Source organism: Bufo gargarizans, chromosome 2, assembly GCF_014858855.1.
Source record: "Bufo gargarizans isolate SCDJY-AF-19 chromosome 2, ASM1485885v1, whole genome shotgun sequence".
Lineage (NCBI taxonomy): Eukaryota > Metazoa > Chordata > Amphibia > Anura > Bufonidae > Bufo > Bufo gargarizans.
Window position 1 is genome coordinate 391136028 of NC_058081.1, and position 288358 is coordinate 391424385.

Genomic DNA, 288358 nt, shown 5'->3' on the forward strand with positions numbered 1-288358 from the left:
AAATTGAATAAAAAGTGATCAAGTCATACACAACCCAAAATGGTATTGTCAAAAATGACAGATTGTCCCGCAAAAAATTAGCCCCCACACATCTCCGTGGACATAACTATAAAAAAGATGTGAGGGTCAGAATATTGCGATGAAAAGAAAAAAATATTTTTTTACTAAATGAGTCCTGATGAGGCTTAGCTTGCTGCTGTGAGCGGGCCTATACAGGTCCTGAGTGGGGGGGGGGGCTGTTAGGGTTGCCACCTTTCCCCCCCCAAAAAAAATACTGATTACACAAGTAAAAAAGGCTGGTGTGGGTTAATAACGGGTGTTATTTGATCATATTTGACATTTTGCTAAATTCTTTTCTAAATAAAATCAAACTTTTCACTGTTGGGGACACCCTGCGTATTTAACCTCTTAAGGGTACGCCATGATGTCCTGGTACTTAAGGACACAGGGGACCCTGGGGACCCAATAACCTGGAACAGGATGGTGATCGGTGGTGTGATAATACACCACCAATCACCATCCTGCGATTCTGAGAGGTGATGGTGGCATCACCTCTCAGGATCGCTTCTGATTGGCTGCAGGGGCGGGCGGTTTAAATTATTGCAGAGCTCCGCTCCTTCTCCTTTCTGTGTCCGGGAGCGAGGAGAGAGGAGCCTGCATCGATCTCCAGAGCCAGCAATCCCATATCTGCCCAGCACCCTCCTTCTGACCCTCCACAGTGCCATCTGGCACTAAAAGGTATTTAGGGAAAGGTTAGATTAGGCAGGGATATTCAGGGAAAGTTTAGTGGAAAAAAAAAGTTTCAACTGTTACATCACCCTAATCGGGTGTCTGGGGTCCACAGCACAGCAATTTTTTTTTCTGCGTACGCTGACTGTGGCCGGCACTCTTAGTGTCCGGCCACTGTTAGCGCATTGATCAGCTTCTGAGTTAGAATTTTTTATATATTTTTTAACATTTTTTAGCCTTTTTTTATTTCGTTTTTTTTTTCCTCTTAGTTTTAGGGATAAGTTCACGAACACCTGTGCCCCCACACACATGCACACTGAATAAAGATTTCCACACACGCACACATTTCCCTATGGCCCGCCAGATGTTCTCGGCCGAGGAGGCATACGCCCAGCTTGCCTCTGACTCCTTGAGTCCCAGTGAGGACGTGGATGACCCCACTTTCCTTTTGTCATCAGCGTCCTCCTCATCATCTAGCGATGATGAGCCCCCAAGGCGGTGGAGAGCCGCCAGGCGGAGCGAGGGGACCGTCATGCTAGGGACCACACTAGTACGAGAAGCTGTGGGGCTCGTACTAGTTTTCCAGTCCACCAGTTAAGTCCACCGGAGCGCCCTTCTGGTGAACTAGCATGGTGTACCCCAGAGCATTTTAAGCCTGAGATTCCTGATTTTGTTGGCCAAGCAGGAATCCAGATTCCCACAGTGGGCTTCTATTTTAGTCTTTTTTTCAGTGACCACTTTGTGAATCTGATGGTTGAGTAAATGAACGTGTTCGCCTAACAGTTCATTGCTCAACACCCGGGCTCCTTTTTGGCTAGGGGCAGTGGCTGGACTCCGGTCAGTGCAGCCAAGATGAGGAAGTTTTGGCGCCTTGTGCTGCACATGGGCCTAGTAAAAAAAGAACAGTGTCAGGCATTACTGGAGTGGGGACGTCCTCTACCAGACCCCACTTTACAGTACGGCCATGACACGTACCCGGTTTGAGGCAATCCGGAAATGCCTTCATTATGAAGATAATGCAGCATGTCCCCCCCCCCCAAGGTGATCCTGCCTATGACTGCCTGTACAAAATCAGGCCGGTCATCGATCACTTTGGGGCCCAATTTTTGGAGGCCTATGTACCTAAAGGGAGGTCAGGGATGATGAGTCTCTCATTGCTTTCGAGGGGAGACTCATTTTCCGCCAGTATGTTCCCTTTAAGTGGACGAGGTATAGCGTGAAGCTGTACAAACTTTGTGAGAGTACCTCAGGGCACACTTACAAGTTTCGTGTGTACGAGGGGCGAGATTCCCGTATTGAACCCCCAGAATTTCCCTCCACTCTGGGTGTTAGCGGGAAACTTGTAACATAGTAACATAGTACATAAGGCCGAAAAAAGACATTTGTCCATCCAGTTCGGCCTGTCATCCTGCAAGTTGATCCAGAGGAAGGCAAAAAACCCCTGTGAGGTAGAAGCCAATTTTCCTCACTTTAGGGGAATAAAAATTCCTTCCCGACTCCAATCAGGCAATCAGAATAAATCCCTGGATCAACGACCCCTCTCTAATAGCTATATCCTGTAATATTATTACGCTCCAGGAATACATCCAGGCCCCTCTTGAATTCCTTTATTGTACTCACCATCACCACCTCCTCAGGCAGAGAGTTCCATAGTCTCACTGCTCTTACCGTAAAGAATCCTCTTCTATGTTTGTGTACAAACCTTCTTTCCTCCAGACGCAGAGGATGTCCCTTCGTCACAGTCACCGTCCTGGGAATGAATAGATGAAGGGATAGATCTCTGTACTGACCCCTGATATATTTATACATATTAATTAGATCTCCTCTCAGTCGTCTTTTTTCTAAAGTGAATAACCCTAATTTTGATAATCTTTCAGGGTACTGTAGTTGCCCCATTCCAGTTATTACTTTAGTTGCCCTCCTCTGGACCCTCTCCAGCTCTGCTATGTCTGCTTTGTTCACTGGAGCCCAGAACTGTACACAGTACTCCATGTGTGGTCTGACTAATGATTTGTAAAGTGGTAGGACTATGTTCTCATCATGGGCATCTATGCCCCTTTTGATGCAACCCATTATCTTATTGGCCTTGGCAGCAGCTGCCTGACACTGTTTTTTGCAGCTTAGTTTGCTGTTTATTAAAATTCCTAGATCTTTTTCCATGTCAGTGTTACCGAGTGTTTTACCATTTAATAAGTACGGGTGACTTGCATTATTCCTTCCCATGTGCATAACATTACATTTGTCAGTGTTAAACCTCATCTGCCACTTATCTGCCCAAGCCTCCAATCTATCCAGATCGCTCTGTAGTAGTATACTGTCCTCATCAGTGTTAATTACTTTACACAGTTTAGTGTCATCTGCGAAAATTGATATTTTACTATGCAAGCCTTCTACAAGATCATTAATAAATATATTGAAGAGAATAGGGCCCAATACTGACCCCTGAGGTACTCCACTAGTGACAGTGACCCAATCTGAGTATTTACCATTAATAACCACCCTCTGTTTTCTATCATTGAGCCAGTTACTTACCCACTTACAGACGTTTTCTCCCAGTCCGAGCATTCTCATTTTATATACTAACCTTTTATGTGGTACAGTGTCAAATGCTTTGGAGAAGTCCAGATACACGACATCCATTGATTCGCCGCTGTCAAGTCTAGAACTTACCTCCTCATAGAAACGGATTAAATTTGTTTGACATGACCGATCCCTCACGAAGCCATGCTGATATGGCGTTATTTGCTTATTTCCGTTAAGATGCTCTAGCATAGCATCTCTCAGAAAACCTTCAAACAGTTTACCCACAACAGATGTTAAACTTACCGGCCTATAGTTTCCAGGCTCTGTTTTTGGACCCTTTTTGAATATTGGCACCACATTTGCTATGCGCCAATCCTGTGGGACATTCCCTGTCAATATAGAATCTGCAAATATCAGAAATAAGGGTCTGGCTATGACATTACTTAATTCCCTTAGGATTCGGGGGACCTTATGCACCCACTGCTAGATAAAGGTTACCACCTGTACGTGAATAACTTTTATACTAGTATCCCCTTGTTCCAGTCCCTCGCCGCCAGATACACGTCCGCTTGTGGGACCGTGCGGAAAAATCAACGCGGCCTCCCTACCCACCCCCTCCAGGTACCTATCCCCAGGGGTGAGACCCGTGCCCTTACCAGTGGAAACCTGTAGCTTGTCAGATATAAGGACAAGAGGGATGTCCTTGTACTGTTCACAATTCACGGTAACGGCATCAACCCTGTCCCTGTGCGAGGTACCGTGGCAACGGTCATCAAGACCAATTGTATCGTCAACGACAATCGATATATGGGAGAAGTTGATCTCTCTGATAAAGTCCTCAAGCCATAATATGCCATGCGCAAAACCCGGGCATGGTACAAAAAAGTTGCGGTCTACTTGGTACAGGTTGCCTTGTACAACTCTTTTGTGCTGTCCCAGAGTGCTGGCAACACAGGGAAATTCCTTCTGTTCTATGAGGCAGTGCTCAAGGCCCTGATCTTTACTGACCGGGAAAGAGCAGGCCGGAGTACCTCGGGAACTGGAGGCGCCCGGATCGTCCCTGGCCAACACTTTCCAGGTGTGGTCCCTCATACTGGAAAGAAGGGACGGACCCAAAGAAAGTGCAGAGTGTGTCACAGGAGGGAGATACGCAAGAACACCACCACTCAGTGTGACACGTGCCCTGATCATCCGGGCCCCTGCATTGACAGTTGCTTCAGGGAGTACCACACTTCCATGGAGTACTAAATTTATAATCCCCTTCCCCAATTTTAATTCCATTTAGCCACTGACAATCGGAAAAAAACTATGGTTCTCAGACTTGAGACACTAAAACAAAAAAATACATTTTTTACAAATATTATTTTGTAAAACTAAAATAAATAAAAAAAGTTGACATATTAGGTATCGCCACGTCCGTAAAAATCTACTCTATAAAAATACCCCATGACCTAACCCCTAAGATGAACAATAAAAGGTATTTTTTTGTCACCTTACATAACAAAAAGTGTAATAGCAAGCGATCAAAAAGTCATATGCCCCCCAAAATAGTGCCAATAAAACAGTCCTGTCATCCCGCAAAAAATGAGCCCCTACCTAAGATAATCGGCTAAAACTAAAAAAAAAACTGACTCTTAGATTATGGAGATACAAAAAAATTTTTGTTTGTTTTTTTAAAAGGATAATATAGTGTAAAACATAAATATATTTAAAAAAGTGGACATAATAGTTATGGCCACGTCCGTAAGAATCTGCTCTATAAAAATACCCCATGTCCTAACCCCTCAGATGAACACAGTCAAAAATAAAATCATTTTTTTCCAGTAACAAAGCAAGGGTTAACAGCCAAACAAAACTTAATATTTATTACCCTGATTCTGCAGTTTACAGAAACACCCCGTATGTGGTCGTATACTGCTGTATGACCAAACGGCAGGGCGCAAAAGGAAAGGAACGCTGTATGGTTTTTGGAAGGCAGATTTTGATGGCCTTTATTTTTTGACACCATGTCCCATTTGAAGCCCCCCTGATGCACCCCTAGAGTAGAAACTCCATAAAAGTGACCCCATATAAGAAACTACACCCCTGATGGTATTTAAAACTGATTTTACAAACTTTATTAACCCTTTAGGTGTTCCTCAACAGTTTATGGCAAATGGAGATGACATTTCAGAATTTCAATTTTTGGTAACCTTGCCTCACAAAAATGTAATATAGAGGAACCAAAAATCATATGTATCCTAGAAATAGTTTCTACTCTAGGGGTGCATCGGGGGGGCTTCAAATGGGACATGGTGTAAATAAACCAGTCCAGCAAAATCTGCCTTCCAAAAACCACACGGCGCACCTTTCCCTCTACGCCCTACTGTGTGCCTGTACAGTAGTTTACGGCCACATATGGGGTGTTTCTGCAAACTACAGAATCAGGGCAATAAATAAAGCATTTTGTTTGGCTGTTAACCCTTGCTTTGTATCTGGTAAAAATGGATTAAAATGAAAAATCGAAATTCTGAAATGTTATCTCCATTTGCCATTAAGTCTTGTGGAACACCTAAAGGGTTAACGACGTTGTAAAATCAGTTCTGAATACCTTGAGAGGTGTAGTTTCGATAATGGGTTCATTTTTGGGTGGTTTCTATTATGTAAGCCTCCCAAAGTGACTTCAGACCTGAACTGGTCCTTAAAAAGTGGGTTTTTGAAAATTTCTGGAAAATTTTAAGATTTGCTTCTAAACTTCTAAGTCCCCAATAAATAAAATGTCATTCCCAAAATGATCCAAACATAAAGTAGACATATGTGGAATGTAAAGTAATAACTATTTTTGTAGGTATTACTATGTATTATAGAAGTAGAGAAATTGAAACTTGGAAATTTGCTAATTTTTCCAAATTTTTTGTAAATTTGGTATTATTTTATAAATAAAAATGAATTGTTTTGACTCCATTTTATCAGTGTCACGAAATACAATATGTGATGAAAAAAACAGTTTCAGAATGGCCTGGATAAGTAAAAGCGTTTTAAAGTTATTCACACATAAAGTGACACTGGTCAGATTTGCAAAAAATGGCTTGGTCCTTAAGGTGAAATATGGCCGTGTCCTTAAGGGGTTAAGTTGTATTTAGCCTGTATTTTTAAAATGTTTCTGTGAGGATTCAAATTCACAACCTTCTACATTAAAAGCAAAAACCTTAACCACTGGGCCATAGAGCTCAACACTATACTATTTTTGAAGAACCTCATAGAAGTTTCTCTTGTGTTAAAAACCTCATAGAAGTTTCTATTGTACTATACAAGAAAAACTTCTATTAGTTTTTCAGCAGCAACTTAGCATTGAGCTCTATAGCTCTCTTGGTTAAGGCTTTTTTACCTGAAATGTAGAAGTTTGTATGTTCGAATCCCCACAGAAACATTTTTAAAATAATTGTTACACAAGTTTAAAAGGTTGCTGTAGGTTAATTCCTGCTGTTATTTGATCATATTTTACATTTTGCAAAATTTTTTTTCTCAATAAAATCAAATTTTTCACAGTTGGGAACACCCTGTGTATTTAAGATTTTACCGTATTTTTCGCCCCATAAGATGCACTTCCCCTCCCCAAAAAGTGGGGGGAAATGCCCCTGCATCTTATGGGGCGAATGCTTCCATTTTACATCGCAGTCTGCGATGCTGCAGTATCGCAGCCTGCTATGTATGAGTGGGGAGAGAGGAGGGGGTGGAGTCCGGAACTAGGGGCAGTGCCTGATGCAGTCACTGTACTCTTAGACCGGGCCCCGCCACTCAGCATGCGTATATGTAAAAAGACACCCCAAAATACATTGCCCAACTTCTTCTGAGTACGGCGATACCACATGTGTGACACTTTTTTTTACTTTTTTGCAGCCTAGGGGTGAAAAGGGGCACAAATTCCTTTTAGGAGGGTATTTTTAGACATTTGGATTCCAGATTTCTTCTCACGCTTTGGGGCCCCTAAAATGCCAGGGCAGTATAAATACCCCACATGTGACCCCATTTTGGAAAGAAGACACCCCAAGGTATTCCATGAGGGGCCTGGCGAGTTCATAGAAGATTTTTTATTTTTTTTTGGCACAAGTTAGCGGAAATTGATATATTTTTTTTCTCACAAAGTCTCCCTTTCCGCTAACTTTGGACAAAAATTTCAATCTTTCATGGACTCAATATGCCCCTCAGCGAATACCTTGGGGTGTCTTCTTTCCAAAATGGGGTAATTTGTGGGGTGTTTGTACTGCCCTGGCATTTGAGGGTCTCCGCAATCATTACATGTATGGCCAGCATTAGGAGTTTCTGCTATTCTCCTTATATTGAGCATACGGGAAATGAAATTTTTTTTTTTCCGTTCAGCCTCTGGGCTGAAAGAAAAAAATGAACGGCACAGATTTCTTCATTCGCATCGATCAATGTGGATGAAAAAATCTCTGCCAAAAAAAAAAAAGGAGTGGAAAGGCGCCTGCCAGGACATAGGAGCTCCGCCCAACATCCATACCCAACATCAATCGATGTGGATGAATAAATCATTGCCGGGATTTTTTACACATCAATCGATGTGGATGAATAAATGATTGCCGGGATTATTATTTTTTTTATATATATAACATTAACTTTAACTTTTTGAACAGAACATTAACTTTTTTGCTTACCGGTGATTTTTCTTTTTGGTTTTGTTTTTATTACCTTTTTTATAGGACAAACCTCTCCTTCCCCATGGGACAATGTGCAAAGAGCAAATCGCCCAGAAGTACATTATGCACTTTGTCCCAGGTGAAAGGAGAGGTTTGCAGCAGCTGTGAGTGAAAGGGCCCTAATAGCCCTGTGTGCCTGTCCTGTGAGATGCAATCCCTATGCTAAGTGTACCTGTGTGTGGTACTTCCGGAAACACTCCCCTAAGCCTAGGGCAGGGTGGTCAGGGCAGTCAGGACAGAAATAGCAGGTGTCATGCCTTATTCCACTCCTGCTACAGACACAACATCTTTTTCGGGGTGATGCTTGGGTTGAGGTACCAGAAACAACATTGGGGAAATGTTGCTCGTGTAGACAGCTCACTACACTGGTGGATGGGGCCACGGAACCTCCTGTATACAGGAGGTTCTCGATGATCTCTTCCTAAAATTTGAGCAAGGATCTTGTTCTCGCAGCCTTACTGTAGAGAACAAAACTATTATATACAGCCAATTGAATCAAATATACAGACACCTTCTTATACCAGTGTCTAGTGCGGCGGGACACTAAATAAGGAGCCAACATCTGGTCATTGAAGTCCACCCCTCCCATGAGCGAATTATAGTCATGGAGTGAGATGGGCTTTTCAATTACACTGGTTGCTCGTTCAATTTGTATTGTCGTGTCTGCGTGAATGGAGGAGAGCATGTAAACGTCACGCTTGTCTCTCCATTTCACCGCGAGCAGTTCTTTGTTACACAAGGCAGCCCTCTCCCCCCTTGCAAGACGGGTGGTAACGAGCCGTTGGGGGAAGCCCCGGCGACTAGGTTGCATGGTGCCACAGCAGCCAATCTGTTCTAGGAACAAATGCCTGAAGAGGGGCACACTTGTGTAAAAATTGTCCACATAAAGATGCTACCCCTTGCCAAATAACGGTGACACCAAGTCCCAGACTGTCTTCCCACTGCTCCCCAGGAAGTCAGGGCAACCGACCGCCTCCAGGGTCTGATCTTTACCCTCATAGATCCGAAATTTGTGTGTATAGCCTGTGGCCCTTTCACAGAGTTTATACAATTTGACCCTATGCCGGGCGCGCTTGCTTGGGATGTATTGTTTGAAGCCAAGGCGCCCGGTAAAATGTATAAGGGACTCGTCTACGCAGATGTTTTGCTCAGGGGTATACAAATCTGCAAATTTGGTGTTAAAGAGGACCTTTCACTAATATAGAAACTAAAAACTAACTATACCTGTGGGCAGAGCGGTGCCCAGGGGTCCCCCTGCACTTACTAGTATGCCTGGGCGCCGCTCCGTTCGCCCGGTATATGCTCAGGTGTCTCAGCTCCGTCTGTAGTATTGGACTGATTTTTTTGTAGGAGGCGTGTCCCTTGCTGCAGTGCTGGCCAATCGCAGCGCACAGCTCATAGCCTGGCCGAATTTTGTGGAGCCGGTCAAAAGCTGGGTGGCCTCTGGGACGGGAGGTGGTGTTGTCGCTAAAGTGCAGGAAACGCAGGATGGCCTCAAATCGTGCCCTGACATGGCAGCAGAGAACATGGGCATGTGATGAATTGGGTTTGTGGACCAATATGACCGCAATTCATGCTTTTTGGTTAGGCCCATGTTGAGGAGAAGGCCCAGAAAAGTTTTAATTTCGGAAACTTGGACGGGTTTACACCAAAAAGACTGGGCATAAAAGCTTCCCGGGTTGGCAGCTCTAAATTGAGTGGCATACCGATTTGTTTCTGCCACGACTAAGTCCAAGAGCTCCGCAGTCAAGAACAGCTCAAAAAATCCCAGGGCCGAACCGATCTGAGCTGTCTCAACCCGAACTCCAGTCTGGGCGGTGAAAGGGGGAATTACTGGTGCGGCTGAAGTTGGGGCTGCCAATCAGGGTTTGCCAGCACCTCAGGGACTCTAGGGGCTCTACGGGCCTGTCTGTGCAGTGGCTGCAACGGGGGAACTACTGCACGTGCCACCGTACCAGCTTCAACTGCCCTTCTGTTGCTCGCCACTTCACCATGTTCTATGGCAGTGCTGGTACTAGGTCCAGGATGGGCTGCGCTGCTGGTGTATGCCTCACAACGTAATCCGACAGCGCCAGCCCCACTCTGCTGCCCTTGAAGCGAATCCTGTACAACCTGTGGTCTAGCAACACAGGGCCGGGTACGCCTGGTGGTATCAGGGACCTCAACCTCCTCGTCCGAACTTTGGGTCAGACTGCTACTTTCTACAGGTTCGTATTCTGACCCACTGGATTCGTCAGATGAGGGTTCCCATTCCTCATCCGACTGGGTCAGAAGCCTGTAGGCCTCTTCAGAAGAATACCCCTTATTTGCCATTTGGACTACTACATTTAGGGGGTATTCCCTGAGACTACCCAAGAAAAAAAGCAAGTCTGTCTTACAAATGGGAGGCTAGCGAAGTACCGAAGGCCGCTGCGATTGATAAAAAATATCAAAACTGATTTTTTTTTTATCGCTGCAGCGCTTGTAAAGTGATTGTGCAGTGATTAAAAAAAAAAATACATTGCGGCAGGGCGGGCGTGGGTGAACACACGTGTGGGCGACCGATCAGGCCTGATCGGGCAAACACTGCGTTTTGGGTGGAGGGCGAGCTAAGGTGACACTAATACTATTATAGATCTGACTGTGATCAGTTCTGATCACTTACAGATACTATAACAGTACAAATGCTGATTAGCAATACGCTAATCAGCAAATCAGTGACTGCGGTGCAGTGGGCTGGGCGCTAAACGATCGCTAACTACCTAACCAAGGGGCCTAAACTATCCTAAAACTATCAGTCAATACCAGTGGAAAAAAAAAGTGACAGTTTACACTGATCACTTTTTTCCCTTTCACTAGGTGATTGACAGGGGTGATCAAGGGGTTAATTGGGGTGATGGGGGGTGATCTGGGGCTAAGTGTACTGTTGGTGTGTACTCACTGTGAACTATGCTCCTCTGCTGGAACCAACTGACGAAAAGGACCAGCAGAGAAGCCATTTAACACATTATATTTATAAGTGGAAGGCTGAAAAGTCAGCCTGAATTTGTGGGAGAGGCATCTTACCTTCTTAACCCCTTCCCGACCGCAATCTGTATATATACGTGATAGCTGCACATACCCCGTGCAGTTACCACGTATATATACGTTCTGGTAGCTCTTTAATCCAAGCGCTTGGATAAAAGCTTCTGCCCCTGCCCTGCTGCTGTCACGGACAGCATACAGTGCAGTAATGCCGGCAAGGGACCAATCAGAGTGGCCCCTTGCCGGCAATCGATCCGATTGGTTAGTCTGTGCAGACTAACCAATCGGATCGCGGCAGTGTTAAAATGCCGGTTTCAGGCTCTGATCTGCGCTCTGCAGATCAGAGCCTGAAATCGGTGTCCTTGCAGCCCCCCATCTGTGCAGCCCCCCGCCCCCGATCTGTGCGTGCAGACACTTACCCCCCTGCCCCGATCTGTGCAGGCCCATCTGTGCCCCCTCCGTCTGTTCCTAGTGCTGCGGCACTGCCCCCTCCTTGAGTCCGCCCCCTGCTGCCTTGTCATACATCCCTCCCCCCCTCCCCCTTCCAGCGCTGACCCCCGTCTGCCCCCCTGCTGTTTGATGGTGGCGGCTCCATTCCTGAGCCGCCGCCATCATCAGAGTGTCAGCTCTATGCTGACACTCTGCTGTAAATTCTGTGACCCCGTAGATGCTGCGGCAGCGGCATCTATGGGGTTAATAGAGGGAGGGGGCTCCCTCTCTCCACCATCGGGGCTGCTGCGCTGCGATGGCAGCCCCGATGGTTGCCCTGGCAACCTGTTGCCACCTACAGGGCATCTGAATGTATTACACTTTGCAATGCAAGAGCATTGCAAAGTATAGTACAGCCATCAGCCCCACTGGATCTTCATGATCCAAGAGGGACTTGATAAAAAAAAGTGAAAAAAAATAAAAGTAAAAATTATTAAATAAAAATGTAAAATAAAAAAAAATAACAACATTTTCCTATAAAAAATTAAAAATGAAAAAACTACACATATTGGGTATCACCGCGTCCGTAACGACCGTCTCTATAAAGATATCACATGATAGACCCCGTCCGATAAACACCATAAAAAAAAGCCATTTTTGTCACCTTACATCACAAAAGTGAAACAGCAAGCGATCAAAAAGGCGTTTGACCGCCAAAATAGTATAAATCAAACCGTCACCTCGTCCCGCAAAAAATGATACCCTATTTAAGACAATCGCCCAAAAAATAAAAAAGCTATGGCTCTCAGACTATAGAGACACTAAAACATCATTTTTTTGGTTTCAGAAATGCTATTATTGTGTAAAACTTAAATAAATAAGAAAAAGTATACATATTAGGTATTGCCACGTCCATAACGATCTTCTCTATAAAACTATCACATGACCTAACTCCTCAGATGAACGCTGTATAAATAAATAAATGAAAACTGTTCCAAAACAGCCAATTTTTGGGTCACCTTGCCCCATAAAGTGTAATAATGAATGATCAAAAAATCCTATGTACCCAAAAATGGTACCAATATAAACCTCCACACTTTCTGCAAAAAACGAGCCCCTGCACAAGACGATGGGCAGAAAAATAAAAAACATATGGCGTTCAGAAAACCAATCCAGCACAATCTGCCTTCCAAAAACTGTATGGCATTCCTTTACTTCTGCGCCCTGCCGTGTGCCCGTACAGCAGTTTACAACCACATGTGGGGTGTTTATGTAAACCGCGGAATCAGGGTAATAAATATTGAGTTTTGTTTGGCTGTTAACTCTCAATGTGTTAAAGAAAAAAAAATTATAAAATGGAAAATCTGCCAAAAAAGTGCAATTTAGAAATTTCATCTCCATTTTCCTTTAATTCTTGTGGAACGCCTAAAGGGTTAACAAAGTTTGTAAAATCAGTTTTGCGTAACATGAGGGGTGTAGTTTCTACAATGGGGTCATTTATGGGGGGTTTCCACTATGTAAGCCCCACAAAGTGACTTCAGACCTGAACTGGTCCTTAAAAAGTGGGTTTTGGAAATTTTCTTAAAAATTGTAAGAATTGCTTCTAAACTTCTAAGCCTTGTAACGTCCTAAAATAATAAAATTACATTTCAAAAATGATGCCAACATAAAGTAGACATATGGGGAATGTTAAGTAATGAATATTTTATTAGGTATGACTTTCTGTTTTAGAAGCAGAGAAATAGAAATTTGGAAAATTGTGAATTTTCCTAATTTTTGGTAAATTTGGGATTTTTTCATAAATAAAGGTGAAATATATTGACTCAAATATATGACTATCATGAAGTACAATGTGTCACGAGAAAACAATCTCAGAATGGTGTGGATAAGTAAAAGTGTTCCAAAGCTATTACCACATAAAGTGACGCATGTCAGATTTGTAAATTTTGACCTGGACACTGGGGCATCAATGACCCTTGGTCATGAAAGGGTTAAGCTCCAGCCCCCAGCTCCTCAGGTCGCTTCTGTTCATAGCTGGATAAGGAGTCGCTTGCTCTGGTACTGCATCCGTACACGTCGTGAGTTGCTTCATCTGCTTCGTTTCGTTTTCCATACACCGCCGTTCACGTCTTCGGGAGAGGTAAATAACGTGCAATGATGCTCCCTGCTCCACAAGGGCTCCTCCAGCGGCGGTCACACACCTCCGGCTCTCTGGGTCAGCGTGCATTCCAGCGTGGAACGCACGCCGATATACATCCCTGGTCCAAGCAATTTTCGCCTCCCTCCTGAGGCAGCGGGGGGGCAGGGTCCGGCCTGCGGGTTACCCCCTCCACAGGGGCTTCCCCGTCCCGTCTTTTGCTTGGGCACCATTGCATCCCAGCGTGTGTTCCAGCGTGGAGCGTACGACGGAAATCCTCCGTCGGGCCTGGGCTCCTGGTCCCGTGTTCGGTGTGCGTTCCAGAGTGGAGCGCACGCCGGAATCTTCACTCAGGCCCGGCGGACTTAATCAACCCGGCGGCTCCAGTGCGGCGGCTCCAGTATAGGTAAATTCTGTCCCCACTGGGTTACAAAAGCCTCCGGCCCGGGCCCCATGTTCCAAACCTCCGGGGTCTGGATCAGCAAGGTTTTTGGAGTGAAACACACGCCGATTCTTGCCCCACACCCGGTTCGCCCGCCCCACTTGCTACTCGGGACGGGTGGGCCCCGTCCCCCAGTCCACCCGGTCACCCCCCTGCATATTTCCATCACGAACCATCTACTTCCGGGGCTAGATGGCGGCGCCTTCCAGGACGGAACGCACGTCAAAACAGGCCATATACGAAGTAAATAGGGGTATCTCGTCCCTGGGCAACAACAGCCCAAAAAAAAAAACCTCAGCAGGATTATCCAACAACCAGCCATCTCATACGCGCTCCCGCCGTGCCACGCAGCGCCAGGTGGGAGGAAGACAAAGTCATCCTTGGTCCCCTCATATAGGGGGAGGGCTCCCGGCCCCCCCGCTGGGCTGGAAGGGCGCTAGTTTCCATGCGGCGGCCAAAGAGAGCTGGGGGTATCACCACGAGTAAGCTAGGTCGTTATCACACGCCATACGCGACCAGCGGTCACTAAACGCTCACTGCAGTCATCTGTCCTATGGTGGCGACAGGGCCACATGATATATGTATGTGCTTTCACGTTATATGCTGTTGTCTCCCTGCTCTACTGGTTCGCCCAGGCTCTCATCTACCTCTGTCTCCTGGATCGCCCAGGCTCACACCTACCTCTGCCTCCTGGATCGCCCAGGCTCGCAACTACCTCTGTCTCCTGGTTCGCCCAGACTCATCCCTATCTCTGTCTCCTGGATCGCCCAGGCTCACACCTACCTCTGTCTCCTGGATCGCCCAGGCTCACACCTACCTCTGTCTCCTGGATCGCCCAGGCTCGCAACTACCTCTGTCTCCTGGTTCGCCCAGGCTCATACCTACCTCTGTCTCCTGGACCGCCCAGGCTCGCACATACTTCTGTCTCCTGGACCGCCCAGGCTCGCACCTACCTTTGTCTCCTGGATCGCCCAGGCTCACACCTACTTCTGTCTCCTGGATCGCCCAGGCTCACACCTACTTCTGTCTCCTGGATCGCCCAGGCTCACACCTACTTCTGTCTCCTGGATCGCCCAGGCTCACACCTACTTCTGTCTCCTGGATCGCCCAGGCTCACTCCTACCTCTGTCTCCTGGTTCGCCCAGGCTCATACCTACCTCTGCCTCCTGGATCGCCCAGGCTCGCACCTACCTCTGTCTCCTGGTTCACCCAGGCTCACAGCTACCTCTGCCCCTTGGATCGCCCAGGCTCGCACCTACCTCTGTCTCCTGGTTCGCCCAGGCTCACTCCTACCTCTGTCTCCTGGTTCACCCAGGCCTGTCATCCTCCCCAGTTATGTTCTCTTTCCCTTCCAAACTTTATGGATTTGTCCTCCCAGAAACGTGTCCTGACCGTTCACTTGTACGACATTTGGACCAAGGTCAGGTGACCCAAGACATCAGTACAGGTAGTAGCCTGTAAGCCCAGGTACGTTACCCAGACCGACTCAAGCCTTCTCGTAGGCACCGGTCGTACTACGTTCCAATCACATATAGTTATTCAGGTTCCATTTTCTCAGTGCAGGCAGTCAAAGCGGCCCTTAGGGGGATCCAGAAGTGCGGGGAAGCCCCTCCCGCCCGTAGGCAGCCTGTCTCCGGCGAGATGTTTAGGAGACTGTCGTCCGGGCTGGATGGACATCCTTTTGGGCACTCTCCTAGTTTAGTTATTAAGGCAGCTATGTACCTCGGGTTTTACGGGTTCCTCAGGCCAGGTGAGTTCACCAGCACCTCCCCTAAACGTCAGGGATTGCAGGTGCGGCAATTGTCCTGGGTCCATGACCATTTTGTCCCTGGCTCCCTTCCACGAAGGCCAATCAACATGGGCCTCCCTCGGAGGGCAGGTTCTTTAAAACCTTGAACGATTGGTGCCCGGTCATGGTCCTCCGTCAATTGGTAGCCCTGTTGCAAGATGCCCCCCTAGATGGCCCGCTGCTTCCTTGGCGTGGGGGTTTCCTGACGTCAATCCAGTTCGTGCCCCACATCAGAACGCTGGCCTCAGGTCTCGGTTACAACCCGCTGGCCATCACAGGACACTCGCTCCGAATCGGGGCCACATCCTCAGCATTAAAAAATGGGGTCCCGACGCACGTGATTAAATGCATGGGTCGCTGGCGCTCTTCTTGCTTCACGAGGTACATCCCGAACCCGAACGTAGAGATTTCCCAGGCTTTCTGTAACCTTGCTCTCTGAGAGGAATTAAAGGGTTTTTTGGACACTACTCTGCTCTCCTCGTCTATTTTTGCCCACTACTAGGCTTACCCTCGCTCCTGGCTTCCGGCACAACACAGCCAGCTAGGTCAGGGGAAGCGCTTCCCCCCTCATCACAGTCTAAGCCTCTCCCATAAATATAATGTGTTAGATGGCTTCTGATTCGTTTTTTTGAAAATCATCAGCTTGCCAGCGATGATCATTGACTGGCAGACTGATGACTAACTTGTCCTGAAACTTTTTTCGGCCCGCGATGCGCATGCGCGGACCGGCTGTGAGTGTCATCTCGCGTCTCGCGAGATGACGCATAGATGCGTGACTGTGCCTGAGTGAGCCGCCTCCGGAACGCGATCCTGCGTTAGGCGGTCCAGAGGCGGTTAATGGGGTTGCATTCATCCCTATCATCTCCGACCATCCCTATCATCTAGAAACCATGCGTGAAAATCGCACCGCATCCGCACTTGCTTGCGGATTCCTGTTACCAAACATTGCAAACCACGTATTGCATGTCATTACATTCACATTGCATATAAAACAGTAAACAATTGCAGATACTATAGTAGTACCCCGAGGTTTAGGGTACTACACATGCTAAGGGTCCCTACACACAAATTTTTTCCTAGTGCTTTTTTTGCCACTTGCAATAATGCCATAATATAATTTTTTGCCATATTTGTGACTTTTCTTGGGGCTTTTTTTTGCAAATAGTGTGTTTTCCCCCAAAGATTGTTTCATGGTGGTTTTTCACCCATAAGGAATACGTTAAAAAAACAAAAAGTCTAGAGCTACAGTATGCAGCATTTTTAAAAAGAGGCCAGAAACAAAAAACACTTGCGAGTCCTGCCTTTCATTTCTCACAGACCTTCAGCTAAAATTTGGAGCTGGCTTTTTACCCAAAAAAATGCACCAAAAACACAAGTGCAAAAAAAAAGCTACTAGAACAGAAAAGTGCAAAAAAAATGCTAAACGAAAACCGATGTGTTTTCAGCCTCAATTATTTCTTTTTATGGCGTTTTTTTTTTTTTACCGTAGGCTTCTCAGTAGAGCTAAATATCCTTGAAAAAACAGCTGTACAAAGTTATTTCAGTGAGCTTCATGCCCAATCTTATATTTCCCTTGCAGCTTCACTGCTGGAAAAAATGTGTGCATGCCGCCATTTTCCTCTGGTAATAACACTTGATTGATCGGTTGAGCTAAAAGACAATACACTGTTGTGCTGACATGCCATGATCGGCAAATGTATGCTGTATACAGTATCACGTGCAGTACAAAATAGTAAATTTAAAACATTTTTATGATTTATTATTTTTTTTTATTTTTTATCTGGGACTCCAAAAAGAGTACATGGAAAACAAAGCTAAACACTATCAGATGAATTTAGTACATGATTTGCTCCAGTTTTGTCCTGCAAAAAAAGACACACTGTGAGGGGTATCACCTACGTCGAGCTCACGAGGCGCGGTATGGTCACTGGTTACCAAGACGTGACGTTAAGCCCTCCCGGAGGAGCATGTAAGGTCAGTCTTGGTACAACACAGACTCCTCCTGTCCACATGGGCACAGAGAGGCAACAAGCTGAGGGAGCCTGTTCACTGCCCCAGTGAAACAGCACTACCTTAGCCAGGGAAATCTGCCACCAGCTTCTCGTTTGATATAAGCCCGGTCCGCTAACAGGATTATATAGGGTGAGAAACCAACCCGCGGTAGCTTATAACTAGGCCGAAACACGGACGTGGGTATTTTTAATCGAGATACAAGACAGCATAAGAAATAAATTATATATTTAATCGCCTTAAGGGCACACTAGATAACACAATATACACAAGGATATATACAGTGGTTTGAGGTTACAAATACAGGTAATATGATACAAACAGGATTACACAGAGTACAAGTCAGTTACCGGGTAGATGAATGATCCTTTGGGTTATGATTGTGGAATAGTCCTTGGCTGTGGTCACGTGGGGGCAGTGATGTCAGAAGTTTCCAGGTCTTTACAAACACATAGCACAATGTGACCCCCTTTCAGAGAAAGATGCCGTCCGCTGGCTTGCATGGGCTTTTGACCTGTAGCCAGCCGCTTCCCTCCCAGCCTCTGGAAAGGGTCCCTTTCTCCTCTTCTGGGCTGGCAGCCAAGGACCCACAAAACACATTAGGGCCCATAGCTCCAGACCAGGAGGTCACAGGGAGATGGTTCTGGGACCAACAGACCCGCCTGGGTTCTGGCTACAAATAGAGTCCAAGCATGGTACCGTTATTGGGTTTCTGTGGTGATATATGTATATCTCCCTTCCCTGGCACCCGACCTCCAACCTATGACCGTGGGCATGTTTATCATGGCCACCGGGACACAAATATGTATCCAGTTTGCACCTGTGATGGCTGGGAGATTCATAATTCCTTCTAAATCGCTGGTTCCATGCTGTCTGCTAGATTTGGTTGAACTGGGAATGGCCCAGACCCCTGCAGATAGGTCCTTCCTGTTCCATTAGCTGGGGTTCCTGGCTGCCTGGAGGACATGTGAATTTGTAAACAAGTGGCTTGCTTGAAGCCAGGATTGAAGTGAGAATGTATTTTGCATGTACACTGACCAAGGTGAAATAAAAAATGTCATGGCTGCCATTAAACGATAATCCATATTCCTGACACACCTTATGGCAGGTGGAGACTTATCATTGTCTATGTTTTAGTTTGCAGCTTCTGCACACTAGCACTGGGAAACCATTTTTCTTGGTGCTACACTTACCTCGAAATAGTCAAGCCTGGCAGAGATAATTCCTGTGATGCCCTAGAGACACCAAGACCCACTAAAACAATTGTGGGCAGCATGATGGCTCAGTGGTCGACACTGGTGCCTTGCAGTCCTGTGTTGAAATCCAACTACGCAATATCTGCATGAAGTTTGTATGCTTTCCTTGCATTTGAGTGGGTTTCCTCCAGGTACTTCTGTTTTCTCCCACACACCAAAGACACACTGAGAGGCAATCGAAATTGTGAGCCCCACTGGGGGCAGTGAGTGATGTTAATGTCTGTAAAGCACTGCAGAATATTTTGGTGTTATTGCAGTGGCTGGGTATGGCGTGGCCCCAACGTTACATTGGGTCCCCCGGACACCGTTGAGGTGTCACCACATGTTACTGCTCGCTGGAAGGGATGGTAAGGTATGGTGCAGCCCAGTCTAGAGATTCAGGGTCTTCAGTAAACCACCAAAGGTTGGTGTCATAGGGTCTGTGGCTGAGTCGTCCGGCTGGCTCCCTGGTCACAGAACTGTGGCTTAGCATCTTCTTCTGGTCACTCATGCAGTCTGGCAGAGTTTCTTCGCACTGGTCCCTATCTGCAGACAACTAGGGGCTCTGACTGCAATCTTTTTATACAATTTCTAGCTGAACTAAAACCTTCTAGTGGGAGAAATGGAATGGAGATGCACAACCTAAACAGAAATATTGCTACAATTTCTGTCTATCATATATTTGTATAGAGTTTCAATGCAAGTCTATGTCAAGAAAATCCCAAAGTCTCTCTGTATTAGCTGGCTGAGCATTAACCATTTCCACAGTGCAGTGCAGATATACTGTATTGCAATAACCGTGCAAATGCAGTTCAACAATATAAAATATTATAAGTGCACACAACAGTATCAAAGTGCAATAAAGTAGCGAGTTGATGGTTTTGCATAGTAGCAAAAGGGGCAAATGTCCACAAACGTCCATAGTCCAAGTACCCTTGTTCCAAGGCACTACACTATATAAGGCCTCATGCACATGGCTGTTGTGCAATTTGCGGTCCCCAATGCATGGGCAACATCAGTGGGGTGGCCGGGATGGATCGAGACCCATTCGGCCTCATGCACGCGGCCGTTGCCCGGCCGTGGTTGTATTGCGGCCTGCAAACAGCGGGTCCGCAAAAAGCAGGCACCGGCTGTGTACCCCCCGCATCACTTGAATGGGTCTGCAATCCAGAGTTGAGGTGCGGAATGGAGATACGGAAGCACTACGGAGTGCTTCCTTGGTGTTTCTGTCTGTGCCTCCGCACCACTATTTTTTTGCGGTGCGGACAGATCATGGACCCATTCGAGTTGAATGGGTCTTGATCCGTCCCGGCCGCCACATGGACGTTGCCGTGTGCATGAGCCCTTCGCCTTCAATGGGTCTGTGATGCGTCCGTACCGCAAAAAAAATAGAACATGTTCTATTTTTTTGCGGTGCGGAGGCACAGACAGAAACACCACGGAAGCACTACGTAGCGCTTCCGTGCCTCCATTCTGCATCCCAACTCAAGTGAATGGGTTACTTCAAGTGAATGCTCCCCACACAGCCGATGCACGCATATTGCGGACGCGCTGTTTGCGTGCCGCAATTCAGCCACGCCAGGCATTGGCTGTGTGCATGAGGCCTAAGCAAGAGAAATAAAATAATAATAAAACCTAAGTGGATTTGCAGAAATACTGGTGGAAAAGGAATTCTCTCACTCTCAGTAGGGCCTTCAAGATGTGGCCGAAAAAGCACAACATTGTAGAATAGCTACTCAAACACTGTATTGCTGTTTATATTTTATATACATACAGATGGGATTTATCAAGCCCTGCAATACAGAACCTTGAGCAACTTTCTGAGCACTGCACCTTCCACTGCCACCAACACTTTTGTGTCACAATTATGAAACACAACTTTTTTACAAGTCGGAAAAAAGTCACAACTCCACTTCAGCCTTCCTCCAGGTGTAGGTGTACTTTCACTAAGATAGGCAACATTGCACCTGAGCTAAATGTATTATTACTGTGTGCCGCTTTCATAAATTTGTTGCAGGCGAGCATACAAACTCCAATGTTAAAACCTAAACTCAAATACACATAATGGTGAATGCTTTTGTTGTTCCCTTCTCTCTAGTAATCTGGACTGAGTTGCAAGAAGGAAGGTAATTTCACAATGCTGTTTTGTGAAGGACACATGACGGTTGGGGGAGGATAGAATCACTCAGCAGTCACTTTCTTTTGAAAAGCTGGCAAGTGTCCTGAAAGTGGTTCCCATAGCAGCAGGAAGCAACACATACACAAGTGGTGCAGCATGGACGCCGTATAAGCTGTTCTTACAGACCTGGAAAAGGGGCACAGGGAGCGTGTTACTTCTCATGGAGGTAATGATATCTGTGCAAGGCTTTTGTCTTCTGCTGCAGATAAAGGGGCACGTATCAATAATGTGCTGCACCATGGGAAAATCGCATAAGCTCATAGGAAAACTGACACTACCATAATTCGTTATTACTGTGCAGACACTTTTTGCTTGCCATCAGAAAGGGAAGTGGTTAGGCAGACACATGTAATGGGATATATTTTTTACATTTTATATGCACCTGAATGGCCTTGATATGAATATGGTACAAAAGCAACAGTAATAATAATAATATTGGGTGATCAAAAAGTCATATATACCCCAAAATGTTACCAATTTTGTAAGGAGAGGTGACAAAAAATGACTGTTCTGGTTAAGTTTTTATTTATTTTATTTTTACAGTGTTGACCTGACATGTATATCATGTGATATTTTTATAGAGCAGGTTGTTACAGATGCGGCAATACCTAGTTTTTGTTAAGTTTTACACAGTAAAAGCATTTTTGAAAAGATAAATATCTTGTTTTTGTGTTGCCTTTTTCTGAAAGCCATATTTTTTTCTTATTTTTTGAGCAATTGTCTTAGGGAGGGATTATTTTTTTGCAGAATGAGTCTATGGTTTGGTTGGTGCCATTTTGGGGTACATACGACTTTTTGATCACTTGGGATTACACTTTTTGTGAGGCAAGGTGACCAAAAAATTGCTGTTTTGGCATGTTTTTTTGTTTTTTACAGCGTGCACCTGACAGGGTAGATCATGTGATGTTTTTATAGAGCCGATCGATATGGACACAGCCATAGCTAATATGTAAAATTTTCTTGAAACATTTTTTTTTACCTAAAACTATATTATTAACTTTTTTTTTGTCCCACTGTGGGGATTTGATTCTATCTACAATGCATTACAATACATCTGTATTGTAATGCATTGGCTGTAAGTGTATTACACAGTGTAATACACTTACAGGCTGTTTGCCTGTGAGACCCAGGGGGCTGGGTCTCACAGGCTTCCATGGAAGGTAGCACGCAGCGTAGGGACCCAATGGTGACAGGGACCCTCCATAGACATTGCAGGTGCCACGGTCAGCGCTGACGGTGGCACAGCTAGGGTTTATGAGTCGGCATCAGTGTTTTCACTGATTCCGGCACATACAGCAGGGGCACGGCTAACAATAACAACCGGACCCCAGATGCTGATCGGGCGGGCACAGCTCCTGCACCCACCCGACCAACCCACCATAGCTGTATAGCGCTGGGATTTAGGTCACAGTCCACAGCACCATACAGTTACAGCACTGGTATCCTACGGGTTAAAACAAGAAAACTATAAACAAGAAACAGTGAAATAGTAAAATTACTCCTGAGAAAGAGGTCCCAGAGCAAAATGAGACACCTGTTGTCTGACGTCTGCATGGCCTGAGGAAAAACTTAAATGTTAAATGGTTGTTCAGAGTTAGGCTAGGTCTACATGACGACATTTGTCACGCGACAATAAGTCGCACGACAGATAGGGCACAACTATACTGCAACATTTGTCGTGCAACATTTTGTTGCACCAATGTCGCGCAACAATTTTTATAATGGCAGTCTATGGTGTCGCACTGCAACATGCGACATGCTGCGACTGCGACGCGACAGTCGCAGAAAATCCATTCAAGATGGATTTTTCTGCGACTGTCGCGTCGCAGTCGCAACATGTCGCATGTTGCAGTGCGACACCATAGACTGCCATTATAAAAATTGTCGCGCGACATTAGTGCAACAAAATGTCGCGCGACAACTGTTGCGCCCCATCTGTCGCGCGACTTTTTGTCGTGCGACAAATGTCGTCGTGTAGACCTAGCCTTAAGCCTCATGCAGACGTCCGTGGAACAAGGTCCGTGAGATACCGGACTGGCATTGCAGGAGCGCAGGGTGTCATAGCAACCAAAGCCTCATTCACACATCAGTGTTTGGTCAGTGATTTCCATAAGTGATTGTGAACCAAAAGCAGGACTGCAGCCTCCACAGACATCAAGTATAAGGGAAAAATCTGCACCTGTTCTGTGTTTAGAGCCGCATCTGGTTTTGGCTCAAAATCACTGATGGAAATCACTGACCAAACACTGACGTGTGAATGAGGCATAAGGGCTCTTGCACACGACCGTATGTATTTTGCAGTCTGCAAAAACGGATCTGCAAAAAATATGGATGACGTCCGTGTGCATTCCGCATTTTGCGTAACGGAACAGCTGGCCCCTAATAGAACAGTCCTATGCTTCTCCGTAATGTGGACAATAATAGGACATGTTCTATTTTTTTGATGAACGGAAATACAGATATCAGTTTTTTTTTGCAGACCCATTGAAATTAATGGTTCCGCATACGGTCCGCAAAAAAACAACAGAGCGGACACGGAAAGAAAATACGTTCATGTGCATAAGCCCTAAGACTAAATTGAGTGGGGAAAGTAAAGAGTAAGTAACGGTAGTGGGGGCCCTATATGGTAAGTATGGAGTTCCTACATTGGAACCAGGATGAATTTATCATGAGATCTGGTTTCCCAGCTTGCAAGTTCTTCTAACCAATGAATTTGACTTTTCAATCCATTTATTGTTTGATGGTGGCTCTGTTGAGTGCCACAACAGAGGAATAAGTAGTTTAGCAGACGTAATAAGAAAAGTGCTAATGTGCCCTTTAAGGCCTCTTTCACACTACAGTATGTCCATTTCAGTGTTTTGCGATCCGTTTTTCACGGATCCGTTGTTCCGTTTTTTTGCTTCCGTTGTGGTTCCGTTTCCGTTCCGTTGTTCCGTTCCGTTTTTCCGTATGGCATATACAGTATACAGTAATTACATAGAAAAAATTGGGCTGGGCATAACATTTTCAATAGATGGTTCAGAAAAAACGGAACGGAAACGGAAGACATACGGATGCATTTCCGTATGTGTTCCGTTTTTTTTGCGGACCCATTGACTTGAATGGAGCCACGGACTGTGATTTGCGGCCAAATATAGGACATGTTTTATCTTTTCAACGGAACGGAAAAACGGAAATACGGAAACGGAATGCATACGGAACACATTCCGTTTTTTTGCGGAACCATTGAAATGAATGGTTCCGTATACGGACCGTATATGGAACGCAAAAAACGGACCGTATATGGAACGCAAAAAACTGTAGTGTGAAAGAGGCCTAAGGCCTCTTTCACACGACAGTATGTCCATTTCAGTGTTTTGCGGTCCGTTTTTCACGGATCCGTTGTTCCATTTTTTGCTTCCGTTGTGGTTCCGTTTCCGTTCCGTTGTTCCGTTCCGTTTTTCCGTATGGCAAATACAGTATACAGTAATTTCATATAAAAAATTGGGCTGGGCATAACATTTTCAATAGATGGTTCCGCAAAAAACGGAACGGATACGGAAGACATACGGATGCATTTCCGTATGCATTCCGTTTTTTGCGGACCCATAGACTTTAATGGAGCCACGGAACGTGATTTGCGGCCAAATATAGGACATGTTCTATCTTTAAACGGAACGGAAAAACGGAAATACGGAAACGGAATGCACACGGAGTACATTCCGTTTTTTTTGCGGAACCATTGAAATGAATGGTTCCGTATACGGACCGTATAGGGACCGCAAAAAACGGCCCGCAAAACGGAAAAAAAAAACGGTCGTGTGAAAGAGGCCTAAGGCTGAATTCACACGAGCGTGACAGATTAGGTCCGGATGCGTTCAGGGTGCGTTCAGTTAAACTCGCACCATTTTGCAAGCAAGTTCAGTCAGTTTTGGCTGCAATTGCGTTTAGTTGTTCAGTTTTTTCCGCGCGGGTGCAATGCGTTTTGATGCTTTTTTCACGCGCGTGATAAAAAACTGAAGGTTTACAAACAACATCTCCTAGCAACCATCAGTGAAAAACGCATTGCATCCGCACTTGCTTGCAGATGCAATGCGTTATTAACGCAGCCCCATTCACTTCTATGGGGCCAGGGCTGCGTGAAAATACCAGAATATAGAACATGCTGCGATTTTAAAGCATTGCAGAAGTGATGCATGAAAAAAAATGCTCATGTGCACAGCCCCATTGAAATGAATGGGTCAGGATTCACCTACTGCATTGCACCCGCGCGGAAATCTCGCCCGTGTGAACTCAGCCTAAGGCTACATTCACACGTCAGTATTTTCCTATATCCCGATTTTCGGTCCTTTTTTGCGGATCCGTTGTTCCTGAAAATGTTTCCGTATATCATCCGTATGTCATCCGTTTTTTGCGGATCTGCAAAAAACGGAAACATGTATAAATTTCAATAATCAAATAAAGTTGTTTGGATTTCTTTGAAAAAAAATTGAAAAAAAAACATTTGTTATGTGTTTCCAGGAACGGATTCCGCATAAAACGGATGACATACGGAATGACATCCGAATGTCTTCCGTTTTTTGCGGATCCATTGACTTTGTATTGTACCAGGATCCGAATTTTGCGGAAAAGAATAGGACATGTTTTATATTTAAACGGACATGCGGAACGGAACAACGGAAACGGACAGCACACATTGTGCTGTCCGATTTTTTCCAGGACCCATTGAAAATGAATGGGTCCAGATCTGGTCCTGATCTGTTCCGCAAAAAAACGGAACAGATCAGGAAAGAAAAAACGGACGTGTGAATGGACCCTAAAGGGAATTTGTCAGCTTCAAACCACCCCCCAAACTGGAGTACGAGGTGTATAGTGTAAATGATGCTGAGTCCAATTATGTTGTTTTTATCTTCATACTTGCTTGCATTCAGATGCTGTGCTTCGACAAGCCAGCAGCAAAATGCATTAGAGGACTCCTCTTTGAGTACTCTCCATTATGTGTGTGAACAGAGGAAGTCCTCTCAATGCGTTTCACTGCTGGCTAGGGAGAACACAGTGTTGGAACATAAAAGTATCAAAATAAAAATTACATAACCTGACTTACATCACATCACTTACATTATTCATCACTTATGGTGGGTTCACATTAGCATTATAGATTGCGTTTTTGTTTTCCATTATACCATGGTTATAATGGAAAATAACGGAATCAATAAGACAGAAGTCAAAACGGAAGCCTTTAAGAGGCATTCCGTTTTGATCTGTAATAATAGAAGTCTATGGGAATCATAACAGATCCGTCTGGTTTCCATTATGCAAGACGGAAAACAAAGTCCTGTCGACAGAACTTTTTTTTCGTTCTGCATAACGGAAACCAGATGGATCCGTTATGATTCCCATAGACTTCTATTATGACGGAAAGCAAAACTAAATGCCTTTTAAAGGCTTCCGTTTTGCATTCCGTCATAATACAAGTCTATGGGCAGCATAACGGATCTGTCCTGGTTTCCATTATGCCAGACTGGACTGCATAATGGAAACTAGGGCGGATCCGTTAGGCTGCCCATATACTTGTATTATGAAGGATCGAAACGGAATGCCTCTTAACCCCTTAAAGACCCATGACGTACCGTTACGGCATGGATCCCAAGTCCTTAAGGACCCATGACGTACCGGTACGTCATGTGTTGTTCCGATCACCGCCGCCCGATTATTGAGCAGGCACCTCGGCTAAATGCGCGGAGGGTCCCATGACCCCCCGTGTCGGCGATCGCCGCAAACCGCAGGTCAATTCAGACCTGCGGTTTGCGGCTTTTACCTGGTGCGGCGGTGGTGCCATCGGGTCCCCATGGGGCTGTGGGGGGACCCGATGGCATGGAAGGCAGCGCAATGCTTTCCTGAGGCATCTGCGCTGCCTTCCGGTGAAGAGCCTGTGAGATCCAGCTTCCCTACAGAAGTATTGGAATGCATTGTAAAGGAATATACCCCCAAAAGTTCAAGTCCCAAAGTGGGACAAAAAATAAAGTTAAAAAAAGTTGAAAAAACTAAGTTTTCCTCTCCAAAAATTTAAAGTTTCAAGTAAAAATGAACAAAAACTTAATTTTCCCCAAATAAAGTTAAAAAAAAATTGGCAAAAAATAGGGGGTAAAAAAAGGATACATATTAGGTATCGCTGCGTCCGTATTGACCGGCTCTATAAACATATCACATGAACTAACCCCTCAGATGAACACCGTTAAAAATAAAAAATAAAAACTGTGCTAAATAACCAATTTTTTTGTCACCTTACATCACAAAAAGTACAACAGCAGGCGATCAAAAAAGGCGTTTGCCCACCAGAATAGTACCAACCTAACCGTCACCTCATCCCGCAAAAAATGAGCCCCTACCTGAGACAATCGCACAAAAAATAAAAAAAACTATGGCTCAGAATATGGAGACACTAAAACATAATTTTTTTTTGTTTTAAAAAAGCTGTTATTGTGTAAAACTTACATAAATAAAATAAAAGTACACATATTTGGTATCGCCACGTTCGTATCGACCAGCTCTATAAAAATATCACATGACCTAACCCCCCAGATGAACACCGTAAAAAATTAAAAATAAAAACTGTGCTAAATAAAACATCACAAAAAGTGCAATAGCAAGCGATCAAAAAGTCATATACACCCCAGAATAGTGCCAATCGAACCATCATCTCATCCCGCAGAAAATGAGACCCTACCTAAGATATTCGCCCAAAAACTGAAGAAAAATATGGCTCTCAGAATATGGAGACACTAAAACATGATTTTTTTTTGTTTCAAAAATGATATTATTGTGTAAAACTTACATAAATAAAAAAAGTATACATATTAGGTATCGGTGCGTCCGTTTCGACCGGCTCTATAAAAATATCACATGACCTCACCCCTCAGATGAACACCGTAAAAAATGTAAAATAAAAACTGTGCTAAATAAACCATTTTTGGTCACCTTACATCACAAAAAGTGTAATAGCAAGCGATCAAAAAGTCACACGCACCCACATATTTGGTATCGCCACGTTCGTATCGACCGGCTCTATAAAAATATCACATGACCTAACCCCTCAGATGAACACCGTAAAAATTTAAAAATAAAAACTGTGCTAAATAAAACATCACAAAAAGTGCAATAGCAAGCGATCAAAAAGTCATATACACCCCAGAATAGTGCCAATAAAACCATCATCTCATCCCGCAAAAATCATACCCTACCCAAGGTAATCGCCCGAAAACTGAAAAAATTATGGCTCTCAGACTAAGGAAACACTAAAACATGATTTTGTTTGTTTCAAAAATGAAATCATTGTGTAAAACTTACATAAATTAAAAAAAATTATACATATTAGGTATCGCCGCATCCGTGACAACCTGGTCTATAAAAATATCACATGATCTAACCTGTCAGATGAATGTTGTAAACAACAAAAAATAAAAACGGTGCCAAAACAGCTATTTCTTGTTATCTTGCCTCACAAAAAGTGTAATATAGAGCAACCAAAAATCATATGTACCCAAAACTAGTACCAACAATACTGCCACCCTATTCCATAGTTTCTAAAATGGGGCCACTTTTTGGGAGTTTCTACTCTAGGGGGGCATCAGGAAGGCTTCAAATGGGACATGGTGTCAAAAAAAACCAGTCCAGCAAAATCTGCCTTCCAAAAACCGTATGGCATTCCTTTCCTTCTGCACCCTGCCGTGTGCCCGTACAGTAGTTTACGACCACATATGGCGTGTTTCTGTAAACTACAGAGTCAGGGCCATAAATATTGAGTTTTGTTTGGCTGTTAACCCTTGCTTTGTAAAAGTTAAAAAAATATTCAAATGGAAAATCTGACAAAAAAGTGAAATTTTGAAATTGTATTTCTATTTTCCATAAATTCTTGTGGAACACCTGAAGGGTTAACGATGTTTGTAAAATCAGTTTTGAGGGGTGTAGTTTCTTAGATGGGGTCACTTTTATGGAGTTTTTACTCTAAGGGTGTCCAAAAAAACAGTCCAGCAAAATCTGCCTTCCAAAAACCATATGGCATTCCTTTCCTTCTGCGCCCTGCCGTGTGCCCGTACAGTAGTTTACGACCACATATGGGGTGTTTCTGTAAACTTCAGAATCAGGGCCATAAATATTGTGTTTGGTTTGGCTGTTAACCCTTGCTTTGTAAAAGTAAAAAAAATATAAAAATGGAAAATCTGCCCAAAAAGTGAAATTTTGAAATTGTATCTCTATATTCTATTAATGCTTGTGGAAGTTTCTAAAATCAGTTTTGAATACCTTGAGGGGTGTAGTTTCTAGAATGGGGTCATTTTTGAGTGGTTTTTGAAAATTTCTGAAAAATGTCAAGTTTGCTTCTAAACTTCTAAGCCTTGTAACATCCCCAAAAAATGAAATATCATTCCCAAAATTGAAACTTGGACATTTTAATTTTTTTACAAATTTTTGGTAAATTTAGTATTTTTTTTATAAATAAAAATGATTTTTTTTTTAACTTCATTTTACCAGTGCCATGAAGTACAATATACAATAAGTCAAAGCGTTTTAAAGTTATCAGCACTTAAAGTGACACTGGTCAGATTTGCAAAAAATGGCCAAGTCCAGAAGGTGAAATAGGTCCGAGTCCTTAAGGGATTAAAGGCTTCCATTTTGACTTCCATTCTATGGATTCCGATATTTTCCATTATTACCATGTTATAACGGAAAGCAAAAACTGAATCTATAACGCTGATGTGAACCCACCCTTACTCAAGTTTGGAGGGTGTATCGAAGCTGAGATTCCCTTTAACCCTTTCCAACATTAGGTCTTTTAAGATGGTGCCGGCCCAAGGGTGGAGCACGTGCCAAACCTGCCAGGTGTCTGCATAATCACCAGTTGGAGACATTTAACCCCTCATATGCCAAGGTCTAATATGAACACATCATCTTCCTGGGCAGGAACAGCCTCCCCTAACTGAGATTGGAGAATGCATAATTTAGGGTACATTCACACAACAGTGAAAAATGGATGTCACGGATATTTTTTTTAACAGCCGTCAGGGGTTATTCACACTGCAGTTTTTTTATGGCCAGTGAATAATGGATGTCAGAAAATAGAACAACTTTCTCTTTTGCCCCTTTTCATTTATCGACAGCCCCATACCATTGAGAGGGGTTGTGTGAATGTAACCTTAGTAATAATAGGCCAGAACCTATATAGGCCTATATCTCCTGCCTTTCACCTGCACCAAACCTACAACACCAAGGGCACCCCAACTACCATTAGGCAGGAACCCCAACATTAGCCTGTGGCCCGAGGGAAGAAAGGGTCTGCCCTACTATAACTGCCCTGGCACTAGGGAGTGTCGGTTTAAGGATTGCCACTGTAAATGATTGTTAATGATTATTGAAACCAGAGCCACTATAAATCCCCATCCTCCGCTTTACTCCTCTGGGGCTTCCGGCACATATATGTTTATGTGTTTTTCATATACTTACACTAAATATTTCTAATACTATGACAGCAAATGTGAGCCAACGGTGAAGTATCTACAGGGCTACCACTCATAGCACAATGGCGATGCAGAAACATTTTAGTGTTCGAGATTGCCACCAAAGATCCATAACAGCACTTGGGTTCAACACGACAAGAAGGGAGTTTCTCACAGGCTTTGAAGGTAAGGCACATTTATATTTAGTGTGTACACTAATAACTATACATTATATAATAAGAAGAATATGAATTAAATATCATATGAAAATAGCACAATTACATCACAAAATGCCCCTGCTGGGTCAGATAAATATCTCAGTTTTTTATACAAAGTTGTCATTTTACAGAGATATTTCTCTCACCCAGCATGGGTATATGTAAAAATACACCCCAAAACACATTGCCCTACTTCTCCTGAGTACGGCGATACCACACGTGTGACACTTTTTTGCAGCCTAGGTGCGTAAAGGGGCCGAAAGTCCGACGAGTACCTTTAGGCTTTACAGGGTGTCTACCAATTTAGCCCCGCCCAAAATGCCAGAACAGTAAACACACCCCACAAATGACCCCATTTCTGAAAGTAGACACCCCAAGGTAATCGCTGAGGGGCATATTGAGTCCATGAAAAATTGAACTTTTTGACACAAGTTAGCGGAAAGGGAGACTTTGTGAGGAAAAAAAACAAAAAAATCAATTTCCGCTAACTTGTGCCAAAAAAAAAACTTCTATGAACACGCCATGCCACTCACGGAATACCTTGGGGTGTCTTCTTTCCAAAATGGGGTCACATGTGGGGTATTTATACTGCCCTGGCATCTTAGGGGCCCTAAAGCGTGAGAAGAAGTCTGGAACTCAAATGTCTAAAAATGACCTCCTAAAAGGAATTTGGGCCCTTTTGCGCACCTAGGCTGCAAAAAAGTGTCACACATGTGGTATCGCCGTACTCAGGAGAAGTAGGGCAATGTGTTTTGGGGTGTATTTTTACATATACCCATGCTGGGTGAGAGAAATATCTCTGTAAAATGACAACTTTGTATAAAAAAAAATTGAAAAGTTATCTTTTACAGAGATATTTAGCTCACACAGTATGGGTATATGTAAAAATACACCCCAAAACACATTGCCCTACTTCTCCTGAGTACGGCGATACCACATGTGTGACACTTTTTTGCAGCCTAGGTGCGCAAAGGGGCCCAAATTCCAATGAGTACCTTTAAGGAGGGCATTTTTAGGCATTTGGATTCCAGACTTCTTCTCACGCTTTAGGGCCCCTAAAATGCCAGGGCAGTATAAATACCCCACAAGTGACCCCATTTTGGAAAGAAGACACCCCAAGGTATTCCGTGAGGGGTATGGTGAGTTCATGTAAAATTTTATTTTTTGTCACAAGTTAGTGGAATATGAGACTTTGTAAGAAAAAATAAATAAATAAATTTCCGCTAACTTGTGACAAAAAATAAAAACTTCCATGAACTCACTATGCCCATCAGCGAATACCTTAGGGTGTCTACTTTCTGAAATGGGGTCATTTGTGGGGTGTTTCTACTGTCTTGGCATTGTAGAACCTCAGGAAACATGACAGGTGCTCAGAAAGTCAGAGCTGCTTCAAAATGCGGAAATTCACATTTTTGTACCATAGTTTGTAAACGCTATAACTTTTGCGCAAACCAATAAATATACACTTATTGCAATTTTTTTATCAAAGACATGTAGAACAATACATTTTGAGAAAAATGTATATAGAAATGTAGTTTTATTTGAAAAATTTTACAACTGAAAGTGAAAAATGTCATTTGTTTGCAAAAATTTCGGTCAATTTCGATTAATATAAAAAAAATTAAAAATGTCAGCAGCAATGAAATACCACCAAATGAAAGCTCTATTAGTGAGAAGAAAAGGAGGTAAAATTCATTTGGGTGGTAAGTTGTATGACCGAGCAATAAACCGTAAAAGTAGTGTAGTGCAGAATTTTAAAAAGTGGTCTGGTCATTAAGGGGGTTTAAGCTAGGGGAGCTGAGGTGGCTAGGGACAGTGATGCTGAAAACGATTAATAGAAGAATATTGGAGAGGGCGAGTGGAGGTAGACTTATTCTGTTTTATCAGTTTTATTTATTTATTTCTACATTTACTTATTCCTTGCTGTAAACTACTTGGGCGGGGGGGGGGGCAGGTCTTAATGATGATCATCCTCATATTTTGCTGAAGAGATGGATGGATTGTTTTCAACAGTCGTGTTGCAGTCGCAGCATTTCACAGTGTGAAACCACTGACTAGCATTACTAAAAATGTGCGACATTGCTGCAACACACGTGTCACAGTGCAGTCCTAGCCATAGGTCCTGATTTATCATTCCTTCACGCCAGAATTCTGGGTTAAAAAAATTACGAACAAGTCTAAACAGATCATAATGGATCAATCACACTATGAAACCATGGCATGTGTGAGCAGACCTTACATGACTGCTGCTCACAGTAGGCATGTTGAATAGAGCCTTATACCACACTGTGTATACGTAAAGAATATTGTGGTCCCAATCTGTTATTAATCCATAAATGGTGCCTACTTATTGTGACTTTTTTTTTAACAGTATTGGTCAAGTAACATAGCTTTTGCATCCCATTTACAGATGGAATGATAAAATGGTGGGACCTGGACAGTGGACACCTTTCTCAGTCAGCAGCAGAACATTCAGGGATGGTCACCCAAATCTTATACTGGACAGAGACAAAGCTAGTCTTCTCATCATCAAATGACGGTACTCTGATAGTCTGGACATCTGGAGCAGTTGTGTTGGATAAGATCAGGGTAGGTAAAAATGTTTGCTTCTTTTAACATTTGTTTACAACCACATAACAATCCTGATAAATACAGTTCCTCTGGATCCACTTGCAGGATAACAGGCTGAACTGGACAGATGTCTTTTTTCAGCCTTATAAACTATCAGTGGCGTTGCTAGGGCTGGTGTCACCCGGTGCGGTAGAAAATTGTGTCACGCCACTCAAGCCCCCCCCCCAACCTGTGGACGCGCCCCTTTTTACTGATAATGTAGTAGATATCACCTTCAGTCCTATGTAGCACCACAGATAGCACAGTGATAACTCTGAGTACAGATAATGTAATAGATGTTCCCTGCAGTCCTATGTAACACCTCAGATAACACAGTGATAACTCTCTGAGTACAGATAATGTAGAAGATGGGTGTGACCCCCCCCCCCCCCCCCCCCCCCCCCAGAATTCAGAACACGCACAGTGTCACCTGAAGTCTGGGGCCAGGATGTGGCAGAGTGGGCCATATTCTCAATCTCCTCCCCCAACCCTACCGTGAAACAGATATGTGCATGGTCATTATTATTACAGTAGAATACCGCACCATACCTGTTACATCCAGTGACATCACCCAATATATAGATTTTCCTTAATGTATACATTCTGAGATAAAACCGCCACAATACATTCTTTCAGCCGCGTTTCGTCTCTGTAGAGTTTCACAGAAAACATTTTTAGATTCCTCACTTTACTCTCATCCTCTACTATCCTTTACTATCATTATACACAGGGGGCCATTATATATACTAATAATACAGATCTCTGCTGTCCATATACCAGGCCTACCACCATTATTACCCCTTCTTATACCGCCTGGTAACCCTGACCAGGCGGACAGGCGGTATATGAAGGAGTAATACTGGTAGGCCTGGTATATGGACAGCAGACATGGCATCCTCTGGGCAGCACTGTCTTTGGTCATCCTTTACCAGCACCTTGACTGCCACCTGCGTAGCCTGTAACACCGACTGTCACTCACTGATGGCCAAGAAGCAGGCAGTGACGTGCCATGAGAGCCAGGCTACGCAGGGGGCAGTCAGGGTGCTGGTGAAGGATGACCAGAGGCAGTACTACCCAGAGGATGCCATCTCTGTTGTCCAGTCCATATACCAGGCCTACTACCAGTATTATCCTAATATACCTCCTGCCCACCCCACACCTAACACTCAGGATGCTGTCGCACTGTGACACTGATACGATGACTGACTCACTGTCAGGGTCCCTCAACGCTCATTCAGGCTGCCTGCTGTTGAGTCCAGAAAAGGCAAACTGCGGCAGCTATCTTCTTCTTATTGCTCCGGCTCCACAGTGTCTTTCCCGCTCAGAAGGTGGGCAGAGCTTTGTACTGCCATGAGCGCCCTGGTGATTCATCAGCGCTCGTTCTGTTGATACTGCTCCTTACTCTGCGGCGCTGCGCAGTGCAACAAAGCGAAACTCAGTCAGTTCACCGATTATTTTATTTTTTTTTAAACGGCGGCCAGCGCCCCCTGCAGTCTGGCGCCCGAGGCAACAGCCCCTCTGCCCCCCCTACGCCACTGCCCCTGACCACCCTTGTCACGCCCCTTTAAAAAAGACCAGGGGTGTAAAAACCAAGAGATGTGACTATATTTTGCCACTTTTCAGGAACAAGAGACATGATCTAAGAGGCAGGAAATAACTTCTCAGAGAGGGGAGGATGGGAGTCCTACCAGAAAGTGCTGACAGTGATCCCAGCTATTATGTGATATCAGAGGACATTACAGAAGTAGGCAGAAGAGGAGAGGACTACAACTCCCAGCATCTCCTTCACTCAATAAATCCATCCCTTCTCTCTTTTCTTCTACTTCATACAACACTCGCCCCCTGCAGTAATCACATGACAGTGACATCATCACAGGTCCTTTTCTACCACTTCTCTTCACTGCTGAGCTCCGCCCCTCCTGATCACATGACAATGACATCATCCCAGGTCCTGCAGCAGATACAGAGCAGGTCCTGGTCTGTAGTCACTGGCAGTGCTAGCAGACAGATTGCTTACCGGGTGTGGGGGATGCTAGTGGTGTTGGGTCTGCTGGGTGACGTCACTCACCCCATCAGACTGGTGTTACCCAGTGCGGCCCGCACCCCCCTTGCAATGCCACTGTAAACTATGGGGAGATTTATCAAGTTAGTGTAAGGTAGAACTGGCTTAGGTGCCCATAGCAACCAATCAGATTTCACCTTTCATTTTCACAGCTCCTTTGAAAAATGAAAGGGGGAATCTGATTGGCAACTAAGCCAGTTCTACTTTACACCACTTTGATAAACCTCCCCCTATGTTACTATGTGATGCAAGGAAACATACATTACACACTCTCCATACATCTCGTAAAAAAGACAGTTGACAGTCCCTATGGAAACTGAGGGAAAAAGGCTCCTCTCCAGAAGGAAGAAAACTGTATCTATTGACACCTGTAAGTCAATGTCTTACTCTTGAAAGGGATCTGTCAGCAGGTTTGTGGCTATGAAGCTGGCCTGATACTGACCTGTTACATGTGTGCTTAGCTACTGAAGGCATCTGTGTTGGTCCCATGTTCATATGTGCCCAGATTGCTGAGAAAAATTATGTTTTAATATCTGCAAATGAGCCTCTAGGAGCAACGGGGTGTTGCTGTTACAGTTTGAGGCTCTGTTTTCTCTGCAACTGCTAGTGGCGGATTATAATTGGGGCGTTTGGGTCTGTAGCCCCGGCCCCTGCATCACTGGGGGGCCTAACACCGACCCAAACGCCTACAAACTACGGCAGGGCACGGGAGCGCATAGCCGTCCGCCGATCCCCACCATAGGCTTCAGGCCTAGTAGGCATCACGCCACGCCTGTGCCCTGACGTGTGTGCGCAGCGCGCCTGCACCAGCTAGAAGTGAGCGCCGAATGGGACACAGGTAAGTATTAGCTTTTATTTTTTGTGTGCCAACTTTGGGGGACATTACTGATAGGACAGTGTGGGGCAAACTACTACATGAGGGTAAATTACTAGTGTGGGAAAAATTAATACTGTGGGGGCAGTATGGGGGACAATTAATACTGTGGGGGCAAATTACTACCATGGGGAGAATTAATACTGTGGGTGCAGTGTGTGGGGCAACTCACTTAATGGATGGCAGTGTTGGGCAAATTATCTAATGGGGGGTAGTGTGGGGGGTTAATCCTTAATGGGGGCAAATTACTTAATGAAGGGCAGTGTGGGGGCAAATTACTTAATGAAGGGCAGTGTCAGGGCAAATTATCTAATGGGGGCAGTGTGGGGGGTTATTACTTGATGGGGCAGTGTGGGGGGGGGGAAATTACTTTGGGGAGAGTTACTACATGGGAGGCAGTGTGGAATAAATTACTATATGGGGCAGTGTGGGGGAAATTACTATATGGGGCAGTGTGGGGGAAATTACTTTATGGGGCAGTGTGGGGGAAATTACTATATGGGGCAGTGTGGGGGAAATTACTATATGGGGCAGTGTGGGGGGGAAATTACTATATGGGGCAGTGTGGGGGGGAAATTGCTATATGGGGCAGTGTGGCGAAAATTACTATATGGGGCACGGTGGGGGAAATTACTATATGGGGGCAGTGTGGGGGAAATTACTATATGGGGGCAGTGTGGGGGAAATTACTATATGGGGCAGTGTGGAAGAAATTACTTTATGGGGCAGTGTGGGGCTGTATTCCTCTATGTGTGTCATGGCTGTGTCATGGTCTGGTGTAGTGGACCATGACACTTTTGCCATGCATGCTTGTTGCTGGTGGCAACATGTTGTTTTGCATGTTTTGACACTTCCCCTTAAGTTGTGTGTCCCTTCCCATCCTGGTGTGTTCGGGGTTAGGATGTTTTCTGGGTGTGGCCTCTGGCTCTTCTTACAGTGTTGTGAGCCTGAAGGTGAGTTGGTTGATTGCCTGTATATGTGTAGGAGCTCTGCTCCTTGCTGGACATAAAACGCCAACTTACTAGACCTGTAACAACAACAAGACGAGACACCAAACCCTGAACATAAACCCACACCAAACATCCACACAGGTAAGGTAGGGGAACATGGAGGATAGAATGGGAAGACATTGCTGGAGACATCGAAGTCCCACTAGGTGGCCCTCACACTGGAAGATGGAACATCCAGACAAGGAGCATAACTCCAGCACAGCACACACGAAGGCTGGAGTACAACTGACTCCTGGTCAAAGGACGCAGGTATGAGAAGTACCTAGTGACCAAACCCAATCAGGGGGTTAACCCTTACAGCACCAGACAGGGGAAGGCTTCAACTTAAAGGGGAAGTGCACACACCAGCCACCACGTTACCACCGGCAACAGCATGCGTGGCAACCATGTCACGGCGCACACAGCCAAAGCCGAGAGACACTGCCACCACATGCCATAACAGCAACATGTTGCCACCGGCAACCGCAAGCATGGCACAAGTGTCACGGCGCACACAGCAAATGCCATGACAATATGTAAAGCTGGCTCACTACTGTGACCTGCGTCTCATCTTCTCCTCCAAGTCTTTTTTTTTTTTTTTTTTCACAGTGTAAGGCCGATTCATTGGCCTGTATTTGTGGGAGGGGCTTGGCCACCTACTTCAACGGCCGGCGCCCTCCCACAAACGTACGTAGTGCAGAGTCCTTGGAAGCGTGCGCTCGTACCTGGCAGTCCTGTTGGTGGATCGGGTAAGTGCAGGCAGGAGTGCGGTGGTCGGCCCTTTGGTACGTAGGGGCCGCCATACGCTGCGTCTGGTTCACCCCTCCTGCCCGTTTCTACATGCGGCACCTCGTCAGCCTCTGGGGGGGGGGGGGATGGAGCCACGCTTACGGCACCCCCCTCCTCCACCGCCCAGGCTCGTGCTCGGCACCGCTCTCCGGCGGGGGGCGGAGCCAGTGGTCACATGAGGGCCAAACTCCCCGCCCGCTCCCGCCCCCCTCTTCTCGGCCGGTACACAGCCTGCGCTGCCTCGCTCCCTCACCTGGTGGGCAGCGCAGACAGCTGTGGATCGGCGACACATACACTTCCCCAATTGCCAGGGGGCGCATTTTTCTCCCCACGCGGTGGAGATGCCCAGCCGGCGGGGGGCGGCCCCTCGTGGAGTAGGGGGGCACCCCCGCACTGGGCACCCCATCAGGGAGTGGTGCGCCCCCCACGTGGCACGTCTCACACAGAAGGGGGAGGCACGTCTGATTAGGCCTCCCCCCTATGCCAGGGGGCAGCTCCGTTTCCCCACGCGGTGGAGGTGCCCAGCCGGCGGGAGGCGGCCCCCCATGGAGTAAGGGGGGCACCCCCGCACTGGGCACCCCATCAGGGACCGGTGAGGCCCCCCACGCGGCACGCTTAGCCTCGGCAAGATGGGGCCCTCGTCGCCAGGGGCCCCCCTGGGCCGACCTCATGCCTGAGGGCTGCGCTGCTCCCCACGCGGCAGAAGTGCTCAGCCGGCGGACGGCGCCACCCAGGGACAGAGAGGGCCCCGCACTGAGCACCCTGTCAGGGACATGCGTCAGCTCTCCACGTGGCACTCGTCTCATGTTTGCAGGGATTGTCAGCCGTTGCCAATATCCATCCCCACGTGGTTCATGGTACCAGGGAACTCCGCGTTCCCCACACGGTTACCATGGAGCACGGCGGTGCAGGCAACGGCTCGCTCCCCGCCCACATTAAAGTCTGGCACGGGCCGCCGTGCCGCCTAGATAGGTAGGGTTTTTTTTCCATCATCAACGCAATGCAGAGAAGAGAAAAAAAAAAAAAAAAAACACCCTCTCCCACCAGTCACCATACCTCCCCTCACGTACACGTCCTGGTATTGAGCCTCACGCATTGACTGGTTCTTTTGCATTTGTTCCGTTGTTGTTTTCCAGGTTCTGTACAGTGGTTAGTCTGAGAGAAGTTGGTGGGATCTCAATTGATTTTTCCTTGGCTACCAAGGTAGTGAGGTACACGTCGGGGGATGGGAAGTGGTTGGCCTCAGGCTGGGGTCTCATGTGTTTTTTTGTCAACGCACAGGTCATTTTTCATTTCATTTCACTTCCGTGAAGTCAGTGTATAGGGATTCTCAGTTGGTAAGTACGTCGGGTCTCCTTGCATGGACTCCCGGGTGGCGGTTCCTGGCCATTCCTTCACGGCTCTTCTGGTTCAGTGTGCATACCTCACGGCAATTGTTCACTTTTCTGTACGTGGTTAGACAGCTGCACGGGTGCCAGCGACCATCAGGCTAGTCGGTCATGTTACGTTACTCTTTCCACAGCCGCTATGTCACGTGCTTCGGACATTGTCGACGCGTCGGTGGACGAGGTCGTAGCACAGACATCCGAGAGGGGCAGCACACCGTCCCTACGTGCTTGGACAATTCCTAGGCTGATGGCGGAGTTGACAAAGCGGGGCGTTCCTTTCCCGGCAACCGCTAGGAAAGCTGAACTATATCGGCTGTGGAGAGACTCCCTGGCACCCAGCGCCAATGATCCCCCTGCAACTACGATGCAAACATCGCTGACTCAGATACACGTCATGCTAAACAGTCTGACGTCGGCCGTCACATCCATGCAGGCGAGGTTGGAGTCCATCAAGGCTCGCAGCACAGTCGCACCAGTTGCCTCCCTCGAGGTTCCGGTCGCCTCCACCTCCGTCATAGCAGACATTCGTTCTGCCCAGTCCGTCCCTAACGTGACTCCCTCCCACTATGTCCCGCTCAACATCAGGAAGGACATCCTGGAGGGTAGGGATGTCAATCTTGCGTCTCTACTCATAGCATCTAGGGACCTCTCTGATAACAGGGTTATAGCTTGTGGAGAAGTGTCGGTGGTACTAAGGAGCCGCGACCACCGGCTCAACCGCAAATTGTCCATCCCGGAATTCGTTATGGCATTTAGTCTTTTCAGGGATGTCATTTGCACTGCCAGGCCGGACAGGAGGGAGGAACTAGACCATTATCTCTTCAGGGACACAGAGTTGGCTCATAGGTATGGAGGAACCGCGTTCTACGACTACCACTGCTCATTTGCAGCTAAGGCGGCAGCGGCTCTCTCCCAGTTTCAGCACGTCACTGACTGGTCCAACCTGGACACTGAGCTTTTCTGCAGACACTTTGCAGGTCTGAAGGCTCCCTCCTGTTCCGCCTGTCAATCTATCTTCCACTCGGTTGAGTGGTGCGACAAGTCCGCCGTCAGCACGGCATCCTACCCATCCAGCTCGGCAGCTGGTCCTCTTGAGGTCTTCAGGCCCCCCAGCTCAGTAGACAAGCTGGGCCGGCCCATCATTCAGCTTGGAAGGGCACAGATATGCAACAACTTTAATTACGCCTCTTGTAACTTTGGGCAGTGCCGGTTGTTGCATATCTGTACCAATTGTTTCAGGGCCCACCCCCGAGTGGCATGCTCATTAAAATCCGTAAAAAGCTACATGAGTGTGGTCAATATCAGCCGGTTACAAGAATTCTTGCAAGGCCACCACAACCCGGGGTTTGTTCAGTTCCTGGTGACAGGATTTCAGGAGGGTTTCCACACGGGACTGATCACGACTCCAGAGTCCACACACGAGTGCAAAAACCTTCAGTCAGCCGAAAGAAATCCCGCCTCGGTAGACGCACTGATAGAAGCCGAGTTGAGCAAGGGGTTCTTAATCGGTCCCTTTGGTGTGCCCCCTTTTCAACGCTGGAGAGTCAGTCCCGTGGGGGTAGTCACAGGCAAGTTCAGCGGGAAGGAGAGACTCATCATCGACTTGTCGGCCCCACACGGCTCCCAGGTCCCCAGCCTCAACTCCCTCATTCCTTCGGAGGAAGTGGGCATGAGATATGCCTCGATAGACCAGGCTATCGCTATCATCATGAAAACGGGCCCAGGGTCCTGGCTGTCCAAAGCCGACATATCGGATGCCTTCAAGCTGCTTCCCATCATGCCAGCCCTCTGGCAGTGGCACGGCATCAAGTGGAAAGGCCTGTACTATTTCTCCACTAAGCTCACCTTCGGTTCCAAGAGTAGCCCCTGGCTCTTCGATCAGTTGGCTCAGGCACTCCACTGGATCCTGGAACACGTAGTCCTCTGTGAATTTGTCATCCACTACCTGGATGACTTCCTGCTGATTGAGAGGCCAGGGGCACTCCCCCTAGGGCTGGGCAAGTTACTCAGGTGCTTTTCCCAATTAGATGTCCCGGTGTCCCCCAAGAAAGTAGAAGGCCCGGCCACAGTCATCACCTTTCTTGGCATCGAATTAGATTCCCAGCGCATGCTAGCTAGATTGCCGGCGGACAAGTTAACAAGGATCAGAGGAGTCATTCACAGGTTCGCAGTCATGACCGTGGTCACTAAGGCGGATCTTCAGTCTCTTCTAGGCATGTTGAACTTCGCCATGCGCATCATCCCACAGGGCAGAGCTTTCATATCCCGCCTACTCGCGCTCTTGAGTTCCGCCCCAGAACAGGACAGCCCGGTGTGCTTGGACAGTCAAGCCCTAGCGGACCTCCACATGTGGGATCATTTCCTGAGCCAGTGGAACGGGGTCTCCTTATTTGTACCCGAGCTGTCGTGTCAGTCGCCTACAGTCTTTTCAGATGCAGCTGCGGGCTCAGGGTTTGCCGCCATTTCCGGCACCCACTGGGTGGCAGACGCATGGCCTGCTGAGGTGGGACAAATCCCAGGCTTCCTCCAGACCTCGGCGCTGTTCGAGCTGTACCCCATTGTGGTAGCCGCCCACATTTGGGGCAAGTTTTGGGCACGTCAGTCTGTTCTGTTCGTGACTGACAACACAGCCGTAGTGGACATTCTCAATAGTGGACTGTCGAAATCTAGTCAAGTCATGTGTTTTCTCAGACGGTTAGTGCAGCTCTCCCTGCAACACCACTTTCATATTTTTAGTGCGCATGTGCCAGGTGCGCAGAACGGGGCTGCTGACGCCTTGTCGAGGGCTAACTTCTCCCGTTTCTTCCAGATAATGCCAGAGGCAGATGCGACAGGCGCCACCATCCCTCCTCTCGAGTCCTTAAGGCTAGTGTAGCCGACCACCTTGGGACGGCCCACGTTCTAATACACCATTCCCTCTCGCCTAACACGACCAGGGCGTACAACACCGGGTGGAAGACGTTCTGCAAGTTTCGAGGAGAATGTCCTCAGGAGGACTCCAGTTTTCCAGAGTACATCCTGGCGTTCATCGGGTATTGCCACTCTGTACGCAAGCTCTCCCACGCTACAGTGAGGTCATACCTGGCGGGAGTGCAACACTTTCTCTCTCTTGGCCACCCTGAGCTAGCATCAGTGTTCACCTTACACACTGTCAAAGCCGCCCTCAAGGGTTTGAGCAAGTGCGGGCCTCAAAGCCAAGTACGCAGGCAGCCGGTCACCGGCCCTCTTTTCCGCAAACTGTCTGATGCCTTGGACGGTAATCCTTTCGGGGTTTTGGCCAGCCTGGTACTTAAATCCGCCATCTACTTGGCCTTCTACGGCTTCCTGAGACCTGGGGAGTTTACCTGTTCACCAGGCAGCGACAATTTCCTCACGGTCAGCCAACTGGTCCAGAACTCCGACGGGTTCACATTGCTGCTCAAGACGTCTAAGACCTCCCAGTTGGGACCCCCTGTCCAGATATCCTACTTTCCCACAGCACATCAATGGTGTCCCGTCACGGTGCTTCGTCGGTTGCGGTCCGCCTTGTCCGGGGCCGGACCGAACAGTCCTCTGTTACCCTTCGGGGTGGTGCCGCTCACCACCCAGCAGTTCATATCCCACGTTAGGTCACTAGTGGCCAGCACGGGCGGCGACCCTGCCACCATTTCGGGCCATTCGTTCCGCATAGGCGCGGCATCCGCGGCCTCCAAGAACCGAGTGCCTGCGCATGTCATTCAGAAACTGGGGCGTTGGCACTCGTCTTGTTTCAACCGTTACATACCACACCCTGAAACCGAAATGTCGGCAGCCTTTCAAACTTTAGCTTTGTAACGTCTTTGCAATAAAACACTTCTGCCTACCAGTATGTCTTTTGCCCTCTTTCAGGCGTCCCTCCACGACACGGTCACGGCACAACTCTGACCGCTTAGGGGTAGGGTAGCTCAGGTAGGACAGACACGTACTTGGTTGCCACGACCACAAGTGTAAGGCCGATTCATTGGCCTGTATTTGTGGGAGGGGCTTGGCCACCTACTTCAACGGCCGGCGCCCTCCCACAAACGTACGTAGTGCAGAGTCCTCCCTCCCACCCACCCTTTTCTCCTGTTACTCTCAAAGGGGATGCCCTCTTTCAGGCGTCCCTCCACGACACGGTCACGGCACAACTCTGACCGCTTAGGGGTAGGGTAGCTCAGGTAGGACAGACACGTACTTGGTTGCCACGACCACAAAAGATGTTTATTAGTATTGCGCCATGATCATGAGAAGCATTACAGTGTCATCCTGAGTACATTAAAGTTTACATTTCCATAATATTACATGCCATACACAATTAATGACACCTCAATGTTAGGATACATCAACACAATCCAATTTTTTTTTTTATTTCCCTCCCACCCCCCACGTACATGCAAGAAAAATACTAATAATGATAGCAAATAAAATGCAACTCTCAAGGGATAATGTGGCACATCTCTCTAAGCACCTCCTTGTTCACCACCAACACCAGCCCCCGATCTTGACCCATCGTTGACTCCTCAGACCCATCCTTATCTAAGACTCTAACAACTGCTGACCCTAAGCCTTCCCAGCTGTCCCTTGATATCTTCCTGCAAATACCAAGCTGTTAGTATAAACGGCTTCATGGCCGCAGATGCTTCTGTCTCCTCCATGAAATTTATCATGGACTGTTTCCAGGTTTTATACAACTTCTTCCCAGCTGTTACTTTTTTACCAATTGCTTCCAGCCACTCCAGATTAAACAAATGACGTAGGCGTCTCAGTAATTTAGCCCTTGATGGAATCCTTGCTCCAGCCAAGTAGACAACAGGCACTGTTTGGCCTCTAAAACTATCCTGTGCCCCATTGCCTTGAGGCCTCTGTTCTGACCACTGCCTCCCTCATTCGACTCCTCCTGCACGCCTGCATGTAATATTGCCACTTGGTTATCAAGTTCCTCCTTATAATTACTACCCTCCCGTAAAACCTGACCCACCATTTTCCAATACTCCTTTAATTTTGTACAACTCCACAAACCATGTAGAAGGTCCGTTTTAGATACAGAACACCTAGGGCAAGCTACTATCCTATTTGGTTTTGCACTAGTTACTGGCATATCAAATCCATACAAAGCATGATGTATGATTTTTAAAGTGAGTTTCCCTCATCATCTCGTTCACCACTGCGATGTGTAGGGCTGCTATGCCGGTTCTCACAGTTGTTTGTATCGCTACTAGATCCAATTTGTTCCCCTATCTCCGGAACAATCCCTGAGAGGCAGAGTCTTCCCAAAGGGACCTCAAGCTGCCGTATAAATGTGATATGGATTGTCTGTTGCCGGAAACAGTGAATCAAATTTATTCCGGTTCCACTCACCAGCCATGTTAAGAGCTAGACTTTTAAAGTAGTGCCTGATCTGCAGATATGGGAACAAATTAGATCCAGTTAGCCCCCATCTATCCTCCAGTTCTTGTAGAGTCGCCCACCTGTTTTCCTGGTTGTAAAACAAGTCGCCTACTGTCCTGATGCCCTTGATCCTCCATTCCCGGAACGGCCATTAGGATTGCCCTGGTGTAAAAGCTGGGTTATAATGTAAAGGGAGGTGTTTCGAGATCTGGCATGGTAATTTGTACATCCTTCTGAGGTTCTTCCACGTTATAATGGAGTCCCGTAAGATTAGCGAACATCTAGCCACGCGAGGCAATCAAGATAATTTGGTATGCGCTAGGGCCTTTAAGTCCCAGGGTGCCGCCAACTGCTTTTCCAATCTCAGATTAGAATAATGGGAAGTCTCACTAAACCAATCTATCAGGTGTCTACTCAGACAAGCTAAATTGTAACCCCTGACGTCAGGAACATTTAACCCTCCAATCTCCCTCCGCAGTTTCAGTTTCCTTAGTGAGACTCTTGGTTTCTTGCCATTCCAAATGAATCTTGTAAAACACCCCTCTAGGCTCCTCACATCTACATGACGTAGGAGTATCGGTATGGTCTGAAGTGGATACATCAGTTTGGACACTGCCAGCATTTTAATTAAGTGGCACCTGCCCATTAATGATAATGGAAGCTTTTGCCATCTGGCTAGATCCTCCTTAATTTTATGTAATAAAGGTGGGTAGTTTAACTGATAGATGGAATGCGGTGTCCGTCCAATCTTTATACCTAGGTATTTAATTTGGGATTTTAGTAAGGAACCCGTGACACCCTTATTACCATTTGCCTCAAAATTAGTCCTCTGGCCAATCGGCAGAAGTTCACATTTTGACGTGTTCACTTTATACCCGGAATATTTCCCAAAACTCTCCAAGTCCTTAAAATTTTTATCAATCTGCTCATATGGTTTTGACATGAATAGGATAATATCATCAGCGAATAGTGCCGCTTTCACTTGTGACTTTCCTATTCTAATCCCTTCAAATAAGTTAGATTTGCATAGTTCTCTAGCCAGGGGTTCGAGTGCCAGGTTAAATAATAACAGGCACCCCTCCTGGGTCCCCTTTTGCAGATCAAACAGTTTGGATAAGTGCCCCTGCGTAAAGACCCTTGCCTGCGGCCTATGGTGCATTTGTGACATGACTACCCTAAAGGCGCCCGTGATCCCCATTCTATCTAGGACCGCCTCCACCCATGCCCACCTAACATTGTCAAACGCTTTTTCAGCATCTAGCGTGAGCATGGCTGGTGACTCCCCCCTCTCTGGATCGAGCTATACCCTATCCAAAACAGCGAGTACTGTTCTAATGTTTGTCACCGCTGCGCAACCCTGGACGAAAACCACCTGCTCCTGTCCTATCAATGATGGTAGTACTTTGGCCAATCGATCTGCTATAATTTTGGACAGAATCTTTGCATCTACATTTATCAGGGAAATGGGTCTGTACAAACCCGGTAATAACGGATCTTTCCAGGTTTGGGTAGCAATTTGATATAGGAGAGGTTAGTTCTGTCCAGGGTCGATCCACCCCTAAACATGCCATTATAAACCTCCACCAACACTGGTGAAACCTGAGTACATAAGGCTTTATAATATTCTCCAGTGTAACCGTAGGGTCCTGGAGCATTAGAGTTAACCAGCCCTTTTATCAGTCCCTGCAGCTCCGTCACAGTGACATCCGAGTTTAAGGCGTGTCTTTGTTCCTCAGTCATCTTAGGCAAGCTGACTCTGTCAAGAAGGGTGTCGCTTAAGTCAGCCCTCTTCCCATCCCTATACAGATGCTCATAATATTCTCCCAGAATGGCATTAATCCTTGCCGGGTCATGTGTAACTGTCCCTGCAGAATTTCTCAAGCTATTAATATACTGTGGTTGTCTCAATCCCTTTGCTAAATTGGCTAGGAGCCTCCCTGATTTGTTGCCATACTTAAATAACCTAGCCTCAAACTCAGAGCTACGTAATAATTCCTTTTCCTTGATGCATTGTTCAAAAACCTGGCGTTCTTCAATTCACTTTTTCCTATTGGCATCTGTGGGTTTCTGTTTAAAATCCAGATAAGTCACCCTAACCTTTTGGCTTGCCTGATCCAACTGTGATTGGGCTTTCTTTTTAAGTCCTGTCAGGTACCCCATGATTCTGCCTCTCAACACTGCTTTGGAAGTGTTCCAGAAAAGACATGGCGTTTCAAGATGATTCGCATTATCTGATTTATACTCCTCCCACCAAATAGTTAACTTTTCCACGAACTCTTCTCTGGCGCAGAGTTGTGAGAGGAATCGCCATATGTAATCAGGCCCCCTGGGAAAGTCATCGCTTACTACTAGCGTTACCGGCGCGTGGTCTGAGATCACTATGTCTCCTATATCTGAGAATTCCACCCTATGCACTAAATTGTGAGTCACTAGTAAATAGTCTATACGAGACCAGGAGTTTTGGGAATGAGAATAAAATGTATAGCTACTATGATCAGGGTGAAGTTGACGCCAGACATCTACAAGTCCCCCACCTACCAATAACTGTTGTAGGGCTTTGTCTTGGGAGTCCCCCCCCCCCCATCCTTCCGTCCACCTTCTTCCGATCCACCGCACCGTGAAGAACCGCATTAAAATCAGCTCCTATGATCTTATTTATGCACGGATCTCCTAGTAGCCTCAATTCCAGATCTTTTAGGAAGGAAGAATTCCCTGTGTTAGGGCAATAGACATTGTAAATGCTATATTGTGTATTTTGCACCTGTAGCAGAGTGTGCACCCATCTTCCCTGAGAATCATTGGTCTGTTGTAAAACCTGACAGTTCAATTGCTTATTAATAAGCGTTATCACCCCCGCCTTTCGGTTGAGTGACAGGGACCCAACAACTCTACCCACCCATAATTTTTTCATTCTATCAAAATCATGTGTCTCAAGATGGGTCTCTTGTAAAAGAACCACATCGGGTTTGAGTTTTTAAGGTGCCGTAGGATCATCCACCTTTTATTTGGATTTCAAACCTTTGATATTCCAGGTTATCACCTTCATGTCTGTCACCTGGGTTTTTATTACGACCTATCGAGCCAGGGGTCCGCGTCACTCACCAAAAGAGCCCAGAGAGATCCCTTGCAAACAAACATATAAACAAATGTTAAATAACAACCAGTTTTTTTGGCGCTCCTCCTTCGCGCACCGTTTACACCCCTACCTCGCCACTCCCCTAATCACAACCACTTTAACTACTATAGTAACTTCCCTTTTTTTCTGGGTTGCGGCCTCCTCCCACTATGATATCTAGGAAGTAATTCCTGCTTTCCCCACATGAGGTCTCTCCATTAGATATACACAACTTTCTCTCGCAGCTGTCTACACTGCAGCTAGCATTATCTACCCATCTAAGTGCAACATTTCATTGGTACCACAAATGAAAAGTAGTAACATAACTTGGCGGACTTAACCGAAGCCCCCCCCAAACAGAAATGCAGTACCAGATTAATACCCCACACATGATCCAGTAGGCAGACCAGTCCCACAAGAACTCTAAGGTATCTTATATACTCCCTAATAACAAGAGAAGGGACCAAAGTTATCTCCTTGGATAGGATTCTTCCCTCCGGCCTGATGGTCTTCGCCCCCTTGCCCCGGATTCTGGATACTCACGTTCTCCCCGTCTTCTCCGCTCCGGGTCACTTGGACTCTCTGCTCTATACGGACCTCAACCGCCTCTCTGGTCTTCTCCCACCGGCTCTCCTGGGTTCTGTATGGACTTAATCCACTCTTCCGCTGCCGTCGGATCATGGTAGATCGTGCTGGATCCATTAGGGTGCAGCACCCTCAACTTTGCCGGATATTGCAGTTGGAACCTGCATCCCTTCTGATGTAGGAGGGTGCAGATGTGGCTAAATTCTCTCCTCTTGGCCACAGCCGCAGAGTAATCACCAAAAAGCAGCACAGAATGTCCCAACAACTTCAATGGGCCTTTCTTAGCCCTGTAGGCTCTTAGCAGGGCTTCCTTATCACAATAGTCTAGGTATTTCATAATGACCTGACATGGTTTAGGGCCCTGGCCTCTAGACGATCCCGTCTGCCTCTGCTGCTCCTCCATTACCGGGCCTATCCTGTGCGCCTTTTCCACTTTACAACGCCCCTCCAATTCAAGTGCCCTTGGTAAATCTCTCTCACAAATGTCCATCAGGGCCTGCGGTTTAAACTTTTCGGGGAACCCCAGCAAATGTAGGTTACTCCTTCTGGACCGGTTCTCCAGATCCTCCACCCGGTCATACAAAATTGCATTCTGCTTGGAAAGCTCATTCATTTTTTGAGCATATGCAGCCGCTTAATTTTCAGCCTGTGACACTCTCTGCTCCATTTCCTCCAGTCTCATCTCATGCTGGGAGACTGCTTCATGCAGCTGCTGCAGCGAGGCAGACAGAGTTGTAGTGAGCGTGTCCCTTATATCAGGGGCTAAATGTTTGGCCACCTCTATAGCCAGCATTTTATAATTAATGTCCATTGAGGGGCTCTGCTGGTTAACTGGCTCTCCTATCTTACCGCCTTCCAGCGAGTCCGCCATCTTGCCAGGCATGCCGCTTATGTCTCTGCCCCGTCCCTTGGAGATCCTCCTTTTGCCGCTCCGCAGTAAATAGCGGTCCATATACCAATGGACTCTAGGTGTTCGGGGATCGGGACGCACCGGTCACAGTCCCCTATTGCCAGTATATCGCGAGCGGGGTATATTAATTAGTGAGAGGTCACCGGAGCTCCCTCACGCTGCCGCCTGCATCCCAGCGCCGGAACCGGAAGTTCTCCCAAGTCTTTTTTTTTATCTTAATCGTATTTTAAATTCGCCAACTAAAATTTAAATTTGTCACCTGCAGTCCTATGTAACAGCCCAGATAACAGTGATAACTTTCTGTGTACAGATAATGTAGTAGTTGTTCTATGCAGTCCTTTGTAATACCCCACCTAACACAATAGTTCACTGTGTTATGTGGGGTGTTACATAGGACTGCAGGTAACATCTATGAAATCTGTACTCGGAAAGATGAGATGGTGGGGGTCTGACTCCTAGCACCCCCACCAATCCTCTGTTTGAGGAGACCGTGATGTTAAAGTGAGAGCCGCAGCCTCTTTGCTCGTTACCAAGCAAAGCGCTGTCCATTTGATAGCACTGTGCTTGGTATTACAGCTGAGACCCAATCACTCAGATGGGACAGAGCTGCACTTAGACCATGTGAACAATGTCAAATGGCGTAGGAAGAGACTTTGGCGCTTACGAAGCACCGCAGCATCTTCATACTGTCAAGGTATTTTATATTAAAAAATATTTAATAATATTTTATATTAAAAAATAAAATGTCAATAAAATATGGAAATCAGTCAGGAAATCCACTAGGCGGACATAAAATGCCTTTTCTTTTATCTTGAGACTCTAAATTTAATTTATGCAATTAAAGAAAACAAAGGGGCAATCAATTATGCAAAATATATGTAATAACTTATTTATAAATGAGTAAAAATCCAATATAAAACCGACATGAGATCAATGGATAGACAAATCGACGCAGAACCAACAAACCACCAGTAGATGGTAGTGTAACCCACTATCACTTTCTCACCAGCACAGAATTATTTTAAGTTACATATGATAAGATATAAATGCTATATCTTCATCAAACAGACCAATAATTAATAAATCAAGAGAAGCTCAGGATTTTCTGTTTACCAACAGGTTATAACATGACAAAATACAGATTAATACAAGAACAATAAATGTTGTCCCTTGACGCTGTCTCAGCCTATGACATTCAAAAATATAAATGATATTAATATGATATTATATCCTACTCGGCAATCAGACTATGGAAATATAATTTCCTAGAGTTTTTCCTCTACTCAGATAATGTCTAATCTCCCATTAGCAATATGCATCTTTGTTAAGAGGACAACTAGCATTTAGGGAGGTGTTTAACACTATATGTTCCCACAGTATGAGAACTCTTGACTATATGCTGAGAGGAATATCTCATTAATATCACAAGCAAAAAATATAACATACATTACCAAGTCAGGGATGGACAGAGTTTCGGATGGGACCAGTTCTTAGGAGTTCTCTAGTGGTCAAAAATATAATTCAAGTTTCTTTTGATATCCTTTCTTATGATCTGATCTAATGGTTTGATCTTATACTTATCCTCCCTGATACCTTACGTTACCACCTCCTGGATTATGATCCCCCAATCAACTGAGGAGGGTGTAACATATGTTAATACTATTATGATGTAATCTTAACCCTTGATATGCTGGAGAAAACAAGTTATAAAATAATATAATATCGTCCATCCACCTCTAGATGGCACTGTTGTACCACATAACAATTTCAACATTAATTCTAAATACCTAATAATATATTAACATGACCTTTTTAACCTATTCAGTATACATCAGAATTAAGGGTTTCTTTCTGACATTTTAATTACCCCTAATCTAGACATGTTGGAGTCACCATCTTCTACTGTTTTCTTAGGGACAATGGACAATAGTTCCTTTTACTTGACATTCGGGTTCATTAACGCCTCAGGACCGCCGAACGCAGGATTGCATCCTGGCGGCGGCATGGTTATTCCTCTTGGACGCGCCGGCGCGTCATCTCGCGATAGGCGAGATTTCCTGTGAATGCGCGCACACAGGAGCGCGTGTTCACAGGATCGGACGGTAAACCAGTGGATCTACAGCCTGCCAGCGGTGATCATTCGCTGGCAGGCTGTAGATGTGATTTTTTTAACCCTTGAAAGGGATATCTGTTTTGTTAACAGCGTCTGATATACCTGCTACCTGGTCCTCTGGTGGTCCCTTTTGCTTGGATCGACCACCAGAGGACACAGGCAGCTCTGTAATAAGTAGCACCAAGCACCACACTACACTACACTACACCCCCCCCCCCCCATCACTTATTAACCCCTGATCACCCCCTGTCATTGATCACCCCCCTGTAAGGCTCCATTCAGATGTCCGTATGTGTTTTGCAGATCCGCAAAACACGAACACCGGCAATGTGCTTTCCGCATTTTGCAGATCCGCAGATTGCCAGAACTATATAGAAAATGTCTTTTCTTGTCCGCAATTGTGGACAAGAATAGGACATATTCTATAGGCTCTACAAATAACGCAGTGTTCGCCCGATCAGGCCTGATCTTGTGCGCATACTTGCGTTCAGTCCGCCCCACCGCAGTGACAGAATTTTTTTTTATGATCACTGCAAAAACACCATAAAATCGCTGCGGCGCTATAAAGATCACTTTTGAGGGGCATGACAAGTTCATAGAAGATTTTTTTTTTTTTGGCACAAGTTAGCGGAATTTTTTTTTAGTTTTTTTTCTTACAAAGTCTCATATTCCACTAACTTGTGACAAAAAATAAAATCTCACATGAACTCACCATACCCTTCACGGAATCCAAATGCGTAACAATTTTTAGACATTTATATTCCAGACTTCTTCTCATGCTTTAGGGCCCCTAATGGCAGGACAGTATAAATACCCCATAAGTGACCCCATTTTGGAAAGAAGACACCCCAAGGTATTCCATGAGGGTCATGGCGAATTCCTAGAATATATTTTTTTGGCACAAATTAGCGGAAAATTGTTTTTTTTTTCTCTCTTACAAAATCATTTTCCGCTAACTTGTGGCAAAAAAAAATATATTCTAGGAACTCGCCGTGGCCCACACGGAATACCTTAGGGTGTCTTTCCAAAATGGGGTCACATGTGGGGTATTTATACTGCCCTGGCATTTTAGGGGCGTGAGAATACAAATGCCTAAAAATGCCCTCCTAAAAGATACTCATTGGAATTTGGGCCCCTTTGCGCACCTAGGCTGCAAAAAAGTGTCACACATGTGGTATCGCCGTACTCAGGAGAAGTAGGGCAATGTGTTTTGGGGTGTATTTTTACATATAAACATGCTGGATGAGATAAATATCTCTGTAAAATGACAACTTTGTATAAAAAAAATGGGAAAAGTTGTCTTTTACAGAGATATTTCTCTCACCCAGCATGGGTATATGTAAAAATACACCCCAAAACACATTGCCCTACTTCTTCTGAGTACGGCGATACCACATGTGTGACACTTTTTTGCAGCCTAGGTGCGCAAAGGGGCCCAAATTTCAATGAGTATCTTTACAATTTCACAGGGCATTTTTTACGCATTTGGATTCCAAACTACTTCTCACGCTTTAGGCCCCCTACAATGCCAGCGCAGTATAAATACCCCACAAGTGACCCCATTTTGGAAAGAAGACACCCCAAGGTATTCCGTGAGGGGTATGGTGAGTTCATGTAAAATTTTATTTTTTGTCACAAGTTAGTGGAACATGAGACTTTGTAAGAAAAAAAAAAAAAAAAAAAACATTTTCCGCTAACTTGTGACAAAAAATAAAAACTTCCATGAACTCACTATGCTCATCAACGAATACCTTAGGGTGTCTACTTTCCGAAATGGGGTCATTTGTGGGGTGTTTCTACTGTCTTGGCATTGTAGAACCTCAGGAAACATGACAGGTGCTCAGAAAGTCAAAGTGCGTAAATTCAAATTTTTGCACCATAGTTTGTAAACGCTATAACTTTTACCCAAACCAATAAATGTACACTTATTGCATTTTGTTTTTTTATCAAAGACATGTAGAAAAATTACTTTAGAGAAAAATTTATATAGAAATGTAGTTTTAATTGAAAAATTTTAAAACAGAAAGTGAAAAATGTTGTTTTTTTTGCAAAAATTTCAGTCAATTTTGATTAATATAAAAAAAGTTAAAATGTCAGCAGAAATGAAATACCACCAAATTAAAGCTCTATTAGTGAGAAGAAAAGGAGGTAAAATTCATTTGGGTGGTAAGTTGTATGACCAAGCAATTAACCGTGAAAGTAGTGTAGTGCAGAATTGAAAAAAGTGGTCTGGTCATTAAGGGGGTTTAAGCTAGGGGAGCTGAAGTGGTTAACTTGCCCACATGGCTGGCTAATAATATTCAGCTCTCCTCATGAAATCCAATTAGTAGGAAGACAACTTCAATACTTTCTAAACCTTAAAAAGTCTATATGGTCAGTGGGATACACACAGTGTAAAATATATATTCTAAATGATCATATATATATATCGACACACTGTTACACATAGATGACATATTATATAATTCATTGGTTAAGATATGTTGCAAATTTAAATATACCACACAGGAATATATGGAATATAATTATGAAGACATGAATGGGACATTCACACACCCAATGCTTTCTATAAAGTAGACTTCCCTAATGATTTTGTAATGAAGTAAAATAATACATTGCTATTCAAATGGTTCTCTCTCCCAGACACGTGTCTGTAGGACCCATCATAGCATTAACATATATACCACATCTGCTCATAATAATTTTAAGAGACAATACACTCTACGTCCCTACAAACATTTTACCCAAACTTAACGCAGCATACCCTCATCTTGGCCTGTTTCAACCTATAGAAAAGATTTTAGATTCTGGTTCAGTCTGTGATTACACTTAAAGGCAATGAGCATTGATATTTAGACTATAATATCTTCAGATAAGACTATACACTTATAAAAATGCATGACAATACAGAAAAAAAACCTCAAACTAAAATGGGGGGGGGGGGAGATATTGGGTAGACAGCCCCGGGCCTATCATGCACTTAATCCGCCCCTGGCAACTGCCATTCCCTCTCCACTTTGATTGGCAGGGCCAGGCAGTGAAAACATCAAAGTGGAGAAGATGCAGCAGTTGCAGAGAGTGCTGAGCCTCTAGGAGTAATGACAACGCCCCCATTGCTCCTAGAGGCTCATTTGCATTTATTAAATCATAATTTTTCTCAGCAATGCGGGCACATATGTACATGAGACCAACACAGATATCTTCAGCAGCCAAGCCCACATGCAACAGGTCAGCCAGTTTCATAGGCACAAATTTGCTAACAGATTATCAATCAAACCATAGACACTTTCATTCTGGAGACAAGTTATTTAGCAAACTTTGTCCAATGGCGCATTGCTCTAAATACACTTTACTAATCAGATCTTCTATAAGAATATCCTGTAGGAACCTAGGCAGGAAAGAATTTTTTAATTAAAAAATTACCTTATTTTTTCAGTGCATTTTTGGCAACAGTAAAACCACACAGTAAACTACATTTTCCTGATCCAGCAATGATCTTCCACTCATGGCCATGGCCTCCCTGCTTGCAGCCACCAGCCAAAAAAGGTTGCTCTAGCAACAGGCCTGCTCTAATGACATCATGCCTTGTGGCATATTAGGGTTTTTCCAGGAACTTGATATTGTTGACCAATTGTCAGGATAGGTCATCAATTTCTTATTGGTGGAGCTCTAACACCTAGTACCCACATCAATCAGCTGTTTGAAGAGGCTGTGGTGCTCTGGTCATCGCTGTGGCCTCCTTACAGCTTACCAAGCACAGTGAAAAACATTGTATAGTGGCTGTGTTTTGTACTGTAGCCCAAGTCTTTTCACTTGAATGGGACTGAGCTGCACCTTGGCCTTGTAACCGATGAATGTGATGTCACTGGCCTAGGAAGAGGGTGCTTAAAATAAAAAAAAAATATTCAGTTTAATTCAACAAAAAAAAAAATTAATTGGTAATAAACACGGCTTGTTCTTTTAACCGTACAATATTTTGTATCATTTATAGCCACATTGACAGAATTTATTTCCTATGCTCTACTTTTTGCAGTTTTATCTTACCTAGTATAGCATAAGAACATTTCATTAGGGTTTTTCACTAGACTAGATGAAACCCCTGGTGAAGTTGAGTACATCTGTTATGCCACTGATTTATGTGAGAGAGGTCTCTGACTTTGTACAAACAATGTAACATAGTGAACTTGATATAATCATTCCCCTAGCAACAACAGTTGCATGTATTATTCCAGTGACAGAGATGCAATGGAAATGCCTTTAGGTAATTGAGTGTACCTTGAATGTACCTTGAGAGTGTACCTTGAATGTACCTTGAGAAATGATATAGGTCAAAGGAGAATCCCCTCTCCAGCTCTGTGATGCATGTCTGGCAAACAAGAAAAGACTGCAGAAAACAGGATGTGAGCTCACGGAAGAGAAGGAGTTGCAAGATTACATCATAGAAATTAAAGAATAGTTAAAGGGAACCTGTCATGTGGATATTTTATTATAATCTAACCAATTATACACAATCATCAACTACTAAAAAGTACCTTAGATGTATTAACTTACTGGTGTGACAGATGGTTACCTCATAATATATACACAAAGATGCCACATGCCGCATGCTAATGAGCTGATTTGAGTCTAGCGTGATGTCAGTGAGTCCAGCGTTTTTTTAATTCAGAGCTATAGCCACTCCTCTGCCCACCTGCTGCTGATTCATATGGAAAATAACTGTCAGTCAGCAGCAGGCAGGCAGGAAGAGTCAGGAGCTCATGAATATTCAGGACTCATCATTATCAGCTGGAGCTTTTCAATACACAATGTTGGCAGATTGACTGGGTCAATTAAAGAAAGTGACACAGCATTTTGCTAAGAGAATCAGTCACTTATTTATGTTGCCCTTAGTTAGGACACCATAAAACTGGTGACAGGTTCCCTTTAACTTCATAAAACAAAATATATCAATGGTGTAACGGGGAGTCATTCCACAATCATAATGTGTTCCATAAATCTCTACTAAATATTTTGAACCACTAGTACCATCGAAAGCCTCGCCTCTGCCGGTTCTTGTTAATGATGCTGTCGAGTATGTGGTGTCTAAAATAGTGGATGTCAGGAAGGTGTGTAATTCCTTACAGTACCTGATTCACTGGAAGGGGTATGGACCTGAAGAGAGATCTTTGGTACCTGCCAGGGAGGTTCATGCTCCTAGACTTGTTCGAAAATTTCATTTAGAACACCCTGAAAGACCATCGCCTGAAGTCTTGGGTCTGATGGCCCCTCGTAAAAGGGGGGGGTACTGTAACGGGGTGCCGAAGGCACACTCGGTCTCCCATCAGCCGCAGACCTGCTGCTTAGCTTCGGGAGCAAGGATCTGCGTTTCACCTCGTTCCCAGGGTGGCTTTGCTAGCTGGGAGGCTCCCGGCTCCTAGGTCTGCCTTGAGCGCCGAGCTGATTACTCGGTGCTTGATTGGTCGGTCTGTCGGTCATGTGACGCTGGCCACGTCACATGACCCTCACTCCCCACTATAAATACAGGCAGCCTGCTGGCCACAGGTTGCCTGTTAATTTAGGTTCCTGGCAGTTGTTGGTTACCTGTGTACTTACCTGATCCTGTTCCCTGACAATCCTTTGCCTGCTCCTCCTGTACTGCGCATCCTTCCTGGTATATTGACCTCGGCTTCCACCTGACTATTCTTTGCGGACTCCTTTGGTACTTCTCGACTCTCCTGGTATTTATGACCCCGGCTTCTCCTGACCTTTCTTTGCTTATCCCTCTGTACTGCGTTGTCCTCTTGGTTTTGACCCGGTCCGTTCCCTATCCGTTATTTGTCTTGTCTGTCCTACCCGCACGTATCCTAAGTTAGGGACTGCCGTCCAGTTGTCCCCTGTCATCAGGACTCGTGAGGCAAGTAGGCAGGGCCAGGGGTGAGGGTGGAGCGCAGTGGTCACTATCCTCCTCCCTGTGTGTGTGTGTGTACGTGATCGTTACAAATGGCCACTAAATGGCAGTAAAGTATACTAAGTATAAGGAATGACACATATAACACAGAATACCATTGTCACGGTCTCTACTGGGACAGGGCTCAGAAGATCTAGGAGACTGGCTGCAGGTGATGTGAGCTGACAGCCTCTCTGGTTTCACTCTTCTGTGTTGTTGCGGGGTATGACCACACCTCTGGTCTCATGTATAGCTTAAGTGGTAATTCCTACTCCTCTATTTAGTCTGACCTCACCCATCATGCTATATGGTTGATAGCTCCTTTTGCTGTGGAAGCGCTGGTGTTGGTTCTCCTCTGAGTTCCTGCTCGTCCGCATACTTCGGCGTTAAGTGTCTCTTTTTCCTATTGTTTGTGGTTTTTTTCGTTCCTTATGGTATTAGGCCTGAGGGGGTATCCTGTTCCTTCAGCTTGGAAGGAACAGGCCATCCGTTGCGCTGACACTATCTCCAGGGCCCTGTAAGGATAAGATACAGCCTAGGTTCCGGCGTATGAACATTCCTAACATTCATACAGTTAGTAATCAGGGCATGGATTAGGGACTCACTAGGTGGTGACCATCCCCCTATCCCCAGTTTCCAGGCCTAGTACCTTTCCCCCTCCCTCCTGTGTTCAGTGTGGAGTGTTTTCCCCACACCGCACCGTGACAACCATTAACTGGGTCAGCACAAAAATCCCTTTTCCATTCATGTAATATAAATATATATATATATATATATATATATATATATATAAAATATATATTTACTTCTCTGTAGATGATAACGTAGATGATAAGATAATATTTTATCTTCTAGGCCTTGTTTTATCTACTTTCTCCCTATGTGTAGCTTGTTTTAAAGTATTTTAATACTCTGTGCTCAAAAATTTTCAGTTTCTCTTTCAAAGTTGCCTATTGGATGAGCCATCAGATTGTCAACTTAAAGAGGACCTTTCACTAGTTTAAAAACTAAAAACTAACTATATCAGTGGGCAGAGCGGCGCCCAGGGGTCCCCCTGCACTTACTAGTATGTCTGGGCGCCGCTCCGTTCGCCCGGTATAGGCTCCGGTGTCTGCAGCTCCCTCTGTTGTAGTGGGCGGAGTTTTGATATTAGGGTTGTCCCTTTCTGCAGCGCTGGCCAATCGTAGCGCACAGCTCATAGCCTGGGACTCCCAGGCTATGAGCTGTGCGCTACGATCGGCCAATGCTGCAGCAAGGGACAACCCTTATACAAAAACTCCGCCCAGTACAACAGAGGGAGCTGCAGACACCGGAGCCTATACCGGGCGAACGGAGCGGCGCCCAGACATACTAGTAAGTGCAGGGGGACCCCTGGGCGCAGCTCTGCCCACTGATATAGTTAGTTTTTAGTTTTTAAACTAGTGAAAGGTCCTCTTTAAGCCAATCCCAGCATCTAACAGTTTTGTCTTCACTTTTAAATAATATCAGTAATGCATCTTGTTTCATCTAAATGTACAGCACATACTCCTCACTTTTAAGATATGAAGTGACTTAGGGAGTCATTTACTATACTGAAATACACCTAAAATGCTGGTCTCAATAAATGTGCCACTTAGTATCTTCTCCTCGCTCTCCTGATAAAATCCAAGTTGGATAAAAATGTCACAAGTGAGATCTTTCCTTATGTGCAAGAATAAAATTCACTTCCTATTGATCATCCATCCGTGACCACATTGTGTAGAGTGGATAGCATTATCAATAGAGATGAGTGAAGTTATAGAAAATATGATTTGGCTGCTTCGCCAAATTGCACAAAGAAATTAGTTTCGTGATTAATTACTTTGTCAAGAAGCGCATTTCTTTTTATGTAGCAGGTGCAATTTCGGGGAACGACGCCCCCTGTCCTCATCATTGAACCCCTCAGTTGTCGCGTTCATCACTGATCGAGGCATCTGAGATTAATATTGAGAGCTTTCCGGGGTTTAATCCAGTAAAAAAAATACACATCTTATCCATTAGATAGCATAGAGGCCGCCATAGGCGTCTTGATTGAAGACATTGCACAATCTCTCGCGCAGTGACGTGATGACATCATGCCGTCCGGCGTGGTGACCGCATATGTCACCACACACAAGATTTTGCGTGGTACCTTCATTCAAAATGACCGCAGCAGGCTCTTCGCACACAAATTTATGAGGTATGTATTTTTTTTCTTTTTACCGCCATTTCAGGAAAAAATAACAAAGCACGAGGAAGTTTAGATTCGGATGGAAGTCCACTTCGGATACTCCGATTCACTCAACACTAATTATCATATTAAAATGTAAAGAGTTGAAAGCATTCATCCTTATGGCAACAGGATATCTCATTGAGCAATAACGGATGGTGAAGATTGCTCAAAATAATCTACTTTACAGGGTTAATATTAATACACTGACTTATTTTAATATGCTTGTCATCAGCTCAAAAGTCCCATCTTCAGCATTGCAATAAACCTCAGACGACAGCTCTTGGTATGCGGATTCAAGAATCACCTCTCTGTTTATCCTCTGGATGAGCAAAAAGCTTGTGGACATGTAATAAACCTGAAGAAGAGCTCTTCTGACTATCAACATACGGACATTGTATCATGTATTGTATCCTTAGATAGTCAAATCTATACAGTGGGGTATGTATTCAATATTAAAAAAAACATTATATACACTTAAAGGACACATTTCACCTACATTTAGGTTTTTAGGAAGGGCCTCTTTAGTTAGAATTTTTTTTACAGCAACTTCTAATTCACTCATGCTGTTCATAAAAAAATCACAGAGCACTCAAATGTGTCTGTAAGGTCTCTTTCACACGAGCGTGTCCGGATTAGGTCCGGGTGCGCCCCGGTGCATTGCGGCAAACCCGTGCGAGTAGGTATGCAATTGCAGTTAGTTTTGACTGCGATTGCTTTCCGTTGTTCAATTTTTATCGCGCGGGTGCAATGTGTTTTGCACGCGCATGATAAAAAACCGTCTGTGGTACCCAGACCCGAACTTCTTCACAGAAGTTCAGGTTTGGGTTGAAGGTTGTGTACATTGTATTATTTTCCCTTATAACATGGTTATACAGAATGCATAGTAAAATAGGGCTGGAAGGGTTAAGAAAAAAATATATATTTTAACTCACCTTAATCCACTTGTTCGCGCAGCCGGCATCTCTTCTGTCTTCTTTCTTCAAGACCTGGGTAAAGGACCTGTGGTGACGTCACCCCGCTCATTACATGGTCCATCACCAAAATATATATATATATTTTTTAACCCCTCCAGCCCTATCTTACTATGCATTCTGTATTCAGAATGCTATTATTTTCCCTTATAACCATGTTATAAGGGAAAATAATATTGATCGGGTCCCCATCCCGATCGTAACCTAGCAACCGCGCGTGAAAATTGCACCGCATCCGCACTTGCTTGCGGATGCTTGCGATTTTCACGCAACCCCATTCATTTCTATGGGGCCTGCATTACGTGAAAAATGCACAAAGAGGAGCATGCTGCGATTTTCACACAACGCACAAGTGATGCAACATGTCTCTTTTTTTACTGCTCCCCCTCTCACACCATGCAGTTGTACATACACTTAGGCCCCTTTCACACGAGCGTGACGGATTAGGTCCGGATGTGTTCAGGGTGCGTTCAGTCAGTTTTGTCTGCGATTGCGTTCAGTTGTTCAGTTTTTTCCGCGCGGGTGCAATGCGTTTTGATGCGTTTTTCACGAGCGTGATAGAAAAACTGAAGATTTCCGCGCGGGTGCAATGCGGGAGATGAACGCATTGCACCCACACTGAATCTGGACCCATTCATTTCTATGGGGCTGTGCACATGAGCTGTGATTTTCACACATCACTTATGCGTTGTGTGAAAATCGCAGCATGCTCTATATTGTGCGTTTATCACGCAGGCCATAGAAGTGAATGGGGCTGAGTGAAAATCGCAAGCATCCGCAAGCAAGTGCGGATGCGGTGCGATTTTCACGCATGGTTGCTAGGTGACAGTCTATTCACTGTATTATTTTCCCTTATAACATGGTTATAAGGGAAAATAATAGCATTCTTAATACAGAATGCATAGTAGGTGGTCATTTGAGGGTTAAAAAAATAATTAGAATTAACTCACCTTCAACTCTTGATCGCGTAGCTGCCAGTCTCTTCTTACTTCTTTAATGATGAGCTGCCGGCTAAAGGACCTGTGGTGACATCAGGTCACACGGTCCAATCACATGATCCATTACCGTGGTGATGGACCATGTGATTGGAGCATGTGATCTGACGTCACCACAGGTCATTTAGCCGGCAGCTCATCATTAAAGAAGTCAGAAGAGACAGTCAGCTACGCGATCAAGAGGAGAAGGTGAGTCAATTGACCACCTACTATGCATTCTGTATTAAGAATGTTATTATTTTCTGTTATAAGGGAAAATAATAGCAATCTACACAACACCGAACCCAAACCTGAACTTCTGTGAAGAAGTTCGGGTCTGGGTACCACAGTCGTTTTTTTATCACGCGCGTGCAAAACACATTGCACCCGCATGATAAAAACTGAACATCGGAACGCAATCATAGTCAAAACTGACTGCAATCGCGTACCTACTCACGCGGGTTTGCCGCAATACACCGGGACGCATCCGGACCTAATCCGGACACGCTCGTGTGAACTCAGCCTATGGGGCCAGGGCTGCGTGAAAAACGCTAAATATAGAACATGCTGCGGTTTTCACGCAACGCAGAAATGATGCGTGAAAAACAACGCTCATGTACACAGACCCATTGAAATGAATGGGTCAGGATTCAGTGCGGGTGCTATGCGTTCACGTCACGCATTGCACCCGCGCGGAAAAGTCGCTCGTATGAAAGGGGCCTTAAGGAGGGATACTGCAGCTACATCTCCCTCCTCCTGTTGTCTGTTATGTTACACTAAATAGGGTATTTTTAGTCACTGACCTGCAGGCCATTAAAGTCAGATGACTGGCTGTTCCCATATTAACTTGTATCTATAATATTGAGCATTAAGCCATTTTAAGACAGGTTTACCTGACCTTATAATATACCCCAATAAAAAAGAAATACTATGTAAAAGTAGAAACAAGGTTTCTGACAATCTCCATATTTAACATATCAGTGTTTATATTCTGCAAAAGTAGTAGAACACAATATAAATTTGCTATCACTGTAACAGTAATGTCATTATTAGGCTACTTTCACACTAGCGTTCTGAACGGATCCGATCATATTAATGCAGACGGAGGCTCCGTTCAGTACAGATCCGTCTGCATTAATAACTTAAAAAAATTCTAAGTGTGAAAGTAGCCTGAGCGGATCCATTCAGACTTTCAATGTAAAGTCAATGGGGGACGGATCCGCTTGAAGATTGAGCCATATGGTGACATCTTCAAGCGGATCCGTTCCCATTGACTTACATTGTAAGTCTGAACGGATCCGCTCGCCTCCGCACGGCCAGGCGGACAGCTGAACGCTGCAAGCAGCGTTCAGCTGTCCGCCTGTCCGTGCGGAGGCGAGCAGAGCGGAGGCTGAACGACGCCAGACTAATGCAGTCTGAGCGGATCCGCTCCATTCAGACTGCATCAGGGCTGGACGGAGGCGTTCGGGTCCGCTCGTGAGCTCCTTCAAACGGAGCTCACGAACGGACCTATGAACGCTAGTGTGAAAGTAGCCTTACTACATGGTGAACCCCGTAAAAATGTTGCTGTTTTTTTCCCATTGCCTAAAAAATTAAGTTCATAAAGTTTTTAATACATTATGTAAACCCCAAAATGGTGTTATTAAAAATAAACCTTATCCAAAGCAAAGAAGCCTTCAGACAGTTACGTGTAGGGGAAAAAAAATAAAGTTATGGCTCCTGAAAGTCAGGGATAAAATAAAATGTAAAAAAAAAAAAAAAAAAAATGTGTAATGATAGCCAAAACTGGCTGTAAGGGAATACAGCTCTGTGAAGTTTACCTTAGGTAATAGATCAGGCATCCTCAAACTGCGGCCCTCCAGCTGTTGTAAAACTACAACTCCCACAATGCCCTGCTGTAGGCTGATAGCTGTAGGCTGTTCGGGCATGCTGGGAGTTGTAGTTTTGCAACAGCTGGAGGGCCACAGTTTGAGGATGTCTGTAATAGATCATCAGCATCTGGATAGATCATCAGCATCTGATCGTTGGGGATCCGACACCCGGGACCCCTGCCGATCATCTGTTTGAGAAGGCAGCAGCGCTGACAGTAGCGCTGCAGCCTTCTCGCTGTTTACCGCAGGCCAAGTGACATCAGGACTAGTATCAACGGGGCTAAGATCGGAGCTAAGATCACTAGTTTAAAAAAAAATGCTGAACCCCTTTACATTTATGTGGTCTTAGTGTGTAAAAAGGAGTCTTTTCAATCATCAGCAAAAGAATAGCCTCTAAAGCAGGCCATATGGTACACTTTATACATCAGGTGAAGAATGGATATTATTAAAAAAATCTGAAAATTCTTTATCTGATACAGTGATTTTCAAACATATCAATGAAAAGTTTCAATGCCTCATTTAATAGTTTTATAGATAACTAATTGTGCTATGACTTTCCACAGCATTTAAAGTTGCCCGGAAGGGTTGTCCAGCCTGTAATATTTTAAATTTAGACTGCTTTTAAAAAAAATGAAAAAAGTCATACTCACCTTACTGATTCCCTGTGGGCTCTACTTCCTAGTCCCTCTTAACACTGATATGTGATTCTGTGACCAATCTGTGGCCATAGTGAGCTGAGCAGTCATTGGTTCCTTCTGTGATTTATTCCTGTGATTTAAAGAGCTGTTTCTATTTTACAGTTTTAACACATTTATGTTACTTTTTTCAGCTATGATAGAAAGTTTTTAATATTTGACACCTATCAAACTCCAGACAAGACATGCCTCAGGGTTGTGCACAGTAATTCGCGTGCCCATGTTGCTGGAATCACCCACCTTCTTCTTGTCCGTGAACGTGAGAGCACAAGGTATGAACATAAGGCATGATGCACAATGTATGCATAAAAACTGTATGGAGGCATAGGCATATGTAATGACTGTACTACAGAGCCATGGGCACTCCTTATGGAAATTTTAGCACCTACAAGCATGGGAAAATACTTGTACCTTGGCATGCAGTGGCAGATATGGTATTTCTGGGACTCCAAGCAAATTTTGCATCTGGGAGCACCAATCGCATCAATAAGCACTTTCCTGTCACACTACTAAGCTCCATCAGTGTTGCACTATTAAGTACCACTCTCAGCTAAGCAGTGCATCCTGGGCACTTCTACTACTGCTCGAGAGCTGGGAGAGGCCTTCCTTCTGCATGTACATTGTAGCTGCATTAGTTACACATTCGATATGTGTTCCATTTTAGCAGTATTGTCCAAATTCGCAACCTTACTCCAATGGCAGCAGCATTGACTCCCTTGACACCGCTCCTCCACTGGCAGCAGCATTGTCCCCCTCTCTACCACTTCTTCTAATAAGAGCTACACCTTTCTCCATCTCACCCCTCTCCAACTGGCCATATTCTCCCCTTAACCAGTGTCAGGAATGCTCTTTTCATGAATACACCAGACTCATAAACTATATGTCAAGTGAATTTTTGACCACTCACTTACATTGGGCAGCATACATTTATGGCAGATCTGTTTGAAGTCTGTGTCCCATTTGTAGGTTATAGTTGCAGTCAACCTCAGTAAAGAAGCTTCCCTTAATGGTGTTTATGAAGGTCTAGTGGTTTTCATTTGTGGTTTTATGAGTGAAATAATTTCTCCTGCCTCTTGTGATGTTGAATGATGTCAAACCACTGTAACATAATTAGACTAGTTGGATGTGGCAAGTTATATAAAGTGGACTTTGGGAGATGACTAATCTGGCATGCATTTATGTCTAAAGGGAAAAGCTAGATCTATATGTCCCATATTTTTTTAAAACATAACATGTATCAGAGGTTCTATATATATATATATATATATATATATATATATACCATATATACTCGAGTATAAGACGAGTTTTTTGGCACATAAAATATAAATAAAATTGTTCCAACAGGATGGCTTGGCTTCAGCCCATCAAAGTTCAGTCACATAAAGCACTTATCTTCAGCCCTCATGTGTCATATAACAGTTCAATTTTTAAACAGGCAAAAATACAGGAGTCATCTTTGTACAGAGTGTTGTCTAGGGTTGAGCGAAACCGAACTGTCTTGTCTTTTCCCTTCTCTGGAACACTGTGGAGAGGAATGCTCCCAAGTCCTCTCCAGACCAACACCACACACACACCAGACCTTCCCACCCAAATTCTTCAGTCACTCCTAAATCCCGGACCCAAATTCCAGCTACCACAAACTCAGCAATCTAACATCACTGGTTGCCATTTACATCCGGGATCTACATCACTGAGAGCAGCAGCCTCAGTGACACATACTTGCCATCAATAACCTCACCCCTTGAATACCTTCGCCCTCCTTCTGCCCAAGGCCAGGGGACTGGGCACTAGACATTGAAGTTTAGCAACATTCTCAGTGTGCTTCTGTAATATATGTATTTTCATTGTACCACTTTGAGTAAAGCATGAATGGCAAATATAGCATTCATATGGCTTCCTCATATGTTGTTTCAGTTGGTAGGTGTCTCTACTAGGATAACTGCACTGAAAAGGCCTTGCTCCAGTGTGAGAACGGATATGTCTCTTCAACTGGCTTACCTCAACACATGGAACATTTACAAAGTTCCTCATGAGTACGTTTGTAACGGTGATGTCTGACCAATTCACCACTTGTCACAAAGGCCATGTCACAGTCTGGGCACTTATGAGGCCTAGTACCTGTGTGGGTATTATTTATCGTGACCTTGGAGTCATTGACTATGTCATGCTGAATAACATCTGTAGTGCCTGGCAGGCCCGTAAGAATATCCCTGTTTCACTGTAGAAACTCCTTGGTTTCTTGTTTTTGTGATTTGGGCAGGGTATCACCTATTACAACCTTTTCAATTTCATCATGCACCTTAGTAACACGATACCGTAAATTATCGCTTACAGCAAAATGAGGAAACCTTTGATCAGCATGAGACTCCTGAGGTACCTCATTCATTACAGTTACATTTTCCCATACATGTTTCAGGATGGAGTCTCGTAACTGAGCAGTCCCAAAGTTCTCCCGTCACACTTCGAAGTCCGGTACATTCTGCTCAGGGTTAGACTCCTCACCCTCATCCCCAGCCAACACTGCAAGGGTAAAAATGTTTGATCCATTGTCACCCCTACAGCATCTGTTTGAGCATCCTCACCTAAGGGAACTGGGCTGAACGAAGGTGAAAATGCGACAGGCATATCAATACAGTGGGTGGAGACCAGAGTTCCCAGAACAACGGAACATCACGTCCCACAATCAACGGCTATATCAAGTCTGGTACCACACCCACTTCATGGGTCACTATGCTGCAGCCAGTCTCTACAGTCACTTTGGCAAGCAGATAATGCTTAGTGTCCCCATGGATACAAACTACCCCCACCCGCCTTTCAGGGACGACCAGGTCATGGGGTATGGCAGCATGTAAAAGGGTGATCAGGCTACCTGAGTCCAACAGGGCCACCACACTAACCCCGTTTACCTGGAGCTTCTGGGGACCTGGTTCCTGCAGGGGTGCAGTGCTGCAGACAGGATGAGCAAACATGGAGAGGCGGCGAGTGGCACCACACTCCATTGGCTCCTCCCCTTGGGGACAGTGGGCTGCAATATGCCCCGGTTGCTGATACCTCCAGCAGTCCACCTCAGGTCGGCCTTCGAGCGGGGCTTCAGAGCAGGAGGGTACCTTTCTCGGAACAACAAACCTTTTTCCCCTGAGTGACCCATCCAGGCTTTGTCTGCTGGCTCGGTTCTCCTGGTCAAAAATGGATGTGGAAGTTGCTCTCTGTAGATGACCACCGGAGGATCCCACGAACTGCTGTGGTTTACCTTTAGGCCTCAGACAGGTCTTGGTAGTCGTAAACCACTCCACAAGTGAAAGCAATTGATCCAGGGTTTTAGGGTCTCCTTGTACAACCCAGCAGTGAATGTCCCAAAGAAGTCCACTCACATAGCGGTCGAGCACGATTCGTTAGACAATGTCTTCTGGACTCAGTGTCTCGTGTTGTAGCCACTTGCGCACAAGGTGTAGCAAATCAAACATTTGAGAGCAGGGCGTTTTTTTTCTCTTCGGCAGGATTGGATGCAACATGAGGTTTTATTGAAAAAAAACACAACCAAAATTGTTCCAACAGGATGGCTTGGCTTCAGCCCATGAAAATTCAGTCACATAAAGCACTTATCTCCAGCCCTCATGTGTCATATAACAGTTCCATTTTCAAACAGGCAAAAATACAGGAGTCACCTTTGTGCAGAGTCTTGTCTAGGATGGAGCGAACCCGAACTATAAAGTTCGAGTTCGTACCGAACTTTAGGATTTTTGGACCCCGGACCCGAACATTTCAGTAAGAGTTCGGGTTTGGTGTTCGGCGATTTCTTAGTGCTTTTTGAAAGGCTGCAGAGCAGCCAATCAACAAGCGTTTAACTGTGTGACCTAGGAAGCCGGGGGAGAAGCCAGGTTTACTGGCGAAACGCCGTTGGGTCAGGAGTCGGCCAAGAGATCTTTGCACCATTCAGGGTATGTTTAATCTTGTCCATGTACTCTAACCTCAATCTCTACAATTGCCTCCTTTGCACTTTATTTGGGGCGTTGCTGTCATGAGGTTTTGAGGTACGCTTTTTTAGCTAGCATTCTTTTTTCCCTGTTGTTATTTTTGTCCACTGATCTCCCGGCCTCTCCTTGGGTCCTGCTCCTCATCTGTGTGTCCTGCCTAGTGCTGCCTTCTTTTATTATACATGTATGTATTGTTCATATATATTTATAATAAAGTGTTTTGGATTTTCATATATACGTAAGTCAGTTTTATTTTTTGGTGATTAGTGCAATTTAAGCTGGAAATGCAGCCATAATTTTCTGGGTTTTTACAAACACCCCTTTTGGCAAAATACACTATTTTACAGCCATTGATGCATCTGTGTAGTGTCCCACTAGGTAAATGTGGGCACTACACAAGGGTCAATATGGCCACGATATTGTCCACCTCCTGTGGAACATGGTCATTGTACAAACCGGATTCCCAAAAAGTTGGGACACTATACAAATCGTGAATAAAAACTGAATGCAATTATGTGGAGGTGCCAACTTCTAATATTTTATTCAGAATAGAACATAAATCACGGAACAAAAGTTTAAACTGAGAAAATGTACCATTGTAAAAGAAAAATATGTTGAATCAGAATTTCATGGTGTCAACAAATCCCCAAAAAGTTGGGACAAGGCCATTTTCACCACTGTGTGGCACTCCCCTTCTTCTTACAACACTCAACAGACGTCTGGGGACCGAGGAGACCAGTTTCTCAAGTTTAGAAATAGGAATGCTCTTCCATTCTTGTCTAATACCGGCCTCTAACTGTTCAATCGTCTTGGGCCTTCTTTGTTGCACCTTCCACTTTATGATGCGCCAAATGTTCTCTATAGGTGAAAGATCTGGACTGCAGACTGGCCATTTCAGTACCCGGATCCTTCTCCTACGCAGCCATGATGTTGTGATTGATGCAGAATGTGGTCTGGCATTGTCTTGTTGAAAAATGCAGGGTCTTCCCTGAAAGAGATGACGTCTGGATGGGAGCAGATGTTGTTCTAGAACCTGAATATATTTTTCTGCATTGATGGTGCCTTTCCAGACATGCAAGCTGCCCATGCCACACGCACTCATGCAACCCCATACCATCAGAGATGCAGGCTTCTGAACTGAGCGTTGATAACAACTTGGGTTGTCCTTGTCCTCTTTGGTCCGGATGACATGGCGTCCCAGATTTCCAAAAAGAACTTTGAATCGTGACTCGTCTGACCACAGAACAGTCTTCCATTTTCCAACACTCCATTTTAAATGATCCCTGGCCCAGTGAAAACGCCTGAGCTTGTGGATCTTGCTTAGAAATGGCTTCTTCTTTGCACTGTAGAGTTCAGCTGGCAACGGCAGATGGCACGATGGATTGTGTTCACTGTCAATGGTTTCTGGAAGTATTCCTGAGCCCATTCTGTGATTTCCTTTACAGTAGCATTCCCGTTTGTGGTGCAGTGTCGTTTAAGGGCCCGGAGATCACGGGCATCCAGTATGGTTTTACGGCCTTGACCCTTACACACAGAGATTGTTCCAGATTCTCTGAATCTTCGGATGATGTTATGCACAGTTGATGATGATAGATGCAAAGTCTTTGCAATTTTTCGCTGGGTAACACCTTTCTGATATTGCTCCACTACCTTTCTGCGCAACATTGTGGGAATTGGTGATCCTCTACCCATCTTGGCTTCTGAGAGACACTGCCACTCTGAGAAGCTCTTTTTATACCCAATCATGTTGCCAATTGACCTAATTAGTGTTAGTTTGTCTTCCAGCTCTTTGTTATGCTCAAATTTACTTTTTCCAGCCTCTTATTGCTACTTGTCCCAACTTTTTTGGGATTTGTTGACACCGTGAAAATTTGAATCAACGTATTTTTCCTTTAAAATGATACATTTACTCGAATTAAACGTTTGATCTGTCATCTACGTTCTATTACAAATAAAATATTGACATTTGACATCTTCACATCATTGCATTCAGTTTTTATTCACAATTTGTTTAGTGTCCCAACTTTTTTGGAATCTGGTTTGTATTTTATATGATGTTTTATGTGATTTTTCCTGTTATCTGTGTATCAGGCCTGTTAGGGGTAGTTCCTCCTCCTAGACAGTAGAGGGAGCTAGGGAACCCCTAGTATATATAGTTAGGCCCAGACAGGAAAGAGTGAGTGCAGTGCAGTATAGTCCAGGAGGCTAGTCAGTGCAGTCTAGCCTCCCTGAGGGTGATGAGCAAAGTAAGCTCAGAAGCTGCCACCAGGAGAAGGGTTTGCCTCCTGAGAGAAATTAAGTTCCTAAAGAGGACAGTGCAGAGCAAAAGTGATTCCAGCCGAATCAGAGAGCTGAAGGGCAGAAGGATCTATTTAAAGCAAGGAGATATATACCCAAGGAAGTTTTCCCTAACCAAGGATAAAGCCAGCAATAGGGCATACGGGCCTTGGGATAAAGACAGACAGGATTTTGAGGAAAGTGCAGCCTGATCTGTAAGTGTTTAACCCTCTGAGTATCTTGCAAGAACATTGTGCCTGCCAATTCATGTAAAGCCTGCATGTTACTGCCTCTTATCTATGGAACTTTGACCAAAGACTATAGTTAACTGTTCCAGTAAACAGAAGTTTTGGTTCACCACAACATCATGTTCCTCAATTATTACTACTATAAATCGGTGTGCCACCATTACCGGCACTGGTGTCACGAATTTAAAGGGATCTTGCCACTGGCACATTAAACAAACCTGCGACATCCAGGGCACCTCACCTACCATCAGGGCTAGTCCCTATACACAGAGAGTGCCCCAGAGGAACCCTGTGCCAGCCTCTCCATCACTGCTGTACGTCTGCCCAGGGTATATAAAAGACTGTGAGTACTACAACCACCCTCGGTTAGTAACTACCCCTGTGACCTCACCATTCGCCTCATCCTGCAGGGGCTGCGTACTGCATATTTTGGCGTAAAAAAACAGGATACGAATATTCCTGCGCCATTGTGGAATCTGAACTGTGTGCCGTTATTACCTATAAAGTGATAAATGCCCTATTTGTTTACTTGAAAATTGTTGGGCCCAAGAACTGTGAAAAATCGCAGTGTGAAAACTGTATATGGTGGACTGTTTGCCGCTTATTAAGGCACCGCTTGCTGTCAGTGAATGGAAATCGTTATACTCAAAGATGGCCGCCTAAGTTGATTGGATTATCGGTGCGCCTCGTTCTGTCTGTTTGGCATGAAAAAGAAGAAGAGAATGTGCCGCCCAGCCTGCAAAAGGAAAGGTACCGTCCCTGTCTGGGAAGAAGATACCGCCTACCTTGAATCCCGGAGCTCAGAGAGGCCGCGCCTATCTCCTGACACTGCGCTTGAGACCTCTGCACGACGTAACCACATACCTCGCGAGACTTGGAATGTGCATCACCGGAGTAAGTAAAAACTTTTGTATTCACCGGCCCCTTTATATACAAGCACCGGGGAGGTTCCGATCCTTGCTAAGAGACTGGGGGAGGTCCCTCACTAGTAACAAAAGACTTAATCCGGGGGGAGAAGTACATCCAACATAGATCTGGCCTGCCCAACCGCTCCTTAAAGGGCCATACCCTCGCTGTGGTCACTGTTAGCAACGGCCTAAGAAAGTAAAGTCCAGCGTGGGTCTGCATATAGAATTTGCCTCCATAGACCACGCCATGTCCGCACCTGAGGGGATGGAGCAGGTGACCCTCGATATAGCTGCTGAAATGCACGCCGCTGATAACAGGGCGCCCACCGCTGCGGCAGCATCTAGCCTGATGCCACTGACCATGCCATATTATTTCGGGGCCCCCTGGTCCCCGCAATATTCAGGGGAAGCCCACAAATGGAAGGACTTTAGAGACCAGATCCTGGCCTTATTCTGGCTCTATCCTATCTCCACAGAGCAACAAATGGAGATCCTCTTAGCACAATTAGAAGGGTCCACCTGCAGGGAGGTCATGGCCCAGTTCCGAAAAGAATAGCCTGGAACAAATCTTTGATCGCCTGGGCACCACGTTTGAGGCCAGAACGGTGTCAGAGGTTAAGATGCGGTTTTTCAGCAGGAAGCAACAACCTGGTGAGTCACTCCGTGATTTTGCTTTGTCCCTGCAAGAGACCCTGAGGGCCGTGGTCCAGGTGGACCCCAGGGAGGCTGAGGACCAGGACCGGACTCTGAGAGAGCAGTTCATTGTGGGTGTAAACACTGAGCACTTAAAGGGCCAGCTGAGGATGCTGTCGGCCCAACACCCCATTTGTGCGTTTTTGGACTTTAAAGAGCTGGCCATCAGTATCCTAGGTCAAAACCCGCCCATGGGGCCAGCGGCCTCCCTTGAACCTCAGGCCTGCCAGCCAAAAACTGTTAATGTGAGACCGTCCGGAGCCAGTCAAGCCACCCAGGCTCCAGTAACAGATGTGGTGGCGGCGTTAATGGAGCAAGTTAACCATCTTACTAAGAGCCTAGAAAAAGTGTGCAGGAAAATTGAGGAATGGGAAAGACCATTGTTATTGGAAGACGAAAGCCCTCTTCCTAAAAGGCTCCTCCCGCCTGCATATAAAGAGGTCTACCCCAAAGAACCCGATGGGTGACCGAGTTACCGGTCTAAGAATCGCAAGCAGCCTGTCTGCCACTATTGTAAAAAATATGGACATACTGAAGCAACATGTTGGCAGTTAAACGGGCCACCCCCAAGGCAGAGGACTGCCCCTCGGGAGGTAGAACAGTAGGTCCAAAGGATCCAAGTTGGATGCCCAGATACGTAGGGACTCGTCCAAAAATTAACATATGCATCAACGGGATACCTCTTGAAGCCCTGCTGGATACTGGGTCTCAGGTCACCACCATTCAACGACCCACCTTTGACAAATTCTGGGATTCAAGTCTCCTCACCCAGCCACTGGAATCCTGGCTGGATATTATTGCTAGCAACGGCAAGCCGGTGAAAGTCCATGGGTACTGGGAACCTACCCTTCAGGTGGGAGAAGCCGCAGATGAAGGGGGACACCCCGTGATCCTAGGGACTAATGTCTTTAAAAATTGTTACTCCGAGGTGCTTGAGGCATTGAACCAATTCATACCTTCAGCTTCACCTGTTGCTAAAAGAGTCATTCAAAAGACTATCAGTGTGCTCTGTGCTCAGCAAACATTTGCAAACGGAAAAGGAGAAATCTGTACCGCCCGGTAATCCTGCCACCAAATTCCCAGATCATCCTGTGGTGCCATGCTGTGCTAGGGATCCAGGGCCAAGACTATCAAGCCCTAGTGGAGCCTATCCAAATTGACAATCATCACTTCATGCGAGCAGCCAAGAGCCTGGTGACTGTATCTCAAGGTAAAGTGCCTGTCCGTTTGATTAATTTCGGTGATCACCCTGTTACTCTCTCTAAGCACTGCCTGTTGCTCAGCTTTTCCAGGTATCATTCCAGGATGTTATCCGTCTGCCTGCCATGGAGACGTTCCAAACTGCACCAAGCAGCAGCGCCCCCGCCAGCGCCTCTTCAGTATGCTGGTGGGAGGAACTTCATGTGGGGAACTAATCCACCCCAAAGGAACAAATAGAGGGAGTCCTGAGACTGTGTTGGTATTCAGGAACAGGGTTAGGATAAGAGACATACCATCAGGCCCCCGTTATTTACTTATCCTAAAACAAAGGACACGGACACCGTTTAACTTTTAACTCTCTTTTACTGGGTGATGATCGGCCACAGCTAACATTATAAAGGCAAATTTAAACTCCTACTCCAGCCACTCCTTCGGTGTGGTGTGCCAACCCCTGGACCCCAGAGGGCACGTGCGCCAAATCTGTTCCCATCATGCTCCTGTTCTCTACATTGCCGCCAGCTGTGACTTCCGAATTCCGCACCAACTCAGGAACTTCGAAAAAGGAAAGACAACATGACCATCCAAATACAAGACAAACAAAACCATAACAGGGGAGGGAGGGCGGGACCAGCTTGCCTTCGCTGAACAGAAGAAGAGGCAGGAGCGGGGGGGGGGGCGTATATATCACCTGCCATTGCCACCTCCCCTTCCTGCTCCTTAGCCAGACCGCCATTCATTTAACCCTTCCACCCCACACTCCCAACTCCTATTAACCACACATCGCCCAGACGGGCCAGAGGGAAGGGGCAGGGGCCTGCTTATAACCTGGGAAGGGATGGGGGGAACCATCAGTCCCTCATCACCCTCCCTAAGCTGTCGGGTGCTCTCCAGTCTGGTGAAAGAGCACCACAAGGCCTTTAGCAAGCACTCCACGGACTACGGAGAGGTCAGTGTAATCAAACACACCATACCCACTGGCTCGCATCCTCCTATCAAGGAGAGATACAGACCCATACCACCTACTACCTATCAGTCCGTAAAAGAGATGATACAGGAAATGAAAGACTCTAATTTAATCCGGGACAGTCATAGTCCCTGGGCTGCGCCCCTAGTCCTTGTTCGTAAAAAGGATGACAGTATTAGGTTCTGCGTGGACTATAGGAAAATCAATCAAATCACCCACAAAGACGCTTATCCGTTGCCACGCATTGAAGAGTCTTTGACTGCTCTGGGGTCATCAGCCTACTTCTCAACTCTGGACTTAACCAGTGGATACTGGCAGGTACCTATGGCCCTGGAAGACCGGGAAAAGACTGCTTTCATTACGCCTATGGGCCTGTTTGAATTTAATTACATGCCTTTCGGACTATGTAACGCTCCAGGGACGTTCCAGCGGTTAATGGAGCGTTGTTTAGGCCATAAGAACTTTGAGACTGTACTGCTATACTTGGATGACGTCATTATCAACTCCAAGACATATGAGGATCATTTAAAACATCTGGCGGAAGTGCTTCATGTCCTCGTTTAATATGGCCTTAAAATCAAGCCGTCCAAGTGCCATCTACTGAAAACAGCCGTTAAGTACCTAGGGCACGTTGGTAGTGCCGAAGGAGTTCCGCCTGACCCTGATAAACTTGCTGCTGTCCGTAATTGGCCTACTCCTACCACCGTGAAGGAGGTGAGAAGTTTCCTCAGCTTTGCAGGATATTACAGACGCTTCATCCCGCATTTTACACAGATTGCGGATCCGATCCAGGAACTCATAAGGGGGCATCCCAAAAAGAGTCCAAATCCCTGTTGAATGGAATGAAGAACGGGAGATTGCCTTCCAGCTCCTGAAGAAGAAGCTGACCGAACCCCCTGTCCTGGGTTTCCCGGATTATCAGAAGCCGTTCCACCTCTATACGGATGCCAGTAAAAGAGGCCTGGGAGCCGTGTTGGCTCAGGTGCAAGACAACAAAGAGAGGGTGATTGCCTATGCCAGCAGATCCAAATTATAGTTCCTTCAAGCTGGAATTCCTTGCTTTAGTGTGGGCTGTGACTGAAAAATTCAAGGACTACCTTGCTGCCACTCAGTTTGTCGCCTTCACTGACAACAATCCCCTGGCGCATTTGAATACAGCCAAGTTAGGGGCTCTGGAGCAAAGATGGGCCTCCCGCCTTGCCAACTATGACTTTACTGTGAAATACCGGGCAGGCCGTTCAAGTGATAATGCTGATGCTCTGTCTCAGCTTCCCACTACAGAGGCCCCCGACGAACCAAAGGATGCCTGGGAAGAAGTAGAGATGCCAGCATTTTATAACAAGTTTGCTCAGCAAGATAATGTTCACACTGAACACAACTCAGCTGCTGATCCCTCTCCACCGAATAATCCTGAATCCAGAGGTGAACAAGAAAGGTGGATTAAGCTCCAGTCAGAAAGTAGAGTCCTCGGTGAACTGCTCGACTTCCTTACCAGCGGAAGAACTCCTGAAAGAGTCCGCAGGAAGAGTGCAGACCCAGAACTATTGAAATTGTGGAGACATCGCCACCTACTCTTCCTTCAAAAAGGCCTGTTGCTAAGAAGGAGCCTGGATCCAGTGTCCTGCAATCAGGTGTACCAGATCCTCATACCCTGTGGAGATGCCAGTCTTGTGTTAGAGATGTATCATAACCAGTCCGGACACTTCGGCGTGCAGAAAACTGAGGCCACCATTCGCAGAAGGTTCTATTGGATTAGGATGAGAGAAGACATTGAAAAATGGTGCCAGGAATGTACTGCCTGTGCCGTCGGGAGAAGTGAACACCACGACCAGAGAGCGCCTCTCCATCCTATCGTGAGTAAAACTCCTCTGGAGCTTGTTGCCATTGATCATGTGAAGTTGATATGGTTCTGGATCTGACTCCAATAGTCAGTGATGTATTGTTGATGTATTGCTCCGAATGATATAAAATAATTGGCATACGTACGCCTTGAAAGAGAGATCACACACAGACTGTCACAGAGAAGTCAGTCAATGCAAGATGCTGCGTTTATTGAGATTACATGATATTTTATAACAAAAAAGAGGAACTTTATGACTCGGCTAATTTGATGATCTAATTGTCACATTACTAAGTCCCATGACAAGGTATCACATTATCACTCCATACTTTAGCAATGTCAGCACTATGTCAGCAATTTCAATATCATAAAGTGTTTAGTAAGGGATTATTAAGGGAGCTGGCTGCTACTTCAGGGGCCATCTTGTTTGTTAAGCAAACTGTTAGATATAATACAAGCAAGTATACATTTGATACTAGATATATAGATATATGATTCCACAACAGTCCCCCCTTGTAGACTTGATTGTAGACTTGATTGTAGACTTTCCCTAAACCTAGCGAATCCCCTGGCATACCATTCGTATCCTCTTCACCCACAGTGGCGACAACTTATCCCTTGTGAATAAGTTCCCGATTGAGCGGACTTCTGGTAATACCCTGGGATTCATTTGTCCCTAATTCTCATCATCTCTTGGATCTTCAGGTCTGGGTGGAGGAGCTTCATCCGCGGGAGTTGGAGAAGGCGGGGGTGTCGGGAATGTAGGGGGTGTCGGGAATGCAGGGACGACATCCACATCTATTGCGGTGCTAGCCATTTGTTCATAGAGAAGTAGTATGGCTTCCTCAGCAGGCTTCTTTCTGTTGGTGATACGGTTAATGCAGGAAACAACAAATTTGATAAATATGTAGATTACCATCAATATTAGGGCTATCTGTAATATTCCCTGAATTATTCCCATCGTCCATCCACTAATTCCCTTGAACCAGTTACTGGGATTAAGGAATGAGAAAGTGTCAGACCACCATGTTGACTTATCTGCACTGTGAGACTCTAGCCACTCATCTTTTCCAAACCAGCTTTTACCTGTAGATTACCTTGTGGATCGATATAATGGCAGCATGCAGTACCTACTACCTGACACATACCTCCATCCTTTGCAGTCAAGTAGTCTAATACTAAAGTGTGTTGATTAGTGACTATGATGAGCTGATTCTGGACAACATTAGATGTATTCATCAGTTTCATAATTTCCCAAATCTGATCATCCAAGTAGTCGGTAGCCATTACTAGCTTGTCATATGTTTGTGTAAGCATAGGATAGATTAATAGAGTACTAAAGAACTTGTTGGCACCACTCATTTCCACAAGATGGGGTTTTCCATTTGGTCTAGGAATGTTATCTGCGGCTCTTTTATATAAGGTGTGTTTGGGGATAGCATTGACATTTAATTTTCCATGAGGCAGTGTAAAAGTGGCTGGTGTGAGCCTAGCAATTGTACATAAACCTTTGAAATCCGAAGGGAGCCATTTATATGCCCTGTGTCCACATACTAGGTATATATTTTTTGGGACCGAAACCACTGTACTATTGAACAAACGAGTGATTAAGTGGGCTAGTTTGATACCTTCTGCCAGTTTTTGACCCTTTTCTTGACCCTCTGTGGTTTCACTAGTCATCCCTATTGTCAAGTCCTTTACACTGCGCCGGGCGCAGGCCAGATCACCACTTGCTTCAGCATATATACCAATGCACTGTACTGGACTGTCTGGGTTGGAATCATTACAGCCTGATCTGTTATGGGAACTGAAAACCATACCATGGGTTTGTACCTGTAGGCAGTAACAGTGGGTCCAATTTGGGAAGCAGGATACATTGCTCCACATATAGTCATTCCAGGGCATATTGCTATTCTGAGCTGAGGGTCCTGTTCTGTTTATCATTAGCCATGGGGACCCATCCCATGCTACTACTATTAGGGAAGCTTTTATACAACACTTGATGATGTTTGACAAACTTATTGTCCCACCCGTCATCATCCATTTCCGCCGGGGGAGGAATGTATGCACTGGTGGTGAGTGTCACCAGTGCTAGCAGATAAAAGAAAATCATTTTGTTATTTCTGAATCTGGCGGGTTCTTTATCCTTTTGCAGTGAGAGGCGTGGATCCAGGTGGATCTCCCTTCGAGCTTTACAGAAGTTGGAGTGGTCAGTAGTACTTGGTAAGGCCCCTCGAAGCGTGGTTCTAGGGTACTTCTGACGTGTTTCTTGACCACTACCCACTCTCCTGGTTTCAGAGTGTGGCTGCCTTCTAGGGAGTCAGGATCTGGAATGGAAGAAAAGACTTGCACATGGATGTTAGACAACTGTTTGCTCAAAGCTATCACATACTTTGCAACAGATTCATAATGCATTTGCAACTGTTGAGGGAAGTACAGCCCCATCCGGGGTCCCGATCCAAACAATATCTCATGTGGAGTCAGCTTATGGGGAGGTTTGGGAGTGTGTCTGACTGCAAAGAGTGCTATTGGTAAACACTGAACCCAATTGAGCCCTGTTTCCCTAGTCATTTTCAGCATTTTTGACTTTAATACCCCATTCAGTCTCTCGACTTTGCCGCTACTTTGGGGTCTGTAAGGGGTGTGGAATGCCAGGTGTGACCCTACCATCTTCCAGACCTCTTGGGTTAGGTTAGCAGTGAATGCTGGGCCCTGATCACTCTCAATGACCTCAGGTACCCCGTACCTACAGACAGTTTCCTGTATCAATTTTTTAGCAGTAGTTGTTGCTGTCTGATTCCTGACGGGGTAGGCTTCTGGCCACCCAGAGAACATGTCTACCACTACTAACACGTATTGAAACCCTTGGCACATTGGCATCTGGATATGATCAATCTGGATCCTCTGGAAGGGGTATAAGGCTTTTGGGAGACATTTTTTGGGCGTGGGCTCAGTCCTACCTGGATTGCATTGGGCACAGATTAAACATGACTGGACATATTTCACTAGTACAGGAGTGATTCCTGGGGCTACCCATATTTTATCGATGAGCTCTTTCATTATCGTCTTAGATTGATGAGTGGGCCCATGGGCCACAGAGGCTATTACAGGATAGAGTGCTCTAGGCAAGCACACTTTCTTCCCTTGTGTCCAAAGTCCGGATTCTTCTTCCAGGGCTGACTCCTTTAGCCAGGTTTCCTTTTCTGAGCGGGTGGCTTGCTTCTGCATCTGTTTCAGTAGATCCCATGATATTTCTTGTTGCTTGACATCCGGTTGTGCTAACATGATTTTATCTGGCTGTGCTCTTTCCTCTTCCATTGCTGCCTGTTTGGCTGCTTGGTCCGCCAATGCATTTCCTTTGGCTTCTGGTGTGTCAGCACGGGTATGTGCCTTTACTTTGATTACTGCTACTTTGGTGGGCAGGAGTACTGCAGTCATCAAAGCCTCTACTGCTAAAGCATGTTTAATTGGGGTTCCTGCTGCTGTAATGTAATCTCTGGCCTTCCATATTATTCCGAAATCATGAACTACTCCAAAAGCATATCTGGAGTCTGTGTAGATGTTAGCAGTGGAGTCTTTTGCTATGAGGCAGGCCTCAGTAAGGGCTATGAGTTCAGCCTCTTGTGCTGACTGGTCTGGGCGCAATTGCCTTGCACACAGTACTTCATACTCACTAGTAACTGCCATGCCTGTATGGAATTTCCCTTTGTCATCGGCATACCTTGAACCGTCTACAAAGAGTGTCCAGTGTGGGTTTTGCAAAGGAGTATCCTGTATTGATGGTGGAGTTCCTACTTCAGCTTCCATCATTGTAATGCAATCATGTTCTTGTTCTTTGTAAAGAGAGTCGGTTGAGGCCCATAGTTCTTCTTCCTGAAGATCTTCTTCAGCACGTAGATCAATAAAATCTGCAGAATCTCCATCTGCAGTACACTCAGTACACTCCCCCCTTGGGAGAGGAAGGAGTGCAGCAGGATTGAGGATGTGGCATCTCTGGATGGTGACATTATCTGGCAGAAGCAGGCTACACTGGAGCCTTGGCGTTGTGCAGTGAGGTGTTTAGGTTGTGTTTGTTGCAGGATAGCTGAGATGTCATGGGGAGCCATGATGGTGAGTGGGTGTCCCAGGACGATGTCAGCTGTAGCGTTCAGGAGAGAACTAGCAGCATGAACGGCCCTGACACAGGAAGGGGTGGCTCTGGCTACAGGGTCTAGACGTTTTGAGAAGTAGCCTAGAGGTCTACTACGACCCCCATGGCTCTGGGTGAGAACTCCAGTGGCATGACCCTGACGTTCCATGACATAAAGGCGAAAGGGAAGCTGATAGTTAGGGATGCCAAGAGCTGGGGCAGTGACAATGATTTGTTTGAGAGATTGGAATGCTTTTATGGCTTCTGCAGTCATTTGGAAAGGAACAGTAGCAATACGGGGTATGCAATCAAATAGTGGTTGCATTAGAACGGATGCATTAGGGATCCATGGTCTACAGTATGAAATGAGTCCCAGAAAGGTTTGCAGTTGGTGAGGGGTATCTGGCAGTGGGATGTCTGAGACTGCTTTCTTTCTGGCATCCGTAAGATGCTTACTGCCTTGAGAGATGCAGTGGCCTAGGAAAACAACTTTTGGAAGACACAACTGTAATTTAGAACGTGAGACTCTGCATCCAGCATCCGCCAGGTAGGCAAGAAGTGAGGCAGATGAGTTCAGGCAGACGGGGTGTGAGTCAGCACAGAGGAGTAAATCATCCACATATTGTAAGAGTTCCACCTCTGGGTGATCTGCTTGCCATGGTTGTAAGATGGATGCCATTGCTTTGCTAAAGCAGGAAGGACTATTATGAGCTCCTTGAGGCAACACCGTCCAGGTGTATTGTTTTCCATCATGTGTAAAAGCAAAGAGAAATTGGGAGTCTTCATGTAATGGGACAGAAAAAAAGGCATTTGCTAGATCAATGACAGTAAAGATAGCAGCCACAGGAGGAATGCTAGCAAGCAAAGTGTGGGGATTTGGTGCAATGGGGGTTTCAAAGACCGTAGCCTCATTAACTGCTCTGAGGTCTTGTACCATGCGATATACAGGAGGCTGTCCCTTCACACTCTTCTTTTTAATTGGGTATAAGGGAGTGTTACATGGTGAGGTGGTAATTTTAATAGCTCCATTTGCAAGAAGAGCCTGTATCTGGAGGGTGATAGCATCTCTCTGGGAAATGGAGAGAGGGTATTGTGCTTTATAAGGCAGTAAGTTAGGATTCTTCAAGGTTACAGTGACTGGTGGGACTTTGAGACGCCCAATGTCTTGGGGACCTTTGGTCCAAAGGGTATCAGGGATGAGGTGCAAAATGCTTTGCAGCGAATCCCCTTGTTCATGTGATTCAAGTGACTGGGATTTTAATGCCATTAGGAGGCAGGTTTCTTCAGGACTCAATGCCGTACCTAAAACAACTGTACCATTTTCCTTGAACTGGATGTTGGCACGTATTTTCTGAAGAAAATCTGAGCCTAATAGGTTATAAGGACATGTCTGGCTTACAACAAATTGTGACATTACTCCAGTGGGCAGATGTAACTGTGGAGATTGGCTTTGGGATTTAGTAGAGGGAGTAATCAAGAGAGGCTTAGTAACAGGGTTGTGCTGGGTGACCCCTTCTAAACCAGAGCAGGGTAAATGCATATCTGTGAGCCAGGAAGGGAGTATGGCGGTCTCACATAACACACTGCGGGCTGCACCAGTGTCTACAAGGAATGAGAGTTCCTTCCCTGCCACATCGAGGGTGATTCGAGGGGCGGGGCCTGCAGGAGGGGCAGAGACTGCCATACACGGGGTGTCCCCTCCCAGCAACACTGGTTTGCCAACGTCCTAGTGGGATGGAGCTGGCCATGGAGGAGGAGTTCCTCTTTGGCTCTGATCTGCTGGCCACAGATGTTTGGAGCGACAGTTTCTCTTAATGTGCCCTGGTTTGCCGCACCCATAACAGACACGGGGCGGGGGTCTTTCCTCTCCTTCTTCTCCCGTCATGACTGCCATGACTGATATGCGGGATTTCTTTGTACTATTCTCCAGCCCTTTTGCAACTTGTTCTAAGATTTCCAATGTTAATGATTTCCATTCTGGGCGACAGGTTACAAGAGCTTTGTTCAGATCTGGCCTAAGGCCATCTACAAATGACCGTGCTAGGAGTCTTAAGTGCACAGGTTCATTTGGACTGAATCCCATATCTTTATAGTTTTGTTTAACTCTTTGTACAAACTTTTCTACTGACTCTGCTTTATCCTGCACCATGTCTTGCAGGGTCGTGGACTGCTCTGCTAGTCTGTCTTTCGCCCACTTATATAATTGCTGAATGAAATCACGGCCAGATTCTGAATCACGAGTGTCATAATTTGCTCCAGGGAGTTCTGGTTGGCGTATGTGATCCATTATAAGTGAAGAAAATTCACCAGTTTTATTTTGTACAATACTTTGCAAGTCTGACCAAGTACACCCGTAGGTTTGATAAACTTGTGCCAATTTTCTATAAAAGGGCATAGGGTGTGTATCTGGGTCAGGCATGAGGTTCACTATGGTGAACAACTGCTGGGGGGTAAAGGACACATACCTAGGTGGCCCGACTGGGCGAGTGTTCAAGTATATTTCCCTTAAGGCTTCAAGATTTCCTTGTCCTATGTTATGGATCTCTCTTTGCAGCTCTGTAATTTGGTTTTGAAAAGACTCATTCATTGCTCTTGCTGCACCCTGCTGGCTACTTAGGGTAATATCAGAAAATTGTCCAAGGTGCGGTGGGGGGCTGCGATATCCCGGGGTTTGTGCTGCAGTACCAGGTGCATAGTCCACTGTCTGCTGTGAGTCTTCCCCTGCATCTTCCTTTTGTTTCTCCCCATCCTCATCTTCCTGATCTACAGCACCACTTCCTCCTACCATTATATGAGCTGGAGCTATGGGCTGACTGGGTAGCATGTAGGTGCCGTCAGGATTTACAAGTGGGTATATAGCAGTGACTTGTGGCATGACAGAAAGAGCAGGGTTTGGGGAGATTACAAGTCCAGCCTTGGGCGTTGGCTGAGGACAAGATGGCGTCACTGCTGGGACTGGTGAGACGTGCTGGGGGGCTAAAAGAGCATGATTATGTGGGCGTGGAGCACCACAGGCTAAGCACGTATCACGGGGGGCAGGGTTCTGCTGACCACAATGTGTACAAGTCCAACTTCCCCTTTTTCTTTCAGCTGCGCCACTGTTATAGGGCGGTGGCTGTTCCTGTACTAAGACTGGGCCAGGCCGATAGTAATGGAGTCCTGATTTTTCATCAAACATTGCTTCTCCTTTTGTCTGTTCAAATTCTTTGCTACAGTCCAGCCATATCCTGACTGTATCTATCAACTTATCATCATTCAATTTGCCTCTTTTCTCAGTCAACAATGTCTGCCACACAGCAGAACACAACACACCTCCTTTTGCAATACCATAATTCTTTTCTAACTTGCTTAGTCCTTTGACATAACCTTTTCCTCTCCGGTCCGCCACGTACTGTTCAGGTGAACAATAGCCCTTCGGGACACTATTTCGGTTACCCATCTTTTCAAAACAACACGTTCTGGAGCCTTCAACACTTTCTGGAGCCTTCAACACTTTCTGTTTCTGATAGTTGGATTAGCACAGACACTGACAAACAAACACCTTGAGCTTGAGATTAACACACCACTGGGTTATCAGCAAGCCGTCTCCTTCCCTTCTACTATTTCTTGGGGTTACACACCAGGGTTACCCCTCAATGTAGGCACTTTAGGAGACTTCTATTGTTCTGTCAGTCTATGCCTCTCCTTTCTCCCAGAGACCAGAGAAACCAACCATACACAAAAAAATAATAAAACACAATACATCAAGCTTATCAATACAATGGGGTTCTTACTTTCATGCCCCTGAGGATGCCTCACTGTCGGTGCACCCCTCCCTAGAACAAATATGGATAGACTAAGCCAAGGGACACAGAATAGGTAAGATGAATATATTTTCTCACCTCTTATTACGGGCCGCGGTCCCGGTGTCCGTTGGCTTGTCTCTCTGGGTCCAGTCTCTGGGGGTACGCCAGCAGGAGGTCCAATCCTCAGGCCCCACGTCGTTTGGCGCCAACTGATATGGTTCTGGATCTGACTCCAATAGTCAGTGATGTATTGTTGATGTATTGCTCCGAATGATATAAAATAATTGGCATACGTACGCCTTGAAAGAGAGATCACACACAGACTGTCACAGAGAAGTCAGTCAATGCAAGATGCTGCGTTTATTGAGATTACATGATATTTTATAACAAAAAAGAGGAACTTTATGACTCGGCTAATTTGATGATCTAATTGTCACATTACTAAGTCCCATGACAAGGTATCACATTATCACTCCATACTTTAGCAATGTCAGCACTATGTCAGCAATTTCAATATCATAAAGTGTTTAGTAAGGGATTATTAAGGGAGCTGGCTGCTACTTCAGGGGCCATCTTGTTTGTTAAGCAAACTGTTAGATATAATACAAGCAAGTATACATTTGATACTAGATATATAGATATATGATTCCACAACAAAGTTGGAGCCAAGTCGCTCAGGTTATACTTATGCCATGACCATTATTGATCACTTCACTAAGTTTGTTGTAGCAGTGCCCGTGAAGGACCTGACAGCCAAGACTGCGACGGAAGCATTCTGGAAGCATTTCCTCCTGCCCTACGGCTGCCCAGAGAAAATCCTCACCGACCAGGGGTCTTCATTTGAAGTTGTTCCAGAAGATGTGCCTGCTACATAATTGCCAGAAGGTCCGGACCACACAGCCTATCATCCGCAAGGTAACGGGCTCATTTAAATGCTAAGAGCAGTACCCCCTGAGACAAGGGGTAATTGGCCTACTCTGCTGCCACAACTTATGTATACATACAGGGAGTGCAGAATTATTAGGCAAATGAGTATTTTGACCACATCATCCTCTTTATGCATGTTGTCTTACTCCAAGCTGTATAGGCTCGAAAGCCTACTGCCAATTAAGCATATTAGGTGATGCGCCCTCTGTAATGAGAAGGGGTGTGGTCTAATGACATCAATACCCTATATCAGGTGTGCATAATTATTAGGCAACTTCCTTTCCTTTGGCAAAATGGGTCAAAAGAAGGACTTGACAGGCTCAGAAAAGTCAAAAATAGTGAGATATCTTGCAGAGGGATGCAACACTCTTAAAATTGCAAAGCTTCTAAAGCGTGATCATCGAACAATCAAGCGTTTCATTCAAAATAGTCAACAGGGTCGCAAGAAGCGTGTGGAAAAACCAAGGCGCAAGATAACTGCCCATGAACTGAGAAAAGTCAAGCGTGCAGCTGCCAAGATGCCACTTGTCACCAGTTTGGCCATATTTCAGAGCTGCAACATCACTGGAGTGCCCAAAAGCACAAGGTGTGCAATACTCAGAGACATGGCCAAGGTAAGAAAGGCTGAAAGACGACACACAAGCTGAAACGTCAAGACTGGGCCAAGAAATATCTCAAGGTTTTATGGACTGATGAAATGAGAGTGAGTCTTGATGGGCCAGATGGATGGGCCCGTGGCTGGATTGGTAAAGGGCAGAGAGCTCCAGTCCGACTCAGTCGCCAGCAAGGTGGAGGTAGAGTACTGGTTTGGGCTGGTATCATCAAAGATGAGCTTGTGGGGCCTTTTCGGGTTGAGGATGGAGTCAAGCTCAACTCCCAGTCCTACTGCCAGTTTCTGGAAGACACCTTCTTCAAGCAGTGGTACAGGAAGAAGTCTGCATCCTTCAAGAAAAAGATGATTTTCATGCAGGACAATGCTCCATCACACGCGTCCAAGTACTCCACAGCGTGGCTGGCAAGAAAGGGTATAAAAGAAGAAAATCTAATGACATGGCCTCCTTGTTCACCTGATCTGAACCCCATTGAGAACCTGTGGTCCATCATCAAATGTGAGATTTACAAGGAGGGAAAACAGTACACCTCTCTGAACAGTGTCTGGGAGGCTGTGGTTGCTGCTGCACGCAATGTTGATGGTGAACAGATCAAAACACTGACAGAATCCATGGATGGCAGGCTTTTGAGTGTCCTTGCAAAGAAAGGTGGCTATATTGGTCACTGATTTGTTTTTGTTTTGTTTTTGAATGTCAGAAATGTATATTTGTGAATGTTGAGATGTTATATTGGTTTCACTGGTAAAAATAAATAATTGAAATGGGTATATATTTGTTTTTTGTTAAGTTGCCTAATAATTATGCACAGTAATAGTCACCTGCACACACAGATATCCCCCTAAAATAGCTAAAACTAAAAACAAACTAAAAACTACTTCCAAGAATATTCAGCTTTGATATTAATGAGTTTTTTGGGTTCATTGAGAACATGGTTGTTGTTCAATAATAAAATTAATCCTCAAAAATACAACTTGCCTAATAATTCTGCACTCCCTGTATAACAATACAATTCACTGTTCCACCGGGTACTTGCCATTCTATTTGATGTTCAGCCGTCAAGGGAGGCTGCCTGACGACCATTCCCTGGATGTACAAGTGTCTGATGTCATCAACCCACTACCAAAGACTGATTGGGTTGTGGAACATCAAAGACGTCTCCTTAATGCCAAGGAAATTGTTCAGGAGCGCATGGAAAGTGCCCGAGAGCGACAGCAGAGAGACAATGACCTGGCTGGTCAGGCGGAGCCTCTAGTTGTAGGAGACATGGTGTGGTTGAAGAACAACCACCGAACCAGTAAACTGGACAGCAAGTGGGAAAGGACTCCCTACGTTATAACTGCTATTCCTAATGCTGAGGCCCACATTTATCAAATTTCCAGGGAAGGTAAAGGCTCCCAAATTGTACACAGAAATCGTTTAAAACCCTGCGTAGAATAAGTAACTGCAGCAGGAGACATTGAGCCAGAGTCTCCTGAGCCCGAGTTGTCAGCCCAACCTGTTGTTCCTATGCAGGCTGTTGAGAACCTGATACATGACAAAGAGCCACTTCATTGGTTCCTCACACCCTGGTTAAACTAGGTGGTACCGGCTCCAGTTCCTGCTAGTCCTCAACCCCAGGATGACCGGTCCCAGGGTGTACTTGAAAGGGCTCCAGAGCCTGTGGATTTCTCTAGCCCCCCTGAACCAAGGCAGGAAGAGTCTTTGCCAGTAAGAAGGTCCACGCGGCCTACTAAGGGGCACCCACCTGTGAGATTTGGGGACTACATTAGGTGACCAGAGTAGCCCCTCCCGGGAAACCACTGTGTGTCTACAAGACCCGGGTATGGACTCATTTTGTTCTTTTGAGCCTCCAGGAACTTATGTTATTGTTTAAATTTTCATTATTATGGACTATCCTGGTTATTACTGATACGCTGTACCAGGTCAGCGCCCCTGTTCCCTGTTCTATCCTGTATGAAGGGAACGACGGACCTTGTCACCGTACCTGTTCCTTTTCCAGCGGAGCTGTCTGATATGTTTGCACTGCAAAAGTAGTGAATATAGTGTATGTCTGCTTTTCATTTTGTCTTTCAGGTTGTAGTTTCCAGCTGGGCGGGCCCCCTATGTTGCGCCGAGGACGGGCAACCTCAAAGCAGCGGGGTATGTAGTGTCCCACTAGGTAAATGTGGGCACTACACAAGGGTCAATATGGCCACGTTATTGTCCACCTCCTGTGGAACATGGTCATTGTATTTTATATGATGTTTTATGTGATTTTTCCTGTTATCTGTGTATCAGGCCTGTTAGGGGTAGTTCCTCCTCCTAGACAGTAGAGGGAGCTAGGGAACCCCTAGTATATATAGTTAGGCCCAGACAGGAAAGAGTGAGTGCAGTGCAGTATAGTCCAGGAGGCTAGTCAGTGCAGTCTAGCCTGCCTGAGGGTGCTGAGCAAAGTAAGCTCAGAAGCTGCCACCAGGAGAAGGGTTTCCTTCCTGAGAGAAACTAAGTTCCTACAGAATACAGTGCAGAGCAAAAGTGATTCCAGCCGAATCAGAGAGCTGAAGGGCAGAAGGATCTATTTAAAGCAAGGAGATATATACCTGAGGAAGTTTTCCCTAAACAAGGATAAAGCCTGCAATAGGGCATACGGGCCTTGGGATACATACAGACAGGATTCTGAGGAAAGTGCAGCCTGATCTGTAAGTGTTTAACCCTCTAAGTATCTTGCAAGAACATTGTGCCTGCCAGTTCATGTAAACCCTGCATGTTACTGCCTCTTATCTATGGAACTTTGATCAAAGACTGTATATAGTTAACTGTTCCAGTAAACAGAAGTTTTGGTTCACACCAACATTGTGTTCCTCAATTATTACTATTATAAATTAGTGTGCCACCGTTAGTCAGTGTGCAATTTAAGCTAGAAATACAGCCATAATATTCTGGGTTTTTAAAAACACCCTTTTTGTGCAAAATACAGTATTTTACAGCCCTAGCTGCATCTGCACATGTGAAATTCAATCGTTATATACAGCTTTCATATTCTGTTATAAATAAACAACCTTTTTTTGCAAAATACTTAATATTGCAGCCCTTGCTGCATCTGTGATTGTTGAAAACAAGTTTAAATTATTTTTTTATAATTTTCTGGCTTTGTAAAAACACCAATTTTTGCCAATATCCAACATCTGGTGCCTTTGCATGATTATTTAGTGTGCAATTTAAGCTGGAAATGCAGCCATAATTTCCTGGGTTTAAAAAAAATTTTTTTTTTGCAAAATGCACAATTTTACAGCCCTTGCAGCATCAGCATGTGTAAAATTCAAGGGTTATATACTGCTGTCATATTCAGTTATTAAACAAACACCCGTTTTGGGCAAAAAAGTTAATTTTGTAGCGTTTACTGCATATGTCATTGTGAGATACACACTTTAGATACTGTGGTTATATTCAGTTATTTGAAAAACAGACATTTTGTGCACAAAACTTAAATGCCGGCCTAGTCTGGATTAGTACGTGTGAGATGCACCCTTTAGATACTGTGGTTCTATTCAATAATTTGAAAAACAGCCATTTTGGGCAAAAAACTTTAATTGCGGCCTAGTCTGGATCAGGGCGTGTGAGATACACCCTTTTGATACTGTGGTTATATTCTTATATTAATAAAACACCTTTTTGGGCAAAATAAACAATTTTAGAGCCCTTGCTGCATCCGAATGTGTGAAATTCAAGGTTTACATACTGCTGTCGTATTCTGTTACTAAACAAACACCCATTTTGGTCCAAAAACAAAATTTTGCAGCCTTTGCTGCATATGTCATTGTGAGATACACCCTTTAGATACTTTGGTTCTATTCAGTTATTTAAAATACAGCCATTTTGGGCAATAAAATTTAATTGCGGCCTAGTCTGGATCGCTAATGTCAGTCAGCTACATAACAGTATTTCTGGTGGTAGAAACCCTTTAATTAAACACCCATTTAGGGCAATATCCTAAATTTGAGAAATATGAGGAGAGCGTCAAATAAGGGATGTGGCCCAGGTCGTGGGAGAGGACGTGATCGATCTGTGCCAGCTACACGCACAAGTGAAACCCCTTCCTCAGGTGCAAGTAGGCGACAGAACCTGCAACAGTATTTGGTCGGGCCTAATGCGACTCTACGAATGGTGAGGCCAGAACAAGTACAAGCGATAGTAGCTTGGGTTGCTGACAGTGCCTCCAGTTCTTTCAGATTGTCTCCCACCCAGTCTCCTGCTGAAAGATCAGAGTTGGCACCTGCAGCCAATGTCCATCAGTCTTTCACCTCACCCCCTTGCAAATCAGCCAAGCAGTCTGAGCCCCAAGTCATGCAGCAGTGTCTTCTGCTTTTTGATGACTCTGTTAGCAGGGTTTCCCAGGGTCATCCACCTAGCCCTGCACCAGAAGTGGAAGAGATTGAGTGCACCGATGCCAACCACTTATCTTTCAAGATGAGTACATGAGAGGACCATCGCAGCACGTCTCGGATGATGACGAAACACAGGTGCCAACTGCTGGGGCTTTCGAAAATGTGCAGACTGACAAGGAGGGCAGGGGGTGAAGACTGGGTGGAAGATGATGTGGAGGACGATGAGGTCCTCGACCCCACATGGAATTAAGTTCATGCGCGTGACCTTTGTAGTTCAGAGGAAGAGGCGGTGGTCGCACAGAGCCACCAGCACAGCAGAAGAGGGAGCAGGGTGCTGTAACGGTCAGCAGAGGAAGAGACCGTAGAGCAGGACTCAAGTACAGTGCAGCAGACAAGGAGGCTGAAGTAGAAACCGGCTTTATTAAAAGAGAACTCTAACTGCCGGAGAAGCAGATTTACAATATGAACAGCTTGGGAATTCACAATAAAGATAATGGAAGTTTGCATAAAGAACACAAATGAATCACAAACACAAGTACAGACCATAGCAGGCTACTCTCTTCTAGGTAGTCCTATCTGTCCCCGCTACCCGGGGTGCACCTCTACGGTGCACTAAACTAAATCCTATTCCACTATGCCCTAGCTCAGGTTAGCATCAGTGCACTCACAGTTCGGTGTCCGGCACATGCAGGCAGGTACAGTCTGGGTCCCGATCTGGTTGCTTGCTTGCTTGCTTCAGCGTGGCTCAGCTCTGGCCTCTCTTTGTAGTCTCTGTAACTCTGGTTAGAGATAATCAGCAGCTCTGGACGTGTAATCAGGCAGGGCCTGGAATTCACTCACAGTTCCTCTGGTAAGTGCCTCACACTACAGCAGTCTCTCTTCTACACCAGGACACATCAGCTCAGTCAGAGAGCAAACACACTCTAATGTCCCAGATACTGTGTCAGCAGGCAGGGAGCAATCACTCTAATCTTCCCTGTGGATGTCCCTCTCAGTGCACAGCGTCCTTCTTCCTGTGTACTCAGACACCTTCAGCCCAGGCTCCCTGCTCAGCCCGGGAAAAACACTTAACTCCTTGTCCTCTGGAAACAACTCCTCACCCTGTCCTACTCAGCCACAGTGGCCTCTGGTGGCTGGAGGGAAACATGACAGTCTGCTATATAAATATGTGTTGTAAATGTTGCTGGATGATCAGGGCTGCCTCTTACATGCCTCCCCACTTAAAGGTGGCCGTCCTCGGCCTTGCTATATAATCCATAGAAATAATGGTTAATGTAACTTTTTATACAGCAGTACAACATTGTCCACAATACATACTGGTGGACCAAATGAACTCATCAGCAGCGTACCTGTTTGGTGGAACCCCTGCAGTAAGCCTACTGGATCTCCGGAGGTCCTGGCTATCTGTTACGACCTGACTCTCTCCACTAGGAACTGCCAGTCTGGATTCATCCACCAAAATAGGAGGTTCGGGTGTGTCCGAGGGCCCCTCTCCATTACGGGCTGGCAATGGTTCTGTGACAGTGCCTTCATCACCTGTAACCTGGGAGGCTCCTTCAGTGTTGGGAGCAGTCCACCAGTCTTCACCATAATCTCCATCAGAGATAACAAGTTCTGAGTATGGGGCAGGAGGAGGTGTCCTCTGAACAGGTGCGGGATCTTTGGACCGGCATGGCCGTAACATATTCCTATGTAGAGTCCGTGAAGCAAATTCCTCATTCTCAACCTGCACTTCGTAGACCGGACCATTAGGGTACACTCTCTTGATCACTTTATACGGCTGTACTTCCCAACGCTCACTCAACTTGCCTCTGGGACGTTTCTCTCGTACCAGTACCCGATCCCCAGGCTGCAATGGAACCTCCTGAACTGGAGGACGGTCTGTATGAGCTCTCTCCTGTAACCGCTGACCTGCCAACCGGCGAATGGTCTGGAGACGCCGACGGTGTTCTTTCACCCATGAGGTGGTTGATCGCTCTATTAGGTCTTCTGGCTGTTCTAGGTTTAATTCCACGATCTCTCGACCAGCCCTACCGAACAGTAACATGTATGGGGTGTAACCGGTGGTGGTGTGGACACGATTATTGTAAGCCCAGACTAATTCTGGCAGGTAGTCAGGCCAGTGTGCCCTCTTGTCTTCCTCTAGCGTCCTCAGCATTTGCAGCAATGTGCGGTTAAAGCGCTCACAGGCTCCGTTTCCTTGGGGATGATAAGGAGTTGTCCTGGATTTTTCAATGCCGTACAGTCGATGTAGCTCTTCCATCACTTTTCCTTGAAAGCACACCCCTTGATCTGAATGGATCCGCTTTGGACACCCATAGACCCGAATGAAGTCTTGACAAATGGCTCGTGCCGCGGACTCGGCTGTCTGGTCCCGAGTTGGGGTGACTACTGCAAACTTGGAGAAGTGGTCGATCATGACCAGGCAATACTGTGGACCTCTTGACGATTGTCCCACAAGAAGATAGTCTATCATCAACACTTCCAGCGGTTCTGTGGTCTGGATGGACTGTAGGGGTGCTCTCTGTTCTGTACTCTTCGTGAGTTCACACACTCGACACTGTCGGCAAACTTCTTCAACTGTGGCCTCCAGTCGCGGACAATACACATAACGCTGCAGCCACTGGTATGTCTTGACTGGCCCGAAGTGAGCTCCAAACTCATGAGCCTCTTTGGCTATCTCCCGTGCCATTCTTCTGGGTATCACTACCTGCCACCTCGCCTCTAGGTCGGCAGGCTGTTGCCACTTGCGGAACAAAACAGCTCCATGCACTTCCAGTCTGTCCCATTGATGTAGAACGGACTTCATCTCGGCATCCAGATCAGTCCTTTCTTCTTTGTTGGGTTTCCTGCACTGGGTTACCCAGCTTTTCATTTGCTGCAGTCCAATGTCTTCATCTTGCAATCTGCCCCATTCTTCATTAGTTCTCCCCAATGCTTTGGGTAGCTTACGGGCCTCCCCACTTGTCTGGGCCGCGACTGTTGGGGGAGCGAACTTGCGGAAGTCAGGAGTTTCATCTTCTTCCTTTTGTTCATCCATATCCCCTACTGGAGTTTCAAAAGTAACCCTCGAGAGACCATCAGCATTAGTGTTCTCTGTAGCGGAGTGGTAGCGAATTGAGAAGTCATACTTTGCGAGGCGAGCCGCCCAGCGTTGCTCCAGGGCTCCCAACTTGGCAGTACCCAGATGGGCCAGGGGATTGTTATCCGTCCGTACGAAGATCTTAGCTCCTGTCAGATATCCTGCAAATTTCTCCGTCATAGCCCACACCAGGGCAAGGAATTCCAGCCGGAAGGAACTGTAGTTATGGGGGTTTCGCTCCGTATCTTGCAAGGATCTACTGGCATAAGCGATCACTCTCTCATGTCCATCTTGTACCTGCGACAGGACTGCCCCAAGTCCGTAGAGGCTGCCATCAGTAGCTAAGATGAATGGTTTATCAAAATCGGCATAAGCCAAGATGGGGGCCGATGTCAGGGCTTCTTTCAGGGCCTGGAAGGCCTCTTCCTGTTTCTGTCCCCAGGGGATACTTTGGCCCTTGGGTTGCCCAGCCGTTCCTCTCAACAACTCATTCAGAGGGCCCGCTATTTTTGCGTAGTCTTTGATGAACCGCCGGTAGTACCCAGTCAGTCCCAGGAAGGCCTTCAACTCACGCAGTGTTCTCGGCACTAGCCATTGTCGTATTGCAGCCACTTTGTCTTGGGACGGTAGCACTCCGTCTTGGGACACCCTATGGCCCAGGTACTCGATCTCCCTCTTGAAGAGATGACACTTCTTTGGCTTTACCTTCAGGCCATGGGATCGCAGTCGCTCGAGTACCTGCCCTAGCCGATTCAAGTGTTCTTGAAAAGTAGCAGAGTATACGATGATATCGTCTAGGTATATCAGAGTGGCTTCAAAATTCAGGTCTCCCAGGCATCTCTCCATCAGCCGCTGGAAGGTTCCAGGGGCATTAGTCAGTCCGAATGGCATCCTGTTGAATTCAAATAACCCCATGGGGAGTATGAATGCTGTCTTTGCCTTGTCCTGCTCAGCCACTGGTACTTGCCAGTACCCACTTGCTAGATCCAGGGTGGAGAAGTATTTGGCTCGTCCTAGAGCCGTCAGAGACTCCTCGATGCGTGGCAGAGGATATGAGTCTCGCGCAGTGCAAGCATTCAACCGCCGGTAATCCACACAAAATCGAATAGTGCCGTCCTTCTTCTTGACAAGCACCACTGGGGCTGCCCAAGGGCTCTGGCTTCCCCGCACCACTCCGGAATCTATCATCTGTTTCAATAGCGTCTCCACTTCCTGGTACAACTTGGGCGGAATCTGTCGATATCTCTCCCGAATTGGTGGAGTGTCCCCCGTCGGTATATCATGTGTGATAGCATTCGTGCAGCCAAAGTCATCAGCGTGGCGGGCAAACGCAGCCTGATTCTCCCACAGCATGGTTTCAACTGCTCGCTGTTGGTCTAAACTGAGAGCCTTAACATCTATCTCCATTTGATTCAAGATGGTTCCCCCATTCCATTCTGGGGTCGGCGCCTCTTCTGCACTGGCAGTAACTGCCAGGGTCCAACCAGCATCCCCTACCGGAGCTAGAGTCACTTCTCTCTGACTCAGGATTTCTCCCTGATGTAGGTACACACGAGCCAGTTCCACCCCTGGCGTCAAGGGAACTTCTAGATATCCCACATTCACAGCTCTTATGGGTACTCGTCCATTCTGGACCACTCCCAGTGTCCGGGCCACCAGGACGTTCTGACCCAGCTCTCCTAGGCCTGTTGGTTCAACGAACACCTCCAGGCCTTCAAGATTACGGAAAGTTCCCACGGGTAACGTCAGCACGGTCTCCCGACCAGGGAGAAGGGTGAAGGTAGCCTTTCCTGGCGCTCGGATCGTTCCCACCGCCTGGTGTGCTGGTACACTTTTCTGTGTTCCACAAAAACGGATTAGCCGTTGAAATGCTTTCTGGGTAGGTTTGTGCAGGGTGGCTTGTTTCCAGTAACCCGGCCCCCGTTTGGTGAACATGATCTGATCCAATTCTCGCAGGATATTCATGCCCATTATCACCGGCACATCTTCTTTGAACGTTTCGGGGACCAACAAGATACCTTTCCGCCCCACTTCCTGTCCACATAGCCGTACATTCATCCACACGACCCCTGTGACAGGAATCTGTTGTTGGTTAGCCGCTGTAACCCGGACCAGTGTCTCTCGTTCTGGCTTGGCCAGCGCTTGAAAGTAACGGTAGAAGAATGACTCGGGCATAGTTGTCACCTGAGACCCAGTATCCACTAAGCAGTCGACAGGAACACCTTCGAACTCAGCTCGTATAGTGGGGCACCCTGCGACCAGGTGTTCGGAGCTTTGCTGGGTAACTTGGCTCTCCACCTCCCCTGCAGTACGCCCCACTACTGCAGGGGTCGGTAGTTTAACGGCGGCTCTTGGCGTCCAGCTGGATTATTCCGACACTCTCTGGCGAAATGTCCTAGATCTCCACACCGCCAACACTGTGCCCCTTGACGGCCCACTTTTTGCCTGCGAGTGGGAGGTGCCCTCAGAGCTTGGCTGGATGGCCCCACTGAAGGGTAATGAGGGGCTTGATGGTACGGTAAACTAGCATAAGGGCATTCGGGTGTAGGAACCCACGGAGTCGCCTGATAGGTTTGTTGTCGGGCTGGATAGGCAGCCTCAGTAGTATGGCGCGACTCTATCCGTTTCTCCAGGTGTGTCAACTTTTCGTGCATGGCACTCAGGGAGCTCTGCAAGTCTTGTACCACTCTGACCAGGACTTCCTCATTTCTCGTAACCCCGGGGGGTGTAACGGTCTGGGTCCGTATTACTCCAGAAGCATAGCCGTCTTCTTTGTTTCGCGTCACGGCCTCTGCCAAAATTTGTCGAAAGGTTAGGGTAGGGTCTACTCTGACTCGTTCCCGCAGAGCCTGTTTCAGGGGATTGCTGTAGAGCCCCAGAATAAATTGTTCCCGCAGTATCCGGTCTATGGGTCCCATGCCAGTAACCCCATCTGCCTCTTTTTTTTGTACCTTGGCCAACACTTCCTGTAGGGCTGTAGCGTACTGAGAGACACCTTCGTCTTCCCGTTGAATCCGGTAAAAAAACTTCGCCCGGAGGTGCCCTGCACTGGCTGTTTCCCCATATATTTCTTCCAGGAATCTCACCATCTCTTGCAATGTATTGCGCGTGGCTTCTGGTTGTAGGAGAACATTTCTTCGGGCCTCACCCTCGAGAGCGGCCAAAGCAATTTCTACTTGTAGTTCTGGGCTGACATTGTAAATCCTAACAGCACTCTGTAACCTTGTCACCCAGTCTGACAGTGTCATGTTCTGGCCATCAAATTTGGGTAGCAAGTTGAACAACGTGCCAATAGGAAGGGCCCTTGCAAGGGTTCCACCATTGCCTGAGGTACTCACATTAACATCATGCACATTGCCTTCAGCCGCCTCCATCTCTGTGACTGTACCCTGCTCGCAGCGCCACTTGTAACGGTCAGCAGAGGAAGAGACCGTAGAGCAGGACTCAAGTACAGTGCAGCAGACAAGGAGGCTGAAGTAGAAACCGGCTTTATTAAAAGAGAACTCTAACTGCCGGAGAAGCAGATTTACAATATGAACAGCTTGGGAATTCACAATAAAGATAATGGAAGTTTGCATAAAGAACACAAATGAATCACAAACACAAGTACAGACAATAGCAGGCTACTCTCTTCTAGGTAGTCCTATCTGTCCCCGCTACCCGGGGTGCACCTCTACGGTGCACTAAACTAAATCCTATTCCACTATGCCCTAGCTCAGGTTAGCATCAGTGCACTCACAGTTCGGTGTCCGGCACATGCAGGCAGGTACAGTCTGGGTCCCGATCTGGTTGCTTGCTTGCTTGCTTCAGCGTGGCTCAGCTCTGGCCTCTCTTTGTAGTCTCTGTAACTCTGGTTAGAGATAATCAGCAGCTCTGGACGTGTAATCAGGCAGGGCCTGGAATTCACTCACAGTTCCTCTGGTAAGTGCCTCACACTACAGCAGTCTCTCTTCTACACCAGGACACATCAGCTCAGTCAGAGAGCAAACACACTCTAATGTCCCAGATACTGTGTCAGCAGGCAGGGAGCAATCACTCTAATCTTCCCTGTGGATGTCCCTCTCAGTGCACAGCGTCCTTCTTCCTGTGTACTCAGACACCTTCAGCCCAGGCTCCCTGCTCAGCCCGGGAAAAACACTTAACTCCTTGTCCTCTGGAAACAACTCCTCACCCTGTCCTACTCAGCCACAGTGGCCTCTGGTGGCTGGAGGGAAACATGACAGTCTGCTATATAAATATGTGTTGTAAATGTTGCTGGATGATCAGGGCTGCCTCTTACAGTGCAAAAGCGGAGCGGCCATCCCCTAGACAGTATGCCTGCTACTGCCCACCGCAGCAAGGGACCGAGCACACCAAAGCCAGCTCCAAGGAGTTTCCTGGCGTGGCAGTTCTTCAGACAATGTGCTGACAACAAGACACGAGTGGTTTGCACGCTGTGCAATCAGAGCCTGAAGCGAGGCATAAACATTCTCAACCTGAGCACAACCTGCATGAACAGGCATTAAAGTGCAAAGCACGAGCTGCAGTGGAGTAGACACCTCAAAAACCAAGAAAGGTCTCTGGCTCCTCCTGCTTCCTTTTCTGCTGCAGTCACGCCCTCTTCATCCACCTCTGGAGTGACAGTGCCACCTGCCACCCCGCAAACAGAGTATCTGCCAGAAACACCACCACCTGGTAACCAAGCATCTCCACACTGTCCCACGGAAGCGTTCAGCTCTCCATCTCCCAAACACTGGAGAGGAAGAGAAAGTACCCCCCTACCCACCCGCGATCCCTAGCCCTGAATGCCAGCATTTCAAAATTACTGGCCTTTGAAATGCTGTCATTCCGTCTGGTGGAGACGGAGAGTTTTAAAGGCCTTATGGCGGTGGCTGTGCCACAGTACGTTGTGCCCAGCCGCCACTATTTTTCCAGGCGAGCCATCCCTTCCCTGCACAACCAAGTGGGGGACAAAAGCAGGTGTGCACTGCGCAACGTCAGGGCCGTTATATCTCCATAACAACACACTGGGTAAATGCAGTGGCGGCTGGCCTGAGGCGGATAGCAGTTTGGCGCATGTCCTTCCACCACCGAGGATTGCTTCCTTCTCCTCTACCGGCTCCTCATCCGGTCAGCGTAACACCTTCACCACCAACTTCAGTACAGCCAGGGGTAAACGACAGCAGGCAGTTTTAAAACTTATCTGTTTGGGGGACAAACCCCACACAGTGCAGGAGCTGTGGACGGGACTTGAACAACAGACCGATGAGTGGTTGGTACCAGTCAGCCTCAAGCCCGACCTGGTGGTGTGCGATAATGGGCGAAATCTCGTAGCAGCTCTGGGACTAGTCGGTTTGACGCACATCCCTTGATTGGCGCATGTGCTGAATTTGGGGGTGCAGAGATTCCTTAAAAATTACCCCGATATGTCAGAGCTGCTGCATAAAGTGCGGGCCATCTGTGCGCGCTTTCAACATTCTCACCCTGCTGCTGCTCACCTGTCAGTGCTGCATATACGACGTGCCCACAAGGTGGAACTCCACCTTGCACATGCTGGCCAGACTGTGCGAGCAGCAGCAGGCGATAGTGGAGTTTCAGCTGCAGCATGGACGGGTGAGTTGCTCTGCGGAACAGCACCACTTCACCACCAATGGCTGGGCCTCCATGCGAGACCTGTGTTCCTTGTTGCGCTGTTTCGAGTACTCCACCAACTTGGCCAGTGCCGATAAGGCTGTTTTCAGCGTTACTATCCCACTTTTATACCTCCTTGAAAGAACGCTGCTGGCAATGATGGAAGAGAATGTGGCAAAGGAGGAGGAGGAAGAGGGATCATTTCGTGGGGTTTCCAGCCAGTCATTCACAAGTGGCTCCGAGGGTGGGTTCCTGCACCCACAAACGCCAGGTACACAATTGTCCAGCCAGGGCACAGTTCTGAGGGATGACGAGGTGGAGGATGAGGAGAAGGAGGAGGTGGAACCATGTTCACAGCAGGGTGGCACCCAGACCAGCTCATGGCCATCACTGGTGCGTGGATGGGGGGATACAGAGGACACAGACAATACACCTCCCACAGAGGACAGCTTTTCATTGCCTCTGGGTAGCCTGGGACACATGAGCGATTACATGCTGCAGTGTCTCCACAACGACCGCCGAGTTGCCCACATTTTAACTTGTGCTGATTACTGGGTGGCCACTTTGCTGGATCCCCGTTACAAGGACAAGATACAATCCTTAATTCCCTCACTGGAGCGTGATCTTATGATGCACGAGTACAAGCACGCGCTGGTAGACGCGCTGCTGGTGGCATTCCCATCTGACAGCGGAGGCACAGTGGAAGCACAAGACGAAGGCAGAGGACGAACGCAGCTGGGGCACCGCCAGCACCACAGAAGGCAGGGTTAGCATGGCCGAAATGTGGAAAAGCTTTGTCAGCACACCACAACAACCAGCACCACCAGCTGATATGGAACGTCTTAGCAGGAGGCAGCATTTCACCAACATGATGGAGCAGTATGTGTGCACACGCCTACACGTACTGAATGACGGGTCTGCCCCCTTCAACTTCTGGGTCTCCAAATTGGGCACATGGCCTGAGCTTGCCCTTTACGCCTTGGAGGTGCTGGCCTGCCCTGCAGCCCGTGTGTTATCTGAACGGGTGTTTAGCACGGCAGGGGGGCGTTATTACAGACAAGCGCTGCCGCCTGACCACAGCCAATGTGGACAAGCTCATGTTCATTAAAATGAACCAGGCATAGATCCCACAGGACTTGTCCGTACCTTGTGCTGAATAGACATGTATACCTGCCTTAACCAGCCATTGGTATACTGCAGCGCAATTGCTCATTCTTTTATTTTGGATATTTCACACTCTTTTGGAGTGTACCCGATTTTTTTTTTTTTATTAAAACCAAAAGCCAGTGTTAACTACCTCTTCCTCCTCCAACGCTGCTTCCACCTACACCACTAAGTCCACTGCCTCCTCAAACTCCTACTCCCATATGGACCTACACCTCATAAATCAAATTTTTTGTACGTATTTTATTTTATGTCATTTCACTACTTTGTTACATTTTCTGGTGAAATTCACCAAATTTTTGGGTGTGATGTACTACTGCTATACCTAGTAGACAGGTTAAAAAAAATCACTAATTTGTCTGTTACATTTTCAGGTGAAATTCACTAATAATTGGGTGTAATATACCCCTCCTCTACCTAGTTGACAGGTTAATAAATTTCACTAATTTTTCTGTTACATTCTTGGGTTGACATTTTACAATTTTAGAAGCAAACAAGCACCTGCTTTGCATAGGTGACAGGGAATAAAATTTCTGAAATTCTTCTTTAATTGATGCATGCCACCTCCTTTCATTCAATGCTTAAACTTTAACAAGTTGTCCCACATTTGTGCTTCAATAATTTGTCCCACATTTGCGCTTTAATAATTTGTCCCACATTTGCGCTTTAATAATTTGCCCCACATTTGCGCTTTAATAATTTGCCCCACATTTGCGCTTCAATAATTTGTCCCACATTTGTGCTTCAATAACTTTTCCCATATTTCTAAAAAGATTAATCCATTTTTCTCCCTTGGGTGTGGTCTCTCTTTCTCATGCTCCCTCTCCGGCGTGGAAGCCTGATTCGCCGATAACTGTGATCAACATTGGGGCAACTCTCCATAGGTGACAGGAACATCAATTTTAAAAAATCGTCTGTTACATTGTCAGGTGACATTTTTCAAATTTTGCCGAATAGAAACCCCTGCTCTGCATAGGTGACAGGGAATAAAATTACAGAAATTCTTCTTTAATTCATGCGCGCCACCTCATTTCATTCAATGCTTAAACTTAAACAAGTTGTCCCACATTTGCGCTTCAATACTTTGTCCCATATTTCCACTCTATCATATTTAATTTGAAACAATTAAACTCCCTTGGATGTGGTCTCTCTTTCTCACGCTCCCTCTCAGGTGTGGAAGCCTGATTCGCCTATAACCGTGATCAACATGGTAGGCTCAGAAAAGAACATCGAAAGTTGATAAGAGAAGATATCCAAATGGATGGTGGACGTCACAGGGACGTGCGATCAGGCAGAAGTTATCTAGAGTCAACAAAGAGGCAGCAGGGCCTCTCCTGGCTAACATTTCCAAATCCAAAATACCACAGTGACATTCCCTATAATTTTGTATTAATCATTTCAATAACAGGGCATCTTAAGAGTCCTGTATTGTTATTTATCTTCACTACCCCCTCCTTAACTTGGAAGCTTATGCTTCAATACTTTGTCCCACATTTCCGCTCGATTACATTTAATTTCATTCATTGACCTCCCTTGGATGTGGTATCCCTTTCTCAGGCTCCCTCTCCGGCTTGAAACCCTGAATCCCCACCACCAGTGATCACCATGGTAGGCACATAAAAGAACATTGAAAATTGATAGAGAAGATATCCAATTGGATCGTGAACATCACTGGGACGTGTGACATGGTGGAGCAGTATATATGCACACGCCTACACGTACTGAATGATGGGTCTGCCCCCTTCAACTCCTGGGTCTCCAAATTGGGCACATGGCCTGAGTTGCCCTTTACGCCTTGGAGGTGCTGGCCTTCCCTGCAGCCAGTGTATTGTCTGAACGTGTGCTTAGCACGGCTGGAGGGGGTTATCACAGGTTATATTTCCTAATGGGGTGTACACCAATTAAAAAAAATATAAATAAATATAAAACCCCAAAACTGTGTAGGCTACCTCCTCCTCCTCCACCGCCGCTTCCACCTACACTGCCACATCCACCGCCTCCTCAACCTCCTACTCTATATGGACCTCGTCCTCCTAGATCACGATTATTATTTTTTATTTTTACGTATTTTATATTATTTAAAGTAATATCCACTTTTGTTTGCAGAACACTTGCCATGCTCTTAACCACATTTTGCTGGAATTTGCAGCCCTCTAGCCCTTTCCATGACATTTTTGCAGCCATTTTAGTGCTTAAAAGTTCAGGTCCCCATTGACTTCAATGGGGTTCAGGTTCGGGGTCAAGTTCGGGTCCTGAACTCGAACTTTTTTGTGAAGTTCGGCCAAACTCGTCGAACCCGAACATCCAGGTGTCCGCTCAACTCTAGTCTTGTATTTACTCTCCTCTGGAACACTGTGGAGAGGAATGCTCCCAAGTCCTCTTCAGACCAACACCACACACACACTGACAGTGTGTATTTTAAATTAGCTTCCAGCTGGGTGAGGTGGTAACACATGAGATGGAGTATGGGAATGACCTTCCCACCCAAACTCTTCAGTCACTCCTAAATCCCAGACCCAAATTCCAGTTACCACAAACTCAGCAATCTAACATCACTGGTTGCCATTTACATCCGGGATTTACATCACTGAGAGCAGCAACCTCAGTGACACATACTTGCCATCAATAACCTCACCCCTCGGATGCATAGAATACATATATATATATATATATATATATATATGTATGTGTATATATATATATATATATATATATATATATATATATATATATTGTGGTAAAGTGAACAGAAAAGTGTATGGTAAAGTCCTGGAAGGGGTGTATATCCCACCCAGCTTCCTCAACTGGGTGAGGTAAATAAAATCCAGGACAGGTTTTCCCCTAGCCTGAGGGATCCCAGCTGAAGCCAGCTGGGATCATCAAGGGGAAATAAAGCACAGTCCAGGCTGTCAGTCTGGGGAGAGGAATTCCTGGAGAAAGCCTAGGAAGCTGGCTGTGCTGCTGGCTAGAGAAGCTGAGTTCTCTGTGTGACCTGTGTTCAATAGGTGAGCTAGGATCCTTACTGTATTAGCCAGGGCCCAGACGGGCAGGTGTTTATTTTAGTTTGGTTTATGTTTGTGGTGCTGGTCCTTCACCTTACCCAGTGAATTATAACTGGGGTTGCCTGTATTGTCGGAGTGTGATAAATAAAGCAGCATTTGGACTTTAACCCTGTGGTCTGCAAGAGAATCTGTCATCGCCGGCCAGCCTGAGAGTGTAACCCCTTACTATATATATATATATATATATATATAAATATATATATATATATATATACAAACCAGATTCCAAAAAAGTTGGGACACTATACAAATTGTGAATAAAAACTGAATGCAATGATGTGGAGATGCCAACTTCTAATATTTTATTCAGAATAGAACATAAATCACGGAACAAAAGTTTAAACTGAGAAAATGTACCATTTTAAGGGAAAAATATGTTGAATCAGAATTTCATGGTGTCAACAAATCCCCAAAAAGTTGGGACAAGGCCATTTTCACCACTGTGTGGCATCTCCCCTTCTTCTTACAACACTCAACAGACGTCTGGGGACCAAGGAGACCAGTTTCTCAAGTTTAGAAATAGGAATGCTCTCCCATTCTTGTCTAATACAGGCCTCTAACTGATCAATCGTCTTGGGCCTTCTTTGTTGCACCTTCCTCTTTATGATGCGCCAAATGTTCTCTAAAGGTGAAAGATCTGGACTGCAGACTGGCCATTTCAGTACCCGGATCCTTCTTCTAAGCAGCCATGATGTTGTGATTGATGCAGAATGTGGTCTGGCATTATCTTGTTGAAAAATGCACGGTCTTCCCTGAAAGAGATGACGTCTGGATGGGAGCATATGTTGTTCTAGAACCTGAATATATTTTTCTGCATTGATGGTGCCTCTCCAGACATGCAAGCTGCCCATGCCACACGCACTCATGCAACCCCATACCATCAGAGATGCAGGCTTCTGAACTGAGCGTTGATAACAACTTGGGTTGTCCTTGTCCTCTTTGGTCCGGATGACATGGCGTCCCAGATTTCCAAAAAGAACTTCGAATCGTGACTCGTCTGACCACAGAACAGTCTTCCATTTTGCCACACTCCATTTTAAATGATCCCTGGCCCAGTGAAAACGCCTGAGCTTGTGGATCTTGCTTAGAAATGGCTTCTTCTTTGCACTGTAGAGTTTCAGCTGGCAACGGCGGATGGCACGGTGGATTGTGTTCACTGACAATGGTTTCTGGAAGTATTCCTGAGCCCATTCTGTGATTTCCTTTACAGTAGCATTCCTGTTTGTGGTGCAGTGTCGTTTAAGGGCCCGGAGATCACGGGCATCCAGTATGGTTTTACTGCCTTGACCCTTACGCACAGAGATTGTTCCAGATTCTCTGAATCTTCGGATGATGTTATGCACAGTTGATGATGATAGATGCAAAGTCTTTGCAATTTTTCGCTGGGTAACACCTTTCTGATATTGCTCCACTATCTTTCTGCGCAACATTGTGGGAATTGGTGATCCTCTACCCATCTTGGCTTCTGAGAGACACTGCCACTCTGAGAAGCTCTTTTTATACCAAATCATGTTGCCAATTGACCTAATTAGTGTTAATTGGTCTTCCAGCTCTTCGTTATGCTCAAATTTACTTTTTCCAGCCTCTTATTGGTACTTGTCCCAACTTTTTGGGGATTTGTTGACACCATGAAAATTTGAATCAACGTATTTTTCCTTTAAAATGATACATTTACTCGGATTAAACGTTTGATCTGTCATCTACGTTCTATTACAAATAAAATATTGACATTTGCCATCTCCACATCATTGCATTCAGTTTTTATTCACAATTTGTTTAGTGTCCCAACTTTTTGGGAATCCGGTTTGTATATACATATATATATATATATATATATATATATATATATATATATACACAGTCGTGGCCAAAAGTTTTGAGAACTACATAAATATAGAAAATTGGAAAAGTTGCTGCTTAAGTTTTTATAATAGCAATTTGCATATACTCCAGAATGTTATGAAGAGTGATCAGATAAATTGCATAGTCCTTCTTTGCCATGAAAATTAACTTAATCCCAAAAACAACTTTCCACTGCATTTCATTGCTGTCATTAAAGGACCTGCTGAGATCATTTCAGTAATCGTCATCGTCATTAACTCAGGTGAGAATGTTGACTGGCACATTATGTCAGGATGATTGTGTTAAAATGGCAGACTTGACCTGTTAAAAGGAGGGTGATGCTTGAAATCATTGTTCTTCCATTGTTATCCATGGTGACCTGCAAAGAAACGCGTGCAGCCATCATTGCTTTGCATAAAAATTGCTTCACAGGCAAGGATATTGTGGCTACTAAGATTGCACCTCAATCAACAATTTATAGGATCATCAAGAACTTCAAGGAAAGAGGTTCAATTCTTGTTAAGAAGGCTTCAGGGCGTCTAAGAAAGTCCAGCAAGCACCAGGATCGTCTCCTAAAGAGGATTCAGCTGCAGGATCGGAGTGCCACCAGTGCAGAGGTTGCTCAGGAATGGCAGCAGGCAGGTGTGAGTGCATCTGCACGCACAGTGAGGCAAAGACTTTTGGAAGATGGCCTGGTGTCAAGAAGGGCAGCAAAGAAGCCACTTCTCTCCAAAAAAAACATTAGGGACAGATTGATCTTCTACAGAAAATATGGTGAATGGACTGCTGAGGACTGGGGCAAAGTCATATTCTCCGATGAAGCCTCTTTCCGATTGTTTGGGGCATCAGGAAAAAGGCTTGTCCGGAGAAGAAAAGGTGAGCACTACCATCAGTCCTGTGTCATGCCAACAGTAAAGCATCCTGAGACCATTGATGTGTGGGGTTGCTTCTCATCCAAGGGAGTGGGCTCACTCACAATTTTGCCCAAAAACACAGCCATGAATAAAGAATGGTACCAAAACACCCTCCAACAACAACTTCTTCCAACAATCCAACAACAGTTTGGTGAAGAACAATGCATTTTCCAGCATGATGGAGCACCGTGCCATAAAGCAAAAGTGATAACTAAGTGGCTCGGGGACCAAAACATTGACATTTTGGGTCCATGGCCTGGAAACTCCCCAGATCTTAATCCCATTGAGAACTTGTGGTTAATCCTCAAGAGGCGGGTGGAAAAACAAAAACCCACTAATTCTGACAAACTCCAAGAAGTTATTATGAAAGAATGGGTTGCTATCAGTCAGGAATTGGCCCAGAAGTTGATTGAGAGCATGCCCAGTCGAATTGCAGAGGTCCTGAAAAAGAAGGGCCAACACTGCAAATACTGGCTCTTTGCATAAATGTCATGTAATTGTCGATAAAAACCTTTGAGACGTATGAAGTGCGTGTAATTATATTTCACTACATCAAAGAAACAACTGAAACAAATATCTAAAAGCAGTTTAGCAGCAAACTTTGTGAAAACTAATATTTGTGTCATTCTCAAAACTTTTGGACACAACTGTAAATATATATATATATATATATATATATTAACACTTGAGTAAGTATTAAGCTACATTTTCAACTTTATACACTGTAAGAAGGTACCTGGAATCATCGTGGATGGAAGGTATGTGTCACTGAGGTTCCTGGCCTCGGTGAAGTAAGAGACAGTTCCAGGCCGGGTTTTGCCAGGCATAAAAACCAGTCAGCACTGCCAGGTGTGGTTGATTTACCTCCCTCTGACAGTGGAGCTCAGGAGTCTGTGTGCTGTGAATTTGAGGTTTGAGCCGGGCTGGAGGACTCAGGCCCCTCTAAAGGCGAACAGGCTGCCTATGGACTTGATGAGGCTGAACTGCTAACAGGGTGTGAATTAACACCCAGGAGAAAAGGTGACTTTTATTGTTTATGGACTTTCCTTGTGTGTGAACAAACACCAAGCCACCTGCGTTTTGTGAGACACCTTATCTGCATTTCGTTATACACTAATGTGTGAATAAACACCACTGTGTTTGATTCAAGAACTGTGTACTTTGCCTCTATACTGCATCCGCTAATCCTAACTACCAAAGTGAATCCCCACAACTCTTATTTATAAAGGATTTAACTTTGATAATTGGAAAGAGAAATATTAGGGTGTATTCTCCCTAATATTGGAATGCAGCAAGGTACTGCATGGTGTGTGGTCTGGTACACAATAACTGGCTACCTGGAACACTACTGATGCCATACAGCATATGAAAATACAACCTAAGGCCTCATTTACACTAATATATGATCAGTATTTTAGCCGTTTTATTACGTCAAAGTAAGAGACGATCCTAAGTATGGAAAAATATATGGAAAAGTATATTTCTATTTCCATTCCTGATTTTGACGTAAAAAAATAATAATATGAGAATGCTTGAATTGTGAAATAAACAGGTGTCCTTTATTATTTATATCTTCCTCTCTTCTTTTATCTTCTCAAAGATGGATCTGGAAATGCCCACGTCTATACTGTAAGTCCATCTTCACCCAAAATGTAACACTTTTTTTCTGCAAATTTTTACAGGTTTTTGACAGGATCGTTTGATCAAACAGTTGGAGTTTGGTCACAAGATGGTCAACTGATTCAGAGGCTTCAACAGTTCATGGGTGAAATCACTGGCATGTGTTATGTACCTTCTTTAAAAACAGTATGGATCACCAGCGGAAGTAGTCAACCACTGGTTCTAGACCCGCGATCTGGGGATGTTGTAAGTAAAATGTCATGTAAACCTGATTTCAATCTCTGTAAATGGAATTGTTGGAAACTTACACTTGCTTACATACTAGATAGATACCTTTGACATGGAGAATTTTTTTTTTATATAGGTTAGTGGTTACCGTGAGTTGAAAAAGTTTCACTAGGTTTCAGTCTACAGTCTTTATTCAGTCCCTCCCTCACAGTAATGCATGCTGGATTTGTGTCTCCAGGATTCTGCCATTTTCACCATGCAAACCTCTTTGTGTGTGTGCTGTCTTTCTTGACTACTCACTATTTTCCACACACATCTACCAAGTGCAACCTCCTGCTACTATGTCTAGCACTGACAGAAGTGGAGGGACAGGATAGAGCTGTCAGGAACAGGAGCAGTGCTCAGATTTTTGTTAGATCTTCAACACCATCGTTAGATGAAGACCTTACACACACTCTGCAGAAGCAAAATGGCAAGAAATTCTTGAAGTTGATTAACCCCTTCCCGCATCATCACGTACATGTACGTGAGCGAATGCATCTCTCTGCCGCATCCTCACGTGCATGTACGTGATGGGATCGGGCAGGTGTAGGAGCTGCACCCGCCCGATCCGCAGCACGGGCCTAGCTGTTACTGATAGCCGTATTAACCCTTTCACGTGTGGCAGTCAGCGCTGACCGCCGCACGTACGGGTTATACAGATTGAGGGGGCTCTGACTCCATAGCCCCCCCGTGCTGTGCTAGCAGGGGGGGGGGTCGATGGTTGCCATGGCAGCCCCGATGCCTTACACTGGCATCGGACTGCCAGCCTACAGAAGCCCAGGAGATCCAGACTGAGCGCTGGGTCTCCTAGGCAACTGTCAGCCTCTCACTGATAAAACCCTGAAAAGGTGAAGTCCCAAAGTGGGACAAATATAAAAAGTAAAATAAAGTGAAAAAAAAAAGTTAAGTAAAAAAAATTTGTAAAAAATAGGGAAAAAGAAAAGTAGACATATTATATATTGCCGCGTTCGTACAGACTGGCTCTATAAAAATATCACATGATCTAACCCTTCAGATGAACACTGTCAAAAAAATGAAATAAAAACTGTGCTATAAAAACATTTTTTTTGTCAACTTACATCACTAAAAGTGCAACACCAAACGATCAAAAAGGCATTTCCCCACCAAAATAGTATCAATCTAACCATCACCTTATCCCGCAAAAAATTAGCCCCTACCTAAAACAATCGCCCAAAAAATAAAAAAAAACTATGGCTCTCAGACTATGAAGACACCAAAACATGATTTATTTTTTTGTTTAAAAAATATTAGTGTATAAAACTTTAATAAATAAAAAAAGTAGACATATTAGGTATTAACGACCTGCTCTATAAAAATATAAAATGAGTTAACCCCTCAGATGAACACCGTAAAAAAATAAAAACGGTGCAAAAAAAGCTATTTTGTCACCTTACAAAACAGAAAGTGTAATACCAAGCAATCAAAAAGTCATTCGCACCCCAAAATCATACCAATCAATCCATTATCTCATCCCGCAAAAAATTAGATCCTACCTAAGACAAACACACAAAAAAAAACTAAAAAAAACTATTGCTCTCAGAATATGGAGACACTAAAACATGATTTTCTTTGTTTCAAAAATGTTTCAAAAATGCTGTTATTGTGTAAAACTTTAATAAATAAAAAAAATAAACATATTAGGTATCGGCGCGTCCGTAATCACCTGTTGTATAACAATATCACATGACCTACCCCTCAGGTGAACACAGTAAAAAATAAAAGTAAAGCCATTTTTTTCACCTTACATCATAAAAAGTGTAATACCAAGCGATCAAAAAGTCATACACACTCCAAAATTGTATCAATAAAAAAATCTCATTCCACAAAAAATTAGACCCTACATAAGACAGTCGCCGAAAAATAAAAATAAATATGTCTTTCAGAATATGGAGACACTAAAAAAATCATGCTTTATTATGTAAAACGTAAATAAACAACCAAAACAAGTAGTCATATTTGGTATTGTCGCATCTGTAACAATCTGCTCTAGAAAAAAAAGCTCATGATCTAACCTGTCATATGAACATTGTTAATAACAAAAAATAAAAATGGTGCTAAAAAAGTTTTTTTTGTTACTTTGCCTCACAAAAAGTGTAATATAGAGCAACCAAAAATCCTATGTACCCTAACATAGTACCCAAAAAACTGCCACCTTATCCTGTAGTTTCCAAAATGGGGTAATTTTTTTGAGGTGCAACAGGGGGTCTTCAAATATGACATGGCCCTCCAAAAACCATATGGCATTCCTTTCCTTCTGCGCCCTGCCATGTGCCCAGACAGCAGTATCAGGGTAATAAATATTGTGTTTTGTTTGGCTGTTTACCCTTGCTTTGTTACTGGAAAAAATTGATGAAAATGGAAAATATGCAAAAAAAGTGAAATTCTGAAATTTCATCTCCATTTTCCTTTAATTCTTGTGGAACAAAGTTAGTAAAAATCTGTTTTGAATAACTTGAGGGGTGTAATTTCTATAATGGGGTCATGTTTGGGTGGTTTCTATTATGTAAGCCTCACAAAGTGACTTCAGACCTGAACTGGTCCTTAAAAAGTGGGTTTTGGAAATTTTCTGAAAAATTTCAAGATTCGCTTCTAAACTTTTAAGCCTTCTAACGTCCCCAAAATATAAAATGGCATTCACAAAATGATCCAAACATGAAGTAGACATATGGGAAATGTAAAGTAATAACTATTTTTGGAGGTATTACTATCTATTATAAAAGTAGAGAAATAGAAATTTGGAAATTTTCAATTTTTCTTAAAATTTTCATTTTGATGCAATCCACGTTTATTTTTAGCCAGTTCCCAACCGTCCATTGACTATAAATGTTTGGACGGTCAAGACTTATCTGTGAACTGACATTCTGGAACGTTTGTTCATAGATCGCATTTGCAAGCTAATTGTGCAGCTTCTGGATGGGAGGCCTACTGTCAGTGACAGCAGGGCACCCCATCGACAAGGCAGGGACAGTTCTTCGTTGTCCCTGCCTTCTAGATCACTGTATACACAGTGCTGAATGAGCACTGTGTATACAGATCAGGAAGCACTATGCAACTTTCAGTTTTGGCCCCAACAATCATGTGACTGCAGAAACCAGGATATTGCAGAAGCTTAAAAAAAGGGTTGTATAAAAAAAAAATTAAGTTTCAGATGTAGAAAAGCATCTATTTCCTCTAATGAACGCATTTAAAAATTGTAAAAAAATGGACAAATTTGGTATCGCTACATTCCTAACAACCGGGTCTATGAAGTATTATATTATCTATCTAATCAGATGAATCAAAAAAAGAGCAAGGCAGCACACTGGTGTCCGTGTCAAGCAGTGGGTAATTTATTAACCCATGTGATAGCAACTTTTCAGCTCACTCCATGGAGCCTTTGTCAAACCATAGTACACAGTGCAAAATCAGGTGCTTAAATAGCATACATAATTAACATGGTGGTTACATGATTAAGTGTCAATATCCTTAAAAACTATTTTAAAATCCATGATTCCAAAGTGATTTGAACAAAGTATACATAGCTTTTTTTATCAAACATATCCAAACAATCGTATATAAAGTGCAATGTGCTAATATTACATAAATGAATATATGTGTTACAATCCATATCATAAAATACCCTTCATTAACAAACATCCAATCACAGGTGTACATAATTGTGCTTATTAAAAACAAATAGCTCATTATCCAAGGTTCTCACATGTAGCTTGAGACGGCAGGACCTGATCGGCGTCAAAGAAACCATATACTGCGCAGGCGTGGAGTACTTCTCATCCCGCGAGATTAACATATCGCATAGAGGACATCCGAAACCACAACCAAGATGGCGACCCAGTAATAGATATCAACTGAGCATGCTCAAGCCCATAAGGAGGTGGATGCAATATTCCGATCACATGATCCTGTCACATGACCGCCATTTAAAACAGAGCAGTTAATTCCACAATATTAGCTTTGAAAAGGAAAACAGGCTACAATATAAACGGGCTAATAGCATCTCGCCATCATCACCCTCTATAATCGCCCTCATAGCCTTATATATCAATAATTCATCAGTTACAGGTGATTTATTCGTCATGTATATTACGTCATGGCACACTCACCATACCATTCACGGACGCATACTTATCCAGGGGGCACAAAGTCACCCCCCCCCCCCCCCCAGTGGTCACCTGGCTGGAGACAATGTGCCCTTTTGGGTAAAGTGGATGTTAGTGTCACTATTACGTGACCCTGCATCTTAATCCCTCTCCTGGACCACTCTGTCACACCATCCATCCTCACAAGGCTATATAATAAATTATAGGTTCAGTAGACACAGTCCCATCCCCCCCATAAAAAGGGCAATGCATACTGTGTATACGACCCCAATCACCAACAAAATATATGTGGTCTATTCCTGATTGTGGCATCCCATTGCCTATTACAATTACACGCATAAAACGCAAAAAAAAGAAACTGAAAATTGTAATTGTCCATATCAGCCTGTCGATCCTGCTGTCTTGTAGCTTCCAAGGAGGCAATCCATTGATATCAACATTTGTATATCCATCTGTATAAAAACAGAATAAACTGTTAAAATAGATCATAATGCTGCAAATATAAAAAAACATATACGAGAGAATAGAGGAGAGAAATCCACAGAAGAATCGAAAAGAGGGTGGGGGAGAAGGGGAAAAAAATGAAAAAATGGAAAGATATTCATGTTACCTTGAATTCAACATTAAGGCCTCTGGGTTTGAGAGTCTGTAGCTCAAAAATCCAATATAGCTCTCTTCTTTTTAAACGCATAATCCTATCCCCGCCCCCTTCTGGACAAAGGTACTTGTTCTAATATTCTAAATTTTAAATCACGCTCATTGTGTCCTGCATCTTTAAAATGTTTGGACAAGGGTAAATCCAACTTCTGTTTCCTAATCGTGTACCTGTACTGGTTTAGGCGTGTTTTGACATCCCAAGTGGTTTCCCCACAGACATGATAACAAATAAATTACAAACGCAGAATCACACGTCAAGTACTGTTGAATTCTAATTGTTTTGCCCGAGGCAGGATTTAGAAAGGATTCACCCCGTATCGTGTAGGGGGAATTAACACAATTGTAGCATGGATAACAGCCCTTCAGAGTAGGGCCACAATACGTGCTGCAACTGGGATGTCAACACACGCATAAACCAGCACAGGCACACGATTAGGAAACAGAAGTTTAAGGCTGAGTTCACACGGGCGAGATTTCCGCGCGGGTGCAATGCAGTAGGTGAACGCATTGCACCTGCACTGAATCCTGACCCATTCATTTCAATGGGGCTGTGCACATGAGCATTTTTTTTTCATGCATCACTTCTGCAATGCTTTAAAATCGCAGCATGTTCTATATTCTGCGTTTTTCACGCAGCCCTGGCCCCATAGAAGTGAATGGGGCTGCGTTAATAACGCATTGCATCTGCAAGCAAGTGCGGATGCAATGCGTTTTTCACTGATGGTTGCTAGGAGATGTTGTTTGTAAACCTTCAGTTTTTTATCACGCGCGTGAAAAACGCATCAAAACGCATTGCACCCGCGCGGAAAAAACTGAACAACTAAACGCAATTGCAGCCAAAACTGACTGAACTTGCTTGCAAAATGGTGCGAGTTTAACTGAACGCACCCTGAACGCATCCGGACCAAATCTGTCACGCTCGTGTGAACTCAGCCTAAGGCCTCTTTCACACTACAGTATGTTGAATTCAGTGTTTTGCATTCCGTTTTTCACGGATCCGTTGTTCCGTTTTTTGCTTCCGTTGTGGTTCCGTTTCCGTTCCGTTGTTCCGTTCCGTTTTTCCGTATGGCAAATACAGTATACAGTAATTTCATATAAAAAATTGGGCTGGGCATAACATTTTCAATAGATGGTTCCGCAAAAAACGGAACGGAAACGGAAGACATACGGATGCATTTCCGTATGTGTTCCGTTTTTTTTGCGGACCCATTGACTTGAATGGAGCCACGGACTGTGATTTGCAGCCAAATATAGGACATGTTCTATCTTTTCAACGGAACGGAAAAACGGAAATACGGAAACGGAATGCATACGGAACACATTCCGTTTTTTTGCGGAACCATTGAAATGAATGGTTCCGTATACGGACCGTATACGGAACGCAAAAAACGGACCGTATACGGAACGCAAAAAACGGACCGTATACGGAACGCAAAAAACTGTAGTGTGAAAGAGGCCTAAGTGTGATTTAAAATTTAGAATATTAGTACCTTTGTCCAGAAGGGGATTATGCGTTTAAAGAGCTATATTGGATTTTCTAGTTACAGATAGAGTTGAGCGGACACCTGGATGTTCGGGTTCGACGGGCTCGGCCGAACTTGAGAAAAAAATTTGAGTTCTGGACCCGAACTTGCACCGAACCCATACCCCATTGAAGTCAATAGGGACCCGAACTTCTAAGCACTAAAATAGCTGTAAAAATGTCATGGAAAGTGCTAGAGGGCTGCAAATGTCGTTAAAATGTGGTTAAGAGCATGGCAAGTGCTCTGCAAACAAATGTGGATAGGGAAATTACTTAAAATAACATAAATACGCAAAAATAAAAAATAATAATCTTGATCTAGGAGGACCAGGTCCATATGGAGTAGGCGGTGGATGTGGCGGTGTAGGTGGAAGTTGAGGAGGAGGTAGCCTACACTTCTTTTTGGTTTTAAATGTATTTGTACTTTTTTTAAATTAGGGTACACCCCAAAACATTGGGAAATATAACCTTTGATAACCCTCTCCAGTCATGCTAAACACACGTTCAGACAATACACTGGCTGCAGGGCAGGCCAGCACCTCCAAGGGGTAAAGGGCAAGCTCAGGCCATGTGCCCAATTTGGAGACCCAGAAGTTGCAGGGGCTGACGCCTGTCAGTCAGTTCGTGTAGGCGTGTGCACACTTACTGCCCCACCATGTCGCACGTCCCCGTGATGTTCACAATCCAATTTGATATCTGCTCTATCAACTTTAGATGTTCTTTTATGCGCCTACCATGGTGATCACGGGTGGCGGGGAATCAAGGTTCCAGGCCAGAGAGGGAGCGTGAGAAAGAGAGACCACATCCAAGGGAGGATTCATTTTTTCGAATTTAAAATTATAGAGTTGAAATATGGGAGAAATTATTAAAGTGTAAAAGTGTGAAAACTTCAAAGTTTAAGCATTGAATGAAAGGATGTGGCGTGCATTAATTACTGAATAATATATTAAATTGTTTATTCATGTCTAAAATTGTATAATGTCAACCCAAGAATGTAACAGAAAAATAATTGAAATTTATTAAGCTGTCAACTAGGTAGAGGAGGGGTATATTACACGCAAAAATTTGTGAATTTCACCAAAAAAATTTAACTGACAAATTATATATTTTTTTTGACATCCCAAGTGGTTTCCCCACAGACATGATAACAAATAAATTACAAACGCAGAATCACACGTCAAGTACTGTTGAATTTCTAATTGCTGTCTACTAGGTATACCAGTGGTACATAACACCCAAAAATTGGTGAATTTCACCAGAAAATGTAAATGTCAAAGTAGTGAAATGATATAAAATACGTACAAATAAAAAATACAAAAATTGATTTATGAGGTGGAGTTCCAAATGGAGTAGGAGTTTGAGGAGGCGGTGGACGTAGCGGTGTAGGTGGAAGCGGCAGTGGAGGATGACGAGGTAGCCAACACTGGTTTTTGGTTTTAATTTTTTATTTTTTTATTAGGGTACACTCCAAAAGAGTGTGAAATATCCAAAATACAAACATGAGCAATTGTGCTGCTTGTCTGTGATGACGCCCCCTGCCGTGCTAAACACAAGTTCAGATAATACACTGGCTGCAGGGCATGCCAGCACCTCCAAGGCGTAAAGGGCAAGCTCAGGCCATGTGCCCAATTTGGAGACCCAGAAATTGAAGGGGGCAGACCGGTCATTCAGTACGTGTAGGCGTGTGCACACATACTGCTCCATCATGTTGGTGAAATGCTGCCTCCTGCTAAGACGTTCCATATCAGCTGGTGGTGCTGGTTGTTGTGGTGTGCTGACAAAGCTTTTCCACATTTCGGCCATGCTAACCCTGCCTTCTGAGGTGCTGGCGGTGCCCCAGCTGCATTGGCGACCTCTTCCTTGTCCTCTGCCTTCGTCTTGTGCTTCCACTGTGCCTCCGCTGTCAGATGGGAATGCCACCAGCAGCGCGTCTACCAGCTCGTGCTTGTACTCGCGCATCATACGATCACGCTCCAGTGAGGGAATTAAGGATTGTACCTTGTCCTTGTAACGGGGATCCAGCAGAGTGGCCACCCAGTAATTAGCACAAGTTAGAACGTGGGCAACTCGGCGGTCGTTGTGGAGACACTGCAGCATGTGTCCCAGGCTACCGAGAGGCAATGAAAAGCTGTCCTCTGTGGGAGGTGTATCGTCTGTGTCCTCTGTATCCCCCCATCCACGCACCAGTGATGGCCATGAGCTGGTCTGGGTGCCACCCTGCTGTGAACTTGGTTCCTCCATCTCCTCATCCTCCACCTCGTCATCCTCCAGAACTGTGCCCTGGCTGGACAATTGTGTACCTTGGGTTTGTGGGTGCAAGAACCCACCCTCGGAGCCACTTGGGAATGACTGGCCATAAACCCTACGAAATGATCGCTCTTCCTCCTCCTCCTCCTGTGCCACATCCTCTTCCATCATCACCAGGAGCGTTTTTTCAAGGAGTCATAGAAGTGGGATAATAACGCTGAAAACGGCGTTATCGGCACTGGCCATGTTGGTGGAGTACTCGAAACAGCGCAGCAAGGAACACAGGTCTCGCATGGAGGCCCAGTCATTGGTGATGAAGTGGTGCTGTTCCGCCAAGCGACTTACCCATGTGTGCTGCAGCTGAAACTCCACTATTGCCTGATGCTGCTCGCACAGTCTGGCCAGCATGTGCAAGGTGGAGTTCCACCTTGTGGGCACGTCGCATATGAGGCGGTGAGCGGGAAGGCCGAAGTTATGCTGCAGCGCTGACAGGCGAGCAGCAGCAAGGTGAGAACGCCAAAAGTGTGCTACTTGCCTCACGTCCTGATGACAGGGGACAACTGGACGGCAGTCCCTAACTTAGGATACGTGCGGGAAGGACAGACAAGACAAATAACGGATAGTGAACGGACCGGGTCAAAACCAAGAGGACAACGCAGTACAGAGGGATAAGCAAAGAATGTTCAGGAAAAGCCGGGGTCATAAATAACAGGAGAGTCGAGAAGTACCAAAGGAGTCCGCAAAGAATAGTCAGGTGGAAGCCGAGGTCAAAATACCAGGAAGGATGTGCAGTACAGGAGGAGCAGGCAAAGGATCGTCAGGGAACAGGATCAGGTAAGTGTACAGATATCCAACAACTGCAGGAACCTAAATTAACAGGCAACCTGTGGCCAGCAGGCTGCCTGTATTTATAGTGGGTAGTGAGGGTCATGTGACGTGGCCAGTGTCACATGACCGACAGACCGACCAGTCGAGCACCGAGTGATCAGCTCGGCGCTCAAGGCAGACCTAGGAGCAGGGAGCCTCCCAGCTAGCAAAGCCGCCCTGGGAACGAGGTGAAACACAGATCCTCGCTCCTGAAGCTAAGCAGCAGGTCTGCGGCTGATGGGAGACCGAGTGCGCCTTCGACACCCCGTTACAGTACCCCCCCTTTTACGAGGGGCCACCGGACCCAAGACTTCAGGCGATGGTCTTTCAGGGTGTTCTAAATGAAATTTTCGAACAAGTCTAGGAGCATGAACCTCCCTGGCAGGTACCCAAGATTTCTCTTCAGGTCCATACCGCTTCCAGTGAATCAGGTACTGCAAGGAATTACGCACCTTCCTGACATCCACAATTTTAGACACCACATACTCGACAGCATCATTAACAAGAACCGGCAGAGGCAAGGCTTTCAATGGTACTACCGGTTCAAAATATTTTTTAAGTAGAGATTTATGGAACACATTATGAATGTGGAATGACTCGGGCAGCTCCAACCTAAATGATACCTGGTTAATCACCTCTGTGATCTTATATGGTCCAATAAAACGAGGAGCAAACTTTTTAGAATCTACCTTAAGAGAGAGATTCTTGCGGGACAACCATACCTTATCCCCAACCTGAAAGTTCACCCCCCTTGAACGTCTCCTATCGGCCTTGAGTTTCTGAGAACTTTGAGCCTTTTCGAAGTTCGATTGAACCCGGGCCCAAACTGTGCACAGTTCAGAGGAGAGCCTATCCGCCTCAGGGTTAGAGGAGGAGACGGATGACCCAGAATGAAAACAGGGATGGAAACCATGGTTACAAAAGAAAGGTGAAACCCCAGCAGAAGAATTGACACGGTTATTCAAAGCAAATTCAGCCAACGGAAGGAATTTGACGCATAATTGCTGGTCATCAGCAACATACGACCTCAAGAATTGTTCCACAGACTGATTAAGGCGTTCAGTCTGCCCATCACTCTCAGGATGGTAGGCGGAAGAAAAAGACAATGAAATTATACATCTTTGACAAAAGGCCCTCCAGAATTTGGACACAAACTGCACACCCCTGTCAGAAACAATATTTTCCGGGATACCATGCAATCAAATAATTTCTTTCACAAAAATAGACGCCAGGGTTTTGGCATTCGGGAGTTTAGACAGGGGAATGAAATGGACCATCTTGCTAAACCTATCGACCACTACCCAAACTACAGTCCTACCCTCCGCCAGCGGTAGGTCAGTTATAAAGTCCATCGAGATATGGGACCAGGGTCTACTGGGAATGGGTAGGGGTCGTAGGTTACCATCAGGGCGAGTCCTAGGTGTCTTGGATCTGGCACAAACCTCACAGGCTGACACGTAGGACTTAACATCTCTAGTTAGAATGGGCCACCAATAAAATCTAGAAACCAGATCCTTAGTGCCCTCAACACCCGGATGTCCACAAAAGGCAGAATCGTGACACTCACCCAACAGCTGGAGACGAAATTGTACGGGAACAAACAACTTATCTGTTGGGGTGGATACCAGTGCCAGATGTTGTTCAGACCTAATGCGAGCCGAGATATCCTGGGTTAGAGCTGCTATGAAGATTTTTGCTGGTAGGATGGATTCAGGTGGTACCTCAGTAGGTTGAAAAGCATGGAAGCTCCGAGATAATGCGTCCGCCTTCACATTTTTACTTCCCGGCCTGAACGTAATGGAAAAATCAAAATGAGTAAAAAACAGAGCCCATCTGGCTTGACGGGGATTCAACCTCTTAGCAGACTCGAGAAACATAATGCTTTTATGGTCAGTGACAACAGTTACACAATGCCTTGCCCCCTCCAGAAAATGCCTCCACGTCCTCAAATGCCAATTTAATGTCCAGCAGCTCCCTATTCCCTATGTTGTAGTTTCTCTCCGTGGGAGAGAATTTCCTGGAGAAGAAGGCACATGGTCTCAGGTTAGTGAGGCTAGCAGGACCTTGTGAAAGGACTGCTCCTGCGCAGTCATCGGACGCATCCACCTCCACAATAAAATGTCTCTCCTGATCAGGCTGGATCAGAATGGGAGCGCTACTGAATGCCTTTTTTAATTTTTTTCAAATGAAGAAATGGCCTCAGTAGAACAGTTCTCCAAATCCGCCCCTTTCTTAGTAAGGTCGGTCAACGGTTAAGCAATTACAGAAAAATTCATAATAAATTTACGATAGTAATTGGCGAAACCTAAGAACTGTTGTAAGGCCTTTAAGAATGAAGATCTTACACATTCCTTAATTGCTAGTACCTTACCAGGATCCATCTTGAAGGCATGAGGAGTCAGAACATGCCCTAGAAACAGAATCTCCTGTACACCAAAGACACATTTCTCTTGCTTAGCGGATAGCTGATTCTCCCTCAACACCTCTAATACTTGTTTAACATGAGATACATGGGATTTGAAGTCAGGAGAGAATATCAAAATGTCGTCAAGATAGACAATAACAAATTTACCTAAGAACTCCCTAAGAATGCCATTCATAAAGTTTTGGAACACAGCTGGGGCATTGCTGAGTCAAAAAGGCATCACCTGATATTCAAAGTGTCCTGCCGGAGTATTGAACGCCGTCTTCCATTCGTCTCCCTCCTTGATTCGGATTAGATTGTGGCCCCTTTCAGGTCAATCTTGGAAAACCAGGTTGCCCCCAGAACCTGGTTAAATAAATCCGGAATCAATGGGAGGGAGTATCTATTCTGGAGTGATTTTATTTAATCTCCGGTAATCGATACATGGCCTAAAACCACCATCTTTTTTCTTAACTAAGAAAAACCCCGCTCCCATAGGAGAGACTGAAGGTCTGATATGCCATTTACCAAGGCTCTCCTTAATATAATCTTCCATGGCCTTGCGTTCGGAAAGATTATAAATACGCCCCTTAGGAAACTTGGCCCTCTCTGCTAGCTCTATAGTACAATCATAAGGTCTATGGGGGGGTAGAACCTCTGGGGTTGGTGATGAGAATACATCAGAATATTCCCTAACAACAGTGGGTAAAGTATCAGACTTTACTGAAACCCCAGCCTGTACCACGGACAAGCACGAGTCACACTTAGGCCTCCATCTCACCAACTCCCCCTTGGACCAATCTATAGTGCGGTTATGTAGTCAGAGCCAAGGCAACCCTAGTACCACCTCAACCAGTAGGTTCTCCAGGACTAAAAGGGAACATCTCTCTGAGTGGCACACACCCACGGTTAGAGAAATCTCTGAGGTACATGAGCTCACCGTACCACCAATAAGAGGAGTAGCATCAATAGCCATGACACGGATAGGAGTTGGTAAAGCAAACATTGGAATACCCAATCTTACAGCGTACTCAGAGTCAATACAGCTGGCCGCTGAGCCAGAATCAATAAAGCCCTTACCCGGCCATTTTTCTACCCCCAGAGAAATCGTAATGGGTACTAAAAGCTTACATTTTGAAAAATCAGGGTGTACCTGGTCTTTAGGTTACCTTGCCTTAGGAGACTTAACAGAGAGGTTCTTCTTAGGACACTGGTTGATCCAATGGTCAGGATCTCCACAGTAAAAGCATTCTCCACGTCTGCGGCAAAGATTCCCTCGGGTCATGCCAACCTGCATGGGTTCCTCGGTGGAGACCTCAGCATTGTCTCTAGGATAGGTCTCTGGCTGGACCACCATCTGGGAAAAGAACTGTTGTTCCTGTCGTCTCTCTCTAACCGGTCGGTCAAGTCGGACAACAAGGGTCATCATCTCCTCTAAGGTCTCTGGAAGTTGATAACTGACCAGAAGATCCTTTAAAGTATCAGACAGACCTGACCTGAACTGACTCTTCAGGGCTGGTTCGTTCCATCCTGAGGGGACACACCACCTTCTGAATTGGGTGCAATAATCCTCTGCAGGTAGATTGCCCTGAAACAGTGCCTTTAGAGCCGTCTCGGCTACTAGAGCCCTGTCTGGTTCATCATAGAGGGTACCCAGGGCCTGAAAGAACCCCTCTACAGAAGTTAAACAACTGGCGCCAGCAGGTAAAGAAAACGCCCAGTCCTGGAAATCACCCAGTCGGGAAATGATAATGCCCACACATTGACTCTCGGGGGCAGAGGACACAGGGCGCAATCGGAAGTAAGTCTGCAACTCTCCTTAAAAGAGAGAAACTTCTTCCGGTCTCCAGAAAAGGGTTCTGGGAGCTTAATCTGGGGCTCAAAATGTGGACTGGAGGCCTGAGGAGTGGAAGAACCTTGCCCTAACTTAAAAGAACTGAGTTTTCCCCCTAGCTCCTGCACCATCTGCGTCAGATTAGAGACATGGTCAGTCAGGGTCACCAGAGGATTCATTATACAGTGGTTATTGGGCCTGTTAATCTGTAATGGTCACGTACACACACACACAGGGGGGAGGATAGTGACCACTGTGCTCCACCCTCACCCCTGACCTACTTGCCTCACGAGTCCTGATGACAGAGGACAACTGGATGGCAGTCCCTAACTTAGGATACAGACAAGACAAATAACGGATAACGGACCGGGTCAAAACCAAGAGGACAGCGCAGTACAGAGGGATAAGCAAAGAATGGTCAGGAGAAGCCGGGGTCATAAATACCAGGAGAGTCAAGAAGTACCAAAGGAGTCCGCAAAGGATAGTCAGGTGGAAGCCGAGGTCAAAATACCAGGAAAGATGCGCAGTACAGGAGGAGCAGGCAAAGGATCGTCAGGGAACAGGATCAGGTAAGTGTACACGTATCCAACTACTGCCAGAAACCTAAATTAACAGGCAACCTGTGGCCAGCTGGCTGCCTGTATTTATAGTGGGAAGTGAGGATCATGTGACGTGGCCAGCATCACATGACTGACAGACCGACCAGCCGAGCACCGAGTGATCAGCTCGGCGCTCAAGGCAGACCTAGGAGCAGGGAGCCTCCCAGCTAGCAAAGCCGCCCTGGGAATGAGGTCAAACACAGATCCTTGCTCCCGAAGCTAAGCAGCAGGTCTGCGGCTGATGGGAGACCGAGTACGCTTCCGGCACCACATTACACGATTGTATCCTGCACCCACACAACTATTTCTATGTAGAGTTTCTCCTATTCTCTCCCTGAAATCACCAGTCCAGCACCATCCTCTCCCTACACTTGTAACAGCAGAGTGACGTGCAGCTCTACGTGACTCAAGCTTATATAGAGCCTGGGTAACACGCTGCTCTGGCCAATCACAGCCATGCCATTAGTAGGTATGGCTGTGATGGCTTCTAAGGTCAGACAGTTAACCGCTTGTTCATTGGCTGCTCTGCAGCCTTTCAGAAAGCGCTGAACACCGAACCCGAACCCAAACTTTTACTGAAATGTTCAGGTTCGGGTCCGGGGTCCAGAATTCCTACAGTTCAGATTCGCTCAACCCTATTTACAGACTCTCAAACCCAGAGGCCTTAATGTTGAATACAAGGTAACATGAATGTCTTTCCTTCTTTTCCGTTCTTCCCTCCCTCCCTCCCCCCCTTTACGTCTTCTGTGGATTTCTCTCCTCTATTCTCTTGTATATGGTTTTTTACATGTGCAACATTATGATCTATTTTACCAGTTTATTCGGTTTTTATACAGATGGATATACAAATGTTGATATCAATGGATTGCCTCCTTGGAAGCTACAAGACCGCAGGACCGGACAGGCTGATATGGATAATTATAATTTTAGTTTCTTTTTTTGCTTTTTATACATCTAATTGCAATAGGCAATGGGATGCCACAATCAGGAATAGACCACATATATTTTGTTGGTAATTGGGGTCGTATACACAGTATGCATTGCCCTTTTTTATGGGGGTGATGGGACTGCGTCTACTGAACCTATAATTTATTATATAGCCTTGTGAGGATGGATGGTGTGACAGAGTGGTCCAGGAGAGGGATTAAGATGCAGGGTCACGTAATAGTGACACTGACATCCCCTTTTCCCAATAGGGTACATTGTCCCTAGCCAGGTGACCCTTGGGGGGTGACTTTGTGCCCCCTGGATAAGTATGTGGCCATGAATGGTATGGTGCGTGTGCCATGACGTAATATACATGGCCAATACATCACCTATAACTGATGAATTATTGATATATAAGGCTATGAGGGCGATTATAGTGGGTGATGATGGCGGGATGCTATTAGCCCGATTTATATTGTAGCCTGTTTTTTCTTTTCAAAGCTAATATTGTGGAATGAACTGCTCTGTTTTAAATGGCGGTCATGTGACAGGATCATGTGATCGGAATATTGCATCCACCTTCTTATGGGCTTGAGCATGCTCAGTTGATATCTATTACTAGGTCGCCATCTTGGTTGTGGTTTCGGATGTCCTCTATGCGATATGTTAATCTCGCAGGATGAGAAGTACTCCACGCCTGCGCAGTATATGGTTTCTTTGACGCCGATCAGGTCCTGCCGTCTCAAGCTACATGTGAGAACCTTGGATAATGAGCTATTTGTTTTTAATAAGCACAATTATGTACACCTGTGATTGGATGTTTGTTAATGAAGGGTATTTTATGATATGGATTGTAACACATATATTCATTTATGTAATATTAGCACATTGCACTTTATATGCGATCGTTTGGATATGTTTGATAAAAAAAAAATATGTATACTTTGTTCAAATCACTTTTGAATCATGGATTTTAAAATTGTTTTAAGGATATTGACACTTAATCATGTAACCACCATGTTAATTATGTATGCTATTTAAGCACCTGATTTTGCACTGTGTACTATGGCTTGACAAAGGCTCCATGGAGTGAGCTGAAAAGTTGCTATCACATGCGTAATAAATTACCCACTGCTTGACACGGATACCAGTTTTCTGCCTTGCTTTCTTTTTTTGGTATATCTAGTAAGACCTTGGTCCTTGGTCTTTTTTAGGTATTGCACCGCCTATTTGTTTGTGTGCTACTCTTCAACTCTTTTTTTGCATACTAATCAGATGAATGCTGTAAAAAAAAAAGTTTTAAATCTGTGCCATAACAGCAAATTTTAGTCCCCTCACCTCCCCAAAAACATAATATTGAAAACTGATATGTACCCCATAATGGTACCAATGAAAATTTTACCTCATCCCACAAAAAATGAGCCCTTGGACATGACCATGACCAGAAAAATGGAAAAAAAATTAAATAAAATTGGGTCTAAGCAAATGGTGACACAAAAATGTTCTTATTGTGTAAAACTAAGGAAAAAAATATGCATACAGTGCCTTGCAAAAGTATTCCCTTCCCGCCTCTTGACTTGTTTTGTATTTTGGTGCCTCACAACCTAGAATTAACATGGATTTTTTGAGGATTTGCATCATTTAATTGCAGAACATGCCCACAACTTTGAAGATGTTTTATTTATTTATTGTGAAGCAAACATCAATTAGGACAAAATAACAGAAAAAGTCAATGTGCATAACTATTCACCCCCCCTAAAGTCAATACTTTGTAGAGCCACCTTTTGCGGCAATGACAGCTCCAAGTCACTTTGGATAAGTCTCTATGAGCTTGCCACATCTTACCACTGGGATTTTTTTTGCCCATTCCTCTTTGCAAAACTGCTCCAGCTCCTTCAAGTTGGATGGTTTTTGCTTGTGAACAGCAATCTTTAAAGGAAACCTGTCATCACTTTCTAAGCCTATTTATCCACTCACTTTTCTATAAATACTTTTCAATACATTAATAATAATATTAAAATCAATTCTGAACTAAATCAGTTCAGAGAAAAACCTAAACTAAATGTTCCCACCATATATGTAAATGCACCTTAGATGAGTCCTGTCTCTTCCATGTTTCAGAGATGAGTCCAGCTTTCTCTGACTCTTGTAGTGCAGCCATAACTACAAATGAATAAGACACACCCTCTATGATTGCTCATCTCCACCCCTTCTCTTCCAAGTCTGGAAGTATACATTATATGATCAGTGTGAGATGAGGAGCAGTGTTGATTGCGAATATTATAATCACAAATTTTTATCGCGAATATCAGCACTTTGAGAATTTGCAAAGATCTAGAATATAGTGCAAAATCTTCATAATCGCAAATATTCTAGATTTCTTTTCATCAGTGAGTGGGTTGACTGGTTCTGCACATGCGCAGGATTTGGGACGTGAGTTCGGGAGGAGGGTAGGATCTTTAGATTCTGTCACTCTTATAATGGGAGGTGGCATTAGGAATGGGAAGTGATGAGGTAAGCATTTAATTTACATAACGTGAAAAAAAGCAGAAGTGGACTGTAAAATAAGTAGTTGGAGGTGTTTAAAAAAAAATAAAATAGGATGATTAGGGTGGGGAAGAACTATCTCAGGATGCCGAGGATTCTTATGGTTAAAAGCCGGTGACAGGTTCCCTTTAAGTCTGACCACAGATTTTCTATTGGATTGAGAACTGGGCTTTGACTAGGCCATTCCAACACATTTACATGTTTCCAATTAAAAAGCTCAAGTGTTGCTTTAGCAGTGTGTTTGGGGTCATTGTCCTGCTGGAAGGTGAACCTCCGTCCTAGCCTCAAATCACGCACAGAGTGGGACAGGTTTTGCTCAAGAATATCCCTGTATTAAAGCAACATCCATATTTCCCTAAACTCTGACCAGTTTCCCAGTCCCGGCTGCTGAAAAACATCCCCACAGCATGACACTGCCACCACCATTTTTCACTGTGGGGATGGTGTTCTTTGGGTGATGTGATGTGTTGGGTTTGCGCCTGACATAGCGTTTTTCTTTGATGGCCAAATACCTTATTTTTCATTTTATAAGACACACTTTTTTCCCCTCCAAAGTGGAGGTGAAAAGTCACTGCGTCTTATAAAACTAATAGAATGAAAATTAGGTGGCTCAGGAGCTCTCACTAACAGCTCCTGAGCCTGCCATTAAACTGTTGGGCGAGCTGGCGGCTTCACTAAATGCTTCTGCCGCTAGCCCGCGCTTCCTCAACAAGACTGCACCAGGGATGGACGGGCTGGCGGCTTCACTTACTGTGCTCCGCTCCTGCCAGCCCACCCGCTATTATAGTAAACTGAACTGAATTTTCTCCTGGTACGGAGATTTCAGAGACTTCTACTTCTGTTTTACCTCTTCTACCTCTTGAGTCAGTAACTCTGGGCTTGTCTCCTCCCTTTTGACACTGTCCGCTTCTTGTATAAATTCAGGAAAGAAGTGCAGGACTTGCAGCTGGCTGCACAGCATCTTCTGCTTTCTGCGTCGCTCCATGGAATCATCCACCAGGACTGGCTGTTGCCATCACCTTCTTCTTTACGCCGCACGTCCAGACAAGGGAGGTTCGAGAGGGAATCCAAAAGCCCTCCATCATCCTGTCACTGCTTCCTGCTCCCGAACTACTTGTCTGGATGTGCAGTGTAAAGAAGAAGGTGATGGCAAGATCCCAGCCAAAGTCCTGGTGGATTATTCCATGGAGCGGCGCAGAAAGCAGAAGATGCTGTGCAGCCAGCTGCAAGTCCTGAGCTTCCTTCCTGAATTCATACAAGAAGTGGACATTGTCAAAAGGCAGGAGACAAGCCAAGAATTACTGTTTCAAGAGGTAGAAGAGGTAAAACAGAAGAGGAAGTCTCTGAAATCTCGGTACCAGGGGAAGGTGAATGAAGTTGAAGAGATATTACAGTAAACCGTTGAGCAGGCTGGCAGCTTCAATGAATGCGCTCAGCTGCCGCCAGCCTGCACTTCTTTAGTCCTGCTGATTAGTGGTGAGCGCAGTGGTGCTGCCCTCACCTCCATCAGCTTCCTTCCAATTTCCTGTTGTACCAGCTTTGCTCCTGCTGTGTACAGCGGTTTTGTGTACCCAGTCCCCGGGAGAGTGGAGCTCAGGGCAATATAAAATTTACTGTAAATGTGTCATATATGACTACAACCCCCCCCCCCCCCCCATCCATAGGTATCCACCCAGGTACTGCAGTATATGAGTGGATTCCTAATTTCTGTAATTGGTATGTGTTTATATTAAATATGACTATAACCCCTCTCATCCATAGGAATCTACGCATGTACTGCAGTATATGAGTGGATTCCTATGGATGAGGGGGGTTATAGTCATATTTAATAAAAACACATGCCAATTAAAGAACAGTCCCTAGATAGTGTTTATATTTAATTTGACTATAACTCCTCTCATCCTTGAGAATACACCAATGTACAGTACCTACAGTACATCAGTGTATTCTTAGGATGATGGGGGTATAATCACATAAGTGTCATCCACAGATCCTCATAACAGTGCTTCATCCACAGATGCTCTCCATAACAGTGTCATCCACAGACCACCATTAGTTCAAAACCCACCAAAATCACACCTTGGTTAAAAATATTATTTTTCTCATTTTCCTCCTCAAAGACCTGGGTGCGTCTTATAAACAGGTGCGTCTTATAAAGCGAAAAATACGGTAGTTCAATTTTAGTCTCATCAGACCAGAGCACCTCCATACATTTTGGGATTTAGCTGTTCTACCATGTTCTTTGCATTTGGTTTTGATAGATTGTGCTACTGGGGATCATCAAATATTTTGATATTTTTATTTATGACCTAACCCTGACTTGTACTTCTCAACAACATTGTCCCTTACTTGTTTGGAGAGTTCCTTGGTCTTCATGGAAGTGTTTAGTTAGTTAGTGATGCCTCTTGCTTAGGTGTTGCAGTTTCTGGGGCCTTTCAAAAAAGGTCTGTATATGTAATGACAGATCATGTGATTGCACACAGGTGGACATCATTTCACTAATGATGTGACTTCTGAAGGTAATTGGTTGCACCAAAGCTTTTAATGGGCTTCCTAACATACACACATGCCAGTTTTCTATTTATAAACAATCGTTTTATTTATATCTTTTTCTCATTTCAGTTCACCAACTTAGACTTTTGTGTTCTGACCCATGACATAAAATTCAGATTAACAAAACATTGAACTTATGGCTGTTATGTAACAAAATGTGAAAAAAGTCAAGGGGGGTGAGTACTTTTCTAAGGCACTGTATTTGGAATCGCTGCATCCAAAATGACCGACTTTTTAAAGATATCAGGTGAATACCATAAATAATGATGCCAAAACAAGAATTTTTTAGTCCCCTCACCTCCAAAAAACATAATTTTAAACAATCAAAAAGTCGTATGTACCCCAAAATGGTATCGATAAATAGTATTGTCTGTCCTGCAAAAGGCAAGCTCTCAGACTTTTATGTTGGTATACAAATAAAAATGTTATAGATGCTAATATATGGCAATGTAAAATAAAACAGATTTTAGTAGTAAAACATAAAAAAATCAAAAATTTGGTATTGCCATAATTGTATCAACCTGCAGAATAAAATTATCATATATATATATATATATATATATAATCACATGAACCCCATAAAAATAATAAAAACACTGACAGAATCTAAACTTTTGCCCACCTCGCCTCCCAAAATTGAGATAAAAAGCAATTAGAAAGCCAAATGTACCCCCAGAATGGTGCCAATAAAAAAAACAAATAAATTAGCCCTAAAACTGCTCAGTCAACAAAAAAATAAAGTTATGGCTCTTAAAAACCATTTCAGCGAATTATATGTCAGAAATACCAGATGCCGCTCCTTCACTTCTAAGCCCTGGCATTTTGCTGTATTCAGGAAAAAATTTGTAGCAAATTGTGGGATGATAATCTCCTGTTATCCCTTGTGGGGAAGGGGGGAAATTGGGCCTAAAGCAACATTTTCTCGTGCAAAATTTTTTTTTTTTCCATTTTCACAGCCAAGGTATAAGTTCTTCTGTTGGGTCAAAGTGCTCACTAAACCTCCTAAAAATGTCTTGGGTCACCAAGTAGTTTACAAAATTTGGTTACATTTTGGGGGTTTCCATTGTAGGAAAGAACTGGCAAAATAGGGTCCCTAGAGGGTGAAGCCCATGGGGATTTTGACAAAAACATACGGAGAGGATTGATAACCCAAAAATTGGCCCTTTAGTCACCCTTTTTGGGATAAAACATAACTTTTACTATTTATGCTAAAAGAAAATACTTGGGGTAGCTTTGTCACTTTATTTTGTTATTGAGTACAAATCACTTCTATCATCTGATAGGATATTGGAGTGAGGTGTTGGCTCAAAGTGCAAAGGCTCAAAATGAAATTCTGGTGGAGGTTGATACACCGACAATTTAGGGTAAATCTATAGGTATCTAGATTACCCAATATGTCCCAGGTCTAGTGATCTCTGTGTGGTCTGATTTTGTGAATACTCGCTTTAAAGAGCAGTCATACATAGAGGTGGATAGAGACCTATTTCTCTCCTAGGGTGTCATGCCCTGCTCTGACTATGTGCGGAGGTCTGCCAGATTAGCAGCACGTGTTTAGTTTTTGTTTTGTTTTGGAGTCGTGCTAGATCCATCTCCCTTCAGGTGCACTGGGTGGGATCGTTGGTTTAAATTACTCTCACTCCCAGTGTTCTGTGCGGGTTATAGCTTCTGTCTGGCTTTGAAAGCAAGGAAGGAAGGATTGGCTGTTCCTGCTCAGATAAGATAAGTTGGTTTCTGATTTCTTGTTGTTTGCTGTCTAGGCTGTTTGAGTTACATCTGTCCCCTCCAGGTTCTGAGGGAACAGGCTGCCCCTATTGCCCTTTCACCATCTCAGGGATTCTAGGGTATTTTCAGCCCAGGCACGAGGACACATTATTCCCACCTTAAGGGTCTGAATGTGGGCATAGCAGTATAGGGAGAGCTGTTAGGGATTTGCTAGGAGGTGACCTTATCCCCAGCTTCTCGCCTAGATACTTGTTGGTTTATTTATCTGTATCTGATATCCTGTCCGCCGTGACATTATAACCCGCCAATGCTTTGACTGCCATTACTCAGCGGTTTTGTGATGGCGTCAATTGATGCGCTAGTTGACCGCATGCAGGGATTATCCCTAGAGGTTGCGGATCTGCGTAGTTCGGTCACACGGTGTCAGAATGCTCTGGCATCAGGTGCAGGTCAAATTTGTGGGGAGCCTAAAGTCGCTCTTCCTGATAGATTTGCAGGGGGTACGGATTACTTTATTTGCTTTAGGGAGTCATGCAAGTTGTACTTTCGACTGCGTCCATCATCGTCAGGTGATGAAAGTCAGAGGGTTGGTATAATCATTTCTCTGCTTAAAGGGGACGCGCAATCCTGGGCCTTTTCTCTGCCGCACGGTTCTCGGACCCTCCGGTCGGTGGAAGAATTTTTCAAGGCCCTGGGATTAATTTATGATGACCCAGATCGGGTCTCGATGGCAGAATCTAAATTGCGTAATTTATTACAGGGTGAACATACTGCAGAGGCTTAATGCGTTGAGTTTAGGAGATGGGCTACCGAGTGGAATGACCCCGCGTTACGTAATCAGTTTTGTCAGGGGTTATCTGAGAGATTGAAAGATGCCCTTGTTTTTCATGAGTACCCAGATTCTTTGGAGAATTCTATGTCTTTGGCAGTACGGTTAGATAGACGTTTTAGTAAAATGGCTCACTTTATATCATTAACTAGTATGCCTAATGCCAAGACTGGTCCTGACCTGTGTGTGGGTGATCTGGTGTGGTTGTCCACTAAAAATATTAAACTGAGAGTGCCATCTTGGAAACTGGGTCCAAGATTTATTGGTCCGTACAAAATATCTGCAGTGATCAATTCAGTAGCGTTTCGGTTGGAGGATCCATGAGGATAAAATTTGGAGTTCGATATCTCCAGGGTTCTCGACTCTAGAGTTCTTCGGGGTTCCCTTCAGTACCTGGTACACTGGAGGGGATACGGCCCTGAGGAGAGGATGTGGGTTCCGGCGCTGGATGTCAGTGCCAGCCGACTGGTGAGGGCTTTTCACAGATCCCACTCGGATAAGGTTGGTCTGGGGTGTCTGGAGGTCACCCGTAGAAGGGGGGGTACTGTCAGGGATTTTCTAGGAGGTGACCTTATCCCCAGCTTCTCGCCTAGATACTTGTTGGTTTATTTATCTGTGTATCTGATATCTTGTCCGCCGTGACAGGGGGTCTGTTCTGAGATACAATTAACACTGGGGGTCTGAGCTGAGGTCTGATGAAAAATATATAATTTTTCTTATTTACTTAGGTGTGTCTTATAGGCAGGTGCATCTTATAGGGTGAAAAATACTCGTATGTTGAATGTTAATTAATAACTATTTTATGAGGTATCATTATCTGTCTTAAAAGCAGAGTGATTCAAATTTATAAAATTGTGAATTTCTCCAAATGTTTGGTGAAAGTGTTCCAAAGTTATTATCACATAAAGTGATGCGTCAGATTCACAAAGGTTTGTGTTAGGAAGGGGTGAGTGTGGGGCCTTGCCTGGAAGTGGTTAAATATAGCATGGATTCTCAGAAGATACTGTGGAGATCCTGCTAACAGTCAACCTTTTTTTTCTTAGATTTCCAATTTTGTGGATACATTCCAAGGCTATGATGAGAGTCTACAAATAAAAAAATTAACATGCCTTCCTGAGACAAATCATGTGATTGGTGAGTTGGTGAGCTACACATGAAAAGTAGCTAATAGCACCTCATGAGATAAAATGATTCCACCCACCCACCCCCAATACATTGTTAGATTGTTCTATTTGAAGACTAGAAATGTTGTTTTTAAAATGGATGTGGCTAACCCTACTGGTCTTTATTTCCTGGTCCCTCTCGGCACAGAAAATGCGACAGCTCAGCCAATCACTGGTCACAGCAGTGACCTGCCTTTGCCAGTGATCAGGGGTCGCATTTTTGTGTTGAGAAGAACATAAGGTGGATTTTAGAAATGAGCGAATTTTTGAAAAGTTCGATTCGGCTGATTCGATGAATTTTAGAAAAAATTGCGCTGCGATAGTGCCACCCCCATCATTGTACCCCTCGGATGCCGCGTTTAAACATGATTGCGGCACCGGAGTATAAAAACTGTGTAAAATTAACATTAAAAGTAAAATGTGATCAACCTCCATTTGCTTGCGACGACCTAGCTGCCACTATTTTGCTTAAAGATCTGGAGCTAATTCTAGTGCGGCGTGAGATTACATCTTCAGGCCGGCGTGGTGACGTCATACGTCACCATGCACGGGATTTCGGCCGAGATCTTTAATTAAGATGGCGGTTGGTGGTGCGAGCAAATGGAGGTAAGTATATATTTTTATTTAAAGGGTTTCTACCACTTCGGTGTCACATATTTGGCTGTCAGACACTAGCGATCCGCTAGTGTCTGCTCTGGCCAACCATCCTAATATAATTGCTTTTGGGGCGGTGGTTTGGCTAAAAAAACTACTTTTATTAATATGCTAATGAGCCTCTAGGTGCTATGGGGGCGTCATTAGCACCTAGAGGCTCCGTCTACCTTCAGAAACTGCCGCCGCCGAGCGCGTCCCTCCAGCCCGCCCATCTCCTCCTGAATGCGATCCTCGTATGTATTCTGCGCATGCGCAGTGAATGTCTGACCGCTTCCTTGCTCAGACATCTCCACTGCGCCTGCGCGATGACGCCATAGTGCTCCGAGGAACAGGCGCAGTGGAGATGTCTGAGCAGGAAGCTGTCAGACATTTACTGCGCATGCGCAGAATACATACGAGGATCGCATTCAGGAAGAGATGGGCGGGCTGGAGGGACGCGCTGGGGGCGGCAGTTTCTAAAGGTAGACGGAGCCTCTAGGTGCTAATGACGCCCCCATAGCACCTAGAGGCTCATTAGCATATTAATAAAAGTAGTTTTTTTAGCCAAACCACCGCCCCAAAAGCAATTATATTAGGATGGTTGGCCAGAGCAGACACTAGCGGATCGCTAGTGTCTGACAGCCAAATATGTGACACCTAAGTGGTAGAAACCCTTTAATTTTTTTACACTATTTCTGGTTAAATCGGTTCGCTAACATGAAGCACGAGGAAATTCAGCTTCGAAGAGAATCGTATTTATCATGAAATTCGGATCAAATTCCACTTTGTGGGATTGGATTCGCTCATCTCTAGTGGACATAACACTGTTCCATCTACAGTAGCAGCACATTTCCATGAAATCCAGGCTTCCAGGGCAAAAATTGCATTTGGATTTTCCAGTGGGTTTCAGCAAAATTGTGCAAAATCACTTTTGCAGTACAGTTCCACAGAACTGCAGCAAAAACACTGCAACTGCAAACTACTGCATGGTTTTGTTTAGATTTTTGCAAATGTTTTCTTCACAAATTGTTAAATTAATTAATTTTGTTCAGTTGCCCCATCTTTATCTTTTATATATGAAGATCAAACATTGATATTTCCATATTATAAAATAAAAATCTTTACATAAAGAATCCTTACTGTTTCACATGACTATAAAATACTAATATTTAGTATACTTTAATACAAACACAATGGGGCAGATTTATCAAAACTGGTATAAAGGAAAACTGTCCTTTTTGCCCATAGCAACCACCGAGATTCCACCTTTCATTTTTCAGAGCTCCTTTGGTGGAATCTGATTAGTTGCTATGAGCTACTTTACACCAGCTTGATAAATCTCCCCTGTTGAATTTTTATTCTTGGAGTTATTGTATGTTCTCTTTTTCAAAGCAGTTTGCATATTTTCCAAGTCTGCAGGCCTCAAAGAGATCTCAATAGTTTTTTACCAATTCAATGTCCCCAGAGCATTCTCTGATAATTTACATTCTGTGAAGTGTATTTACCCCAAACAACACCAGTAGAAGATATGGGGATGTACTAGATGAGTTTTGAGGAAATTATAATGTTTTATTTTAATGTTTAGGCTCAACAAGGAACCAGGTGATTGTATGGAAGTTCCACAATGCAGGTTGTGTCACAAAACTGCATGCAAAACATCCCATAGAATGTCTGTCATACAGTAAGTGTGGACTTTTCAATTAATGTGAGATAGTCTTAGGAATCAGATGTATGTGGCAATAACAGTGGCATGTCAAGTTTGTGCTTGCTTTAGGCGTTTTTCACACACTATTTTCTCAGCATTTAGGCTAGCTCTACACGACGACATTTGTCGCGCGACAATAAGTCGTGCGACATGGCACAACTACACTGCAACATTTTTCATTTTGCTGCACCAATGTCGCGCAACAATTTTTATAATGGCAGTCTATGGTGTCACACTGCAACATGCGACATGCTGCGACTTCGACGCGACAGTCGCATTAAAATCCACCTCACTGCCGTTATAAAAATTGTCGCGCGACAAATGTCGTCGTGTAGACTTAGCTTTAATTAGGCCTTTTAAAAGTTTTTTTTTTTTTCTACAAGCAATTTGAGGCATTTTTTCAAGTCCTAAAGTGAAGCCTATGCAAAAACTGCAAAAAAAAAAGTTATACCTAGATCATGCTGCATTTTAAAAAAATAGCCACAAACCCCAAATCACTACCAAAATGCCACAATAAAAACCCTGTTTATGTAGACTTTTCAATAATTTGCTATAAACTTTAAAGTTATAAATATCTGGTGGCAGCATGTTTGACACAAATGAAAAGGCCAAGAAAAAGGCTGTAAAAAGTTATGTGTGAATCGAGCCTTAAAGGGGTATTCTAGTCATATATTTTTAAGGCTCTGTTTACATATCATTTGTGAACTACATTTGGCAACTGCACCAGGAAAGGTTGTATGTAGGAGATGGCAGTAATGGTAGTAATCTTCCCTGAGTCTCTCTCTCTATCTCTAGGTACAGTTTGCAATCTTCCTAAAAAATCACAGGTGTGCAATTCCATTCTCGTTAACACTTTTACAATGCAGAATTTAGATCCGGATAGCCAGTCCATCTCAGAAATGTGGTGGACACTGGAGGCAATTATCCCCGTCCAAAAGCAGTAACGTCTATAGCCATAAACACCTTACTGTCTCAGTCAAAGCAAAGCCTTTACCTGGTTCTCAACCATCTGTAAATGTCTGTTCTCGTTCTCTCAGAAGTAGTCTCTCAGTTCTGTTGCTCTTTTGGCAGCTTTCAATATCGGGGATGAATGTTCCCTGGACTAGGACTAGTTATGAGGAGCTTATTCATGCACATCCTTCTTTGAGGCCTGCTCAGCAAAGAATCTCTAGCCCATCTCCCGGCAACCTAACCAGGACTGCCAGTAAGATCTCCTTCTTATACCACACTTTTGGGATTCACAGTGCACAAATAGATGTATCTCAGTAAATATTTTAAAGTGATGAACCTTATGGAGAGGTGGCTATGAGTCCACAGTCACTTTGTAGTGAAATAGAAGATATGCAAGCAGCCAAATACACCAACTTAATATTATTCTTTTTTTTTTCAGCTGGAAAGAAATTACTGTTACTTTTCACGGGTGACAGCAGTGGCATTGTGGTTAAATGGAAAAGAAATGATTTATCTCCCTTTACATACAGGTATATTCAACATTTAAAGGTTTCAGTCATATACATACAGCACTTCTATTTGGTCTGGGGTATACTGGGATATTTTGTTAATATTAGGTCTTGATCTTGTAGAATACACTCAGTCTTGTCACAAAAAGTTTACCTATTTGGTTTCACTGTTGAATGAGATAACACTGGGCCCACCAGGATAGCACACCTCAACTGTCCTGTACATATCCACCTTTAATTTCATCATGTACTGTATAATGACTTAATAATGTTACTGACTCACACTTATATAATCTACACAGCTGAGTCACGTTATTATGACCACCAGATAATATCCAGAATAAACACTGTGTGCAGCACAGACAGGAGCTAGACAGGCTGGATGTGACTGAATAAGGTCCTGTAGGTTGTCACACGTATCTGAAGCCACGTTGACTGCAGTGCATCCCACAGCTGCTGGAGAGTGCATGTGGGAGGATCAACAGAGTGAATACAGCGATTGAGTTGGTCTCACAGACGCTCAATTGGGTTGAAGTCTGGGGAATTAGGGGGCCAAGGAAGTACTTGGAAGACTTGGCCATGCTCTTCTAATCAATGTTGGACATTATTTGCCATCTGAAACATCACACTGTCTTGCTGGAAGATCCCTTCGGCACCAGGGAAGACAGTCAGCATGTATAGATTCCCCAGACCATAAAACTGACACCACCAGCTTGTGTTCTGTCACCAATGGTTGCAAGGTGTTTGTTCTCTGATATTTCTCTTATGTTTCTTTCATCGGAGAAGGCAATCCTTTGCCAATCACTGATGGTCCAATTATGATACTGACATAAAAATTTAAGCCTTTTCTGCCAATGCAACTTTATTGGCAGAGGTGTAGTTTCAACGAGCAGACACTCTAGGGGTGATGTGCGTGAGCGTACTAGTGATAAGGTGCCGAGTATAGTTGTACTCATATTTAAATTTTCCCTTGGGGCCGGCGTGCAGTGGATGGGAAGACAGCACAAAATCCTCCGGGGCACTCTCTTCTGCAGGGAACACCAGCCAGACATTGGTTGAGGTGCCCTTGATGGTGGTGGTGTTTAGGGTGCTTGGGGTAGCTGGGCCCCTGGTTTAGTGACGCCAGCACCGTAAGTTGCAATGAGGAGATGAAGTGGAATTATTAGAGAGGCAGTAGTTGAACCAAACGGGAACTTTACTTGGCAGTTGTAATCTTGCAGTGAATAGCATTTGGTAGCAGCACTTTGTATTGCATGAAATTGGCAAAGATGATAAAGCTGCAAATTCTCATTAGTAGGCTCTGTGAGGCGCTGTATGTAGGTTCCAGCTCAACTTACTGATGCAGTAGTGGTGAAGATACTCGACTTGGTTCCTGGTCTTGCTCAGGCTTTTTAACCTTGCAATAATATGAATATTAAACATAACTTTGTACTTAGTTGTCAGGTGGTGTTCAGGCTTCTTCTGGTCATTTGCTGCTGTGGAGTCCTTAAGCTGGGAATGCTCTAACCTCCACAAGTTCAAGTAGATTAACTCCTGGGGCAAAGCCAAGGAGGACAAAGACAGAGTTTGTCTCCTAGACTCCTCTCCTGCCTCCTTCTAACTTCTCTCTCCCCACACTCTCTAACTCTAACTTCCTGTGGCTGGCCTATTTTAAATGATGTAATAGAGACCTCTAGTGTTGGCAAAGTGTAGTGCGTTTGAACAGCCTGAAATAGGAATTTAGCAGCATATGATAAAGGCAAATACAGTAATGAGTGCAAAATGGCATGAAATGGAAATAGCATTTTGTAAAGGCCCATACACACAAGTGGGACCAGGGGCGTAGCTATAGAGAGTGCAGAGGTAGCAGTCGCTACTGGGCCCAGGAGCCTGAGGGGGCCCAAAGACCCTTGTGCCATATAAGAGGACACTGGAATTATAGAAAGTACATGCTGGTGAAGTTACACCTCTGGCTAAAGGAAAGGGGTTAGGTCAAGAATTTGGATTGGGGCGGCGTTTCACTTTTTGCCTCAGGTGGCATGAAGGCTATGTGTTTCCCTGTCCCTTGCCACAAAGTACTGGGGGAAGGGGGGGCCTAAGCTGTACTCTTGCACCAGGGCCCATGAGCCTTTAGCTACGCCCCTGAGTGGGACACTACATAGTGACTATCTGTCTGCTTGGGGCACCACATAAATGGCACCTCTCACATCAATGGCACGTGGTGCTTCACAGTTTCCACGACGCTTATTTGCAATGGTGTCATTTGTCACAATACAGTTTCACTACAGCAGCATGCGAACAGTTCACAAAATGCACAGTTTACGAAGCACTGCCACTCTTGGCCTGAAAGCCAATAATCACCCCTTTTCGTAACTATGACAAATCACCCCTTTTACCTATTACAGCAACGAGGGATATGTGTGCAGCCAGCTTATCACATGCCTTATATACTCCCCAAGTTAGCTCACAACACGTGACTTCCCTCATGAGCTAGTGCTGCCAATGTAAAAAGTGGTCATAATAACATTTGACTTGACTATGCATAAGTCATACTGTATCAGGTTATTTGTGAACTAACCCACATTTGTGTGCTTCCTGTAGCAAAGAGTCATACAACATGGAAGACACCAGGCCAGAAAGGAGAGGACTGCGAAGTCTTCTGCAGAAACAAGTAACAGAGCAAAACAAGAGGCCTCAATCCAGGATTCAACGCCCAGGAACAGCAGGAATATTGAGAAAGGGCATAATATTAAATAATCAGAGACCACCTACCCCCCGGACAAAGTTCTGTGGATACACAAAGTAAGAGACAAATGTCTGCTTATTATGCCTTAGATGGAAAAAGTTGTGGCATACTGTATGTTTGATGCAGTTGAATTGAGTGAGCAACTGTTTAAAGGCAGTACAGTAGGGAGATAGGTCCACTCTTCAAAATGGCTACTTCCAAAATCTATGCAGTGCTACCCAAACCTTTTTTTTTTTTTTATAACCCAAAACTGCTTCTCACAAATTTCTTTTTACTAGAGATGAGTGAACCAGTTCATAACGAACCAAGTTCATTCCGAACTTTTGAAAATGTTGGCCGGCAGAAGAACCCAAACCTTTTCAGTTTAGTTTTGGACAAATCCAGTAAAACTATGCATGTTGCCACTTTACAGCACGTTTGTGGGAAAAAGCACTAGGGACGAAAAGGAAAGGGGCTCACATGGCCCTGAGCGGAAGTGGGGGGGGGGGGAGAGCTTGCCCTCAAACGCAGCTAGTTGCAAGGACATTTCTTTCTTTTTTCCCCATTTTAACAGAATTTTTTATTTTTTTGGGGGGGGGGCTGAAATAAGAGCAAAACTGTACAACATGTGTTTTACCATCCAGACGATAGATGTAGCATTTAAAATCTCAGGGAAATCACCTGAAATACTCTGTGTCAGGCAGTGGCGTTGCTAGGGCTGGTGTCACCCGGTGCGGTAGAAAATGGTGTCACCCCCCCTGGGTGACACCTGACAGTGTAGGCTATATGTATATAACAAACATATTTCATATGAAAACTTACAATTACTTGGCTTGGCCCTTGGGGATCTCGGACGCCACTTCCACACTTTGGCCGGGGGCTCGGCGGAGCTGATGATGTGTTTTATCCTAATGAGAAAGATTTCATAATAAGTATTTGGAGAAGGGGCAGAGGGATAGCCGAGCAGGGAGAGGCTGGTGCTGCTACTAGGGGCTCATACCATGGGGGAGTAATAAAGCCCACCATAATGCCTTCCCCCAGTAGAAATAATTCTCCTTATAATGTGTCAGTGCAAAAAATACCCCCCTGTAATGTCCCCAGTTGAGCTAATGTCCCCATAGTGCCTCCATAATGTGCCAGTATAAAATACCCCTATATAGTGACCCCAGTAAATGCCCCCATAGTGCTCCTCTCCCCCCTAGTGCCCCCATAATGTACCAGTATAAAATGCCCGATATATAGTGCGCCAGTAGATGCCCTCAGTGTCCCCCATAATTTGTAAGCATAAAATACCCCTTCTCAGTGCCCCGTAGTAGTCCTCTCCCCCCTTCCCCATAGTACCCAACACAATGTGTCCCAGTATAAAATGCCCCTATACAGAGCCCCCATATAAAATAACTCTTCTTTGTGGCCTCAGTAGATGCCCCTATAGTGCCACCAATAATGTGCCAGTAAGAAGTGCCCCCATAGATGTCCCCCCTATCATGTGCCAGTAGCCATAGGGCCCCTCTATCATGTGCCAGTAGCCATAGGGCCCCCTATCATGTGCCAGTAGCCATAGGCCCACCTATCATGTGCCAGTAGCCATAGGCGGCCCCCCCTATCATGTGCCACTAGCCATAGGGCCTCTCCTATAATGTGCCACTAGCCATCAGTATTGTACAGAAAAAAAAAAAAAAGGAAAAAAACACTTACCTCCTTGGCAGCGATGCGATGCAGGCCTCTTCTGGCCTGTGTCCCGCGCTGTGTAAGGCTCAGGGCTTAGGCGGCGCGATGACGTCATCGCGCCGCCTGCGCCGGCCTCTGATAGCAGGGTTCCTGACTAAAAAAAATACCTAGTAGCCATTGGCTCCTGAACTGAAAAATTTAGGAGCCAAATTACATTTTTAGTCGCCAAATCAAAACCGAATGAAAATGTTGGTATCGTGACAACGCTACGCCGATCAGATCGGCGTAGGGTTGTTTCAATACCAAAATTTTTATTCGCTTTCATCACCATAAAAAAGTATTGCGATACTCAATACCAAGCAAAAAAGCCACGTGCATTTCGCATTTTATGAAACGTTCGGCCCATAATAGAACAGTCCTATCCTATTTTTTGGGGTGACAAGGTGACTAAAAAATGGCGAATGCTCACCGCATAGGAGATATTTTTTAATAATTTAATAGTTTGGACTTTTCGGACGCAGCGCTATGTAATATGTTTATTGTATATATTTTTTATATGTAAAATTGGGAAAGGGGGGATTTAAACTTAATATTTTAGAGTACTTTCACACTAGCGTTTTTCTTTTTCGGCATAGAGTTCCGTCCTAGGGGCTCAATACCGGAAAAGAACTGATCAGGCATATCCCCATGCATTCTGAATGGAGTAATCCGTCCAGGATGCATCAGGATGTCTTCAGTTCAGTCATTTTGACTGATCAGGCAAAAGATAAAACCGCAGCATGCTGCGGTTTTATCTCCGGCGAAAAAAAATGAAGACTTGCCTGAATGCCGGATCCGGCATTTTTTCCCATAGGAACGTATTAGTGCCAGATCCGGCATTCAAAATACCGGAATGCAGGATCCGTCCTTTCGGTCTGCGCATGCCGGTAAAAATGTGTAAAAAGATACAAGACGGATCCGTCTGTCTGCATGACAAGCGGAGACATGGATTCATTCTTGCAATGCATTTGTGAGACGGATCCGCATCCGGATGCATCTCATAAATGCTTTCAGTCACATCAAGATCGGCGGATCTGGCACGCAGTTCTGACAATGGAACTGCTTGCCGCATCACACTACCGCAAGTGTGAAAGTAGCCTTAGTGTTTGTGTTTTATTTTCACTTACTATTAGCCCCCTTAGGGGCTGGAACCCTTGTTCTATTCACCCTTAGCCCCCTTTCACATGGGTGAGATTTCTGCGCGGGTGCAATGCGTGAGGTGAACGCATTGCACCCGCACTGAATCCGGACCCATTCACTTCTATGGGGCTGTGCAGATGAGCGGTGATTTTCACGCATCACTTGTGCGCTGCGTGAAAATCGCAACATGCTTTATGTTGTGCGTTTTCATGCAACGCAGGCCCCATAGAAGTTAATGGGGCTGCGTGAAAATCGCATTGTATCCGCAAGCAAGTGCGGATGCGGTGCGATTTTCACGCTTGGTTGCTAAGATGAAAGTCTATTCACTGTGTTATTTTCCCTTATAACATGGTTCTTAATACAGAATACATAGTAGAAGGTCAATATAATAAACATTGAGACCGCCCCCCCAGTATAATAAACATTGAGTGCGCCCCCCCCAGTATAATAAACATTGAGAGCGCCCCCCCAGTATAATAAACATTGAGAGCGCCCCCCCAGTATAATAAACATTGAGTGCGCCCCCCCAGTATAATAAACATTGAGTGCGCCCCCCCAGTATATCAAACATTGAGAGCGCCCCCCCCAGTATAATAAACATTGAGAGCGCCCCCCAGTATAATAAACATTGAGAGCACCCCCCCAGTATAATAAACATTGAGAGCACCCCCCCAGTATAATAAACATTGAGAGCGCCCCCCCAGTATAATAAACATTGAGTGCGCCCCCCCAGTATAATAAACATTGAGAGCGCCCCCCAGTATAATAAACATTGAGAGCGCCCCCCCAGTATAATAAACATTGAGTGCGCCCCCCCAGTATAATAAACATTGAGAGCGCCCCCCCAGTATAATAAACATTGAGAGCGCCCCCCCCAGTATAATAAACATTGAGAGCGCCCCCCTCCAGTATATCAAACATTGAGAGCGCCCCCCCCAGTATAATATACATTGAGAGCGCCCCCCCCAGTATATCAATCATTGAGAGCGCCCCCCCCAGTATAATATACATTGAGAGGGCCCCCCCCAGTATAATAAACATTGAGTGCGGCCACCCCCCCCCCAGTATAATATACATTGAGAGCGCCCCCCCAGTATATCAAACATTGAGAGCGCCCCCCCCAGTATATCAAACATTGAGAGCGCCCCCCCAGTATAATATACATTGAGAGCGCCCCCCCCAGTATAATAAACATTGAGTGCGGCCACCCCCCCAGTATAATATACATTGAGAGCGCCCCCCCCAGTATAATAAACATTGAGTGCGGCCACCCCCCCAGTATAATATACATTGAGTGCGGCCCCCTCCCAGTATAATAAACATTAGTGGCGCAGTGGGAAGTGCCAATGAGGGTTAAAAAAATTAATAAAAATTAACTCACCTCCTCCAATTGATCGCGCAGCTGCCGGTCTCCTGTTCTATCTTCAGGACCTGTGAAAGGACCTGTGGTGACATCACTGTGGTCATCACATGGCACATCATATGATCCATCACCATGGTAATGGACCATGTGATTAGCTCAGTGATGTCACCACAGGTCCTGAAGATAGAATAGGAGACCGGCAGCTACACGATCAACTGGAGGAGGTGAGTTCATTTTTTATTTATTTTTTTAACCCTCATTGGCACTTCCCACTGCGCCACCAATGTTTATTATACTGGGGGGGGGGGGGGTGCACAAAATGTTAATTATACTGGGGGGGGGTGCACAAAATGTTTATTATACTGGGGGGGGGGGCGCACTCAATGTTAATACAAATACAGGAGGCGGGTGCCGGAATGAAATAGCCGGCACCCGACCTCTATGATAGGGGGCTGCGATCAGTGGCAGTTAACCCCTCAGGTGCCGCTCCCTGTCATAGAGGTCGGGTGCCGGCTATTTGATTCCGGCACCCGCCTCCTGTATTTGTATTACAGGTCAGTTTTCTTCATTGGTGGCGCAGTGGCCACAGACCCTCCCCTCCTCCTCCCATCCCTCCCCTCCTCCTCCCATCCCTCTTCTCATTGGCGGAGGCAGCGGCAGCAGCAGCACACAGGGGGAGGGAGAGAGCCCCCCCTCCCTGCCTCTATGGAAGCGCCGGCCCTGCCTAGGCCTCTTTCACACTTGCGTTGTCCGGATCCGGCGTGTACTCCACTTGCCGGAATTACACGCCGGATCCGGAAAAACGCAAGTGAACTGAAAGCATTTGAAGACGGATCCGTCTTCAAAATGCTTTCAGTGTTACTATGGCACCCAGGACGCTATTAAAGTCCTGGGTGCCATAGTAGTAGTGGGGAGCGGGGGAGCAGCATACTTACCATCCGTGCGGCTCCCGGGGCGCTCCAGAATGACGTCAGAGCGCCCCATGCGCATGGATCATGTGATCCATGCGATCACGTCATCCATGCGCCTGGGGCGCCCTGACGTCACTCTGGAGCGCCCCGGGAGCCGCACGGATGGTAAGTATGCCGCTCCCCGCTCCCCACTACAGTTTACCATGGCTGCCAGGACTTTAGCGTCCCGGCAGCCATGGTAACCATTGAGAAAAAGCTAAACGTCGCATCCGGCAATGCGCCGAAACGACGTTTAGCTTAAGGCCGGATCCGGATCAATGCCTTTCAATGGGCATTCATTCCGGATCCGGCCTTGCGGCAAGTGTTCCGGATTTTTGGCCGGAGCAAAAAGCGCAGCATGCTGCGCTATTTGGTGCGGCCAAAAAACGTTCCGTTCCAGAACTGAAGACATCCTGGTGCATCCTGAAGGACGGACTGTCCATTCAGAATGCATTAGGAAAATCCTGATCAGTATTCTTCCGGCATAGAGCCCCGACGACGGAACTCTATGCCTGAAGACTATAACGCAGGTGTGAAAGGGCCCTAAAGTTAGTTAGTTAAGGAGAACTCCGGCGGCCGGCGGGTGACACCCCATCAGACCCGCACCCCCCGCACCCCCCTCGCAACGCCACTGGTGTCAGGACATCTCCACATAGTTAAAGGGGTTTTCCCATCTCAGACAATGAGGGCATATCAGACAATGTGGGCATATCGCTAGAGTGCGGGTTCCAATCAAATTTATTTTTGGAAAGAAATCACTTACCAAAAACTGCCAAACCGTATATTTTCATTATACACTTTATTAGCAACATCTTTAACCCCTTAAGGACCCAGACATTTTTCACCTTCAGGACCAGGCCATTTTTAGCAAATCTGACATGTGTCACTTTATGTTGTAACAACTTTAAAACTCTTTTACTTATCCAGGCCATTCTGAGATTGTTTTCTCATCGCATATTGTACTTCATGACAGTGGTAAAATTCAGGGGAGAAAAAAATATTTTTCATTTATAAAAAATAAATAAAAATTTAACAATAATTTGGAAAAAATTGCAAATTTCCAAATGTTAATTTCTCTTCTTTCATAATAGATAGTAATAACTCCAAAAATAGTTATTACTTTACATTCCCCATATGTCGACTTTATGTTTGGATCATTTTGTGAATGACATTTTTTATTTTTATTTTTGGGGGGGGGGGGGCATTAGAAGGCTTAGAAGTTTAGAAGCAAATCTAGATTTTTTTCTGAAAATTTCCAAAACCCATTTTTTAAGGAGCAGAATTTTCATTTTAATAATTTTTTTTTCCACTAACAAAGCAAGGGTTAACAGCCAAACAAAACTCAATATTTATTGCCCTGATTCTGTCGTTTACAGAAACATCCCATATGTGGTCGGAAACTGCTGTACACGGCATTGCGCAGAAGGAAAGGAACGCCATATGGTTTTTGGAAGGCAGATTTCACTGGGATAATTTTAAGCTGCCATGTCACATTTGAAGACCACCTGATGCACCCCTAGAGTAAACTCCCAAAAAATTACCCCATTTTGGAAGCTACGGGATAAGGAGGAAGTTTTGTTGGTACTATTTTAGGGTACATATTATTTTTGCTTGCTCTATATTACACTTTTTACAATGTTCATCTGACAGGTTAGATCATGTGGTATTTTTATAGGGCAGGTTGTTACGGACACGAAAATACCAAATAAAAATTATTTTTTAGTGTCTCCATATTCTGAAATTTTATGTATATATTTTTTTTTGAGTGACTGCCTTGTGTAGGAGCTAATTTTTTTGCCATGAGATGACTGTTTGGCACTATTTTGGGGTGTGTATGACTTTCTGATTGCTTGCTATTACACTTTTTATGATATAAGGTGACAAAAAATTGCTTTTGTGACACCGTTTTTAGTTTATTTTTTCATGGTGTTGACCTCAGGGGTTAGGTCATGTGGTATTTTTTATAGAGCAGGTTGTTACGGACGTGGAGATACCTAATGTCAACTCTTTTTTTTTTTTTACATTTAACACAATATAAGAATTTTTTTAACAAAAAAATCATGTTTTAGTGTCTCCAGAGCCATATTTTTATTTTATTTTTTGGGCGATTGTCTTAGGTAGGGGCTCATTTTTTGAGGGATGAGGTGACGGTTAGAATGGTACTAATTTACCTTGACCTGAGGGGTTAGGTCATGTGATATTTTTATAGAGCTGATCGATACTGATGCGGCAATACCTAATCTGTCTATTTTTCTTTTTATCTATTTTTTTCAATTTTTTTTTACTTTATTTTGGGAAAAGTGCATTTTTTTTACTTGGAACATTACATTTTTGGTAAAACTTTATTTTTTAACTTCTTTTTTCACTTTATTTTTTGTCCCACTATGGGACTTCAACATTTAAGGGTCTTATCCCTGTTTCAATACTGCACAATACATTTGTAAGACGCTACTAGTTTCCTAGGAGACCCAGTCCTGGGGCTGGATCTCCTGGGCTTCCGTAGCTGGCAGTCCAGGCATCGGGGCTGCCATAGCAACCATCGGGTCCCCGTCACCGCAGCACTGGGACCCGATGGGGATATACAACCTGCCGCAAACCCCCTGTATGCCGCAGTTAGCATAACCATTAATCTGTTAATCTGCCGGCATCTGTGTTTTCACTGATGCTGGCAGATACAGCAGGGGTCCGGCTGTCAGTATCAGCCGGTCCCCTGCTGCTGATCGTGGCAGCGCATGTGGGGCATCGCATTAACCCTAGGACGAGAATGCTCGTCCTAGTGCCTGAAGTAGCGGCCAGTTAGGACGAGCATTCTCGTCCAAGGTCCTTAATGTGTTAAATATTAAAGACAAATGCAGGGAAAATGGCGACATCACTGGAGGAAGACACAACAACAGCAATTCATAATAATCAAGGACAACAGCCAAAGTAAAGTGTCAGTGCTATAACAGTGTTAAAGGGGTTGTCCGGGTTCAGAGCTGAACCTGGACATCCCTCCATTTTCACCCCGGCAGCCCCCCTGACATGAGCATCGGAGCAGTTCATGCTCCGATGCTCTCCTTTGCCCTCCGCTAAATTGCACAGGGGAGTCAGTAAAACGGCTAGGGCAGAGCTAAAGCCCACCCCTCAGAGCCAGTGACGTCACCGAACACACTGCCGGGCGGAAGTTACCGCCCGGCAGTGTGTTATTGAAAGCAAAAGAGCCCTTGCCCTGCTCTATTTAGCGCAGGGCAAGGGAGCGCATCGGATCATGAGATGCTCCGATGCTAGCCTCAGGGGGGCTGTCTGGGTGAAAATAAGGGTATGTCCGGGTTTAGCTCTGAACCCGGACAACCCCTTTAAATGCCAAAATCAATTACCCTTATTGTGTCTCCTACAGTCAGTAGCAGTGTCTTCAGTTTGTTTGTGGAAATGGAAGGTATTGCACCTCCCTATCTTAAAGTTCCAGAAACCATATTTGCAAACCATTCCATACTTTAAGTGACTGTATACATTTAGGGCCAAAAATGGAAATGCTACAGAAGGTTTCAAACGAAAGAGCCAGAGCCAGAATGTTGGTAGTAGCAGCATCGGCTATCTGACCAGAAGTAGTAGCAATAGTAGGATACAGCTGTTCCTCGCTTCAGAAAGGTGCAACACTATGGTTAATGAAAAAGAGAATGATATTGTGGATTGGATGGCTCAGTCCTCCTCTCAGTCACAGCAGGATGACATGGAAGTGACTTCGGAGTATGAAATTGTGCCGTGGAGCAAGGGGTTACACTGTTGCTCCTGCGACTCCTTCTTGCAGCTCTAGAGAAGGCTTTCAGCTAAGTCCTCTCAGTCTTCATTGCCCTTTCTTAGTGGGGTACCTTCCTTTTTGCTAAGAAGTGGCAAGAAAACCCCACCATGCCCTATGGCGGACAGTCAAGAGAGTCTCCCTAATAACGAGAGAGAGCAGTCACCATTTGGGCTGCCCTGAGGAGCAGGTTCAGGAGGAAGCTGAAGAACACATGCATAGCTGTGTTGGTGATGTTCATAATAGTGGCACCCTTAGCCATGACATTGATGTGGGGGGCAGTGACAGTGGCAGTCAGTGCAAATTCAGAGCAGAGGAGGGGGACCACTGAGCCCACCATGATAACTCACAGTTGGATAAAAGCAGCACGGAGGGTGAGGACTCAGATGATGATTGTGTGCTGGACTGGCCCTGGAAGCTGGATTGGGGGTGCTGAGGAGAAGGCAACATCAGCGGAGGAGGGTGGTAGTGGTAGCAAAGAGCAGAGGCGATGTACTTCCCAAAGAACAGTCAGAGCCATATCTGCTTTGGATCTGGTGATGCCGCTGACACTGTGGGTGGGTTAGACCCAAAATGTGCAAGAGCTAAGCCGAGCTTGGGTGCCCTAGCTCCATGTGAGCAACTGTCGTATTGTGTTTTTTCTCCACAAGGGGGGCACACAAAAACCACAGCCAAGTGCAGGATTAAAATAAGCTGTGGCCATTCAAACACAATCATAGGTACCAGAGGTCGATTGCAGCACATGAGGGAGCATCACTGAATTATTTGGGAAAATACAACAGGCCAGCAATCCCAATAAGTCTGGCCTACTTTTCCTGATCCTCTTTGTGGAAGCCAACCCACATCCCCAATCAATACAGTATCTTTGTTATTATCCTCGGCATCGTCATCTTCTTTTCCTGCTAAGACTCATGTTTGTCTTCCGCTCCATCGTGAGACATCCATAATAAAACGTTTGGCCATGAAAAAACTTTTCTTCACCAGCAATTAGCTTGTCTACAAGCTGAACCCCCACCTTGCCACATTGCTGGTGGTGCATTCGCTGCCATGCCATTATAGAAGTGCCATCTAATCTTTCACAGCCCACTGGGTCAATGTTTTTTGTGGCAGCGGAGAGGCAGGTATTCTGACCCTGTCAAGTCATAAGTTTTGGATGCTTGGTCTTACTACAAGCCAAAGTTTTTTTGGTTTGTTTTTTATCCTATAAGGGCTTATGCACACAAAAATGCATGGACCGCAAAACACGGATGCCACTCGTGTGCGTTCTGCATTTGAGGAACGGAACGGGTGGCCCATTATAGAAATGCAAAACGGACAAGAAAAGGACATGATCTATAATTTTTTCGGGGCCACTGAACGAATTGAGGAGAATGGGTCTGCATCCAAGCCGCAAAAAATGCAGCTCGGTTGCATAACCAAACAACGTTAGTGTGAATGCACCCTAACAATGTGTGTGTTTAAACACCATCTGCCCCGATAAGTGACAATTTATGTAAGCTTTGGAACATGAAAGTTTTTCCACTTGCCGCACCAGGTTGAGGCAAGTCTGTTAGCCTAGAGCTCCTGCCTCAACACCCAGCTTCAGCCCTACCTAAACTCTGGCCTGTCTCTGGCACATACCCTGTTCCCTGACCCCATGGATTTCTATGCAGACAAACTGGAACAGTGGCCCGAACTGGCACAGTATACTCTTTCTTCTTTTTTGGCTTTCCCTCTGTGGTAGCCCTCAATAGCTGCCATTTTCTGTCGTCTTCCTCCAGTTGTCTCTGATTATGATATGGAGCAGGGGGCTTAGAAGGTGAGATGTGGCCCACAGCAGTTGAATTCAGGAAGGCAAGTAAGCTCGCTAGCTGGGTAAATGAGTACTTGATTCTCACAGCATTAAAGGGAACCTGTCACTGGGATTTGGGGTATAGAGCTGAGGACATGGGTTGCTAGATCGCCACTAGCACATCCACAATACCCAGTCCCCATAGCTCTCTGTGCCTTTATTGTGTAAAAAAACTGATTTGATACATATGCAAATTAACATAAAAGAGTCATATTTTACTTGTGTGACCAGAGAAGAGTCATATTTTCAAGCTATGACTCATCTCAAGTTAATTTGCATATGTATAAAAATCATTTTATTTACACAAGAAAAGCACACAGAGCTATGGGGACTGGGTATTGCGGATGTGCTAGCGGCCATCTAGCAACCCATGTCCTCAGCTCTATACACAAAATCCAGGTGACAGGTTCCCTTTAATTACCGCCAAGAGCTCCTTATGTACCCGGCCAGTGGAAGAGAGGCGGACTTGGGCGGCCCCCTGTGCATTGGCCCACTGGGAAATTTCCTTGTAGGGTTTAGCTACTGGTTGTCTCTCTTTTTTGTGTAATAAACATCTTTCCTTTGTTTCATGTTAATTCATATATCTCTTTTTCTTGCTTGTTGCAGTTTTCCCCTGATAAATGTGTTGTGCCCATTCTTTGCTGTTCTGCCTGCTGTGTGTTAAATTGGTGGAATACTAATGTACAGATTCCAGTGACTGGGTGACAAAAGAAAGTTATTTGTGTCCTCCATAACTGCACCTTCTGGTTGCTCTAACACGTGACTTATCGTTCAGAACTGGAGAATAAAATATTCAAGAGCACCAGACATTTTTCTTGTTAGAGCAGAGACTTTCAAAGTAATAGTATGCATTCTATACTAACCGTCTATATTTCTTAGGTCATTGTTTACTGATGAAATTGATCTACTAGTCATGGCTACAGAAAGTGGGGACATTCACCTATGGGAGTTTGATGATTCTGTCACAGGTCCAGTTCATGAAGACACTTTTTCTCTGGATGATGAACAGCATCTTAAGGTAAAACTCTATGATTACTAACTGTAAATTCTGATTAAAACTAAAAAAACAGGTTCAATTTAGCACCCCCTTTCAAATTTTACTTCCTTGAGGTCTCATCATATGGTAACCCTGGTGTAGCCTGGTGTTCTCCTTGCCTTTTACTTAAAGAGGACCTTTCACTAGAATAAAAAATCTAAACTAACTATACAGACATGGAGAGCGGTGCCCAGGGATCTACCTGCACTTACTGTTATACCTGGGCGCCGCTCCGTTCTCCCGGTATAGCCTCCGGTATCTTCATAGTTAGGCTCCACCCAGGGGAACCTGCCTCAGGCTATGAGCTGGGCGCTGCGATTGGCCAGCGCTACAGCATGGGAGAATGAGACGCCGGCAGGTTCCCCTGGGTGGAGCCTAACTATGACGATACCGGAGCCTATACCGGGAGAACGGAGCGGCACCCAGGTATAACAATAAGTGCAGGTAGATCCCTGGGCACCGCTCTCCATGTCTGTATAGTTAGTTTAGATGTTTTATTCTAGTGAAAGGTCCTATTTAAAGAACATAAGAGCCTACACTTGGTGAGCGCTGTCATATTTGGACCTTGTTCAGTATAAATACGTAACTAAGATATTAGTATCTCAAAACCCCATATAAATCAGATATACTGTAAGTGAGATTTTGTAGGAAAAGGAAAATAGAAAATTAAAAACTTTGTCCAGTGGTTGAAAAAATAAGCCACAAATGTTATAAAAATAACAAAAAACACTGCTCACTTCTTCAATCCTAAGCCTATCTAGCACTAGATGATATGGCTGCTGCAGCAAATGGTGATCTCAGCGATCATGTGCTGTACTTACTGTCATGACAGAGAAATGATACTAGTGATAGAGCAGGTGACCCATAAGGCTATTCCACATTCATTATAGCGAATTGTAATATTCTTATAAAATGAAGAGGCCAATCTAATATAGGCACTCAGTTGGTTCTGAGTTTTGACAATGAGTTGAACAAGTAAATAATATCTAACAAACGTATTACCATATGAAACATCCCAAACATCTATTATCTTTTTCTAGTTAATACAGTAAAATGCATCCTATGTCATTTAAAGGGAGTCTGTCACCTCCATATGACCATATACAGTGCTTACATTGTCCTATCGCACACCTCTACATGATTGTAATGGTACCTTTGTCTTTACACTTGCAGAAGCTGGAAAAACGAACTTTGATTGATATGCAAATGAGCACTCGCAAGTGCCAAGGGGCGGCATTCACTGTGTTGGTGCCCAGGCTGCTCTGCCTTTTTTCATTGTTCCCCCACCCCAGCCTCTGCATATGCCCGCCCTCCTATTCCCTTGCGTCATCCTTCGGTCCGGTCGAGATCCCACGCCTGCGCACTGCCTCCGGGCCAGGGCATGCGCACTGCGATGCCCATTGTTGGCACGGCATCACTTTAATTACTGTGCATGCTCCGGCGAATGGCGCAAAACCAGCGGCAATGTGGCGTTTGCCGGCACATGCGCAGTAGTTAAAGTGATGCAGTGCCCACAATGGGCATCGCAATGCCTATGCTCCGGCCCGGCGAGGCAGTGCACAGTCGCGGGAGCTCGGCCGGACCGAAGGATGACGCAAGGGAATAGGAGGGCCAGCATATGCAGAGGCCGGGGAGGGGGAACAATGAAAAAAAGCAGAGCAGCCTGGACACCAACACTTGCGTGTGCTCTTGCGTGTGCTCATTTGCATATCAATCAAAGTTCGTTTTTCCAGCTTCTGCAAGTGTAAAGAAAAAAGCAAAGGTACCATTAAATTCATGTATAGGTGTGCGATAGGAAAATGTAAGCGCTGTATATGGCCATATGGAGGTGACAGACTCCCTTTAACCCCTTAAGGACCAGGCTCATTTTCACCTTAAGGACCAGGCCATTTTTTGCAAATCTGACCAGTGTCACTTTAAGTGCTCATAACTTTAAAACGCTTCGACTTACCCAGGCCGTTCTGAGATTGTTTTTTCGTCACATATTGTACTTCATGACACTGCTAAAATTGGGTCAAAAAAGTTAATTTTTTTGCATAAAAAAATACATTTTTTACCAAAAATTTTGAAAAATTAGCAAATTTCAAAGTTTCAGTTTCTCTACTTCTGTAATACATAGTAATACCCCCACAAATTGTGATGACTTTACATTCCCCATATGTCTACTTCATGTTTGTAGCATTTTGGGAATGATATTTTATTTTTTGGGGATGTTACAAGGCTTAGAAGTTTAGAAGCAAATTTTGAAATTTTTGAGAAATCTTCAAAATCCCACTTTTTATGGACCAGTTCAGGTTTGCAGTCATATTGTGAGGCTTAGATAATAGAAACCTCCCAAAAATGACCCCATTCTAGAAACTACACCCCTCAAGGTATTCAAAACTGTTTTTTCAAACTTTATTAACCCTTTAGGTCTTCCACAAGAGTTGATGGCAGATGGAGAAACAATTTTGAAATTTCTATTTTTTGGAAAATTTTCCAATATAATCAATTTTTTCCAGGAGTAAAACAAGGGTTAACTGCCAAACAACACTCAAAATGGGTTGCCCTGATTCTGTAGTTTGCAGAAACACCCCATATGTGGTCGTAAACTACTGTTTGGCCGAACGGTAGCACATAGAAGGAGGGGAACACCATATGGGTTTTGGAAGGCAGATTTTGCAGGACTGGTTTTGTTTATACCATGTCCCATTTGAAGCCCCCTGTTGCACCCCTAGAATAGAAATTTCAAAAAAGTGACTCCATCTAAGAAAGTACACCCCTCAAGGTATTCAAAACTGGGTTTACAAACTTTGTTAACCCTTTAGGTGTTCCACAAGAGTTAATGGCAGATGGAGAAACAATTTTGAAATTTCTATTTTTTGGAAAATTTTCCAATATAATCAATTTTTTCCAGGAGTAAAACAAGGGTTAACTGCCAAACAACACTCAAAATGGGTTGCCCTGATTCTGTAGTTTGCAAAAACACCCCATATGTGGTCGTAAACTACTGTTTGGCCGAACGGTAGCACATAGAAGGAGGGGAACACCATATGGGTTTTGGAAGGCAGATTTTGCAGGACTGGTTTTGTTTATACCATGTCCCATTTGAAGCCCCCTGTTGCACCCCATGAATAGAAATTTCAAAAAAGTGACTCCATCTAAGAAAGTACACCCCTCAAGGTATTCAAAACTGGGTTTACAAACTTTGTTAACCCTTTAGGTGTTCCACAAGAGTTAACGGCAGATGGAGAAACAATTTTGAAATTTCTATTTTTTGGAAAATCTTCCAATATAATCAATTTTTTCCAGGAGTAAAACAAGGGTTAACTGCCAAACAACACTCAAAATGGGTTGCCCTGATTCTGTAGTTTGCAAAAACACCCCATATGTGGTCGTAAACTACTGTTTGGCCGAACGGTAGCACATAGAAGGAGGGGAACACCATATGGGTTTTGGAAGGCAGATTTTGCAGGACTGGTTTTGTTTATACCATGTCCCATTTGAAGCCCCCTGTTGCACCCCTAGAATAGAAATTTCAAAAAAGTGACTCCATCTAAGAAAGTACACCCCTCAAGGTATTCAAAACTGGGTTTACAAACTTTGTTAACCCTTTAGGTGTTCCACAAGAGTTAATGGCAGATGGAGAAACAATTTAGAAATTTCTATTTTTTGGAAAATTTTCCAATATAATCAGTTTTTTCCAGGAGTAAAACAAGGGTTAACTGCCAAACAAAACTCAAAATGGGTTGCCCTGATTCTGTAGTTTGCAAAAACACCCCAAATGTGGTCGTAAACTACTGTTTGGCTAAACGGCAGGACATAGAAGAAGGGGAACGCCATACGGTTTTTGGAAGGCAGATTTTGCTGGACTGGTTTATTTACACCATGTACCCTTTCAAGCCCCCTGATGCACCCCTAGAGTAGAAACTCCATAAAAGTGACCCCATCTAGGAAACTACGGGATAAGGTGGTTGTTGTTTTGGGACAATTTTTGGGGTAAATTAGATTTTTGGTTGCTCTATATTACTCTTTTTTGAGGCAATGTAACAAAAAAATGTAATTCTAAAATTGTTTCTACATTCGCTATTTAGTTTTGTGGAACACCTAAAGGGTTAACATAGTTTGTAAAGTAATTTTTGAATACCTTGAGGGGTGTAGTTTCTTAGATGGGGTCACTTTTTTGGAGTTTCTAGTCTAGGCTACATCAGGGGGGGCTTCTAATGGGACATGGTGTAAAAAAAAAAAACTGTCCATCAAAATCTGCCTTCCAGAAACCGTATGGAGTTCCCTTCGTTCTATGCCCTGCCGTGCGGCTATATAGCCATTTACGACCACATATGGGGTGTTTCTGCAAACTACAGAATTGGGGCAATAAATGTTTAGTTTTGTTTGGCTGTAACCCTTGCTTTATTACCGGCAAAATGGATTTAAATTTAAATTTTGCCCAAAAATAGGTGTTTTGGCACCGTTTTTATTTTATATTTTTAACACCGTTCATCCGAGGCATTTGGTAAAAAGTTATTTTTATAGCGACGACTTTTACGCACGCGACGATGCCCAATATGTATGGCTCTCAGACTTTGGAGACACTAAGCAGGCATCCTAAAACTGCGGCCCTCCAGATGTTGTAAAACTACAATTCCCACCATGCCCTGATGATGGCTGTAGGTTGTCTGGGCATGCTGGGAGTTATAGTTTTACAACATCTGGAGGGCCGCAGTTTGAGGATGCCTGCACTAAAACTAATATTTTTTGGGGAAAGAAAAATTGTTTTCGTGTCTCCAAAGTCTGAGAGCCATAGTGTTTTATGTTCTCTAGTGAACTGTTGGGGATTATAAAAATTTAGTACTCCATGGAAGTGTGATACTCCCTGAAGCAATCGATAATGCAGAGGCCCGGATGATCGGGGCACGTGTCACATTGAGTTGTGGTGTCCTTCCGTATCCCCCTCTTGTGACACACTCTGCACTTTTTTGGGGTTCGTCCCTTCTTTCCAGTATGGGGGACCACACCTGGAAAGTGTTGGCCAGGGACGATCCGGGCGCCTCCAGTTCCCGAGGTACTCCGGCCTGCTCTTTCCCGGTCCGAAAAGATCAGGTCTTTGAGGACTGCCTCATAGAATTGGAGGAATGTCCCTGTGCTGCCAGCGCTTCGGGATAGTACAAAAGAGTTGTACATGGCAACCTGCACCATGTAGACCGCAACTTTTTTGTACCATGCCCGGGTTTTGCGCATGGCGTTATATGGCGTGAGGACTTGATCAGAGAGATCAACTCCTCCCATATACCGATTGTAGTCGACGATACAATCGGGCTTGAGGACCGTTGCCGCGGTACCTCGCACAGGGACTGGGGTGGTGCTGTTACCGTGGATTGTGGACAGCATAAGGACATCCCTCTTGTCCTTATACCTGACCAGCAACAGGTTTCCACTGGTAAGTGCACGGGTCTCACCCCTGGGGATAGGTACCTGGAGGGGGTAGGCAGGGAGGCCGCGTTGATTTTTCCGCACGGTCCCACAAGCGAACGTGGATCTGGCGGCAAGGGACCTGAACAAGGGAATGCTGGTATAAAAGTTGTCCACGTACAAGTGGTAACCCTTATCCAGCAGTGGGTACATAAGGTCCCACACGAGTTTCCCGGTAACACCCAGAGTGGGGGGACATTCTGGTGGTTGAATCCGGGAATCTCGCCCCTCGTACACACGAAATTTGTAAGTGTACCCTGAGGTACTCTCACAAATTTTGTATAGCTTCACGCCATACCTCGCCCGCTTTGTGGGAATGTATTGGCGGAAACTGAGTCTCCCCTTGAACGCAACGAGAGACTCATCAACCGCGACCTCCCTTCCAGGTACGTAGGCCTGCTGAAATGTGGCCCCAAAGTGATCGATGACCGGCCGTATCTTGTACAGCCGGTCATAGGCAGGATCACCTCGGGGTGGACATGCTGCATTATCGGAATAATGCAGACATTTCCGGATGGCCTCAAACCGGTGACGTATCATGACCATACTGTACAGTGGGGTCTGGTACAGGACGTCCCCACTCCAGTATTGCCTGACACTGGGTTTTTGGACTAGACCCATATGCAGCACGAGGCCCCAAAATGTCCTCATCTCGGCTGCACTGACCGGCGTCCAGCCACCGGGTCTAGCCAAAACTGAGCCTGGGTTTTGAGCGACGAACTGTTGGGCGTACAGATTCGTCTGCTCCACCATCAAATTCACCAGTGGGTTACTGAAAAAAAAACTAAAAAAGTCTATTTCAGTAAACCCCACTGTGGGAATCTGGATTCCAGGATTGCCAGCGAAATCCGGAATCTCAGGCTCAAAGTCCACTGGGGGACACCAGCTAAGTTCATCGGCAGGGGGCTCCGGTGAACTTATTTGGTGGGCCGGGAAACCAGTACGAACCCCAGGGCGGCTCGTACTAGGGTGGGCCACAGGATCCGGGGGGGGCAAGTGGCAGGGGGGTCTGGGGTCTGAAAGTTGAAAAAAAAAAGTTTGGAATAAATGTCCTTTTTTTTTTTTTTTTTTTCTAACTTTTCCCTTCTATCCCTGCCTAAAGGTGCCTCTCCCTCACTGACCCTAACCTACCAGGGTGGCGATGGGTGCAGGAGGGTGATGGATGCCGATTTAGGGGGACACAGGAGCTGGTGCTGGACGATGCTGCACGGTCAGGGTGCTGGACAGGAAGAGGAGGGGAGAGAGGAGCGCAGGAAGTTTGAATCTCGCGCCTCTCTCCCCTGCACCAATCAGCACCCTGGACAGCGGCGTTCAGCACCAGGGCCAGCTCCGCCTCTGCAAATCCTCGGACTGCGATTGGTGGTGTAAAATTACGCCACCGATCGCAGTCTTTTTCCGGTTCATCGGGTCACAGGACACCCGAATGGACCGGAAACGCAGAAAACCGCAGGTCTGAATTGACCTGCGGTTTTCTGCGATCGCCGATACGGGGGGGTCCAATGACCCCCCCCTGCGTTGTTACGGGATGCCGGCTGAATGATTTCAGCCGAAATCCCGTTTCGATTAACCCCCGCGGCGCCGGAATTCAGATTTTAAGTCAGGACGTACCGGTACGTCCTCGGTCCTTAAGGACTCGGGAAATAGGGCGTACCGGTACGTCCTCGGTCCTTAAGGGGTTAAAGGGACACTGACAGGCCGAATAAGCATAATTAGCTGTATATACAGGGGCGTAGCTATAGGGGGTGCAGAGGTAGCAGTCGCTACCGGGCCCAGGAGCCTGAGGGGGCCCAAAGACCCTTGTGCCACATAAGACACTGCCATTATAGAACGTGCATACTGGTCAATTTACACTTCTGGCTGGAGGGAAGGGGTTAGGTTAAGAATTTGGCATGAGGGGTGCCCTTTCAATGTTTGCCTCAGGCAACAGGAAGGCTACGTGCTCCCCTGCCCCTTGCCAACAAGCACTGAGGGACGGGTGCCCAAGCTGAACTCTTGCACCAGGGCCCATGAGCTTTTAGCTACGCCCCTGTGTATATATGTATGCACAGGTCTTCTATTGTGTAATAAAAACATATAAGTCTAACCCCTGTCCACCTTATGAATACTGTAAAATGATGTTTTATAACCTGTTAGAATTGCTCGTCTTTCTGCCCAAGGGGCGGCGTTTCTGCTTCACTTCTGCCCAGGCAGCCTCCCCCAACCGCCGTTCTGAAGCACCGCCCAGCTCATTAATATTCACTGCGCTGGGCGGCTTCTGCTGTTCCCGACATTACAAGATCCAGCGCATGCCCAATACAAATCAGTGAGGGTGCCGGGCGCATGCGCAGAAGATGAAATGGAGTCTGATGCCCATAGATTTGTATTGGGCATGCAACGAATCTTGTAATGTCGGGAACAGCAGAAGCCACCCAGCGAAGTGAATATTGATGAGCTGGGCGGCGCTTCAGAACGGCGGTTGGGGGGAGGCTGCCTGGGCAGATATGAAGATACCGGAGGCTATACCGGGAGAACGGAGCGGCGTCCAGGTATAACAGTAAGTGCCGGGAGATCCCTGGGCGCCGCACTACATGTCTGTATAGTTAGTTTAGATGTTTTATTCTAGTGAAAGGTCCTCTTTAAAGAACATAAGAGCCTACACTTGGTGAGCGCTGTCATAATTTGGACCTTGTTCAGTATAAATACGTAACTAAGATATTAGTATCTCAAAACCCCATATAAATCAGATATACTGTAAGTGAGATATTGTAGTAAAAGGAAAATAGAAAATTAAAAACTTTGTCCAGTGGTTGAAAAAATAAGCCACAAATGTTATAAAAATAACGAAAAACACTGCTCACTTCTTCAATCCTAAGCCTATCTAGCACTAGATGATATGGCTGCTGCAGCAAATGGTGATCTCAGCGATCATGTGCTGTACTTACTGTCATGACAGAGAAATGATACTAGTGATAGAGCAGGTGACCCATAAGGCTATTCCACATTCATTATAGCGAATTATAATATTGTCATAAAATGAAGAGGCCAATCTAATATAGGCACTCAGATGGTTCTGAGTTTTGACAATGAGTTGAACAAGTAAATAATATCTAACAAGCGTATTACCATATGAAACATCCCAAACATCTATTATCTTTTTCTAGTTAATTGTAATGCAAGGCACCAACAAACAGACCAGTGATGAAAGCAAAAAGGTGTTTATTCACCAGAAACATAAACGTCCAGGACACTTGCTGGTAACAAGGAATAATAACAAAAAACCAGGCAAGGAGATTCCAGGAATAGTCCCAACCAGTGCTGAATGATGCTGTGCACTTGGCAGTCGAGTCACTCCAGATCTTGGGTCCGCTGTAAAGGACAAAGTTCCTGGCAGTCTTCAGTCACTAGGAGTTGTGACCTATACCTGGTTGAGGGAAAATAACAGTGGGCACTGATCACCCTGAGAGACCTCCTTTTAAAAGCCTGCTGACCAATCCCAGGGTGCCAAGTGTCCACTACCATAGGTGAACAAATTGCCCTGCACCTGAGTACAAGGCCTAAGGCAATCACAAGTTGATTAACCCATGGCTGGCTCCCTAATCCACTTTGCTCTTGTGAGTCAGTATAATATGCGCCACTGGTCGACGAAGTGCATAAGAAGCGCGTACTCGCGACCGTGTATCCCTTTGCGAACCTGCCCTCGTGCGTACGCACGGACGTATGATTGACTCAGCGCGAGTATGCGAGCGCGTGGACCCAGATGCGGAAACGGAAGTCGCAGGAGACACCGGAGACAACCCTGGCCGCGGCGTCTTGTCACTCGCCTGGCCACTCTGTCCCCGGGACTCCGACGGTCCTCCCCTCCGATGTCCACGCGAACGCATCTCCGCAATGGCTCGCAAAGGGGTCAGCGCTGGTGCATCAGAGACACGCATAACCTGTCCCGCAACTCCACGAGGACCCCTCTTGGTTCCCGAGGAGGCGGCTCTGAAGACTCCAAGCAAGCCTTCCCCGGATTATCCCGGTGAAAGGCTGCCACCAACTCATCCGCATGCACCTGGCGAGCAGGTATCCAACATCTCTCCTCTGGACCAAAACCCTTCCAGTCCACCAAGTATTGAAGAGACCTTTGGACAAAACGAGAGTCCAAAATTCTGTTCACTTCGAACTCCGGTACCCCTTGGACCTCCAGCGGGGATGGGGTCTGAATGAAGGGAGCGGAGTCGGCTGCCGATTTGAGAAGTGAAACATGAAAGGTGTTCACTCCTCGGATCGATGGTGGAAGAGCAACCTTGTACGTAACTCGGTTGAGCTTTTGTGTCACTGGGTATGGGCCAATGAATCGAGGACCCAACTTGGAAGATGGCTGACGCAGCGGAATGTTCCAGGTGGAGACCCACACCTGATCTCCCACCTTAAACTTTTGCTCTACGGTGCGATGACGATCAGCAAATTTCTTCTGTTGCGCCACCGCACTGCGGAGATTCCGCTGGGCCGACGACCAAATGGGACGTCTATCCTTGAACCACTGATCCACCACCGGTGAGTCAGTGGAGGGTCCGGCCAAAGAAGAGAGTCTTGGATCCCTGCCCCCCACGCACCTGAACGGAGACATCTTAGTGGAAGCATGCTCAGAGTTATTATAAGCCACCTCCGCAAAGGGTAGATACGCTGCCCATTCCTCCTGGCAGTCTGACACGAAGCACCGGAGATATTGCTCCAGGGTCTGGTTAGTCCTTTCTGTCTGACCGTTGGTCTCTGGGTGAAAACCAGAAGAAAAAGACAAATTAATACCCAATCGGGAGCAGAAAGAACGCCAGAAGCGGGAGATGAATTGCACTCCTCTGTCTGAAATAATGTCATCCGGCGCTCCGTGTAATCGAAAGACATGATTCAAGAACAGATCTGCCAATTCTCTGGCCGAGGGCAATCCAGGGAGTGGGATAAAATGGGCCATTTTACTAAAACGGTCCACCACTACCCAGATTACCGTACTTCCAGAGGACCTTGGCAAATCTGTGATGAAATCCATGGAAATGTGAGTCCATGGAGCCTGGGGAATAGGCAGTGGGAGTAAAGTCCCAGAAGGGCAGACCAGGACGGTTTACATCTGGCGCAAACAGTACATGCCTGGATATAGGCCTTAACATCCACGGACATGTTGGGCCACCACACGTGACGTTTAACAAGGGCAAGTGTTTTTTTAACACCCAAATGCCCGGCAGACTTTGAGTCATGAAGCTGTCGGATGACCTCCAATCGAAGGTTAATGGGTACGAACCATCGACCCTCGGGTTTGTCAGGTGGACTCTCTGCCTGTGAGGGCTCAAGAAGAGAGGACAAGTCCTCCATTACTTCTGCAGCCCCCAGGGCAGCAAGAAAACATTTAGTTGGGAGAATGGTTTCTGGCTCAGAGTCCAGGACGGAAGCAGCCTCAGGGAAGCAGCGGGACAGGGCATCTGCCTTCACGTTTTTGGAACCTGGTTTATAAGTGAGGCGGAAATTGAAGCGGGTGAAAAACAATGCCCACCTGGCTTGTCGGGAGTTGAGTCTTTTGGCACTCTCTAGATACTCCAAATTTTTGTGGTCAGTGTAAACCGTGATGGGATGTTCTGCACCCTCTAGCCAATGTCTCCACTCTTGAAAAGCCAATCTTACTCCCAGAAGCTCTCTATTGCCGATATCATAATTACACTCGGCTGGAGAGAGCTTCCGAGAGAAGAATGCACAGGGATGTAACCTCTCGGGGTCCCCAGAATACTGTGTGAGAGAACTGCCCCTACACCGACCTCTGAGGCATCGACCTCGAGAACAAAAGGTCTGGAGGTGTCTGGATGAGTAAGAATTGGTGCCGTGCAAAAGGCCTGTTTCAGCGTCTCAAAGGCTCTGACTGCCTCTCTCGTCCACTTAGAAGGATTAGCTCCCTTCTTAGTGAGGTTGGTGAGAGGTACTACTATCGCAGAAAAATTCTTAATAAACTTGCGGTAGAAGTTGGCAAAGCCTAAGAAACGCTGCAACCCCTTAAGATCCTTAGGTTGAGGCCAATCCAAGACAGCAGAAAGTTTGGATGGGTCCATAGCCAATCCCTTTTCTGAGATAATGTACCCCAGGAAAGGCAACTCCTTCACCTCAAACAGACACTTCTCAAGTTTGGCATAGAGGCGGTTCTCCCTCAGCTTCTGGAAAACCTGACACACGTGTCTCCGATGAGAGACCAGATCCGAGGAGTAGATTAGTATGTCATCTAGATAGACAACAACACATCTATCCAAGAAATCTCTGAGAACATCGTTGATGAACTCCTGGAAGACCGCGGGAGCATTACAGAGACCGAAAGGCATCACGAGATACTCGTAATGCCCGTCTCTGGTATTAAATGCGGTCTTCCATTCGTCACCCTCTCTAATGCGAACTAAATTATAAGCACCCCTTAAATCGAGTTTGGTGAAGACTCGGGCCCCTGCCACCTGAGAAAACAGATCATCAATCAGAGGCAGTGGATACCGATTCTTCACCGTAATCCGATTAAGGGCACGATAATCGATGCAAGTTCTCAAGCCTCCATCCTTCTTCTCCACAAAGAAGAATCCAGCTCCAGCAGGGGAAGTGGATGGACGAATGAAATTCTTCTCAAGGTTCTCTTTAATATACTCCCGCTGAGCCTGAACCTCAGGCCCAGTGAGATTATAAAGATGCCCTCGTGGTGGCATGGTGCCTGGCAACAGGTCTATAGGACAATCATATGACCTGTGGGGAGGTAATACATCAGCCCCCTGAGGACTGAACACATCTCGGAAATTATGATACTGCTGTGGTAAGGTACTTAATACTTCCATGGAGGCTAGTGACAGGTCGGGACGAATGCACTTAGTACGGCATTCTGTACTCCACTGACAGATAAGACCCGAGCGCCAGTCCACTACTGGATTATGGAGCCTTAACCAAGGGAGACCCAAAATCACGGGAGTGGATGGCATGTCAAGGACAAAAAGGCTTAAGGTCTCCCGATGATCAGCCCCCACCGTTACCTGTATTCCCGGAGTCATCCACACTGCACGACCATCTTGAAGAGGGGAACCATCAATCGCGGTCACTGACATGGTGGTTTTCGGCTGGATCAACGGGATGCCAAGTCGACGAACCAAGGTTGAGTCCACAAAATTCCCAGCGGCCCCAGAATCGATTAGTGCTGAAAACTCATGGACCTTGTCTTGCCACCGTAAGGATATGGATACCATCACCCGGCTTGGAGGAGGGATAATAGCACCTAGGGGGTTCTCCTCTATGCCCCCTAGGTTCATTCGTTTCCCGCCGGCAGGAGGGGACAGGTTTTAACGAGGTGTCCAAACTTTCCGCAAAATAGGCACAGGCCGTTCTGTTGGCGATGAGCTCGTTCTGCCTGTGTGAGATGGGAGGATCCAACCTCCATTGGCTCTTCGGCCGATTTTAGAGGCCCTGGATGTGGTCGAGAGGAAAAAAACCGAGACGACCGTTCCACTCGCCTCTCACGGATTCGCCTGTCGGCATCGATTGCCTGAGAGATAGCCATTTCCAACGAGAAGGGGGTAGGCAAGGCCAAAAGAAGATCCCGGACCGCATCCGAAAGTCCCAAACGGAAGCGATGGCGTAGGGCTGCGTCGCCCCAGGTGGTGAAAGCTGCCCATCGCCTGAATTCTGCAGCGTATTCTTCAGCTGGGCGGCGGCCTTGTTGAATATGCTCAAGATTGGTCTCTGCGGTGCGAGTACGATCCGGGTCATCGTAAATCACAGCCATAGCCTCGAAGAAGGCATCCACTGACGAAAAAGCTGTATGGTCTTGAGGCAAGTTAAATGCCCAACGTTGGGGGTCTCCACGTAGCAGTGACATTACAATCCCAATTCTCTGCCTGAGAGTGCCAGAAGCCATCGGTCGTAACTGGAAATAAAGGAGACAGGAGTCCCTGAAGTTTAAGAACTCCTGTCGCTCTCCTGTGAAGGGGTCAGGCAGAGGGATCTTAGGTTCTGTTTGATGCCTTGCGATAGTGACGGGTAGTGCTGAGTCTCCCTCGATAAGCTGCTGAACCTCCTCCATCACAGTTGTCAGTTGCTCTTGGATTTGTGCTGCAGCGGCGGCTGGTATATTTGGGCGTCGTTGGAACAGCAGGTTAACGGCTCCCGTTAATTCATTCAGCTGCTGCTGGATCTTGTCCATGGCAACTGTTAGTTGGGCCCACTGTTCTGTAATGCAAGGCACCAACAAACAGACCAGTGATGAAAGCAAAAAGGTGTTTATTCACCAGAAACATAAACGTCCAGGACACTTGCTGGTAACAAGGAATAATAGCAAAAAACCAGGCAAGGAGATTCCAGGAATAGTCCCAACCAGTGCTGAATGATGCTGTGCACTTGGCAGTCGAGTCACTCCAGATCTTGGGTCCGCTGTAAAGGACAAAGTTTCTGGCAGTCTTCAGTCACTAGGAGTTGTGACCTATACCTGGTTGAGGGAAAATAACAGTGGGCACTGATCACCCTGAGAGACCTCCTTTTAAAAGCCTGCTGACCATTCCCAGGGTGCCAAGTGTCCACTACCATAGGTGAACAAATTGCCCTGCACCTGAGTACAAGGCCTAAGGCAATCACAAGTTGATTAACCCATGGCTGGCTCCCTAATCCACTTTGCTCTTGTGAGTCAGTATAATATGCGCCACTGGTCGACGAAGTGCATAAGAAGCGCGTACTCGCGACCGTGTATCCCTTTGCGAACCTGCCCTCGTGCGTCCGCACAGACGCATGATTGACTCAGCGCAAGTATGCGATCGCGTGGACCCAGATGCGGAAACGGAAGTCGCAGGAGACACCGGAGACAACCCTGGCCGCGGCGTCTTGTCACTCGCCTGGCCACTCTGTCCCCGGGACTCCGACGGTCCTCCCCTCCGATGTCCACGCGAACGCATCTCCGCACTGGCTCGCAAAGGGGTCAGCGCTGGTGCATCAGAGACACGCATAACCTGTCCCGCAACTCCACGAGGACCCCTCTTGGTTCCCCTGGAGTGCAAAGTAGGTGAGGATCTTACATTAATACAGTAAAATGCATCCTATGTCATTTAAAGGGAGTCTGTCACCTCCATATGACCATATACAGTGCTTACATTGTCCTATCGCACACCTATACATGATTGTAATGGTACCTTTTCTTTACACTTGCAGAAGCTGGAAAAAACGAACTTTGATTGATATGCAAATGAGCACTCGCAAGTGCCAAGGGGCGGCATTCACTGTGTTGGTGCCCAGGCTGCTCTGCCTTTTTTCATTGTTCCCCCACCCCAGCCTCTGCATAAGCCCGCCCTCCTATTCCCTTGCGTCATCCTTCGGTCCGGTCGAGATCCCACGCCTGCGCACTGCCTCCGGGCCGGGGCATGCGCACTGCGATGCCCATTGTTGGCACGGCATCGCTTTAACTACTGTGCATGCTCCGACAAATGGCGCAAAACCAGCGGCAATGTGGCGTTTTCCGGCGCATGCGCAGTAGTTAAAGTGATGCAGTGCCCACAATGGGCATCGCAATACGTATGCTCCGGCCCGGCGAGGCAGTGCACAGTCGCGGGATCTCGGCCGGACCGAAGGATGACACAAGGGATTAGGAGGGCCAGCATATGCAGAGGCTGGGGCGGGGGAACAATGAAAAAAGGCAGAGCAGCCTGGACACCAACACTTGCGTGTGCTCTTGCGTGTGCTCATTTGCATATCAATCAAAGTTCGTTTTTCCAGCTTCTGCAAGTGTAAAGAAAAAAGCAAAGGTACCATTACATTCATGTATAGGTGTGCGATAGGACAATGTAAGTGCTGTATATGGCCATATGGAGGTGACAGACTCCAAACTAATTTGTGTAAAATGTAGACACTAGTTACATGACAATATATCAATAAAAAATAGAGTATACAAAGAAAAGAAACCAATAAATCATGCGAAAAAAGTTATAAATCAATATAACATAACATCAAAATAACAATAAAGCAATATGACATACAGTCATCGACACAATTCTAACATTTTTGGCTCTATACACCACCACAATGGACTTGAAAACAAACAAACTAGATGTGCTTTAACTGCAGACTGTCAGCTTTAATTTGAGAGTATTTACATCCAAATTAGGTGAACGGTTTAGGAATAACAACTGTTTGCATATGTGCCTCCCACTTGTTAGGGGACCAAAAGTAGTGGGACAATTGGCTTCTCAGCTGTTCCATGACCAGGTGTGTGTTATCCCTCATTGTCCCAATTACAATGAGCAGATAAAAGGTCCAGAGTTCATTTCAAGTGTGCTATTTGCATTTGGAATCTGTTGCTGTCAACTCTCAAGATGAGATCCAAAGAGCTGTCGCTATCAGTGAAGCAAGCCATCATTAGGCTGAAAAAAAAAAAAAAAAAAACATCAGAGAGATAGCAAAAGCATTAGGTGTGGCCAAAACAACTGTTTGGAACATTCTTAAAAAGAAGAAATGCACCGGTGAGCTCAGCAACGCCAAAAGACCCGAAAGACCATGGAAAACAACTGTAGTGGATGACCAAAGAATTATTTCCCTGGCGAAGAAAACACCCTTCACAACAGTGGGCCAGATCAAGAACACTCTCCAGGAGGTAGGTGTTTGTGTGTCAAAGTCAGCAATCAAGAGAAGACTTCACCAGAGTGAATAGAGAGGGTTCAACACAAGATGTAAACCATTGGTGAGCCTCAAAAACAGGAAGGCCAGATTAGAGTTTGCCAGATGGCATCTAAAAAAGCCTTCACAGTTATGGAACAACATTCTATGGACGGATGAGACCAAGATCAACTTGTACCAGAGTGATGGGAAGAGAAGAGTATGGAGAAGGAAAGGAACTGCTCATGATCCTAAGCATACCACCTCATCAATGAAGCATGGTGGTGGTAGTGTCATGGCGTGGGCATGTATGGCTGCCAATGGAACTGGTTCTCTTATATTTATTGATGATGTGACTGCTGACAAAAGCAGCAGGATGAATTCTGAAGTGTTTCGGGCAATATTATCTGCTCATATTCAACCAAATGCTTCAGATCTCATTGGACGGCGCTTCACAGTGCAGATGGACAATGACCCAAAGCATACTGCAAAAGCAACCAAAGAGTTTTTTAAGGGAAAGAAGTGGAATGTTATGCAATGATAAAGTCCATCACCTGACCAGAATCCGATTGAGCATGCATTTCACTTGCTGAAGACAAAACTAAAGGTAAAATGCCCCAAAATAGCAGTGCGTCTTATGGGGTGAATGCTGCGACCGTCCGGTGAATATGCTTAGAGGGAGGAGGGGCTGGAGGACAGCATTTCTTTCTGTAATGGCAGCGGGGACTGCTGCAGTCACTGTATTCTACTACACCGGGCCCCGCTCTCTGTAGTATACGGTAATCATAACTAACTTGTGGGTATTGTTAAAGTACTAGCGCTGTACTACTTACAACTAACTTCTTGGCAGTCAGGAGGCCGGGCAGGTGGGCGCTCGTGGCGCAGCTCACTACGCTCACTGCGCCTGCGCCGCCTGCTTCATTCATAAAGTGGGCGGCGCAGGTGCAGTGAGCGTAGTGCGCTACCCGAGGCCCGTCCGGCCTCCTGACTGCCAAGAAGTTAGTTGTAAGTAGTACAGCGCTAGTACTTTAACAATACCCACAAGTTAGTTATGATTACCGTATACTACAGAGAGCAGGGCCCGGTGTAGTAGAATACAGTGACTGCATCGGGTCCCGCTGCCATTACAGAAACAGATGCCAGCCCCCAGCCCCTCTTCCCTTTCAGCATATTCACCGGACGGTCACAGCATTCACCACATAAGGCGCACTGCTATTCCCCCCCACACTTTTTGGGGGGGGGTGCGTCTTATAGGGCAAAAAATACGGTATGTTCTAGAGCCAGCAGAACTGGTGATCCAAATAACTTTTAGCAGATAGTCCAAAGGAAGCTCGTTATAGCTGGAAACAGCATTTGGGAATACGGCACAGTCAGGCATAGGATTCAGCCGGGTCTCTCAGGTTTTCCAGATCTAGTTGTTAAAATTACAGCCGGATCAGAGAGCCGTGTTACTGGCTGAATCCCGCTCCATTGCTCTGGCGATGAGCACTTCTATTCCATAATTTAGCTCCTTATGCTTTTTAAAAGTTGGGTGGTATGTGTGTGTAGTGTATATATTGTGGGGATTCGTTCTGGTAATAAGGTTAAGCGGGCACAGTACAGAGGCAAAATACAAGTTCGTAATTCAAACTTCAGTGTTTATACACACATGATTCCAAAAACAAAACATCACTTTTGCAGTGTTGGTGTAACTTCACACCCAATGGCAAGTTAATAAAACAAAAGTCACCTTGGTGGCAGTTCTGCCTCCGAAAGTTCAAATACAGGCTTTAGGTGGGCTGTGTACCCCTGACACACGGGTCTCCGCTCTCCAGCCCAGCACAAGCCGCAGATCCCAGCACACAGACCTCCTGAACAACACTGTCAGACGGAGGTATTCCTCTCCACCTGGCAGTTCTGGCTGGTTTTTATGCCTGGCAAAACCCGGCCTGGAATGTGGGGAGTAGTCATCCACCCAGCACTACTCCCAGTAAGAGCCATCCCGGATCAGATATTATAGCCATGCTAAGTACCAAGGTATCAAACAGCAACTGCTGCTGACACATAAAAACCAGCTCGTACTCCACCGAGGCCAGGAACCTCCGTGACACGTACCGATCATCCACAATGATTCCTTGTACTTCTTACAATATGGTGTATTTATGTATGTGTACCATGTATATGTGTGTTGCATATATATGGTGTATGTATATGTAAACATGTGTGGTGATGCCGCGTGTCCGCCGTTGAGTAGGGATCCTGCTGTTAAAAATTTGAATCCCACCCCTGGGCATAGTACTGGTATGGTAAAGTGGTATTTCTCTTTGGTAGGATCCTACTTTTGTTTGAATAGAAGTATCTTTTTCTATGTATATATTATGATCATTAAATAAATGGAACATATAAAATAGAATATCCGTATAATATATTGTATAATAACAATGTCAGTATATTATCTTGTTCTGAAAACATTACATTTTGTAGTGAAACATTGTTTCTCATTTGCACAGATTCTGATAAAAGAGAATTCTCTAAACACAGAACAAAGTGGTGGGTTAATAAACATGCATCTAGCAGGTGAGGAAGAAGTGATACAGAAAATCTCCAGGTTGCATTAGAGACCATTAGATCATTTTTTATGGAATCCACAACTAAAATTCTCAACTATACTGCAGTACAATGCGGGTGAAAGGGGTTTCAGCCTTCATTGGCCCAACCAACTAACTTTTTTTGTCTTTTTATTGTAAGATCTATTTTTTTTTTTTTTATCGATGTAGCTGTATGAAGGTTCATTTTTTGTGGAACAAGTATTTTTCAATGGTGTTAGTTTGACATAAATATAATATATTTATTACCTTTTATTAAAGAGAATCTGTCACCACTTTTATTCTGCTAGGTTCCAACTGCTCCAGCGCATGCCAGTGAGTCTCCGTATTCATGAGCTCCCGGCTCTCCTCACCCACCTGCCTCTGACAGTTTTTTCTATATGAATCAGCAGCAGGTGGGTGGGGAGAGCCATAAATATTCAGGACTCATTGGCATGTGCTGGAACTGTTTAATACAAGATTTTGGCAATACGGCTGGGTCAATTAAAAAGAGTGTCCCAAGGAGACGTGTCACTAGTTATATTGCCCTAAGTTAGAACACCATAATACTGGTGACAGATTCCCTTTAAAAAGCTATTCCTGCTATTTTATTTTGTATTGCAGTGTTATTACATGTATAGTTTACCAAATGACAGATTGACTAGATGTTGTGTTCCGCCTTTTTCCTTCATACTGTATATATATACAATAGGTCCATCATTGCATTTTATATGTGTATTTTAGGCTCTTATATGTTCAAATCTCTTCTTATTTTGTGGGTCAGGTTTCACCTGCAAGAAGGTATTAGCTGGTCATTTTAAAGCAGTCACAGCCTTGGCCGTAGTTGGGAAAGAAAATGGCTTCTCCACTGTATATTTGGTAGGTATATTTCAGCGAGTTCAATTTAAGTTCTAGAACCAGTTTTTTTTCTTCTAATGCAAAATACAGCAAGGCTTGCAAGCAATATCATGAAACCTTGCACGATCTGATCAAACATTCAGTACTTAAAGCGGTTATTCCACAAACCACACTTATTCCCCCACAGGTTAGGGAATAAGTGTCTGATCGCTTTGTGGTCCAACTGCATGGGACAATCCCTATAAATATGAAATAAAGTGTCCTAAAAATTGATATCTAAAAATCATTTGTATATGGGTATATTAACCACTTCAGCCCCCGAAGCTTAAACCCCCTTAATGACCAGACCACATTTTACAATTCTGCACTGCACTACTTTCACGGTTTATTGCTCGGTCATACAACATACCACCCAAATGAATTTTGCCTCCTTTTCTTCTCACTAATAAAGTTTTCATTTAGTAGTATTTCATTGCTGCTGACATTTTTACTTTTTTGATATTAATCGAAATTGACCAAATTTTTGGGCAAAAAAACGACATTTTTCACTTTCTGTTGTAAAATTTTTCAATTAAAACCACATTTCTATATACATTTTTCTCTAAATTTATTGTTCTACATGTCTTTCATACAAAAAAATGCAATAAGTGTATATTTATTGGTTTGGGTAAAAGTTGTAGCGTTTACAAACTATGGTACAAAAATGTGCATTTACGCACTTTGACTTTCTGAGCACCTGTCATGTTTCCTGAGGTTCTACAATGCCCAGACAGTAGAAACACCCCACAAATTACCCCATTTCGGAAAGTAGACACCCTAAGGTATTCGCTGATGGGCATAGTGTGTTCATGGAAGTTTTTATTTTTTGTCTCACGGAATACCTTGGGGGGTTTCTTTCCAAAATGGGGTCACTTGTGGGGTATTTATACTGCCCGGGCATTTTAGGGGACCTAAAGCGTGAGAAGTAGTTTGGAATCCAAATGCGTAAAAAATGCCCTGTGAAATCCTAAAGATGCTCTTTAGAATTTGGGCCCCTTTGCGCATCTTGGCTGCAAAAAAGTGTCACACGTGGTATCTCAGAAGATGTAGGGCAATGTGTTTTGGGGTGTATTTTTACATATACCCATGCTGGGTGAGATAAATATCTCTGTAAAAGACAACTTTTCCCATTTGTTTTATACAAAGTTGTCATTTTACAGAGATATTTATCTCACCCAGCATGGGTATATGTAAAAATACACCCCAAAACACATTTCCCTACTTCTCCTGAGTACAGCGATACCACATGTGTGACACTTTTTTGCAGCCGAGGTGTGCAAAGGGGCCCAAATTCCAATGAGTATCTTTTAGGAGGGCATTTTTAGGCATTTGGATTCTCACGCTTTAGGGCCCCTAAAATGCCAGGGCAGTATAAATACCCCACATGTGACCCCATTTTGGAAAGAAGACACCCCAAGGTATTCCGTGAGGGGCATGGCGAGTTCCTAGAATATTTTTTTTTTTAAAAAGGGTTCTTAAATACTTTATTAGTAAGTTCTAAATTAATAGAGCAGCATTTCCTTCTCAGGACACTCACCTATTAGTCAGGACAAAGAGCGGCTACAAAGAGAATCTCTCATGATGGACGACTCATCACATCCGTGTAGCCCATTAATTGCAATATATACTATGCAATAGTTAATTTTTCCTCTGATGGTGCTACTGGAAGTTGAGCACTTAACAGATTAAAGCTGATTGCAGGGGGTCCTAGCAGCGAAACACCCTATGATCTATCAAATATGGAGGGCACCTTTTAACAAGAGGGGATTGCCCAAAATAAGGACACTAATGTCACGGCCTTTGCTGTGTGCGCCGTGACACTGGTGCCATGCTTGCTGCTGCTGGTGGAAACGTGTTGCTTTTATATCATGTGGTGGCAGTGTCTCGGCTTTGTTTGTGTGCGCCGTGACATGGTTGCCACGCATGCTGTTGCAATGGGGGCAACGTTGTGGCTGGTGTGTGCACTTCCAGGGGCCGGCAGATACTGTCACGGTGGGGAGTGGGGGAAACCACCGTACAGTGTAAGGTATAATAGGGAAGCAGCTAGGCCAGGATGCCAGGATCAGGGAGCAGGTCACCTCCTACATCGCCCCTAATCCTCACCCTAACTCCTCACCGTATGAGCGGACCTGGATGGTAGGACGGCTCATACCCAGGATACCTTTGGTCCTGAGTTGCCCTGATAATCCCTCACATAGGAGCAGGGGAAAGACAACATGTTCTTCCCAGACACGGATGAACAGGAGTCTCAAATGGCCTAGCAGCAGGGAAAGGAAGCCAAGTGGAATGACAGATAAACACCACACCAAGGTAAACTGGAACCCATACAAACGTACTGCAATCCAAACACCAAGCGGATGCAGTACGCACTGAAACACAGGAACCAGCATTCCAGCAACAGCACCCAGACTTGGCTTCTGGTTCACCCCTCTGGGAAACCATGGAGCCCCCTTCGGGAGGCACAACTAACAGGGTACGACTTGCATACATGCTGGACATAAAACGCCAACTTACCAGACATGTAACAACAACAAGATGAGACACCAAACCCTGAACATAAACCAACACCAAACATACACACAGGTAAGGTAGGGGAACATGGAGGATAGAATGGGAAGACATCGCTGGAGACATCGATGTCCCACTAGGTGGCCCTCATACTGGAAGATGGAACAACCAGACAAGGAGCATAACTCCAGCAAACACCAAGGCTGGAGTACAACCAACTCCTGACCTTAAGCCATAGGTATAAGAAGCACCTAGTGACCACACCCAGCAAGGTAGTTAACCCTTACTGCACCAGACAGGGGAAGGCTACAACTTAAAGGGGAAGTACACATACCAGCCACAACACATGCGTGGCAACCATGTCACGGCGCACACAAACAAAGCCGAGACACTGCCACCACATGCCATAACAGCAACACGTTGCCACCGGCAGCAGCAAGCATGGCACCAGTGTCACGGCGCACACAGCAAAGGCGGTGACAACTAAGGGCAAACACAACACTAGCAAAAGCATAATGCAAAGGACAGTAATACATTTACAGAAATGATGCAGAGAGAGAAAGATTAAAACTATGTAGGTTTGGCATGATATCTAATTACTCTACTTCTTACATATGTACATATGCTGCTGGAGTAATTGTGACTTTTGTTTATAATATTATGAAGACTTTAAGTCTACTAGTCCATGATGTTAAATGGCCATAATATATGATTAGTTCAGATATACCCAGATATTTGGATTGTTATAGTTTATTGAAAACACTATTTCAATCTAGTATCATAATGAAACTTTTTATTCTAAAATATAAATGTCGCAGACCGTATCCTGAATGTAGTAGGTAAATAAAAGTTGAGAAGTAGGACCTTTAGGGCAACTGGACATGATGCAGATTATTGTGACAAATCTCATGTACACTTTGCTTCTTTCTTCCGTGTAATAATTGACCTGTAGTGTGGTTTGTAAATTCATTAGCAGGTGAATTTTTTGGTGCGATTCCTCACCACATGTATATGTATATATATATATATATATATATATATATATATAGTGGTTTTCGCTATCGACTTAAATGAGGTTGTTAACATAAACAGAAAATCTGCACCAAAATCCACAATAAAAACCACAGAAAAAATGCACCAAATAAATAGTGCTGATTTATATTTGACTTTTTATGCGATTTTGGAGTGGATTTTATGAGGATATTGTGCCCCGCTCCTTTCTGCGGGAAACGGCGCTATGTTACTCACCCCCGTGTCCAGTCCCGCGGTTCTGGCCAATGGTGCCCTCTGCAGACTGCAGCATGCACGTGTTCTTTGCATGCCTCATGCCTCCTGGCCAAATCCTTAGGACGCAGGCTTGCTCTCGGCCTCTTATAGGGCCAGTCTGCATGCATCCAAATCCTTCCCCAACCAATAGCTGACAGTTTATGGCTTTGTTGGAGTGTCTGAGCTTTAGATTTCCTAGTCACGAGTAACCAGAAAAGGTGTTATTTTCTGTCTGACTTCTCCATATACCGTACTCCAGTCTAACTGCTAACTCTGACTTCTAGCCACCTGCCCTGACCTTTGCCTGTTTCATGGATTGTCCTATTGCTGCGTGCCCTGACCTTGGATTTGTTTCTCAGATATGTTTGTATGCTGCCTGCTCCAATGTCAGCCTGGTACCAGACTTCAAATATTGCCTGACACCCCAGTGGCCCAGCTGACAACTACACCAGACCTATCTCAAGAGGTTGCAGCCTGGTAGCTTCCCAGCAGTGAAGTCTAGATCCCTGTATAGGGGTTAAAGGGTGAATACTGCAGGACTGCCAGGATAATACTCTTACAGTAAACTTTAGTCAAACCAATTAGTTAGTACAGTGGGTCCACACTCACTGTTCATAACAGAGCATGTGCTGCATACAAATACCTAATGCATGCAGGTAGCCTTAAAAGAAAATATTATTTTGTATATATAAATACCATCTGATAAATGTCATTATGAGCAGATAGTGTATCTTTTTTTCCCAATAGTTGAGTGGTGGATGGGACAGAAGACTATGCTTATGGGATCTACTTACATGCACCCTCATTGAGACCTTCTGTAGACCAGAACTGGATAACCGGAGCGAACAAAAAGAAACAGCTTGTGATGGCGTTATAATGGACATGTGCTATTGTCCAAAAAGGTAAACATACAGTACATACAGTATTTTATAAAGACCTTTCCTTATCTTTTCGGAGGTAAAAACGTATAATTTTTTTTGTCTAATATGTTCTAGACAGGAGTTTGCCTATTCTTCTAGCAATGGAAATATTTACATCCGACATTTTGGAGCAGTAAGTTCAGAGATGACCCTTGTAGATGTTCTGATAGGGCATGAGGCAGAAGTTACCTCAGTTGTTTGGCATAATCTCAAAGACAAATGGATCACAGGCTCTGAAGATGGAACTATTCGAATATGGGTATGAAACTCTACAATTTATTAATGTAAGACTAATCTTTAGAAAACACTGGTGCAAAAACATAGCTATCACAGATACTGCACTACCCCTTACTTGGTACTGCACAGATGATTCGAAGAGGGCAATTCAATTTATACAGGTATATTTCAAGGAAGATATTTTCATGAACAGTGTGGCCGATTTACTAATCCAGTAGACAGCGTACAATTAGTCAGGCAGTCTAAGAATGAACAAATTTATCATCTTGGCTCAGGCTGGATGATAAATTTGGTGTATGGCTAAACTTTTTAGTTTAATGTTATAACACCTATTGGTTGGCTTACTTTGCAAGGTAATTTTGAGACAAAATGCTGGTACAATTTTAGAGCAAAATGTTACACTCAGTAAATATAAAGAACAATAACTGTAGCAGGTAAGTCCATAGCATATACTGTATGTTGTAGATACAGATATTTTAAATTTTCTCTATTTCATATTATTGGCCATTTGAATTTCTCGTTCACATATGAACAGATTTAGATTATCCATCACTACAATCTCTGTCATCTACAGGGCGAAGAGGGTGCACAGTGTGAGAGGATCCTGCATACCAAAGGAGTGGTCATGTGTATTTGTATCGATCAAATAAATGGGTACATTGTAGCAGGGGTGCAAGATACTATAAGGTAACAAATATTTCACATTTTTCCTTTCCTGACTTTAGTGTTTCCTATATAGATGGTCTAAAAATACAATTATATATACATACGTTTTTTGGGGGTTTTTAAATACTAATAAAAGATATCACTACGTAAGTAGTAATGGATAGGCATAGTAGGCGGCCATCTGAGGTGCCTCTGAGGGTGAGGGAACAATTTATGGATTTATGTTGCTGATAATGTTTTACATGACTGGGAACTATGATGAGAATTGGTCTGGTACTGCATTTGTTACATGGGAATAAATATTCACAGTTTGACAGGCAAGTATAGTAACATTAGCTCTTGCAGAGAGAAGTAGCAAGTGGAAGAAACCAAGCAACCTGTGAGACGGTATACATGTATAGATCTATCTATCTGATAAGGGATACGCAGGAAACAGGGCTGCAGCAGCTGTCAGAAGCTACTATACATGTTAGATGCTGTACATGGTGGGCTGACACGCCGATTCTGCATTGAGAAGTGAATGTGTGTATAAAGTCATCGGGTGTTAACAAGACTGGACTTCACCAATAGCAGCCACCTTTCCGGGGTACTATAAGCTGAATTGTACAACAGAACAGTAGCAAGAATAGTAATATAATGCACATATCAACACTGGAAGGTAATAAATACATTGAAGTAGAAAGACAAAGAGAGCTGACAGGAACTGAATGATGATGGTAAACAGATGATGGTATAACCAAATGAAGTGTTGAAATTCTTCTATTGTTATTTTCTAGACCTTGACTACAGCTTTCTCTGACTGTGTCCCTAGATCTAGCACTGAATGCTGGCACTAAACCAAACACCTTTGACCCTCAATGTCCTTAAAGCTATGCCTATGAAAAAGCTTCATCTGAAATACTAAAAACAGCAACAGAATTAATCAGTGCATCCTGTATGGTATAACAAAAATGCAGGTGTACATGGTCATAGTTAAAGAAAAAGCTGGGTCATTACAGTCTAATCCTTCTCCTTATGGTGGGTGCCAAGTATGCATAAGCCAATCAACACTCCTTTCGGTTTGTGGGAAAAGTAGCAGCATTCTGTACATGATCTATATACAAACTAATACCTCATTTAATACATCTAATACAATCAGAGGTTCTTAGCAGATATATTTTTTGATCAAAAAGTATATGGGCCCATTCACCAACAGCAAGGTGACCTTAACACAGATGGGTACTTAACTCTAAACCTATTTCTATTCCATTTGTGGGCATCTATTTTCAAGCAGTGCTGTACCCAAAAAACACTGACTGCTACCATTATTACCTCTTAGAGCAAGCAGCTGAAGGCATCTGTGTTGATACCAAGTACAGAAGTACCCAGATTGCTGAGAAAAATGCTGTTTTAATATATGTAAATGAGCCTCAAGTAGCAATGCGGGCATTGCCGTTACACCTAGAGACATGTTCGTTTTTCTCTGCAACTGCTGCACCCTCTGTACTTAGACGTACCTGGCCAGACAGGTTCACATTTTTACTGCCTGTCCCTGTCTATCAAAGTGCAGAGGGCATCACAGTTGCAGAGAAAGCGTAGCCTCTAGGTGTAACGGCAACATCCTTATTGCCACTAGAGGCTCATTTGTATATATTAATGCATAGTTTTTCTCAGCAATGTGGGCAGATATGTACATGGGACCAACACAGATGCCTTCAGCTGCAAAGCACACTTGCAACAGTTCAGCCAGTTTCTTAGGTGCTTTATAGGGAAATCAGACAGTGTGAAATATTAACCCTAACATGGACAGCAGAAGGGTGCTAGGACCTAGAGAAGAAAATCAATTTGCAGAGTTGAACTGGAGTCAAATGCTTTGTTTCAAGCAGCAAAAACACTAACTAGAAGATTCAGAAACAAAATATGGATAAAACTAAAAGTAAGAGCCAAACTACACAGAAACAAAGCTACTAGAGAAGACATTTGATAATAGTTACAAGGTAAACAGATCTAAAAAATATCTGCATACCAATGCTCAGAGCTTATGCTATCAATGGCAATCTCCACAGCAGAGACAAAACATATTTAAAGGACAGCTATTGTTACCACTGTTAGTTGAAACGATTTGGCTTAGGGCCACTCCTAATAGCATTTGTAAGTGGTCCCCCTGGTCTTCACCCTTGAGCCTCTATAGAGGATATGGACTTTGCTGTAGTGAAACAATGTCTCTATTCAAATGACAGCTGACCCATGGGTTTCAAGACACACTGGTGCAGAGCACTAAGGGATCAGACAGAACAGTAGTCTGGTAGTCAGAGTTCATGCAATCCAATAAACAGTCTGAAGTCAGGATGGGTAGCTCCGGATTAGAATGGAGATCAGGCAGAAGTCAAGTCAGGCAGCAAAAGGTCAAATCCAGGAAACAGGAAGACTTTGGTACACAGACTGATGAACTTGAAACTGTACAGCTTAGCAGGACACTAGCAAACTAAAACATATTGCTTAGGCACTTTCCCACAGGTGGCCAGCCATTGGTCCTTTAAGACCCAGAGGGAGCACACACACGTTCGGTGGGCAGAAAAAGAGAGGCCTGGCTGGCAAGATGAAGGGACAGACATACTTTGGCAGTTGGCGAGGCCGGTGGGTCCTGTATCATTAACTGGATGACCATCAGTAATGGTTCAACTGTGGTTACAGTTGCATAAAAACTCAACCTAAGAAACAGGAGAAGATGACACAGCAAAAACCTTCAGGCTGTAATAGTCTAGAGGGGATGCTAAAAAAAATAGCTTGTATTATATTTTATATTTTTAAAAATACGGATACATTGGGAAGGGAGTTCATTGCTATTTGACAGCTATCATGCTGAACTTCAGGAAACGAGGATGGGCACATTTTGAGACCCCTGGATTTGTCAACAGATTTCTTGATCGGGAGTATTTAGTTTATTTTAAGACATAGTGATGATCTTATCCATGTCTGCTTTTAATACTAAGAATGGGAATGAACTGTGAAGAAAACAATTTTCATATATGCTTTGTCATATTAAATGTTTGGTCACTTGTGACTCTTTCTGTAGATCTATCTAATTTTCCATATTTTAGGGTGTATGATCCAGAAACGCTTCTTCAGGTCCAAAGTAATGTGGGACATACAGATCTAATCCGTTCCATAGTGCATATTCCAGAGATGAAGCAGGTACTGGTAAAGTGTGTTAGGAGATTTTATTTGGTTTCAACAATTAACTATGAGCAATAAAAATAAATTTTAATATCGATCTCTGTCTTTTCAGTACGCTTCAGTTTCATGGGACAGGACGGTGAGAATGTGGAAAGCTTACTACAAGGCAAACAATCCATACAGTAGTAATGCTTAATCATGGAGCACTGTTATATTAGCAACAATAACACACCTCATGAATCAAAACCGTATAACAGAAAAACTTTTGTTACTCACAGAAACCAAAGAGAATTCATTCAATGAATCTATGCTGCACTGTGCTTGATGCTATGGGTAAAAGCGTCAATTGTTTCTGTTAGACAGTAGTTAAAATTGGGCCCATGTTGTGCTTATGGTTTCTGTTCCAGTACTTTTTAATACAATAAGGCTGGTCCAAACACAAGATACTATACCTGTCAATTGCTCATAACCTTCCTTCCTGCCAGATACCTGTCGTGGTGGCTTATCTCTATGAGAACAAGAGGATCGGGCATGTTGAGATCGAACTGCATGATCCTTCTCTCCCCTGACATCTGTCATCTGGGGATATTTGGGATTCCATTATACACATAAGATGGCTGGTTCAGCCAATATACATGAAGTGTCTATTATAGCAATGATATTTCAAGTACTAGAATCATACCAGGAGCAGCTATTTGAAGAAAAACGCTTAAAATACATAGCTTTGTATATAAACACTAAGGGGTAGGTTTATCGAGATAGGTGCAAAGGAAAGCTGGCTTAGCTTCCCATAACAACCAATAAGATTCCACTTTACATTTTTCAGAGCTCATTTGGAAAATGAAATTATCAATGTGATTGGTTGCTATAGGCAACTAAACAAGTTTTCCTTTACATCAGTTTTAATAATTTTCCCCCTAAATCTTTGTGTATAAAATTGTATAGCTGTGTTATTACTAATCATATTATTAACATGATTTGTAGTAATAGTCTTAGACTTCATTTAATTTAGTTTGCAGATCATAGACATTTTGGTATAGAAAAAGATGCTTCCTGCCAGGTTCTAACATGAACATGAATAAAACTGAAGTAACATTGGCCAATTCAAATGATGTGTCAGTTACATGAACATTACTTTGTATACAATGCCTTGAATGAAAACTGGAAATTAATTTAAAAGAAATGTGTCATCAGAAAATCACCTACTGTTTAAATTATGTTTTTAAATAATTTTTGGTGGTGTTATTTTTAATTTTCCATTTCAATATCTACATTTAAACAAAAACCATAAAATCCTGCAGTTTTCACAATGGCCACTAAGAATAATAATAGGCGCCACTTTTTGGTCTGGGAATAGAATAAATACATCTGCAATCAGAAAATAAAAAGAGATTAGAAAAAAATGGAATATGTGCTGCTATTTGGTTTTAACTGGCAAAGAAATTTGGGAACATTTCCTTTAAAGGGGTTGTCCTATCCGGCTACTTCTTAGACCCATGTAAAACATCTGATTGTTGTGACAGGAACATTATCTTCCCTACAATGGTAGCCTCAGGAGAAATTTAGTATTACATACAACCATTCTAATGTCCATGCAATATGTGATCAAATTGATCCTCAGGATAGGCCATCTGTATTGGATTGTGGAGATCTGATTCCCGTCACTCCACCAATTAACAGTTTTTTTCTATGGGACAAAGCTGCTTTTCCTGCACTACCTCTCTTAAAAGTACATCATTCAGCACTGCTTAACAATGTTAGGACCAATGTAAAGAATGAAGAGGCTGGAGCGACTTAAAACTGCAGATCTGTGAGCATGCATAGAGTTGGACCTCCACTGATTTTATATTGATGACCTATCCTAGCCCATTAAGTTTAAAACCATGGGTAATCCCTTTAACGCTAAAAAAAGTTGTCTAGTGGACAGAGATAGTTACTGCAGCATTGCTCCCACTGAAGTGAATGGGAACAGCACTGCAGTTACAAGCTCTGTCCACTGCACAATGGACAGGGCTGTGTAGCTTCAGTGATGGAGCTACTTTGAAACAGCTGATCAGCAATGGTGAGACCCTAGATAATCAGGCATTGATGGCCACCAATAGTAAAGGAGTAAACAACCCCTTTAATTCATCTGTGAAGACATACAAAGACCTTCAGAATACACCATGACTAAATATTAACTATAAAAAATATACAAAGACCCTATTGTGCCATATTAAGTTTATTGCTACTCATATAAATTGTATAGTATCTATCTACAACACCCATTAATGCCCCAAAAGGCAGAAAGAATTGTTTCAAAGTCCTTATTTTTATTTTTTTTAATTTTTTTTATTTTATTGTTTTTTCCAACAATAAACAAGGGGTAACAGGGTACCAAGGTAAGGCACGCAGGCCTGACTGATTACAAGAATAAGTATTTTGCAAAAAAGCTAAAGATACAGTGTAGGTTCGAGTTACACAATCTGAACACTTAGAGCATTACATAATCTGGTAAGGTGAGGTTATAGAGGAGACAAGATCATGCTAGTGGACTAGGTCCGTACATCTTGAGAGAAAGGCAGAAAATCATGCAGGCATAAGTCAAAGTTCTTATTTTAGTATCAGCTACTGGGTCATCATCAGCAAATTGTTCATGTCCCATTAAGGTCCCCCTTTAGCATCCTCTAACATACAGAATATGTGTATTATCAGTGGGATATAGTTCCTGCATAATGTACATGTACATCACAGTGATCTCACAACAGCCGTGTGATCACCAGTGGTGGTGTGGGCTTGATTGACAGCCCAGCAAAACATCCAGCTGACACTTCTCCCCAACCCCATAACGTGTTAAAACTAAGGCTTTAAAGTAAAACATCATTTAGTGTAATCAGGACTCCAATACCTATATCTTGCTGTCTGCACTTATGGCAGCATGAATGTGCTAGCAGGTTCCCGTTAAAGGGCATTAGTCAGCAGGATCAACCCTATTTAACCAGCCATATGCCTGACCCTGCTTAATAATACAGCAATCAGATGGCCACAAGGGAAGAGAAGGAGCTCATAGGTGAAGGTGATCAAGAAGATAACACTTGCTCCTAACCAGGATGAGGGAATGTTACTCACCTGGTTTGGTTGCACTGAGTACAGTGCAACTCTAGTGGAGAGAGGCGGGAAGTATTGAGGCTGTCTGGGTTGGTGCTGCCGGATGGTGTACAAATTGACCACGGACGGGTGCCAAGCCGCCACTTTGGTGGGTGTTGGGGTATACAAAGAGGAACTCGTCTGCACTGGGTCCGTGCGGCGAGCGGATGGACACAAGGTGCAAATCACAAACACTACACATGCAGCGAGCACAGACGCACCGCTACACCAAGGAACTACCCGGCCGTGTTCTCCAGCTGTGCTGACCATTATTCCCTCTAAAAGAGACCCTACAGGAGATTCTCCCAGCAAGCCTACGGTGACAAGGATACAGACTTGAAAAACACGTCGTCTTTCCAATAAAAAAACCTCGTATCCAAGCTTGGGTTGTGATTTGCACCTTGTGTCCATCCGCTCGCCGCATGGACCCAGTGCAGACGAGTTCCTCTTTGTATACCCCTGCTTAATAATAACATACTTTTATTCCCCTGACACATTTTCACATTCAGAAGAAATAATTATTTTTTAAAATATTCAAATTAGGATTTAAGTGCACCAAGTGTGGGTCCACTCAGTTTGGCCACGCGGTGCACCTTAGCTTCTCTATTTTGCCTCCCTGGAAACGACACACTCTACCTGGACTCCTGGCCTGTCAATCAAGTGAAGGGGAAGTGTCCATGGAAGCAGAGGGGAGGAGCTAAGGTGCACTGAGTGGCTAGGGCCTGCCCTCAGTGAATTTAAACCCTAATTTGCATAGTTTTTAAGCGGTACTCGCCTAAGTGCAGCAATGGATCGGAGGAACAAAGGTATGTTTTCATTCAGCAGGCTAGTCTGTCCCAGGCATTATGGCTGGTTTAATAGGGCTTACCCTGCTGACAGATGCCCTTTAAGCTAAAAATTTCCATCCATTCCCATCCATGCATTATACATATGGTCCCTTAAGGCGATGGTTGAGGGTTCCCTTTTAAAGAAACAATAGCAGACTGCATTGACTGAGAGTGATACAAACAGCTTAATATTTACAATTTCAAAGGCACAGAAGCTTAGGCACCCAGTCGGTCTACTACACTAGTCCATCGCTATTTGCTCCTGGTGAGTATTTTATTTGAATGTTCCAGAATATAAATCATCTCATTGTTGCCTTCACACACACCTTTGGGCCAAGCACAGTAAATAACAATGCACATTATAACTTTAACAACTTTAAATAGTACTACTTATGGCCATGTTCAACATCAATTGAACTCTGTCCAGTCAACTATACAACAGGTCTGACCTATCCAGGCCATACCACAACCCTCAGGAAAGTCCAACTCCTGTTACATGCTGATCACCATTCCCTACTGGCCTGGGCCAAGGTCCCACAAACCCCCTCCTAGACTGGCGGTGACAGTACCCCTCCCTCTACGGGTGGACTCCGGACACTCAGAGCCCACCTTCTCAGGATGAGACCTATGGAAAGCGCTGATGAGCCGAGTGTCCTTAATGTTCGCCACTGGGACCCACATCCTCTCCTCAGGACCATAACCCTCCCAATGAATGAGGTACTGAATATAACCGTGGATAATGCAGGAATCCACAATCCTAGAGAACTGAAATTCAAGATGACCATCAACAATAATCGGAGGAGGAGGCAAAGAGGAGGGTACAGTGGGTTGGACATAAGGTTTTAATAAGGACTTGTGAAAAACATTATGTATCTTTCAAGTCTGAGGAAGATCAAGACGGAAGGCAACGGGATTGATGACAGACAAGATCTTGTCTTAGGACCCAACTTCCAGGAGGGAACCTTCAGTTTGATATTCTTTGTAGACAACCACACCAGATCACCCACATTCAGGTCCGGACCAGGCACACGTCTCTTATCCGCCACACGCTTATATCTCTCACTCATCCTCTTAAGATTGCCCTGACTCTTTTGCCAAATAAATGACAAAGCCTAGGAAAATGTCTCCTCATCAGGTAAACCAGAAGACCCCTCTCCAGAGAATGTCCCAAACTGTGGATGAAACCCATATGCACCAAAAAATGGTGACTTATCAGAGGACTCCTGGCGACGGTTATTTAAAGCAAGCTCAGCAAGGGACAAAATAGAATACCAATCCTCCTGATTCTCCACCACAAAACAGCGCAGATATGTCTCCAGATTCTGAATGACTCGTTCGGTCTGACCATTGGACTGCGGGTGAAAAGCAGAAGAAAATGACAACCGAATTCCCAAGCAAGAACAGAAGGCCTTCCAGAATCTGGAAACAAATTGCGTGCCCCTATCAGAAACAATGTCAGAAGGAATGCCATGCATTTTAACAATGTGATCAACAAACGCTTGCGCCGACGTCTTAGCATTAGGTAACCCAGGAAAGGGAATGAAATGTGCCATTTTGCTAAAACGGTCCACTACCACCAGAATCACAGTCTTCCCCGAGGAACGAGGCAGGTCCGTAATGAAGTCCATGGACAGATGCATCCAAGGACGGGAAGGAATGGGTAACGGGAGGAGAGAACCCAATGGCCGTGAATGAGGGACCTTGGCACGAGCGCAGGTCTCGCAGGCTGCCACAAAAACCCTCAATCGTCTTACAAAGAGCCGGCCACCAGAATCTCCGAGCAATGAGATCTACTGTGGCTCTACTCCCCGGGTGCCCAGCAAGGACAGTATCGTGGTGCTCCTTAAAAACCTTGTGTCGTAAAGCGAGAGGCACAAACAACCTCCCAGGAGGACAAAGATCAGGATCCTCTGCCTGGGCTGCCTGAACCTCTGCCTCTAAATCAGTATAAAGAGTAGAGACGACCACCCCTTCAGCCAAAATGAGACCCGGGTCTTAAAAGTTCCCCCCTCCCGGAAAACAACGTGACAGGGCATCCGCCTTAACATTTTTAACCCCAGGGCGGAACGTGACAACAAAATTAAATCTAGAAAAGAACAAAGACCATCTGGCCTGTCTCGGGTTCAGACGCTTGGCTGCTTCCAAGTAGGCCAGATTCTTATGGTCGGTAAACACGGTAATAGGATGTCTGGCTCCCTCTAACCAATGGCCATTCCTCAAAAGCTAATTTGATGGCCAACAACTCCCTATCTCCCACATCGTAATTTCTCTCTGCAGAGGAGAGTTTCCTTGAGAAAAAGGCACACGGTCGCCATTTAGCAGGAGAGGGACCCTGAGATAAGACTTCACCCACACCCACCTCAGAAGCGTCCACCTCAACAATAAAAGGTAGAGAGACATCAGGTTGTACCAAAATGGGCGGTATAAAACAGTTTTTTTTTCCTTCTCCCTTTAAAAAGGTACCGAGGTCTGCAGATGTCCTATTTGCGGATATCCTGCGACTTGTCAAAGTCTAAAAAACTTCCTCCCCTCCAATGGTTTTGTACCAATTCTACCCCCATAAATTTACATATACAACCCCTTTGCTATGGCATGTCGTCTCTCCCACTACTTTTAATTGTTTTGTGAAAGGAAAACAATTGGAAGTAGCGGGAGAGACGACATGCCATAGCAAAGGGGTCGTATATGTACTGGAGTGCCCATGTGGCCTCCAGTTTGTAGGACGTACCATCAGACCCCTCAAGGTCCGGGTGCAGGAACATATAAGGAATATCAAGAAGGGGCTTGTAAGTCATGGTGTCTCAGCGCACTATAAAAAATATCACCAGTTATCACCAGGAAGTTTTTTAGAGAAAATTAACAAAAAAGAAAGTAGGTGGATATATGAATTGAATACGCTACAAGCGGGGGGCCTGAATGTAGATTTTGATCTGCAAGCTGTTTTAAATTAGTCACAGAAGTTGGTAGAACAACTATCCCCATGTGAATTAGGACTTAGAGATCTGCGTTTTTTCCCATTGAGAATTAAGAGATACAAGTGTAGGGTTAAGTGAAAGAAAAAAAGAGGAGGCGTTTTGAGCAGCACATCAGGTGCTTGATTAACGCTAACCTACCAAATAAAAGAGAAGGGAGAGGGAGAGATGATGTGTGCCCCTGACAAAGCTCAAGGAGCGAAACCTGGGTGGGGCAAAGAAAAAAGACGCTGGGATTTTTTAATGCGATTTTAAAGTGCATGTTTGTAAGTATGTACTGAATAAACCTTTTAAATAGTTATTGGAGCTTCACTATGGTGGGAGCCACTTGTATTCACAGAAATTTCTGAACCAAAAGAAGTTGGGAACACTAGCATACTCATCTGGTGTGTGCTGTAATTAAGTCCGTGGTTGAGCCCTGTGTGCTGGCATGTGAACGTGGACCTTCGCCACGAAGATTTAAATAAGCTGCGGAGGATACCTTTGATACGCCTGTTGTTGGTGGAGTGCCGTGTAAATACAATCTGTGCATTACAGGGCAGCACAACCATACGGATTTACACTATTGTATTCTTTTACAAGTCGCAGGATATCCGCAAATAGGAAATCTGCAGACCTCAGTACCTTTTTGAAGGGAGAAGGAGAAAAAAAAAACAGTTTTATACCGTCTATTTACGATACGCGTGGTCCGAACCCTATATGTACATTCCATGAAACTGTGATCGACCCCACAACACTCCTCGGAACTGCAGCAGACTTTTTGCGGACTGGTGATTAAGTATCTCTTTTTTACTGTACCAAAATGGGAGCAGAAGCAAAACTCTCTTTGATACTAGAAAAGGCCTTAAGCTCATCTACCGACCAAGAGGAAAAATCTACCCTTTTTAGTCATATCAGTGAGTGGCTTAACAACAGAGGAATAATTCAAAATAAACTTTCTGTAATAATTGACAAAACCCAAAAACCGCATCAGCGCCTTCTGATTCTCAGGAAGTTCCCAATCAAGCACAGCGCGGACCTTCTCAGGGTCCATGCGAAAACCAGAAGCGGAGAGAAGAAAACCAAGAAATTGAATCTCCAGAACCGCAAACACACATTTTTCCAGTTTAGCGTACAATTTATTCTCCCGCAGAATGAGCAAGACCTGATGTACAGTACAGACCAAAAGTTTGGACACACCTTCTCATTCAAAGAGTTTTCTTTATTTTCATGACTATGAAATTTGTAGATTCACACTGAAGGCATCAAACCTATGAATTAACACATGTGGAATTATATACATAACAAAAAAGTGTGAAACAACTGAAAATATGTAATATTCTAGGTTCTTCAAAGTATCCACCTTTTGCTTTGATTACTGCTTTGCACACTCTTGGCATTCTCTTATTGAGCTTCAAGAGGTAGTCACCTGAAATAGTTTTCACTTCACAGGTGTGCTCTGTCAGGTTTAATAAGTGGGATTTCTTGCCTTATAAATGGGGTTGGGACCATCAGTTGCCTTGTGGAGAAGTCAGGTGGATACACCTGATAGTCCTACTGAATAGACTGTTAGAATTTGTATTATGGCAAGAAAAAAGCAGCTAAGTAAAGAAAAACGAGTGGCCATCATTACTTTAAGAAATGAAGGTCAGTCAGTCCGAAAAATTGGAAAAACTTTGAAAGTGTCCCCAAGTGCAGTCACAAAAACCATCAAGAGCTACAAAGAAACTGGCTCATATGCGGACCGCCCCAGGAAAGGAAGACCAAGAGTCACCTCTGCTACAGAGGATCCGAGTCACCAGCCTCAGAAATCTCAGGTTAACAGCAGCTCAGATTAGAGACCAGGTCAATGCCACACAGAGTTCTAGCAGCAGACACATCTCTAGAACAACTGTTAAGAGGAGACTGTGTGAATCAGGCCTTCATGATAGAATATCTGCTAGGAAACCACTGCTAAGGACAGGCAACAAGCAGAAGAGACTTGTTTGGGCTAAAGAACACAAGGAATGGACATTAGACCAGTGGAAATCTGTGCTTTGGTCTGAAGAGTCCAAATTTGAGATCTTTGGTTCCAACCACCATGTCTTTGTGCGACGCAGAAAAGGTGAAGGGATGGACTCTACATGCCTGGTTCCCACCGTGAAGCATGGAGGAGGAGGTGTGATGGTGTGGGGGTGCTTGCTGGTGACACTGCTGGGGATTTATTCAAAATTGAAGGCATACTGAACCAGCATAGCTACCAAAGCATCTTGCAGCGGCGTGCTATTCCATCCGGTTTACGTTTAGTTGCACCATCATTTATTTTTCAACAGGACAATGACCCCAAACACACCTCCAGGCTGTGTAAGGGCTATTTGACCATGAAGCAGAGTGATGGGGTGCTGTGCCAGATGACCTGGCCTCCATAGTCACCGGACCTGAACCCAATCGAGATGGTTTGGGCTGATCTGGACCGCAGAGTGAAGGCAAAAGGGCTAACAAGTGCTAAGCATCTCTGGGAACTCCTTCAAGACCGTTGGAAGACCATTTCAGGTGACTACCTCGTGAAGCTCATCAAGAGAATGCCAAGAGTGTACAAAGCAGTAATCAAAGCAAAAGGTGGCTACTTTGAAGAACCTAGAATATTACATATTTTCAGTTGTTTCACACTTTTTTGTTATGTATATAATTCCACGTGTTAATTCATAGTTTTGATGCCTTCAGTGTGAATCTACAATTTTCATAGTCATGAAAATAAAGAAAACTCTTTGAATAAGAAGGTGTGTCCAAACTTTTGGTCTGTACTGTAGGTGGTCCCTATGAGTTTTGAAATCAGGAAAAAAAATCATAATGTCATCTAGATACACCAGTACAAATTTCCCCATTAAATGATAAAAAATGCTGTTCACAAAATGTTGGAAGACAGCCGGAGCATTCATCAAACCAGAGGGCATACCCAAATTCTCGAAATGACCCTCAGGGATATTGAAGGCCGTCTTTCATTCGTCCCATTCCCTGACCCTGACTAGGTTGTATGCCCCTCTTAAATCCAACTTAGAAAAAACTTTAGCCCCAACAATCTGGTTAAACACGTCCGGGATCAGAGGAAGTGGATATGGGTCACGAATTGTGATACGGTTCAGCTCCCTGAAATCCAGACAAGGTCAGAACCATCTTTTTTCTTAACAATAAAAAAAACCAGCAGCAACAGGTGACTTCGAGGGTCGGATGTGTCCCTTTCTCAGGCTCTCAGAGATATAAGTACGCATCGAGACTCTTTCAGGTTGGGAGAGATTGTATAAACATGATTTTGAATTCTCTCTGCAAAACTCACTCCAACCATTTATTTGCCTTGCTTGCCCATCAATGGTGGGGTTATGTTTGGTGAGCCAGAGTAGCCCCAACACTAGAGGAGTAGGTAATCCGTTTAGTACGAAACATGACATATCCTCAACATGAGCATCACCCACAGTCAAACGGATATCGTGAACTATGCCCTTTAACGATCTTTGAGAAAGTGGAGCGGAATCGATAGCAAAAACAGGTATATCCTTTTCCAAAGTGCATACCTGGAAACCATGCGTTATAGCAAATTGATTATCAATGAAATTGACCGCTGCTGAACTATCAACAAAAATCTCACAAACAATGTTCTTGCTGTGTAGCGCCACCCTGGCAGGTAGGAGAAAACGGGAACTACAAGCAAACGGCAAACCTTCAATTTACGCATCAAACTTGCCAATAGTAGCAAATGGAAAGTTTTTATTTTTTTTTATTTTTTATTTTTTTATTACCCTCAGAAAACTCCATGAATCTCCTAGAGGGGCAAACATTAGGCAAATGATTTATACCCCCACAACAGAAACAAACCCTCCTCTGAGAGCTGAATCTTCTACTATCTTCTACGAGGGGATTGAGAGAAACTGAGACCCCTGCGCACTGAATGAGACAGCCCCACTGTCCTTGGGCTGAATATGACAGGAAGGAGTAGTCTCTACTCTCTCTCTAAGACGCCTGTCAATGTGAACAGCTAGAGACATGGCAGACTCTAACGAGGCAGGTCTCTCATGAAAAGCAAATGCATCTTTTTAATCCCTCCGAAAGACCATGGCAAAATTGACTTCGGATTGCAGCATCGTTCCATCCAGTATCAGCTTCCCATCTCCGAAATTCAGAACAATATATCCTTGCGGACTGTTTACCCTGGCATAAAAGACGCAGTTTAGATTCAGCCAGAGCAATACGATCCGGGTCATCATATATCTGCCCCAGGGCTACAAAAAATTCATCCACCGATCGGAGGGACCGTGCCCCCACCAGCAGCGAAAAAGCCCAAGACTGAGCATTATCCCTGAGCAGCGAGAAGATGATCCTCACCGTCTGCTCCTCATCACCAGAGGAATGGGGAAGTAGGCGAAAATGGAGTTTGCAAGCCTCTCTAAAGCGAACAAAATTCTCACTACCCCTGGAGAACATATCCGGAAGCGAGATCTTAGGCTCAGAACAAACTCCATGAACGCCAGCAGAACCGGTCACCTGAAACTGAGACACAGTTTTACGGAGATCTGCTACCTCCAGCGAAAGCCCTTGCATGCGGTCAATCAAGGCTGAAACCGGATCCATGCTTAAGACGGTTATGGACGGTTTGGTGCAACATAGGTAGTGCTGCACACCAATATAGGTATCTCCCCCCCCAAAGCCTATGGAAAATATCAAAGACCTGTGGTGGAGGGACCGAGTGATCCCTATTGTCTGATTCCCTTGGAGTGGTCAAGGGAACAAACATGAAAAATGGAAAATTCTTACCAATTTTTATATGGGCCTCGCTTAGCGACCACGTGTTTGTGGGTTAAGGCAGGAGGTAGTCACATATGGCAGGTAGGTGCTTTATCCGATATTCATGGAAGACGGAGAAGGACGTCAGGAGTATCCGGTATTAGAGTGGCATCAGGAAAGAAACTCACCCTAGTACCTCCCTGCTTGGCCTGACCTGGCCCTAGTGACCTAACATGGGGTCCGTGCCCCGCAAGGGGTGGCCCCGTCCGGAACCTTGCCCTGATACGAAAGCCCTAGGTGACCCTAACAGAGGGTGACTGGGGGCAAAATTCTTTATCTCAAGGCAAGTGGAGATATAGGTATAATAAAGTTATATATATCTCATAAGTAATTTAAGTGTCTAGTGATATGTCAGCGTGTCCCGACGCGTTTCCTTAGTATAACATATCCAAACAAATCTCCTTAGTATAACATATCTAAATAAATCCACTGTTATAGAAGACTAAGACCCCATAAATCATCAGGGGACACGGGACTTAGTATTATGGCTCCTGTCAGTCAAATACTTGCCACTGTAATAGATATCCCAGTGTAGCAAGAATGTGGGGGGTATTAAATCAAGGAGTACCCTCCATTTTAATAAGGACTGATGACAGAGTGAGGCATATGGAAAACCTATAGAAACACATAGAAAGAAGCAGTGTAAATACAGTACTAACTCTAAGTGCCCATGCTGCCCACCTCATGTTAGGTGTGAGCATGTACTCACATTGCTGCTGGAGCGGTGTCAAGAGAATCCAGAAGCGGCGGCCTAAAGGTTCAGTATGCCGACCCTCACATAAGGTGTACGCCTGGCTAATGCACCTTGGCGCGCTGTATTTGAATAGAGAAGGGGGAGGCGCCGGTCCGTGTGCATGTCCCGCATGACGTCAACCCACGTGACATGGCCCGATCACGTGACTCGGCCAGACGGGGGTATGATGCCACCACAGGGCGCATGTGCTATCGGGCACGGCAGTATCAGAGAGGGCCAGGGGCGGAGGCAATTGTTATGACGCAAATGCGTCGTCATGCCTGCAGGTCCGTCCGATGGGCGCAACTCAGTGAAGGGGGGGGGAGTGGAAAGTCGCCAGACCACCCCATTGAGATGCGTCCCAGCATTATAATCTGCTGATGAAGGGGGTGGAGCTACACTAGGGGAGTACAGGTCCGAACCCAGTAGCTACAACACTGTTATTCCCTGGATGGGGAAAGATTAACCCCTTGCTAATTGGACTAGGTGGAACATTTTGGTGGGTCAAGATACTAACCAGCCTGAAAGGGGGGGGGGACAGAAAGAGAGGGCAGACATCTAGCAAGGAAAGCATTGTGAGGTGTCATATTACTAGATAATGAGCTTAAGAAAGGGCATAATTGGTGACAGTAAAGGTTACCATACCAGTAGTTGCATAAACTACATAGGGGAAGAGAGAGTTCAAATATAGCAGCCAAAATGTAGTTGTTCGTTTAGGCCGTGAGGGTGGGACGTATTGAGTTTAAAGATCCACCAGCATTCGCGCTGGAGGATCCGCCTATCCCAATCACCCCCTCTGACTGGTTTGTTGACTCTTTCGATTCCCATAAATTTGATGGCTGATGTACGGCCTCCGTGCGACGAGAGTACGTGCCTGGCTATCGGTGTATCCCTTCCATTGCGGATGTCCCCCAGATGTTCGCTCATCCGTTTGCGGAGTTCCCTCCGGGTTTTGCCCACATATCGTAAACCGCATTCGCAGCTAAGAAGGTATATCACCCCTACGCTGTGGCAGTTGATGAACTGCTTGATCGTGTGGGTTTTGTCCGGGGGGTTCCCCGCAAAGGATTTGCCCTTTATCAGCCATTCGCAAAAACTACAGTGGCCGCATTTGTAACAGCCTGAAGTGTCCCTGTCCAGCCACGTCCTTTGATTTACCGCGGGGCTGAAATGGCTGTGTACTAATCTATCCCTCAGATTAGTGCCTCTTCTGAAGGTAACCGAGGGATGTGGGCTCAGAACTTCGGCTAGGTCGGGATCCATCAAAAGGGTATCCCAGTTGCGGCCAAGGATCCCTTTTACTTGGGTTGCGGCTGAATCAAAGGTGCCTATTATCCTTATGGTTTTCTTCTTGTCAGAGTTGGACTGTATAGTGGGGCATAAGAGAGTGGTCCTACTGCGTCCCAATGCCTTTTGATATGCTTGTCTCAAGATTCTGTCTGGGTAACCGCGTTCACGGAACCTAGTTCTCATGGTGGACGCCTGCTGTTTGAACTCGCTTAATTCGGAACAATTGCGTCTGAGGCGGATATATTGTCTGAAGGGGATTCCCCGTTTAAGTGGGACAGGGTGACAACTGTCCCATCTCAAAAGCGAGTTGGTGGCCGTGGGTTTCCGGTAGATAGTTGTCCTCAACCCGCCCACATCATTCCTTGAGATGGTAATGTCTAGGAAGGGAAGGTCGTCCCTCATGATGGAAGAAGTAAACTTCAGTCCGATAGAGTTGGTATTCAGCTCTTGGACAAAGCCATTAAACTGCCCTTTGGTCCCACTCCACAGGATGAATATATCATCTATGTAGCGAGACCAAAGGGCAACGTGTTCCATGAACTCGCTCGGTTTGTCCCCCAAAAACAGTGTCTCCTCCCACCAGCCCAGGAGCAGGTTAGCGTACGATGGCGCACAGGAACTGCCCATCGCCGTGCCCCTGAGCTGGTGGTACATGCGGCCATCAAATAGAAAGAAGTTCCTAGTGAGGATGAATTGCAGAAGCTCCAGGACGAAATTACTGTGTGCCATATGCTGGCACCCTCTCGCTCTTAAGAAGTGCGCGACTGCCCCCAAGCCCTTGTCGTGGGGGATTGAGGAGTATAGTGCCTCAACGTCAATTGACGCCAAGAGCCACTCAGGTTCAATGCAGATGTGTTCAAGTTTAGTTAGGAGGTCCCCAGTGTCTCTTATATATGAGGGCAGTGCTTGCACAAATGGGCTAAGAAGACGGTCGATGTAAATGCCCGCATTTTGTGACAAGCTGCCCACCCCTGACACAATGGGGTGTCCCCTCATAGGTGTTGTGTCCTTATGGACTTTGGGAAGACAGTAAAATGTTGCTGTCACCGGATGAGGGGGATATAGAACTCAAACTCCTCTCCATTGATAAGTAGGGCACTCTTGGCACTCGCAAGTATTGCGCATAGTTCTCCCTGGAAATTCAACGTAGGGTTATTCTGCAGGGTTTCATAGCCCTCTATGTCACTCAGAATAGCCAGACACATAGATTTATATACTGGGGTGTCCATCAGGACAATATTACCTCCCTTGTCAGATGGCTTTATGACTATGTTCTTGTCGCCCTCGAGTGATTTGATGATGTCCATTTCTTCTTTACTACAGTTAAACCGGGTGGCAGTTGATTCAAGAGAGCAGAGTTCGGCTACAGTTTGCTTAATAAAAACATCTATACAGGAGACTTCACCTACCGGCGGCATTCTTGTGCTCTTCCTCTTGAGGTTTGTGAAGGGACCTCTCCCCTCCACATTAGCGGGCACGGTGTCCAAGTTGTATAACAAATGGACATCCTCAAGGATCTCCACCGGGATGCCCAGATCTCAACTCTCCTTATGGTCCTTGAGTCTAAAGTGCTTGTGCCACTTGAGATTCCGGGCAAACAGGTGGAGATCCTTGACCCAACGAAAGACGTCATACCTGTGTATGTCCCTACACACGGTGGGTCAAGGATCTCCACCTGTTTGCCCGCTAATGTGGAGGGGAGAGGTCCCTTCACAAACCTCAAGAGGAAGAGCACAAGAATGCCCCCGGTAGGTGAAGTCTCCTGTATAGATGTTTTCATTAAGCAAACTGTAGCCGAACTCTGCTCTCTTGAATCAACTGCCACCCGGTTTAACTGTAGTAAAGAAGAAATGGACATCATCAAATCACTCGAGGGCGACAAGAACATAGTCATAAAGCCATTTGACAAGGGAGGTAATATTGTCCTGATGGACACCCCAGTATATAAATCTATGTGTCTGGCTATTCTGAGTGACATAGAGGGCTATGAAACCCTGCAGAACAACCCTATGTTGAATTTCCAGGGAGAACTATGTGCAATACTTGCGAGTGCCAAGAGTGCCCTACTTATCAATGGAGAGGAGTTTGAGTTTCTATATCCCCCTCATCCGGTGACAGCAACATTTTACTGTCTTCCCAAAGTCCATAAGAACACAACACCTATGAGGGGACGCCCCATTGTGTCGGGGGTGGGCAGCTTGTCACAAAATGCGGGTATTTACATCGACCGTCTTCTTAGCCCATTTGTGCAAGCACTGCCCTCATATATAAGAGACACTGGGGACCTCCTAACTAAACTTGAACACATCTGCATTGAACCTGAGTGGCTCTTGGCGTCAATTGACGTCGAGGCACTATACTCGTCAATCCCCCACGACAAGGGCTTGGGGGCAGTCGCGCACTTCTTAAGAGCGAGAGGGTGCCAGCATATGGCACACAGTGATTTCGTCCTGGAGCTTCTGCAATTCATCCTCACTAGGAACTTCTTTCTATTTGATGGCAGTTCCTGTGCGCCATCGTACGCTAACCTGCTCCTGGGCTGGTGGGAGGAGACACTGTTTTTTGGGGACAAACCGAGCGAGTTCATGGAACACGTTGCCCTTTGGTCTCGCTACATAGATGATATATTCATCCTGTGGAGTGGGACCAAAGGGCAGTGTAATGGCTTTGTCCAAGAGCTGAATACCAACTCTATCGGACTGAAGTTTACTTCTTCCATCATGAGGGACGACCTTCCCTTCCTAGACATTACCATCTCAAGGAATGATGTGGGCGGGTTGAGGACAACTATCTACCGGAAACCCACGGCCACCAACTCGCTTTTGAGATGGGACAGTTGTCACCCTGTCCCACTTAAACGGGGAATCCCCTTCAGACAATATATCCGCCTCAGACGCAATTGTTCCGAATTAAGCGAGTTCAAACAGCAGGCGTCCACCATGAGAACTAGGTTCTGTGAACGCGGTTACCCAGACAGAATCTTGAGACAAGCATATCAAAAGGCATTGGGACGCAGTAGGACCACTCTCTTATGCCCCACTATACAGTCCAACTCTGACAAGAAGAAAACCATAAGGATAATAGGCACCTTTGATTCAGCCGCAACCCAAGTAAAAGGGATCCTTGGCCGCAACTGGGATATCCTTTTGATGGATCCCGACCTAGCCGAAGTTCTGAGCCCACATCCCTCGGTTACCTTCAGAAGAGGCACTAATCTGAGGGATAGATTAGTACACAGCCATTTCAGCCCCACAGTAAATCAAAGGACGTGGCTGGACAGGGACACTTCAGGCTGTTACAAATGCGGCCACTGTCGTTTTTGCGAATGGCTGATAAATGGCAAATCCTTTGCGGGGAACCCCCCGGACAAAACCCACACGATCAAGCAGTTCATCAACTGCCACAGCGTAGGGGTGATATACCTTCTTAGCTGTGACTGCGGTTTACGATATGTGGGCAAAACCCGGAAGGAACTCCGCAAACGGATGAGCGAACATTTGGGGGACATCCGCAATGGAAGGGATACACCGATAGCCAGGCACGTACTCTCGTCGCACGGAGGCCGTACATCAGCCATCAAATTTATGGGAATCGAAAGAGTCAACAAACCAGTCAGAGGGGGTGATTGGGATAGGCGGATCCTCCAGCGCGAATGCTGGTGGATCTTTAAACTCAATACGTCCCACCCTCACGGCCTAAACGAACAACTACATTTTGGCTGCTATATTTGAACTCTCTCTTCCCATGTGTGGCATCCCCTATGTAGTTTATGCAACTACTGGTATGGTAACCTTTACTGTCACCAATTATGCCCTTTCTTAAGCTCATTATCTAGATATATGACACCTCACAATGCTTTCCTTGCTAGATGTCTGCCCTCTCTTTCTGTCCCCCCTCCTTTCAGGCTGGTTAGTATCTTGACCCACCAAAATGTTCCACCTAGTCCAATTAGCAAGGGGTTAATCTTTCCCCATCCAGGGAATAACAGTGTTGTAGCTACTGGGTTCGGACCTGAACTCCCCTAGTGTAGCTCCACCCCCTTCATCAGCAGATTATACTGCTGGGACGCATCTCAATGGGGCGGTCTGGCGACTTTCCACTCCCCCCCCTTCACTGAGTTGCGCCCATCGGACGGACCTGCAGGCATGACAACGCATTTGCGTCATAACAATTGCCTCCGCCTCTGGCCCTCTCCGATACTGCCGTGCCCGATAGCGCATGCGCCCTGTGGTGGCATCATACCCCCGTCTGGCCGAGTCACGTGATCGGGCCATGTCACGTGGGTTGACGTCATGCGGGACATGCACACGGACCGGCGCCTCCCCCTTCTCTATTCAAATACAGCGCGCCAAGGTGCATTAGCCAGGCGTACACCTTATGTGAGGGTCGGCATACTGAACCTTTAGGCCGCCGCTTCTGGATTCTCTTGACACCGCTCCAGCAGCAATGTGAGTACATGCTCACACCTAACATGAGGTGGGCAGCATGGGCACTTAGAGTTAGTACTGTATTTACACTGCTTCTTTCTATGTGTTTCTATAGGTTTTCCATATGCCTCACTCTGTCATCAGTTCTTATTAAAATGGAGGGTACTCCTTGATTTAATACCCCCCACATTCTTGCTACACTGGGATATCTATTACAGTGGCAAGTATTTGACTGACAGGAGCCATAATACTAAGCCCCGTGTCCCCTGATGATTTATGGGGTCTTAGTCTTCTATAACAGTGGATTTATTTAGATATGTTATACTAAGGAGATTTGTTTGGATATGTTATACTAAGGAAACGCGTCGGGACACGCTGACATATCACTAGACACTTAAATTACTTATGAGATATATATAACTTTATTATACCTATATCTCCACTTGCCTTGAGATAAAGAATTTTGCCCCCAGTCACCCTCTGTTAGGGTCACCTAGGGCTTTCGTATCAGGGCAAGGTTCCGGACGGGGCCACCCCTTGCGGGGCACGGACCCCATGTTAGGTCACTAGGGCCAGGTCAGGCCAAGCAGGGAGGTACTAGGGTGAGTTTCCTGATGCCACTCTAATACCGGACCAGTTGGATACTCCTGACATCCTTCTCCGTCTTCCATGAATATCGGATGAAGTACCTACCTGCCATATGTGACTACCTCCTGCCTTAACCCACAAACACGTGGTCGCTAAGCGAGGCCCATATGAAAATTGGTAAGAATTTTCCATTTTTCATGTTTGTTCCCTTGACCACTCCAAGGGAATCAGACAATAGGGATCACTAGGTCCCTCCACCACAGGTCTTTGTGATATTTTCCATAGGCTTTGGGGGGGGCGATACCTATATTGGTGTGCAGCACTACCTATGTTGCACCAAACCGTCTAAAAAAAAACCTCTGCAGGGGTTATGTCTGTCTTGTTGTGATTTTTGTTTGTAAGGGGTGTCTTACTCCCCATCTTGGGGGAATGGATCTAGTAAAAGTTAAGTACTGGAGGCCATATCTCCAGAAGGATATAGATACTCTAGAGAGAGTTCAGAGAAGAGCTACTAAACTAGTACATGGATTGCAGGATAAAACTTACCAGGAAAGGTTAAAAGACCTTAATATGTATAGCTTGGAAGAAAGAAGAGACAGAGGGGATATGATAGAAACTTTTAAATACATAAAGGGAATCAACTTGGTAAAAGAGGAAAGCATATTTAAAAGAAGAAAAACTACCACAAGAGGACACAGTTTTAAATTAGAGGGGCAAAGGTTTAAAAGTAATATAAGGAAGTATTACTTTACTGAGAGAGTAGTGGATGCATGGAATAGCCTTCCTGCAGAAGTGGTAGCTGCAAATACAGTGAAGGAGTTTAAGCATGCATGGGATAGGCATAAGGCTATCCTTCATATAAGATAGGGCCAGGGACTATTCATAGGATTCAGATATATTGGGCAGACTAGATGGGCCAAATGGTTCTTATCTGCCGACACATTCTATGTTTCTATGTTTCTATGTTTAAGTTTTAAATTGTTACTGCTCCCCTTCTTTTTCATATTCTCCTATTTCTCTGAGCGGTACCCAAGAGATTTATCCTGGGAGGACACCTTATTTTTCACGTTAAGACGGTTATGGCGGTTTATAATGTCACGGATGAAGTTAGCAGATAGCTGGAACATATAAATGAACGAGCGACTGGCTTGATCCCAAACTAAGGAGCTTATAGGTGAGCCCTATAAAACCCTAAAGGAAACACAATAAAGTAAGACTTATCTGAATAAACAGCAGAAGCAGCCTCCAGCAGTGAACACGTCATCCAGGAAGTAGTATAAACTGCAAAGTGAGGCAGTATGGGAGGGATTATAAAGGAAGACGATTAGTCGAAATAAGTGACACCTGGCAGAAGGAAAGGAGATGAGAAAGTGAAACCAAAACAAAGAACATCATACAAGAGGTGGAGAAGAACGTCTGCCAGACCTTCTCACAGAACTGGCAGTGACACGTACTCCGTTACCATTTTCCAAAACTTTTCCCTCCTTGTGACACCAGGATGTGTATCATGTTGAGGGTGCTGGCAGGGTATCATAAATATCTCCCAGGCCTTAGTGTTGCCCTGCCTTTGCTGGAAGTGCTGTGTGTTCCCCTTGTCTCCCCACCTCGGTTGCCCAAGGAAGTACGGACTCTGCTGCCAGCGCTTTCAGATGGAAATTTTTGCAGCAATCTGTCAACAAGGAACTTCTGGTATAGCACCATTTTGCTTGTCCTCTCCACCGGAGGAATGAGAGATAAGAAGTTCTCTTTGTAGCGGGGGTCCAGAAGGGACCCAGTAATCCCTGTTATCTAAAATGCGTATAACACGGGGGTCACGGGAAAGGCAGCCTAACATGAAGTCACCCATGTGTGCCAGAGTACAAGTGGGCAGGACTTCGCTGTCGTCATCAGGAGGATGAGTGTCTATCTCCTTATCCTCTTCCTCCTATTCCGTCCACCCATGCTGAACAGATGGAATTTAAGTTCAATGGCTACTACCTTGTGTTGCGGAGGCAACCGTCCCCTTCTCCTCCTCCTCCTCCTCCAATACGCGCTAAGAAAACAAACTGAGGGTGTTCTGGCTATCACCCAAGGTCATGTCTTCTTCCCCATTTCCAACTCTTCCCCACAAACAGCGTCGGCCTTAATTGTGAGCAGCGAGCATTTGAGTAGACACAGGAGTGGTATGGTTACACTGACAATAGCGTTATCGCCGCTCACCATCTGTGCCGATTCCTCAAAGTTTCTTAACACCTCGCAGAGGTCAGACATCCATGCCCACTCCTCACTTGTGAAGAGCGGAAGCTGACTGGAAAGGCGACGACCGTGCTGCAGCTGGTATTCCATTACTGCCCTTTGCTGCTCACAAAGCCTGGCCAACATGTGTAACGTGGAGTTCCAGCGCGTGCTCACGTCACACAACAGCCGGTGAGCTGGCAATTTCAAGCCCTGCTGCAGCGTCAACAGACCAGCTGAAGCTGTTGATGACTTGCGGAAATGTGCACACACGCGGCGCACCTTCGCCAGTAGCTCGGGCAAATTGGGGTAGGCTTTTAGAAACCGCTGAGCCACTAAGTTAAAGACGTGGGCTAGGCATGGGATGCGTGTGAGCTTGCCGAGCTCCAAAGCCACCACCAAGTTACGCCCATTATCACACACAACCATGCCTGGCTGCAGGTTGAGTGGCGAGAGCCACAGCTCAGTCTGGTCTCTTATCCCCTGCCACAGCTCTGCGGCTGTGTGCTGTTTATCCCCTAAGCATATAATCTTCAGCACGGCCTGTTGACGGATCCCCACAGCAGTGCTACACTGCTTTCAGCTACCAGCTGATAGCTGACTGGTGCTGCACGCAGATAATTCAGAGGTGGAAGTGGAGGAGGAGGAGGAGCCACTTACATTGGTGCTGGCAGTAACCCTGATGGAAGTAGGGCCCGCAATCCTGGGCGTCGGTAGCCCCTGTGCCATCCCAGGGTACAAGTCGCTCCCAGCCTCCACTACGTTCACCCAGTGGGCCGTCAGGGAAATGTAGCGCCCCTGGCCACAAGCACTTGTCCATGTGTCAGTCGTTAGGTGGACCTTAGCAGTAACTGCGTTGGTCAAGGCACGGGTGATGTTAGCAGACACATGTGGGTGTAAGGCGGGGACGGCACACCGGGAAAAATAGTGGCAGCCGGGGAGTGAGTACCGAGGGATGGCCGCCGATATCAGGCCGCGAAAGGCCTCAGTGTCCACAAGCCTAAATAGCAACATTTCAACCACCAGTAACTTGGAAAGTTGGGCGGTTAGTGCCATGGCCTGTGGGTGGGTGGCTGGGTATTTGCGCTTGCGTTCAAATGCCTGGGGTAAGGACATTTGGATGCTGCGCTAGGACAGGGAAGTGGATGTGGTCGCTGATGGTGCTTGCGACGGTACAGGTGCAGCGCGGGTGGCATCCAGGCCTGCGCCTTCGACAGGCGATTGGTCGTCACCCAACATAGGGGAAGAGGAGGCAGTGGTGTGACCCGCGGACACATATTGTGGACCCAGGCATTCCTCCCACTTATTGTGGTGCTTGGCTGCCATGTGGAGGATCATGCTGGTGGTGAGGTTGCTACAGTTCACACCTCGGCTCATTTTGGTGTGGCACAGGTTGCAAACTACTATTCTTTTGTTGTCTGCACTTTCCGCAAAAAATCGCCATACTGCGGAACACCTACCCCTTGGCAAGGGAGATTTCCGCAAGGGGGTGCTCCGTGGAGCACTTGCGGACCTGTTTGGCGTGGCTCGACTTCTCCCTCTTGCCACCCCACTGCCTCTTCCAGCCTGTTGCGGTGCTGCAGATTGCTCCCCCTCGGGACTGCTGTCCTCGCTCGCGTTTCCGCCTTCCCATGTTGGGTCAGTGACCTCATCGTCCACCAAGTCCTCTTCAACTTCCCCACTCCGATCATCCTCCTCCTCATTTGCTGACCCCAACACAGCTTCAGTGATTGACAACGGTATATCATCCTCTTCATCAACCTCTGCAGACAGAAATTGTGGTTGACTTGATGGCAACTGTGTCTCGTCATCATCCACCTCCTTAAACACATCATCTTGTGAGTGTGAAGGTTGAGAATCAGGGCACAAGATCTCATGTCCCTCTTCAAGAGTGTTTGGGGAGAGGGCCAAATTAAGTGATGGGGGTGAAAATTGCTCCTCAGAACATCCGAGTATGGGATCGCTTGTTTGGCCAGACTCTACATGGTGTGAGGAAGGATGATCAGGATGAGGATTGTGTTGTTGACCAGACTGTTGGCTACTGACACTGGACTTGGTGGAAGACAGGGTGGTGCTTAACCCAGTGGAAGCATTATCTGCTGCAATCCAACTGACCACCTGGTCGCACTGGTCTGACTTCAAGAGTGTTGTCTTGTGACACCCTGCAAACTGGGACATGAAGCTAGGTATCGTGGATGACTGTTTTACTTGTGTTCTGGCAGGAGGCACAGTTGCAACGCGCCCTGAGCCACAGCCTCTGCGTGAACCATCAGAATCACGTCGACTTCCCTGTCCCTTAATACTCGCCTTCTTCATATTGACACTGGATGTTACTAATATTTGGATTAAATATAGGCCTCACACACTGTCTAGAAATAAGTGTATATTTGCTTCTCACTGGTCACAGCAAGCAGAGTTTGAACAATGTAGAAACTGACTGTAACTGCTATTTGGATTAAATATAGGCCTCACACACTGTCTAGAAATAAGTGTAGATTTGCTTCTCACTGGTCACAGCAAGCAGAGTTTGAACAATACAGAAACTGACTGTAACTGGTATTTGGATTAAATATAGGCATCACACACGGCCTAGATATCAGTGCTGATTTGCTTCTCACTGTTCACAGCAAGCAGAGTTTGTATAATACAGAAACTGACTGTAGCTGCGATTTGGATTAAATATAGGGGTCACACACGGCCTAGATATCAGTGCTGAATTGCTTCTCACTGGTCACAGCAAGCAGAGTTTGTAGAATGCAGAAAATAAATGTCACTAACGGTCACCCTGACACAAAAAAATAATTCCCCCAAAATAAATTTTGCTGCCACCTCTAACAATAGTCCTTAAAAGGACTTTTGGGTCTCTGAAAAGTTTGAGATCAAATTCACTCTACACTCGCTCTGTCCCTTCCTAATGTAGTGTCCCACTAGGTAGGAGTGGGCACTACACAAGGGTCAATTGGGTAGCGTGTTACTTCTACTCACAAGGGACAGTGATATTGTATTGATCTATGCATTTAATGTAATTTACTGTGTGTTTTACATGCAATGGTTTTCCCTGTTATATGCTTTGCAGGCCTAGTGGGGTGTAATTTAGCATTCCAGACACTAGAGGGAGATAGGGAGCCCCTAGTATAAATGTCCAGGCCCAGACAGGGAGTGGTTAGGTCATAGTCAGGAGTCTGTGAAGACAGAAGTGCGAAGGCACCAGCCCAAGATATACTGAGGGCCTCCTCCTGACATGCAGCTAGATAGTCCTGGTTCCTAGTCCAGGGGGCTAGATGGAGTACAGCCTGCTTGGAGACCGTAGTGTATTCCAGGGGACTAGAGGAGTTACCTCGTCAGCCTGAAGCTCCTGAGGCTAAGGATAGCTCAGTTGAGATACCCCAGTATTAGGACAGCACCTCCTGGGAGCAACCTGCAGTCACCTGTCACCTGAAGCAGAGAGAGACAGCTAGGAAATAAAGGTATTGTAACCTTAAGCAAGTGCCAATACTGGAGGAAGGAATTCATACCAAGGATTTAAGCCAGCGAATTAGACATCCGGGCCTTGGGATCCAGCCAGCTAGAATAGCTGTGGGGATAGAGCAGCATTGCACTGCAAAGCATTAACTATATACCCTCCAAGTATCTTGCGAGATTGAAACCTGCTGTGATATAAACCTGCTGTGCATTTGGGACTGTAAAGGACTGTATTACCATCTTGATGTACAAAGACTGGACTGTTATAAGTAAAGCAACGTTTGGTTCACCATACCATCCGTGTACCTCACTTATTGCTACTGAAAACCGGTGTGCCACCGTTACAGGCACTGGCTTCACGATACCTTAAAGGGACCTTGCCTCAGGCACTCTAAACACCTGCAACAACCAGGGCACCTCACCCAACATCAGGCCAGGTCTCTACACCCAGAGTGTGCCCCAGAGGAACTAGTGTCTGCCTCTCCTTCACTGCTACATGCCTGCCCAGGGTCCTCCAAGAAGTGAGTAACCCTCGATTGCCCATACCGTGACCTCACTGTCGCTATACCCTGCAGGTCTGGCGTGTTGCACTAACAGCAGCTCTCCCTGACTCACAATGAGCCGAACCCACGGGACGGGTGCTATATGGCACGCGATGACGTCAATCACTGTAATGCCAGTAGAAAACATGTCTAATGGCATTACAGTGATGGCAATACTTACCAGCATGTTTATTGGCAGCTTAGAAGGTGCCAAACGTCCGGGGAGGAGACTCGAGCATGGCGCTCGAGCAAATGTGGCACTCGGCAGAGAGCTCGGATCTGCCAAGCATAGCGATGCTCGAGCCAAAAAGGTACTCGGCTGAGCATGCTCGATCATCACTATTGGCTATTATACAAAAGAGTCAGAACATACAGTGCATAGCAGCTTGTTGGGTTATGGGGCTGCAGAGTGCCCATACTGACCCATGTCCATCACTAAAAGCACCCACAAAGGGAGAATAAGCATCAGAACTGAACCATGAATAATGGAAGAAGGTTGCCTCATCTTATGTATCACTTGTCCTTTTGGATCCACAGGTGTGTGTCACCTGTGGAAGAGACGGTATCAGGATGTGTAGTGTCCCACTGGGTAAAGGTGGGCACTTCACAAGGGTTAATGTGTTTATTGCATTTACAAACTGGATTCCCAAAAAGTTGGGACACTATACAAATCGTGAATAAAAACTGAATGCAATGATGTGGAGATGGAAAATGTCAATATTTTATTTGTAATAGAACGTAGATGACAGATCAAACGTTTAATCCGAGTAAATGTATCATTTTAAAGGAAAAATACGTTGATTCAGAATTTCACAGTGTCAACAAATCCCCAAAAAGTTGGGACAAGTAGCAATAAGAGACTGGAAAAAGTAAATTTGAGCATAACGAAGAGCTGGAAGACCAATTAACACTAATTAGGTCAATTGGCAACATGATTGGGTATAAAAAGAGCTTCTCAGAGTGGCAGTGTCTCTCAGAAGCCAAGATGGCTAGAGGATCACCAATTCCCACAATGTAGTGCAGAAAGATAGTGGAGTGAAGAGGGGATTTTTGCTTCTTGGAAAATGGAGATTTATGTATATCTCCGTTTTCCATCCCTTCTACTCTATTCCTAGCATGTTGCAGTTGTTTCCCATACAACCCGAATATCCTGTGTATAATTACACCTCTTCCAGTCCTTCATATACCCCAGGAGCAACACACAACCCTCGCAGATACTTATATATAAAAATAGTTTACTGATAACATAAAGATGACAAAGCAATGGACATTATACATAGAGATACAGATAACACAATACATAGAGGACACCACCACACACAGCCACCTCAGTTCCTGCCCACCCCGGATGCTAAGCAAATGTGGCTAATAATGTGCATGTATATACAGTATAACCAGAGTCCACCAATATACAGTCTACTGGATCTATTCTTCACATCCAGTACCTGACCATTAGTACATGTACATATAGAGACTCCTGCATAAACAGCATATATAATCTAACTGGTAATGCAATTGCCGACTACAAATATCTATATGTACACATATAAAGTCTACTGGGATATTATACTTATATACATACCCACATATGCACACATATAACTTAGCTTGCTCCTGAAGTACTGTTGTTCCAGTGGGTGGCAGGAAGAGAGAGAGACTGCCTCACTCCCAACTTTCACCTATATCTACCTGTGTCCCAGCCCCCCACCATCGACTCCACCCTGTGACCACCCAAATATCTCCCCCCATCTCTTGGTCAAGAGGATGTTGTTCAACTGCCTTAGATATGCTAACAAGGGACACAATGCTACTGGCCATACTGAATGGGTGAATACCACTGGGTCCAATTATTAGGCATATTTGTGTGGTCATCAGGATGAGGTTCTGTCTGAAAGTCATATTTCCCTTAACATGGAGCAATATCAGAAAGGTGTTACCCAGTGAAAAATTGCAAAGACTTTGCATCTATCATCATCAACTGTGCATAACATCATCCGAAGATTCAGAGAATCTGGAACAATCTCTGTGCGTAAGGGTCAAGGCAGTAAAACCATACTGGATGCCCGTGATCTCCGGGCCCTTAAACGACACTGCACCACAAACAGGAATGCTACTGTAAAGGAAATCACAGAATGGGCTCAGGAATACTTCCAGAAACCATTGTCAGTGAACACAATCCACTGTGCCATCCGCCGTTGCCAGCTGAAACTCTACAGTGCAAAGAAGAAGCCATTTCTAAGCAAGATCCACAAGCTCAGGTGTTTTCACTGGGCCAGGGATCATTTAAAATGGAGTGTGGCAAAATGGAAGACTGTTCTGTGGTCAGACGAGTCACGATTCGAAGTTATTTTTGGAAATCTGGGACGCCATGTCATCCGGACCAAAGAGGACAAGGACAACACAAGTTGCTATCAACGCTCAGTTCAGAAGCCTGCATCTCTGATGGTATGGAGTTGCATGAGTGCATGTGGCATGGGCAGCTTGCATTTCTGGAAAGGCACCATCAATGCAGAAAAATATATTCAGGTTCTAGAACAACATATGCTCCCATCCAGACGTCATCTGTTTCAGGGAAAACCCTGCATTTTTCAACAAGATAATGCCAGACCACATTCTGCATCAATCACATCATGGCTGCGAAGGAGAAGGATCCGGGTACTGAAATGGCCAGTCTGCAGTCCAGATCTTTCACCTATAGAGAATATTTGGCGCATCATAAAGAGGAAGGTGCAACAAAGAAGGCCCAAGACGATTGAACAGTTAGAGGCCTGTATTAGACAAGAATGGGAGAGCATTCCTATTTCTAAACTTGAGAAACTGGTCTCCTCGGTCCCCAGACATCTGAGTGTTGTAAGAAGAAGGGGAGATGCCACACAGTGGTGAAAATGGCCTTGTCCCAACTTTTTGGGGATTTGTTGACACCATGAAATTCTGATTCAACATATTTTTCCCTTAAAATGGTACATTTTCTCAGTTTAAACTTTTGTTCCGTGATTTATGTTCTATTCTGAATAAAATATTAGAAGTTGGCACCTCCACATCATTGCATTCAGTTTTTATTCACGATTTGTATAGTGTCCAAACTTTTTGGGAATCCGGTTTGTACTGTCATGTGTTGCATTTCTCTGTGTTAACTGGGTGTCAGGCCGGTCAGGGCGCAGTTTAGCCTCCCAGACGCTAGAGGGAGTTAGAGAGCCCTAGTTATATATAGGACGGCCCAGACAGGGGAGGGTCTGTGTGTATGCCAGGGGACTAGAAGTGCCACCTAGTCAGCCTGAAGCTCCTGGGGCTAAGCTTAGCTCAGTAGAGACACCCCAGTAGTAGGAGTGGACCTCCTGGGAGAAACCTGCAGCCACCTTCCAACCCAGCAGAGAAGTCAGCTGAGAGGCAGAGGTACTGTGATATATAGAGCAAGTGCCAATACTGGAGGAAGGATTTATATATACCAAGGATTCAAGCCAGCAATTAGGCATCCGGGCCTTGGGATCCAGCCAGCTAGAATAGCTGTGGGGATAGAACAGCATTGTACTGCAAAGCATTAACTGTATGCCCTCCAAGTATCTTGCAAGATTGAAACCTGCTGTGCTGTCAAGTATACCTGCTGTGTATTTGTACAGTAAAGGACTGCATTGTACACCACTGCAACTGATTGTATAAAGTTGGACTGTTTCCTAAAGTAAAGCAAGGTTTGGTTTACCAACTGTGTACTCCATTAATCCTCCTGCAAACCGGTGTGCCACCGTTACAGGCACTGGCGTCACAATTCTTAAAGGGACCTTACCTAAGGCACTCAAAACACCTGCAACACCCAGGGCACCTCACACACCATCAGGCCTGGTGCCTATTTACCAAGTGTGCCCCAGAGGAACTAGTGTCTACCTCTCCTTCACTGTCGCATGCCTGCCTAGGGTTCTCCTCAGAAAAGTGAGTAACCCTCGATTGCCCATAACCGTGACCTCACTATCGCTATACCCTGCAGGTCTGGTGTGCTGCAGATGCACTATGGAAGAGGTACTTAAAGGGAGTCCGTCACCTCATTTTCACTAATATATCTAAGAGCACTGTGCCACAGAAGATTGCAGACACATTCCAAACTTACCTATGTGTACTATGTATCTGTATTCCATGTCCAGAAAAAGCACTTTTATTCTGCTGGAAAACAGCTCCTAAGTGTCCCCAGCTCTGCTGCTGCAAGTGCCCAAAGCAAACCAGATTGAAGAGGGGAGGGCTGCTTTAGCTGCTCATATCTTACGATTGTTGCCAGCTAGAAATATAGGCCTGACCTTGTTTGAAAGCTGGCATTCCAACCTTTCAAACTACCTTCAACCAGAACCACAGCATTATATCCACTATATCAGAAGATACAGCCGTGCAAGTCTGGAGTGAAAGCTGTTTTTACTTTCACTCATAGCCGGGCACTTGGGAGCTGTTTTCCAGCAGAATAAGGCCTCCTGCACACAAACTTGTGCTTCCCGTTGCCGTATTACAGACCGCATTTGCAGATCTGCAATACACGGGCGCCGTTCCGTGGCCATTCCGCATCATGGATGCGGACGCATTCACTTCAATGGGTCCGCAAATCCTGAGATGCGGAATGGTGCGGGAGCACTACTACCGTTATGAACAGATCCGGTTGTATCATCTTTATGATACCTAAGACAGATCTGTCATGAACTCTATTGAAAGTCAAGGGGGGATGGATCCATTTTCTATTGTGTCAGATCCGTCCCCATTGACTTGCATTGTGGGTCATGACGGATCCGTTTTGCTCCGCATCCCAGGACGGAAAGCAAACCACAGCATGCTGCACTTTGCTCTCCGGCATGAAAACGAAACTGAATGCATTTTGGAGCATTCCGTTCTGTTCAGTTGTGTTTTTTCCGGTATTGAGACCCTATAACGGATCTCAATACCGGAAAATAGAAACGCCCAGTGTGAAAGTAGCCATAGAGTTCTCTACGAAAAAGTACTCTACAACTGTAATTTTATCGGGAATACAATTATTTGTAGAGGGTACAGGTCCTCTTTAAATAATGGATAGATCTGTAATATGGCATATGATCATTCCACTGAGTTTTATGGGTCCATATTAGAAGTCTATGGGGCCTTACTGTACCTCTATATGCCTCATAGTACCCTTGTGTGAATGAGCCCTTACATCATGTCTGAAAAGGAAATAAACTACAATCAAGAGAGAAGAACAAAAACACAAAAGCAAATTTTGCATTTGCAGAATGTTTTCTTTCACATTTAAACACGTCATGCACTTGGTGACTGGGATCAGAGATGACTCCAATCCTGGTCATTTAGCAACTAAGACACTGGGTTAATAGCAACCATAGAATCTGAGAGCTCAGAGGGAGGGTCTCCCACTGACCTCCAACTGCCCATCCCCCAGTATAATTAAAGGATGCTGACTGGTTGACATGGAAGCCTGGGGCTGATGGCTTACTGGAAGCATAGAGAATCCCTATAGACTGAAATAGTAAACTATTGCAGTCTATGTTATAAGCAATCAAATACTCTCATGTCCAAGCCCCCTAAGGGGAATTAATTCAAAACTAAAAAATTAAATTAAAAATATATATCTGTTTTTTAAAGTATTACCGGTTAAAATCTCCACTTTTGCCTTTATCATATACAAATAAAGACACAAAAAAATAAACATACTTGGTATTGCCATGTCCAAAAATGTCCAAACTATGAAAATATTAAAAAAGATCTATCCTTTATGGTGAACGTCGTAACAGGAAAAAAAATATGTAATACCTGAATCGCCATTTCTGGTTATCTAAAAAAATTTAATAAAAGGGTGATCAAAAAGTTGTCTGAATTTTTAAATGGTACTAATAAAGACTTGCAAAAAATGAGCCCTCACATAGCTCTGTATTTGAATATGTAAAAAAAAAAAACATAGGTGTGTTAAAACATGCTGATGCAAAAAAAGTTATTTTAATTTTTTCAAAGGTTTTTAATTAAAAAAGTCACTGTACTTTCAGACAATTTAATTTCATTTAATAGAGAATAGTTTAGCAAATTTCTAAATTACTTCATTTAAAATATGAAAAAAGATGTAAAATGATGGCCACTAGGGGTCTCCCTTCCACCTAACTTTCAGTTCACTGCCTGTTGCCAGGCAAGATCCCAGGAAATGGGGGCGTGTCAGAAATAGCTGAGATCCTAAGCCTGAAAAAATAACTGCTTCTACACAGCTTTTGAGGATTATAGGGCCCCCCCTGTGGGTTTGTAACTGTGATTTCACCCTCCTTATTTGTTCTCTTAGCTCCAGAGCTAAAAACAAACATAGTTGGAAGTAAGGCAAAGATAGTGATAGCAGTGAAATGCTGGTAGATTTCACAGAAGGGATACGCCTCCTGCGTGAAATGCATCTAGCTGTGCAGCTGAATAGGGTGTAATATTGCAGAAAAAGACCTCAGGGAAGCCCAAAAAAACACCAGTTCTTTCACAGCTATGTTTGTACAAAGCAGTACAGCCGTTATGCAAACTTTTTTTGAAAACTTACTAAGTATAGTTTAAAACGTACTAGAACTAATACAACTTTATAAATAATTAAATTATATAAATATGGTATAGCTATAAAAGTACTAGAATAAGGCTGCCATGTCATTTTTAGCATATAGTAAACATGGGGGGGAGGGTGACTAATAAAAAGGCTGAATTGTGTTTGTTCTTTTTCAATACTAAATGTTTTACATAAAAAAATTGCACCATATGGCTATGTGAATAGAAAAGTAAGAAAAGTTATGACTCTTGGAAGGTGGGTAAGTAAAAATGAAAAAAAATGAAAACGGTCCTGGTCCTGAAGGGAATAAGGCAAATTGACATCTTATACTGTATGTTATTATGCTTTAACTTGGATATTTTTACAGAACAGAACAACCACTCAAAACAGAAAGTCCTTATACCATCAAATAAAAAATTAATTCCTAACTCTATTATAATATAGAGCAGTTGTGTTTTCTACATTTTGGAGTTCTGAAAAAATCTAGGGCTTTAGTAGTCAGCAAGTGCAACTGAGCTCAGCCTGTGGATCTGGTATGGCCTCTAAGGCTTAGAATAGTTGTCTAACCAACACTGAAGTGCTAGCAGATGGTAGTGGGATTACACAGGTAATTATTTAATGCTGAGACAAAATCAGCTTCCTAATCCTTATGCAGCCCTCCCACTAGACATGTGCTGTCAACTGCTCTACCCATATGAGAAAAAGGATCTGCCACAATGTAACACTGAACAGACTATTCACAGCACGACCAGAACCTTCTTCACAGCAAAGCACTCTGTAAAGAATGTTGCATTATGGGTGAGGTACAAAAGGTAAGTGCATATATAGCTCTAAGAGCTGTTAGGCTAATTAAATAGCTAGTTATGGTACGGGGGTTTGATTCTGGTCTTTGTATAATTGCAATGTGCACATTGATTGGTTTTCTACAATGATTGATAGCAGCCATATAATGCAAGGGTGGCAGTTCAATATGAAGTATATGTGTTAATCCTTTATAGTCAGATTTACCGACTGTCACACCCGTTCCAAAAAAGTGGCAGTGAACTACGGTGGTCATTTTCGAACAAAGATACGCAACTTTTTGGCATATATCTGTTGCAGATTGCGGCGGAAGGTTATTTGAACCGCAATCTGTGACTTTTTCCTCTTTTCCGCTGCCCCAGCCAAGTCTAAAAAATGGGGCGTCATGTGGGCAGGGAAAAGGGTGGGCTGGCAGGCCTGTCTCATTTATCATTTTCTAAACCTGTTTTAGGCATAGACAATGGTCGAAATCTATGCCAGCTAGACACGTGTAAAGTCCGCCTAAGTTATGAACCGTCAGCGCAGGAGGTACGAAGACCAGCATTGAAATTGCCGGTCTTCATAAATGTCCCCCTATGTCTTGTACAACCTGGCAGCACCTATACCTCAGTAGATGTTCATCTAGTAAAGAAAATAGCACAGGTTACACTGTGAAAGTATGCCAGTAAATGAGCCCCAAAGGACACTGCCAAGTGGGTTACAAAAAATGCACCAGAAGGCAAGAACAGTCTTGTTTATAGGTGAGCTGGAGGGGAGTGGTCTGACACATTGGAGGTTTAGTGAAGGAGGTTGTAGGCATGTAGGAGAGCTGGGAAGGAGAGGTCTTGGAACCTACTTAGCAGTTACTAGCATGTGACATTTAGAGTGGCATTAGTCCAGGGGGAAATCTGTTGTAATGATGCTTATTGTACATCACATTCTTAAGCAAAGATGGAAACTAGATCTGCTTGTAAGGATACCTGCTTTCTGTCGCTGAATAGAAACATTTTTGTTTCCATCCAGAGACCAAAAACCCATACAAATTGTATACTTCTCCATGGTACACTTTTGCTGCCATTAAATCCAAGCTCTTCTCCATGGTACACTTTTGCTGCCGTTAAATCCAAGCTCTTCTCCATGGTACACTTTTGCTGCCGTTAAATCCTAGCTCTTCTCCATGGTACACTTTTGCTGCCGTTAAATCCTAGCTATACAATGGTCTATGAGCTAAACTGCCAGGAACCTTGCGGATACATTTTAGCAAACTATCGTAACAGGAAAAGTTTGTGCTGCTGGAGTATTTAGCTCGCAGAGGATTGCCGCTGCTGCTGTCCTTAGTACTGGATTATTAAAGTTCCAGATATACTCACTCATTCTGTATTCATCAAGTGTCACGTGTGAACCATGCATTTGAAAATAGGAAGTGTATCAATTAATTCGCTACATTCATTGCACTTTCTACTGACTGTATATTACAGCCCACTGAAATGTTCAACATTGCCTCTCATCAAATTTATCCTCTACATCTTCAGACTACTTAATATTTAAAGCATAAGCTAAAACCGGACAGTGATACCGCAAACATTACATAACATTCACTGATCTCAGTGGTTATCTGGTTTCCTGCATCCAAATCATAAATATCATTGGGAAAGAATGGTAGGAAGTGGCTATTTGTAGAGGATGAGACAATTCATGACAACACTCTGTACAGAAACTGATGTTGTCAAGATCTGAAGGAAACATGCCAAAAGAACCCTCAAAACCAATTATCTTCACTACGTGCAACTAAGGCTACTTTCACACTGGCATTTTGGTTTCCATTTGTGGGATCCGTTCAGGGCTCTCACAAGCGGTCCAAAACGGATCAGGTTTGCCCTCAATGCATTCTGAAGTGTTTTGGTGTCCATCTGATGAAACTGAGCCAAAAGGATCCGTCCTGACACACAATGTAAGTCAATGGGGACTGATCCGTCTTCTCTGACACAATATGGCACAATAAAAAACAAATCCGTCCCCGCTTGACTTTCAATGGTGTTCAAGACGGATCACTTTTGGCAATGTTAAAGATAATACAAACGGATCCGTTCTGAACGGATGCATGTGGTTGTATTATCTGAACGGATGCATTTGTGCAGATCCATGATGGATCCGCACCAAACGCGAGTGTGAAAGTAGCCTAAGTGTTCTTTGAGGCTGGATTTCCATTTTCATGCATTTTATGCCGTTTTTTCAGCCAACGCTAGGAGTGTATTCAAAAAAATATATACATCCCCATAGTGTATGACCCACTCCTGGTTTTGGCTTAAAAAACTGCATAGAATATCAATGAGGAAACCCAGCTACAAAGTGTTTTTTCAGCCTTACACCCCTTTTTAGTTTAGCCCAGAACTGTGTTCTACCTAAAGTAAGAAATGCACTCACCTGCTCCCTGTCACTCAGCTAAGAGGTTCTTCCAGTCCCCGGCCTGTAAACCTTTGGATGGGGCCACATGCAACGCTGCTGTCATACACTTGTCTCAGGAGTAATGTCCCCAAGTGGAACAGCTGACCCTGCCTGGAATTTTACAGGCCGGGCACTGACTGGAAGGATCATTGATTGAAGCCATGGAGCTTGGAACCGAGTGGTGGATGCTAAACATATGGCCCAGATTTACTAATGTGTCTGTCTAAAAATTGGAGTAATTTTGACACAACTAGGATTTCTCAATTTTTCAAGTCACAATAAAAGGGTGTGTAGCATACTGGGAAGGGGTGTGGCTTCACAGGCAAGGATGTGGCCTAAGATGCCATGTTTTAGGCCAAAACTGCCCCATCATTCAGGAGTACAATTCTGTCACCAAGTAAGCCAACCAATAATTGGAATAAAAAGGGTCATTTATCAAATTGGTGTAAAGTAGAACTGGCTTAGTTACCCATAGCAACAAATCAGATTCCATCTTTCATTTTGGACAGCTCCTTTGGAAATTGGAAGTAGGAATCGGATTTGTTGCTATGGGCAACTAAGCCAGTTCTACTTTACACCACTTTTATAAATGACCTCCAAAGTGTCTATTCCTGCATTACATTTATCATCCAGTCTGAGCTCTTGTAATAAATCTGATGCCATCTATAATATTACTAAATCTGACCTACAGTATTTAAAAATAAATGTGGGTTTCTTCTCCTTCTACCAGGCAGACACTTCCTGTTCTGTAGAGATCCTGTCTCAGCAGACATCTCACTATTATCACAGGCAGGATTACCATAGAAGGTGGCTGGAAGCAGGATACGCCACAAGCTTACTTCCTCCCCGCCCTGCACAGGTCACAAAACATGTGCAGGACACTCCACTGTAAAATGGAACTACTATTTTGATATGTCCATGTGGCTGCTGCAATGCATATTTTTGGTTCAGGCAAGATGGCTGCCCCCAATAATTTATATAATAATAATTTAATAATTTACAAAAATGTACAATCAGTATTAAGCAAAAACTGATTAGACAAAAAATATGGAACAGTATCTCGTTTTGATTTAAAAAATGAGGTGATACATTCACTTCAAGGCTATGTTGACACACATCTATAAGACATGCAAAGGACAATAACATAAAGCAATACAATAAGATGAAAACTTGTATAAGACCTTTGGTCTATATTTCTAGGGTTTGTTGTCACTGGCAGAAGAACTAAGAAAAGTAGAAGATCTAGATGAAAATGCTATTAGAATAATATTACTAGGACTGGACAATGCTGGCAAGACAACCATCTTGACCCGCCTTGCTTTGGAGGAAATCAGCAATATAACTCCAACACAGGTATGTTCATGACTTTATTTGAAATCAGAAACGCTTTAAAGGTGACTGTACATAGAAATCAAATCCTTTAAAAATTCCTAAAATGGTCCCTTTGGTTTTGGAAGAAGTTTTAAAACATATAAATGTACCAATGTTTCAAAGGCAAAATTATTCTACAGAAGGGTAGATGTAGGTCAATATATGATGGTCTCTGGATGGCAGTTTCGATACCAAACTCTGGGTTGCCATAAAATAATCTGCTTCATCGGTAAATAAAGAGGAAAAGTGCAGAGATTCTGAAGTCTAGTACTTTGAATTTACTATAATGACTGTTATAATTACTATAGAAGATTACATTTTGATGTCTTCCGTAGTCATTATTCATTGAATAGTACTTGAACTTCTGTAATGAATAAATCAAAGCCTACACAGCTTGCTATGTAGAAGGTAGTGCAGAGTAGGTTCCTGTGCAGATATGACTATGTAAAGGGCTGGTGACACAGATTGATATGATTGCACCATAGCACTTGGGACTATGGTCAGTACTAGAATGTTCTTTACTAGGTAACTAAATGTTAAAGGGGTTGGCCATCATACGCCCAAAAAAAAAAAAGGGGGTCTCAGATAATAACTAAAGCCAAGAGGTATTAGTACAATGATAGATATACTGTGTATGTATAATTTTTCTACTGGGTTCAGCATAGTATGCTCCCATAGATGAGAGGCTGTGTGGGCGGAGCAGCTTCAAAGTGAAAGTAAAAATCTCAGCATGCATCACAGCAAGCATCTTCAGAGGAGCGGTCACATGACATCCCTGGCCAACTGTGATACCATAGTAACAGCACCTCAGGTGTCATTTCATCACAGACAAGTCAGCATAAGGGAGCATTCACACGACCGTGTTGGTTTTGCGGTCCGCAAATCACGGATCCGTGTGTTCCGTATGTCTTCAGTTATCTTTCCGTTTCCGTTCCGTAAATCCGTATAATACGGACGTGGTGCTTCCGTGTGTCATCCGTTTTTCACGGTCCGCAAAAAACTGAAATGGGGTTTCCTAGAATGTTTTCAGTCCAGGGGTCTGCAAAAAACGGATGACATACGGCTGCATTTCCGTGTGCTATCTGTTTTTTACAGACCCAATGACTTTCTACGGGGCCACGGACCGCAATTTGCAGCCAAGTATAGGACATGTTCTAAAATAAAAGGAACGGACAGCAGACGGATGACAATGAAAGGCATTCCGCAATTTTTGTGGACCCATAGAAATGAATGGGTCCGTGTATTGTCTGCAAAAATTGTGGAACGGACACAGAAGAAAAACACGGCTGTGTGAATGCTCCCTAATGATGAGAATCTCCCATTACCAGCAATTAATAAAGAATATTACCATTCACAGAAAATAAAGTGATCAGTACAGTACAAACATGTAAGTCTATATCTATGAAATATCTATCTATCTGCCTATCTATTTATCATCTATCTCTTATATATCTATATATCTCCTATTTCATATATATATATCTATGGTTCATCTGTCTGTCTATTTATCTATATCATATCTATCTATATATAATCTATCTCATATCTATCCATCTTCTATCTATCTAATATCTATCATCAATCTATCCATCTTGTATCTATATATCTCATATCTATCTTATACCTATTTAATATCTATCCCATATCTATCTCGTATCTATCTAATATGTATCTATCTCATATCTATCGGTCTTCTATCTATCTAATATATATCTATCTATCTTCTATCTATCTAATATCTATCATCAATCTATCCATCTTGTATCTATCTATCTCCTATCGATCTTATATCTATTTAATATCTATCCCATATCTATCTCTTATCTATCTAATATCTATCTATCTATCTCATATATATCTATCTTCTATCTATCTAATATCTATCATCAATCTATCTATCTTGTATCTATCTATCTCCTATCTATCTATCTATCTCATATCTATCTTATATCTATCTAATATCTATCCCATATCTATCTTGTATCTATCTAATATCTATCTATCTATCTATCTCATATCTATCTATCTTCTATCTAATATCTATCATCAATCTATCCATCTTGTAAATCTATCTATCTCCTATCTATCTATCTATCTATCTTATATCTATCTAATATCTATCCCATATCTATCTCGTATCTATCTAATATCTATCTTCTATCTATCTAATATCTATCTATCTTGTATCTATCTTCTATCTATATCTCATATGTATGTATCTTTTTAATATCTATCTATCCCATATCTTTCTATCTATCTAATATCTATCTCCTATTATCTATCTAGCTATCTATCTCCTATCTACCGTATTTTGCGCCCTACAAGACGCACCTAGGTTTTAGAGAGGGACAATAAGATTTTTTTTTTTCATGATACCTCAGATCAGACCCACAATCATACCTCAGCTCAGACCCCAATGTGAATGACCCCCACTCTGACCTCAGATAAGAGCACCATGCCTCTAATCAGCCCCCCAGCCTCTCATCAGCCCCCAGCCTCTCATCAGCCCCCCAGCCTCTCATCAGCCCCCCACTCTGTTCAGCTCCCTAGCTTCTCCGTCTTATCAGCCCCCTCTGGTAACTCAACCCCCCCCCCCCCCCCCCAGTAGTAATCATTGGTGGCAGTGGCCACAGGCCCCCCCCCCATCATTGGTGGCAGTGGTCAGTTCCGATAGGAGTCCCAGCAGTGTAATGCTGGGGCTCAGATCGGTTACCATGGCAGCCAGGATGCTACTGAATGGCTGCCATGGTATGTTAGTGAGCAGCATTATACTTATGTGCGCCGTGGCCGCCGGGCACTCCTTCTTCTGTCTGTGCGGCGCATTGCTAATGCTCACAGAACACTGTGTTCCGCGCAGTTAACCCCTCAGGTACCACGCCTGAGGGGTTAATTGCGCAATCACAGCGTCCTCTCAGAGGCCGGGTGCCGAGAATGCGAGTCACAGAATTCCTTCCCCCACGCCGAACTGCTGAGAGCACCGCCGCAAGCGACCAGCAGGTTTCGGCAGTGGTATCGGGGACATTTGCATGAGTACAAGTACTCTGCAAATGTCCAGTATCGGTCCCGATACCGATACTGGTATCGGTATCGGGACATCCCTACCGGTAATGTGTCAGCTCCAGGCACCGCCCCTGGACACAGTAGAACTGCCGGATGGGGGGTATTAGGGTTACGTGAGGCTGGGGCGCCAGTGGCAGACTGGGCATGCGCTGCGAGGATGAGGAAAAGCAGCGCATGCGCATTTACTCTGCAGGTATGGACGAAGCTCCTCCATGTCGCGTGCAGCCATGGACGAACTGGCTGCACGGCAGAGCGGGGCTCAGGGGGCGTGTCATCAGATTGTAGAAAAAACTGTCAGATCTACTTAAAGACATATATTACTACTGTGCCTCCCACACAGTAGTAGAAAATACAGGCAGAGTGGCCAACCCCTTTAAGGAGACTAATTAGGAGGAGAGTCAGATGGATAATGGCAATAGACTTAACTCCTGCCTGAGTGTTTCCTCAAGCTATGTGTATTTTATATACAGTACAGACCAAAAGTTTGGACACACCTTCTCATTCAAAGAGTTTTCTTTGTTTTCATGACTATGAAAATTGTAGATTCACACTGAAGGCATCAAAACTATGAATTAATACATGTGAAATTATATACATAACAAAAAAGTGTGAAACAACTGAAAATATGTCATATTCTAGGTTCTTCAAAGTAGCCACCTTTTGCTTTGATTACTGCTTTGCACACTCTTGGCATTCTCTTGATGAGCTTCAAGAGGTAGTCACCTGAAATGGTTTTCACTTCACAGGTGTGCCCTGTCAGGTTTAATAAGTGGGATTTCTTGCCTTATAAATGGGGTTGGGACCATCAGTTGCGTTGTGGAGAAGTCAGGTGGATACACAGCTGATAGTCATACTGAATAGACTGTTAGAATTTGTATTATGGCAAGAAAAGCAGCTAAGAAAAACAAGTGGCCATCATTACTTTAAGAAATGAAGGTCAGTCAGTCCGAAAAATTGGGAAAACTTTGAAAGTGTCCCCAAGTGCAGTCACAAAAACCATCAAGTGCTACAAAGAAACTGGCTCACATGCGGACCGCCCCAGGAAGGGAAGACCAAGAGTCACCTCTGCTGCGGAGGATAAGTTCATTCGAGTCACCAGCCTCAGAAATTGCAGGTTAACAGCAGCTCAGATTAGAGACCAGGTCAATGCCACACAGAGTTCTAGCAGCAGACACATCACTAGAACAACTGTTAAGAGGAGACTGTGTGAATCAGGCCTTCATGGCAGAATATCTGCTAGGAAACCACTGCTAAGGACAGGCAACAAGCAGAAGAGACTTGTTTGGGCTAAAGAACACAAGGAATGGACATTAGACCAGTGGAAATCTGTGCTTTGGTCTGATGAGTCCAAATTTGAGATCTTTAGTTCCAACCACCGTGTCTTTGTGCGACGCAGAAAAGGTGAGCGGATAGACTCTACATGCCTGGTTCCCACCGTGAAGCATGGAGGAGGTGTGATGGTGTGGGGGTGCTTTGCTAGTGACACTGTTGGGGATTTATTCAAAATTGAAGGCATACTGAACCAGCATGGCTACCACAGCATTTTGCAGCGGCATGCTATTCCATCCGGTTTGCATTTAGTTGGACCATTATTTATTTTTCAACAGGACAATGACCCCAAACACACCTCCAGGCTGTGTAAGGGCTATTTGACCATGAAGGAGAGTGATGGGGTGCTGTGCCAGATGACCTGGCCTCCACAGTCACCGGACCTGAACCCAATCGAGATGGTTTGGGGTGAGCTGGACCACAGAGTGAAGGCAAAAGGGCCAACAAGTGCTAAGCATCTCTGGGAACTCCTTCAAGACTGTTGGAAGACCATTTCAGGTGACTACCTCTTGAAGCTCATCAAGAGAATGCCAAGAGTGTGCAAAGCAGTAATCAAAGCAAAAGGTGGCTACTTTGAAGAACCTAGAATATTACATATTTTCAGTTGTTTCACACTTTTTTGTTATGTATATAATTTCACATGTGTTAATTCATAGTTTTGATGCCTTCAGTGTGAATCTACAATTTTCTTAGTCATGAAAATAAAGAAAACTCTTTAAATGAGAAGGTGTGTCCAAACTTTTGGTCTGTACTGTATATTTAGCCATCTTAGCTGTAAAGTACAAAAGTATCTATCGGCTTATTGAATAGGATTAATTGAATAAACACACTAAAACGCATTATTCCAACAACTACTGCACTGAGTGTATTTATATGCATAACATGGCTGCCTGTCTCCAGGTGATGGAAAGCATGACTGCCTGTCTCTAGGAGATGTGTAACATGGCTGTCCTTAGGTGATGTATCACATGACTGCGTGTCTCTAGGTGATGTATAACATGGCTGCCTATGGCTAGGAGATGTACAACATGGCTTTTTCTTTCTTGATGATGCTGAGCTGTTGTCGTAGGTAGAAATAATTCTGCTCCTAAATACAGTACTATTCAATTGTTTCAGCTGTATATTACTGTATGGTTTCATATTCCATAAATAAAAAATAAAAAAGTAATTCAAATAAAATACTGTCTTGCAGAGCTGCGTCCACTGAAATGTTACCTGATAATTTTCCTGTTCACCCTTTTTAATGCGGTTCAGACCAGGTATTACATTTTGCCTCAGATCTGGCTGCGGATTTCACCCTTTGCACCACAAAGGGGGCAATTCAGGATGAAAGTGTGAGACAATCTACAACATAATGGGCATACTGCAGATTTGAAAATTAGTCGCTTACCCTGAAAGCAATGCAGATTTTTCAGCTACATATGGGTGGGGTTTTGAAAACTAATTTGTTTCAGAATCCACTGTGAAAATATATGACAAATCAGAGACATCAGAAACTGCCCAAATATTGGAATGAAAATGCTACTTATAAGTTCTAATACTAGTTTGTTACCCCATATTATTTTCTGTGTTGTGTAGGGGTTCAATATCAAAAGTGTACAATCACAAGGTTTGAGGTTGTCTGTCTGGGACATTGGAGGTCAAAGAACAATTCGTTGCCATTGGAAGAAATACCTTGGAAACACAGACTTATTGGTGAGATAATTATCTAACATGTACAAAAACAATGTCAAGGGCTTGATGTTTAACCCCCTCCCACCGTGGTACAATCTCCAAGCACTATGATCACAGTGTACATCTACCTCGACGCAACAACAGCCAGGCTCACAAAGGCATCACAAGTCCCCTTAAAATGCCTTGGTTATTTGAAAATCTAACATGTAAATGTAAAAATAGAATAAATGTAATGAAAAATAAAGTAATAAAATATAGAAAAAAATAATAATCCTAATAATGACATAATAATTAGAGTTGACCGAACTGTTCTTACCAAACTTTACGGTTTTTGGAACACGGAACCGAACCCAGACTTTTTCACTGAAGTCCGGGTTCGGTGTTCAGGTTATTTTATTCTAATACAGAGGCGTTCCCATAGTGATGTTACAAGAAGTCCTATAATATATGGGCTTCCCCGGAATATCGCGGGAACCAGGGGGCCCCAAAATAATACGGCATGGTCAGTGGCATCAGGCTTAATGCTGTCACGGCGGCAGGCATCCTATTGTCAGCTGCGGGCACTTCAGAAGGCACATCTGGGGCTGCTGCCCCGCTACCTCAGGTGCGGACGTAGCGTTGCTAAGGAGGCGATGGAGTGAGTATGGCCCTTTAAGAAACTGCGGAGCACACCGGAGCTAATATGGACAGATTTTTCCCCCAGGTCAAGTCTCTTATTGCTAGTGGGGGACCTTCCCCGGTCTCCTGGCAAGGGTCGAGACCTCCCCGGTACAGTTATATGAAGGGGCCGGTGAATGGTAAAGTTTGTACTTGCTCCAAATCTCGTGAGATGTGTGGCTACGTCAGACGGTAGTCCCACACACAGCGTCAGAAGGTAGGCGCGGCCTCTTGGAGCTCCGGGATTCCAGGTAGGCGGTATCCTCTTTCCAGACAGGGCGGCGTTTTTCCTCCTTGCAGGCTGGGCGGTACCTTCTCTTTGTCCTTTTTGCGCCAAATGGGCACAACAAGGCGCACTAATAATCCAGTCAGGTTAAGCGGCCATCTTTGAGCACATCGCTGTCTATTCACTGACAGCAAGCGGTGACTAAATAAGTAGCAAAACAGTCCATGCAATATAATCTTCACACTGCGATTATTACAGTTCTTTGGCCCAGCAATTTTTCGAATAAACAGTTAGGGCTTAGTCACTTTATGGGCATTTAACAGCACACAGTTTTCAGTCCGCAATGCCGCAGGAATGATTGTATCCTGTTTGTGACGCCAATTAATGCAGCACGCCAGACCCGCAGGGTATTGCGATTGTGAGGTCACGGTTTATAGGCAAGCGAGGGTTACTCACAGTTCTGTAGGAAAACCCTGGGCAGGCGTACAGTAGTGAAGGAGAGGCTGGCACAGGGGTCCTCTGGGGCACTCTCTGTGTATAGGGACCAGGCCTGATGGTAGGTGAGGTGCCCTGGATGTTGCAGGTGTTTAATGTGCCGGGGCAAGGTCCCTTTAAGAAATGTCAAAATGAGGAACACGATGGTAAGGTAAACCAAACTTTGCTTTACTGGAACAACAGTTCAACTTTGTACAATTCAGTTTCAGTTCCACATTGCAGCAATAACTATTAGCAGGCTTCTTATAACTGGTAGATAAAGTTCTTTGCAAGATACTCAGAGGGTAAAATCAACACTTCCCAGACCAGGCTGCACTATTCCTCATTTATTCTGGCTGGCTGTATTCCAAGGCCCGTATGCCCTAATACTGGCTTTTATCCTTGGTAGCAATCTTCCTCAGGTATATGTCCTTGCTTTACACTTATAATCCTTCTGCCCTTCAGCTTACGTGTTTGGCTGGTACACTGACTCTGCTCGGCTTGTGGGAACTGCAGGTTTCTCCCAGGAGGCAAACTCTTCTCTTGGGGTGACTCTTCTGAGCTAACATAGGCTCAGGGACTTCAGGCTGGCTAGACAGCACTACTAGCCACCTGGACTGCACTGCACTCCCCTGTCTGGGCCTACCTATATATACTCTGGGCTCTCTAGCGCCCTCTAATGTCTAGGAGGCTAAACTACAACCTAATAGGCCTGCTACCCAGATAACACAGGGAAATGAACATACATACATCACATTAATACAATAGGCATATTAACCTTTGTGTAGTGCCCACATTGACCTAGTAGGACATTACACTTCTTTATACAGTATTTTCCACATGCCCCGGAGGAGCCGATGCTCTCTAGGGCCAGGGCAATGAGGACACACCCTTTCTTTCATCAAAGCATACCCTGATGTTGGGGATCCTGTCTGGTGGTAGTTGGGGTGCCCTTGGTGTTGTGGGTTTGGTGCGGGTGCAAGGCAGGACATGTAAGTGTTGTGGTCGGTGCCTGGTATTGGAGTCAGTAACCAGCCCAGTTGTAAGGAAATCCAGAATGGAAGTTGTAGTACATCCAACAGTATCAAAGCACAGTTACAAACAATTGACAGGGCAAATCTTTCCTGAGAGCAATGTATGGATATAGGGCAGGATGGGGATTGTAGTATTCCTTACCTCTATCTCTCCAAAGTATCTCTCTGTAGAATCTAAGCCTGACAATATTATTCTTGCAATGGTGACTGTAATTCCCAGCTGAGTACAGGATTTAAATACAGTGGGCCAGACAGTATCCAAATGTGAAGGTAGTTTTAACAATGTCCCTCTCACTGCTGTAAAGTCTCTTATCAGCCTTAAACGGCAGATACCTTACTGACTGACTCGGCTATGCAGATTCTGGACCTTCTTTCCTTCTGGAGTACTGTGAAGTAGAAATGGTTTTCTCTCTGTAGATCTCTCACAGATAGTGGATCGGCCTAGTTTTCTCAGGAGTGAGGACATGTAGCTCCTATCACTTCCTCCACTAGCACACTACACCGAGATAGGGGCAGATCTAAGTCCAACACCTAACTTCGACAGGGGCAGAGTGAGGATTGTTAACCCCGACCAATCCATACCGATATGCTCATGTATTACAATGCATTAACATATTAATTAAAATTATGCAACAAAAACTGTAACTTATTCTGGGGTACTGCATATGTATGATGTTGTGAGGCAAACACAGAAAAATAACTGCATCTTTAATATGTACCTCCACTTGACCTGTTCCACACCTAATGTCAAAAGAGCTGCAGAGCTTAAGTGAAGGTACACAATAAGGGATTAAATAATGTGTTTGGATCCTAATGACATAAAGCTGTCAGTATGATTCTGTAGAAGTAAGGTCAAGCAGAGGCAAACCACATAATAAATCTGTTTAATGCCATGCACTCCTGCAAGTCCAGAACGAAGGAGAACGAACGAGTGTGATTACCGCAATGGACTGGCTTTTGTGAAACAGCCCTTAAGCTGCTATCAGTTTGGTGCTGGCTAAAATAGGGTGTGGAGTATGTGGGGATTCGCTCTGGTAGGCAGGTTAGCGAACGCAGTATAGAGGCACCCACAAAGTCTTCAACTGAAACAGTTCAGTGTTTATTCACACAGAAGGCAAAACAAAATGACAGTTCACAGTCTTGGTGTTAGTTCACACCAAGGAAAGTCCACAGAACAAAACATTCACCTTGTTAGCAGTTTTTCATCAGCGGTCTCCAGCAGGCTTTAGGAGCCTGTTTAACAGCATGCGGCTCTCAGCCCTTTTGAACGGCACACAGCTTCAGATCCCAAAACATAGAGACTCCACAGCTTCACTGTGAGATGTAGGATAATCCACAACACCTGACAGTGTTGGCTGCTTTTATAAGCCTGCTAAGACCCGGCCTGGAATGTAGGAAGTAGCCACCAACCCAGCACTTTGGCTACTCCCAGTAAGAGCCGTCCCGGATTGGCTTTACAGTCATACAGTCAGGTCCATAAATATTGGGACATCAACACAATTGTAACATTTTTGGCTCTATACACCACCACAATGGATTTGAAATTAAACTAACAAGATGTGTTTTTAACTGCAGACCGTCAGCTTTAATTTGAGGGTATTTACATCCAAATCAGGTGAAAGGTGTAGGAATTACAACAGTTTGCATATGTGCTTCCCACTTGTTAAGGAACCAAAAGTAATGGGACAATTGGCTTCTCAGCTGTTCCATGGCCAGGTGTGTGTTATCCCTCATTATCCCAATTACAATGAGCAGATAAAAGGTCCAGAGTTCATTTCAAGTGTGCTATTTGCATTTGGAATCTGTTGCTGTCAACTCTCAAGATGAGATCCAAAGAGCTGTCACTATCAGTTAAGCAGGCCATCATTAGTCTGAAAAAACAAAACAAACTGATTAGAGAGATAGCTGTTTGGAACATTCTTAAAAAGAAGGAAGGCACCGGGGAGCTCAGCAACACCAAAAGACCCGGAAGACCACGGAAAACAACTGTGGTGGGTGACTGAAGAATTATTTCCCTTGTGAAGAAAACACCCTTCACAACAGTTGGCCAGATCAAGAACACTCTCCAGGAGGTAGGTGTATGTGTGTCAAAGTCAACAATAAAGAGAAGACTTCACCAGAGTGAATACAGAGGGTTCACCACAAGATGTAAACCATTGATGAGCCTTAAAAAAACAGGAAGGCCAGATTAGAGTTTGCCAAATGACATCTTAAAAAGCCTTCACAGTTCTGGAACAACATCCTATGGACAGATGGGGCCAAGATCAACTTGTACCAGAGTGATGGGAAGAGAGGAGTATGGAGAAAGAAAGGAACTGCTCATGATCCTAAGCATACCACCTCATCAGTGAAGCATGGTGGTGATAGTGTCATGGCGTTGGCATGTATGGCTGCCAATGGAACTGGTTCTCTTGTATTTATTGATGATGTGACTGTTGACAAAAGCAGCAAATATTATCTGCTCATATTCAGCCAAATTCTTCAGAACTCATTGGACAGCGCTTCACAGTGCAGATGGAGAATGACCCAAAGCATACTGCAAAAGCAACCAAAGAGTTTTTTAAGGGAAAGAATTGGAATGTTATGCAAGTGCGAAGTCAATCACCTGACCTGAATCCAATTGAGCATGCATTCACTTGCTGAGGACAAAACTGAAGTGAAAATGCCCCAAGAACAAGCAGGAACTGAAGACAGTTGCAGTAGAGGCCTGGCAGAGCATATCCAGGGATGAAACCCAGCGTCTGGTGATGTCTATGCGTTCCAGACTTCAGGCTGTAATTGACTGCAAAGAATTTGCAACCAAGTATTAAAAAGTGAAAGTTTGATTTATGTTTATTATTCTGTCCCATTACTTTTGGTCCTTTAACAAGTAGGAGGCACTTATGCAAACTGTTGTAATTCCTACACTGTTCACCTTATTTGGATGTAAATACCCTCAAATTAAAGCTGACAGTCTGCAGTTAAAGCACATCTTGTTTTTTTTTCATTTCAAATCCATTGTGGTGGTGTATAGAGCCAAAAGTTTTAGAATTGTGTTGATGTCCCAATATTTATGGACCTGGCTGTACTAGCCAGCTGGAGTGTCAGACTGCAATAATGACATTTAAAAAAAACAAAAAAACGTCTCTTACCTCACCGAGGCCAGGAACCTCTGTGACACATACCGCCCATCAATGACGACCCCTTGTTCCTTCCTACATACCTCCCCCCTTTGTTCAACCCTGAGGGGGTGGACACACATTAAACAGTGTAGCCGGGACAGTGCATCCGTGTTTCCTAGTAACCGGCCTGCCCTGTGTTCCACCGAAAAACCTGAGATTCGAAAGACCGAAACCCCCAGGCATTTCTGTCCTTGGCCTGGCTCATCCATTTAAGAGGGGAGTGGTCGGTCACCGGACGAAACCTTCTCCCCAACAATTAATAGCGGAGAGACTCGAGTGCCCACTTGATAGCCAGGCACTCTCTCTCTACTATACTATACCTGGTCTCGGCTGGGGTAAGCTTCCGGCTGAGGAAGACAACAGGATGCTTCTCCCTGTTGACTTCCTGAGACAGTACAGCACAGAGACCTACCTCGGAGGCATCGGTCTGCACTATAAACTCTATTTTGAATTGGGGCGTCACCGAAACCGGGGACCCACATAGGGCCGACTTCAAAGCGGAGAAAGCCTTTTCCGCCTGCTCATTCCAGTGGACCGTCACTGACTTGCATCCCTTCAAAAGGCCTGTCAATGGTGCGGCGACTGTAGCAAGGTGGAGGGTAAACCTCATATAGTACCCCACCATTCCCAGGAACGACTTTACTTGCCGAGTAGTGGCAGGTCGGGGACAATTCCAAATTGCCTCAATTTTGTTCACCTCAGGTTTGATGATTCCGCGCCCAATTACATACCGTAGGTACTTGATCTTATCTTATCCTATCGCACACTTTTTTGGGTTAGCGGTTAAGCCAGCCTTCCTAAGGGAGTTCACTACCGCCTGTACTTAGGTAGGTGACTTTCCCATTTGGTGCTGTGGATAAAGATATCGTCCAGGTACGCCGAAGCGTACTGACGATGTGGACGGAGTACAATGTCCATTAGCCTTTGAAACGTGGCAGGAGCACCATGTAGACCAAAGGGTAATACCTTGTACTGATACAGCCCCTCTGGTGTGATGAAAGACATTTTTTCCTTAGCAGCCTCCGTCAAGGATACCTGCTAGTACCCTTTGGTGAGGTCCAACACAGAAAAATACCGGGCTTAGTCTAACTTCTCAATAAGCTCATCCACTCGGGGCATGGGATATGCGTCAAACTTGAAAACCTCATTAAGTTTGCGTAAGTCGTTACAGAATCGTAATGTCCCGTCCGACTTGGGTATTAAGACTATCAGACTGGCCCATTCACTTTTTGACTCCTCGATGACACCTAGCTGTAACATCAACTGCACTTCTTCCGAGATGGTTTGTTGCCGCGACTCAGGTACCCGGTATGGTTTTAACCGGATTCTGGCCTAAGGCTCAGTGACAATGTCATGTCAGATGATAGAAGTGCATCCAGGGAGGACCAAAAACACATCCTTGTTTCTGCTGTTGAACTCCATGGCCTCCTGAGTCTGTTTAGAGGAAAGGTTGTCAGCAATCTTTAATGTGGCAACTGCTTCTCTCGTATCAGACTGCTGTACTGGAAACTCTACCCCAGAAAACCCAGCCAGGGGCTATCATCCATACTGGTCTCCCTATCTTTCCATGGTTTCAACAAGTTTACATGGTACACCAGCTCCGTATTTCTCCGCCCGGGCTGGAGTACCCTGTAGGTTACCCCAAAAGCAAGCACTTTTTCAAGCACTTTGAAGGGACACTGCCACATAGCCAGGAACTTACTGTCCACCGTCGGCACCAGAACCAAAACCCGATCTCCTGGGTTAAAATTCTGAACCCAAGCCTGGCGATTATAGACCCTACTCTGGGATCGCTGGGCTGCCTCAATATATTCCCTAACCAGCAGCAACACTGTCTCCATCTGCTCTTGCATTTGAGTGACATACTCAGTCACACTATTATGCGGTGTGGGTTGGTGTTCACACGCCTTTTTGACTATGTCCAACAGACCACTGCGAACATGAGATAGGGCAGTAGAAGATGCCAATCCCTTCCATCTTTAGACACCACCTGCTTTAACATGTTTTTCAAGGTTTGATTAAACCTCTCTACCAGGCCGTCTGTTTGAGGGTGATAGATGGGGCGTCTGTAACTGTTTGATCTGTAGTAGTTTACTGAGTTCCCTCATGACTTTTGACATAAAAGGGATCCCCTGGTCGGTCAGAATCTCTTTCGGTAGGCCCATTCGGGAAAACATCTCCATTAACTCTTTGGCTATGAGTTTGGCGGAGGTATGTCGCAGCGGCACCGCCTCCGGGTACCGAGTGGCATAGTCCAAGACTAACAAGATGTGTTGGTGCCCTCTAGCGGACTTCGGTACTGGGCCTATGAGATCCATAGTGATCCTCTCAAATGGAACCTCAATAATCGGGAGAGGGACCAGGGGACTACGGAAATGTGGCTGGAGGCTGGGTATCTGGCAGGTTGGGGCAAGACTTGCAATACTCTTTCACCTCTCTGAACACACTGGACCAGTAGAACTGCTGTAGAATCCGGTCCTGCATTTTCTGCTGGCCCAGGTGTCCCCCAAGAACATGTTGGTGGGCTAAATCCAACATGAGATTGCATTTCGCCTTGGGCACCACCAACTGTTCAATATGCTCACTGTCACGAGTTGGAGGTCCCAGGAGAGACCATCGCGTCGTCAAGCAATAAACAAATGGAAATCAGGTACAGACACACAAGAGTTTATTGCACAAACAAAAACCAGGGAAGGCAGCACAGACAAAACATGAGCTCTATGTACCGTCAGCACAGTGGGAGCAAACCCCCACTGCGCCACTGTCTAGTAATACTCCAGAGGGGTGTGACTAAGCAACTCCTGGTATTCACTATGGCCCTGGATGGTAGGGTTAGGCTTTGCAGCAGGAAGTTGCCAGGGTCCACTCTGGAGCGTGAACTAGACAGTGACAGCAGGAACGAATGGACAACAGGTACCAGAAGGTACCAACGGCACATAGGCATACATAACATAGACAGGCAAATACAAACAGGGCAACTAATAACACAAGCAGGAGTTCATAGCAAGGAAACAGGAGTGACAATGAGCAGAGAAGGACTTGCTCCACCAGTAGTAAACTGCATGGCCTTACCCATGGCACTCTGCTGCAAAGAAAGGTGCAGCAAGGGCTTGCTGAACAGAGACATGAATACACAAGGTAACAAACATAACTGGCAGAACAGATACAGAAACACAGGAAAGAGGACAACAATGAACAATTAGGGAAACCCACAGAGCACAGATAGACACAGATCCCATGGGTCAACAGCATGGGAGAGTGAGTACAAACAAGTAGCAGGACAAGACAACACACGCCAGGAGAGCTGACACAGAACTGAGGAAACCTCAGCCTTATATACAGGTTCCATGGGTACAGCAGAGAGGCCACACCCATGGAGCAGACGGAGGATTAACTCCTAATAGGAACACAGGGGAGTTAACCCATACAGAACCACAAATAACACATAAACGAAATTTCAGCGAGGAGCGCCGAACGAGCAAGGACGGAAGGTCACAGCCAGAGATAGTGGCTGTGACACTCACCCTGTAGTTGATTTACCCAATACAGCATCTCCTGTTGAACCACAAAATGGGGGACCATAAACTCGGCCCCCCGGTTGTTGCTGCTCACCCTCTACAACCACATTTTCCCAGGCTCAAGATAGAGTTGGGTCCTGGTGCTCTGCTGTACCAAAATTATCTCCGGAGACGTTGAGGTCTGCCAACTCCGGGCCCGGCGGCAAGTCCTCCATGTCTCCCACCATCACACTTAGCAGGGTTGCCTCCTCCTCTTCCACCGAAATGGCGGTCACCCCTACTGCTGGCCCTTTGGTCTCAGGTTCCCAGGGTTCTGGTCTCTCCCCTGAACAGGGCCACTCTGCTAGGGTTATCCCTGTCTGATGTGTATTGGTGACTCTCGCCTCAGGCCACAGTGATGGGAAACTGGGGAATTCTCTCCCAATTATTTCATAATGTAACTTTGTGGCGACGGCCACCTCATGAGTCCACCTGCCAGCCACCGTGGATAAAGTCTCCATGGATGCACACAACGACGACTTCAGCCAGTATACTCGGCGGGCCGCACCAGGGCAGCTCTTACCAGGGACACCAGGCACCTTGAGTCCAGCAGTGCCACCACCAGAGTATCTCCCACTTGTATCTGACACAGGTGACTATTGTCTATTGTCTCCGTGGTACCGATTGCACACAGGGGTCCTTAGCCATAGTTAGTGTCCATGGGCTCCCCCCGATGGGGACAGTCGGCCCTGATGTGACCAGGCTCTTGACACCACCAACAGACCATCGGAGCTGGGTCTGCAGGGAGTACATCCCGAGCGGGCCTTGCTGGCACCGACCGCCTGGTCGAGGGTGGAGATTTCCAGGGTTTAACTGGCCCCCTCCCAACAGAACCCCCCTGTAGATTTCTGGTGGCCTCATAGCACTCCACCAGGTCGACCATCTCTAAGGCATTACCAGGAGGCACCTGGCCAATCCAGTGCTGGAGAGGGTACTGCAAAACCCTCCAAAACACATCAGTCAACAGACGGTCCAGCATAGCAGTGGGACTCAGTACGTCAGACTGCAGCCATTTTTGCAACCGGTATAGCAGATCATAATACTGCGGTCTGGCGGGTACAGCCGGGTTAAATTCCCACTGATGCACCCGCTGGATAATCTACCACACCTGACAGTGCTGACTGCTTTTATAAGACTCCTAAGACTCTACCTGGAATGTAGGAAGTAGCCACACACCCAGCACTTTGGCTACTCCCAGTAAGAGCCTCCCGGATCAGCTTTACAGCCATACTAACCAGCTGAAGTGTCAGACTGTAATAATGGCATTTAACCCCTTAAGGACACAGGGCGTACAGGTACGCCCTTGTGCCCTGGTACTTAAGGACACAGGGCGTACATGTACGCCCTGTGCATTTTCGATCACTGCCGTGCGGCTGGCAGTGATCGGAACCCGGTGCCTGCTCAAATCATTGAGCAGGCACCTAGGCTAAATGCGCGGGGGGGTCCCGTGACCCCCCCATGTCGGCGATCGCGGCAAACCGCAGGTCAATTCAGACCTGCGGTTTGCTGCGATATCTGCAGTTTATGATCCGAAACTTTAGGATTCAAAACTTTGTCCAGTATTCCTCCCCCTGCACCCCTGAGTTATTTGGGCACGGTGGGAGGTGCAGGGGGAGGGTTGCGGGCGGTGCGGGAGGCGGGCGGTGCGGTAGGCGGGATCGCGATCCCCCGCCCGCCTCCCATTGCGTAATCGTTGGCGTCTAGTGGGTATACCAGGGTGCCAGCACATTGCTGGCACCCTGGTATAAACGGCTGACACCCGTACGGACCGCTGTATGGAAAAGGTTAACAGTAAGAGGGAGCTCCCTCCCTCTCCCATCGGGGGGCTGCTGTGCCTTTGCAGTCCCCCTAATGGAGCGGGAGAGCGCTCCCAGGCAGCCCCCCCAAGCCCCGTCCTTACCCTTCCCCGTCTGCGCAGTTCTGACCATAACTGAGCAGACGGGGAAGGTTCCCATGACAACAGGACGCCTTCTCAGGCGTCCTGCTGTCCATGGTTCTGAACAGATCTGTGCTGAAAGGCATAGATCTGTTCAGACAAAGTGTAAAATACAGTATAGTACTATATATTGTACTGTACTGTATTATGTAGACATCAGACCCACTGGATCTTCAAGAACCAAGTGGGTCTGGGTCAAAAAAAAAGTGAAAAAAGTGAAAAATAAAGTATAAATCAAAAAACACATTTATCACTGATTAAAAATGAAAGAAATAAAATTCCCTACACATGTTTGGTATCGCCGCGTCCGTAACGACCTGATCTATAAAACGGTAATGTTACTTTACCCGAACGGTGAACGCCATAAAAATAAAAAATTAAAAACTATGATGAAATTGGAATTTTGCCCACCTTACTTCCCAAAAAAGGTAATAAAAGTGATCAAAAAAGTCGCATCTATGCCAAAATTGTAACAATCAAACCATTATCTCATCCCGCAAAAATCATACCCTACCCAAGATAATCGCCCAAAAACTGAAAAAGTTATGGCTCTTACACTATGGAAACACTAAAACATGATTTCTTTTGTTTCAAAAAGGAAATCATTGTGTAAAACTTACATAAATAAAAAAAAAGTATACATATTAGGTATCGCCGCGTCCGTATTCACCGGCTCTATAAAAATATCACATGACCTAACCCCTCAGATGACCACCGTAAAAAAATAAAAATAAAAACGGTGTAAAAAAAGCCATTTTTTGTCATCTTCCGTCACAAAAAGTGTAATAGCAAGCAATCAAAAAGTCATGTGCACCCCAAAATAGTGCCAATCAAACCGTCATCTCATCCCACAAAAAATGAGACCCTACTTAAGATAATCGCCCAAAAATTTAAAAAACTATGGCTCTTAGACTATGGAGACACTAAAACTTTTTTTTGTTTTAAAAATGAAATTATTGTGTAAAACGTACATAAATAAAAAAAATTGTATACATATTGGGTATCACCGCGTCCGTGACAACCTGCTCTATAAAATTACCACATGATCTAACCTGTCAGATGAATGGTGTAAATAACAAAAAAAAAAAAAACGGTGCCAAAAAAGCTATTTCTTGTTACCTTGCCGCACAAAGTGTAATATAGAGCAACCAAAAATCATATGTACCCTAAACTTGTACCAACAAAACTGCCACCCTATCCCGTAGTTTCTAAAATGGGGTCACTTTTTTGGAGTTTCTACTCTAGGGGTGCATCAGGGGGGCTTCAAATGGGACATGGTGTCAAAAAAACCAGTCCAGCAAAATCTGCCTTCCAAAAACCGTATGGCATTCCTTTCCTTCTGCGCCCTGCCGTGTGCCCGTACAGCAGTTTACGACCACATATGGGGTGTTTCTGTAAACTACAGAATCAGGGCCATAAATAATGAGTTTTGTTTGGCTGTTAACCCTTGCTTTGTAACTGGAAAAAAAATATTAAAATGGAAAATCTGCCAAAAAAGTGAAATTTTGAAATTGTATCTCTATTTTCTATTAAATCTTGTGCAACACCTAAAGGGTTAACAAAGTTTGTAAAATCAGTTTTGAATACCTTGAGGGGTGTAGTTTCTTAGATGGGGTCACTTTTATGGAGTTTCTACTCTAGGGGTGCATCAGGGGGGCTTCAAATGGGACATGGTGTCAAAAAAACCAGTCCAGCAAAATCTGCCTTCCAAAAACCGTATGGCATTCCTTTCCTTCTGCGCCCTGCCGTGTACCCGTACAGCAGTTTACAACCACATATGAGGTGTTTCTGTAAACTACAGAATCAGGGCCAGAAATAATGAGTTTTGTTTGGCTGTTAACCCTTGCTTTGTAACTGGAAAAAAAATATTAAAATGGAAAATCTGCCAAAAAAGTGAAATTTTGAAATTGTATCTCTATTTTCTATTAAATCTTGTGCAACACCTAAAGGGTTAACAAAGTTTGTAAAATCAGTTTTGAATACCTTGAGGGGTGTAGTTTCTTAGATGGGGTCACTTTTATGGAGTTTCTACTCTAGGGGTGCATCAGGGGGGCTTCAAATGGGACATGGTGTCAAAAAAACCAGTCCAGCAAAATCTGCCTTCCAAAAACCGTATGGCATTCCTTTCCTTCTGCGCCCTGCCGTGTGCCCGTACAGCAGTTTACAACCACATATGAGGTGTTTCTGTAAACTACAGAATCAGGGCCAGAAATAATGAGTTTTGTTTGGCTGTTAACCCTTGCTTTGTAACTGGAAAAAAAATATTAAAATGGAAAATCTGCCAAAAAAGCGAAATTTTGAAATTGTATCTCTATTTTCTATTAAATCTTGTGCAACACCTAAAGGGTTAACAAAGTTTGTAAAATCAGTTTTGAATACCTTGAGGGGTGTAGTTTCTTAGATGGGGTCACTTTTATGGAGTTTCTACTCTAGGGGTGCATCAGGGGGCTTCAAATGGGACATGGTGTCAAAGAAACTGTCCAGCAAAACATGCCTTCCAAAAACCAAACGGCGCACCTTTCACTCTACGCCCCGCTGTGTGGCCGTACAGTAGTTTACGGCCACATATGGCGTGTTTCTGTAAACGGCAGAGTCAGGGCAATAAAGATACAGTCTTGTTTGGCTGTTAACCCTTGCTTTGTTAGTGGAAAAAATGGGTTAAAATGGAAAATTAGGCAAAAAAATGAAATTCTCAAATTTCATCCCCATTTGCCAATAACTCTTGTGCAACACCTAAAGGGTTAACAAAGTTTGTAAAATCTGTTTTGAATACCTTGAGGGGTGTAGTTTCTTAGATGGGGTCACTTTTATGGAGTTTCTACTCTAGGGGTGCATCAGGGGGCTTCAAATGGGACATGGTGTCAAAAAACCAGTCCAGCAAAATCTGGCTTCCAAAAACCATACGGCGCACCTTTCACTCTACGCCCCGCTGTGTGGCCGTACAGTAGTTTACGGCCACATATGGGGTGTTTCTGTAAACGGCAGAGTCAGGGCAATAAAGATACAGTCTTGTTTGACTGTTAACCCTTGCTTTGTTAGTGGAAAAAATGGGTTAAAATGGAAAATTAGGCAATAAAAGGAAATTCTCAAATTTCATCCCCATTTGCCAATAACTCTTGTGCAACACCTAAAGGGTTAACAAAGTTTGTAAAATCAGTTTTGAATACCTTGAGGGGTGTAGTTTATAGAATGGGGTCATTTTTGGGTGGTTTCTATTATGTAAGCCTCGCAAAGTGACTTCAGACCTGAACTCGTCCCTAAAAATTGGGTTTTTGTAAATTTCTGAAAAATTTCAAGATTTGCTTCTAAACTTCTAAGCCTTGGAACATCCCCAAAAAATAAAATATCATTCCCAAAATAATTCAAACATGAAGTAGACATATGGGGAATGTTAAGTCATCACAATTTTTGGGGGTATTACTATGTATTACAGAAGTAGAGAAACTGAAACTTTGAAATTTGCAAATTTTTCCCAATTTTTGGTAAATTTGACTTTTTTTATGCAAAAAAAAATATTTTTTTAACTTTATTTTACCAGTGTCATGAAGTACAATATGTGACGAAAAAACAATCTCAGAATGGCCTGGATAAGTCAAAGCGTTTTAAAGTTATCAGCACTTAAAGTGACACTGGTCAGATTTTCAAAAAATGGCCTGGTCCTAAGGTGTAAAAAGGCTGTGTCCCTAAGGGGTTAAAGGGGTTGTCCAGGTTCAGAGCTGAACCGGGACATACCTCCATTTTCACCCAGGCAGCCCCCCTGACATGAGCATCGGAGCAGTTCATTCTCCGATGCTCTCCTTTGCCATGCGCTAAATTGCACAGGGCAAAGGCATTTTTCTGAGTTCCGGTGACGTACCGGGGCTCTCTATGGGGCTGACAGGAACCCCGGTGACGTCACCGGCACTGATGGGCGGGATTTGGCTCTGCCCTAGCCAGTAAAACGGCTAGGGCAGAGCTAAAGCCCGCCCCTCAGAGCCGGTGACATCACCGAACACACTGCCGGGCGGAAGTTACCGCCCGGCAGTGTTATTGAAAACAAAAGAGCCCGTACCCTGCGCGATCTAGTGCAGGGCACTGGAGCGCATCGGAGCATGAGATGCTCCGATGCTAGGCTCAGGGGGGCTGCCTGGGTGAAAATAAGGGTAAGTCCGGGTTCAGCTCTGAACCCGGACAACCCCTTTAAGGGAAAACAACGTCTCTTACCTCACCGAGGGCAGAAACCTCGGTGACACATACCGCCCATTAATGACAACCCCTTGTTCCTTCCTACAAGTATAACAAATATTCTCATTCTTTTCGGTAAAACCGTCCACGGAGGTATGACCTTTTATGGTCAGACTTTATAGCAAAGGCAGGTACGTAACCAAAGGTCATCAATGCAGTTGCAGTCTGGATACAGCAAGCAGAGATATAAGATGGAATTGGAGTCAGAAGACAGGCAAGAGTAGAACCAGATACCAAGAGTGGAGCCACAAAAAGCAGGCAACAAATCCAGACAGGATAATTTGGGATCAAGATCAAGGTCCCTTTATGTGGGACAACAGAGCAGCAGATTGCCAAGAAGGAAGCGTTCCTTCCCGAGAATCGCCTGCTCATTAGCAGAGGACAGCGCTGCATTTACATGCAACAATTTCATCCACAGTATGAGAAGGAGCGATCGCTAAAGTCGTCATTCTTCCCCATAATGGCTCGTTATGACCGCTCGTTAGCGATTATCTTTGGGGTTCTCGCCCCGTGTAAAAGGCCCTTAAGAGTCAAAAAGTCAGAAACAGAGTCACTGCAGTAACAAGAACAATAGCCAGGCAAGGATGTACCTCGATCTTCAAATACAGGATCCGTGGCAGCTTCTCTTTTAAATAGATACAAAAGAAAACTTAAGCACCACCTAAAACATGGCCAAGTAGGGTGCTACACAACAATACTAAGCAAATGCTATAATAAAGAGAAAAGATGCATGGCTACAAACAGTGAGCACTCCTGAAAGTAAACAATGAATGGTCTTTATTAAATAATAGTTCTATACCATACAAAACCGTCCCATAACATCACTTTAAAACACAAAAATATTATGTAAAGCACACTAGAGATAGTGTGCTTTACATAATAGAGATTACCATGATAAATACTCTCTACACCTATCCCAGTTGCGTGCCTGGGGGAGGCGGTGGATGCGCTCCGCACCGTGTGCCAACTCTCAGGGGGGTGCCAGAAGCAATGAGCGCATCCATCAAGCAGCTCATTGCTGGAGCGCTGACGCCCACATACTGTGGCGGGGCACGGAAGGGAATAGTTCCCTGCCCCGCCGCCGATCACCGCCATCGATCAGCCTAGTATCGTGCACGCCTGTGCCGGGATGCAGCAGCACAGTGAAGTGTGCACGCCTTCCTCTGTGAGCAAGAGCCTGGACATAGAGTATTTAGCTTTTTTTTATTTTTATTTTAGCTTTTTTAATTTTATGTGCCAATTTTGGGGAACACGGGGGGGCGGGGGACACAGGAGGATATGTGGGGGGGGAAATATTATGGTGGGATACTGTGTGGGGGCATATTACTATGGGAGGGATTACTATGTGGGGTAAAATTATTATGGGAGGGATTACTATGTGGGGGCAATAATTATGGGAGGGATTACTATGTGGGGGCAAATTACTATATGGCGCAATGTGGGGGATACTACTGTGTAGGGCAAATTACTATATGGGGCAGTGTGGGGGAAATGACTGGGTGGGGGCAGTGTGGGGAAAACTATTGTGTGGGGGCAGTGTGAGAAAATTCTTGTATGGGGGCAGTGTGGTGGACACTACTGTATGGGGGCAGTGTGGGAAAATTCTTGTATGGGGGCAGTGTGGTGGACACTACTGTATGGGGGCAGTGTGGGGGAAATTACTGTATGGGGGCAGTGTGGGGGGCGTTGCTATTGGTGAGACACTGTAGGGGCAATTCTATTATTTCTGGGGACACTATACAGGGATTATTACCTGGAGCACAATATAGGCTGTTATTATTACTGGGGGCACTCTAGGGGACATTATAGCTGCTGTAGACACTATAAGGACATTTGGGGTAATTTATCAAACCATTGTAAAGTAGAACTGGCTTAGTTGCCCAAAGCAGCCAATCAGATTCCACCTTTCATATTTGACAGCTCTCTTGGAAATCCAGTTCGTTCTACTTTACACCAGTTTGATAAATGACGCCAATTATGTCTACTGTATTGCAAACTCTGAAGAGATGAGATGCGGCTGAAATAATTTGTCATGGTGGTCTAATGGAGGAGAAGAGAAAAGAGAAGGTCTATATGACAGAAGATGTCCCTGAATGTAAGAGGTATGTCAAGTATTGGGGGGGAGGGTGCCAGAGAAAGGACCCGCCCCGGGTGCCAAGCACGCCACTGCCTATCCCCCATAGTAACACAAATACACAACTGGGAAACCACAGGGCCAGTAATACCACAATCACTGCAAATTAATGCATGTGTGAATAGTATACAATGTAAAAATATATACAAAACTGAAGGGACTGTTTTGTATGGTATAGAACTGTTATTTAATTGCTTACTTTCAGGAGTGCTCACTGTTTGTAGCCATGAATCTTTTCTCTTCATTATTCTCTTCTACATAGGCTGCCAGGCCTGAGATCATCAAGGGCCACCATGGCAACCCAGTATGGCCGGTGGACAGAAGTAGGGAGCTGTGGCCAATGTTGCTAGGCAACTGGACCTGTAGTCGCTCACAGGGACTCTGCTAGAACGGGTTGAGGTTATATGTTACTTGAAGCACATGTATACACTACTATATTATTTCTCTCTTGTAGATCTATGTTGTCGACAGTGCAGATCGTAAACGATTTGAAGAAACAGGGCAGGTATGTTTCTACTGGTGTCATAAACCTTACGACTAAACTTATTAATTGTTTGAAGGGAGTCTGTGACCTCAAAAAATTGTTTTCAAAGAAAGCATATTACCATGTTGGATAGGTGCCCCAAAACATAACCATGCCTTGCTTGTAGAAATCTGGTCCTCTTATCCAGAGCAATGCTTCTTTCTGTTTTTATGCAAATAAGCTATCTGGTGCACTGAGGAAGGGGGCTTCTTGGCTTCTTGCACCATCGTTTTGCCTGTAATGCTACTGAGCACCTCCCCTGTTTGATTTATAGTCCCCAGAGCCAGTAGAGTGAAGCCAGGTGCACCAAACTGAGAGGCCCTGCCCACAGTGCACTGAAAACCGTGTATGCATAATAATGAAAGACTGCATTTCCTAGGATTAGAGAACTGAATTTTTACAAGAATGACAAGGTTATGTTTCAGGGCACCTACCCAACATCATGGCATGCTTACTTTGAAACTGATTTTGGTGGGGATAGACTCCCTGTAAGGTACTAAGTGCAAAGAAAGCTCAAAATGTAAAATGACTGTACGTAATAGACCATTAAACACCTGTCTGCTTAGATGAAGGGTACATAAAAATGTCAACATCCTGAGGAAGACGGTCATATATAATTGTCAGGTAATTTTTATGTCCAGTTAGTGCAGATTCAATGCATTTTTTAGGGTCCTTTTGCACAGCATGACTCCGGTGAGCCACATCTGTTTAGAATTAGATCATTAAAAATTAGATGAATCAGATAAATGGAATTGATTTTCAGTCCCGGAAATTTCTGCAACAAAATCCAAAGTGTATGAAGGGGCCCTAAGGCGCCATCAATTTTAATAGCTGTAAGTTTTTATTCAACATAGCTGTATTGGGGACTTGTATCTGGGGCAAGTTGTATTTTTTTAATGGCACTTTTTGTGATAAATATGGTAAATTGTAAAACTGTACAAAATTGTTTGGGAGCGGCAGTGTGAAAAAACAAAGCAACTCCACTATTGCTTTTAAGTGTTTTGTTTTTATGGTTTCACTGCATGGGAAAGATTACATTTTAACTTTATTATTTGAAGTAGTGTGTCATCAGAAAATGATTTATTGTTCAAGTCAAGTTTTAATGTTAAACATATTGGTATGTAAAAAAAGTGACATTATTTTTTATTCTCAATGTCGCCATCAGTATTTTAAAAAAATATCCTAAAATACTGCAGTTTTATACTGGACACTAAAGGCTGTAATAGACAGCCCGATTTAACAGGCGATTGTTGGGAAGGAAGTGTTCCTTCCCGACAATCGTCTGCTCACTAGTGGAGGATGCTGCAGCTATTACATGCAGCAATCTCCTCCTCAGTATAGGGAAGAGCGATCATTATGTCATCGCTCTTCCCTATACTGAATCATTGTTTGCCAGCAGCAGATCGTTATTAGACACCAAGATCTGCTGCCTGCAAACAATAATTTTTTTAACCCATCAAAAGATTTTGAATGCCCAATGAACGTGCGTTTGCTCATTTATCGAGCAATTGGAGGCAGTATTAGACTGCCAGATGATCGCTCATTAGCAATCATCTGCCGAAAAAACAGCAGGTGTAATACAGGCTTAACCCTAATAAAAAGTTTAAAAAAAAAGCACCAGCTCTTGATCCATACTTATCACTTTTCATTATTATAGTCAGGATTACAATGACAGATAACATCTCTGTATAGATAACCCATGGTGGCTGCTGTAAAGCATCTCTCTAAATGCTGTTAACAATAGCCCAGGGGACATGGCAGCCCCATAATCATGTCTGAAAATAGGATTATAAAAATCTGTAATCATAAAATAAAAACAGATTAGAAAATAAATGTGTGTCACTATCTGGTTTTAACTGGCATTACCAAATTATAGGTGACACGTTCCCTTTAAGCTTACAGATGCTGATATGGTAACTACTCTTTATCTTTAGGAGCTGGCAGAACTGATAGAAGAGGACAGTCTACTTGGTGTTCCCCTTCTGGTTTTTGCTAATAAACAAGACTTATTGACTGCTGCTCCTGCCGCTGACATTGCTGCTGGACTGAACCTGCACACCTACCGAGACCGTATGTGGCAGATCCAAGCCTGTTCTGCACTCTCAGGAGAAGGGATTCAGGTAATGTACTGCTAGCAATCACTTGCGCTGTTTATTATGTATGTACTAGGATTGAAGCACACCTCTTCTTTCTTACAAAATGTACAGCCCCTGCTCCTCCATTTGGAGAACAGGGATCCCCTGACACTTGTTCAGAAACCCAAGGTGGCTAGAGGAGACAAAGTGGAGAACACTTTTCAAGTCTGCCATTGACTTCAATATAAAGTTAAACCACCTAATCTCTTCTACTAGTCGGCTTGGTAAATGGGGGTCAGGGGACCCCTGTTCTCCCAGTAAGTGGGGTCCGACCTATCAGATCACCATAGAATATCTGCCATGAATAACAAAGGTGGGAATCCCCCTTTAGTTTAGCAGGCTAGTTAAAATGCAGTCTTTATGTATCCTAAAATAAAACAGTATCTCCTATCTTTTCAGGATGGAATGAATTGGATATGTAAAAACATCACTACAAAGAAAAAATGAAATAGCTGCTTCATAGAAGACCATCCAAAGCTAAATCGACTTATCATAAAATTATAATAACAAGCTATATGGATGCAGGATGAGGGTGTGCATATTATTGGTCATGCAAAATCAATAAAGAAGTGACTATTGTGCCCACTGTACCTTACAACCCACATCTGTCCATGTCCCTCATAAACCTGTTCAGCTAGTGCTAAAGAGAAGCACTATACCAATGCTTCTCAAACTCTGGGGTGCCCCCAATTGTTGGTGAGGTCCAGCTGGGTCACAAATGTCCCACGCTCATTTTAAGAAAGATTGAGGTAACTTTTAAAAATTTTGGCACGACCTAGGCATCGTGTTCTGACTTGGTGAGGCTCAGAAGGAAAAGTTCGGATACGATAATATAATGACCTTTATTTCATATAATGGAAGTCATTGAAGTGGTTGTCCAACCAAAAAGAGGGGGCGGTTAAAAAATAAAGAGTCACTCATCTTCCCACTGTTCCAGTACTGTGGTTCCATCACTGCCAGAATCAGAAGAGAACTGGAAGCAATAACTAGCCCAGTGATCACAAGTACAGGAACAGCACGTCACTTCAGAGGCTCAGCAGACAGGTGCCATGGAGGCAAATTACCTCTTTCAAACTTAATACATAACCCATAATATCAAATAAATGACAACTCATTTTGGAATAAAAATGGCTGCAATGCTTTATTAAGGGTAACCTTAAAATAGCAATAACATAATAAATTAATAAATAATTAAAAACTTAAATTTCATTAAATAAATAATCATTAAAACTCCAATAATTACTGAAATCCACTCAGAAATAGCTGACTGATACAGCCCCTCTAATAAAGCAAAGAAACATAAAAGCATAAAAAAAGGGGGGGAGGGCGGGGCGACGATCTGGTCTTTACACTGGCCCAGAAGCGCCGCCGAACTCTTAATTTAACGACCAACATTTTCCCGTCGCTAACATAAAAACCAATCAGATGTCCGGAAATCTCCCCCAGCAACAACATGCACCAATCAGTGAAGATCCTTGGCTGGCATCCAACATTCAGATAAGACCGGTTAAAACTAGCTGATGTTGGAAGAACTTTTCAAATTGATGTAAACCTGTAATAAAAGAGCGGGAAAAACAAAGGGGGGGAAGCTAAATCATAAAAATAAAATTAAAAAAATGGTGTAATTGCCCTCATGTGTCCCCCAAGCAAAATTCTCTGGGGGGCCTGTACATTCTTCATTCACTGCAGTGGTCGTGTGAGTGGAAACAGCATGTCAACACTTCTTCCAGTTCCCTTCCGGGCAGGGAAGGGAGCAGCAGCATAATTAATATCATACTGTATAGAAAAAGACACAGCAAAACAATTGGTACTCTAATTTTAAAGGAACTGTCCACGTTTGTTATCTTGATAGCCTATCCTCAGAATAGGCCATTGATATCTGACCGGAATATTGAATCGTACCCCCCACCAATCTGCAGCTCTGCAAAGCTCCAGCGCTGGAAAAAGGAACCAGAACTACACAGCTCTGTCCATTGTGTAGAGCTGGTGACTGCAGTGCTGCTCCAATTCACCACAGTGAGAGCGGCACTGCAGTAACCAGCTCGGTCGACTAAACAATGGTTGGAGCTGTGTAGTCCTGGCGCCTACTTTCAGTGCTAGAGACTGCAGGGAACAATGAATTGATGGGGATGCAGGGTGTCAGACCATTTCTGATAAGATATTGATGCTTATCCCTAAGATAGACTATCAATATAAAAATCCAGGACAATCCCTTAAGCTAAACTATTTGGTCATGAAATGAGAATACCGTATTTTTCGCCCTATAAGATGCACCCCCCCCCCAAAAAAAAGTGGGGGGGAAATAGCAGTGCGTCTTATGGGGCGAATGCTGCAACCGTCCGGTGAATATGGCTGGGTGCCGGCATCTGTTTCTGTAATGGCAGCGGGGCCCGGTGCAGTCACTGTATTCTACTATACCGGGCCCCGCTCACTGTAGAATACGGTAATCATATCTAACTAGTGGGTATTGTTAAAGTATTCCAATCATCTTAAATCTAGCGCTGTACTACTTACAACTAACTTCTTGGCAGTCAGGAGGACGGGCGGGCAGGCGCTCTTAGCGTATCTCACTATGCTCACTGCGCCTGCGCCGCCCACTTTATGAATGAAGCAGACGGCACAGGTGCAGTGAGCGTAGTGAGCGCCTGTCCGCCCGGCCTCCTGACTGCCAAGAAGTTAGTATTAGAGGTGGCAGGATGGTGTGTTCCGAAGGTGGTAAGGAAGATGGAAAAATTGTTGTCAAACTCTACAGAGACAAGAGAAGTCTGAAAGAAATAATAATGGCGGTCTTGTCTGAATGGAGAATATAAAGAGAGAGAAAGTCTAAATCAGAGGACACGTCACTGGATGAAAGAGGTATTCTCCTGTATGTTTTGGAGCTCTGTATGTAATGTTTTCCATGTATGTTTTTTACAGTAGGGCTGGAGGGAAAGGGTTAGGTTAAGAAACTGGCATTGGGGGGCATTTCAGTTTTCAGCTCAGGCAACAGAAAGGCCAGGTGCACCCCTTGCCACATGGGGCAATAGTTGATCACATGGCCACATGGGGCAAAAGATAATGCTAAAAATAGAAAAGTTATACTTACCCATGATGTATTGTTTAATCCTTGAATCCTGGTCCGCACATGGAAAAAAGTAAGGCTCGTAGATGCAGCAGGTGACCAGCAGCTGATACGGCGTACCTACTGTATAAAAGACAGAAAGAAAAGGTTAGTGCGTATTCACTGAGCAAAAGAAGAAAACAAAACAGACGTGCTGCAACTTCCCATAGAGGATCTACTTAAACAGCTGGAATTGCAGGAAACTGCTGAAGACTGGTAAAAAAAGATGTCTTGCCTCCGACATTATCCCTCCGATGGAGACGCCCCTTCCTGAAGCAATTGGTGAGCTCAGAGGTCACATGGAAGATACTCACATCGCAATGCCAGCCACTAGTGGGGTGCAAAATGTTTTAATCGAGGAAGAGCCACCGAAGAAGAGAACTGGGAAGTCGAGGAAAGCTTACACCCCAGACACCGATAGGGACAAGAAGAAAACTCACAAAATCGCCAGTGATGCGGGAATCCGGCGGAGGAGCGCAGGAGAAAAATCTGAACATGGTTCCCCTGTTTCTAGCCGGATGATGCAAGAAAAAATAAACAAATGGCCATCTTCAACTGCTGGAGCGGGTGAGAAGAATGCCTTTAGGAAGATCAGTGATTGCTTTGAGCAGCGCACAGAGAATATACATTTCTATGCTGATACACTGTAAGGTCACAACATTGCACCACCGGATTAGACTACTTTCACACTAATGTTTTTACTGGATCCGGCAGGGTTCAGCAAAAACGCTTCCGTTACTGATAATACAACTGTCTGCATCTTTTATGAACGGCCCTGGTTGTATTATCTTTAACATTGCCAAGACCGATCCGTCATGAACTCCATTGAAAATCAATAGAGGACGGATCCATTTTATATTGTGGCAGATTGTGTCAGAGAAAACGGATCTGTCCCCATTGACTTGCGTTGAGCGTCATGCCGGATCAGTCTTGCTCCACATCCCAGGATGGAAAGCAAACTACAGCATACTGTGGTTTGCTCTCCGGTTTGGGAACACAACCAAATGGAATGGAATGCATTTTGGAGCATTCCGTTCTGTTCAGTTTTGTTCCCATTGACAATGAATGGGGACAAAACGGAGGCGTTTTTTTCCGGTATTGAGACCCTATGACGGATCTCAATACCGGAAAATAGAAATGCTAGTGTGAAAGTAGCCTTACACACAGCTATGTAATTAATTTATGTCATTTCTTGAAAACAACAATGCAACTCATAACACATCAAGGGATATCTCTGAAGTTTGGTCAAATTTCAAAGATCAGAATACTCCTGATAATTGTGCACCTGTTCATTTTGTGACCCCTTCATCTCCTCTTGATAACAAGACTAATAGTCTCTATTCAGTAATTTTACCTATTGTGAGAAACAGGACCTCTTTAACCACCTCCGGACCGCCTAACGCAGATCAGCGGTGCGGAGGTGGCAGCTGTGTGCTCAACGACGCATATACGCGTCATCTCGCGAGACGCAAGATTTCCTGTGAACGCGCGCACACTGGCGTGCGCATTCACAGGAACGGAAGGTAAGAGACTGGATCTACAGCCTGCCAGCGGCGATTGCTCGCTGGCAGGCTGGAGATGTGATTTTTTTTAACCCCTAACAGGTATATTAGCTGCTGTTTTGATAACAGCGTCTAATATACCTGCTACCTGGTCCTCTGGTGTCCCTTTTGCTTGGATAGACCACCAGAGGACACAGGCAGCTCAGTAATAAGTAGCACCAAACACCACTACACTACACTACACCCCCCTGTCACTTATTAACCCCTTATGAACCCCTGATCACTTCATATACACTCTCTGATCACCCCCCCGTCATTGATCACCCCCCTGTCATTGATCACCCCCCTGTAAGGCTCCATTCAGACGTCCGTATGATTTTTACGGATCCATGGATACATGGATCGGATCCGCAAAACACATACGGACGTCTGAATGGAGCCTTACAGGGGGGTGATCAATGACAGGGGGGTGATCACCCCATATAGACTCCCTGATCACCCCCCTGTCATTGATCACCCCCTGTAAGGCTCCATTCAGACATTTTTTTTGGCCCAAGTTAGCGGAAATAGTTTTTTTTTTTTGTTTTGTTTTTTCTTACTAAGTCTCATATTCCACTAACTTGTGTCAAAAAATAAAATCTCATATGATCTCACCATACCCCTCACGGAATCCAAATGCGTAAATTTTTTTAGACATTTATATTCCAGACTTCTTCTCACGCTTTAGAGCCCCTAAAATGCCAGGGCAGTATAAATACCCCACATGTGACCCCATTTCGGAAAGAAGACACCCCAAGGTATTCCGTGAGGGGCATATTAAGTCCATTAAAGATTGAAATTTTTGTCCCAAGTTAGCGGAAAGGGAGACTTTGTGAGTCCATGCCCCTCACGGAATACCTTGAGGTGTCTTCTTTCCAAAATTGGGTCACATGTGGGGTATTTATACTGCCCTGGCATTTTAGGGGCCCAAAAGCGTGAGAAGAAGTCTGGGATCCAAATGTCTAAAAATGCCCTCCTAAAAGGAATTTGGGCCGCTTTGCCCACCTAGGCTGCAAAAAAGTGTCACACATGTGGTATCGCCGTACTCAGGAGAAGTTGGGGAATGTGTTTTGGGGTGTCATTTTACATATAACCATGCTGGGTGAGATAAATATCTTGGTCAAATGCCAACTTTGTATAAAAAAATGGGAAAAGTTGTCTTTTGCCAAGATATTTCTCTCACCCAGCATGGGTATATGTAAAATGACACCCCAAAACACATTCCCCAACTTCTCCTGAGTACGGCGATACCAGATGTGTGACACTTTTTTGCAGCCTAGGTGGGCAAAGGGGCCCACATTCCAAAGTGCACCTTTCGGATTTCACCGGTCATTTTTTACAGATTTTGATTGCAAACTTCTTCTCACACATCTGGGCCCCTAGAATGCCAGGGCAGTATAACTACCCCACAAGTGACCCCATTTTGGAAAGAAGACACCCCAAGGTATTTCATGATGGACATAGTGAGTTCATGGAATTTTTTTTGTCACACGTTAGTGGAATATGAGACTTTGTAAGAAAAAAAAGAAAAGAAAAAAATATCATAATTGTCCGCTAATTTGTGACAAAAAATAAAAAGTTCTATGAACTCACTATGCCCATCAGCGAATACCTTAGGGTGTCTACTTTCTGAAATGGGGTCATTTGTGGGGTGTTTCTACTGTCTGGGCATTGTAGAACCTCAGGAAACATGACAGGTGCTCAGAAAGTCAGAGCTGCTTCAAAAAGCGGAAATTCATATTTTTGTACCACAGTTTGTAAACGCTATAATTTTTTTTTTACCCAAACTTTTTTTTTTTATCAAAGACATGTAGAACAATAAATTTAGCGAAAAATGTATATATGGATGTCTTTTTTTTGCAAAATTTTACAACTCAAAGTGAAAAATTTAATTTTTTTGTAAAAAAATCGTTAAATTTCGATTAATAACAAAAAAGTAAAAATGTCAGCAGCAATGAAATACCACCAAATGAAAGCTCTATTAGTGAGAAGAAAAGGAGGTACAATTCATTTGGGTGGTAAGTTGTATGACCGAGCAATAAACGGTGAAAGTAGTGCAGTGCAGAAGTGTAAAAAGTGGCCTGGTCATTAAGGGGGTTTCAGCTAGCGGGGTTGAAGTGGTTAAAAGAAGCTTTGTCCTGTCATGTTTCCTTACTGGGATTTCATTTATCACAACAAACAAAGAAAAAAATTGGGAATGGAGAATACATACAGTCAGGTCCATAAATATTGGGACATCAACACAATTCTAACATTTTTGGCTCTATACACCACCACCACCACCACAATGGATTTGAAATTAAAAGAACAAGATGTGCTTTAACTGCAGATTGTCAGCTTTAATTTAAGGGTATTTACATCCAAATCAGGTGAACAGTGTAGGAATTACAACAGTTTGCATATGTGCCTCCCACTTGTTAAAGGACCAAAAGTAATGGGACAGAATAATAAACATAAATCAAACTTTCACTTTTTAATACTTGGTTGCAAATCCTTTGCAGTCAATTACAGCCTGAAGTCTGGAACGCATAGATATCACCAGACACTGGGTTTCATCCCTGGTGATGCTCTGCCAGGCCTCTACTGCAACTGTCTTCAGTTCCTGCTTGTTCTTGGGGCATTTTCCCTTCAGTTTTGTCTTCAGCAAGTGAAATGCATGCTCAAATTGGATTCAGGTCAGGTAATTGACTTCGCCATTGCATAACATTCCACTTCTTTCCCCTAAAAAACTCTTTGGTTGCTTTTGCAGTATGCTTTGGGTCATTCTCCATCTGCACTGTGAAGCGCTGTCCAATGAGTTCTGAAGAATTTGGCTGAATATGAGCAGATAATATTGCCCGAAACACTTAGAATTCATCCTGCTGCTTTTGTCAACAGTCACATCATCAATAAATACAAGAGAACCAGTTCCATTGGCAGCCATACATGCCCACGCCATGACACTACCACCACCATGCATCACTGATGAGGTGGTATGCTTAGGATCATGAGCAGTTCCTTTCTTTCTCCATACTCCTCTCTTCCCATCACTCTGGTACAAGTTGATCTTGGCCCCATCTGTCCATAGGATGTTGTTCCAGAACTGTGAAGGCTTTTTTAGATGTCATTTGGCAAACTCTAATCTGGCCTTCCTGTTTTTGAGGCTTATCAATGGTTTACATTTTGTGGTGAACCCTCTGTATTCATTCTGGTGAAGTCTTCTCTTGATTGTTGACTTTGACACACATACACCTACCTCCTGTAGAGTGTTCTTGATCTGGCCAACTGTTGTGAAGGGTGTTTTCTTCACTAGGGAAAGAATTCTTCAGTCATCCACCACAGTTGTTTTCCGTAGTCTTCCGGGTCTTTTGGTGTTGCTGAGCTCACCGGTGCGTTCCTTCTTTTTTAGAATGTTCCAAACAGTTGTTTTGGCCATGCCTAATGTTTTTGCTATCTCTCTGATCGGTTTGTTTTGTTTTTTCAGCCTAATAATGGCTTGCTTCACTGATAGTGACAGCTCTTTGGATCTCATCTTGAGAGTTGACAGCAACCTTTTATCTGTTAATTGTAATTGGGATAATGAGGGAATAACATACACCTGGCCATGGAACAGCTGAGAAGCCAATTACTTTTGGTTCCTTAACAAGTGGGAGGCACATATGCAAACTGTTGTAATTCTTACACCGTTCATCTGATTTGGATGTAAATAACCTCAAATTAAAGCTGACGGTCTGCAGTTAAAGCAGTGGTGGTGTATAGAGCCAAAAATGTTACAATTGTGTTGATGCCCCAATATTTATGGACCTGACTGTAGATTCTCTACTTCCATCACATAAAGGAAACAAAAAATGACAAAGAGGAAGAAAAAATGAAGAGGATAAAAAACGGATATATAACAAATCCTTTTATTCATGGATTCATTAATTTTGTATATATGCGGCGGTTTTAGGTTAAAAACTCCCACTTCAATGCAGTGGATTATTTTGCCACATGTGCACCCAGTGGCATACATAGAGAAGTAAGGCCCCATAGCAAGGATCAAACCAGTTCCCCCACACAGGACAGAAGGGTTTCTGACTAAACCCTTTTCAATGACCCTTGGGCCATTTATTCCACTGCCTCATTTGCTAAAAGTTGTTCCTTTAGAGGGTAGAGTCCTGACCAAGTTTTCACCTCCAGTAGAAGAGGAGATGATCCCAACTAAGCCTGGCCCCCCTCTTGCCCTGGGCCCCATAGCAGTCGCCTGATCTGCTGCTATGGTAGTTGCGCCTCCTTGTACACCATATTAGAGGCTCACTGTAATTTCGGTGGATCTGCATGGTGTTCATATGACAAAATGTTCCATAAAAAAATGGGTTTTCAATTTGAAAATAAATTCTACTACAATAAGGCATTTTCCATGGGATTTACATTCTCATGTGTTTACTTCAAGGCATTTGTAACATTCCTTTAATGGATTATAGAAAATCATATGGTAGCGAATGGCATCATCTATTATCTAGATGATTTTTTATTTATTGGTAAAAAAGACTCAGAGGATTGTTGACATACATTAAATGCATTTAGACAGATTATGAAATATTTCAACATCCCACCATATTACCCACTAACAGACTGGTTTTCCTAGACATCAGACTAGACGCTAACGAAAGTACATTTTGCTTACCAGATGAAAAAATGAATACTACTGAAATACTGTTATATGACTCCTGAATAAAAATAAATCTATTTTAGTTTTACTAAATTGCATATTGGGTGTGATACCCATGGGCAGAATTTTCTCTAGTCGCTTCTATTCTTCAATAAAAGGCAAGACCTTCCCTTATCCACACATCAGATAAACATCCAAGTTAAAAGATGATTTAAATATTTGGCTACAATCCATCAATTTAATGGCAAAATAATATGGCAAGTACAGTTTATTAGCTCTGATTGCTTAACCTATTCACTGATTCTTCAGGGTCTATAGCCTACGGTGCCTTTTTTAACAGCCATTGGTCAGCTGAAATTTGGCCCCAACATTGGACATCTAATGGTATCACAAAATATATTACTCTAATAGAATTGTTTACTGTTATTGTTGCCATTTGAGGTCATCCGATAATAAAGGTGTCGTATTTGGCATTAACTGGCTGATCTCTAAATCCGATTCAGTAGTTAAATTATTAAGGTACCAGGGTTTATTATGTCTTAATAACAATATCTGGGTTAAGGCGAGATATATTCCAGGTCATAACAACATTTTAGCAGACTTTTTATCTCGCCAGTTCCATCTATTCAGGACCTTAGTGCCAGGTGCCAACCAGAAAGGAACACCATGGCCACAACACCTCTGGAATTTAATTTAGGATTGATTCACAGCCGAATTAATAAATCATTAGCAGAAAAAACTATGTTTGGAAACAATTATTTTATTCCATTAATGTCCACCCTCTGAACAACAAATTTTGGGTATTGTTAAAATTTGTTATTTCCCTATTGGACAATAATCAAAGGGAGGAATAAAGAGATCAGATCTATGGTGTATCTGCACTCTGGATTACCTGAAATTAGTGCAAAAATCTGAAAGGATAATCCTAAAACATAACATTTATTATCATATGCCAATAAAATCCTAGATGGACTGTGCGAGAGGAGATAACAAACAAAGACCACTAGAACGTGTGGCCCATGGTCACACTGAGTAACCAGTGTGTCCTACTGGTACCCAGGGAAGGTCGTCAGATGCTTCACCATACGAAATTGCAGTAGGAATTCATCCTGTATAGATGTGCGGATGAGTCTCAGGGAAGATAGTATACGGCTAGCAGTCAAAACACAAGTGTGTAGGGTCCCTATAACTGTCTAGCCAGTATGCCCTGTAACTATAAGTATGGTAGCAGCCTGACCACGGGGCACTCGTCCTTGTAAGGACTCTAAATACTATATGTCCCTAAATATGCATGAGCAAAGTCCCTATTTCCCTATTGGATCAAACTTTCATTTGACACAATTTGTAAAAAAACTGAATGGGATCTCATTTTTCCTTAAAGTCAGTGGATTAAACCCATTACTACAAATTTCCATATATCTCAGAAATTCATGAATGGAGGAGGCCAATTTTCTTAAAAGGATTCTGTCACCAAGTTTTGGGCTATAGAGAGGCGGACATGCACGGCTAGATCGCCGCTAGTATGTCCGCAATATACCTGTCCTATAGGGCTGTGTGCTTTTATTTTCTTTAAAAAAGGATTTTAGAGATATGTAAATTAGTCTTGTAGGTGTCCAAGGGGCTATACGAACTTTCCTGGTGCCCAGCCACGCCTGCCTGTGAAGGAGCCCATCACAGCCTATGTCATCCGAATCTCCTCCTTTCATCATTGATAGATTGCCGCAATCTCGCGATGCGTGAGCTCGCGCATGCGCAGTTCTTTCCCTGAGGCTGATGCCAGCACAGGGAAGGAACACTATACCGGCACTGCGCATGTGCGAGCTCACGCATCGCGAGATTACGGCAATCTATCGTTGATGAAAGGAGATTCGGAGGACATAGGCGGTGCTGGGCTCCTTCACAGGCGGGCACCAGGAAGGTTCGTATAGCCTCTTGGACACATACAAGACTAATTTACATATCTCTAAAATCCTTTTTTAAAGAAAATAAAAGCACACAGCCCTTCAGACTAGGTGAATTCAGTGCAAGTAACAAATTATCTATTTCGCCTTTATTAATAAACCATGTAGTGTTACGTGATAATTTTCAATTTATCCTGATTAGCAAATCTAAGACAGGCCAAAATGGCTTGGGTAAATGGAGTACGCTAAATAAAATCATTAAAGGGCTTCTCCGGGAATTAAGAAAATTATGATTACTGTATTTTTTGCCCTATAAAACGCATCTGCCCATAAGACGCACCTAGGTTTTTCAGGAGGAAAATAAGAAAAAAATATATTTTGAACCAAATGGTGTGCTTTTGGTGGGTTTTGAACTATGGTTGTCTGTGGATGACACTATTATATGGGATCTGTTGAGGACACTGTTATGGGGGATCTGTGGGTGACACTGTTATGGGGGATCTGTGGGTGGCTCTTATTGGGGTCTCTGGATGGCACTGTTATGGGGCTCTGTGGATGACACTTGTTATGGGGGGATCTGTGGATGACACATATATAGCATCTTATGCTATATGTCATCCACAGATCCCCTCCATAACAGTGTCCCTGTAGTGTGACTGACCCCCAATACAGGGGGTGGAGGTCGCATCTGGTTTTATAATGACAGCAGGGCCCGTGCAGTGACTGTATTCTACTCTCTCTGTGGTGCTGTCGTGGGGTCTGGAAAATCCAATTACCAGTAAGTACCGTATTTTTTGCCCTATAAGAGGCACTGTTTTTCCACCAAAAGTGGGGGGAAAATAGCTGTGCGTCTTATGGGGCGAATGCAGAATTTTTCCTAATTTTCAATGATACGCCGCGTCATGATGCCGCTTGGGGGGTGTATCAACTGAGAGGGAGGAGGGGCTGGGGGCCAGCATCTGCTTTTATAATGACAGCGGGGCCCGTGCAATTACAGTATTCTACTACACGGGCCCCGCTCACTGTATATAATCGTATCTGTAATTGTAGGCATTGTTAATGTATACAAATTCTGGGTATCAGCACCTGTATTATGGTACTTACAAGCGCTCGGTAGCAGAGAGAAGGGAGGAGGCAGGCCTGGAGGACGGGCGCTGGCAGCGTGAGTCACTACGTCATGAGCTCATCCCTGCTACCGAGCGCTTGTAAGTGCCGTAATACAGGCGCTGATACCCAGAATTTGTATACATTCCAGTGCACATCTTGCATGATGTATGCAGTCCTGGAACTGCAGTTCCAGGGTGCATATCTTTGTTCTAGATGTGAGCAAATTACCCGTTTGGAATCGCAAATCGAGTCTCTAAACGGGCAAGTTGCAACACTGAGAGGCATTGATAATTTGCAAAAGAGTTTGCTTCTCACCGAGCAAGCACTCTTTGGGGTAGATGAGGGGGAGGGTGACAGAGAGGAGGCTGAGGAAAGTGAGGTAGCTAGCTGGGTAACAGTTAGAAAGCGGGGTAGAGGGAAGAGTGCCAGGGAGGCTAGCCCTGATCTGACACACCCCAACAAGTTTGCACGTTTGGCAGATGAGGGGGATGTCAGTCCGGGGACGGCACTGCTGCAGCCGGACACTTCCTCTGCCAGTCAGGGGAATGTCAGCTCCAGTAAGCAGGGAACCAGGAGAGCAGGGCAGGCCAGACAGGTGCTGGTAGTGGGCGACTCCATTATTAGGGGAACAGATAGGGAAATCTGTCACACAGACTGTGATCGCCGAACAGTGTGCTGTCTTCCTGGCGCTAGAGTTCGACACATCGCGGATCGGGTTGACAGATTACTGGGAGGGGCTGGAGAAGATCCAGCGGTCATGGTCCATATCGGAACCAATGACAAAGTTAGAGGTAGGTGGAGAGTCCTTAGAAATGATTTCAGGGATTTAGGTCAAAAGCTGAGGGCAAGGACCTCAAAGGTAGCATTTTCCGAAATACTGCCTGTACCACGAGCCACACAAGAAAGGCAACGGGAGATTAGGGAGATTAACAAGTGGCTCAAGAACTGGTGTAGGAAGGAGGGGTTTGGGTTCCTGGAGAACTGGGCCGATTTTTCTATCGGCTACAGGCTCTATCGTAGGGACGGGCTGCACCTCAATGGGGAAGGGGCAGCTGTGCTGGGGAGAAAGATGGCTAGAAGGTTGGAGGAGTGTTTAAACTAGGGACTGGGGGGGAGGGTAATTACGTTATAGGACGGGAAGATAGCGCAGATAGAGTTCGGGGGCAAGGTAATGGGACTGGGGGAGGAATGGAAGGAGGGACTAGAACAGTTCAGAAGAAAGGTGTAGGGTAAAAAATATACATAAACCTCTCAAATGTATGTATACTAATGCCAGAAGCCTGACTAATAAAACTGGTGAACTGGAATTAGTGATGTGTGAGGAGAACTATGACATAGTGGGAATAACTGAGACATGGCTGGATGATAGCTATGACTGGGCGGTTAATGTACAAGGTTACAGTCTGTTTAGAAAGGATCGTCAAAACCGGAGAGGGGGAGGGGTCTGCCTTTATGTAAAGTCCGGTCTAAAGCCCACACTCCACGAAGATATAAGTGAGGGACATGAACATGTGGAGTCAGTGTGGGTAGAGATACATGGAGCTAAAAACAACAATAAATTACTAATAGGAGTTTACTATAAACCACCTAATATACCAGAGTCCACAGAAAATCTACTAATAAACGAGATAGACGAGGCGGCAAATCATAATGAGGTGGTTATTATGGGGGACTTCAACTACCCAGATATAGATTGGGAAACTGAAACTTGTATATCTCATAAGGGAAACAGGTTCTTGGCAATAACCAAAGACAATTACCTCTCCCAACTGGTTCAGGACCCGACTAGAGGGACGGCCATAAAGGACTTAGTATTAACCAATAGGCCCGACAGAACAACAGACGTGCAGGTTGGGGGACACCTGGGAAATAGTGACCATAAAGTAATAACCTTCCAATTATCATTCAAAAGAGTGTTTCTACAGGGAGGAACAAAAATACCAAACTTCAAAAAAGCTAAATTTAGCCAACTAAGAGAGGCCATAGGCCTAACTAACTGGGACAAAGTCCTCAAAAATAAAAATACAGCCACAAAATGGGATATCTTTAGAAAACATCCTAAAATCTCATTGTGAGAGGTACATACCGTATGGTAATAAAAGGTTAAGGAACAAAAAGAAACCAATGTGGATAAATAGAACTGTAAAGAAAGCAATAAATGACAAAAAGAAAGCATATCATTCACTGAAACAGGAGGGGAGCACGGAAGCACTGAAAAACTATAAGGAAAAAAATAGAACATGTAAAAAACAAATAAAAGCGGCCAAACTAGAGACCGAGAGATTAATTGCCAAAGAGAGTAAAACTAACCCTAAAATGTTCTTCAATTATATAAATGTTAAAAAGTATAAATCTGAAGGTGTCGGCCCTTTAAAGAGTAATGAGGGGGAAGTCGCGGAGAGCGATGAGGAGAAAGCAAAGCTGTTAAATATTTTTTTTTCCAATGTATTCACTGAGGAAAATAAATTGTCAGATGACATGCAGAATGCAAAAATAAATTCCCCATTAAAAGTGTCCTGTCTGACCCAGGAAGAAGTACATCAGCGACTTAAAAAGATTAAAATAGACAAATCGCCAGGACCGGATGACATACACCCTCGTATCCTAAGGGAATTAAGTAATGTCATAGCCAGAACCTTATTTCTGATATTTGCAGACTCTATACTGACAGGGAATGTCCCACAGGATTGGCGCATGGCATATGTGGTGCCAATATTCAAAAAGGGGCCAAAAACAGAGCCTGGAAACTATAGGCCGGTAAGTTTAACATCTGTTGTGGGTAAACAGTTTGAAGGTTTTCTGAGAGATGCTATATTAGAGCATCTCAACAGAAATAAGCAAATAACGCCATATCAGCATGGCTTCGTGAGGGATCGGTCATGTCAGACTAATTTAATCAGTTTCTATGAGGAGGTAAGTTCTAGACTTGACAGCGGCGAATCAATGGATGTCGTATATCTGGACTTCTCCAAAGCATTTGACACTGTACCACATAAAAGGTTAGTATATAAAATGAGAATGCTCGGACTGGGAGAAAACATCTGTATGTGGGTAAGTGGCTCAGTGATAGAAAACAGAGGGTGGTTATTAACGGTACACACTCAGATTGGGTCACTGTCACTAGTGGGGTACCTCAGGGGTCAGTATTGGGCCCTATTCTCTTCAATATATTTATTAATGATCTTGTAGAAGGCTTGCATAGTAAAGTATAAATTTTCGCAGATGACACTAAACTGTGTAAAGCAATTTACACTGATGAGGACACTATACTACTACAGAGCGATCTGGATAGATTGGAGGCTTGGGCAGATAAGTGGCAGATGAGGTTTAACACTGATAAATGTAAAGTTATGCACATGGGAAGGAAAAATGCAAGTCAACCGTACATACTAAATAGTAAAACACTCGGTAACACTGACATGGAAAAGGATCTAGGAATTTTAATAAACAGCAAACTAAGCTGCAAAAACCAGTGTCAGGCAGCTGCTGCCAAGGCCAACAAGATAATGGGTTGCATCAGAAGGGGCATAGATTCCCGTGATAAGAACATAGTCCTACCACTTTACAAATCGCTAGTCAGACCACACATGGAGTACTGTGTACAGTTCTGGGCTCCTGTAAACAAGGCAGACATAGCAGAGCTGGAGAAGGTCCAGAGGAGGGCATCTAAAGTAATAACTGGAATGGGGCAACTACAGTACCCTGAAAGATTATCAAAATTAGGGTTATTCACTTTAGAAAAAAGACGACTGAGGGGAGATCTAATTAATATGTATAAATATATCAGGGGTCAGTACAGAGATCTATCCCATCAGCTATTTATCCCCAGGACTGTGACTGTGACGAGGGGACATCCTCTGCGTCTGGAGGAAAGAAGGTTTGTACACAAACATAGAAAAGGATTCTTTACGGTAAGAGCAGTGAGACTATGGAACTCTCTGCCTGAGGAGGTGGTGATGGTGAGTACAATAAAGGAATTCAAGAGGGGCCTGGACGTATTTCTGGAGCTTAATAATATTACAGGCTATAGCTACTAGAGAGGGGTCGTTGATCCAGGGAGTTATTCTGATTGCCTGATTGGAGTCGGGAAGGAATTTAATATTCCCCTAAAGTGGAGAAAATTGGCTTCTACCTCACAGGGTTTTTTTTTTTGCCTTCCTCTGGATCAACTTGCGGGATAACAGGCCGAACTGGATGGACAAATGTCTTTTTTCGGCCTTATGTACTATGTTACTATGTTACTATGTTACATTAACAATGCCTACAATTACAGATACGATTATATACAGTGAGCGGGGCCCGTGTAGTAGAATACTGTAACTGCACGGGCCCCACTGTCATTATAAAAGCAGATGCTGGCCCCCAGCCCCTCCTCCCTCTCAGTTGATACACCCGCCGCGCGGAATCACGGTACGGCGTATCATTGAAAATTAGGAAAAATCCAGCATTCGCCCCATAAGACGCACAGCTATTTTTCCCCCACTTTTAATGGAAAAAAAGTGCCTCTTGTAGGGCAAAAAATACGATACTTACCGGTAATTGGATTTTCCAGACCTCACGACAGCACCACAGAGAGAGGGGATCCGCCCCCAGGGACAGGAAACCTGCAGAAATAAAAGGGAGGAGCCCCTCTCCCACCTCAGTGGTTTACAGAGCATGAGAGAGACTCCAACCCAAGTTAGTTTATCCAACACGCATAATATCTACATACACTTTTTGTGCACAAAAAGAACCAGGAAACCCCCAAGGGAGGGACAGCACCACAGAGAGATTACAGAGAACACCCTTCCTTATGGGTGGGACACCGCTTAAAGAACCCTGGTCCCAAACAGGAGATCGGAGGAGGAATTTAGTTGAAGACGATAGTGCCTATAGAAGGTGGAAGGAGAGGACCACGTGGCAGCTTTGCAAATCTGCTCAATGGAAACATTAGATCTTTCCGCCCAGGAGGTAGAGACAGATCTAGTAGAGTGTGCCTTGAGTGTGATATGATAAGGATTACCAGATAACATGTAGGCAAGAGATATAACAGACCTTATCCACCTAGCCGAAGAACTCCTAGAGGCTGCCTTCCCTCTGCTCTTTCCTGAAAAGAGGACAGAGAGAAGTGGAATTTCTCCACTCCCTTGTTATTTCAAGATACTGCAAAAGGATTCTTTTGACATCCAGGCAGTGTAATCTATTCTCCTCCCGGGTCTTAGGGTCAGCAAAAAAGTTAGGCAGCACAATTTCCTGAAGCCTATTAACTCTGGATGGGACTTTTGGCAGAAAGGACGGATCTGGTCTCAGAACTACTGTATCCTCAGCGATGGACATAAAAGGAGGGTTAATAGACAGGGCCTGTATTTCATTTACTCTTCAGGCCTTAGTAAGGGCTACTAACAGAATCAGCTTGAACGAGAGTTTTATTGAACAGGAGGATAATGGCTCAAAGGGTTCATGGGTTAAGGAATTTAAAACTAAATTCAAATCCCATGGACCAAAACTAGGAGATTTTAAAGGCAATATTCTGTCTATTGCTTTAAAAAACATATTACCCGAGGGTTGGAAGCAAAATTCTTATGGAAAAGCGCGGAAAGTGCAGAAACCTGGACCCTTAGAGAAATTTTAGCTAACCTTTCTGTAGAAACTCCAGAATCTGGAAAATAGATGTTTCTGAAGGGACAGAGCCTGAACTGATCCCTAGAAATTCAAGGTATTTCCTCCAGACTCTAGCGTAAATGGATATTGTGACGAACTGCGACCGCCGCGGCCACAATACGTCACGAAACCGTCACAGCGCCCCTAGTGGTCAATCCGCAAACAGGCCTCCCAGCCACTTTCAGCACACCGACAGTCTAACTTGAGTCCGTACCGTCGATAGGCTGAAAGCGCAGGGAGTGGACCGCCGACCGACCGCAAGTAAGCGTGTGACAAACTGGACCGGAACCACACACAGGGTAGTTTAACTGCCACCACCTTGCAATTTATGGGAGCAAGGAACCCACTATCTAGATAACACAACCGAGTAGCTTTCCCTTCGGAGAGGCTAGGGTAAGTTTTTGCAGTGTTTGAAAACAGGCATATGGCTAGAGAAATGACTTGGAGGTCATTTATTATATATCTATATACAATACAAATTATCACGATGCACAGTAATTATTAACACAATAATTAAGGAAAGTATAGTCCAATAAACAAAAGGGAGAAAAGAAAGAAAATACTTAGTTTCCGCAGAAAAGATGTCTGTTGGTGAAATAGTCCGTTGCAGGGATAAATTCCAAGAAGCCTTTGTCCAGTGTAATATGCCTACAGCCCACGGGTTCTCTGGCTGAGGCCCTTTTCAGGTGTTGTTAAAAGTGGAGAACTCCTTTAGCAGATTCTAGGTCTTTGTTATAAAGGGTCCCAGAATCAAGGCGGGGAATTGAGAGTCCGCCTGCTGGGCAGGCTGTATTCCTGAGGTGAATGTCAGTTCTGAAATATGGCATGTGCCATATCGTGGGATGTCTCCGCTGTACACAAGTAACAAGCACATATTCACATTCCCCACAAAATATGGAGTTCAGGGATACCAAATATTACTATTATAACTGGTTCTATGATGGGGTAACACCATAACTTTACCTGGGTACATCTTAGAGTTATGTTTGTCCTATGTAAACGTCCAGTGAATTCTGAGTGACAAGATGATGTAATTTTTACGTCCGTAAGATGCATGGGCTCTCTTAAAAAGGTAAAAATCATATCTCAGATTCATGTTGCAGTCTGTGAAATCTTGGTGCCGGCCTGTCTGCAGCAAGCTAGCTTACAGACCCCTTATGGCAGCGACACCAAATGGCTCCCTCCAGGTGCAGTCTTCACACCTAGCTGTGATATCTCTGCAGACAGGGAAGTTCTTTTGTCAACCTGAGGAAGCCAGCTGTAATTGCGTTATCTGCTGGGCATCTATTGACTGACTTGAACAAAAGGACTATGTTGTTCTCTGGGTACAACAGAAGGACAGAAGGAGACGCTCTGAATAATCAAATTGTAGGTTCTGGGGCCTAGGGAAATAATTACTGTTTAATAGACCTACTGATCAATAAGGCAGAGTAATATTGATAATATTGGGAGGACAGTTCAATATTCTCGCGGATCATCCGTGACAGATATGGTAACTTCTTTTTTGCTTTTTAGCAAGGTCGACACTACCGCCTCGAAAAAACCCTGGTTGATCAATAGCGTCCTTTACAATTCCAGGCCATCAGATTTAAACCTCTGACGTTTGGATGGCAAACAGGACCCTGTTTGAGAAAGTCTGGGATCTCCAGAAGGATCCACGGGTCGGAAATCGACAGATCTTAGGAGAGAGAACGAGCTCTCTTTGGCCAGAATGGGGCTATGAGTATGATTTTCGCCTGATCGTCCCTGATCTTCTTTAGCACCGACGGAATTAATTGAATTAGAGGAAATGCATAGCCTAAGGGGAAGTCCCATTTTAGCAGAAGAGAATCCACTCCAAATGGGGATTCCCTTGGGTTGAGCGAGCAGAAGCATTTCACTTTCCTGTTTTCTCAGGTGGCAAACAGGTCGATGGACGGAAGACCCCATGCACTAACTACTTCTCCAAAGATAACCTGATTTAGAGACCATTCCCCCTGTTTTAGCTGATGGCAACTCAGGAAATCTGCCTGGACATTGTTTTTCCCAGTTGTGTGGCGAGCCGATATCTATCCAATCTTCCCCTCCACAAACTGAAACAGAAGGGAATTCTCCCTCATGAGGGATCTGGATCTTGTGCCCCCCTGGTGATTTATATATGCCACTGTTGCATGATTGTCTGATAATATTCTTATGTGGTCTGAATAGATTAGGGGGACTGCATCTTGTAGGGCAAGTCTGACTGCCAACAATTCTTTCCTGTTTGAGGAGAAGGTCTGCTGAACTCGAGACCATGTCCCCTGAAAAACCTGGTCTATATTGAACAAGTGTGCAAGAATTGTTCTCTTTACTAATGATAAAAAAAACAATAAAAATGTATTATGACTAAAAACCTGGTCTAGATAGTGAGCCCCCCACTCAAGGGGACTGGGATCCATGGTCAATACCATGGGAGTGGAGACATTCCCTGATCTAGATTTGACTTTTCCTGCCACCATTCCAGACTCTTCAGAGTTTTTGATGAGATTTTTATTTTTGTCTCTTAGGAGTTTCCGTGGATTTTGAAGGTGAACAGGATCTCCATTTGTAGGGCTTGAGTGTGGTATTGAGCGAACGCTACTGCTGGGATACAAGATGTCATTGACCCCAGCAGCGACGTGGCCTCCCGAATGGACAGGTGATTTGAAGATCTTAACATCCCCTGTATCCTTGAAATGTTTTCTTCCGTAAGAAACACCATCTACGATCTGGAATCCAGAAGGAGACCTAGGAATAACTGATGCGTTCTTGGTAGCAGCCGGGACTTCTCCAGATTTATAATCCAACCTAAATGTTTCAAGATGACCAATACTTTCTGAACTGCATTTACACAATTCCGATGAGAGTCTGCAATGATGAGGAAATCATCTAGGTATGGTAGAAACAGTATGTCTTCTTTCCTTATGAAGGATGCCACTTCTGAGATAATTTTTGTAAAAATTCTTGGTGCCATGGAAAGACCAAATGGAAGCACCTGAAACTGGAAATGATAAATTTGGCCTCTGATTTTTATAGCCACTCTGAGGAACTGCTGGTGAGAATGGTGAATCAGGCATGGTAATATGCATCCTTCAAATCGAGTACTGCCATGTGACAATTTGGAAAGAGAAGCTGAACTGTGGACTTTATAGTTTCCATCTAGAATTTTCTCTGAAAAAGATTATTGTTTAAATGTTTGAGATTTATAATCATGCGAAAGGTTCCATCTGGTTTTTTTTTACCAAAAAGAGAAGAGAATAGTATCCTCTTCTTTCACTAAAAAGAGAAGAGAATAGTATCCTCTTATCATGAGGCACCGGAATTAGGACCTGTTTTTCCACTAAACTCAAGACTTCCTTCACCATTGCCGACTGGCCTAGAGAGATTTGCGGATCTGTGACTCTGAATCTGTGAGGGGGGGGGGGGACAGAATTCTAGTCTTAGACCTTCTTTGATTATTTTTAAAATCCAAACTCCCCCATCATCCCAAGCGGAAAGGAAGTATTTTATTCTTCCTCCCACCCAGCTTCTGGCATCATGGTTGCTGTTGGGATGTTTTTTTAGGTTGGGATGAGGTATTTCCGAAAAGGAAACCCTTGCCTCCAAATCCCCTGGATCTAGTGTTCTGGTTTCTTTCATTACCATGGTTCCTTCTTCTAAATCCTGGCGCTCGAAAGGAACGTCTGGGTCTTAAAAAGGAATTTACTGGGAATCCTGAGGATACATCTGGGAATTTCTTCTTCCGGTCTGCAGCCTTCTCAAGTAAGGAATCCAAATCGGGCCCAAATAGGAATTCACCCTAACAGGGAATGCCACACTAAACGTTGCTTTGACGCTAGTCACCTCCTCTCCAACTCTTTAGCCACAGGGCCCTGTGTGCTGAATTAGAAAGGGAGGAGGCCTGGGCTGACACTCTGATAGAATCTAAAGAGGCATCTGCCAAAAATTCCACTGTTTTCTGTAAGGTAGGAATGGAGGGCAAAATCTGATCTCGGGGACATTTTTCACAAATCTGTGTCTCTAACCTATCTAGCCAAACAACCATGGATCTAGCTGCCACTGTTGAAGCTATACTTGGTCTAAAGGCAGAGGAGGAGGCTTCCCAGGTACTCTTTAGGCATGAGTCAATCTTTTTATTTAACGGATCCCTTAAAGCCCCCAAGTCCTCGAATAGAAGAGAGGATCTTTTAGATATTTTGGAAATGGCCACATCAATTTTAGGCGCTTTGCCCCAGGAAGTAGTAGCATCCTCCTCAAAAGGATATTTCCTTGTAAAATTTTGGGGACTATAGACTTTTTTGTCAGTTTTTTTCCACTATTTATTAATGAGGGATATAACACTTTTATGTAAAGGAAAACATCTTTTGTTTCTTCTGCTGTAGACCTTTATAAACCGTATCTACTACTGACCTATCTTCTTTAGTATCTTCCAATTCTAAAGTAGATCAGATCGCTTTTAATAACTTATCTGTATCTTCAGCTGGAAATAAGTTACTCTTATATAGATCTTCCCCTGAGGATGAGGAGTAGTCAGAATTACATATCTCCTGTTCTTGGTTACTATCTGATGAATCTGCTTCTGATGACCAAGCCCCCGAAGATCTTTTCTGTTTTTACAGGATTTTAAGGAGGATTTTACTTCCGTCCTAATGAGGGATTTTATGTTTTTGAGAAAACAAGGAGATTCTTCCGCCACAGTCTTGTCTATACATTGTTGACCCAACCTTTAAGTGTAGGAGGAAGACAATGGGCATCTACACAGCGCACATTCTTTGTTTTTACGTTTTGTCAAAACTTTCCTGGGTCTTGTTGGCTCAGGGTTTTCTCCTTCCGCCGGGTCGGGTCTCTTTTGATCCCTGCATGCAGACAGCATGCAGGGATCAGCAGATAGCGTCACTTCTCCAGCAATTCTGGACTGAATGCGCTTTGCCCAGATCCACCCCGGTGTATCCGGCCGGAAAAATGGGTAGTGGAACGCATGCCACCGGAAGTGCGTCATGTGGAACGTACGCGTCATCAAAAGGAGACTCTGGGGAGCGCCAGCCCCTGTAAGTGCATCATTAGCCCTGTATCTGCTTACCGGAAGCTCCTGAAGGTGTCCCTCGCTGCCTGCAACTGCACGCTGGGAAGAGGTTCATCCGACCACACACATAGGAAGGCAACACCCCGACCGAGGCTGCTTCCCTTATCCCATCGTTACGTGGCCTGAGTCCAACCAGAGGGACACACTGCAAGTAACCTGCTGCAAGTAACCGATGGAAGCCCCGGACCTCCACCGGCACCTAGGGTTCTGCCAAACCCAAGACTATGGGTGATAGACCCCAGCAGGTTAGTTTGCCAACTTGCCCTCCAGAACCTCTGGGACTTGCAGACTAGTGGCAGGTTTCCTGTCCCTGAGGATGGATCCCCTCTCTCCGTGGTGTTGTCATAGGGGAAGGGAAAATTAAAATACGTAAATATTACTTAATTATGAATATATTCCCAAATACTTTTTATTAGTTATAATGGTTCATTTTGTCTTGGGAGCAATGATTAGGAGAAATAAAATGGCTGCTATCCTATTAGTACACACAAAACCTGTCCTAATGACACAGCAGGACGAGTTAATTCATAACACTGAGGTAAAGAGCTGCCTCATGCTCCTCTCCTACTTATCAGGGATTATGATCCTGAATACAGTTTAATATGACCTTTAGCTGAATCTTTGTGGGAATGGAGTTCATGAGGAGACATGAAGTACAGAGAGGACGAACAGACTGTGGTAATGTGGGGCTGTGGTAATGGAAACTGCATATTAGTGCTGCTGGTCATTAGCCACATCTGCTCATCTGATCATAATCCCTGACAAGCAGAGAGGAGGATGAGGCAACTCTTTATGTCAGTGTTGTGAAGTAACTTGTCCGCCTGTGTGATTAGGACAGATTTGGTGTCTACTAATAGGACAGTGGCCATTTTGTTTCTCCTAATGATTGCTCCATAGACAAAATGAGCCATTATAACTAATGAAAGGTATTTGGGAATATATTTATCATGAGGTCATGTTTAAGTATTTTCATTTTCTTAATTCCCGGAGAACCCCTTTAAGTCCAGTTCACGCATTGTTTAATTGGTTAGATACCAGACCTAAAATAGTAATGCTTTATTCTTACACAAGGACGGATCCCGCCTTACGGGATACCAGTTTAACACAGTACTAAAGAAATACTTATTTCAACTGAGTTTACAAAATTCTAACATCTCCGTTCATTTATTCGGGATCGGCGCTGCCAATCTTGCATCACAAATGGGACTGGATGAGGCTGTGTTAAAAAGATTGGGTAGATGGACTTCCAATAGATACAAACTGTATGCTAGACCAGATCTGTGTCACGAGGGTGTCAAGAACCACGCCTGACTCCGTTATACCCGGGGTCAGGAAGTCGCAGTGGGTGGCTGAGCGCTCTATGTAGAAAGATAGGGCTGTTTCTTTATGTTAGCTTTCTGGGTTTGCTTTGCAACCCTTTTTGTCTCACTCAGGGATCCGTAGCTCCTTCTCCTCAGCTGTTTCTTGTCTGCCACTCCCAACCTTCTTATATTCTCCTCTCCCACTTCTCTGGTTGCCAGATATAGAGCTTCCTGCCTGGACTTCTATACTGACCCACTGGAGCTGTGATCCCTGGTTGTTGTTCCAGAGTGTTACCCTCCGGATCCCTGTTGGGCTTTTGTTGTCCACTGTAGTTGCCCACCTGGGATTATATGTTTTGTCTGTATTGTCTGTCCTCTCCTTGGTGTTTTCCTTTAGTGTTAGTGGTGCGGACTAGTGATCCCACCGCCCCGTTCACTACATAGGGCTCATCTTAGGGAAAGCCAGGGTTTAGGCACGTGATCGGCGTATGGGTGAGGAACCCGTCTAGGGACGTCAGGGCAGTCAGGTGCCAGCCACAAGGTGAGTCAGGGGTCACCACCTTTCCCTCTCCCTTGGGCAGGGCCTTCCCTTTTCCCTCCCTTTGCGTGACGCCGGTCATTACATTCTGTTACTTTAACGGCTATAAGTGTTTATTTTTGTAGGTACAAGCCCAATTGAATGGATTTTAGGAAATTCACATATTTTTGGGCTGGACAGATAGCATATTTTTGAAGTTATTTACTGAATCTGTTATTCCATTAAAATGAATGTAGAATATTTTGGGAAGGTACTGAAATTCTAAGGGCTGTTCACATAATCGAACACTGTAAAGAGCTTTAACTAATTTGGCCGCACCCAGATATAATGATTTTACACTTGGGAAGGGGGGGGGGGGGTGACAATATATGCAAAATGATAACCCACATACTGATTAAAGATCTGGAAATTAGCATACGTCGATTGCACCTCCTCTTCCCAAACATGGTACATTTTTCAGAAATGATACCCAGATTGGCTTTGCATAACCAACCATTTGCTTTCAGGGAGAATATCCGTAAAAGAATCAATAGACATATGGTCAAGGTATTACGTTCCATTGGTAGTCTGTATAATGAGGACGCCATCCATCTACCACATGTGGGATATGACATATTTAGGTCTTATTCAGACAACCATATGAATGGTCCACATCGGTTCAGCAATTTTGCAGAATGGGTGCAGAACCTTTCATTTTAATGGGGCCGCAAAACATGGTGCTGTAGTTCTGTTCCGCGGCCCTGCAAGAAAGATAGAACATGTCCTTTTCTTGTTTGCAATTGTGAACAAGAATAGTAATTTCAATCATGGTGCCGGCCATGTGCGGTCCGCAAAATGTGGAACGCACACAGCTGGTATACGTGTTTTGCGGAAACGCAATTTGCGGATCACAAAACATTGCAGCCATCAGAATGAGCCCTTAATGTGGCACTGCAAAATGCAATGTTTATTTAAACCAGGGATGCTCAACCTGCATAATAATAATAATAAAAACTTTATGGCTCCAGGAAGGCAGGGAGTAAAAAACTAAAAAGCAAAAATGGAAAACCACCATGTACTCAGAGGGTTAAAAAAAAATGCTGCAAAAGTCAAAATATGGTATCAAATAACACTGCTGTTAGTTCTGCCCCCAAACCATACCAATTTTATCTATGCAAACCTAGGGAAAGTGGCATCCCTATCCCTCAAAGGTGTGTTTAGTAAGTAATTTTATTCTGAATTTTGAAGAGATTTTTTCTTCTAACTCTGCACTATGCCATTCCTCTGTTATCCCTCCTGGAAATGCATGGCAATTGACATCATGACGTTACCATTCCCTTGGTCAGTATGGTATTTACTCATACAGAAATGCTGACACGCTCTCTATAATAAATGTTACCTACTCTTACTATTTAAACATATAACTTCCCAGCCCTGCAAATAAAACGCTTCAAAAAGCTGAATAAGTGTGTTTGGGACAGATGACGCGTCTTGCGCTTTCCAGCAATTGTATGATGCTGCCCCCTGCTGGGCATTGAGCTATCCTTCCATTTTTCTTACACATGAAGAGGATATGCAAATGAGCTCTTGTACCACACCCTAACCATACTGTGGGAACTACGCACCCCAGAATGCGTCGCTCCCGCGAGTGACGTCAGACTAACGCGCCCAGCGACCAGACCACGTGTCTCGTTACAGTACAGAGAAACAAGATGGGAAAAGTAAGGAAGACGCGAAAGAACACCTTCAAATACAGCGTTAACAGAAAGAAGCTGAAGCGCAGAGCGAGGAAGAAGGACGCGCCGCGTATCGCATGGTGAGGACAGGGTTTTGTGTGCCCCTGAGATGCCCCATGCAATAGTGAGTCACCGTCAGCAGAGTGGCCATACATCTGGTAGATCGCTTCCCGCTGCCATCTGGTCATGTCTCCTCTCATCCAAAGGCTTTCTTTTCCAGAAGCAGCGCCCCTCCTGTCTGTAGGCTGTGTTTGGTATTGCGGCTGAGCTTATTTTTTGGATTCAATGGAGCTTCAATATTAGACGCACCCTATGAATAAGGGTTGGTTCAGATGATCCTGGAAACAGCATCTCCCAGACTGCATCATAGTGGTGCACTCAACTCCTGTCTGATGGTGGGTTTCATGTACTGTACTCACATGATGGTGTGAGTCCAGTAGAACAGGCCCAGTTCAGATAGGAACTGACTATCATAAAACCAGTTTTGGGCAGGGGAGCCGTGGCCGACACATTGACCGTGTTTCCGGGACTGAGCACAGTTGTGGGAATCAGCCCTAAAACTGGAGGAGGGGGGGGAGGGAGGGGGGGGAAGAGCAGACCCTATTTTTTATTTTTTATAAACTGCTTTAATCGTGTAAATATAAACTACTTGGTATGGTTAAAAGGCATCTGTCAGCAGATTTCTACCTACCCTGTTTCCCCGAAAATAAGACAGTGTCTTATAATAATTTTTGCTCCCAAAGATGCGCTAGGTCTTATTTTCAGGGATGTCTTAATTTTCCATGACACTGGGGAATCAAAATGGCACAGGAGAATCAGAGGGGGGGGGGGGGGAAATTACCATTTTAGTACCCCCTTCTTATCCTCCTGTGTCATTTTGATTCCCCCCTCTGATCCCCCTGTGTCATTTTAAGTGATACCCCTCCCCTGTGCCAGTGGACAGTGGATAATTTATTTATATTCCGGGGGGCCTTATTATCGGGGAGGCCTTATTATCATGGAGGCCTTCTGTTCGGGGGTGGCCTTATTATTGGGGAGGTCTTATTTTCGGGGGGCAAAATTGGAAGTAGGTCTTATTTTCAGGGAAACACGGTATGAAGCTGGCTGACCTGTTACATGTTCACTTGGCAGCTGAAGGCATCTAGTTGGTCCCATGTTCATATACTAGAGTGCTGGAGGTTGCTGATCACTGCTCCAGGAGAAATGGGGGCATTGTCGTTACTCCTAGAAGCTCAGTTTTCTTTGCAACTGCAGCACCCACTGCACTTTGATTAACTGGACCAGTCGTGATCATGCCTGGCCCTGACTTCTCCTAAAGTCAGTCAACGTGCAGAGAGACAGGTGACAGGTCGGGGCCAATTCTGTATCGCCTCTATTTTGTTCACTTGGGGTTTGATGACTCCGCGCCCAATGATCTACCCCAGGTACTTAGTCTCTTCTAACCCTATTGCACATTTTTTGGGGTTACCTGTTAGGCCAGCTTTCCGAAGGGAGTCCACTACAGCCTGCGCTTTGGGTAGGTGACTTTCCCAGTCGGTACTGTGGATGACAATATCATCCAGGCAAATTAAAGCGTATTGACGATGTGGATGAAGCACAATGTCCATTAGTTGCTGAAAAGTGGCGGGGGCACCATGCAGACCAAAGGTTAAGACCTTTATATTGATACAGCCCCTCAGGCGTATGAAGGCAGTTTTCTGTTTGGCAGCCTCCGTTAAGGGCACCTGCCAGTACCCTTTGGTGAGGTCCAAAACAGAAAAATACCGGGCTTGTCCTAACCTCTCGATGAGCTCATCCACACGGGGCATGGGATACGCATCAAATTTGGAAACCTCGTTAAGTTTTCGAAAGTCGTTAAAAAACTGCAATGTCCCGTCCAGCTTGGGTATCAATACTATAAGACTGACCCACTCACTTTTTGACTCCTCAATGATGTCTAGCTGAAACACTAGCTTCACCTCCTCCGATATGGCTTGACGCCAAACCTCGTGTACCCGGTATGGTTTTAATCTGACTTTTGCCTGAGGCTCAGTGACAATGTCATGCTGGATTATGGAAGTGCGTCCAGGGAGGTCCGAGAACACATCCGTGTTCCGACTAACAAACTCCCTGGTCTCCTGAACCTGTTTAGGGGAGAGGCTGTCAGCAAATTTTACTGTGGCAGCCGCCTCTCTTGCATCAGCCAGAGGGGTCGGCACCTCTTCTCCTAGAAAACCTGGCCGTGGGCTGGCTTCTGTACAGGTTTCCCTAACTTTCCACGGTTTGAGTAAATTCACATGGTAAACCTGCTCTGGCTTTTGCCACCCGGGCTGGTGTACCTTGTACATCTCAAATTTTCTTGAGTACCTCGTAGGGCCCCTGCCACCTAGCCAGGAACTTACTGTTCACAGTCGGTACCGGAACCAAAACCATTACCCGGGCTCGCTGAGCTGCCTCCATATGCTCCCTAACAAGAGGCAACACTGTCTCTATCCGATCCTGCATCTGGCTAACGTACTCAATGACACTTTTATCTGGAGTGGGTTGTTGTTCCCACGCCTCTTTGGCCACGTCCAAGAGACCGCAAGGGTGTCTGCCATATAGCAGTTTGCAGGGCAAGAACACAGTAGAGGCCTGGGGTGCCTCTCGCACTGCGAACGTGAGATAGGGCAGAAGGAGGTCCCAGTCCTTCCCATCTTTAGACACTACCTTTTTCAACATATTTTATTATGTTGGGTTAAACCGTTCTACCAGACTGTCCGTTTGCAGATGGTAAACAGACGTCCCTAGTTCTATGTGCAGCAATTTATAGAGTTTTCTCATCACCTTGGACATAAAAGGGGTCCCTTGGTCGGTCAGAACCTCTTTAGGTAGTCCTACTCGGGAAAACATCTCCATTAACTCCTTAGCTATGAGTTTGGCCGATGTATGTCGCATTGGCACCACCTCCGGGTACAGAGTGGCGTAGTCTAGAATGACTCAGATGTGTTGATGCCCTCTAGTGGACTTCGGTACTGGGCCTATGAGGTCCATAGCTATTCGGTCAAACGGTACTTCGATAATCAGGAGAGGTACTAGGGGACTACGGAAATGTGGCTAAGGGCTAGTTATCTGGCAGGTCGAGCAAGACTTACAAAACTCTTCCACTTCTTTGCATATGCTGGGCCAGTAAAACCGCTGTACCCTCTATGGACCTGGCTCCGATAGTCTGCTGGCGGTGTCAGGAACTGGGCCATGTAGGAACTGACTGTCCCCATCAGGTGGAACCCATGGATGCTAACTATGGCTACTGTCAGTCGCTATATGCCAGGAAGCTGTGTGCAGCAGGTACCCCCAAAAACTCTAAACCACCTGTGCCAGGTGGAGGTAGGATACACTCCAGCGGATGCTCTGCTGGATTCGGGGAGTCTGGTGTCCCTAGTAAGGGGTCCTCTAGTACGGTCAGCGGAGTATACAGGCCAGAAAGTCGGGGTCGCGTGCATCCATGGAGACTTAAAAGACTATGCCACCACCCTGGTGTCTCTAACCACAAGGGCTGGCAGGTAGACTCACAAAGTGGCAGTTGCCCCAAATTTACACGACAAACTTATAATAGTGAGAGACTTCCCGGCACTGTGGCCTGCTATGAGAGTGACTGATGCCCATGAGACAGGGGTAACCCTAGCAGAGTGGCCCGGCTCAGGGGGGAGACAAAAACCCTGGGAACCTGAGACTCATGTCTGAATTCATCCTACTTCAAAGAAATAATAAAACAAGGCTTGACTTTGTGATCCATAAACATTTAGCTGGAGACTAATCAAAAGCCCCAAATATCAGTAAGCTAAGGCTCTTTGGATGCTTTCATTATTGTGCAGTAGTCATTCCTGCCTCTGATCTCTTGTTTTCTTGGGCTAAGGGGTTCTGTTTGCCCTAGAAGTCTACACAGAGCAGATGCTTGGCACACTGTGGACTAGGTGTCTGGAGGGTGTGCCCCTATCAAAGCCTGTTATATCACTCCTGCCCCTGACAGATAGGGCCCTTTTGATGCCCAGTACAGTGTTTGCCCAATGGCAGATATCAACTCTACAGAAGTATATAATGTCATGTAGAGCACTGTTCCTCCCCCACATGCTGTTGTCTTCTGACCTGTGTGATAGGTGCACAGAGTGTAAGCTCTGTGTATATGTTATTTATTACTGTGCAAAAGTTTTCAGTTTTTGATCAGTTATTATGAGCCAAAGCCAGTAGTGAAGCCTACTCAGTAGTGAAGCTTTCAAATATAGTAAGTATTAATAGTTTATTTTTACCAATTTAACAATATACAAAGTAAATGAACAAAAGAGAAATCTAAATCCAATCAATATTTGGTATGACCACCCTTTGCCTTCAAAACAGCACCAATCCTTCTAGGTACGCTCGGATACTGTTTTTGAAGGAACTCAAAAGGGAGGTTGTTCCAAACATCTTGGAAAAATAACCACAGATCTTGTGTTGATGTGGGCTTGTGCAGATTCTTCTTTCTCTTCGGGTAATCCCAGATAGGCTCGATGATGAGATCATGGCTCTGTGGTGGCCATATAATTACTTCCAGGGCTCCTTCTTTTTCGCTGAAGATAGTTCTTAATGACCTTGTGTGTTTGGTGTCATTGTCAGCTGCAGAATATATTTAAAAAAAAGTACTAACATGACTTGGTTTACTGTCTTTTGGGTGGTTGATTCTGTAGGTAGTGTGCAGTATACACAAAGTATGTGAACCAGCCAAAATTGATGTAATGTTTTAATTCCAGTGATGAAATCAGAAAAGCTTGGGACGACAACAGGTCTGTAGCTTCAAATCTGGCCGAAATGGGTCTTGCTTTTGACCCCAACAAGGCTCTCCCAATCCGTGCAGACGCAGTAAGTATTACTGGAATAAGAAACACAGGGATAATCTTGACTGTAAACACTGGGTATTTGGTTGGAATTTTTTTTATTTATTTATTTATTTTACTCGCTGTAAGAAAGCATTGAAGTTGCACGTGAGTAACTGAAATTACTGGCACCTATTTCCTACCCTCCCAGCAGCCTTTCCCCACCCTACTGGTTCCTCTTTATTTGCCTTTTTGCATAGAATTCTACTGAAGATATGCACCCCTCACGTTTTTGTAAATATTTTATTCCATCTTTATTGGGACAACACTGAAGATATGACACTTTGATACAATGTAAAGTAGTCAGTGTACAGCTTGTATAATAGTGTAAATTTGTTGTGCCCTCAAAATAACTCAACACACAGCCATTAATGTCTAAACCGTTGGCAACAAAAGTGAGTACACCCTTAAGTGAAAATGCTAAAAGGTTTAATATTTTGTGTGGTCACCATTATTTTCCAGCACTCCCTTATCTCTCTTGGGCATGGAGTTCACAAGAGCTTCACAGGTTGCCACTGGAATCCTCTTCCATGATGACATCATTAAGCTGGTGGATGTTAGAGACCTTGCATTCCTCCACCTTCCGTTTAAGCATTCCCCACAGATGCTCAATAGGGTTTAGGTCTGGAGACATGCTTGGCCAGTCCAGCACCTTTACCCTCAGTTTCTTTAGCAAGGCAGTGGTTGTCTTGGAGGTGTGTTTGGGGTTGTCATCATGTTGGAATACTGAATACTGCCCTGTGTCCAGTTTCCCACAGTCGGCAACACCCATGCAGCTCCAAACCATGGAACTCCGACCACCATTCTTGACAGTAGGCAAGACACACTTGTTGCTGCAACATACGCTCGACAACATCTGAACCAAATAAGTTTATCTTGGTCTCATCAGACTACAGGACATGGTTCCAGTAATCCATGTGCTTAGTCTGCTTGTCTTCAGCAAACTGTTTGCAGGCTTTCTTATGCATCAGCTTTAGAAGAGGCTTCCTTCTGGGATGACAGCCATGTAGACCAATTTGACCATGCAGTGTGCTGCGTATGGTATGGTCTGACCACTGACAGGCTGACAACCCCACTCCCTTAACCTCTGCAGCAATGCTGGCAGCACTCATACGTTTTTTATTTTTTTTAAAGACAACTTCTGGATATGACGCTGAGCACGTGCACTCAACTTTTTTGGTCGACCATGGTAAGGCTCGTTCTTAGTGGAACCTGTCTTGTTTAACCGCTGTATGGACTTGGCCACCAACGTGCTACAGCTGAGTTTCAGGGTGTTGGCAATCTTCTTATAGCCTAGGCCTGTGATGGCTAACCTCTGGCACTTCAGCTGTGGTAAAACTCCAGCTCCCAAGATGCAGCACACTTGCTTGCCTGTTCTCAAAACTCCATAGAAATTAATGGAGCATGCTAGGAGCCTTAGTTTCACCACAGCTGGAGTGCCATAGTTTAGCCATCACTGGCCTAGGCCATCTTTATGTAGAGCAACAATTCTTTTTTTCAGATCCTCAGAGAGTTCTTTGCCATGAGGTGCCATGTTGAACTTCCAGTGACCAGTATGAGAGAATGTGAGAGCGATAACACCAAATTTAACACACCTGCTCCCCATTCCCGCCTCTGAGGCCTTGTAAGGGTACTTTCACATTAGCGGCAAGGACCCCCGGTAGGCTGTTCCGGCGGGTAAACAGCCTGTCAGATCCGTCCTGCCGCTAGTGCACGCGTGCCCCCGGATTACCGTTACGGCCCCATTGACTATAATGGGGGCAGAGTTTCAGAGGCAACACGGCAGCGCATGCGAGAGGCGGCCGGACTAAAAGTACGACATGTAGTACTTTTAGTCCAGCCGCCTCTCGACATGCGCTGATATTTAGTAGCTAAGTGTATGCAATAATTAGCTGCAGTTATATAAACCTCCTGACTCACTACCCGTCTATACTATCTGTGTATCCAGACTCCCCAGTGTAGGGTTGTTTCCATACCAAAATATTGATTAGATTTCGATACCATTAAAAAGTATTGCGATACTTGACACCATGCGAAAAAAATAAAACCCCAAAAAAGCAGCGTGCATTAGGCATTTTTTTTTGGAATGTCCGGCCCATAATTGAACAGTCCGATCCTATTTTTGGGGGGAACTAGGTGACTAAAAAATGGCAAATTGCGCGGTTTTTATTTATTTTTCTCTGCATAGGAGATTTATTTTTTTATATTTTATTAGTTTGGACTTGGCCATATGTGATATGTTTATTGTTTATATATTTTATATGTAAAAATGGGAAAAGGGGTGATTTATACTTTGATGTTTTTTATTATTTTATTTAATAACTATTTCTCCCTTAGGGGCTAGAATCTGGGATATTTTAATCCCTTGTCCTATGCACCCTAATAGATCTCTATTAGGGTGAATAGGACTTCACACTCTCTCCCTGCTGCCCTGTGCATAGTACGCACAGCAGCAGGGAGATTACCATGGCTGCCTTGGTAACTGATCAGAGCCCCAGGATTACACTGTTGGGGCCCCGATCAGAAGCTGCCACTGCACCACCAATCAATTGAGGGGAGGGGACCCTGTGGCCACTGCTGCCACCAATGATTATAATACTTGGGGGGGGGGGGGGGGGGGTGCACTGGACCACCAATGTTTTTAGTACTGGGGAAGGGGGGTGCGCACTGTGCCACCAATGAAGATGAGTAACATTTTAATCCAAATACAGAACGCGGGTGCCGACAGCAGAATCACATAGCTGGCACCTGACCTCTATGACAGGGCACTGCAGTCTGCAGCAGTTAACCCCTCCGTTGCTAGACCTGAGGGGTTAACTGCCCCGGATTGCAGTGCCCTATCATAGAGGTCGGGTGCCGGCTATGTGATTCTGCTGCCGGCACCCACCGCCTATATCTGTATTAATAGGTGAGTTATCATCTTTGGTGGCGCAGTGGCCACAGCCCCTTCCCTCCTCCGCCTCACTCTCTTCTTATTGGCGGCAGCAACAGCAGCACAGGGGGAGAGAGAGACTCCTTCTCCCCTGTGCTGCTGAGGAGAACATGGCGCGTGCTGAGAGCAGTGTGCGCCATGTTCTCCGATACTAGACTGCGCAGTAGTGCAGCCTAGTATCGGTAAATGTCAAATCCCGGTATCGAATAGATACCAGTACAAAAGTATAAATTGGGTATTGATCATTCGATACCCGCTACAACCCTACTCCAATGTAGTTGTACGAGATGTAGCTTCACACTGGTCTTCTGCATGTGAGGGCAGACAGGCTCAAGATGCATCACATAGGAAAACATGGAGACCATGCAGTGTGAAGGAACAACAGCTGTCACTGATCTGTTATCAGGCCCGGTGCTATAATAAGGCAGACCAAGCGGCTGCCCTAGGGCGCTGAGAAGAGGGGGCGGAAAAATGAAACTTTTTTTTTCATCACTTGCCGGCCTCCTGCGGCTGTTCTCCTTTGTGTAGTGGTCCTCATCTCTTCTCTCTGGGCTCCCAAGTCCTGACAAGTTGTTTGAGGACCTTTCCCGCTGTGTTACGTGTCAGGGCAGTGATTTCCTGCTGAGCCAATCACTGGTCTTGTCCGGAGCACAGAGAGAAGATCCCAGGACCACACAGGAGAAGGGCAGCTGCTGCAGGCGACCATTTCTCCACCCCCATGTCACATTTCTCATCCCCCCCCCCCTCCATGTCACATCACGCCCTCCCTTTTACATCACCCCCACCGAGTTGTGGGGGGGGGGGGGGGGTAGCTTCGCTTGTGTGTGCAAAAATCCTTGCACTGGACCTGTATGTTATGGCCGCCCTTAGACAGGACTCGGGACTCACCCCCTCTATCTCTGGGAAATGTAGGACTTATTAGGAAAACTAGATCTAAGTGGAAGAAGGAATCAAAATGGCAGCGTCTTACAAATTGCACATCATATAAAACAGATATACACAAGCTTCTATTGTATTCTTTAAAAGGGTTTTCCGGTCTCAGAATAGGTAATCAATATCTGATTGGTGGGGGCCTCGTCGCAGTATACCAAGCATAGTGCTGTTCATTTTGTAGTGGCGGTGCTTGGTATTGCAGCCTAGGCCCATTTACCTTTAAAGGGGTATTCTCATCTTAATGATCACTGTTAAATCTGTTAATGATTTAACAGTGATCATTCTTCTAAATATATTTAATTAACAAATTCCCACCCCTTAGAAGAAAATAAACCTATACTTACCTGACTATTGTCTTCCGTCTCCGCTGGTTACGGCCACTGCTCTTCTCAGGAATCGCGGTGGCCGCGCGTGCGCAGACGACTTCTCTTCTCTTCTCCCGGCCGGCCGCGCGCTGTACTGAACGCGCACGCCGAGGCCGCTCATGCGCTATGGTGATTTCTTCCTGGCCAGTATAGTATACTTGCCAGGAAGAAGTCACCAGGGCGCATGCGAGGCCTCGGCGTGCGCGTTCAGTACAGCGCGCGGCCCGGCCGGGTGAAGACTTCAATCAAGGTGGAGCCCGCCCCCTGCCAAAACAGGAAGTTGACAGCGCGCCGGGAGCAGGTAAGTATAAAACTGCGTGTTGATAATACCCCTTTAAGGGGACTAAGCTGCAAACAGGCCATAACATCAGTGGACTATGAAGAAGCGCTGTAGGGGTGGTGGGAGTCAGACCCCCTATCCCGTTGATCTGATATTAGTAACCTGTGCTGAGGACAGACCATTAATATTGAACTCCCAGAAAACTGCTTTAATAATAGCCTATGTTACACTATATAGACAAAATTCCTGGAGTGCTACTTTAAAGGGGTTGTTCACCCGCAAGGGCCTTTCTGGCAAACCCCACCCCTCTCTAGCATGGCTAGACTTGCCATAGGAATCATACGTGCCTGAACCCACTGTTGGGTTTCAGGGTCCTTTTCTCACCTGGCTCTGCCGCTGTTCCTGGGCCTTCCTGCGTGAACATCCCATTTGACACGGGTCACATGGCTGCTGCAGCCAATGACTAACCGTAGCGGTGACGTTTTACCCATTCATCATGTGACCAATGACATGATGCATGAATGACACATTACCGCGGCCAGGTGCCCCGCGGAGCCAGAACCCAATGGCAGGGATCAGGTAAGTATAATTCCCATTGTGGATAGGGTGTCAGGAGCCTACCCTGATGCTGCCTCCTATCTCCTGGCGAGATTACCGAGCATTGACACAAGTCCCGTGCGGGTCATGGGCGTCTGACGTCACTTCCGGGTCGGACGCATGCGCATACTGGAAGTGGTTTTAAGTCCGGGCCCGGCGGCACAGAGTGAGATCCGCTCTACAGGTCTCTTGAGCGGTGCCGGAAGAAAGATGTCGGGCCCCAAGATGCAGCCGTCCAGGGTGCTTGAGACTCCTCAGCAAACGGTGAGTTACACATGGGGGATGTGTTGGCAGCTGTCTTTGAATGTATGTGGGGACCGTGCATTATCAGCATCTGGGCCTTGTGTTCACTGCGTCGGGGGAGGCGATGTTGTTGTTGTGTTTTTTTTTTTTTTTTTTTTTTTTCCCCTCCCCCTTAATGGTATGGCTCCTGTATATATATTTTGACTCAGTAAGCCAATAGCATATACATGCAGATATATTTAAAGGTAGTCTGTCACCTCCATATGGCCATATACAGTGCTTACATTGCCCTATAGCACACCTATACATGAATGTAATGGTGTCTTTGTCTTTAGGCTTGCAGATGCTGGAAAAACAAACGTTGATATGCAAATGAGCACTCGCAAGTGCCCAGGCTGCCCAGCCTCTGCATATGCCCGCCCTCCTATTCCCTTGCGCCATCCTAAGGTCCGGCCGAGATTGTGCACTTCCTCGCAGGGCCGGAGCATGCGCACTGCAATGCCCATTGTTGGCGCGGCATCGCTTTAACTACTGCGAACGGCGCAAAACCAGCGGGATCTCGCCGGGCCTTAGTATGGCGCATGGGAATAGGAGGGCGGGCATATGCAGAGGCTGGGGCGGGGAACAATGAAAAATGGCAGGGCAGCCTGAACACAGTGAACGCCACCCCTGGACACTTGCGAGTGCTCATTTGCATATCAAAGTTCGTTTTTCCAGCTTCTGCAAGTCTAAAGACAAAGATACCATTACATTCATGTATAGGTGTGCTATAGGGCAATGTAAGCACTGTATATGGCCATATGGAGGTGACAGACTCCCTTTTAAGATATTCTTCACTAATTGTCCTACTCTCTTACTACAGGTCTCTAAAGTGGCTTTGAAAATGCCCAAAATAAGTAATAAATGCATCCAATGTTATACTAAACTTCCCAAACAATACTAAAAAAAAACTCTGTAAGGAGTGTATAGCGGGAATTGTAACAACCATCTATTATGCAGGAATTCAGATCAATGATCCACGAGGAAGTTAAGTCTTCTCTTGCATCATTCCGTGAGGAGACCATTGGACCTCAACCTCCCAAACGCCAGAAATTAGCAAAGAGTTCCTCTTCAGAATCTGAGGGGTTGGAAGATGAAGCTTCCTCGTCCAAAATATGGGATGATGAAAATCCCTTATATTAAGGAGAGGTGGTAGCTGAATCTAAAAAATTATATTTCTCCACCGAAGAAATGAATGACCTTTTAAAAGCAGTCTGAAATACAATGGGGATAGAAGATATTCAGAAACCCCATTCGGTACAAGAGGAAATTTTTGGTGGACTTACGACTAAAAGATCTAGAGTCTTCCCCATTAATGAATACATTAAAGAGATTGTAATGGGTGAATGGGCGAACCCAAAACTGAGTCAGAGGTTTTTAATTGAATTCCAAAAATGTATATACAGGTGGCAAAAGTTAATAAAAAAACAAAACATTGCTATACTTTGAGGACTCCACTCAGTTGAAAGACCCCATGAAGAGAAAAGCTGATAGCCTCTTGCGAAAATCTTGGGAGGCAGCCATGTATAGTATAAAAACGAATATTGCAGCTACATCAGTGGCTAGGTCAATGTACCTCTGGCTAAATGAACTAGAGAAACATCTAGCTAGTAAAACTCCAAGGGATGAACAAATAGTCTCTTCCCCTACTACAGTCAGCTACGGGATTTTTAGCAGACGCTTCCGCAGAAACAGTCAGGTTTTCGGCAAAAGACGCAGCATTATTAAACGCCACTAGGAGAGCACTCTGGATGAAGTCCTGGGCAGGAGATAAACTGTCTAAAAAGAAATAAAGTTCAATTCCCTTCTCCGGAGAGTATGTGTTTGGGCCAGTAGTTGTTCAGGTACTTCAGTCTCAATGGGGACAAGGATATTACTCAAACCCATTCCTTGTCAAAAATCCTAATGGTTCCTACAGAACCATAATGAACTTAAAGGACCTAAACAGGCATATAATATACAGAAAATTCAAGATGTAATCGCTGAGTAGTGCCATCCCACTGATGGGGAAGAACGCATTAATGTGCACGATCGATTTAAAGGATGCGTAGTATCAGGTCCCGATCAAAGCTCAGTCTCAAAAATACCATAAAAAACCCTATGGGGAACATAGTACATTTTCAATTTGTCGCCCTCCCTTTTGGAATCTCCTCTGCACCCAGAGTCTTCACCAAGCTGATAGTGGAAATGGTGGCTTTTTTGAGGAAAGGAGGACTAACTATAGTCCATTATCTGGAAGATTTTTATTTATTTATATCAGATTCAAAACATCAAATAGAAGCAGATCTAAACAGATTTTGCAATCTAGGATGGGTAATAAATCAAGAAATGTCAGTCCTGTTACCAGACACTAGGATGAAATTCCTAGGCATACTCCTAGATTCTACAAGACAGGCATCCTTTCTTACACCAGAAAGAATAAAAACATTACAGGAAGCGACAAGAAATTTTTTGGGAAGAAGATCATATTCCATCAGAGGAGCTATGAGTCTCTTAGGATTGATGACAGCCTGCATCGTGGCAGTTCCTTGGTGTCAGATCCACTACAGACCTCTACAGTCCTGGTTACTGAGGAAATGGGACAAATGCCAAACATCACTAGACCACAAATTTCCGATCCCGGAAAATTCCATCCTATGGTAGCTAAAATCAAAAAGATTAGTAAAGGGAGTAGTCTGGCAAAAGGTACCATCAGTAGTAATCCAGACAGACGCAAGCAGTACAGGATGGGGAGCAAAGGTCGGAAGAAATCTCTATCAAGGGATCTGGTCTCCAAAGATAGCTGCTCAGTCGTCAAACTATCGCAAACTCAGAGCAGTTTGGAAAACCTTAAAGGTAGCCAAGGAGGTATTGAGGGGCCAGCACTTATAAATATTCTCAGACAATGTGACAACGATATGTTACCTAAGACATCAGGGAGGTACAAGGTCAGTAAAGCTAGGGAATGTGTCGGGGAAAAATATTCTCCTGGGCGGAAAATACAGTGATGTCCATATCAGCTATACATCTAAAGGGAAGCAAAAATTGCGTAGCAGATTTCCTAAGCAGGAAAAAGATAGACCAAGGAGAGTGGTCGTTAAACACACAGGTTTTCAACTTGATTGTAAAAAAAAAAAATGGGGTCGCCGTCGTCCATCCATAGACCTATTTGCATCAGGGGACAACTCAAAGACTCCAATCTTCTACTCTCTAAATCCCAGGGACCAGCCCGAGGCAATAGATGCTTTTCCTCCGTTCCAGCTAATTCCCAGAGTTATACAGAAGGCCGTTCAGGAGATAGCAAATCTGATCCTAATAACGCCATTCTGGCCCAAAAGGAGTTGGTTCTCCTAATTGAAGAGAATATCACCACAACAACCATGGATCCTTCCCCTCCAGGAAAGACATTCTCAGGGCCCAGTAACGTATACTCACCCAGAATTCTTCAAATTAACAGCATGGATCCTGAATCTGACATTTTGAACCGCAAAGGTCTATCAGAGGAGGTTATATCCACTCTGAATGCAAGCAGGAAGAAAGTGACATCCATATATCTGAGACTATGGAAAAGGTTCTGTTCCTGGACAGGGAAAGTCACACCCAATCGCTCAGAACCTAATATTCAGCAGTTTCTTCAAAAGGGCCTAGAATTGGGCCTTAGACCCTCTACACTGAAGGTACAAATATCAGCCCTAAGCGCTTTCTTTGATTCTGATTTGGCCAGCCATAGATAGGTTAAAAGATTCATCAAAGCTGCATCTAGTTTAAAACCTTTAGGCTGGGTTCACACCGGAGTGTTTTACAGCGCGTTCCTACGCACTGTAAAACGCTCAACAGGCAAGAACCAATGATTCCCTATGGGCATGGTTCTCACCTGAGCGTTTTACAGCGTGTACGCCCTACGCCCCAAGAAGTACAGGAGCTTCTTTGGGGAGCAATATCGTGCGTTCCCGCACATAGACTTCCGGGAACGCGTGACAATGGGAGTTTGCTTGTGAACCTCTTGCGTATGTAAACACCTGATAAAATCGCACAGAGTACGCTCAGGTGTGAACCCAGCGACAATCAGACGACTACTTCCTTCTTGGGATCTAAATACTGTTCTCAAAGGCCTAACAAGACAACCTTTCGAACACCTAGAGACAAGTTTCATTAAATCTCTGTCTCACAAAACTGCTTTCCTCATAGCCATATCATCGGTCAGGAAATACAGGCCCTATCTTACCATACAGGATAGTCATGAGGCTAGACCCAGTTTTTCTACCTACAGTTGTATCTCTGATTTCCATAAAGACCAGGAGATAGTACTACCTTCCTTTTGCACAAATCCAAGAAACTCTATAGAGGAAGAATTTAATTCACTGGATGTCAGGAGAACGGTCCTAAAATATCTAGAAGTCACAAAAGAATTTAGATTAGCAGATAACCTATTAGTGCAATTTTCGGGTGCAAATAAGGGGAAAATGGTATCGAAGGCATCCATTGCCAAATGAATTAAACAGACCATTTTAGATTGCTACAGGATTCAGGGACTAAATTGCCCAATCAATATAAAAGCTCATTCCACTAGAGCCATGTTTTCTTCTTATGCAGAAACACTACAGATAAGACTTATCGGGCTCCTCCGACCTATCTTTTGGACGGAAGGTCTTTCAGGCCATAGCCCCCTCCCCCTTAAATCAAGTGATCTGTTAGGTTTCTAATTGGTTACCATCATGGTGGTGGACTTACCGGTAATTTAGTTTCCATGAAGTCACAACAATCCCCCCCCCCAAAAAACACATATATAATTTGGGGTATGGAGCACTGTAATCAAGTAACACACTGGTGAACGGTGGTTGGAGGGGGAGATTTAACTTTTCTCTGTTCCTGACCCTACAGAGGTCAATGGTCAATCTCTAATTGGTTGCCGTCATGGTGGATTCATGGAATACTGAATTATCGGTAAGTCTAATTCCGGATTTTCACATGGGGGGGAAGCTAAATATCCATGACACTTGTTTCTCATACACTGCTGGTACTGTATTACACTCACTCTGTGGTTTTTCCACGTGGGAAAAAACATATGTAATCAGGATGCTTTAATAAAGTGACCGCCCCGGGAATAGCGAATTTGTATGGTGGCAGTTCCCTGTCTTCAATAGGCCTGGCCTTGCGCCGGACAGAGGACCAGCCGTCTAAAAACCGGACCGTCTGCCCACCCTGAGGTCTGCTGGAAGATTAGCTTAATTTATGAGGAGGCCTAGTTATAAATTAAGTGCATCCTCTGGCAGTTAGTGTGTCTATGATGAAATCCACACTAGGTCTCTGCAGGAAACTGGCGTAATTGACAATAAATTTGCCAGGGCTGTCATGTAGTTTTTATTTGGAAATTGTCTAACACCATTTGTGCAAAAAGCGTTTAAAAGGTCACAAACCTAGGGTTTTCTGACGTATAGATATGATAAATCTCCCTCTATGTTTTGTATTTCTGTAATTGTATCACATCATTTTTAGCGCACACTGAATTTTTTTTTAAACCCAATAAACAATGGAAGAGGGTTTTTGTTTTTCCCAGTTTTTTAATACACAATACATTAAAGGGGTTCTGCACCTTCATTTAACTGATTATCTATCCTCTGGATAGATCATCAGCTTCTGATCGGCGGGGGTCCGACACCCGGGACCCCCGCCGATCAGCTGTTTGAGAAGGCAGCGGCGCTGCTGGAGCGCCGCTGCCTTCTCAAACAGCTGATCGGCAGGGTTCCCGGGTGTCGGACCCCCGCCGATCAGAAGCTGATGATCTATCCAGAGGATAGATCATCAGTTAAAGGGGTTGTCCAGGTTCAGAGCTGAACCTGGACAGCCCTCCATTTTCACCCCGGCAGCCCCCCTGACATGAGCATCGGAGCAGTTCATGCTCCGATGCTCTCCTTTGCCCTGCGCTAAATCGCGCAGGGCAAAGGCATTTTTCAGAGTTCCGGTGACGTACCGGGCTCTCCATGGGGCTGACAGGAACCCCGGTGACGTCACCGGCACTGATGGGCGGGATTTGGCTCTGCCCTAGCCAGTAAAACGGCTAGGGCAGAGCTAAAGCCCGCCCCTCAGAGCCGGTGACGTCACCGAACACACTGCTGGGCGGAAGTTACCGCCCGGCAGTGTGTTATTAAAAACAAAAGAGCCTGTGCCCTGCGCGATCTAGCGCAAGGCACTGGAGCGCATCGGAGCATGAGATGCTCCGATGCTAGGCTCAGGGGGGCTGCCGGGGTGAAAATAAGGGTATGTCCGGGTTCAGCTCTGAACCCGGACAACCCCTTTAAATGAAGGCGCAGAACCCCTTTAAGTTGAATAGAGCTCATAAAAAGACACAAGTTCTCATATGGCTATGTTCTATTTTTTTTGCTGACCACGGATGCGGACAGCACACTGAGTGCTGTCCGCATGTTTTGCGGCCGCATTGAAGTGAATGGGTCCGCATACAAGCTGCCAAAACGGCGGCTAGGATGCAGACCTAAACAACGGTTGTGTGCATGAGGCCTAGAGTGCATAAATTGTCACTGGCAGCTATGCACTGGTTAGAAAGTACCTGGCAGTGGAGAACTGCTGCTGGCAAGCAGTCTTGAGTTGGGGCCTAAATCACATGACCGCGGACAGGGCGGCAGAGGCTCTGCACAGTTTCCCTGGGCTGTTGACGGGCACTTTCTAACCAGATTTGAGGTGGGAGAAACATTATGCACTTCAGGAGCATTTCGGAAACATTTTTAAGTGGCCAACCCCTTTCGTTGTAAACCAAGTGAATCAAAGGCCTAGTAATTGGACAGTGCTGGAGTACAGGATAAACAGCGGCTACTTAAAAAGCCAGATAACATGGTGTAAAAGACAGAGCTGGCATCTTATAAGCAGTAACCAGCGCAACATGGCACAAAGCATTCATGACCTTTTGTAACCGATCATTTCATTTTACTTTCTTCATAGGGCACAAGTACTGAACAGAAAATTGTCAGAAAGCCATATGTCATACAAGGTAAGGCGCTCATAATTGGTGAACCAGGACTGTTCCCTGAGAAACACTTGTACTGGAGATTCAGGGAGAAAGAGTACCTTGCTGCCCATACCAGCCATTCAGAGCTCAGCTTACACCTCCTGAACTGCTCTGGAAAAATGAGAGCTGCACTGTGATTGGTTGCTGTAGTCAGCACAGCCAGTTTGTGACACTTTTCATTAATGAGGCACCCTATTAACCCCTCAAATAGTCATTTAGGTTTTCTAATACATGGTTGAAAAGGGGAAGCTTGCTGCTGACACAGAAATACAGAGATTTCTGTATAATACACCTAAGCAGTTACTGTGTGAAAGGCATTGTATGGTTTTAGTGCACTGCGTTTCTTTCGGAAATCATTTTTACTTTTTTCTTTCAGAACTGAAGGCTTCAGCCAGCCTGCCATCCAAAAAAACAATGACCATATCTTCTGACATGGTCCATTACGTTCGTCACATGGTAGAAAATTATGGTGAAGATTACAAGGTATTATATATACTCTATACAAGAATAGTTGTCTGGCAATTATTATTTTTTTTATCCCTCTCCCACTGCTGCTACGGCTAGGCCACAGTGACGCAGTACCACACAAGCGCATCATCCAGTGGCTTTAGACCACTACGATATTTTGCCCGTATCGACGTAACATCCTAAGATAGTCATGTAAAGTTATGGCACTATGTGCCTAGTCATGTATACTGGATGGGTTCCAAGAGTTATGTAACCTCTTGCCTATGTGTGATCATCACCAATGAAACAACACAACACGACCAACAATGTATATATAAACTTTATTAGGGTTCCCCGGGGGAAAATCCAATAAAATACAATGACAAACAAGACGATGGCGGATAACACACAGGGTGGAGGGATCACAGATGTACAAGGTAAGGCATGGAATGAATATATAAGAATATATATGTAGGTGGGATCAAGTCTAGATGAGAAATAGATACCCTAATAGGGAACATATATACAACTTCACCAACCATAAACAACATATTGGAGCCAAATTCAGTACATATCCATTAAAGTGCAGAGTGCGTAGAATATAATGTACATGGACAATAAATAATGCCATGAATACCAGAATGATCCAATAGACCCCAACGTACGTTTCGCATAAGCTTCCTCAGGGGGGATGTATGGGTACATACATCCCCCCTGAGGAAGCTTACGCGAAACATACGTTAGGGTCTATTGGATCATTATTCTGGTATTTATGGCATTATTTAATTTATTGTCCATGTACATTATATTCTATGCACTTTAATGGATATGTACTGAATTTGGCTCCAATGAGGGGAGAGGGGGAGATCTCTATGTGTGTGTGTGTTCCCCATTAGGGTATCTATTTATCATCTAGACTTGATCCAACCTACATATATATTTTCTTTATGCCTTACCTTGTATATTTGTGATCCCTCCACCCTGTGTGTTTTCCGCCACAGTCTTGTATTGTTTGTCATTGGATTTTACCCCCGGGGAACCATAATAAAGTTTATATATACATTGTTAGTCGTGCTGTGCTTGTTCTTTCGTTGGTATACAGGCCCAGTACGCATACTCACTTTGTGAGTTACTTATTATTGGTGTCTATGTGTGATCATGTACGTCACAGGGCAGTGGATGAAGCAGGCTCAGGAGTTAAGGCTGCTCCATACATTATGAGTTGTATTACATATCGGACACATGACAGTGACCCAGCAGTGATGTGCCACTGCTGAGGCCAGTGATTGCCACAGCAGCACAGGAAAAAAAAAAAAAATAAGCTGTGTCCTGAAAGAATTAAAAGGAGTTCCCTCACTTCAGAAAGTGGCATTTATTATGTAGAGAAAATGTATACAAACCACTTACTAATGTATTGTGATTGTCCATATTGCGCCCTTTGCTTGTGGATTCGTTTTTCAATCACATTATACACTGTTCCTTTCCATGGTTACGACCACCCTGCAATCCATCAGCAGTGGCCATGCTTGCACACTTTACAGCTCTTTTACATGAGTGGATCCTGTGCGGGTAACCCACTGCGTGAAAGAGTGCCAAGCCCCACTCCGGACAGCAGAGACACTGAGCATTACCATGATTGATAATACTCCGTGCCTCTCTAATCTTTTTACTACAAAATAATGGCAAGATAAAAATGTCACAGAGAGGCACGGAGCATTATCAATCATGTTAATGCTTGGCACTCTTTCACGTAGTGGATTCCATGCTTGGATGAGAGAGCCCTTAGGAAAAATCGGTAGCTTGTCTGGTGGCCAGGATCGCTGGTGCTTTTTCCTATAGTGTGCAAGCATGGCCACCGCTGCTGGATTGCAGAATGGTTGTAACCATGGAAACGAGAAGTGTATACTGTGATAAACATCCCCCTAAAATAAAAATAGGGTCCATTCTGATACATCCAGAGAGACTGAAATACTGGGCTGATATACTAATCCTCTAGATTAGCGTTCCTCAAGTCGATCCTCATTGTCCACCTGTCAGTCATGTTTTTAGGATTTCCTTAGTATTGAGCAGCTCATATAATTAGTGTTAGTGCATCAGGTCTTACCACAGGTGTTCATTCTATGACCGATTTCTTTTCAGACGAGCGAGTTGTACACTGTGGACTCTGAGCGCGAGTATAAGGCCTTGTTCCCACAACAGTGCCGTTTTATTGCAGATCCACAATAAACTAATGCAGCCCGTGTGCCTTCTGCAATTTGCGGAAAGGAACAGGAGGCCCATTATAGAAATGCCTATTCTTGTCTGCAAAACGGACAAGAATAGGACATTATCTATAATTTTTGCGGGGCCATGGAACATGGCAATGGATGCGGACAGCACACAGATTGCTGTCTGCATCTTTTGCGGACCCATTGAAAGTTTCCGTATGTGGAATGCATAAAACAGTCCATATACGGAACGCAAAATACGTCCATGTGAACGAGCCCTAAGACAGCTCCCATCCTGAACTTCCAGCACTGCTGGGGTCGCATAGCATTTATATTGATTTATGATGCTTTGTAGCCCTTACAGTTCTGGATAACACTGACAGCATTATGTCAGTGTTATCCAATACATTCCAGACCTCTAAGGGTTACATAGCAGCATAAATAAATATGCTATGCGACCCCAGCAGTTCTGGAAGTTCATAAGCTGTCTTATACTCGCGCTCCGAGTCCAGAGTGTACAACTCGCTCGTGTGAAATCGGCCTATGGGATATTCTCAAATCAAGACCGTAGGTGGGCCCTGAGGACTGGAGTTGAGGAACACAGATATAGCTGGCATAAAATTAGTTGTCTAGACATGCACCATATTTATCACAGTGGCACATGATAGACACTTTTTTTCTCTAACTTGATACCAAATATTGGTTGGGTTAGTTTGAGACAGAATTTATTTGCACTGAAATTGTGCCACAATGCTGGCATCTTGGTATTAGGCCACACAGAGTACACTAAGATTTTGGAGTACATTGTGGTGTAATTTGGCACATTGAAAGGGGGTCTGTCACCTACTTTGAGCGTTTAAGGCCAATCATATAACGTTCTAGCACAGTTGCCCAACATAGAAATGGGTGGGGCGTGGGCGGGGTGGCGGCAGCTAGCTTCTGGACATGGGACAGACACAATGCAGGTACTATTTTTATGTTGGGTTAATGTGATATGAGCACAAAGTAGGTGACAGACTCCCTTTAAATGTGCCAAATTACACCACGTTTTCACTCCAAAATCTTGGTGTACTCTTATTATTAAGTGTGGGCCACAGTGGGTCCTTCATTCTTGTTTTGCTTCTCCCATCCAACTGTCTTTTCTAAGATTTCACCTGTTCAGCTGGTGCAACTTGTACTTTGCCAGGCCGAGAGTTGCTATGGAGGACCTGCTGAATACTGTACTCTGCCCATCCATATAAAAGAGTTCAGCTGCTCACTGCTTCTTCCTGCCCACCCTCTCCT

At 44.8% G+C, this 288358-nt stretch overlaps 3 protein-coding genes across 3 annotated transcripts in view; all 3 read left to right on the forward strand.

Annotated features, from left to right (window-relative positions):
- The first annotated feature begins 21238 nt into the window (after positions 1-21238).
- LOC122928207 lies at positions 21239-178843 on the forward strand. Its single transcript, XM_044280806.1, has 18 exons — positions 21239-21339; positions 30677-30829; positions 33272-33450; positions 60070-60275; positions 64483-64620; positions 107628-107811; positions 131708-131798; positions 134046-134141; positions 135556-135646; positions 138206-138406; positions 149975-150113; positions 168668-168734; positions 169527-169621; positions 174161-174315; positions 174409-174592; positions 175145-175257; positions 178317-178410; positions 178505-178843. The coding sequence occupies exons 2-18, from the start codon at positions 30727-30729 to the stop codon at positions 178586-178588; spliced, it is 2220 nt and encodes a 739-aa protein (XP_044136741.1). The 5' UTR covers positions 21239-21339; positions 30677-30726; the 3' UTR covers positions 178589-178843.
- Positions 178844-210609: 31766 nt separating this feature from the next.
- Positions 210610-241142, forward strand: LOC122926391 (ADP-ribosylation factor-like protein 3). The gene is made up of 6 exons (XM_044277764.1): positions 210610-210702; positions 214316-214468; positions 220454-220570; positions 238407-238457; positions 240410-240595; positions 241010-241142. Exons 1-6 carry the CDS (start codon positions 210685-210687, stop codon positions 241055-241057), a joined length of 573 nt encoding a protein of 190 aa, XP_044133699.1. The 5' UTR covers positions 210610-210684; the 3' UTR covers positions 241058-241142.
- A 25944-nt stretch (positions 241143-267086) lies between these two features.
- NOP16 (NOP16 nucleolar protein) overlaps positions 267087-288358 on the forward strand; it is a 21923-nt gene continuing 651 nt past the window's right edge. The window contains exons 1-4 of the mRNA XM_044280809.1: positions 267087-267243; positions 271909-272017; positions 284354-284402; positions 284797-284903. Of these exons, the coding sequence (XP_044136744.1) occupies positions 267140-267243; positions 271909-272017; positions 284354-284402; positions 284797-284903 (369 nt within the window). The 5' untranslated portion in view covers positions 267087-267139. The remainder of the gene's footprint in view (positions 267244-271908; positions 272018-284353; positions 284403-284796; positions 284904-288358) is intronic.

Excerpts from the sequence above, each read along its gene's own strand:
- LOC122928207 (XM_044280806.1), top strand. The coding sequence starts at position 30,727 with ATGGCGATGCAGAAACATTTTAGTGTTCGAGATTGCCACCAAAGATCC. Across the intron at positions 174,316-174,408 it reads ATGTGCTATTGTCCAAAAAG|ACAGGAGTTTGCCTATTCTT; the intron begins GTAAACATACAG and ends AATATGTTCTAG. Across the intron at positions 178,411-178,504 it reads ATATTCCAGAGATGAAGCAG|TACGCTTCAGTTTCATGGGA; the intron begins GTACTGGTAAAG and ends CTGTCTTTTCAG.
- LOC122926391 (XM_044277764.1), top strand. Across the intron at positions 214,469-220,453 it reads GCAATATAACTCCAACACAG|GGGTTCAATATCAAAAGTGT; the intron begins GTATGTTCATGA and ends TGTGTTGTGTAG. Across the intron at positions 240,596-241,009 it reads TCTCAGGAGAAGGGATTCAG|GATGGAATGAATTGGATATG; the intron begins GTAATGTACTGC and ends CTATCTTTTCAG.